The following is a 287,680-nucleotide window of genomic DNA, read 5'->3' on the forward strand; positions in this document are numbered from 1 at the left end:
GTAATGCCCTTTATACAGGCTTACCCAAGAAAACTATTGAGCGGCTGCAACTTATTCAAAATGCAGCAGCCAGAATCCTAACGAACACCAGGAAAAGGGACCACATTACGCCTGTACTCGCGTCATTGCACTGGATCCCTGTGAAGTTTAGAATAGATTTTAAAGTTCTTTTACTTGTTTTTAAAGCCTTGAATGGCCTAGCACCCAGCTATCTGAAAGATTGCCTAGAGAAGTATGTCCCAGGGCGCCCCCTCAGGTCACTCGGTGCTAGACTGTTGACGGAGCTGCCAACAAATGGCAAGAAACATGGGGAGGCTGCCTTTGGTAGCTATGCACCAAAGATTTGGAACCTACTCCCCCTGCATATCAAACAGGCAACCTCAGTTGATGGTTTTAAGAGGCAGCTAAAAACCCACTTCTATGATCTTGCTTTTAACTGATCTCCTTTTAATCTTTAATCTGTAGATTTTAACTTATTGTTTTGTTTAACTTGTTTTTTTGTTTTTTTTTTACCTGAATGTAAAGCACTTTGAACTGCATTTATGTCTGAAAGGTGCTCTATAAATAAAGATTATTATTATTACTCATTACTGTCTTGTCTCAATAAAATGTTGCTTTTAACAAGCAAAATAAGAAAATACATGCAGATTAAGTATTAACAAGGGTGATTTTGCGGGGCCTGTCACACTGATGTGCGCATTGCTGGTCACCCTGGCTATTTCTGGGTGTTAATGTGGCTATTTTCTATCTGTGACTTTTTTCTGGGTAATGGATGAAAATGGTCACATTGACATTGTTCAGAAAAGACACATTTTTCATTCAAATGTTGTGTGCACAACCATGGATGGGTAGCTACGGAGCGCAAAATAAATAAATAAATAATTCATCAGCAGCAGTGCGCTTTTGAATGATTCTATGATATGCATTATTATGCACTATGATGCACCATATTTCTGACCGTGTCCCCGATCTTACGCAACGTCACAGAGATGATTGATCTTGTAGTGCTGCCAGTCTCCCGACAAAGAAACGGCAAGGATTTATTCCACTATAATCGCATAGTCTGACATGGTACGTTGTGAAAAAGATGTGTAGTGCGTACCGGTCTTTAGTGACATTCTCACTACCTGGGCACATGGGCGTCTGCCACAGCTAAGTGATTGGATGTCTGACCTGTCAGTCAATACCTTGACACCTTCCCCGAAACATACCCCTATGTTTTATGAACATAAACATAGTTTAGGTTCATTAAAGGAATCACACTTGTCCCATTTAAGAACAAACACTAAAACATTTATATTACGTATTTCCTTAAGAAGTCGTCTCAGCAAATCATGAGCCACAATTTCTGTCATTTCGTTAAAGGCATTGTAGGGAACATTAAGCCTAAATTAAAAAAATATTCATATATATTTTTTTTGCATTTTTTCCCCTCTATCAGCCACTATATAATGATGCTGGGGTGTTTTCCTGCATTGAAACACAGTACTCTTTCTGAAAACCCTATTTTCCCTGCATTGTTTGTAAACAATGTTTGTTTGTGCAGTTTGTTTCCCGGCCACTAGGGGGTGATGCCTCCATAGACTTCCATAGACTTCCTTACCACCCGGACAAACATAAAAACAACAACAACAATAGGGAAAATATGGTTTTCAGAAAGAGGCCTGTGTTTCAATGCAGGAAAACACCCCAGCATCATTATATAGTGGCTGATAGAGGGGGAAAAATGCAAAAAATATATATATAAATATTTTTTAAATTTAGGCTTAATGTTCCCTACAATGCCTTTAAGGATGTCATGAGATAGCCATTTACTCTCCTTACGAGCCAGCCAAACGTTCAGCTCTGGGATCTCTCCGGCACGCAAATTTAGTAATTTGATCAAATTGGACTCAGCGTCTGTTTTTCCTCTAATGGCCATTCCCTGGCTTGAAAGGTACTCAAGAGAGGATGAAATGGCCAAGCTCGTCTTGAATCAGTCATATTCTTTAGTTTAGCAGCAGACATGGAAGCGACAACATTTACAAGGGCATTAACATTAGCAGCGACATGAATGGCAGCCCGATGCTCATCACCTTTTTCGTGGACTCCAAATCTTTCAAGTGCTTTATTCCTGCTGGAAAAACCATCGTGTGCAAAAGCTTTCAAGCTTTCTTTATCACGTACTAAGCATGGAAGTGGGGCATCCATTTCTACAGCTTTAGTGCAAACCGCGCAAAAAACTTTGTCTTTGGTCATACGTGATCCATGGGTATTTCTCTTTCCAAGAAAGTTTATATTTCCAACCTTGACGTCCCTTACTCTGCACATCGTTACGGGCACTGCTGCTGCTCGTCCTAGGGGTAGTAGGGGCGCTCGGGCAGCTGGTTGTACGGTTGGCTGTGCTGTCCGCCTCTGCAGGGCCAGGGTCAGGGACCACCAGGTCACGGGCACGGACCGCTGGCACATGGCCATCGCATTCGCTGCTGCTGCTATCCTCCGCCTCCTCATCCTCATCGTCGGCCTCCCCCTCCTCCTCCTCCCTGTCGCCCGGGTCACGGGCACGACCACCAGCAGCGGAGCTGGCTGTGCTATCCTCCGCCTCCTCCTCCTCCTCACTGTTGCCCGGGTCACGGGCACGGCTACCGCTGCTGCTTGCCGCAACGGAGCTGACTGTGCTGTTCGTCTCGGCGGCCTCGGCGGCCTTGCTGGGTCTGAAGAAATGTAGTTTCTGCTGTGTGAATCTCTTCTTTGCTGAAGGTGCAGGTGGCTTCATCTTGCTAATAGTGCAGTAATGAGTGGACAGGTTCTCCGAGCTAGACAGCTATAGTAGCTACTGTAATGGTTATGGTGCTGTAAATCTGGGCACCCACCACTGATTTTGGAAAAAATCAGTGGGCCTTTGAGTGTCTATGTCCTCTGAAACAACATGGTTTATAGTGAGAACGTATTCCACTTGTTTATGTACCTTTAAACTGAAGATGATGGCCAATGTTGATGATACTTTGGGGAAAATAATAATAATAGAATCATATCGATATTGTGAGCCTAATATAGTGACACCCCTAGTAAACACACAACAGAGTCACAGCCATGACAGCAATGGTACAAAAAATACATCATACTATAATTCTAGTAACCTCTGTCTGTAGTGGTGAGTGTAGTGGTGTCACAACCCGGTTCTCCTCAGTGGCTGGACCAATTGCTCTGATTTTGCACACAGCCATTGACCATTACCATCTGAACTTAACTGTGAAGCCCGTTTTTCAATTTCATCAAATCTCAGCTTCTTATTAGCGTTTATGTGTCAAACAATGTCGCCTCCCGGGTTGCCAGATCATGTGCGCATATCCCCCCACGGATGCGTCGATCGGGTATGGTCTAGTAATGATAATATAGCAAGTGTTTTAGTATTCGTTTTTCAGACGTTTTTCAAGTGTTTTCTTTTCCTGTCCAATAATTTTCCTTTTAGTCCTAAAAAACACTGCTTATCAATTAATCGATGATCGATCAATATGGTTATCAACTATCAATTCATTTCCCAGTCCCGATGTGCGCTGGAGGAGTGACACATGCTTAATTGATTTTTTTTTGTGCAATTTAGCCTAATTCATTATTGGAAACAGCTGTATTCCAGAATATTTGGGGACAATCCACCCTGTCTGGTAAGAAATGTATTCCTACCAAGGGCGGATTAACCCTTTGTGGTGCCCAGTGCTACAATCCGTTATGGTGCCCCTTTTTCCAGCAGTACTTGGCACGAGGGCTGGCAACTACCTGAAATGAAATAAGGGACACTGTTTCGGGCATCCCTTATATCCAAGAAAAAAAAGGTCTGTCAAAGCGACCTCAGCAGTGCTGCAGGCTGATCGCCTCCCTGCCACACTCCATTGATGCAGCAATTTGTGTAAAATAACCCCCCATGCCAAGTATTGCGTGCATAATGGATGAACATTCCTTTTTGACAAGGTTGATATTTTGGTTTCATAAATATTTTTTTTGATTGGTTTCAATATTTTTGAGATACTGGATACAGGCTGGATATAAGAGATACAGGCTTGAAATATTTCACTTTGTGTAATTATGTATTATATTTAAATAGCAGATGTATAAACGCACATAGCGTGGTGTTGCAACACATTCATGACATGCCCAGAAAGTTGGCAGCTGTCTGCCTTGTTACTATGACAATACAATGTTCAGTGTTCATTACACAACCTCTGCTTTACAGCAGATCAGGGCATTTCCAGTAAATGCTCTGCCTTGAGTCCATATTTATAATGCATAATGCAATATGCTTTATCAGTGACATTTGGAGTGGTGCATATCCGTTAAGATAAGATACTGTCTAAATGTATAGGCTGATTAGGCTCATTCAAAAGTTGGATTGTTTTATGTAAATTGTTTCATTGTAACCTCGTACAGAGTACACCAGTACAGTGCTTATAAAGATAGTCTGGCATGTCTACCAAATTCATGCAATTTTAACATAATTCAGCACTATGTGTTTCTAGTTTCAATTCAATTGTGGCCCTTCACTCACCCTTCACTCACTTCAATTGTGGCCCTTCCATTAAGCCGGCACTGATTCCTACTACTGTAGATCTGCCATGCTGCATTATCATGCCTAGTACATAATTGCCCCAGTTATCAAACTGCAACATTTTTTTGATTGAAGAAAAAATATGAATTCAGATCATAGTTTTACTGCAAAACATGGTACTTTATTTCCCTGTGTTTTACTTAAAGGACAACTTTAGTTTTTTACAACCAAGGTTTATATTTTAGCTTGTAATTAAAGTAAATAAAAGATGAGTGTTCTTTTTTTTTCATTTACTGCTTTCTAACGTTTTGGACATTTTTGCGATATTTTTTACAGTGGGCGGGGGCATTCTGTCCGGTGGCTAAATATGCCTTTTTTACACAATAAAAAAGGTCCTGTGGTCTTTGATGGCCAGATATGAGTTATTGGGGGCTAGAAGAGCCACTGTACATAATAATAAAGAAAAAACCTGGTTATTGTTTAAAAAAAGACATATTTAGCCACCGGACAGAATGCCCCCGCCCACTGTAAAAAAGGTCACGAAAATTGCTAAAACTATAGAAAGCAGTACATTTAGAAATTTTAACACTCATATTTTATTTACTTTAATTACAATCTAAAACATAAACCTTGGTTGTAAAAAACTAAAGTTGTCCTTTAAAGCAGAATTGCAGTCTTACATGGTGGCTGTGCATCTGCCTCCAGGCACCACTTTAGGTTGGGGGGAAAAGTGCATTTGCACTAACAATTAAATGAAAAATAAATATTAAACATTTGACCGTTGGTATTAAACGGTTAACCATGAACATTTGGTTTCTTTTCTTTGTTTACATAGGCCTGTGGCCCCTGACCTTAATTAATTTAACAATTTTGTCTCCCTGTCTAATCTAGTTGAATACCACTGCCTTAGCCACTCTCTCTGCTGTAAAATGTTGTTCCATTTGGAAGACATTGTAGCCTCCTGGAAACACCCAAAATGAACATGACATTTAAAAAAAACATGCATACAGTTCAAATTCAAATCAATTTGAACAGGAAATAAGGTGACTTATATCAGCTTCAACGTAGCTTCAATAGTTGTGATTTCATGAAGGTGAACACGTTTTCTATCTTGATGAGAAAGTCTTTGACCATGAGTAGGTGTGATGTAAGATATGTCAATCTAACAATGGAAAAAAATTAGTGTCACAACAACCAGTTTGATGCCAGGGCTCCTAACTTTGATCAAAGGTAACATCATATAACACTTGACTGTATGTTTACTCCTATACATGTTTTGGTGTTTGTTCTTAAATGGGACAAGTGTGATTCCTTTAATGAACATAAACTATGTTCATGTTCGGTCAGAAATATTGTGCATCATGGTGCATAATAATGCATATCATAGAATCATTCAAAAGCGCACTGCTGCTGATGAATTATTTGTTTATTTATTTTGCGTTCCGTAGCTACCCATCCATGGTTGTGCACACAACATTTTAATGAAAAATGTGCCTTTTCTGAACAATGCCAATGTGACCATTTGCATGCATAACCCAGAAAATAGTCACAGATAGAAAATAGCCACATTAACACCCAGAAATAGCCAGGGTGACCAGCAATGCACACATCAGTGTGACAGGCCCCGCAAAATCACCCTTGTTAATACTTAATCTGCATGTATTTGCTTATTTTGCTTGTTAAAAGCAACATTTTATTGAGACAAGACAGTAATGAGTAGCGTAGAGCGACCCAATTCATGCATGCCTGTATGTCGTTCAAGAATATACAGTAGTAGGCTACTATTTCCAGACAAATGGCCAATACCAGGCATTTTTTATGTCAAATAATATGTGTTCCACCTGACTGGCAAAATTGTGCTACCTAGGTTTCAGCTTATTTCATGAACCATCTCCCAATAATCAGATATTAGTGGATGGAAATAAACGTGCATACATTTGGCATGTATAGTTTTTCCCACTTTCTGAAAATGAGCTTCATATTTGTAATATGTTTTTAATGGAAACCCAGACAGGAGTGAGTCAGGACAGATGACAACAAAACAGAAGATGTAGAGTGCACACAATGTTTTGGTGCCCACTCTGCTGCCCACCCAAATGAAACAATGCTAGAAATTGTGTGTGTGTGTGTGTGTGTGTGTGTGTGTGTGTGTGTGTGTGTGTGTGTGTGTGTGTGTGTGTGTGTGTGTGCGTGCGTGCGTGCGTGCGTGCGTGCGTGCGTGCGTGCGTGCGTGCGTGCGTGTGTGTGTGCGTGTGCGTGTGCGCGCACAAGCGTGCGTGCGTGTGTGCATGCGACTTTTCTGCTGTGTCTGCAGTAATGATCTATAAGCTTCCTCATAGCTGGTGAAAACAGTAGCAGGAAATTAACTATAGTACTATTGGCAACTTAATGTTTTATAGTTGTATTATTACATCATTATTCAAGTCCAAATCAAGTTCATATAGCTTAGCTCAAGACTATCGTAGATGTATTTCTTTTTTTCAGTTTGCCTTGGAATGTCACCAGTAAAGCCTGTAATTCTCCAAACATGTACACATGCAAAATATAAGGTGCTTACCCGCTTGCTCCAAATGTTGCCTAAGTGTCCAGTGTGTTTGTGCAATGTATTAGTCCATATCTTTCAATAGAAAAGTGTTTTAATCCCGTCTGTGGCCAATTCTGTCGGAAGTTTCCAATGGGCAGTAGTAACGAGGCGCATCCAGTGAAAGAGTGAATAATAAAGTTTGACTGTGTCCCTGACGTTGTCAGACAGACACTTGCTCCTTGACTGTCTGTCTAGCAGATGTATAAACGCATATAGCGTGGTGTTGCAACACATTTATGACATGCCCAGAAAAGGTGGGCGGGGGGGGGGGGGGGGGGGGGGGGGGGTTACAGCAGATCAAGTGATTTCCAGTAAATTAGTTTATTTTATTTCCCTGTGTTTAACTTAAAGCAGAATTGCAGTCTTACACAGTGGCTGTGCATCTGCCTCCAGGCACCACTTTAGGTTGGGGGGGGGGAAGTGCATTTGCACAAACAATTAAATGAAAAATAAATATTAAACATTTAACCGTTGATATTAAACGGTTAACCATAGGCCTGTGGCCCCCGACCTCAATTAATTTAACAATTTTGTCTCCCTGTCTAATCTAGTTGAATCCACCAACCACTGCCTTAGCCACTCTCTCTGCTGTAAAATTTTACTCCATGTGGAAGACATTGTATAGCCTCCTGGAAACACCCACCTCCTGGAACATTACAAGTTATCATCTAATAATAGGAAATAAGGTGACTTTTATCAGCTACATCTGCTTGTTGGTAGAAAATTCTTCACAATCAGAATGTAGCATGTTCAAGAGCATTTCATTTCGCAACCTGAATGAAGCATGTTCAAGAACACCAGCTAAATAGTTTGACGTTACAATGTGGGGTCATACTGTAGTGTAGGACATCGCTTTGCATCACATATACTCTCTCTACTCTCTAACACTGAAGGAGTGTTAGAGGAAGGGTCCGGTCCACCTTGATGACATGATTATAGAGATTATGTGTACCGATTTGCGTGATGTTTGGACAAAAGAGTAATATACTTATTTTTTTTTGTTGCAAAAATCTGCCTCCTGGTGGCGCTATAACAAGCCGACTGGTTCTGCTCTGGCATTCAGGGAGTGTGTGTGCACTCAGCCCTACTGTGCCAGAGATTAGCTGCGCGCGCACGTGCGCACGGTCGGACCGACAGGGGCGAATACATAGTCTCGGCCACACCTTCGGCCTGGCAGAGACAATTATCTGTGTCTGTGAAGATGACACTTTGGTGACTGAGACAACAGACATGGCAAGGTCGTGGGATCACTCAAATGGTTAGCATTCATTATCCGAGCAGTGGGCACCATGAGGCAACATACGGCCCTGGGACAGAACCCGGCTCTTTGACCATCTCAATCCGGCCCGCCAAGTCCTTAAAAAAAATCTAAAATAACACGCCAAAGAAATCTACATTCTAAAAGGCTGCCATATGTTAATGGTTTTGAGACAAATTAATTTAACTCTACTCCAATGAATAGGAATTGATATTTACCATTTGAGTACATACCTGCATTCCTCATTCCGTATGTACTCAAATGTTTTATGTCTACTGTACAGTATAATGTAATAGTGAAACAGTCTGCCTGAAGTGCATATTTATAATAGTGAAGAAAAGGCTGCACACTCATAGCCACACATGCAGGGTAATTTATTAAATGAATACCAACGTTTTGACGTGGAAAGGTCTTCTTCGGACAATCCCAGGTCAAAACATTAAGGTATTCATGTATTAAATTATCCTGTATCGTGGCTATGAGTGTGCAGCCTTTTCGTCACTTTTAGACTTATTTACCAAGGTCAGCAGCTGCCAGCACCTCATCAATACTGGTGTTCGCCCTTCTCCAGTTTGTTTGAGTCCATATTTATTACGTAATCCAATGTGTTTTATCAGCGACCTTTGGAGTGGTGAATATCAGATAAGATACTATATAACTTTATATTCAATTCAATTCAATTAAATTTTATTAAAGTGTCAAATCACAACAAGTTGTCTCAAGACACTTTACATGTAGAGAAAAGAGACCCGACATCCCACCCTGAGCAAGCAATTTTGCGACAGTGGCAACGAAAAACTCCCTCTTAACTGGAAGAAACGTCAGGCAGACCCTAGGCTCTAGGGTGGCGGCCTCAACCGTGTCGGGGAGAAGAAGAGAGAGAGGGAGAGACAGACAGAGGAGAGACAGAAAGAGATACAGTGCAAGTAGTAACAATAACAATAGTAGCACACATAGTGTAAGATAGTATATGATAATATAATATAGTACAGCAATAATGTGTATGCAGTATATAATGGTATAATATAAGAAAATTGTACAATATGTGGCCCTTCACTCAATTTATCAAAGTCAGTATGGCCCTCTGGAAATAAAGGCTGCCCACCCCTGTTCAAAGCCAATCCATCCATTTAACTTAATCTCTTGTCTGTAAGTGGACATGTTGGCCTATGGACTGCCAGAAAAAAGTAATACCAACAGTCCTATACAGTCTATAGCAGGGTTTGTCAACATGGGGTCCGGGACCCTAGGGGTCCTCAGAGTTACTACAGGGTCACATCTTTGTGTGATAGGATTATTTTTACATTAAACACTTGAACCCTATAGCATGGGTTTTCAACTGGTGGTCCGTGGACCACTGGTGGTCCGTGAAGGTATCGCATGTGGTCCCTGACCATGCATTTAGTAATGTAGGAAAGGGAAGATTTGTATTAGTTTATTAGTTGAGAAACAGTGCAGTAAATTACCTGGTGATGTTTAATGTAGTTGTATTCAACGCATGTTCAGGAGTGGAGACCTCCCTCTGCTCAACCTCTGCTCAACTTGGTAAGGCAATCACCTTACCAAGTTCAGCTGCGCTGATTATCTCTCAGCCAATCCACGCTGCAATCACCACAGTATAAATACACCTGCGATTGTATCACCTACCTGTTTGATTTGGCTGCTCGCAAATCTAAACCGACCACAGCATTCTCCCATAGGTGAATATGAGTTAAGTATGAGATTAATCTGTTTACATTTTAATTGCCGTAGCTTCTGTTGAGCTCCAGCCCATAACTTCTGTATCATGGTGGCCTCATAGGTCCTACACTAACACATGTTCATTTGACATGCCCTCAAAATTACTAAAGATCTTTCACTTAAGCGTTCAAGTGTTTCTTGCCATTGTCTATCACCTCAGTAGTTCTCCCCGAACGCGCAGAAGACAAGCTCTTCTAAACAACACCTCCAGCTATCAATACCACATCGGAGGTCGCTCTTAGTTACATTATTCCAACACATTGACACTGTTTCAGTCTTCACTGTTTCACGCATTTAAGCGTTCTATGCATTTAAGCGTTCTATGCCCTAAGCGTTCCATGCATTTAAGCGTTCCATGCATTTAAGCGTCCCATGCATTTAAGCGTTCCATGCATTCAATTTTTTACATGCATTTAATCGTTCCATGCATCTAATTTGTTCCATGCATTTAAGTGTTCCATGCTAAGCGTTCCATGCTTTAGCGTTCCATGCATTTAAGCATTCCACGCATTTAATTGTTCCATGCATTGCATTTGTTACGTGCATTTAATCGTTCAATGCATTTAATTGTTCCATGCATCTAATTGTTCCATGCATTCTCCCCCCCTTCCCTTCCCCTCCCCTTATGCCGGCCGGCGCACGCCTCGTGCGCCGGCCCACCTCCAACCCCCTCCCCCGCACGGCAGCCATTGCGGCGCATTCTGCCTTCCGCCCACCGTCCAGTTCCCCCCCGCTCCCTCACCAGCACGCTGGCAGGTGCTTCAACGCACCTCGCCCTCCTCCTCCCCCTCCCCCCCCCCCCCCCCCCCCCCCCCGCTCTCCTCAGGGGGACCAGCGCGGACAACGAACGTTTGCTTCCCCCCGCCCAGCCGTGCCAAGGAGAACAACAGGACAGCGGACCCGCTACACCTCCCCGCCAACAACCCACCACCTCTCGCCAAGGAGCATTGGCAACCTGCGGTCGTCCGCAGGCGCAAGCCCTGCCCCCCCCTGCACGGCAGCCATCGCGGCACCCTACGCCTCCTCCTCACTTAACTCCCCCTCAACCTCACCAGCACGCCGGAGAGTGGTGTAGCAGCGCACCCCGCCCTCCTCCCTCCCATTCCTCCCCCCCCCCCCCCCCCCCCGCTCCCAGCCTCCCCCCTCCCTCGCACGGCAGCCATTGCGGCGCATTTTGCCTTCGCTGGCGGGTGCTTCAACGCACCTTGCCCATCTCCCACCCCCCCCCCCCGCACGGCGGCCATTGCGGTACATTTCGCCTCCTCTCCCTCACCAGCACGCTGGTGGGTGCAGCAAACGCACCCGCCCTCCTTTCCCCCCCCCTCCCCCGCATCCCTCCCACCCTCCCTCGCACGGCAGCCACGGCGGCACAAACCGCCTCGTCCTCAAGCTCGCTCCGCTACCTCACCAGCACGCTGGAGGGTGCAGCAAACGCACCCGCCCTCCTTTCCCCCCCCGCTCCCCTGCACAGCAGCAACCGCGGCGCACCGCGGCCTCTCCCCATGCTCCCCCTCTCCCTCACCAGCACACCCGCAGGTGCAGCAGCGCACCCCGCCCTCCTCCCAGGCACAGCGCCATGCCCCCAGCCCGCCCCATTCCCCTGCTCAACCTCCCTACATCCCCCCCTTCTCCCAGTCCCAGCTCCTCCCCCAGCGTATCATCGGTGCTCGGCACGCCGCCATTCACCCCCGTCCCCCCTTCTCCTCCCCGCGTTGTAGGCGTCCCGCACACCATCCACCCCAGTCCCCTCCCCCCGCTAGACGCCCCCGGACAGCACTCCACCATGCTCAGCCAGCCCCCTCCCGCTTCCCCTGCTGCCCTACGACCCCTTTGCTCAGGCGGAACCTCTCGCCCAGGCGGCACATCTCGCTCAGGCGGCATTTCCCCGCCTCAAGCCCCGTCCCCCGTTTAGGGCGCTCTGCCGCCCACTCACTTCCTCCCGCCTCCCCTGCCTCATGCGGCACCTTCCACCCAGACCACGCCACTACCCGACCCAGCTCAGCTGTTCTCCAGCAACTCTCTTGCCCCTCGGCTTCAACCCCTTCCCCGCACCAGCCTCATCCTACACCCTAGCCACAGCTACCCCAGCCGCCGCACCTCAACAGGATGCAACCCGGCACTCTCCAGTCCCCGCCGCCTCCCTCCCCTGCACAGCAGAGAAGCCTCAGGATTACTTGGACCTATCAGCAGCTCTTGCCGCACGCCCACCTGGACCCGTCACCCCCAGGTTATCCCTCAATCAGCCCACAACGCTCGCCCGCCTGGACCCACCACCTCCAAGTTCCCCCCAAGTAACCCACGCCCACCTGGACCCGTCACTTCCAGGTTTCCCCCAAGCAGCCCACGATGCTCGCCGACCTGGACCATCACCTCCAGGCTTCCCCCAAGCAGCCCACGATGCTCGCCGACCTGGACCATCACCTCCAGGCTTCCCCCAAGCAGCCCACGATGCTCACCCGCCTGGACCCTCAACTCCAGGCTTCCCCTAAGCAACCCACGCCCACTTCGACCAGTTACCTCCAGGTTTCCCCCAGCATCCCACCACGCACGCCCATGCCTACCCGGACCCAACACCTCAAGGTCATCCCTCAAGCAGCTTTCGTTACATGATCACCTGGACCCAGCACCTTCGGGTTTTCAAGCAGGCTATGCCACATGCTCATCCGGACCCGTCACATCCAGGTTATCCTTCAAGCAGCCGCGGATGGCTTGGCAATCTATGGGGATCACGTCGCCCACGTTGACCTTCACCTTAACGACAACACGCTGGGACTCATCCACACCAAGGGGGTAGCGGCTTGCTTTCTCCAGGTCCCGGCCGAGGTACACCCCACTGCCTTGGACTGGCCGAAGCCCCGGGCCAGGATGGACTCGGCCCCTTGCCCGGAGGTTCCACAGTACATGACTTAGCTTCTACCAGATTTCGGAGCCGACCCGTCATGGCGGCGTTCTACTCCAGGCGGGAGAGAGAAGCCATCGTCAGCCCATCTGAACCTGCTCACGTCGGCGCCAAGACAAATGCAGAGTAGTACAGACTCACTCACAAGGGATCTACAATCAAACTTAGCATGCCATTTCTCAGCTAACAGAACCACAGTTCTCGCCCCACGTTCGCCTCGCACTGCACGTTCACCCAGACCCGTCACCTCCAAGTCATCCCACGAGCAGTTCACGTCCCACGCCCACCGGGGTCCGTCACTCCCAGGCCATGCCGCAAGCAGCACACACTCCTCATGAGCACGCCCACAGGTGCCCACTGCACCTCGTCCACTCCCTCTCCCTCCCTCGGACCGGCGCCGTGCGCCCCCTCTCCCCGTGCCGCGTGCCAAGAATGAGAAAAGAAAGGCGCCCCTGACCCACAGGTTCACCTCAAGCTGTTCTCGCTCCACGACCACCTCAACCCAAAATCAGGGAGGTAGCCCAGGTCGACTCACAAGCAGCTCAGGTTCCTCGCTCACCTGGACGCATCACTCCTCAGCCATGCTACGAGCAGCTCACGCACTCGTTCGGGCCGCCAGCATCTCTCAAGCAGCCCACGCAGCCTCTCCACGCTCAAGTCGGTCTTCTCAGACCTCCGATTCCTTCCGGCACTACCGCCCCAACAAACGGAACAGCATCACCTTCGTCAAGGCTTTGATACTCTCCCTGACGACATCCAGCGCTACACCGACGCAGCTCCATTCACTCAGCTCGGCGACTGCCGTCAGTGCCACTGGTGCGCCTCCGCCTGGCCCCAACACCTTCAGCCTCTCCGTCCATCAACCGCACTCCGCGAGCTTACCCAATAGCCTCCGCCACGCCTTTTGGGGCCTACAGATCGTTGCAATAAGCGTCCTAACCCACAAGGTACCACAGCCCAGCCGACACTATCAATAACAGCCGTTCCTATTCTCCCGACATCTCGTCATTCCTCAGTCCTCCCACTCGGACCTTCGCCACCCAACATTCCAACCTTGGTGCAGCTCACCTCCCGCCACATAACCCATTACCGATTCCATTGCCAGTTCCTCAATTTCCTGCGACAGCCATCAACCAAACCTGCCGATCCAATACCTAACTGACCAGCCATGTCACTCCAGTTCACCACCGAGCCCGGTTCCATCGCCACCCGCTTCTGGTTCCACCATCACCTCCGCCAAATCCTCTCCTTTCCGGCCTTCCACCTCAGCTTTACTCCGGCCACTCCTTCCGGATCGGCGCCGCCTCCACCGTGTCCAGACACGGCCGTCAGACCGCGTCGTCCGCATCCTCGGTCGATGGTCCTCGGAAGCTTACCACTCCTGCATAAGAACAAACGTCCAAGACCTGCGCAACGACCATCTCCACCTGCGGCGACCGTAACTGGCGCGTCGTTTCCTAGCCTGTCCGCCCTGGAAGGGGGTCCCCTCCTTCGCGATCCTTCCCGAGGTTTCTTCCTCCTCCATCCTCCCCGGAGGGAGTTTTTCCTCGCCCGACCGAGGGTCCAAGGACAGGAGGAATCACTCGACAGTTGCCCGCCTAGAGGCCACCCATCTCCACCTACCGGCCATCGTCAAGAGACCAGCCGTCTCCACCTCCCGGCCATTCCCACCTTCAAGCCAGGAGGAATCACGCAACAGTTGCCCGCCTAGAGACCACCGTCTCCACCTCCCGGCCTTTCCCACCTTCAAGCCAGCCTTTTGGGGGCAGTGTCGGAGCGAAGGCGACAGACCGCTCCTGAGCATATAGACCGCTCCTGAGCAGAGCAACTGCGGCGGTCGCCTGGCTCCCGAGACTATACCCCCACCCCGAGTCTCGCCCCGCCTTGGGCTCCCCAGCAGCACACATTCATTTTATTGTATTGTGTTCAATAAATAATGTTTACCTTGAGCAGAAGGTGTGGTCTCTTACTAGTGAAATGTAGTTGTATTCAACGCATGTTCAGGAGTGGAGACCTCCCTCTGCTCAACCTCTGCTCAACTTGGTAAGGCAATCACCTTACCAAGTTCAGCTGCGCTGATTATCTCTCAGCCAATCCACGCTGCAATCACCACAGTATAAATACACCTGCGATTGTATCACCTACCTGTTTGATTTGGCTGCTCGCAAATCTAAATTCCCTCCTCCTCCCCAACCACCTCCTTTCTCACCAATTTTGCTCATCTAACTTCGTTCTTTCTCCATCCTCCAGGAGCCCCAGGGCGGGGCAGTGTCGGAGCGAAGGCGACAGACCGCTCCTGAGCATATAGACCGCTCCTGAGCAGAGCAACTGCGGCGGTCGCCTGGCTCCCGAGACTATACCCCCACCCCGAGTCTCGCCCCGCCTTGGGCTCCCCAGCAGCACACATTCATTTTATTGTATTGTGTTCAATAAATAATGTTTACCTTGAGCAGAAGGTGTGGTCTCTTACTAGTGAAATGACGCATCAATGTTGTCAGTTACTGGGAAGTTGGATGTCAATAAAGAGCTTCCACAGAAATGGGAAACTGTAGGCTACCGGATTTTGGTTGAGTCACCATTATTAGGAAATGGGCCAATAATCAATCGCATGTGTCTGCTCGCTCATACATAAGTTGCAATGAATCAGTTAACACAAGTTTAATATGGAAGGTTAAGAGAACAGAGTAGGGGCAACCATGGGAAAGGAATAGATCAGTGGTTCTCAATCTTTTTTTTGTTGTTGCTCTAGACCACTAGCATATCTCAGTTAAATAATAACTGTTAAGGGCTTGATTTAATTCACCTATAGAATCAACAAATTAAATTAAGGCCTTAACAGTCATTATTTAATTTCAAGTTTTCTCAGTCAGGGTGGTGGTCCCTGGTTCATAATCAGTTGAAAACCCCTGCCCTATAGCATCCCTATTCTGAGGGGAACATTAGCCGAAAATGTTCAGCAAAGATGGGTGTTGTCAAACACGTCTATGAAATGTAGGAAAAAGTATCATCCGCAACACAATTTTTGTACAATATGTAGTGGGGGACCGGGGTTCCCTGCTTAATTTCTCTCTCAGCTAATGGGGTCCTTAATTGGCCTGAAAAACGTTGAAGAACCCTGGTCTATTAGATGTACCCCTTATTGCAGCTTTTGCACACACACAGTGCTCGTGTGTGTGTCTGCCTGCCTGCCTGCCTGCCTGCCTGCCTGTCTGTCTGTCTGTCTGTCTGTCTGTCTGTCTGTCTGTGTGTGTGTGTGTGTGTGTGTGTGTGTGTGTGTGTGTGTGTGTGAGACATCCTCAGTGGCGTAGCGCAGAATCGCGGGGCCTCCCCGCGAACATGCACGCTCGCGCAGCACAAATTTTTCGGGTCTAATTTGGGTCTAACTCGGTCTAATTCGGGTCTAATTCGGGTCTAATTCGGTTCTGTTTGATCAATATAAATCAACATTTTTTCCGTTTTTTGACCAATAAAATATTTGTATCAGCGCAGGCGGGGCCCCCCCTGCTGGTGGCCCCCCCGCACCGCATCCCTTGCTGCCCCTCAGCTACGCCACTGGACATCCTGTCACCCAGCAATAATCAATCAATCAAACTTTATTAAGGACGCATGGCAACATAAAATAACATACAAATACAAAGACAAACAAAGGCGGACATAGTCCACATACAGGCTCACACGCCAATGGTTCCACAATTTAGAGACAAACCTGACCAAACTCAGTGTAAGTGCTGCTATTAAAATGCAAACTATAAAAATACTGAAATTGCTAAAATACAGAAATGAATGGTCATTAAGTTCATAAAGTATAATTCCTAATTTCATGATATAAATAAATGTTTTGGGTCATAATTGATTTCATGTAAGATTAAAAATGTGTGATTGCATGTCATTACTGACAGGTGGTGCAGACAAACCTGGTTGACTAAGCTCTGTAAACTTGCTGCTTGTGATATCACGCTGCTAAAGTTATTAAAGACGTCTGAAAACAAGGACAGTCAGTCAAAAGGACATTGTAAGGACTTGCACTGGTGTGCAAAAAGCTTTGAATAGTATATACAAGTAAGCCTACAATACACGTTTTACACACACCATTATGCAGTAAAGTGATTTGATTCATTCTTCATTATTTTGAACTTATAAGCAAGGGTTATGAGCCCCGCTGTGCAATACTATTTCCTATTAATTCTTCTCTTCTTTTACCATCGTTTAGTAGGCCTATTAGGCAGCAATGGAGACCTCATATCACCTGTACTGAGCTGGGATTTGCCATAAGGGGTCTGAGGTACCCAAGGTTAAGGGAGATCTGAAAGCCATGTCTTTCAACAGGCCATGAATTTAATAGCTGATTTAAATCTGAAATGGCCATTGCCATGCAATATGGAGTTCAGTTTGACCACTTGGGGGAGCCACTCTCCTGCATTTTGCCATGCTCAGTTAAGTTTTGACCAAGTACATCCAGCTTCTGCTAAATGTCTTAATTGAATTGAATTGAAACTGAAGGTAAACTGCACTATATGGTACCTTATGACTCCAGGAGCGGCTTTCATTTGAAACAGAATATAAGATACATCTCTAAAATTCAGCTAGCCAATTTCCCCACAAAGGTTATCTTCATACACCCATATGTCAGTCAAGGTCTATACAGTTAGTCAATAAACAGTCAGATAACAATTCACTACACATTACAAACACTAAACACTCTGAGCTCCAACATAAACCAATGTTTTATCACACACTAATACATGATGTTTTTGAGTATAATAGCACAAGTATGCAGTTACCTAAATGTATAAGGAAGTACCAGAACTGTTGTAGCCTGAGTTTGTCAACTCTATGTTGTTGCTTTTAAGGCTTTAATATCTGACATTTTCACCTTTGCTCTTCCACAGAGAAAATGAGCAACATCCTCCTCGCTTACTCTGAGGTGTTTAGGGAGGGAGCTGAGGAAAAGCTTCAGTCCATCAGTCGGACACTAGACACTCACATTTTCATCATCTTGTACATGAGGTTCCGCAGCACAGCAGAGCAGGTGGGTACACCGATACTGACGAACATTTGGCTTGCACTGCTGCATTGTGGCACTGGTGTGCAAAAAGCTTTGAATAGTGTTAATATACAAGTTAATATACAAGTAGGCCTACAATACAAGTTTTACACTAGACACTCACATCTGCATCATCTTAGGTAGCCTGACACTCAGCCTGCGGCTAGCGATTCAGGGGCTGGAGCAGTGTTGCCAGATTCAGTGAGAGAAATAAGCAACCAAGCGTATGAAAACAAGCCCAAAAGAGCGACTAGACTACATGAGCACTTTAAACACATTGTGAGCTTGTACATCCTCTAGCTTTTTGAAACATTCTTCTAACAACACAAAACATTTTCAGATTGATATTTTAAAAACAAATCTACCTTATCCCTATGGTGTTTCCCCAGTCTCCACCTGCAGTGCACATACAGTATTGGGAGATGTACTGACAGCTACTCTAGTATGTGACAGCTATGTGCCTGTACTACGTCCAGCTTTGTAATGTTTTTGCTGCTGACCCATATGTTTACCCACACTGAGCCCCAGCCAATCCTTTTGCATGCTGTCACACAACTGCAGCAGGCAGACAGACAGACGGACGGACGGACGGACGGACGGACGGACGGACGGACGGACGGACGGACGGACAGACAGACAGACAGACAGACAGACAGACAGACAGACAGACAGCACGATTCACAAAATTCACTTATAGCAGGGCGGAATTTTGCCGTTTTCAATACACGATAGTGCACTTGGTGATACAAGCGCGAAATTTGGCACAGATGTCCTTCATATGACCCTAATTGATAATCAACCTCTGGCCACGCAAAAATCCTAAGATTTCAAGATGGCCACCACCAGTTTTCAAAATGGCTGCAACTGGGCCAACATTTTGGACTATATCACTTTGCTGGGGCTGTAAATCTTTGATTTTCCCCTTATTTTAATATAGGAGAATATGTTCTGAAGGTATTTCTACCAAGTAAGATAAAAAAATATATATTAGGTTCCAATATGGCGGCATATTTTCCAATATGGCTGCCGATAAATTGCATAAATGTACATTCACATGAGCTTGTAGCACATGTATTTTTTTATTAATTACCATACACAGAATCAATTTATAGCACATTTTAAAGTGATTTGGTAGCTTTTTAATGACCTAGGGCAACAGACTTTTCAATATGTTCACCAATAAATACAAAAACTTAGATATATAGGGATATTTTCTCAAACAGGTGCTGACCTTTTTCTCTTTCCATGGAAGGACAAAACTGTATGGCATCTGCTGAACGCATGAAAGAAGCGAAGACCTGATGACTTTGATCCAATAGCTGATGCATTTTCATGAAGGGGGATCCATCTGAGGTCCTTCGACAGCTTTTTCAAGCCAAGTCTTTGTGTCTGGGTAGCTCAGTCGGTAGAGCTTTCACCTTCGGATCACATGGTCATGGGTTCGATCAGGATCAGTGTATGAGTAGGTACAGTGAGTGTGGCGCTCCACCTCAGCAATACCAGGGGGTCTATAAGACCCCTGCGTTCTCAGCTGATACTGACAATAAGTCTCAGACTTACTTAATATGAACAAGTGCAACTGCTATGACAACAATGTCAGTATCTGAGCTGCGAATCATGATGTGTCAGATGCTATCCTCAGCAGCTCTACCTCAGATACTGACATTGTTGACATAACAGTTTCACTTGTTCAAAGACTTGGCTTGAATTAGCTGTGGATTGCCTTTGGAAGGAGGGAAGGATCTCAGATGGATCCCGTTCATGAAATTGCATCAGCTATTGAATCAAAGTCATCAGGTCTTTGCTTCTTTCATGCATTCAGGGGATGCCACACAGTTTCGTCCTTCCATGGAAAGGGAAAAAGGTCAGCATGGCAAACAACTTCTCCAAATTAGGTTCAACACCTGTTGCAATAAATGATAAACATATGCAAGTCATTGAGGAGTTCATAGTACTCATGTACGATAGAACTTCATAGAAGTAGTTCCTACAAGGAAGTGAATGCAAGTGAAGTGCATTCCAAACAGGACATATATGGGGCCAGTCACTCTTGTGCAGTCCTGTTTGCCAAATTATGCCAGAAGCTGACAAGATGTGGATGTAAAAAAGCATGTTCTGGACACTGAAAATGCTTTAAGTTTGGACTTATCTGCACACCCCTCTGTGGTTGCAGTTGCTAGTACACTGGCCTGTCACTTGCCCAGCCACCATTGTAAATGAGAATGTGTTTATAATGACTTAATAACAAAACAAAAAGTAAGCACTAAGCTTTACCAAGCTAATAAATCACTTTCAAATGTTCCATAAATGGATTCTGTGTATGATAATTAATACAAATACATGTACTACAAGCTCATGTGGATAAACCATAAGCAGATGCACATTTCTGCAATTTATCGGCAGCCATATTGGAAAATATGCCGCCATATTGGAACCTAATGTTATTTTTTATCTTACTTGGTAGGAATACCTCCAGAAAATATTCTCTTATATTAAAATAAGCCCCAGCAAAGTGATATAGTCCAACACATTGGCCCAGTTGCAGCCATTTTGAAAACTGGTGGTGGCCATCTTGAAATCTTAGGAATTCCGCGTGGCCAGAGGTTGATTATCAATTAGGGTCATATGAAGGTCATCTGTGCCAAATTTCGCGCTTGTATCACCAAGTGCACTATGGTATCAAAATTCCGCCCTGCTATTAGAAAAGTTCTCACAAATATAAAACTGTGTTATTGTCACATGCATCACAGGTTTATGGGTGTACTGTAAAAGTTTGTGTGAAATTATATTTTATGCTACCTATGAATTGCAGTTACTTTCTAAATAGTAATAAAAGTAAAAAATATCACATGTCAAAACAATTATCAAATATACATTAAGATTGATTGATTGATTGATTGAATACTTTATTAACATGCTTATTAACAGTAGAGGTAGTACAGTCAAAGGTTATGCTATTAGTCAGAAATGTAAACAGCTCAGAGGTACAGTAAGACATTTAGGCTAAAAGGATAACACAAATAAGTCCTGGGGACTTCATGGTGGTTTCCATTGTGGTCCTATGTATTCAATTCCTCAACAGAGCATAGAATATTGTCACATTAATACATGTCATCAACAAACACAAACAACTATATTTACAAAGGCACTGTCCCTCTCTGAGTATCTTAAATACCAATCCCATTGATATTTGCTTAACCCTGTCTTCTACCCTGAGCCATCTCAAACTAGCAAAGTTTAAAGAATTATAACACAAAAAGGCCCAGGGGCTTGTTTTCATTGTGGTCCTTAAGATGCTTAATAAAGACCTCAGTATAAGACAGCTGTCCCTCATTTTATGCAGCAGATTCATAAAATGGATATACACATGTCTATTGCACTACTTTCCTTACTCATCGGCTGAATCAAAATAACTTTTGTCAATTCAGTTTTTGTATTTCTTCCATGTGTATTACTCAGTGGTGTAACATAGTGACAGCGGGCCCCAGTGCAGGCTTTTTAGCATGCCCCCTTGCTGTCTCTTGGCAACTGAATTTCCCCCACAGGATCAACACAGGTCTATCTATATTTTTTTTAAAGATGGCAAATGAAGATAATTTGATTAATATTTTCTGGAAAATACATCTCTCAAATCCAAGAGACATCTCAGTGGACCAGTTGTTATCTCTTCATTCTTGAGACAACTTCTGCGCATGATTATCTGCCAGGACGTTCTGCTGGAATTTGAAAAGAGACAAAAAGAAAAAGCATGGCGGACCATCTTAGACAATATTCAGGACATGCAACACTTACAGTAACATTCAAACTGAAAATAAGGGAAGATCTTTAAAAAAAAAGATGGGATAAATTGTTAATGTGTAAATTCAAAAAAGGAGAGACGTGAAGCAATGGAAAAGAAAAGGTTAAATATGCACCCCCATAAAGGTTATAAATAAGTATTATAATTTTTTGTTGTTTAAAAGTCTATGGTTATAATTGTATGTCTTTTTCTGTTTGTTTTCGTATTGTGATTTCATGTAATCATGTCAATGTAAACCTTCAATTAAGACAAAGAATATATATATATATATCTTTTTTAAAAGCATGTCACACGTTCTGTGTGACATGCTTCCAACAGACGGAACTAAAAGAAGGATTTGAAATCGTTGGCTCTTACCCAGATCTTCGAAAAGCCACGGCTCATGCTTTTGCAGAGCATCGTAGAATTCTGACATCGCTTTTGTTCCTTTTAGACATATAACGTCAAGCAGTGTTCTGATTTGAGCTTGCTTGGTCTTTTCTCCCCTGATTTCGCTATACGTCTCATTTGTGAAAATGCCTTTAACACGAAGGTAATCCGCTATATGCAGGACCTCTGTGACGCGTTGAATTAGGTCACAGGTGTGATTCTTCACAAAGGTAGCTTTCATTTCTGTCAAAGAAAAGTTAGACGATTATGCATTTGAATTCTGCCCTCAGAAGAATAAGATGCACTGAACTTGTTAAAGTTTAATGTATTAAATGTATTAACATTTGTATTATGATTGAGAAGAAAAAGGACATCAAACATGAATTAGCTAATTGTCCTTGATGATTCTCTAGTTGTAGCTTTGATTTCAGGGTCAAATACACAGGTCAGAGACATAATGACATAATGTTCTTACCTGGTGTCTGGGTAATCTGAGGTTCTTCCACACCTGAAGCACCTGAGAGAAAAACATATCTGTGTATTATATATTTATTCATTTGATGATATGATTGTTTCATGTATAGCATGTAACACACATAGGGAAGTGCTCCCTCTCACTAGCAACTGTGTGATTAGTAGCCCTGAACTGTCCAGAACCCCACTGTACTTATGAGGTGGGATCCCATGCAGCTACTGTCATTTTGGAGGGATGAGCGATCAATACCTTAACAGACAAATATCCGTTTTATAAAACAAATACGTGTTTGTAATAACATACGACCAAATGGTGCCGCTCGTAATAGTTTATTAGCTGGCAATGTTTCACCTCAACAGGGTCTGGTTTGAAACACTGCTTATTGGAAACTCTAATCCAGTATGGACATTTACGATGGTTGGATGTGCACACAGCTATTATATACTGTGCTCCCTCCGTCCCCATTTCCTGTCAGCCTACTGTCCTGTCAATAATAAAGGCATAAAATGTCACGGTCCGCTCCTCGGGCCGTGTACTGTGCCCTTATTATTTGGACCTTATATGGTGTTGAACTCTTAAGGGCTGTTCTGTAGGCCTGTGTAGGCCATTGTTCATGATGTTCTGTATGTATTCTTGCATTGTTGTAACTCTGTTGCCATTTGCCTTGGTTCTCCTTGTACTTTTATTGTGTAGATATGTTCCTAGTTTTCCTGTCTCCTGTCTAGTTGTTGCTACCTGTCTTGTCTCACCTCCCTTTGATTAGTTTGTTCTCCACCTGTGTCCTGTTAGTCTTCCAGCCAATCCCTGTGTTGATTGTCTTTGAGTTCACCTGTGTCCAGTTAGTCCTGTGTCTATTTAAGTCCTCTGTTTGCTTCAGTTCCGTGTTGGTTCGTTGATTTTAGTTGCGTGAGATTATGCTAGTCTTTGTCTCCTGACTTATTGTTGCCTAGTGTTATTTTCCCCCTAGCTTTCCCAGTCTAGTTTTCCCATACTCCTGTTATGTCTGATTACCCGGTGACTGACTTTGCCTGTACCTGACGTTGATTGCTGCCTACTCACTTTGTCTGGTGTTAATAAACACTTTAATTCGAGCTGCATTGCCTCTGCCTCTCATCTCGCACTTGGGTCCTACACCTCCCTGCCTCGCACCGTGACATAAAAGACACCCAAAAAATAAAATATATTTAAAAAAAAAGTAGGCTACCAATAAAATGGAATACGAATGAATAATTATTAGCAGCTATCAAGAAAGCGCACATATAAAGGTATGTTTTTAAAAGAGGCCTTTGGTAGACAAGGTACTGCAGCAACACATTCTCACTGCCAACTCGTCAAATAAGGCAGCTTGGTTACATCCCCCGGGCCGGCGTCACTTGTTGAAGCCACCAATACCCTCTCTGCACCAGCATTGCCCCAATCCTATACCCACTTCTATAGAAATTCCACAGTGTCATAACTTCGACACCTGTACAATATAGTTATATTGAGTCAAATGAGGCTGTCACCAAAAATGAGGATGTGGCCAGGACGTTGGTGGTGATAAAAGGTGAACTGGAGCCTGCATAGGAATGAGTATACCAGGCTGAGCCCACATTTGGCAATGAGGAGGGGAGAAGGCCCATGAGGAGACAGCGTTTAGCCTGTTAGTGATATGCAAACAGGTCAAATCTGAAACCATAGTTGATAAAGAGACATCTAGGAAACCACACTGTAGTGGAAAACATTTATAGAACATTATTTGGACATGGTCTGGTCACGTGGACACGCGGCTACGAGAGCTGTGAGACAAAGCTATTCTCCCTCCACAGACAGATGACGTTGGGCATGGACTCAAGGTTACTGTGCAACTTCTACAGGTGCACCATAGAGAGTAACCTTGCATCACTGCCTGGTACAGAAGATGATAAAAACACAACTACAAGGCTCAACAGTAGGTGGCTAAAACAGCACATTACATCACCATAACTGAGCTGCCAGCCATGCTGGACCTCTACACCCAGAGTAGGAGGCCCAGAGGATCATCAAAGATCCTAGTCACCACAACAATGGTCTGTTCACTCTGCTACTGTCTGTCAACTCATACCAGTGCATCAGGTCTGGAATAGACAGGCTCAGAAACCGATTCTATCTGGTCAAAAATCTTCTGGACATGGTCTGGTCACGTGGACACGCGGCTACGAGAGCTGTGAGACAAAGCTATTCTCCCTCCACAGACAGATGACGTTGGGCATGGACTCAAGGTTACTGTGCAACTTCTACAGGTGCACCATAGAGAGTAACCTTGCATCACTGCCTGGTACAGAAGATGATAAAAACACAACTACAAGGCTCAACAGTAGGTGGCTAAAACAGCACATTACATCACCATAACTGAGCTGCCAGCCATGCTGGACCTCTACACCCAGAGTAGGAGGCCCAGAGGATCATCAAAGATCCTAGTCACCACAACAATGGTCTGTTCACTCTGCTACTGTCTGTCAACTCATACCAGTGCATCAGGTCTCGAATAGACAGGCTCAGAAACCGATTCTATCTGGTCAAAAATCTTCTGAACTGAAAACAGTGAATTGTAACAGGACTACATTTTACAGATACAGACTGTCAAGATTCCATTCACATTTTGTATTGCCTTTCCTAATATTTACTGCCTTGAACATTGATGTACTTACTGTATGTATGCTTGTAAATGAGCTGCCATGCCAATGATGCCAAACACATGCAAAACCAAGTAGCAACTACTAAACAAGGTGCCATTTTGCAAACGTTAAGAGGCCACTAATTTGTGATGACAATTGCAAGCAAAGGGTATGGAGTATAATAATAATGATAGTAATACAATTGTAAATAAAAATGTATCACACTTACTGCTTTTGCTCGAGCCCGGCTGAGACCAACCAAGTAGTTGTTGTTTGCTTGGCTTTTTCTCTGTGATACCCTCCACCAACTCATCTGACACGAGAACAAAAGATATGCATCACCATTCACAAATACACTGCAAAGTTACAAACATATAAAGAACAAATACACACATACAGCCATTCAAGTACTCAAATGAATGTGTACATACATTGTTGAATGTTTGTAGACCATGTAGTAACACCAGTACCACTCAATTCAAGGTCAAACATGAAGGGAGGTGGCTGCTCATAGGATGCTTCAAAGTATCCTTTGTTCACAATTGGTTCCAGGGTGAAAATCAAGTACTGCACAGACACATAACAATAATAAATAACTTGCATCACACATTCATAAATAATACATATATATTATACACCAATCACCACATTTACAAACAAACCATGGAGCTGCCATAATATGGTAAGCTCAATGAGCATCAAGACAAACACACCTCAGGGTGAATTGTCCCTCTGGGCTCACTTGTGAGACGGTACTTCCTCTCTACCAGTAGACAGAGGGTATTCTTATGAAGCCTTCTGTAACGCCCCTTCTGAACCTCCAACTCCTCCTCTATTTCCTGCCATGCAAGGTGGACAAGTTGATGACAAAATGAGAGAAGGAGGGAAACAACTTAGTTTGGCAAGTTATCAATATTGAAGACCATGTTAAATTATTTGTCAAAATACATTGCAATACAATACAAAACACAATGTGTTTCAACTAGACATTATTCATACCACAGTAATTCTTTTGCAAAACATTGATCACTATGACCAGTAAAACTCAAATCAAAATAATTTAAGCCTGTAGTCATCGTTCTTTATGTTTTATTCTTCTTGATTTCTGCATATGTTTGGTCTGGATGTAGTGTTGATCTAGTCAATAAAGACGTTGATTGTTAGTTCAACTAGATGACCACCAAAGATTTAAAAAAAAGTTAAACTGACTCTGTGTAGACAGACAATAGAGGTCCAAGTACTGTGGCTTCACTGAATATAATCAGGAGCTTTTTTCTTACAATTAAGATGTTTCAGGGGAGCTCTTTTGCACTCCATTGAAAGAGCTCATGTAAAAAAAACTATTGTTGTGATAATGTTTCACATGATAATTATTGCACAAAACTCCCTTATTTTGAACCCAGTGTCACACTGGAAGCACACATGCAATCTTTCTGTCTCCATCTTGGTGGCCTCCTCACTTTAATATGTGATGATCTGCAGTTGAGGGCGAGGTAGATGCGAAAAGTGTGACTGTCGATACTACTCCACAGATCCTCGTAGACGAGCACTGCTCCATGGTGTTCCACCTGCTGTGTGTTCCGGACATTGGAATCGTCAGGTGACAGGGAGGACACCTGCCACTTTAGATGACTACCAGAGGACTTGACTCTATCAATGATGGCACGCTTGCCAGTAACGTGTAGGACACCAAATACCCTCTCATTTTCGGGGCCTGGGTGAAGGCAATGGAAAGGAAGGATGGTTTCGTGACAGTTTTAGAGAGACAACAAGACAAACTGCATGGCAGAAATAAATAAATAGTGTAACAGAAATTTGTTCAGCTAGTTTTAGGATTCTGTTGTTTCACAGAGCCAGCATATACAGTATTCTCACCAGCCATGCGCAGGGAGTGGGGGAGCTGGATGGACTTGAGGGCAGATGCTTCCTTGTCAACTGCGTGCACGTTGAATATGGGGCCAGAATAGCGGACCAAAACTGGCACCGTTGTCTCAAATATCAAGCCTGTGAACGGACACTCATATGTCCCCTCGTCTTCCAGCTGAGCCCTGAAGCATGTACAAATAGACACATGAGCCAAAATCAAAGTCTTAATAAGAATAGTATTAAACCAGATGGGCAGATGATGTCAAACTGATATCCAGACTCACTTGAAGCGTCCTCTGGACAATTTCTCAGGAGTTATCCTCTTATTGCTGTTGCTCTACCAAGCAAACACACACAGGAGATAATTTAGGATCACTAACAGCCATAAATATGTATATCAAGAAGAATATCTGCATTTGCACAAACTGACCTGCTGAACGTGTTTAGTTTTCTTCATCTCTGTAGGAAGACATTAAAGAGAAAATATTCAGTCATGTGTAATCCTTCATTTTGTGAACACCAAGACTCTGCCCTATTTAGTCAATCTATGGCGCACTGCGCAGAATGCAAGGTACAAACTACATTGGGTTGTGTCCACAGCAATTGCCAGGAGGGTACGGATTCGCGACATTCTTACTTGATGACAAGTTGGCTATTTGAACAGATACATAAATACAATTTTGGCAGGCTGGTACTTAAGGAAATAAATGCATCTCTTTTCATCTCCCTTTCTCTTGCTCAACTCACCACTGGTCTGTGTAGCGGCAACGTTTTTGTCGTTTTTTTTATTATCAATAGGATCTATGAAGAATCAAGTGCTTCAATATGTGTTTATCTGCCGTTTGAGCAAAAAAAGATTTACGTGTCTTGTGGTAGGCTACAATATTGCAAATTGGCTGCATGGCAACGGACACTTGCCATATACTGTATATGAATAATATGGCCCAGTTAATTATTTATTTTTTCACTGCCAATGCGGAGTCCCTCAGAAATGTCATCTACCATGTTGAACAAGAGTGTTATTGTGTTGAATTCGGATGGATTTGGATTGAAACGTCTTTCTCCTGTAGCCTAATATCTCCTCATGTTCAGGACAAGAGCCATCTGTTAACTTCACATATCAACTTAATAATGATATGCATGCTCTCAGTTAGGTTGTTTTTAAAACCACTTGCAACAATGATGGATGGCTACTACTATGTACTTCATGAGCCCCTAAGATGGCGACCTGTTAATGTGTTAAGCGTTTAATGAGCATAAATAGCAAGGACATGTTTGCACTCTGCATTTAGAGCAGCTTTTTGCTGGTCTAAATGCAGAGCGCAAACTCTGAGCATAAGGTCTTAAAAGAACATTTTAAGACCAAGCTAGCTTAACAACAGGGGCACATGTGCCGGTCGGAAAATAGCAATACACCATTTTGCGCCAGGCGGAAGATAGGGTCCTCAGAGTTCAGTGTACAATGGATTAAGGAAAATGTATTTAGTTTACCTTCCTCTTCACTTTCTATCTCGATCATCTTCATCCAGTCTTCTGTAGAGAGTAAAGACAGTGGACTGTTAGAGGATCAGAGGCAGCTTGCAGGCTTACAGTGTAAAAGATGAATATGATCCATGTCTCTCACCAGAATTCTCATCATCCTCCTCTTCCTCCTCTTCCTCTGATGAACTATTTATATACTGAGAATGAGGAGGAGAAATCAGAAAACAGATTCTAAGAAAAGAACATTCAGAATGCTACAGCATTTTGAATGACTTAATTACTTTATCTATGAACCCAGTTCAATTGTAAATGACATATATATATATATATATATATATATATAATTTAAGATATGAAGATCTTGCATAGAGCCTGTTTTCAGAGCACAACAGCTCACTTCAGGGGAAATGTCATTATTTTCAAATCAATATTGGGAAATCACTTAAGATGTCCATTGTCCAAGGACAGATATCTGATTGGTATTTTGTGGATGGAGGGTGCAGTAGGTGCCAAGCACCCATGACCATCAAATGACATTAATTCAATTAACAATTTAGGCATTTAGCAGACACTCTTTATCCAGAGTGACTTACAGTAAGCAAGGAAAACACATAGGTACATCAAATGCATAGTGCCTCAGTAATCTAGGATCATAGGTAAACCAAGAACCTAGCATCAGTCTATACAGTATACTATCAAAAATGAAATAATGAAATATTCTCTTCATTCAATAAACATAAATTGGTGTTCTTACAATGCTCATGTATGACAGTGGTTCCCAAACTGTGGGCCGTGAGGGTATTGAAGTGGGCCTCCAAATAATTGGCAAAACACTAAGATTTTTATGATAATATAACATTAATATGAAAAAGTGACAGCAATAAATAAGAACGTATACTACGTTAGTTCTATTAATCCAATGTGGAACACAATCGATTGATTGATCATAAAAATAAACATGCTCTGAAAATGCACACGGCCCACCCATGTTACCCATCTGGGCCCTGATCCAGGAAAGGTTGAAAACCACTGATATATGATGGATACATTAAATGACTAAAGATACAATCAGTGTTCTTACAACATCTTCATCACTCACATCTTGATATGCCTGGGAAGGAACTTCACTCATGGTGCGATATCCTGAAGAGGACGCTATTGGTCCAGAATATTCCTTCAGCCAATGAGAGACCTTGGCAGGTGACCAGCGGTATAAACTTCCTGCTTCAGATGGTGTTTCATAACTCACTGCAACAGAAGACAACAGACAGCAAGACATTTACAATGTCATTACATGATAATAAAAGAATACATGGAAGAACAGCAGCTGTTCACTATTACTATCATTATAAATAACAATATTGATGATGATAAATTAATATTACAGTAGATACTGCTCAATTAAGTGTTAAATAGCTCTATATGCCATGCCGATAGTAACCATTGCTATAGAGTGTTTGTTCAGTAACAGGGGTCTACCGGTCACTCTTGATCTTTTAGTAAACAGAAAATAGGGATATGCATATTTAGAGAATCGATCCCTACATTAACATATCGATGTCAAGGATGTCAAGTGTCCTAAATTGTATAGTTTTTCTTATGAAACGGAATGTATATCTAATGCTAACATGTCATGTTAATGTAGAAGTATCGGATCAGAACTTCTCCTTTTGCCCTCCCTCCGTTCCTCAAAAACACACACCCACGCACGGCCACTATGTCACATACAGTCAGTCACATGAGGTCAGAGACGGAGCATGCAGGTATGGCACAGAGAGAAAGAGAAGTATTGAGTTATTTCACTCCAACAAAACAAATTGGGCAGCACGTCTGTAAACACCAAATTGATGTTGTTTTAGCTATTATCAAACAAAAACGAAAAGAGAAGTCTGATCATTGGCACTTTACTTACAGTGGTGTTATTACTCCTTTATATGTACACAGGAAGACTTTTAAAAGTATCTGTATCAGTATTGGTATGCGGATAATAGCCTTTTACTTACTTGCTAAATCTTTTACTTGAATAAAGAAATGTTACATTTAGAAATGTCACTGTTTGAACGATCACATTTAGGTCGATCACTGTTGCAGATCAATTATATTGATACTCACTACTTGGAGGTAAAAAGCTGTTATCTCTCCTGGTTGGTAAAAAGCTGTTATCTCTCCTGGTTGGTTCTTCTGGCTCCGTCCCTGCAAACTTCAACATCCTCTCCATCAGTTCCTGCTCTCTCTTCTTCCATTCTTCTTCTGTTAATGTTTTCTGTCCTTTGAGTCTTTCCAACAGTGTCTTCGGTCTTGAAGGTTTAAAGTGTCCTCTGTTCAACATTACCATGTCTTCTATTTTCACCAACAGCTCTGTTATTTCTGAAATGTCCCACTCGTTACCATGATTAACATGATACCTGTAGCCGCATTTCTCCAGGAGCCACATCAGAGGTTCTCCTTCAGACTCTATGTACTCCTCAACACGTCTCTCTCCCAGCCACCATCCCTCTGTGAACAGAACCAGAGTGTGTCTCCAGACTCTGTCCCCCAGCAGCTCCATGTGTTCCTCCACTGATCTCCTGTCAGCTTCAGAGAAACTAGACCTGACATCAACAGTCACCAGGACAGCATGGGGTCCAGGAGAACACAGAGTCACACCGTGTAGAAGGACGTCTTTGATCTTCTGTGATGGAGGTGTAGTCGACCAGTCTGGACAGTTCACCACACTCACAGTTCTGTCAGTAACTCTTCTTCTTCTCTGTTGTCTGACACATTCTGTCAGTTTAGTCTGGCTTTTAAACCCCTGGAATATGAGGTTTATGTTAGTCATAATATTGAAAACCTTCATTAGTGGGTTTGATCACTTGAGAGAGCCCGGTTATGTGTCATTATGCTTTATTCAGACTATTCAGACAGAATTTTTATTTTAGGCTATGACACAGTTAGTGTCCTCTGCTGTGGTCATTCTCAACCGGAACATAATAAAATACCCATGACCACTGCTGCTGGGAATGTTTTTTTTCTTGTTTAAGGCACGGCTCTGCAGAAGGTTAGCCATCTACTGTCTGTCTGTCTGTCTGTCTGTCTGTCTGTCTGTCTGTCTGTCCAGAGCTAATATCACAAACCTCTTGTTTCCCATACTGTGTTTATGGTCTGTTAATATATGGTATAAACCTAAATTACGAATGTATTGCCGCATAAAGAGTAGCTACATTGTAGAACCAATATGTGAAGTATAATTTAAACAAAAGACAACAATCCCTATGTGCACAGTAGGGATGTCCGATTTTATCGGCCTCCCGATATTATCGGCCGATATTAGCATAAAAATTGAATTTTTTTTTTTTTTTTTTTGCTTTATAAATAAGTTACAGGATTTCTTACTGTATATGGTGTGTGTGATATGAAATTTGAGCTTACCCTAATCACAATAATCCCCGCATATATCGGTATCGGTTGATATCGGTATCGGTAATTAAGAGTTGGACAATATCGGTATATCGGTTATCGGTAAAAAAGCCAATATCGGACAACCCTAGTGCACAGTTATATTCACGAACATTACCATTAGCCAAGATTCATTTTTGATCTCTACTGTTTACTTTGCGGTCATTCATTATAAAATCAACTTAATCTATTTAGTACTCACCTTGTAAGTCTCTTGCAGTATGACATCTCCAGCTCTGCTCCTCTGGTCCTGCTCACCACCAACCAACATCACCCTCACATCTGGTAGACTCTGATGTTCTCCTGACAGACAGAAACTCTAGTTCATTTCTACAGATCTGTAGAATTAATGTTGTCAATACAGTAACAGCGAGAGCAGAGTATTTTCTAATGTAAACTATGTCTGGTGATGCCTGAAAGAATAAGATTGCGGATACAAGTGGCCGAAATTAGTTTTCTCAGGAGGGTGGCTGGCGTCTCCCTTATAGGATTAGATAGGGTGAGAAGTTCAGTCACCCGGCCGGGAGAGACTCGGAGTAGTCTTCACTACTTAAGTTAAGGTGGTTCAGGCATCTAGTACAGATGCTTCCTGGGCGTCTCCCTAGGGAGATTCTCTGGGCACGTTCCATTGGGATGAGAGACCCCGGGGCAAACCAAGAACCGAATGTGGGTACTGTCAAACCGCTGTCTCTTTCTGTTTTAGCCCTGTATGCATGTCATAAAAACTTGGCGTAACATTTTATCGTCTGGTCAGTTCTAGTTGAGTAATGTATGTAAACCTGCCGCAAATGTGCCATATCGTTTGCAATGTATTTTATAATGTGCACAAGTGATGTGGAAGTTGAACAAGTAGTTCAAGTGACTGTGAGAAATGCAAATACTTATGAGCAGCTCTAACTTCCTCTAATCTAAGTGATGTATTATTGTTAATATTATTTGTAGTAGAAGTTATTTACCAGTTTGATAAGAGACAGACAGACAGACAGACAGACAGACAGACAGACAGACAGATATATTTATAAACATCACCTCCAAACACAGCTTTCAGAGCAGATCTTTGTCTGTGTGTCTTGGTCATGAATGTGTGGACATGTTCCTCTATGTTCCTCTTCCTCTCTGAGATCTTCTCATCTCCATCATCTTCATAGTGTCCACCTGTGTTTCCTGACACAATCTCCTCTATCTTCTCCAGAAGCTGTGTGACCTGAGTGTCATTTCTCTTCTGATTGTTGAAGACATGATACCTGTTCCCACATTTGTCAACAAGCCAGCGGAGGTCTTCCCCTTCAGCCTCAATGTGCTGGTCAATGCTTCTGTCTCCCAGACAGTCTCCATGGGTGAACAGTATACTAGTGTGACTCCACACTCTCTGTGACAGAAGTGTCATGTGTTCCTCTACTGCTACTCTCTCTGCTTTGGTGAATGCTCTATGAAGAGGAACCGTCAGAAGAACAGCATGTGGTCCAGGAGGACAGAGAGAGACACTGTTCTGGATCTCCAGTTTGTCCATCTCTGAGGTGTCCTGTAGTGGACTGTTGTAGAGCCAGCCTGGTGAGTCCACCACTGTCACATGTCTCCCTGCTACTTCACCATGTCTCACCACACACTGCACTGACCTCTGACTTGTCTGACTAACTTTACAACAACTTCCTGTCAGAATGGTGTTTCCTGCTGAACTCTTCCCAGAGCGACTACTCCCCAACAACACAATCCTGAGGTAAGCCATGATACTTACCTAAGGATGCATATGACTGACAAATGGTTGAATTAATTGGACAATAAGAAAATGGTTGGAACAGTGATGCTTGATTTCAGTGCAGCGTTTGATGTCATTGATGATGAACTGCTAAGATCCAAACTGAAGGCACATGGTTTTTTATCCTCGGCTCTCTCTTGGATGGATAGTTATCTGTCTGGGAGGAAGCAAAGAGGGTTTTTTAATGGAAGTCTATCTGAAAGTAAGGATGTTACATCTGGAGTCCCTCAGGGTAGTTGTTTAGGCCCACTTTTATTTAAAATTTGTACTAATGATATGCCTTATATTTTGGATCAAGCAAATATGGTGATGTATGCGGATGATTCGACCATGTTTAGCGCTGCAACAACGAGCAATATACTAAATCAAGTATTGTTGAATGAATTACAATTAGTGTCAAATTGGGTAAAAGAAAACAAATTGATCTTGAATGTGTCCGAGACAAAGTGCATTGTCTTGGGCACTAGAAATATGTTGGCTAAGGACTCCCGAATGAGTCTATCTATGGCGTAGGGCTGTCAAACAAATATTCAATATTATTCGAATATTATTAGAATATTGGGAAAATATGTATATTCGAATATGAAATTGTGATTTAATGTTTTTTTGACAGGGATGAATACAAAAAACAATGTATGAAGTTATAAAAACAAACTAAATACATGTTTTATTGGATCCGAGCACTCGATGCATTGTTTTTTGTACTGTTTGTCATTTTTTTAATTTATATATATATTTTCATAATAACAATAATAATATTCAAATATATTTGAATATCTGCGGAATATTTCGGAGGAAAGCTGACAGCCCTACTATGGCGGGGACCCCAATACAGCAAGTTAATAAAATAAAGTTACTTGTGTGTGTGTGTGTGTGTGTGTGTGTGTGTGTGTGTGTGTGTGTGTGTGTGTGTGTGTGTGTGTGTGTGTGTGTGTGTGTGTGTGTGTGTGTGTGAGTTTGCACGACTGCGCACGCACACGCACACACACACACACACACACACACACACACACACACACACACACACACACACAGTCGTGAGTGTCGTCTCACTCGTCTGCCGTGTGAAAATAGCCGATCTACAAGCTCACAACCTCTGAGCTTGTAGATCGGCTTTTTCCTAATATGTTTTATAATATTATAAACTGCTGTGTGGACTATTAGTACATTTTAGATCGACATAGTCGTAGTACACATATCTTACTTTGTTTTCATAGACCTGGTTGCTTGTTTCTCTCGCAAAATACCTGGCACCCTTTGAGATCTGCAGGTTTTGACGTCACTACTTCAGTGGTTCTCAACCTGTGGATCGGGACCACAACGGAGCTCACAGGTCCAGTTAAAATATGATTATTTTGGGGGTTCACAGCCTGAAAAGGTTGAGAACCACTGCATAGATTATCGAATCAGGTCTATTTAGTTGCAAATGTTAGAGACATCTCACTGTGTGAGAGAGAGACAGAGGAGGAAGAAGAAGAGAGGGCTAGCTTGTAGATCTGCTATTTTAACAATATTTTCAAAATATTTATCTGTGGAACCGAGTCAAACAAAATGGGGGTCCCCGGTTCAAATATGATTCTTTTGGGGGGTCACAGCCTGAAAAGGTTGAGAACCACTGCATAGATTATCGAATCAGGTCTATTTGGTTGCAGACAGACAGACAGACAGACAGACAGACAGACAGACAGACAGACAGACAGATGGGAGGAAGAGAGGAAGAAGAAGAAGATAGATTTGCTATTTTCACAATATTTATCTGTAACCAGTCAAACAAAATGGGGGTCCCCAGTTCTAATATGATTATTTTGGGGGTCACGCCCTGGCATCCCTTATTTTCATTTATTTATTTTCACAAATTGTCATAAATGGCATAAAAGAAAAAAAAATGATCTACAAGCTCAGTAAAAGCTTGTAGATCTGCTATTTGTTGCTATGAATACAGGTGTGGCTTGAGATTTTGACTTGCCCATTGGTGTGGCTTGGGCACAAAAGGTTTGAAAACCACTGCAGTATAGAATATTGGACTGGAAAATAAGTGTTCTCATGAAGCTCTCGATGACTAATTTATTGATGCTGCACTTTGAACTTTGAATTATTATTATTATTTGATTTTTGTTTGAAATTAGCTGAAATAAGCTTGCACTTTGGAGTGAAACACTCAGGACTGATGTCAATGAAGGCGCAAAATAAATGTCAAACACTTTTGAAATCATTTTTATGCCTCTAACATTTCACTAAAATGCTCATAAGTCAGATCCTAAAGAAAAGGTCAGTTTTTGGTGAAAACAAGCTGTATTCAACTACCTCTAGCTAAAAAAAAAGATGAAAGAAGAGATTCTAATCTTTGTTTTGAGATATTCCATGTGTTCATAGTCATAGCACAAAATATTCTGTGGGTCCTCAAAGATGAGTCAGAATGGTCAAAATTCCTGGCGCTGACAGCAGCCTGTTCTAGAAAGCCCTTTGGCAGGGAATGTGTTAATATCTAATGATCAAATGGGTGACGGGTCTAAAAATAATTGAATTGGTGCTGGTTTCATCTGTTTTATAGAACTCACCTCTGATGGAAGCTGATGTTCCACTGGACATCCTGTCTACAGCATGTCTTTGAACTGTAAAACGGTCATAGATAGATAGATATTTTGTATTATTGTAAGGCCGGGTTATATATCAATATTATATCAACATCGTGATGAGGTAAGTTACCGTAAAGGTTATTTAAGCGACTTTCAAAACAAAATGTTATAAGCTGTTCAAACGTAACAATAAAAACAAAGCAACAGAAAAACAAATTAACAACAAATTAAAACAAGAAAGTGTTAAAAGATACGATAAAACAAAACATGAAAGAAAAGACAGTATTGCAAGGTTTGTACAATCTGATGAGACTACAGTGCAGTATCGTACAGAAATATTAGGATATGGCATAACTGATAAGGACGACCTCACCCTTTTTAACCTATCTTCATATTATTGGTCCTCACTATGCTATAACATGTTACCATTTTCGTCTATTGTCTGTGTCTCAGAAGAGAGCTGTGGACATTTCAGAAACCCGCCTACCAGTGACATCATCGATAGGGAATCCAAGCTAATAGAAACGGCAGGCTTTCTATTTCTTGGAAAGTTAGCATGCTATAATGGAAGCCATTGTTCTCGCGTTAATAAAAAACATTTTTTTGCTAATCTTGTTTGAAAGAAGAAAAACCTGCCATGTCACTGGTAAGCGGATTTGTGAAGTGTCCACAGCCCTCCTATGAGCCACAGACCAGGTTGAAGAAATGGTAACATTTTATCATGAGCAGTAGTGAGGATCGATTATAATGGGTGAAGTCGTCCTTTAACACATTGACTGCCAAGGGGTTTTCTAGAACAGGCTCTCCCACTGCCAAGGTTTTTGACCATTCTGACTCATTTTTGAGGGCCCACAGAACATTTTGTACTAGGACTATGAAAACATAGAATATCTCAAAAGAAAGCTTAGAATCTCTTCTTTCATCTGAAAAAAGTGAGTTGATACCATGCTCCGTTTTTTAGCTAGAGGAGTTTGAATACAGCTTGGTTTTCACCAAAAAGAGGCCTTTTTCTTCAGAAGCTGAGATATGAGCATTTTAGTAAATGACACACATTTAGAGGCATAAAAATGATTTCAAAAGTTGTTTGACATTTATTTTGCGCCTTCATTGACATCAGTCATGTAAAGAATACTTGTTTATAAAAAGAAATTAAAAAAAAATGCTTTTGATTGTACATTTATCACCGTTTCCAAAGTGCAAGCTTATTTCAGCTCATTTCAAATAACATTTTTCACTGTATTTTCTTTTCTAAATATTTTTTTCCCAAATAACAATAAATAATAATTCAAAGTTCAAAGTGCAACATCAATACATTCATCGAGAGCTTCCTTTTCCAAACTTTTTGCCCACACAAGTCAAAATCTCAAGCCACACCTGTATTCATAGCAACAAATAGCAGATCTACAAGCTTGCCCTCTCTTCTTCTTCCTCTCCTCTCTCTCTTTCTCTCTGTCTCTCTGTCTGTCTGTCTGTCTGTCTCTCAACCTTTTCAGGCTATGACCCCCCAAAATAATCATATTTGAACTGGGGACCTCATTTTGTTTGACTGGTTCCACAGATAAATATTGTGAAAATAGCAGATCTACAAGCTAGCCCTCTCTTCTTCTTCCTCTCTTTCTCTGTCTGTCTGTCTGTCTGTCTGTATTGTGTGATCTGTCTATGTATTTATGTTATGTTTTGTGATTTTTTTTGTATCCTGATCGCTGCTTGGTACAAAATGTGTGCGTCTGTGTGGAGCGTGTGCGCGCACACACACAAACCGCTTGTGTTTGTGTGTGTGCGTAACTTTTTCTCTTTGATTCAAACAACAACGTTGTTTCCACTTTGTTTCTCTTTGTTTCAAACAACAACGCGATCGGCGACTACAGCGATCGGCAACTACACGCACGCACGCACGCACACACACACACACACACACACACACACACACACACACACACACACACACACACACACACACACACACACACACACACACACACACACCTGCCCTGGGACGGTGGACGTCAAGCCTCGGGAGAGAGAGAGGACAGGAGAGAGAGAGAGAGAGAGGAGAGGAGAGAGAGAGAGGAGAGGAGGTGAAACCAGGGACCCCCGGGGGGGTCCCCGTTTTTCAGTTCCAAAAAATAATAATAATAATATTTTTTTCCCATATATATATATATATATATATATATTTATTTATGTTTTACTTTTTCCACACAGAACCAGGAGATAACATGCATACAAACTGGCTCAATAGCGCCCAGCGCAACAGTCTTCTCCCGGGTGGTTGAAGCCAGAAGGCACCAAGCGAGCTGAGACAGAGCGCAAACGTCGAGGCACAGACGGCTGTGTTGTTGACGGACAACGGATGATGAGAAACAAAAATACAACGGATGCACGCTTATGAGAAACAAAAATAAATATTCACTACTACGACTACTTTCGTATTTGACATTTTTCAATTTCTCTAAATATTATAAACTTTCACATATCGCGTATGAAAAGGCTACTATGGGCTACAGTGAAGTCGGACCGAATGACTGAAACGTTTTTTCTTTTTTTACTCTTGGTGTGGGGATTATGTTATGAAAGAAGAGAAATTGCAACTGCTATAGTCCATGGGAAACCATAAACCTACATCTAAATGAGTTGCCATATTTACATATTAACATTGAAACTCCGCAAGATATTCCTCTACACTTATTTAGTGAGAACATTGCTCCTCCTGCTGCTGAGAGCATCTCAGCACTAGCATTACTCCTGCCTGCCCCTGCCGCCAGCCCCGCCCCTCGCCCCCTTCTGGCTTCAACCACCCGGGAGAAGACTGTTCGCGTGCCAAACATGACAATGCGGTATTGCAGGTGAAAGTGCTTTATAAGCCAGAGAGGAGTTAGTTGGAATGAGTATATCTAAGGCTTGATTTAGGCTCAAACCTTTTGAAAAACGTTTGAGGGACATAAACAATATATTAAATATTATTTTATTTTTTTAAAGTCATGGTGTAGTCCCTTTAACATTTTGTGCAAAGCCATTTATTCCTGAAATAGTGAACGAAGCGCCAGGATGAGCAAACTTACATTTATTAATTAAATCCTGACATGTCCCTCTTTTTGCTCGTAAAGTCCCCAGACCCCCACCCCCCGCAGCAGTCCCGCACAGCACTGCTGCTTTGCCACTGTATATAACAGAGTATGTCTGACTCTGAATTACATCATTCATGTAGGGTGGCCATACGTCCTCTTTTACCCGGACATGTCCTCTTTTAGAGGTCTGTCCGGCCTCTGGGGGGGTTTTATAAAATCCTTCAAATGTCTGGGGTTTTGAGAGTTTGGGTGATATCCCCCCCACTTCTGGGACGAAGAAAAAAGACTCAGACGAGCCGGAGGCCGCCGGATTAGACCCGGGGCGAGGGTGTTTTAGGACGATGGTTCTTCCATTTCAGAGAGGTGCGCGAGTAGCGCAATGGAGACCCGCCAATGTTTCCTTTTTGCTTGATATTGTTTGATGGCAAAATACATCGAGCGTACACTTCATGTACACTCGCTCAATGCGGAAGCAGAGAGTCTCCTCGCCGCCTCCACTCGACTCCACTCGCCTCCTCCAAGAAGCAAATGAACAATTGGAACCTGACTACTTCCGGTTAGAAGTCAGAGTGCAGAGATTTTCGGTATTGGAATTTGGCTATATGGTCTTCCCTTGCAGTCTCAGCTCAGTCCAATGTTGCCGCTGCCTTTGCTGTTGTGCCCAGTGGCATCATTACGGGGGGGCTTCGGTGGCTATAGCCACCAATGTAATCTAAAGCTACCAATAAAAAAATAAAATAAAAATTAATTATATATCTATAACCCTAACCTAACCCTACCCCTAACCCTAAAACCGAAATAAAGTAACAAAAAACTAGAAAAAAAAGTACCCAAATCCGCCCAAAACCTGATGCACGCGCTGCGCACGCATGCATGTGTCCGTTGCCTGGGGGGCTAAGCCCCCAACCTAGTAGAGACCTAGCAATGCCTCTGGTTGTGCCCATAGGAGGCGACCTCGGGCATTAGTCAGTGGACACACACACACAGACACACGGACAGACAGGGGCGAATACATAGTCTCGGCCACACCTTCGCCTGGCGGAGACAATTATCGGTGTCTGACACTTTGGTGACTGAGACAACAGACATGGCAAGGTCATGGGATCACTCAAATGGTTAGCATTCATTATCCGGGCAGTGGGCACCATGAATGTGCTCAGAAAGTTTAAAGCCACACATGGGCAACATACGGCAACAGTCGGACCAAATCAATCCTGGGCCGCCAAGTCCTTAAAAAAAATCAAAAATTACACCCCAAAGAATCAACATTCTAAAAGGCTGCCATATGTTAATAGTTTTGAGACAAATTAATTTAACTCGACTCCAATAGGAATTGATATACCATTTGAGTACATACCTGCATTCCTCCATCCGTATGTACTCAAATGTTTTATGTTTATAATGTAAAAGTGAAACAGTCTGCCTGGAGTACATATTTATAAAAGCGAAGAAAAGGCCGCACACTCATAGCCATGATGCAGGATCATTTATTAAATGAATACCTACGTTTTGACCTGGAAAGGTCTTTTTCGGACAATCCCTGAGGAAGACCTTTCCAGGTCGTCGTGGCTATGAGTGTGCAGCCTTTCACTTTTAGACGTATTTATCAAGGTCAGCAGCACCTCATCAATACTGGTGTTCGCCCTTCTCCTGTTTGTTTGAGTCCATATTTATAACGTAATCCAATGTGTTTTATTAGTGACCTTTGGAGTGGTGAATATCAGATAAGATAAGATACTGTAACTGTATAACTTTATAGGCTCATTTAAAAGTTGATACGGCATTGACGTGGATTTTTATCTTAATCTTTTCATTGTAACCTTGTATAGAATACACCAGAGTGATACAGTACAGTACAGCTGTAAAAAAAAAAAAAAAGAAAAGAAAAAAAAGATCAACATTTTGTTACAGAAAATTGTTGTTGTGAAAGCAAGGACCTTATTTCAAAGTAATCTGGCATGTCTACCAAATTCATGCTGTTTAAACATAATTCAGCACCAAGTTTCAATTCAATTGTACAATGTGTGGCCCTTCACTCAATTTATCAAAGTCAGTATGGCCCTCTGGAAATAAATACTGGCCACGCCTGTTCAAAGCCAATCCATCCATTTAACTTCATCTCTTGTCTATAAGTGGACATGTTGGCCTATGGACTGCCAGAAAAAACTGCAATAGGCAATACCAACAATCCTGTACAGTCTATAGCAGGAATCTTCAACAGGGGGTCCGGGACCCCTAGGGGGTCCTCAGAGTTACTACAGGGGGGCTGCCAAATCTTTGTGTGATAGGATTCTTTTTTTCATTAACCACTTGAACCCTATAGCATCCCTATTCTGAGGGGAACTTTAGCCGAAAATAGCAGATCTACAAGCTCACAACGCCTCGCACTGCGAGAGGTTGTGAGCTTGTAGATCGGCTATTTTCAGCAAAGATGGGTGTTGTCAAACAGGTTTATGAAATATATGGAAAAAAAATTTAATCTGCAACACAGTTTTTGTACAATATGTAGCGGGGGACTATGGGTCCCTGCTTCATCTCTCTCTCAGATAAGGGGGTCCTTGGCCTGAAAAACATTGAAGAACCCTGGTCTATAGACTATACTATAGATGTACCCCTTATTGCAGCTTTTGCACACACACTGTGCTGTGTGTGTGTGTGTGTGTGTGTGTGTGTGTGTGTGTGTGTGTGTGTGTGTGTGTGTGTGTGTGTGTGTGTGTGTGTGTGTGTGTGTGTGTGTTAGACCCCTTAACAGACGACGTCACACTGATAAGAACCAGTATGCGCACGCAGGCCGGCACCAAATTAAAGGGTGGGCGTGTTTACACCAAGCTGAGTGGGCGTGTTTACACCAAGCTGTGATTGGTTATACAGTTATAGTACAGTATCTTATCTTATCTGATATTCACCACTCCAAAGGTCACTAATAAAACACATTGGGTTACGATATAAATATGGACTCAAAAAAACAGGAGAAGGGTGCACACCAGTATTGATGAGGTGCTGCTGACCTTGATAAATACGTCTAAAAGTGAAGAAAAGGCTGCACACTCATAGCCATGATGCAGGATAATTTAATAAATGCATACCAATGTTTTGACCTGGAAAGGTCTTCTTCAGGGATTGTGCGAAGAAGACCTTTCCAGGTCAAAACGTTGGTATTCATTTAATAAATGATCCTGCATCGTGGCTATTATAATTATTATTATTATTATTTATTATGTAATTATAATAATAATACAATTTATAATACAATATAAAATATAATATAATTATGGTAGCATGCTGCAAACTGGAATAATGGCTGTTTAAAGCCCAGCCAATGGGCAGACAGAGGGGGCGGGGCTTAAGTAATCACAGTTCGTCCCTATTGGTGGTTTAAGTCCATGTACAAAATTTGTACTCCGTTAGCCTCGCGTAGCCAGACAATATCACACGACATACTGCGTGGATATTAGTCTGGTCCCTATCAACGGTAGATTTTCTTCCAAGGGGCGGTTACAAAAAGATCCAAACGGACTCTATTGGTTAGACCTAAACCAATCAGAGCAGTGCTTCCTTGAACGAACCAATCAGAGCAGTGCTTCCTTGTACGTCATTGCTCCAAATAAGGTGATAACCCCGCCCACATTTGGATACTGGGCCCTGGTTGGTTCCGCACAACTGCGGAGGGAGAGAATTTAAATCTCTATGGAGGGGGGCCAGACATAATCTGCCGAGGGCTAAAGTGCATGCAATTTTGCAAAGGCAGATTCGTCTGGAACCAGGCTAGTACTCCGTGGCATGCTGCGAACTGGAGTTATAGCTGTTTAAATGCCGTGCTCATACGCCGTGCTCATACGGACGTCAAGTGTGTGTGTGTGCGTGCGTGTGTTCGTGTGTGCGCATGTGTGCAGTATTGGCTTGTGTGTGTGTGTGTGTGTGTGTGTGTGTGTGTGTGTGTGTGTGTGTGTGTGTGTGTGTGTGTGTGTGTGTGTGAACTGGAGTTATAGCTGTTTAAATGCCGTGCTCATACGCCGTGCTCATACGGACATAACATACGGACGGACGGACGGGTGTGTGTGTGTGTGTGTGTGTGTGTGTGTGTGTGTGTGTTCAAACATACGGACGGACATAACATACGGACGGACGGACGGACGGACGGACGGCAGGGGCGGACTGGCCATTTGGCGTACCGGGCAAATGCCCGGTGGGCCGATGGGCCAGTGGGCCACTGGGCGGTTCGGACCAAAATGCCAGGGCTGAATTTTGGTCCCAGTCCGGGCCTGACAGACGTACAGACAGAGTCAAATGTAGAGCGGTTGGCACCGCTAAAAAGTGTTTCAGCAAATCTACCTGGTAACAATTCTCCGGAACGGTGGGTCGCCCAGGGACAGTGGAGGGCGTGTTGGATCCGGGTCGGCAAGGCGCACGCGGTGGTCACTCCCCGGGACAACTGCGGCCGAAACACAGAGGTATAAGAGAAAATAATATAAAATAATATAATATAATATAATTTAATACAATATAATATAATATAATATAATAATAATGATGATTATTTATTATTGTTATGTATTATTATTATTATTATTATTATTATTATTATTATTGTTAATATTGTTATTATTATAGTGTATTATGTAATTATGTAATTATAATTATAACACAATTTATAATATATATATGAAATATAATATAAAATAATAATTATAATTATTCATGTTATTTATTATTATTCATTATTATTATTACCCTTATTATTATTATTATTATAATACGATTTATAATAATATAATATAAAATATAATAAGTGTTTCACCAAATCTACCTAGTAACAATTCTGCCCAATGACAGCTTGGTCTAAACACGCCCACTTGTGATGGCACTTGTTGTTTTATAGTTAATTCTTGTGTTATCATTATCACTATTATTATCTTGTTGTAACATATTGTATTCAGTCAATCAAAGGGAGAGAAAGGGGAGACTGGGAGAGAGTATGAAGTTCATCAAGAATCAAGTTCATTGTTTATAGTCTATACTGGTTGCAAGCGTCATACTGCGCAAGCGCCAAACCCATTCTGTCAGGTCTCGCTAGGGCGCGCAGCACTAGCCAACACACAAGAGGGGGTTGGGGTGTGCTGAAACCAGCGCACCCCGAAACAACAGGTTGAGAATTGATTGTATGAAACAATCACATGTGCATCCAGTCTCAATGTTGGTAAACAAATAATTGGTCTATATGTAGCCTCCTTAGCTCAAGATTATAGTAGATGTATTTAATCGATTTTGACATGTTTATATCTACGAGTCTTAGCGACCACGACCACCCACCCAGTTTGCCCTGGAATGTCACCAGTAAAGCCATTATTTCTCCAAACATGTACAAATGCAAACTATATGGTTCTTACCCGCTTGCGCCAAATGTTAACTAGGTATCCGGAGTGTTTGTGCATCGTATGAGTACATATTTTGCAATGAAAAGGTGTTTTAATTTCGTCTGTGGCCAATTCTGTCGGAAGTTTCCAATGGGCAGTAGTAACGGGGCGCATTCGGTGAAAGCCAGAATTACACTCAATGTGAACAGGAAGTAAACGAGGAGGGGAAATGGCGTTCGGCCACAGACGGGATTAAAACACTTCTTTATTGAAAGTATGGACTAATACATTGCAAAAATACTTCGGACACCTGGTTTACATTTGGGGCAAGCGGGTAAGCATATTATATTTTGCATTTGTACATTTTTTGAGAAATACAGGTTTAACTGGTGACATTTCAAGGTAAACTGGGAGGGGGGTGGAGCTAAGACTCTCGTAGATACGAAAGTGAAAGTCAGACTTGATAAAATACATCTACGATAGTCTTGATCTAAAGCTAGTTTATATGTTATTATGCTAATAGCCAAACTTAATAGGGGTTTTATGGGGTTATAGGTGGCACTTTGAGCCAAGCACGCCTTCCACTTTAGTTAGAAAAAATATTAAAATCGAAACTAGTTATACACCCATTGCCCAATACCCATTACCCTTTTTCCTACATTATGGATTTATATATTATTACAACGAAGGAAAAAACGTACCTTACATTAATTTTTATTGTCTGTCCGACCGTCCTTCTGCTTGCTCTGTTGTCTCACTCTCAAAGTGGATTTCTGGACATTAACTGTTCTGCTGTTAACTCAAAATGGTTATACCGTGTTAACCTCACGTGACCAATAAGGTGTTGGCAGTTGCCAGAGTTTGTCAGAGAAACAAGCAGACAGGTCTACAAAAACAAACCCAAAAGAAGCATCACAAATTTTAGTCAATGGGCCAGAGGAGATGTCAGTATACCGAAAGGTGGCAAAGGTTATATCATTTTTGAGAAGATATGTCTGTAGATAATATTTTGTTATGATAACCCTTCCTGAATCACAGATAATTTGGTGTTATCAGTTGCTAAAGTTACCCTCCCCCATAGAAAATTTGCCTTTTAGACTCAGGTGCATATCTTGGTATTGGCTCATGTTCAGGACATATTTCAAAGTTTTATATTATAGTGTTTGGTATCATGTTTAAGGGTTCGACACGTTGAGCTCTCATGCAAGACCTTTTGTGAATATGATAAGTACTAACAGACTGTACTTGTCTGTAGGCTACTACTGTGCAGTAGTCACTGGACCTCTTCAAACTTTGAATAGCACACATTTTCCCACCATTTTCGCTTAAATCATATATTTATATGTATTTATTTACCCATATCATATCATTCTGAGGTGGTGATTTTCATCCCATTTGTTTTAGTCAACACCGAATTTCGGATAAATGTTACAACCAGTCACAGCATGCACCAGAGGACTCGCTGGACACTCATCTTAGTCAATTATTCTGCTAAATATGGAATGTGGCTTACACCCTGTCCTTTACTGGCAGAGTAAACACATGACTGACATGGTTCCATGGCTGTATGATGATGGTGTGATCGATCCTTATAGTCTTGAGCATAGCCTGTATGCTTTGACTCTGCACAGGTTTGTGAATATTTATAGTTGTAAATATGCTGTAAAAAGAATGGTTGCATTCATTGTAATTGTACATAGTCTAACGTTTCATTCTTAATCATGTTCAATGATACCCCTTACATTGTTTATGCTTTACTGCATGACCAGGTACTAAGGATGCTAGGCTTGCAGAACACAGAGAGCATGAAAGTCCTGGCCAACGAGAAGTCAAGATCTCATTAAGCAGCTGGTCTAGTTTGTAACAGCGGGACAAGCCAAGAAAAACTGCCCAAAACTGGACCGAACATCGGTCCTGGCCCCAGGCAAAGACTGGTCAATGAGAGCAGACCTCGACAAGCAGCTATACGCTTCCCCATTGACGTCACAATCACCACATTGAGTCACGACATTGAGGCATCTCCCTGTGGTTGACAACTGAGAAGCGAGTCCTGTTAGTCGGCTGACGGTCCCATGTCCAGATAACCTTTAGTCTAGTTATCTCCAATCATCACTTTAAAGGGTAATAATATTCTTCAGGATCAACAAAGTTATATTAAGGAAGGACTGACTCATAGTCTGAAAGTACTATCTACTTCTTCATTTCTTCATCCTGTTTGCCACTTCTGAGTGATCAGTCCTGTCGACATTTTCTGTGTCCTCGTAAGTCGCATAATAGGCCCTATCGCATCCAGTAACTTTCCCGGAACCCACTATTCTGGTGTGTGTGTGTGTGTGTGTGTGTGTGTGTGTGTGTGTGTGTGTGTGTGTGTGTGTGTGAGTGTGAGTGTGTGTGTGTGTGTGTGTGTGTGTGTGTGTGTGTGTGTGTGTGTGTCTGTGCGTGTGTGTGTGTGTGTGTGTGTGTGTGTGTGTGTGTGTGTGTGTGTGTGTGTGTGTGTGTGAGAGAGAGAGATAGAGACATCCTGTCACCCAGATGTGTCATTTTAGCAATAATCAATCAATCAATCAATCAAACGTTATTAACTATAAAGAAAACATCACATGGATGCACCTGGGACGTATCATCAGTGTTGTAGCCTGGGTTATAGGGTGTTTCGGGTCTCGCAACAACATACACCCTCGCCCAGGTGACCCAGCCGGGGTTGATCATGCCCCGACTTACGTCCCAGTAGCTATCCACAGTCAGTCCTATAGGGAAAGACAGGGCCACTCAGTCCGCTTCTCCGGAACTACTCTACCGGGCTCTGGCACGTCGATTAAGGACATTAAGGACACACTAAGGACACATGGTCCATAGCAATATAAAATAACATACAAATACAAAGACAAAATATAGCTGCAAGCAGCAATTAGCGGTTTCGAGAATAATGGCAGACTGGCAGACTGTGACAAGAGTGGCAGACTGGCAGACTGGCAGACTTTGACAGAGTGGCAGACTGGCAGACTGGCAGACTGGCAGACTTTGACAGAGTGGCAGACTGGCAGACTGGCAGACTGTGACAGAGTGGCAGACTGGCAGACTGGCAGACTGTGACAGACTGTGGCAGACTGGCAGACTGGCAGACAGACAGACTGTGGCAGACTGGCAGACTGGCAGACTGGCAGACAGACAGACAGTGACAGAGTGGCAGACTGGCAGACTGTGACAGACTGGCAGACTGGCAGACTGTGACAGAGTGGCAGACAGACAAACAGACAGACTGTGACAGAGTGGCAGAGTGGCAGACTGGCAGACAGACAGACAGTGACAGAGTGGAAGACTGGCAGACAGACAGACTGTGGCAGACTGGCAGACTGGCAGACAGACAGACAGTGACAGAGTGGCAGACTGGCAGACAGACAGACAGACTGTGACAGAGTGGCAGACTGGCAGACAGACAGACAGACAGTGACAGAGTGGCAGACTGGCAGACAGACAGACAGTGACAGAGTGGCAGACAGGCAGACAGACAGACTGTGACAGAGTGACAGAGTGACAGAGTGGCAGACTGGCAGACTGGCAGACAGACAGACAGACAGACAGTGACAGAGTGGCAGACTGGCAGACAGACAGACAGTGACAGACAGGCAGACAGACAGACTGTGACAGAGTGAGAGAGAGAGAGAGAGAGAGAGAGAGAGAGAGAGAGAGAGAGAGAGAGAGAGAGAGAGAGAGAGAGAGAGAGAGAGAGAGAGAGAGCAAAGTGCACATGTCTGAATTAACAGGGTCATGTTTTGCATAATGCAATTTAAATGTAAACTGTGACAAGTGGGGTTTGAGCCGTGGACCTTTGGCACATGAGACCAACACTGTATTGATCAAGCTATTCAATCCACAGCCTTGGTCAGTGAGAAGGGAGAATCCAACAAAACAAAACAAAACAAAAGAGGGAATGAAGTACATCATACATTGAAAACAACTACTCTCAATAAGCGTTTCATTTAACAATTGCATGTTTATTCATTGATACAGTCATGTTGTGTGTAATGCAATTGAGTTGAGGTCTGCATGAGGTGAGATTTGAACCGGCGACGCTCTGGTATCAAGGCAGATGATTAAGCCATTGGGCCAACAGACCCGAACTGATGAAAAGGGAGTTCACACACATGACACACTTTCACGCAAATTGCTCAGAAATACTGGATTTAAATGTTTTTCAAACTGCTCAAAATTGCAGACAATCTAAGGGCGGAGTTCACTGGTTAACAATTGCACATGCATTCATTGATACAGTCATGTTGTGTGCAATGCAATTATAATGAATTCTACATGACGTGGGATTCGAACCAGGAACCCTGTGGTTTCAAGGCAGATGATTAAGCCATTGGGCCAACAGACCTGTACTAGTGAAAAGGGAGTTCACACACATGACACACTTTCACGCAAATTGCTCAGAAATCCTTGGTTTAAATGTTTTTCAAACTGCTCAATATATTTCGGAATGGAAACTAGTGGAAAATAGTCGATCTACAAGCTCACAACGCGTTGCTATCTAAAAAGGTGTGAGATTGTAGATCGGCTATTTTCACAAGAAAGTATGTCATACATAAAAAAAAACTACTCTCAAAAGCATTTCGTGTTATTGTCTAAACATTGCACTTGTCTGAATTAACAGGGTCATGTTTTGTACAATGCAATTTAAATGTGAACTGTAATAAGTGGGATTCGAACCAGGGACCTTCGGCACATGAGACTCACACTCTACTGTGGAGCTATCCAATACACAGCCTTAGACAGTGAAAAGGGAGAATCCAACAAAACAAAACAAAAGCGCGAATGAAGTACGTCATACATTGAAAATAACTACTTTCAAGTATGAATTTCTCGTCATCTTTAACAATTGCACATGTATTCATTGATATAGTCATGTTGTGTGCAATGCAATTATAATTAAGACTACCTGAGGCGGGATTCGAACCGGCTACCCTATGGTTTCAAGGCAGATGATTAAGCGATCAAGCTATTGAACCAACACACCTGAACCTGTGAAAAAGGGCCTCAAACATGTATTTGACACAGTTTCATGCAAATTGCTCAGAAATCCTGGATTTAAATGTTTTTCAAACTGCTCAAAATTGCAGACAATCTAAGGGCAGAGCTTACTGGTCAAAGTGATACATGTGTTCCTCATGAGTCAAGGCACATGTGTAAGCAGGTTTAACGGCTGTCGGCCAAACGAGGCATGACTTTTGCCTGTTTAAAGTTTGCATTTTCAAAAAATTGCTATAGCGCCCCCCTTTGACCAATTGGAGTAAGATTGGTTTCAGTGATACTTGGAAGGACCCTCTACAATATTGCAAAGTGTCAAACAAATGTGAGTCTGCATGTATGTGTTAGGGGCAGATGAATAATTTAAAAAAAGCTGCAATTTTCATTGGCTTATAAAAGCTTAACGTTTTCACTTATGGAAAATCCGCTAAGTTACGTTTGTCGGCATTGGTCCAAAGTTCATGTGTATACAGTTTCGTACAGATTGCTCATAAATCCCAGGAGAAGTGATTTTTTTACTGCTTTTTACTGCTTTTCATAGAATTCGAAATGGTGGGAGATTTAAAGGTCAGAGGTCAAAAGTCAAACAGCGAAAGTTGTTAGGCATGAGGAGACGCATGTGTGTATCGAAGTTTCATGGCTGTAGGTCGAACAGGGCATGAGCTGTACCTGTTCAAAGTTGGCATTTTCAATTGAGTGCTACAGCGCCACCCTTTGGCCAATGGTTGTGAGTTTCGGGTTTTCGCCGTTTGGCATAGCCCTCTACCATATTGCCGAATTTCATAAGAAGTGACCAGGCGGTTAGGCCAGAACTGGCAAAACCGGCGGAAGATCATGAATTCTTACAGATGTAATAGGGTTCGAAGCCTGATAGGCTCTCGAAACCTAACAAAGGCAGACATAGTCCACATAAGATCATAAATTCATATACAGGCTCACACGCCAATGGTTCCACAATTTAGAGACAAACCTGACCGAACTCAGTAAAGAGTTATTCATAATTCAAATTATACTGTTGGCAGAATCAGACAGCCAGCCTACAGTACACATATGTACATGAGGTTCCGCAGCACAGCGGAGCAGGTGGGTATGCCGATACTGACGGACATTTGGCTTGAGCTGCTGCATCGTGGCACTGGTGTGCAAAAAGCTTTGTATACTTTGTATATATATTTGTAAAAAATTATATACAAGTAGGCCTACAATACAAGTTTTACACACACCATTATGCAGTAAAGTGATTTGATTCATTCTCCATTATTGTAAGCAAGGGTTATGAGCCCCGCTGTGCAATAGTCTTTCCTATTAATTCTTCTCTTCTTTGACCATCGTTTAGTATAGTGGAGCGGCTAAATGCTTTTTATTGGCAGAATCTTTCAGTTGATGATAAAAGCGTGGAAATTGGCATGAGCAGTCTCCATGGGTCACTTGACAAGAAAATTGTCCGAGGCAGTTGTAATTTCAAGATGGCGGCCATTTTTCAAGATGGCCGATACCTTAGTGAGCAGTTAAGTGATATGATGGTTTATTTGGTGATACAAGCATGAAAATTGGCATGAATAGTCTCTGTGGGTCACTTGACAATAGGCCACCCACAGCTACTTCACATTTCAACATGGCGGCCATTTTTCAAGATGGCCAACACTTTAGTGGAGCATTTAAGTTATATAATGGTTCATTTGGTGATACAAGCATGAACATTGGCATGAGCAGTCTCTGTGGGTCACTTGACAATAAGCCACCCACAGCTACTTGAAATTTCAAGATGGCGGCCATTTTTCAAGATGGCCACCACCTTAGTGGAGCAGTTAAGCTTAAGATACAAGCATGAAAATTGCCATGAGCCGTCTCAAAAGGTCATTTGACAAGAAACCCCACAACCACCGCTTGAAATTTCAAGATGACTGCCGCCCGCCATGTGGATCTTTAAATGATACCTTTTCTCATAGAAATGTATTGGGTTCCTCAAAAAGCTCTGTCAAGAGAGGTTGTTTGACTGTGTTTTGTCTGACTACTCGCCCACGACCAGTCCAGTTTGGTAAAACCTGTCAGGAGTTGCCTCCCACCGGCATAGCTCTCAGGGTTCACTGAGGTACACAAGCTATCTTACCACGACAAGGTACAGTAACAGTCACAGGGGCGGATTTATTTTTTATTTTTTAACTAACAGCCATTACATGTGTCAAATAAATACTAAGAAATGGGGAAACAAAAAATATGACTAATAAATGAGCACAGTTGTGGTGCTGATTAGCACAGTTGTGGTGCTGAACGGACAGTGCTCCAAAATTATAATTGAGCAATGGCTAATACTGAATGGCAGTAGCCACGGAACCATGACAAACTATACTAAGGAACTAAACTGAAAATATGCTTCACCGTTACGTATGGCAGTGGAAGGCAGTGGAAGCAATGTTACAAAGTAACAACTGAAAATTACACACTAATAGACTGGTGACAAAGTAAAACATGATGCACTGATGTGGCGAGGGGAAGTCGAGCCATAGGCTTACACTTGAAAACACAGAGGACAACGGGGAATAACTCTGGCAAAATAAACATGCAAATAGGTTCTAGCAGGGGCAACTATATAGGCATGTGCAACTGAGTCCATATCTGAAGCACTTACTGTACACCTTCCAGTACATGCCTTGGTGCACCCACATTTGGTCAACTCCCAACAACTCTCCGCAATAGGTGGAAGTGGAGTCCAGAAGACTTTCCACTTCTCGTCCTGTTCCACCCATCCCCAGTCAGATGGCTCGGCATTTGTGGATGTCGCTTCAATGCCTGTCCCCACACGTATCCAGCCTCATAAGAAGCATGTTTGGCATGCTCTTTGAGTGCTGCTTGAGTTGGTGGGATCAAGTCATAATGTCTTTGCTTTCTGGCAAAGAGATCAAGATGTAGATGCTCTCTTTTGGGCCCTTTCCAGCTCTGTGATGTTGAACCTAAGTTTACAGCTTAAATTATATTTTGCTCTGTTTCTTGTCAATGTGCTTTCTATGCCATCACCTTCATCTAGTCGGGTTAGACTAAGTAAGATAGGTAGAGCATTGATCTTATGAAATAATGGAACATTTCTTGCAATGGTATCATAACCAGTACGATCGTGCTCTCTGTTGAATAAACTCGGCTGAATGAGTTTTTCCTTGGTGACCTGCTGACAAATGAAACATCTGTCCCAGTTAGTTTTCTCAACTGTTATGATGGCTTCTGCCATGTCTGCAGCATATAGGCAGAGGCCGAGGGTTTATCCTTTTACCACCTTTTACCAAGCACTTTGATGTATGGGATACAACTAAGTTCGTGCCTTAACCCTACACCTAGTCCGATCGTTCATCCAATGCCATTTAAATCCTGTGCGATCTGTACACCATCCGGTTAACTAAAACCCCATTAACCTTGGCTCGGCTCTCCCGCGCTGGCACAACCTGTCAATTCAGGTGCGGCTATCTAATTGTTTTGGGGTAAATTAGACAGCATTTGGGGTACTAACTTTCAATTAGCTGACATTGAACCCCACTCTGAGTTTAACAGCAGTGATATATCACCAGTGTGCCCTGGTAGTGCGGATATTCACTCTTATCTAATCTATCTATGATCAACAAATCAACACAACTGTATTGTGATGTGTTAAAAGTTGTTCTTTAGCATAATAACAATAATCGTATAATTGTCCTTAATGAAAAAAAACACACATTTCTATGAGAAAATGTATCTTTTGAGGATCCAGGGGGCGGCCATCTTGAAAATAGAAATTTCAAGTGGATGTGAGTGTTTTCTTGTCAAGCAACCCTTAGAAACTGCTCATGCCAATTGTAATGCCTGTATCAACAAATAAACCATTATATAACTTAATTGCTCCACTAAAGTGTTGGCCATCTTGACAAATGGCCGCCATCTTTAAATTTCAAGTAGCTGTGGGTGGCCTATTGTCAAGTGACCCACAGAGACTGCTCATGCCAATTTTCATGCTTGTATCACCAAATAAACCATTATATAACTTAATTGCTCCACTAAAGTGTTGGCCATCTTGAAAAATGGCCACCATCTTGGAAATTCAAGTAGCTGTGGGTGGTCTATTGTCAAGTGACCCACAGAGACTGCTCATGCCAATTTTCATGCTTGTATCACCAAATAAACCATCATATCACTTAACTGCCCACTAAGGTGTCGGCCATCTTGAAAAATGGCCGCCATCTTGAAATTACAACTGCCTCGGACAATTTTCTTGTCAAGTGACCCGTGGAGACTGCTCATGCCAATTTTCACGCTTTTATCATAAATTGAAAGATCGTAGCACTTAGCTGCTCCGCTAGTAGGCCTAATAGGCAGCAATGGAGACCTCATGTCACCTGTCCTGGGCTGGGATTTGCCATAAGGGGTGCAAGGTACCCAAGGCTAAGGGAAGCAGGGTTGAAAGGCTGATCCGAAAGCCATGTCTTTCAACAGGCCATGAATTATATAGCTGATTTGAATCTGAAATGGCCATCGCCATGCAATATGGAGTTCAGTTTGACCACTTGGGGGAGCCACTCCACCGCATTTTGCCATGCTCAGTTAAGTTTTGACCAAGTACATCCAGCTTCTGCTAAATGTGTAAATTGCACTATATGGTACCTTATGACTCCAGGAGCGGCTTTCATTTGAAACTGAATATAAGATCTCTAAAACTCAGCTAGACACTTTTCCCACAAAGGTTATCCTCATGCATCCATAGGCATAACAGGCTATGTCAGTCAAGGTCCTACAGTCAATAAACAGTCAGAAAACAATTCACCACATAGTCTGGGTCAAACACTTAACACTCTGAACTCCAGTATAAACCAAATGTTTTATCACACACTAATACATTATGTTTTTGAGTATAATATTCATGTAATTAAATATACTTCACTATTGTTTATTAGCCTATGTTAGAATGTTGCATGCTACAGTATATTATACATAGAGACAATATTTTTTTTTCTCTCACAAGGTATAACTTTGTATTTCACACAGTTTAATCATGATAATAGGTGTAGCCTGCAGCAAAGTGATTACTAACTAGCATAATATTGAGTGTTATGGCCTCCCTGCTTTGAAATCCAATAGGCCAATAGCTCCGACATTAAACAGTAAACCCGAACCAAACCCGCACCCTAACCCTAACCGCACGCGGATGCCACATAGTCGGAGAAAAGGTCTGTCGGATTAACGCATGCCTCCCTACTGGTACTGCTGTCCCCTACTGTCAAAATGAGACTCCAGTTAAAACAACATAAAATGGTAGGATAAAAAACTTGCAGTACTAGAGGTCCTGGTAGGATATAAAACTAGCAGTACTAGAGGTCCTGGTAGGATAGAAAACCAGCAGTACTAGAGGTCCTGGTAGGATAGAAAACCAGCGGTACTAGAGGTCCTACTAGAGGTCCTGGTAGGATAGAAAACCAGCAGTACTAGAGGTCCTGGTAGGATAGAAAACCAGCAGTACTAGAGGTCCTGGCAGGATATAAAACAAACAGTAATAGAGGTCCTGGTAGGATATAAAACCAGTAGTAGAGGTTCTGTAGGATATAAAACCAGCAGTACTAGAGGACCTGGTAGGATAGAAAACCAGCCCTACTAGAGGTCCTGGTAGGATATAAAACCAGCAATACTAGAGGACCTGGTAGGACATAAAACCAGTAGTAATAGGGGAGGTCATAGGATAGAAAACCAGCAGTGCTAGAGGTCCTGGTAGGATAGAACACCAGTTATATAAACACTGATTAATGAAACACAACAGCAGATGTACAGTATCATTTGTTTGGGTCCTGGGAAACAAACATATTCCAGCAATGTTGCAGCTGTCAGTCCAGTCATCCAAAAGAGAGCCCCCTCACAAAAGAACTACGCGCCAATCTAAAAAACAAGGAGCTTGTATTGTAAGCCTATGCAGCCTCTGGTGACTGTGACTTTAAAAAGAGAACTTTCCACTTGTTGTTTCCTCCCACGGCTCCATTCATAAACACTGCAGTGTTTGAAAACACGTCCTGTCCTGTCTAATGCACAGGAAAACGGAAAAAGTGCACATTGCTGCGGACTCACTGAACAACCCAGAGACTGGGTTGCACTGAAAGTATGACAGAGATATACTGGCATCTCTTCAAGAGAAAACACGGTACAGAGCCCCACTCCATAACACCAACCATGCCTGTAGGTCATTCGTACCATAAATCCAAAGGCCCCTTAGCTGAGAGAGAGAGATGAAGCAGGGACCCCCACTACATGCCATATGTAGTGGGGGTCCCTGCTTCATCTCTCTACCATATCTCTACCATATGTCATATGGTATAAAATTGTATTAATCTGTTTCATAGATTTCATAGATAGATTCATAGACATGTTGACAACTTGTTTGTTTGTTTACACACACATGATCTCTTCTATTAATATATTGGATCCATGTTAATGTGTTAATGTGACATTTAACCACTTAAACCTTCAGTATTTAGTAAAGTTGACCATTGGCTCTGCACTTGGTCTGCTCTTTTTTCCCTCTATACCAAACGTCTTCGCCAAAATTAGCCGATCCACAAGCTCGCAGCGCATTGCAAGGCATTGTGAGCTTGTAGATCTGCTATTTTTAGCAAACGTTCCCTAAAGAATAGGGATTCAAAGGTTCAAGTGGGTGATAATAAAAAATAAAAACATTTGGCGCCCGCCCTGTGGTAACAACAGGAGGTCCCGGAGCCCCTGTTGAAGACCCATGCCATAAAGCATTTTTTCCCTCAACAAACCTGAATAGCAGCTGGACCAAACCATCTTGAGTTGTAACAGGTTCTATTTACAGAACCATGTTGTTCCTTGCCACTTCTCTAGAATGTTTCTCCCAAATGAAGTCAGCGTGGGTCGGATTCTGAAGCTAGCATTATCTCCTTATAAATCTATGATGACCACTGCCCAACCAGCTATTTCGGATAAATGATGTCATTCATTCGGAGGGGAAATGAAAAAAAGAACTTTCAGGCTGTCCCATTGATGGTTATTGACTGCCACACCTACAGTACCATTGAGCTCCATGTATACTTCAATGTATGGTGGTACCGAAAATGGCAAATCTACAAGCCCTCTACAAGCTCACAATGCACTGCATCCACAAGTGTTGTGGGCTTGTATATAGTCGCCGTGTGGAGACGCTGGTGTGTCCTAAGACGAAATAACCTACTGAAACTCTTGTCACACTGTTTACATTGGAAAGGCTTTTCTCCAGTGTGCACACGCAGGTGTGTCTTCAGATTTTCCATCTGACTAAAACTCTTTTCACACTGTTTGCAGTAGAAAGGCTTTTCTCCGGTGTGGACACGCTGGTGTGTCTTCAGGTGACCTATCTGATTGAAACTCTTATCACACTGTTTACAGTGGAAAGGTTTCTCTCCAGTGTGGATACGCTGGTGTTTCTTAAGACTATCTAAGACACTGAAACTCTTATCACACTGTTTACAGTGGAAAGGTTTTTCTCCAGTGTGGATACGCTGGTGTCTGTTCAGACTTCGTGACGCACTGAAACTCTTGTCGCACTGTTTACAGTGGAAGGGCTTTTCTCCAGTGTGGATATGCTCATGTTTGTTCAGGTAACTTAACTTACTGAAACCTTTGTGACACTGTTTACAGATGTGAGTTTTCTTTCCTTTGTAAATCGTCAGATTTTTCTTTACATCTCCTGGTTGAGTGAAAATCTCGGTAAACCGTTGATGACTTTGAGATTTTGGTGGGTCTGTGTCTCCTTGTTTCCGGCTGGTTACAGAGCTGACAATTTGCTGACGGGCCTCTGAGTAGATTTGTCCATGCCTCAGCGTTTGGCGGTTGAGGTCGTCGTGGCTCGGATGAGACGTGAAGGTACAATCAGAAAAGGAGAGCTTAGTCTAGGAGGATTGGGACCACACTCCTCCCAGGAGTGGCGGTTCATGGTCGGCACTGCTGCTGTACATGGATTGTGATGGGAACAGAGTTGTAGGTTCTGTTGAGACTTGAAAATGTGCCCTCTCTATCTCCCTGTATTCTTTGTCTACCAAGGTTCTGTATTCCTTTCTCTCACAACACTACATGTGGACACACTATCGTCTGGTCTCAGTGGAATGAAGTGGACGTCTAAAGTAACTTCACACCTCATATATGCTGGAGCAGAGCTTTGGTCTGACCTCACTCACAACATAATCGGTTGCCGTGCATGCCTAGCTACACCGACGTGTGCAGGATGCCGCCCCCTCCATAATAAGCTCTATTCACAGCAGCCATATTGTGAAGACATTCACAGGTGTTACCAATGATACTAATGAAGGCTCTGTTCCATTCTGGTCAAACAGGGTCAGGGTGCTGATATTGTGCATGTTGGCTCACTGGAAACACTCTGTTACACCAGTGGGACTAAAATGTGGGTCCAGGGACCCTCATGGTTCCTTAAGGGGTTTCCAAATGGCCCTTTACGGGTGTGTACCTCTGAGAGTGTACAAATGGAACCAAATGGACCCGTAAGGTCCATTTGGTTCCATTTGTACACTCTCAGAGTTATGGGGGTCGTGGAAATTGAAAAATCTGAGAACCTTAGCTACACTAAATGGAACAGAGCCTTCATTAGTATCATTGGTAACACCTGTGAAGGAAGTGATACTATGGCTGCTGTGCATAGAGCCTATTGGGCAAGAGTGATGTCATCAATATAACATCATCAACATGACGGCAGAGATCCACATGGAAGCCACGCCATGTCTATTTCATTTTTATGTGTTTATCATTTACTAATTAGTCAAGTAAATGACAGTTTAAGTTAAGTTTGCGGTACAACACGATGTGGTTTAAAACGTCTCATGAAGCGCAGCGACGGGTGATTGTGACGCACCGCTCGTATCAGATATATTGCCAGAATGAACCAAATGTCCAAATCATGGAAATAGTCACTTGTTGATATTCCCAGTAGCTTTATTGAATTCCTTGACCTCCTGAAGGACACGCTTGCAGTGGACCTGTAGATTACTGTCTAAAACCCACTGTTTTTTCACACAACTACTGACTATCAGGAATTGACGATGTGCCGTGAGCGAAACAGGAGAAGACTATTTACAAAATCAAATTTCAGTTGTGATCAATATGACATTACTAACACGTATACGCACTGCAACTCATCGTCACAACACCTCAACGTCCACTGAATTACACTGATTGCCAGAAATAACGTCAAATATTACAGTAACCAACTCACTACAGTCAACCTCACTTGTTTAAATGACAGTTTAAGTTAAGTTTGCGGTACAACACGATGTGGTTTAAAACGTCTCATGAAGCGCAGCGACGGGTGATTGTGACGCACCGCTCGTATCAGATATATTGCCAGAATGAACCAAATGTCCAAATCATGGAAATAGTCACTTGTTGATATTCCCAGTAGCTTTATTGAATTCCTTGACCTCCTGAAGGACACGCTTGCAGTGGACCTGTAGATTACTGTCAAAAACCCACTGTTTTTTCACACAACTACTGACTATCAGGAATTGACGACGTGACGTGAGCGAAACAGGAGAAGACTATTTACAAAATAAAATTTCAGTTGTGATCAATATGACATTACTAACACGCATACGTACTGCAACTCATCGTCACAACACCTTAACGTCCACTGAATTACACTGATTTCCAGAAATAACGTCAAACATTACAGTAACTAACTCGCTACAGTCAACCTCACTTGTTTGTTGCATGCCCACACGTACAGTAAGTCACGTTTGAAGTTCATTGTTTGCGGAAACAACACAATGACTGTATGACAGTCAATATATTCACCCCCCGCCCCGACAGCCTGGGTCTGAAGTGACGCCCATGCTGGCAAAAAAGATATTGTAAGACAAACAATAGCCTGCAGGCCCACATGGTCTCTGTTTGGTGAGAATGGCTTCTGTCACAGAGAGGACAATGACAGCATTTCATATGGAACCACGCTGGGTTCCGGAGCTTTCTCTGAGGCAGTGTGTATGTGGGCCTGTGGCTCTGTCTGTCTGTCTGTATGTCTCTGTTCAGCTGGCCAAACATGGCGTCAATGAAACCCACCAGTTAGCATTCTTAGGGTCAGACCTCTCGTACTCGTACAGTACGTGACTCAACAGCTTACCGTAGATCACTGCCACGCTGTAGGCTGCTCTACAAATGGTCTCTGTTGATTGTATTCGAGGGTGGTTCAAGGCCAGGCTCTGATGGAGTCCCAAGTACAATATGTGTGTCTAAAGAAACACTGAGAGTAATAAAATATATGATTTTAAAAAGCACAGTAATCCGTGATAAGCTGGGGTCGGTTCTTTGTTTACGGTTGGAAAATGTATACCGACAGACAGACCAACAGAACGATAGGCTCTATTCACAGCAGCCATATTATCACTTCCTTCACACGTGTTACCAATGATACTAATGAAGGCTCTGTTCCATTTAGTCTAGCACAGTGGTTTCCACGACCCCCATAACTCTGAGAGTGTACAAAGGTTACACACCTGTAAGGGGCCATTTGGAAGCCCATGAGGGTCCCTGGACCCCAACTGTAGACCCACTGGTGTAACAGAGTGTTTCCAGTGGGCCAACATGCACAATATCAGCACCCTGACTCTGTTTGACCATAATGGAACAGAGCCTTCATTAGTATCATTGGTAACACCTGTGAATGTCTTCATAATATGGCTGCTGTGAATAGAGCCTATTGACAGACAGACTGACCTTCCAACTGACTCAGAACAGGGAAGAATGAGGGAACAGGGAAAGCAAGGAGAGAAAGAGAATATGTCTACATGTACACATAGCATATCCAGCTGGTAGAGTATGTACATAAGGTTATGCATACGGTGCATACACATAGCAGCAGGTATGCACAGTACATGATGTTAGACATTAACATGCAAAAAGAAAATCTCTGCACATTGTCCATGAGAATAAGTTGCAAAGAAAGTATCGGCGCATCGTGAGGTTCAACCACATACCACACATGATATTGTCAGCTTTGAATAATTATCCTACGATAAGCAGACCTAGACTGTCGGTGATAATACTGTATGTACATGTGCAGTAGAGGCCTACTGTCTGTCAGTCATACACACACACTGTGTTGTGCTGAGCAGCGCTCCATGCATTGACTTAATTTCCTGCTATTGTTTTCGCCAGCTATGAGGAAGCTGTCATTACTGCAGACACAGCAGAAAGGTATGGTGTCACACGCACACGTACGCACGCACACACACACACACACACACACACACACACACACACACACACACACACACACACACACACACACACACACACACACACACACACACGCGAACACTCACGCAGCCATAGTTGGGGAAGGTGGTTACCTATTGTACACTATCATCTTCACTTCTAAAACCACATTATACGCAAATGACTATGATTTGGTCTCAGCAAAAATAGCTTTTGTTGTCTTAATGATACGGTATGGAGGAAGGATACAGCCACTGTCAGAGCATGCCAGGCTCCTCGGTGCGAGTTACACCCTTCCACTGTGTGCCAGTTGTACACTTGAGGATAGTCCTTCCTGCCTGATGTAAATCCCTTTGTCCTCTGATCTCGTCTGATCTGGGATTATGACCTTGATTCATATTTCCTAACGCTATTATGACCAATAGAGAAAACATTCCTGTGAGATCCCGAGAGGATTCTTATAGAAATGGCAAGATAGTCCCTCTTAAACCTTCTGTACTGTTACTTAGTAAACAAATATGTAGTTGTTATGCTCTTTTTTCTATTTGTCTTTCTATTTTCTGTGCAAAATGTTCCCTCCAGAATAGGGATGCCAGGGTTCAAGTGGTTCATCTATTATGGACCAATAGCAGCAGCCTACTGGAAAAGATTTCCAGAAATATAACCTGAAATATTTATATTAATATCGGTGACAGAAATTATTTTTGGGAATTTTAGAAATGTTAGATTATTTTGGAAAATTGTAATCAGATTTTGACATTTTGACAAGGCTGAAGTCACTCAGCAGAAAGCATCACACAACCCGTTTTATTTGATTTTAACCTAGTATGTATAAAGCCATAACAGCTCAAGTAAAGTCCTATAGGATAGCCTATAGCACCTTATCTAAGACTATTGCCACGGAAAGTTCCAGACATGACTCTGTATGGGCTGCTACAGTTGGGCCCCTGGGGGTCCCCGGACCCCAATAGTTTATAGTTTTAGTACTGCCATCTTGAAAAAGTAAAAAACAAAAACAAAGGGCCAAACACTATAATTCAAGGGTCTTCAACAGCGGGCCCGGGACCTCTAGGGGGTCCTCAGAGTTACTACAGGGGGCCGCCAGATCTTTGTGTGATAGGATTTATTTTTTACATTAACCACTTGAACCCTAGCAATGCATCCCTATTCTGAGCACTGCGAGGTGTTCTGAGCTTGTAGATCGGCTATTTTCGGCCAAGAGGTTTGGTGTAGAGGGAACAAAAAGCAGACCAAGTACAGTGAAAAGTATTAGTAGTATGAGTGAAAGTATTGACGGTTTAAGTGGTTAAATGTCTGAAAACAAACATTAACATGAATCCAATATACACTGATGATAGTGCTGTCAAACAAGTCTACTGTATGAAGCTACAGTATGTAAAAGTTTACTCTACAACACAATTTGATACAATATGTAGTGGGGGTCCCTGCTTCATCTCTCTCAGCTAGGGGGTCCTTGGGCTGAAACACTTTGAAGACCCCTGGTATCATTTAAAATCACAAGGAGTAATGTGTGATGTTTCTATAAGCCTGTGTGTACAGTAAGTGCCTCAGAAGGGAGTGGACAGTCCTAACATGTGCTGACCTGCACAGGTATTAGCTGTGTTGGGTTGAGTAATTACTGCACTCTGACAAGGCCTTTCTTTGGCCCAAGGGAAGGATTTGCTCTTTTTAAAATGCTATTGTCAAATGTATTCTTCGTTATGTCCTGTTATGTTATGTCTAAAATCAAAAGGCGTCGAACTTCAAAGAAAGACAGTATAGGGGTTCTCTATAGTATTCCTTTTATTTTTGTTTTTCTCATATTTGTATCTGTTTTATTTTATCGTCTTGTTTTTTATTTTCTGTTCTCTTAACCTTTTAATAACTTTGTTCTTTTATAAAGTGTTTCTTTCGCTTTCACTTTGGTCTTGATGCTCTTGATTTTTACGTTTTGTGTTAAAGCACTTGGAATTGGCTTCTTGTTGAAGTGTGCTATATAAATAAACTTGCCTTGCCCTGTACTTTTGTACTTTTGCTTGAGTAAAAGTAAAGTATTGGCATCACAATATACTTAAAGTACCAAAAGTAAAAGTACTAAAATGTTTGAAAATAGCAGATCTACAAGCTCACAACGTGTCACGATGTGACGCGTTGTGAGCTTGTAGATCGGCTATTTTCAATTAGTCTATGTATGAAATAGGGCTAAAGTGGTTAATGTATGTTTCATAATAATATTATAAAACATACATTAACCACTTTAGTCATCATCATATTATAATCATTTATATCTGCAAAGTAACTAGTAACTAAAGTTTTCAAATAAAAAAGTGTAATATATTTGCCTCTGAGATGTAGTGGGGAAGTAAAAGTACTGAAAATGGGTACAGTACTTAAGTAAATGTACTTGTTTCCTGAGGAGCTAACAGTGTAGGAAACATGTCTTCATAATTTGTTTTCACTCAGGCATTAGTCATGGCCACCACCACGGGGCTTTGGTTGATGTCAGCGTGGAGAATGTGGAGTCCAGATCCCATAGCCCGGAGGGACACAGAGGTGCTGCAATTGGCTGTTTGGTTGCCAGGCAACCTTGAGTTTCTAAATCAGTGGTTATCAATCCTTTTCATGTCAAACACCCCTGGGCCCTGTCTGAAATGTGTCAGGGACCCCCTTAAGAGAAGATTTGTCATCATTTTGTCATATATAGCAGATCTACAAGATCACAACGCATAGCATGGCAATGCGTTGTGAGCTTGTAGATGGGGTATTTTCGAATAGCTAAAAAATAAACCCTCTTGGACCCTCCATACCTGTGGTTCTCAAAGTGGGGTCCGGGGACCCCCAGGGGTCCTTGAGGGAGTTCCAGGGGGTCCCCAGCTAAATGATGGATCGTTAGGAACCAAATGGACCCTTATGGGTCTGCAACTCTGTACAAATGGAACCAAATGGACCCTTATGGGTCTGTAACTCAGCGAGTGTACAAATGGAATCAAATGGACCCGTGTACACTCTCAGAGTTAAATTAACATTGGTTTTACAATATATATTGGAGTTCCAGAGATATAAATGCCATCAAATGGGGGTCCGTAGCCTAATGCATTTCAAACTGTGGGTCCTTGAAATCAAAATCGATTGAAAATCCCTGCTATAGAGCCGTAAAAATCTTCTCTTATGGGGGTCCTTGGCATATATTTTCGAATGGGGGTCCGCGGATTAATAAGTGTCAATTTGGGGGTCCCTGAGATGAAGAAGTTTGGGAACCACTGCTCTAGTGAAACGGACCTGTAAGTTGGCTCTGTACTTGGTCTGCTCTTGTTTCCTTCTATACAAATCTCTGACAGAAATAGCAGATCTACAAGCTTACAATTAATGCATCACTTTGTGACCTGTTGAGAGCTTGTAGATTGGTTATTTCTGGCGAATGTTTCCCCCAGAATAAGGGAACGCTATAGGGTCCAAGTGGTGTTGAAACTGTCCCTCATTTTACTGGGGACCCCCTGGAACCCTCTTAAGGACCCCTGGCATGGACGGATTATGCGACCGGGGGGGCCAATGGGGCCAGTGTCCATGCAGGGGCCCTTGACCATCTGGGGCCTGTCGACACTTAGCCTACTTTTGAATGTAAATATATTCATATATAATTTCATAAGATATATGATAATATGCTGAATATATTTAAATATGGTTAACGCTCATATGGGCCTACAGAACAAATCCAATGTTGCCAAAAAGAAGCAACTAGGCCAGATGAGCACAAACACACACATAGCAGCTATTTGAAAATAGCACATCTACAAGCTTGTTGTGTTGGGGTCCTTGACATGAAAGAAGCACTGGTTTAAACAACAAGCCCAAATAAGCAACCAGACTTTAGAAATGAGCCCAAATAAGCAACTACACTTGAGAAAAACGCGACGCGCAACTACCAGTATTTACAATCGACTTTACAGAAAAACTAGTCCAAAGTCGCTTATAATAAGCGGACATGGCAACACAGTACAAGTTAAGTAGCCTATTTGAAAGATGCTTAATTATCAAAATGTTTTGACATACCATATCATATAAACACTGTTGGTTAACTTCTGTATCGATCACATTTCTACAGGCGTTGTGAGCTTGTAGATCTGCTATTGCGGCCAGGCCAGGGGCCTCCTTTAGTCCCTGGCCCCTGAGTATCAATAAGAGTTGCTGTCTATGTAAGACAGCAGCAAGTAACTAAGTACATTTACTCAAGTACTGTAGGCTACTTAAGTAACATTTTGAGGTATTTTTTACTTTACTGGAGTATATACAATTTTCAGTAGCCTACTTTTACTTCTACTTCACTACATCTCAGAGGCAGATATTGTACTTTTTACTCCACTACAATATTTGAACACTAGTTAGTTACTTTGTAGATTTTGAATATTATTACAAAACATACATTAACCACTTCAACCCTATACATTTCGGCCACTTGAAAATAGCAGATCTACAAGCTCACAAATGTTTTTTATACATTTGAAAAAATGGGACTTTCTGCATAATGAGTGCTTTCTACTTTTGGTACATTTTGATACCAAAACTGTTGTACTTTTACTCAAGTATGAAAGTAGTTTTTATTCCGGACTTTTACTTGTATTTCTACATTGTGGTATTGATACTTACTTAACCATTCGAGTACTTTTCCCACCCACTGCATGTGATCCATTGCATTTTGCCGCCCAATGAGATCGATCGACTACAAACCAGAATGAACCAATCAGAGCGCAGAGCGTCCCTCGGAGCTATGGGAGCTGAGGTGCTTGTACTGAGATGACAGCTGATTCTCAGGGACAGTGTCACTGTAGTGGAAGCTCTGCAACTGACAACTGATCTGGACACTAAAACAACACTTTTACTCCATAACAGCTCAATCAAACAACTTTAACAATGAGATCCTGGCGGGGGAAATGAATGTATTTACATCTTTATGGACTGGGATGAGTCTGACCCTGATGATCTGACTGCAAAAAGGAAAGAAAACAAGCCCACATCATGTAAAACAGTTGGATCATGATTCATGGGGTGAATGTAACGGATCTTCAGATTGAACGTCTCTAAACAGGTAAGAAACGCATACTAATAATCTAAGCCTTCTTTTGGAGTTTTGATGTTTCTTTTTGCAAAGGAAATGTGTTTAAAAAAAGCACATTCCCATGACTGGACTGGACTTCCATCCCGATCTGGATAGAGACACATTGGAAACTTTTTTTGTACAGGTTTTACTTTGAACTAATAATAACTGTACTAGCCTGGGATCAAGACTATCATAGATGTATTTGATCGATTTTAACATTTGCATATCTATATGAAAGTAAAAGTCAGACTCTGAGGATTCATAGAGGACTCTATGATAGTCTTGATCCCAGGCTAAACTCTATTAGTTATACACTGTTAAACAAGACACCAACAATAGTTTCCTCTCCCACCTGTTTACACATTAAATATGTATGATTATGTGTCTTTTTGAAAGCCAAACGGTGAAGGACTGAATATTATATCCAGTATTCCAGTATCCAGTATATTATATACTGCTGACCAGTGTTTTTGTTGGGGCGTACCTAGCCATGGATCCATGGCTGTCATGACCGTCATGGCTGAACCTCAAAATAGTGTTTGCACTTTCTCCCTTTTTGGTCCGTACATCTACATAAACGTTCAGATTTCATAGCTAAAGTGCTTAACCAATGGCCACGGATGTTACGATTATGTTCGGGCCCTTAGAAGTACCCGTATATTCCGTATTGTTCAATAAAAAGCATTTTTTATCCGATTGGTGGCCATTTTCTCATAGAGTTATAATGTATTAGAGTGCAATACACCTCCCAACCGATAGGGTCGCGTAGTTGAAAGCGTATGGAAAAAATAACCACCGATCGCATTAAAATGCTTTTTATTGATCAGTACGGAACATACGGGTACTTTTGAGGGCCCGTACAGTATTGTAACATCCGTGGCCATTGGTTAAGTACTTTATATTTTAAATTTGAACGTTTATGTAGATGTGCGGACCAAAAAGGGAGAAAGTGCAAAGAGTATGTTGAAGTTCATCCATGACTGAGAGTTATGTATCAGGGCTAGGGCGTACGTATATTTTCCAGAGTTTACTAACAGATCCAGTCAGAGCTCAGTGAGGTGGACATTAGAACTGTTTAGCACATAGTGATGGGAAAAGAAGATGCATGTCACTTTATATTGTACGTTCACAGTTCACACGATCATTGAAATGCAGCGGTGGAAAAAGTACTTACATTTTGTCTTAACCCTTTAAGACCTGAGGCGATTCTTAAAAATGTTTTCTAAAACAGTTTTTTGAAAAAAAATCTGAAACAGTTTTTTTCAAGGTTTTTCAAAAATAGCAGATCTACAAGCTCATAGCGCGGCACTCGGTGCCGTGCTATGAGCTTGTATATCTGCTATTTTTGAATAGCCAAAGAAATCTAAAGTGACACAGATGCGTTCCAGGTCTTAATGGGTAAAAGTATCAATACTGCAATGTAGAAACACTGTTACAAGCAAAAAGTCAATAAAAAAATGTAAATGTAATGTAATCAAAATGTACTTGAGTAAAAGGATTAGCATCAAAATATGAAAGTACCAAAAGTAACATTTGTCATCATGCCGAATGTCATCATGTCTAAAATGTGTAAAATATCTTTTGAAAATAGCCGATCTACAAGCTCACGACACAACGTGTTGTGAGCTTGTAGATCAGCTATTTTCAAATAGACAAAGTTCAAATAGGGCTGAAGTGGTTAATGTATGTTTTGTAATAATAATCAAAAGTAACTAGTAACTAGTAACCAAAGTTGCAGTGGAGTAAAAGTACAATATTTGCCTTTGAGATGTAGTGGAGTACAAGTAAAAGTATAGACAATTGGAAATACTCCAGTAAAGTAAAATTACCTCAAAATTGTACTGAAGTACAGTACTTGAGTAAATGTACTTACTTTCCACCACTGTTTAAATGTGTCTTTCTGTCTGTCCTATAGGCTACACATGATGCACTAATACACACAACTTTGCTACACATAATTCCCTTCGCCCTAGAATGGCTGTGATATTACATACATTTCATTAGCCTTGGATCAAGTAGATTATCATAGATGTATTTTATCGAGTCTGACCTTTATCAAACTTGATGATTATAAGACTCAAAAGTCAGACTCAATATAAAATACGTAAATATGATAATCTTGATCCAAGACTAACATTTCATGTATTCTTTGAAATGTATGTAATGTTATCACATGCTGTGAGCAGTGATTCTCATGCACTTTTTATTTTTTCAAGGACACTTTACATTTGATAAGACTTTTTAACTCTCTGTCTTCGACCCCAATCTAATAGTTAGACATGATTTCATCCCTGATTTAGCTCCATTAAGAACCTCTCACTCCGCTATACAGCTCCGAGATGAGGTTCTATGTGGATGTCACCCGGAATCGGTGGAACGGCCGCAAAGGCTCCGCTGTTTACCCTTTTGTCAACATCGTATCCCAAACCTAATGGTAGATTCCACACCGCACGGATGTTTGGTTCGGGGCATAATATTTTAGGTCCGGAGCAAAACTACCCGTTTAAATCGCTTATTTAGTCAGCCTGTGGCCATGTTTCCCATTCAACCCGGAAAACCCCCCTACGTCCACTGCCAGTACTGCTCCCGGTTTGGCTACAATGGAAAACATGGCCACAAGCTGACTAAATAAGCGATTTAAACGGGTAGTTTCGCTCCGGACCTAAAATATTATGCCCCGAACCAAACCTTAAACATCCGTGCGGTGTGGAATCTACCATTAGTTTTGGGATACGATGTTGACAAAAGGGTAAACAGCGGATTACATACTGTATATGGAACGTCTGTCTGCCTATCTGCCTATCTGTCTGTCTGTCTGTCTGTCTGTCTGTCTGTCTGTCTGTCATCCATATTCTGGAGGGAACATTCCGCATTGCGACACGTTGTGAGCTTGTAGATCTGCTGTTTTTTGACGCAGAGAATTGGTGTAGTGTAGACAGAAACAAATCGGTCCAAGTATCAGAGACACCTCGGGTCCAGTATCGGTCATTTAGCTGCCAGGGGACCACCTGGAACCTCCTCAAGGAGTCCTGGGGGGGTCCCTGAACCCCACATTGAGAACCACTGCATCAGACCTCAGGTTCAGGCACAGTGCAGCACCTCTAGAAGTTCTTTTTGAAGTACATTTGGAAAATGTTTCGGAAATAGCAGATCTAAAAGCTCACAACACGCCGCGATGCGACACGTAGTGAGCTTGTAGATCGGCTAGTTCCACTATTTTGTAACATATTTTGAGTATAAAATATAAAATATTGTGTATTTTGGCCATAATATGAGGCATTATACATTTTTTGATTATTGGTATCGGTCATTGTCAGTCATTTCTTTCTGTATTTAAGTTTTTCGTCATATCTACCCCCGTGCAACTTTGTTTACAAGGCCTAAAAGCCTTTGACAATTAATCGTCAAGCAAAATGTCATAATCGTGACAGCCCTACAAATGGGTTGCATTCAAGTGTACTCAAACAGTGTGTTCAATGACTCAACAGTGCATGTCTCTCCATTGATGGCTGGGTAACGCTTACATGACCTTCGGGGTCATGTGTTGTAGCGTCAAGGGGGATTTATACTTAGTTGTTTTCCGCTGTCAGTCACAACTGAAAATAGAGTCATCATAACGCATCGCCCTGCGACGTGCCGTGACTCCATCTTTTCACTTATTTATGGACCGCAATGGAAACGCGCGTTGGCTTTTTTTAATAGGCTCTATTCACAGCAGCCATGTTATGAAGACATTCACAGGTGTTACCAATGATGCTAATGAAGGCTCTGTTCCTTTCTGGTCAAACAGAGTCAGGGTGCTGATATTGTGCATGTTGGCTCACTGGAAACACTCCGTTACACCAGTGGGTCTACAGTTGGGGTCCAGGGACCCTCAAGGGCTTCCAAATGGCCCCTTACAGGTGTGTAACTCTGAGAGTGTACAAATGGAACCAAATGGACCCGTAAGGGTCCAGACTCCATTTGGTTCCATTTGTACACTCTCGGAGTTATGGGGGTCGTGGAAACCACTGTGCTAGACTAAATGGAACAGAGCCTTCATTAGTATCATTGGTAACACCTGTGAAGGAAGTGTCTGTGACCTGCTGGCATTGTGCACAGGGGATTTGGGAATGATAGGTCCAGCGGTCTGCAGACAGACAGACAGACAGACAGACAGACATACACTTATAGATGGCTAGACTGCTGTGCTATAAAAAGATATCTTCTTAGGCTAACTGTTGTGTAACACAGAATATAACACGTGTATTAATAGAATTTTGTGCTCTGTCATGAATGTGTATTGCAAGCTGCTGGACAGAGTGTGACCTCAGGTCAGGATGGTCAGGTGCTCTCATTTAAAGGCAGAGTCTGTAATCATAATGTAAACAAAGGGCAGCCCAGTGTTGCTGATGCTGTAAAATGCTTTGTTTACATCACATTGGTAAAGTTTACGGGCCTGTGTTTCCAATATTTTCATCGTTTTACGAGCACCAAAATGGTTATATTCCTCAAATTATCCATGTGAATCAATAAACCTCAAATGTATAATGTGAAACAAATTACAGATTGGATCTTTTTAAGCATCAAACAAGTGGTATCAGCGGTAATAGAGAAGACACTTAAAATCTGTTCCTCATTCAGCACCTGCATGATAGCTTCACATCCCTCTATTGCATTGGTGGTTTGTACAGGCCAAGCCTCAACAAAGACAAACAGCTGAGGTTTGCCAGTCTTGTCATGTCTTTTTTTAAATATATTTTTGAGGCTTTTCTGCCTTTATTTATTTATAGTGGCAAGTGGAGATGGACAGGAACGGGTCTCGAACGCGCAATGCACTGTCAGGCTACATTAGAGCCAAAGTGCCCGGACCCGCTAGGTCAGCGGTCCGGGCCAGTCTGGTCATTTCAACTGTGATTGAAATGCTTCCCGCGTGGTTTTGGTGCAATCATTTGGCTGGTTAAACAAAGCTTTAGCAAGCATTTCAGTTCTTCTTTCTTGACACGATAGTCTTTCTTTTTCCTACCAGTTCTTTAGAGTATGTTCTGTTTTTATTTGAGCAAGTGGTTAACCCATTTAGACCGGGAACGCATCTGTGTCATTTTTTGATTTCTTTGGCTATTCAAAAATAGCTGATATACAAGCTCATATAATATATGAGCTTGTATATCTGCTATTTTTGAATATTATGTCATATTATGAGCTTGCAGATCTGCTATTTTCTTTTTTAAATCATGAAAATGTGTGCAAATCTTTGAATATATATGTGCATTTTTTACTAAAATCTTTGCTTCTGGGGGTCCCTGGAATAAAATATTTTGAGTTGGGGGTACGTGGCAAAATACATTTTGGGGGTCCTCCTTGACAAAAAAAATATAGTTTGAGAACCACTGATATTATAGCTATAGGTTTTTTTAAAAAAACTGTTTTTTAGACATTTATAGAATCCTCAGAAGCAAAGATTTGAGTTACAAATGTTTGCTTTAAAAAATACATATATTTTCAAAGATTTGCACACATTTTCACGATTTTTCAAAAATAGCAGATCTACTAGCTCGTAGCACGGCACTCGGTGCCGCGCTATGAGCTTGTAGATCTGCTATTTTTGTATAGCCAAAGATAATCTTAAAATGACACAGATGCGTTCCTGGTCTTAATGGGTTAAATAAGCATACGTTGCTCTTTCTTACGGCGTTTCTCTCCTCACCCACACGGTACAGTACAGGACGGCAAAAAGTTCCAAATCTGTAATAGCCGCAGAGGAACAAAGCCAACATTGTGGCGTTTTAAGCATTGCCTACATACATTTATTTCTCTGTTCATCAGCACTGCAGGCCTCTTTCCATTCTCTTTTGAGGTACTAGAACTGTGACTCGCCTTGTGTTGGAGCCAGTGTCTGCAAGGACCCTATAGTTGAACCCCTGCTGGTCATGACATGCCATTAAAATATCCCTTGTTGAACATTTCGCATGGCCGTAATAATTATCTGCTGTTAGTCAATGGCTGTTTTCCACTGACAAAGAATAAAGCATTCATAAGTGCTGCTGTCGATTGCACCTGTCATGTCAGGAAGCTGAATACTCCATACCCCCTGGAACCTCCCTTGGAACCCCCCAAGGACCCCTGGGGGTCCCCGGACCCCACTTTGAGAACCACTGGTCTAAAGACAAAGGTTTTCAGGTTCAAATCAAGTTAGCCCTTGTTCATATCCATATTACAAAGGATGCAAACAAATATTTAGTCTCTCTCTCTTCCACTCTCTTTGTGACTCGATTAAGACGTCTATTGTTTAACCACATGAACCCCTAGCGTCCCTATTCTGGGTGCGAACATTAGGCAAAAATTGCTAGCGGCTAGTATAGTTTGCTGGGGGGCTCTGGTCAATGAAGTATTTTTTGCCAAAACACCAGCTCAGTGGCCTTGAGGTTACAGTGTCCGCCCTGAGATCGGGAGGTCGGGGTTCGATCCCCGGGCCGGGTCATACCAAAGGCTCCCGTTTTAGGATTATTACGGTCATTTCCGGGTCGTGCGGCCCAATTATTAGTTACGTTAATGTTTGGGCTGGGATGCTTTCCAGCAGGGGCCTCAGTGCGGCTACAGAGTTCATGTGCAGGGCTGGGCTGAAGCAGTGACCCCCCCCCCCCCATTGACAAAACGGCCAAAATGCCAGGGCTGAATTTTGGTCCCTGTCCGGCCCTGATACTAGCCTAGCGTCATGTCCAGGGAGTGTATTTGTACATCAAGCTGGCTGATGCTACAGAAACAGGAGATTGGTTCCTGCCCTAGTGGGCCACATGACTCGGCAAGGCTTACTTACCGTAGCATGTGAATGATGTTAGCTTGAAGAGCTTCACAGTTACTCTTTTCAGCAAGTAACACCCCATGTGTGTGATGGTCGATGGAGTATACATTGAGCTTCAGTGTGTCTTGTTGGATTTGACAGAGATTCTGCTTGGATGTTGTGCTGGACGTTGCCAGCCGACTAGACGGCTTGGGACACAATGCTGCTCAAAATAGACACATTTTGGTTTCATAATGGCGTTTCATCACATTGTCACACCGTACAATAGCTACTGTCTGACTGCAAATGAGACGCGTTGGTCCATTTGTGGTATGGCCGCTCCGTGAGGGAGAATGAATGCGAATGTTTCCATCTTTAAGGCCATCATCAACATTACTTTGCTTGGCCATTTTGTTTTGATTTGTTTTTGTTGAAATTAGCTGTTGCACATTTGCTAGTATCTCCCTGACCCAACTTGTTAGTGTTGACCAGTGTTGCCATGTCCGCTTATTATAAGCAACTTTAGGCTTGTTTTTTTTATAGTTTGCTTATTTTTGCTTGTTTCCTAATGTAGTTTAAACTACCGGTTCTCAAACATTTTCATGTCAAGGACCCTACAAATTAATAATATATGTATTTAGCCGTGGACCGCCATCTGAAAGTATTTTGTGCCAGGGACCCACACACAGGATTTGTGGTGTTAAAATGTTTCTAAAATATAAAAAATATGTTTTAAAGAATTTTAGCAGCTTGTCATATTTTCAAATAGCCATTGTATATTGGGATAAAGTGGTTTGCTGGGGACCCCCTGTGTGAGTGATCGTGTGGCCTAGTATAGTCGCTTCTTTTGGGCTTGTTTTCGTATACCTGTCTCCTTGTTTCTCTCACAAAATGGCAACACTGCTTTAGTGATGACTGATGAACTGCTCACTGTGATTTAGACACAACAGGAGCTCATCTGTCTCAGTTGAGGAGTGACAGTAAAAAAACAGAGGGTGACAGTAGAGCTGTCCTCCTCATCTAAAGACAACAAAGTCAAGGACTTTGCCAACTGAGCCACTTAACTACCACTTAAGCACAAAAAAGTAAATTATTTAAAAAAAATTGCTGATCTACAAGCTTGTAGATATTTTGGCAACAATTTTGTAAAGATTTACAAAAAATCTGTGGGTTTCCCCAAATGCAATGATGCAATTATGCAAACATACCTCTTTAAATCAAGAAACATGCAAACATACCTCATGATTTTTCCATGAAATAATCAATTCAGAGATGGGAAAAAAACAGGGCCTAATAATGGACTGAATGGATCTTGAACTTCATGTGGCCAGACTGTGATGTCAGTTATATATGACATATCTATGACATATGAATCAATATTTGAGCCAGGTTTTCGCCCGATTCAACCCCATTCACTATTCCAGTTTCCTGTTCTCAAAGTGGGGTCCTTGTTGAAGGGGTTCTAAATGTACCCTTACAGGTTTGACCCTTACGGGTCCATTTGGTTCCACATTTGTACACTCTCAGAGTTATGGGGGGGGGGGGGGGGGGGTGATTGAAATTCAAACGTTTGAGAACCACTATTCAATGAATATCAAGTCCTGTGGTCAGGATGGGCATATTCACTTATAGGGGCTCTGTGCACAGAAAGTGTTTTTTTGAGCTGCCAGCGTCTTTCTGGCGTCCCATCATTTTCCGTCGGAGCGAGGGGAAAATTGGAGAGGAGCGCTGCTCATTAATGTCACGTTTGATCTTCCTGGCTGTGTCTGACAACCCTGCTAACCGTAGTTGCAGCGTGGCTATCTATTTATGCTAATGACACAGGTGACACAACGTTTGAGCACAGCAACCGCTGATAGGTTCAAACTAAGGGATGCACGATTTAGACATTTTGGCCAATATCCGATATTCGATTATTTGCATGGTCATATTGACCGATACCGATTTTTGCACTTATACAGTAACTGAATCTGGGTGCAGATCAGTGGTGTAAAAAGTACTAAAATTTTGTATTTAAGTAAAAGTATCAATACTGCAATGCAGAAATACTCTGTTACAAGTAAAAGTTTGGAATTCAAAATTTACTTGAGTAAGAGTACAAAAGTATTGGCATCAAAATATACTTAAAGTACCAAAAGTAAAAGTACAAAAATGTTTGAAAATAGCAGATCTACAAGCTCAAAATGCATGTAGATCGGCTATTTTCAAATAGCCTAGGTATAAAATAGGGCTGAAGTGGTTACTGTATGTTTTATAATATAATAATTTATATCTGCAAAGTAACTAGTAACTAAAGTTTTCAAATAATTGTAGTGGAGTAAAAGTACAATATTTGCCTCTGAGATGTAGTGGTGGGTGTAGTATTTTATTTAACATTTTTCCAACTTAGTTTGACCCTTTTGAAAGCTTCTCCAGAAAACGGTTCGATACCGATATTGCTGACACCGATATATGGCCGATATATGGGGTGCATCCCTAGCTCAAACGGTGCGGACATCCGTAAACGCTGCATGTGAGCGTTCTGGACGTGATATCCAAAGTGCTCCTCCGCTCATAAAACGCTTTCTGTGGACACTAGACACGGGCCCCTAACTCTCAAGTTAATTAAGTCTCATCCATGGGCTGTTCAGTGGAGGGCGTTGGATATGAAATGCCTGCCAGAGAGACCCTAGCTCACTGTCTGTCCAAGTACACCTGTTGAATTATTGAGAGCACAGTATCTCGTATCAGGGCTCATGGCGATATTTGACCCCGTTTGTGTGTCAGTTTGCACACGTTACACGATAACACCATCCGGTCCGAACACACACATTCATGTCTAAACAACTAGACTCATCAGGACTGTGATATCCATTGATTAGGCATCATCTATTGCACTCACTATTAAGACCAGAGGAGATATAGGGTAAGATGAGATTAATCAAACTATTGTAATTGTTAAATTGCTACATTACAGCAGTGATGAATCACATATAGGGATGGGCATTTTGGACCTTTCTTTGTAAACGTGTAACCTTTGGAATGTGGGCGGCTAACCGCGGTGAACAGTCTATGATGTCGTATCAATAAATAAAGTTGCAGTCCATATGTGTGGGCAGTTCAAATAGGGCCTAAAACATGTATTGTAACCAGTGGTGGAAAAAAGTACTCAGATGTTTTACTTAAGTAAAAGTATCAATACTGCAATTTAGAAAAGTAAATGTCCGGAATTAAAAATTAACTTGAGTAAAAGTACAAAAGTATTGATATCAAAATGTACTTAAAGTACCACAAGTAAAAGTACTAAAATGTTTGAAAATAGCAGATCTACAAGCTCACAACGCGTTGTGAGCTTGTAGATCGGCTATGTTCAAATAGCCTATGCATAAAATAGGGCTAAGTGATTAATGTATGTTTTATAATGTAATAATTGATAATTGCAAAGTAACTAGCAACTAAAGTTTTCAAATTATTGTAGCGGAGTAAAAGAACAATATTTGCCTCTGAGATGTAGTGAAGTTCTTCTCTTCAAATGTTTTTTATTCTATTTTTTTTAATTAGGTATTGTGTCATTATATTTACCTTATTTATTCCATTAAAATTCTGTCAATATTTCGTCATATTAGTTATTTAGTCTTAAACGGTTAGTGACACATTTCGGTTAAACAGTTAACCATTTCACTGCCCCATCCCTACGTGTATATAGCTAGAAGATAGATCAGAGTATAATATAGCAAAAAAAAAGATAACAAATAAATACATAAATGATAAATCCACTAACAAGCCATGTTATGGATAATGACATATGTTAGTCCAGTGTTGCATCATGACTAAAGTTTTAGTTCCAGCTATGGAAACTATCAATCTTTCTCCTCCTTTATGGCGTTATGTAATCTTCCGCAGAGTTCTTGGCAGGTCATAAGCAGAGAAAGAACAACGGCAGCATTCCTCACATTTCTGACTGCGAGCGGAGCTTACGTTCAAACTGGATCCAGCCACAGGCTGACTGACTGTGAGCACATGAAATGATAAGAATGAGGATAATGATACGCTCTGAGAAATCTGCTCCGTAGATATACTCAATAACAACATAAACATTAGTGTCCCTATATTAGGGCATGTCAACATTCAATGAAAATAGCAGATCTACAAGCTCATAGTGCTCTGCACCTTGACACTTGTCATGACTCAAGTGAATGGAAGAATGTTAGTATAGAGATAGATGGCAAGCTGTGTAACACAGGTCACAGGTAGAATTTAATAACCAACAGGATGTCCCGGTTAAATTAAAGCAGTTGTTCTCAAACCTTTTCACTTCGAGACCCCCCAGGTTAGGAATGCATTAGAGCTATGATGGACCCCCTTAACTCTGAGTTATGGATGTGTAAGGATCCATTTGGTTCCTAACTCTCAATAATTTAGCTGGGGACCCCCTGGAACTCCCTCAAGGACCCCTGGGGTCCCCCACTTTGAACCACTGGGGGGGGGGAGGGGGTCATTCATGTAAACCTGTACCCCTGAGGTGACACCATATGAGTCAGCCCATTACATCGCCAGGTAACTGTACAATCTTACAGATTGAGTGTAGATATCTGTCCCATGTCCCTGGTGACTGCTTGATGCACCCAGTCGCATGTGTGTGGTACCCGCCTTGGATGCTGCGATATCATAGGCCGTACTGTCTCGGTCAAACACACATCCTCAATAAAAGTGTCTCGGTTGCCGTCGTAGCGTAGCCTCGTAGTGATGTGAGTATGTGGTGGACTGGACTGTGACTTTAACATCCCGAGGCAGAGAAAGCCTGTTTGCGTGTCTAATGCGAGTTGTGATCACTCAGTTGTTACGAACTTAACGATCTTGTGTGTGCGTGTGTGTGTGTGTGTGTGCGAGTGAGGACATGCATTGCATTCACAGTGAGATATGCCATTTGATGTTCTCTCCATGCAGTAATTGGTTACTGCACAAGTTACGTAGAGCACAGAGATGCTTTAGACCAGTGGTGTTCAAACTTTTTGTGCCCAGACCACAACGGGCACGTCAAAATCCAAAGTTCACCACGACTATAGACGATTTACAAGCTCACAACATTGTGAGCTTGTAGTTCGGCTCTTTTTGATATTTCTCAACATTTGTGAAAGAAAAAAAATATATATACAGGGATGCCAGATTAAGGGATTAAAAACATATTGTTTTTGTGTATAGGATTTTAAGTTTAGTTTTAGAAGTAGTGATCTAGTAAATGCAGTAAAAAAGCAATAATAATGTGTGGTAGTCAGTAGTCACATCTGGACTTGTGTCACGGCGTTTCAGAACCACTGGTCTAGACTGAACACACCAGTGAGCCCATATAATGCTCTAGAGCAGGGCTCTTCAACGTTTCTTACAGGCCAAGGACCCTTTATCTGAGACAGAGATGAAGCAGGGACCCTATACATACTGTATAAAATTGTGTTGCAGATTAAACATTTTCATAGATTTCATAGATTTGTTAGACAGCTTGCTTGTTCATTTGGTTTACATATATGATCTTTTCTGTTAATATGTTGGATTCATGTTAATGTGTAGTGTATATACTATTTTCAGACATTTAACCACTTAAAGGAGTAGTTCACCCAAAAAAGGACTTATTTTCTATCAATTACACACCCCATGAAGCATTGAATTCAAGGAGATGTTTTTTGTTTTTGTCGCATTCCTGAGCCAATAATTTGATGACCGGTGGTAAGATGCTAATGTCTCCGGTAGGAGACACAAAGGAGACTCTTTGAGTCTCCTACCAGAAGTACACCCGGATGTCAAATTATTGGTCAGGAATGTGTAAAAAAAAAAAGCCTTGAATTCAATGCTTCATGGGGTGTGTAATTGATAGAAAATAAGTACTTTCTTTGGGTGAACTATTCCTTTAAACCCTCAATAGTCAATACTGCTCTTTTTTCCCTCTACTACACCAAACCTCTTTACCAGAAATTGCCAATCTACAAGCTCTCAATGCGACGCAAGCTTGTAGATCGGCTACATGCTATAGGGTTCAAGTGGTTCTTATAAATAAATATAAAAAGTTCCTATCACACAAAGATTTGGCAGCCCCCGCTGTAGTAACTGGGCAACTGAGCTTGGGGGCCACATGCGGCCCCCACCTTCACTTAATGCGGCCCGCAGGTTAATATGGAAATACTGATACAATATATTATTGATTTCAGCTGTTCCAATTCCAAACAAACCACTTTAATTACTTCAGTCTACATTTGTAGCTTAATGACTATAAAAATTCTATTGTCTTTTTTATGTCCAATGTATTTGTATTTAAGTTCATAAAAGTATAACTAAATGCATTTGACATAAAAAAAAAAGTTACTTTTCAGGATGCCAATTAAAAAATTAAAAAAATAGCAGATCTACAAGCTCAAAACGCGTCACAGATCGGCTGTTTTTGCTACTTTTGTGTGACATAGAATGGCGAAGTCCTTCATTAATTTACGAAAAAAAGTTAAAATACGGAGATAAGAGGTGTCTGCCCGACAGTGTATGCAATGTGGCCCTCTGGAGTGAGTGTGGAAATAATAGTGGCCCTCTCCATCATCAAAGTTGCCCACCCCCTGCTTTAAGGGGTCCTAAAGTCACTCTGACAGTATACAAATGCACACGTTACAAAACCAAAATGCACACGTTACAAAACCAAAATGCACACGTTACAAAACCAAAATGCACACGTTACAAAACCAAAATGCACACGTTACAAAACCAAAAAATACACATGTTACAAAACCAAATGGACGGGTCCATTTGGTTCCATTTGTATACTGTCAGTGTTAAGGGGGGTCCGTGAAATGTAAACGTTTGAGAACCACAGCTCTAGAGCAGTGGTTTTCAACCTTTTTTCGCGTCAAGGACCCCCAAATTGACACATATTAGCCCGTGGACCACCATTTGAAAAGATATGCCAGGGACTCAACCATTTTGATTTCTTGGGGGTCCCAGTCTACACCAGTATCATCATCATCAGTGTTCATTTAACTCTGATAGTGTACAAATGGAACACTATCAGAGTTACAGACGCACAAGGGTCAATTTGGTTCCTAACTTAATTTGGCTGGGGACCCCCTGGAAACCCCTCAAGGACCACTGGTGGTCCCCGGACCACTGGTTGAGAACCACTGCTCTAGAGTAGATAGACGCAGAACAGTGTTAAGAACGAGAGTGGTGCAGTGTGGGTCGTGAGTCAGGGCGGAGGACAGATCCTCACGTTGATGTTTCTCTGTGAGTTCATGTGTTTTGGTGAAGTCTCACAGGAGGAGACGTGATGTGGTTGCGTAACCTAACGGCTCATATGAGAACTATTAGTCGTCCTCCTCGCCCCGCACGTTGTGTGGGTGTGGCGGTGGATCTTCATCACCATCATCCTCGTCATCCTCATCATCACCAGGCACCTTTTGGGCAGTGTTGGAAAAAGTACTCACTTTTTTTTTTACTTAAGTAGAAGTATCAATACTGCAATATAGAAGTACTCCGTTACAAGTAATAGTCCGGAATTCAAAATTTACTTGAGTAAAAGTACAAAAGTATTGGCATCAAAATGTACTTAATGTACAAAAGTAAAAGTACTAAAATGTTTGAAAATAGCCGATCTACAAGCTCACAATGCGTCGCATCACATCGCGTTGTAAAAGTACAAAAGTATTGGCATCAAAATATACTTAAAGTACCAAAAGTAAAAGTACAAACATGTTTGAAAATAGCAGATCTACAAGCTCAATACGCGTCGCTTTGCAACGCGTTGTGAGCTTGTAGATCGGCTATTTTCAAATAGCCTAGGTATAAAATAGGGCTGAAGTGGTTAATGTGTGTTTCATAATATCAAAATGTATATCTGAAAATTAACTAGTAACTAAAGTTTTCAAATAATTGTAGTGGAGTAAAAGTACAATATTTGCCTCTGAGATGTAGTGGAGTAGAAGTAAAAGTATTGAAAATTGGCAATACTCAAGTAAAGTACAAATACCTCAACATTTATACTTAAGTACAGTACTTAGGTAAATGTGCTTAGTTACTTTCCATCACTGTCATCATCGCCAGGCACCTCTCTGGGGTCCGTCTCAGGGAAACCCCCCCCTCCTCTCCCCTCCCCTCCGCCTTGTCAAACACTTCCCCGTCTCCTTGACGACCGGAGGCGGGGCCAGGCCTCTGAGCACGGCCTCGGCCAGCTGCATGGGATTGGTCGTCCTCTCTGTGGGAATGTTTATACAAAAGAGCACTGATGATGGAAGAAGTACTCACATTTCTTTTTTTACTTTAAGTAAAAGTATCCACACCACAATGTAAAAAAAAAAAGAAATATTCTGTTACTAGGAAACGTTTGGTGTTTCAGAATGTTCTCGAGTAAAGGTTTAAAAGTATTGCCGTCAAACTATACTTAAATTACCAAAAGAAAAAAGTATTCATACGCAGAATGTCCCATTTCACAAGTTTTCGAAACGTATAAGAATCTTTTGAAAATGGCAGATCTACAAGCTCACAACGCTTGCAGGTCGGCTATTTTCAAATAGGCTCTATGCACAGCATCCATATTATCACTTCCTTCACAGGTGTTACCAATGATACTAATGAAGGCTCTGTTCCATTTAGTCTAGCACAGTGGTTTCCACGACCCCCATAACTCTCAGAGTTACACACATGCAAGGAGCCATTTGGAAGCCCATGAGGGTCCCTGGACCCCAACTGTAGACCCACTGGTGTAACAGAGTGTTTCCGGTGAGCCAACATGCACAATATCAGCAACCCTGACTCTGTTTGACCAGAATGGAACAGAGCCTTCATTAGTATCATTGCCTACACCTGTGAATGTCTTCATAATATGGCTGCTGTGAATAGAGCCTATAGCCGGATTATACAGTATATAGGGCTGAAGTGGTTACTGTATGTTTTATAATAATAATCTAAATCTACAAAGTAACTAGTAAAGCTTTCAAATAATTGTAGGAGAGTGAAAAGTACAATATTTTCCACTGAGATGTAGTGGAGTAGAAGTGCAAGTATTGAAAATTGGAAATACTGCAGTTGAGTAAAAAAAGAATACCTAAAAATTGAGTAAGTAAGTACAGTACTTGAGTAAATGTACTCAGTTACTTCCCACCTCTACAAAAGAGCAGCTCCACCCTTTGTGAACGACGTGTGAACCAACGGCATTAATATTCAATACATGCACGACAGGGAGAGAGAGGAATGAGAAAACTGTGTGTGTGTGTGTGTGTGTGTGTGTGTGTGTGTGTGTGTGTGTGTGTGTGTGTGTGTGCGCTTGCATCGCTGCCTGTGAGGGCCAGTTGCACGTTGGTCTCTTGCACCCAAAAAGAACCGATCTGCAAGCTCACAACTTTTTGCAGCGCGACATGTTGTGAGCTTGTAGATCGGCTATTTTCGGGGGTTGGGGTTCAACATGGTAAAATCACCGTCCTAAAATGTTGATGGCCCAACAACAAGTATAGTAATAAAAACCTGTGTGTGTGTGTGTGTGTGTTGGCTCTCGTGCGCTCACATTTGGAGCACATTTCCTCAGACTGTGAGCATGACCACATGTCACAAGTATTGAAATGTGAGGAAAATCCAACAAATCTAGGACAATTTGTTTGTCTGACGAGCCTGTTTTTTTCTTCCTTTCTTTTTTTCTCTTTCAGCTTTATTCTTGAGAGAGAGACACACACACACACACACACAGAGAGACAGAGAGAGCGAGAGAGAGAGAGAGAGAGAGAGAGAGAGAGAGAGAGAGAGAGAGAGAGAGACACACACACACACAGACAGACAGACAGACAGACAGACAGACAGACAGACAGACAGACACAGAGAGACAGACAGACAGACAGACAGACAGACACAGAGAGAGACAGACAGAGACACACACAGACACAGATAGACAGACAGACACAGACAGACACAGACAGACACAGACAGACACAGACACAGACAGACACAGACAGACACAGACAGACACACAGACAGACACACAGACAGACACACAGACACAGACAGAGAGAGGACGACATGCTGCAAAGGGCCCTCGGGTAGGACTTGAACCCGGGCCAGCAGTGGGAAAGGACTAGAGCATTATTTATGTGGTATGCACTCTGAACACGCGTGAGCCACCTGGGGCCGGCTTTTAGGGTTATAGGGTTACAATGAAGTGAAGTTAAGTACTTTATTCATTCCCGTGGGGAGGCTGGTCCTCTGCATTTAACCCATCCCTATCATTAGGAGCAGTGTTTGTCTCTAACATGCATGACATAATCATCATAATCAGTCTTTATTGACCCATAGGGCAGTGGTTCTCAAAGTTTTTAGTGTCAAGGACCCTCAAATTGATATGTATTTGGAAAAAAATGTTTTGTGCCAGGCACCTCCAGAAGCAAATATTCAAGGATAAATGTTCACGATTTTTCCAAAATAGAAGATTTACAAGCTCATAGCGTGGCACGAAGTGACACGCTATGAGCTTGTATATCTGCTATTTTTGAATAGCAAAAGTATACAAAATATATTGAAGTGGTTAAAATGATTGTGACGCTATGTGAACTGATTTTGCTGCAATACGGAGTAATACTGAAAGGTTTGTGGTGTGGTGTGTGTGTGTGTGTGTGTGTGTGTGTGTGTGTGTGTGTGTGTGTGTGTGTGAGGACACTCACGTGAAGTTGGTGAACACGGGCAGAACATGCTAACTCTAACACATGGAAGGCCCCATGCTGGTTCAAACCCAGGACATTCTTGGTTTAGTTTAGTCACATTGTAATTATAAAATAGAAACAATACATCAAAAGAAGACAAGTTATTGAGCAAGAAAAGGAAGATGCCGATAGGGTTATTTAGAATCATTTCCTTAATGGAAGAGGTCATTAAATAACTTGCATTAAAAGTTCAACAAGAATTGCACAGAAAAAGAAAAATACATATTTAGTATGACCACCAGTGGTCCGCGGACCACCGGTTGAAAACCCCTGATGTAGACTACAGTGAGGAAGAAATTATATATATATATATATTTTTCTTAATATATTGGCAAGGATAGTGATGACTTTAGTGATGCGTCTAGAGAGTTCCACAACTGAGGGCCTCTATATTTCATGAAAAATGTATGTTTTGAAGTACGACAGAAAGGGTAAGTCAAAGTCATTGCTTTGCCTTGCTGTCAGGCAACAGTACCACTGAGACATTGTGCCACCCAGGGCCGGATTCTGAGACCTGCGCTTGTATACCTTCTCTTTATATCTTTTTGTCATCAGTTTCCTTCCATAGAGTGAAAAAAACAACTATGAGATAGTTTCATAAGCCTGTGGTTGGCAAAACAAACCAACATGCTGGCAGCCTTTTTAGTTTCTATTGATTTGATTGATTGTGTGCTTTCACTATATCATTCTTTATACATAACAATAACAGTCATTCCTCAATTCCCAGGATGATTTTGGAATCAATTCACCTCTGAGTGGGTCACATTTGGCCCAATTTTCCAGAGTGCCCCCCTGACCTTTTTAGGCCCCTGAGCCTGGGTTGCCCATTCAGGGCTCCAGCTCTGGTACCACCCCAATTAATTATCAAGGATAAATTAAGAATCAAGGATTAGTAGGGAGGGAGATTCCCTCAGGGAAATCATCTTGAGTATTGTACATCATCTTTTCTCTACCATGACTGATGACCAGTGGCATAGGTACAACAACTCAAGTACTGTGCTTAAGTACATTTTTTTTTTTTACTTTACTGGAGTATTTCCCATTTTCAGTACTTTTATTTCTACTCCACTACATCTCAGAGGCAAATGTTGTGTGGAAGGTAACGGCTTTGACAGCAGTACAGTACGACCGCATCGTTCATGGAATAATCTCATTCCACATGACGGTGGCAGAGTAGCAGAATGAATGTTTTCCCATGTTTGTGCTACATTTCATAACGGACAGTGATCACTGTAGCAGAAGAAAGCATATTTCCTACATAGATCTTGTGGAGTCAGGTGGTGTCTGGCACCCACCGGCCGTCGTGGCACTGCTCTGGAGCCATGGACTAAATAGCACTGCCATGGGAATACACAGGCCTGCCCTATACCTACTGACACCACCAGTCAGTGTGGGAGCTTGTGTTTGCTTCTTAAGACCTGAGGCGATTCTTAAAAGAAAATCTAAATCCATATCTGCTATTTTTGAATAGCCAAAGACATCTAAAGTGACACAGATGCGTTCCAGGTCTCAATGGGTTAAGACCGGGAGAAGCATTTGTCATTCTTTTGATTTGAGCTAAAAAAAACATTATTTTACACTTTGGCTATTCAAAAATAGCAGATCTACAAGCTCATAGCACGACACCGAGTGCTGCGCTATAATCTTGTAGATCTGCTATTTTTGAGAAATCGTGAAAATGTGTACAAATCGGTGAATATATATATTTTTAGAGTGTGTAACTCAAATCGTTGCTTCTGGGGGTCCCTGGAACAACATATTTTGAGATGGGGGTCCGCGGCCAAATACGTATCATTTTGGGGGTCCTTGACATGAACCACTGACATAGTAACATAAGTTTTTTCAAAAAATAGTTAGGATTTAGAAGACATTTTGTAGAACTTTACAGTCTGTAACTTTGAGAGTGTACACATTTGTACACTCTCAGAGTTCAATTAATACAAAGAGGATTTTACAGTGTAGACTGGGATCTCAGAGCAAAAAAAAAGAGATCTAGTGATGGGGATCATTATTGTTATAATCATGTGTTTCTCGATTTTGATCACCTTCGATCCTTTTCTATTATTGGTACAGTGGCTTTTGGCAATGTGATTCTAATCTGGGGCACTCGATTACCAATTTCCACAGACAATCAAAGGTAGAGCATGCCTCTCAACTGATGCACAACATTGAACTATTACACATGCAAGACATTACATTCATGTTCCTTGTTTTTACTGGAACTGTAGTTGGTGATAAATTCAACAGAAGTCAAAAGATCTATGAGAACAATATATGTTTGTGACAGTGATTTAATTTCAATGTCATGACATGACTCTCGTAAAATAAACAAACTGTCTCGGCGATATTGTCAGGGAGGAGGTTCTGTATCGTTTATGATAGTCAGTCACTTATATTTGATACAGTCTGTTTCTGGCGAAAATTTTACTAATTCGGCGGAAGTAACATTGGCGTTTTCTCACCGTCAGTTGATGCTTCATATCCATAAGAGTCAAACCGCCGGGGTCATTTGTTTATTTTTGGAACCCAGTTCTTATTTGACGCGATATTAAAGACGTCTATGGGGATTCAGAACGGGGGTGGAAAACGCGAACCAGGTAGGATGTGTAAATTACGTCAGACTTCGTGGCTCTGTAGATTAGGGTTCCAGTATAGTTTAGTGTTCTCTCAGTGTTTATTTTAACTCTGAGAGTGGACAAATGGAACGGGTCCATTTGGTTCCATTTATACACTCTCGGAGTTACTCACCCGTTAGGGGCCATTTGGAACTCTGGTGGTCCTGGAACTCGATGTTGAGAAGAACCAGTGCTCTAAAATGCTTTCTGAAATGGTCTGTGTTTTTATGCATTGCTTTGCAGCTTTGCTTGTCTGCTCATCTGCGGTAGAACAGGACAGCTTTAGGAAAGAAAGTGAAACGGCATTTGGCATATAAAGGGGATTTTACTTTGGTTGCTAAATGTGTTCTTTTTTTTCGCCCAGCTGGCTGAGCAGACTGCTGACTCATCTGATAGAAACTCACTATAAAGCACACTTCTCTCTTTAACTGCTTAAGCTCTATTTTATACCGTGGCTGGCTACATAGTATAGCCAAAGTATAACTTATTGCCATGCGACATGTTGTAGCATTGTAGAGCTGTAGAATTATTAGTGAAAACTCTTGAAATATTGTGATTTTATTTTTTACATTTTCACCTGAATTGGGACACCAGGCTTAACCCATTAAAACCGGGAACGCATCTGTGTAACCACTTCAGCCATTATCTTATACTTTTTGGTTATTTTTGAAAAATTGTGAAGATTTGTGCAAATCTTTGAATATATTATGTTTTTTAAAGCGAACATTTTTAACTCAAGTCTTTGCTTCTGGGGGGTCCCTGAAACAACATATCTTGAGATGGGGGTCCGCGGCCAAATACATATCAACTTGGGGGTCCTTCACATGAAAAGGTTTGAGAACCACTGATATTATAGCAACTTAAGTTTAAAAAAATATATATTAGGATTTAGAAGATATTAACACTTGGGGTGCCAGAGGTTTATTAAAAAAAATGTACGTTGAGTGCCAGGATTTTTAACCATTTTTTAGGAGCCGAGATACAGGCTTTTGAAGTCATAAGTTAACCAGGAAGTGGATTGGAGTCTAAATCTTCGGAAAATGATATCTCCTGGTGCTGTGAAAAAAAAAAAAAAAAACTCCACGGTTGTATTCCCAAAACCGTATATATATATATATATATATACCCAATGTGTTAAGAATCCCCAGAAGCAAAGATTTGAGTTACAAATGTTACAAATTTTCATGATTTTCAAAAAATTGCAGATCTACAAGCTCTACATGTTATTTAAAAATACACATAGCTATATTTACAAAGGAGAAGGAAAAAAACAGGAACAGGGAAAAACTGGGCATCTTTCTGTGAACTGTATTTTGTCCTAATTATTTATCTTTTACCCACGATGGAACATACAACGCTATTAAAAGATCAAACTGACTGTAGATCATGTTTAGTCTCATGTTGACCTTACTGCCCACTATTTTGGGATCCACAAGGGAACAGAATGTCTTTAATGTGGGTCATAACACGATATAGCACAACATAGAATAACATAACATTTTATTCACTAAAGAAGTTCTGGATTGCAGCTTTATTGCTATGCTGTTCCACTCTGCCACTCATTCAAGCTAAGGATTCCATTTTGACATTTTCTTGTTTAATTGAAACTATAGCATACTGTACAGCAGGGGTCTTCAACATTTTTCAGGCCAAGGACCCCCCTTAGCTGAGAGAGAGATGAAGCAGGGACCCCCACTGCATGTTAATGTGTATTTTCGTTTAACCAAAACTTAAACTGTGCTCTATGCACAGCAGCCACATTGGGAATGAATTGGGCCCCTTCCTTACTTCCTTCACAGGTGTTACCAATGATACTAATTAAGGCTCTGTTCCATTTAGTGTGGCATAGTGGTGTGTACAAATGGAGCCAAATGGACCCGTAAGGTTACACACCCACCATAAGGGGCCATTTGGGAACCAAAATGGAGTGTTTCTAGTGAGCCAACATGCACAATATCAGCACCTTGACCAGAATGGAACAGAGCCTTCATTAGTATCATTGGTAACACCTGTGAAGGAAGTAAGAAGAGGCCAGATTTCTTTCCAATATGTCTGCTGTGCATAGAGCCTATTGGCCTGCTCTTTTTCCCCACTACACCAAACCCCTTTGCCAAAAATATCTGCTATTTCCGGCTAATGTTCCTCTCAGAAAAGTGATGCTAGGGTTCAAGTGGTTAATGTAGAAACCAGTTCCTATCACACAACAATTTGGCGGACCCCCTGTAGTAACTCTGAGGTCCCCCTAGGGGTCCCAGACCCCCTGTTGAAGACCCCTGGCATACAGCATTTTGGTTTTCATTGGGGGGCCAAAATAGCAGATCTACAGCTTGTAGATCATGACTAGGCCTGTCACAAGTATTACGTAATCGTAATTATTTTTGCATAATCGCCATAATCGTCTACATGTTGACACATTAATTACACATTTTCAAATATTTAAAAAAAAGGAGAAATAGCTGATCAACAGCGTTGTAAGCTTGTACATCAGCTATTTCTGCAATCTTTACATGCATACAATTATTAAATATGTCAATAATGTCTTTGTATAATTAAGTTATTTGTCATGTCTGCCCTGTGCCATTTTTGATTACGAAGCCTAAAAGGCAAACAGAAATAAAAAATGTTATTCATGTGTTCAATGTTCAATTTCAAACACACAATGAAATTGTTAATCGCAATTATTTGAGTGGCAATTAATCGTCAACTTAAATTTGTAATCGTGACAGCCCTAATAGGCTCTATGCACAGCAGCCACATTGGACAGAAATTGTGCCGCTTCCTTCACAGGTGTTACCAATGATACTAATGACGGCTCTGTCTGTTCTATTGAGTGTAGAACAGTGGTTCCCAAACTTTTTAATTTCAAGGACCCCCATAACTCTCAGAGTTACACCCTCTCAAGGAACCATGAGGGTCCCTGGACCACACTTTGAGACCCACTATTTCTAGTGAGCCAACATGCACAATATCAGCACCCTGACTCTGTTTGACCAGAATGGAACAGAGCCTTCATTAGTATCATTGGTAACACCTGTGAAGGAAGTCAGAAGAGGCCCAATTTTTCTCCAAAATGGCTGCTGTGCATAGAGCCTATCATGACACACAGCAAGTGTTGTCCCCTGGGAGAGCTTACGCCTGTTTTATACTTGAGCAGCACGTAGATCGTCTATTTTGGGTGTGCTAGTGCAAACCAGCTATGAATCACAGGCTCTGAACAAGCATGGCTGCTGTTGACAACTGTCAGCCAGACATGTGTGGAAAACAGACCAGACGGTGAAGAGAAAAGCGGGACAAATGTTTCTGTTGTGTTTAAACGTCCAGAACCATCTAGTAGCGGCTCAGCCACCTGTTCTGGGCCTGCGCTGCTCTGAGTCCAAAGCAGCCTTTTTTTATTTTGAGTGTTTTGTGTGGATGCAGCATTCTGACTAGAAAGGACACAACAATGAGCCATCGATAGGTTCAAACAATCAGGAATATCAAAACCTCTGTCTGTCTGCCCCACAACCCAGCGCACTCCAGAAGATTCCACCCATGTGTGTGTGTGTGTGTGTGTGTGTGTGTGTGTGTGTGTGTGTGTGTGTCTGAATGTGATGGAATGACGCGTGTGTGTGTGTGTGCGTGTGCGCAGTCCTGGCTACACTATATTGGCATCAGATGTCCCCCCCACCCGTTCAATAAAAACAAAGGCAGTCAGCAAATGTCTCTGCCTCACGCGCGAACACACACACACACCCACACACACACACACACACACACACACACACACACACACACACACACACACACACACACACACACACACACACACACTCGCACACGCACGCGCACGTTGCCTCTGGTAGTTTACAGTGGATTCTATCAGATGCCAACCGTTTTGTTTTCTATCTTCTTTTAGTTGTGATGTCAAACCGCATGGAACAGCGACCACTGAACCAGATGAATACAGTGTAATGTGAGTATTATAAACGCACACACACACACACACACACACACACACACACACACACACACACACACACACACACACACCTCACTCTGGAGACACTGAAGCCTAATCCAGTGGTTGTCAAACTTTTCAGGGCCGCGACCCCATCACAGAATAATCTTATTTGAACTGGGGACCCCACCACCCTGACAAGCACTTGTTGGACAATTTGGACAATGTTTGACCATTTTATAGTATAGTCTGTTGATTACTACGCAGTAATGGTCTTATTATTTTGTATTATAATAAAAATAAATCCTTGTCACTTCAGAAATGTGCAGATACCCTGTATACACTTGTACTGTATGTTAATTTGTTTACTGTAGAGTGACCCCACCAAAATCATTTAGGGAACCCCCCTGGGGGTACCAACCCACAGTTTGAGAACCACTGGCCTAATCTATACTCTGTTTCGCTCTCCGAAAAAAATAACTGATATTTTCGGTAAGCGACACTCTTGCAATGGTGTATTAAGTTGAGCTTAAAATCACACAAACCCAGCATCCCTGTTCCGGAGCACATATTCGGCAGAAAATGGCTTAATAGTAGATCGGCTATTTTCATTGAGGAGATCTGCTGTCGAGGGAAATACTAAGTGGACCCAGTATAGAGGCCTGGGAAACTCTCTCCGGTCATCCAAGTATATAGGGTTTAATACCAGTCAGGCAAGAGTTGTGCCCAGGGGCAGACAGTTGGAGCTTTGTCCCACCGTCGTCAGCTGTGTGTGTGTGTGTGTGTGTGTGTGTGTGTGTGTGTGTGTGTGTGTGTGTGTGTGTGTGTGTGTGTGTGTGTGTGTGTGTGTGTGTGTGTGTGTGTGTGTGTGTGTGTGTGTGTGTGTGTGTGTGTGTGTGTGTGTGTGTGTGTGTGTGTGTGTGTGTTTATGTGTGTGCGTGCGCGTGCGTGACAGCTGTTGACTCAGCCGTCTGTCGCAATCCCGCTACTTTCCCCAGGGCGGTGCCAAGTGGTCCACAAGAGAGTAGACCCCGCCTCCCCTCTTCATTCATTGGTTCACGTGGCTGTCCAGTTTAATAGACTAATAGACATGTTTTTGATACACATCGTTTTGTCCCAGCTGTGACGTACAGAACGGTTCTCAAGCATTTTCCGACACGTTGTGAGCTTGTAGATCAGCTATTTTTCGCTTTGTTTATTTTGTTTTTGTAAGTACCTTGGCTCCCCAGTTCTGGTTTTAATGGACATAAACAAACAAACAAACACAAAACTGTGACAGAACGTTGTGGTTTATATGGAAAGGTTCAGGTTATGGAAGGTTCTAGTTTACCCTTCTTAGTCTAAGACAGTGGTTCTCCCAAATTGATGTATTTGGCTGCGGACCACACACCCATCTGAAAAGGTTTTGTGCCAGGGACCCCCAGAAGAGAACATTTATGATAAAAAGAAATTCAAGATTATTCAAAAAAAATCAAAAGCATTTTCGATATTTTTCAGATAAAAAAAAAAGAAATGGATAAAGTGGTTAAAATGATTGTGATGCTATGTTAACTACTTTGGGGACCCCCTGGAACCCCCCGCCAAGGACCCCTGGATGTCCCCGGACCCCATTTTGACAACCACTGGTCTAAAAGAGCCATTACACTACAAGGGTGTCTTGCGGTGCGATGGAGTAGAACTGTTGTGTTATCCTCTGTTTCTCTCTCTCTCTCCACTGAACTATCTCATGAACCAGAAGCAGAGCAAAACATTTTTTATTTAACATTCTTTTGTGGGAGGTTGCAAAGCGACCTTGAATTTGAGACAGATTGTGTCCTGCTCTGTAAGGGCTTCTATTGTGTGTAGGCTAAACCGCTTGACTCTTGCATATCTCTCCTTTACCGTCCTTTGTGAAGTAATGTATTCCACCAAACGAGTATGTAGCAATAAATGTTTGAAAACCCACTAATCTAGGAACAAATAACTAACAATTAATAATTGTTAAAGTGCAGCAAGTTAGTCAAATGTAACTAGTACAGTAAGAGGATAAAACAGTCGTGCAACATCAACTGAAGCGTTCAAAATATTACTGTAAATTAAATATCATCATGTGATGAACTGCATGGTATCGGAATGGCATAGACTGGTACAGATACCGATAATTTTAGGCAGTATCGGCAGCTTTTCCGATACTGGTATCATTATTGGAACAACTTTAAATATTGCCCTCAGTGTTTGGGTGTGTTGTTGAGTGTGTACCCAGGACTTCGTGAAGTTGTGTTATCAGTACATCATAAATTGTTTCCATTGTGTTAATAGTTTTCTGTCTGTCATTCTATGGAGAGTTTTCCATGTGCCAACTGGACCCTGTACTTTGTCATGCAGACTTGCATGGCACAGTGTGCGTTTATGGTCTGTTGTGGCGAAGAACTTGCAGGCTTGTTGTGAACATACAAGCACAGTGAGTGGGTTGATAGCTTGTTAGTGCATGAGACACCTAACTTATGGTGTCATGATTGTGAGTGCAAGTCATTTCATTGTACTCTCTCCTTCTTATAAGTTATCACTGTTGGTTGAAACCCGCACACGCACGCATAACACACACACACACACACACACACACACACACACACACACACACACACACACACACACACACACACACACACACACACACACACACACACACACACACACACACACAGACACACACACACACACACACACACACACACACACACACACACACACACACACACACACACACACTCAAGGAGATGGTACTAGAAGAGAGAGAACTGAGGAGAAGGAGAAAACTAAAGAGATTACAGCATAGTTCATAAGTTGGAGCCGAACGACAAAATGCAATCTGAGATGGACAATGCAAGGCCTTTAGTTAGGCTCACAAGTAGTGTCCCCCCCCCCCACCCCCCACAAATCCTCCTTAATATAAAGTATTTAGCCCATTTAGACCGGGAAAGATTGTCATTTTTTGATTTCTTTGGCTACTCATAACTAGGCACAGAGTGCCGCGCTATGAGCTTATGTAGATCTGCTATTTTTTTTTTATCGTGAAAATGTGTGCAAATCTTTGAATATATATTTAAAGCGAACATTTGTAACTCAAATCTTTGCTTCTGGGGTATTCTACAATTTATTTTTTTTAAACGCATGTTGCTATATATATCAGTGGTTCTCAAACTTTTTCATGTCAAGGACCCCTTGTATGTATTTGGCCGTGGACCCCATCTCAAAATATTTTGTTTCAGAGACCCCCACCAGAAGCAAAAGATTTGAGTTGAAAAAATGTTTCAAAAAATGTATACACTCAAAGATTTGCACCAATTTTGCAAGATTTTTCAAAAAATAGCAGATCTACACGCTATAGATCTGCTTGTAGATCTGCTATTTTTTGAATCGCCCAAAGAAATCTATAAAATGACACGGATGCGTTACCGGTCTAAATGGGTTATAAGGGGGGAACTCGTTGTATGGGGGAGGGGGATCCCCCATTGTGAACAATGAATTTCAGGCCCTGAAGTCCACCTAGAGTAGGTAAGCTCCCGGTCTCTGTCTTAGAAGGCCCCGTAGGATAGCCTGGAATCCAGACTGATTCGCTCAACAAAAACAAAACCCCCTGAACATAGTGAATCAGTCTGGATTCCAGGCTACCTGTATAGGATGTAAGAAGTCGAAACTGCTTGTTAGGTTTCTACTTATAGCTTCCCTGTCTAAAACGGCTCAAGGAACAGGCCTTGTAGTTACGCCTTCTTCGTCATAACCTACTGGAAAACCAAGCAAAAACAACCGTCTGTCTGTAGGCAAGTATGCGGAAAGAAATGTGAATTAAAATCCCCTTCCCGCTGACTCCCTCTCTCTCTCTCCCTCCCTCTCTCTCTCTATCTCTCTCCCCCTCCCTCTCTCTCTTGTTACACTAATTACACGTTAGTTCCAGCCAGGTACGGTGCTGTTTGAGCTGAGCTCAGGTCAAGTGAACCTACGTTGTTGTGTTTGTGCTGTCGCACTGCTACTTGAAACCCCCTTCCTGTCGTGTCCGTTGATAGTCCAGTGTTGTCTTGGCTCTGTCCGAGGCTGTGCGTTCGTCCTTCACCGTCTCCCTTCTCAGCTGTCCATGCTGTCTGTTTTAGATTCCTTTGGCTATTCAAAAATAGCAGATCTACAAGCTCATAGCGCGGCACCGAGTGCCGCACTACGAGCTTGTAGATCTGCTATTTTAGAAAAAATCAAGAAAATGTGTGCAAATATTTGAATATATATACTAAAGTGAACATTTGAACTCAAATCTTTGCTTCTGGGGGGTCCCTGGAACAGCATATTTTGAGATGGGGGGGGGTCCACGGCCAAATACATGTCATTTTGGGGGTCCTTGACATGAAAAAGTTTGAGAACGACTGACATAGAAACATAGAAACATACGTTTTTTTTTAAAAACTGTAGGATTTAGAAGACATTTTGTAGAATCGGAACCTTGGGCCTTAATGGGTTAATAAAGCAGCAATTTATTTCGTTTTAAAATAAAATTCCATTTAGTTTGACTTAGTCATCTGATATGTTTCAATTTTAGTTGACTAAATATCATAAGATTTTAGTCGACTAAATCTGCAGTTGATTTAGTCGACTATGATGTATTGTGGTGGGCCGTGTTGGCATCGTAATGCCTGATTTACACTTAGCTGCATGCCATAATCGCAGATCTACAAGCTCTACAACACGACGACAAACATTTGGCATCGTAGTTTTTAGTCAACAAAATGTACACTGTAATAAAGACACTCCTCATGAAGAGTTAAACCCTGTGACGTTCTGCATGAGAAACACTGAAGATGATCTTGTTGTTCCCAAACGTGAAGAAAACAGTCATATCGTCAGTGCCGGCTGTGTTCCCAATGAAGCTCTTGTTTTCATTAGTTAAACATTTCTAAAAAATACCAGCTATTTTTGATACTTCATACAACAACCAAAAAGTACGTATTTACTATCAATTACACCAGTGGTTCTCAAACTTTTTCATGTCAAGGACCCCCAAATGGACACTTATTAGCCCGCGGACCCCCATTTGAAAAGGACCCCCAGTTTTAAGGACCCCCAGTTTAACATGCATTAGGGCTACGGACCCCCATTTAATGGCATTTCTATCTCTGGGACCCCAATTCATGTTGTAAAATCAATGTTAACTTTGTACACTCTCAGAGTTACAGACCCATAAGGGTCCATTTGGTTCCTATCCATCATTTAGCTGGGGACCCCCTGGAACCCCCTCAAGTACCCCTGGGGGTCCCCGGACCCCACTTTGAGAACCAATGAATTACACAAACATTCCTAATCCAGAGTCAATAATTTGATGACGGGGTGGCTGGTGGTCAGTAGGGCTCCGCTGATCATCAAATAATTGGCTCAGGAATGCGACAAAAACAAAAAAGGTCTCCATGAATTCAAGGCTTCATGGGCTGTGTAATTGATAGAAAATAGAAAATAAGTCTTGTTTTTGGGTGAACTACTCCTTTTAATTTACAAAAAAAAAAAAAAAAAAATAGAAAAGGTGCTCCTCGGAGAACAGGTTAGGTAGGTTATTTTGGGCCAGCAATGTTTGGAATTCAGTCATTATATAGAGGTGAGCGGAATCTGTAGAATTTGAGGGATTAATGTTGATGAAGTTATTGCACAGATATACAAACTTTAGATGCCAATCGTAGCCAATCAGGATGGACTATGAAAAATCGGACAGATCGATAGATCGAGCATGTGACTATAGAGATGATATGTACTGATTTGAGTGATGTTTGGACAAAATCTGTAGGAGTAATATTAAAAAAGTATATGCTTCCTGGTGGCGCTATAACAGGCCGATGTCAGACATTTGGGCAACAGGTTCTGCTCTGGCATCCAGGGAGTGTGTGTGCACAGTTTAACACCGATCGGTCCAACGGTGCCGGAGATTAGCTGTTCACAGACGGACTGACAGACACACACACACACACACACACACACACACACACACACACACACACACACACACACACACACACACACACACACACACACACACACACACACACACACACACACACACAGACACAAGAACGGACGCGGGTGAAAATATTCTCGACCACGGCTTTGGCCCGACTAAGACAAAAAAAACAAAATGAAACATGTAGTTTAGCTCAGTGCTTCTCAAACTTTTTCATGCCAGGGACCCCCAAATTGATATATATTTGGCCGGGGACCCCCATCTGAAAATATGTTGTGCCAGGGACGGACCCCCCAGAAGCAAAGATTTGTGTTAAAATGTTCGCTTTAAAAGAAATATATTCAAAGATTTGCACAAATCTTGAAGATTTTTCAAAAATAGCAGATCTACAAGCTCATAGTGCGGCACTCTGTGCCGCACTATGAGCTTGTATATCTGCTATTTATATATATCTGACCCCCTGGAACTCCCTCAAGGACCCCTGGGGGTCCCCGGACCCCACTTTGAGAACCAATGGTTTAGCTGTTTACTCTCTTTGCTCATAACTGGTGTGCGTGTGCGTGTGCGTGTGCGTGTGCGTGTGCGTGTGCGTGTGTGCGTGCCTGCTGTTGCTAGTTAGAGTTAGTTTGCATGACTCAATAAAAGTGATTTTCCAGCAACAAGGCCTTCCTGACGGTCAGGACAGAGGGGCCGTCAGTCAGCTCAGATGACCCTCTATTGCCTAGTATGTTCCCTCAGTTTAGGATTAGGCTTTGGGTTTTGAGGGAGCATAGGGTTGAGGTACGCTCCTGTAAAACACGTTTGAACCCCCATTGAGCTGTAAAGTATATGACTTAGTGCCAGCCATTCTGGGTGGAGTTGGAATAGAGTGGTGGGCTGGAGCCCAATGGTGGGCCCTTAGGACAGGGGTCTTCAACGTTTTCAGGCCAAGGACCCCCTAGCTGAGAGAGAGATGAAGCAGGGACCCCCTCTATATTATATAAAATTGTGTTTCAGATACACTTTTCAGCTCTTTTTTCCCTCTACACCTATAACTGTTTGCCAAAAATAGCCGATCTACAAGCTCACAATGCCTCGCAGCGTGAGGCGTTGTGAGCTTGTAGATCTGCTATTTTTGGCTAAAGTTCTCCTCAGAAAGGAAGGGAGAGAGAGAGAGAGAGAGAGAGAGAGAGAGAGAGAGAGAGAGAGAGAGAGAGAGAGAGAGAGAGAGAGAGAGAGAGAGAGAGAGAGAGAGAGAGAGAGAGAGAGAGAGAGAGAGAGAGAGAGAGAGAGAGAGAGAGAGAGAGAGAGAGAGAGAGAGAGAGAGAGAGAGAGAGAGAGAGAGAGAGAGAGAGAGAGAGAGAGAGAGGTCAAGCTTTCTTTTTATCCTTTTGACAGATGTGTACAAATATATGTTCATGTTATATTATTATGCATGTTTTTCTATACGAATGTCAACTCTAATCAATCAGAAAGAGAGAGAGAGCTCCTCATGCATTGAAGGAGGCATGAGCTTCAGCTTGGGCTCTCCCTAGGCTGGCAGAGGGAGAGTAGCGCCCTGGATTACATAGGCAATTGACACTGGGCGAAAAAATATGGGTTACAAAAATCGTGGGATAAAAATGTTGTTAAAAATAAAAAAAGAAAGACAGAGACATCGAGAGATGTACAGAAAGTGGTAGATAAAGGAGAGAAGTGATGCTTTATTCAGACTGCATAGAATCCGATTCTCAAACCTTTACTGTCCATCGTCAACCTTCTGTGGTAACGACATAATGACATACTGGAGGTGTGAGTGATGCTTAACTTTATAAGGGCTTAACAGGCGGGGAGCAGTGTTGCCAGGTCTGTTTCTTATAAGCGACTTTGGGCTTGTTTTTTCTGTAAAGTTGCTTGTAAATATTGGTGGTTGCAGTTTTTTTTGGGCTTGTTTCTAAAGTGGAGTTGCTTATTTGGGCTTGCTTCAAAATGTTTCGATTATTGTTCAAACCAGTGGTTCTCAAACAGTTTCATGTCAAGGACCCCCAAATGAATGTGTATTTGTCCACGGACCCCCATCGGAAATTATAATTTGTGGCAGGGACCCCCATACCAGAATTTGTGTTGTTAAAAAATATTCCACATTTTGCACTTTAGTAAACGGCAGGTCGTCGTCACTTGCGTGAAACAAGCGCGAATGTGACAGTTTCATGGGGCTCGCTTGTCGCTTTTCCTGTCCGGTGGACGCATCGCATCGCTATAACGTGATGTGATGTGAGCTTGTAGGTCGTCTATTTTGGGCGAATGGCACCATTATACGACCTGAACTTGGTTTCATCAAGTCTGAACAGCATAAAACTATTTCAATCACATTCCATAATGTTTCATCAGACTGCATAAAACCAATCTGACTCCAATCTGGATAGGGAAGACACATCTTTAGAAATCAGATTTTGAATCACATTTCAAACCATCTAGGAATGTGGTTCACATCTGATTAGCAAACATCAGTTTCCATGTTTTTTTTATGCTGTTTAGACATGATAAAATGTGATTACAATCTGGATCGACCTAGAATCAACATGGCCTAACAGAGGGCAAGAATGAACATATTCTATGCACATCGTAGTGGTAATAGTGTACTAACACTTCCATGACATTGTTTATTTTCACTCAGTCTAGATGGCAAATTACTGATTACTTAGTTTTTCATTATTTGAGTTACTGTTGGAAACACATTTGCGACATTGAGTCATTAATGTCTCTTATGATCATATACCAGACACACTCCCATAGAAAAGATGATGCTGTTCATTCTTTTTCTCTTACTTTCTTATCTTTTGCAATTGTTGCTTTTTATCAGAAAGCAGAGTGTAGAAATTCAGGAAACCGAAAGGTCAGAGAGAAGGGAGACATGAAGGGAGTCGAATTCAAACTCTGATACCGGTGACTCACGAGTATGCTGCATGCTACTTTATACTTGACTGTGTTTAAATGTATATTCTGTTGCATCTATGTCAGTGCTTTTCAAACTTAATCCATTAAGACCTGAGGCCGATTCTACAAATGTCTTCTAAATCCCAACAGTTTTCTGAAACACTTACGTTGCTATAATATCAGTGGTGCTTTTGTCGTGTCAAAGACCCCCAAAATTATATGTATTTGGCCGCGGACCCCCATCTCAAAATATTTAGTTCCAGGGACCCCCAGAAGCAAAGATTTGAGTGAAAAAAAAATCGCTTTAAAATATATTCTATTCAAAGATTTGCATGAATTTTCGTGATTTTTTCACAAAATGGCAGATCTACAAGCTCATTATTTTTTGAATAGAAGTATTAAATAATGGTTGAAGTGGTTACAATCTAAAATTACATGCTTTTTTCCGGTCTTAATGGGTGAAAGGCAACACAAGGGGGAGGTAAGAAATCTCAACGGACACCTGTATTCATAGTAATTTGCACACACACACACACACAGTACATGCACGCGCAGTTTCCGTATTCGCTCCAGAGACCCAGACTGATGATCCCAGGCTAAGTAAGATCACCACCTGTGCCAGCAGCCCCGCCCGTGTTGTCACTGGCCCAGGGGACGTGTGTTAACCCTTTAAGACCTGGAACGCATCTGTGTCACTTTAGATTTCTTTGGCTATTCAAAAATAGCAGATCTACAAGCTCATAGTGCGGCACCGAGGTGCCGTGATTTTGCAAAATATTTTTTTAAAACAAGATCTCACGTTCCTTCATCTCTCGCAGTGACACATTTCATTGTAGCACACCCGGATACGGAAATACGTCAAACCGAAGATTTTCGGTTCCGTCCGCTTCCTGTTTAGGTCCTCCTCTAAAACAGTCTTTTCTCGGCTTTGCGTTTCTCCGCCGCGGAATGCTGTTTAGCGACGCTATTTTGAAACTGCCGCTACTGCAAAATGGAATGTCGCCGATTGAAAATGTCTTCTCTGGGCCACTCACACAACTACCCTGTGTGTCTACAAACAGTTGAACACGCGATCATAAGGGATTTAGGGAGGTCTGTGGCGAGGTGAAAAAAGTAAGTGATTCGACCGTTTACATGGCGATACATGTTTTTTTTTACACTGGGCTGGAGGAGAGAGACTCCGCCTCAGTCGGAATGTTTGTTGTCTGAGCGGCGTGCACGACTCGCCTGTGTGTTTAGAAACGATTGCACTTGCGATCATAATGAAAAAAAAAAATGCATTTTTTAAAGTTATAAAAACACTAAATCGCTGGCAGTGGGCAAACACAGCCAGAAATAAGTCAGGCTTGGAAGGAATGAGTTAAGAATCGCCTCACGTCTTAATGGGTTAAAAGTCACCTGGCCGGCACATGGCCCGCACCAGTGACACACTGACAGAGCCACAGATGTCACTAATAGGCTTGTGTGTGTTCAAGCTGGCATGTCGTGGATTAGCGTCAACATGTTGTAAAAAAAAAAAGTCCTGGTAAAGTCCCCTGGCTACAGTTCAGAGAGAGAGCTGGAGGAAATGTCTGTCTGTGTCATTTCTCACAGTTTGGTTGATTCTGTGGTGGCGGGCAGGGGGGGGGGGGGGGGGGGCACATCTACCTTAAAGGGATAGTTCACCCAAAAAATGATTTTGATATGATATTTTTTTGTTTTTGTCGCATTCCTAAGCCAATAATTTGATGACCAGATGGACCGGTGGGCAGCGGTTCCGGTACGAGACACGAAGGAGAGTGTTTGTGTCTCCTACCGGAACCGCTGCCGGTCATCAAATTATTATAAACAAAAAAAATATATCCATGAATTCAAGTCTCCATGGGGTGACTAATCAAGAAAAAAATGATTTTGGGGGTGAACTATCCCTTTAACCATTTATGTTCTATATCAGGGTTCTTCAACGTTTTTCAGGCCAAGGACCCCTTAGCTGAGAGATAGATGGAAGCAGGGACCCCCGCTACATATTGTATTAAATTGTTTTGCAGATGAAACTTTCTCATAGATTTTAAAGATATGCACTTGTTTGACATTATCTTTTCTATTGATATGCTGGATTCATGTCAATGATGTATTTTCAGACAGTTAACCTTTAAACTCTCAATATTAATAGTCAACTTGACCGCTTCTCTACTTGGTTTGCTCTTTTTCCCTATACACACCATCTCTCCGAAAATAGCAGATCTACAAGCTCACAGAGCTTGTAGATCGGCTATTTTCGGCTAATGTTCCGCATCACACAAAGATTTGGTGGACCCCCTTTAGTTACTCTGAGGACCCCCTATGGGTTCCGGATCCCCTATTGTTGAAGACCCCTGCCCTACATACTTCAATGTAATCTCACATTTCTTGGGGACAGTTTTTGCCTATGATGGCATAATGCTCCAAAATGAGGACAGGTTGAAAGTGCTTAAAGCAGTGGTTCTCAAAGTGGGGTCTGGCGGGGGACCCCCAGGGGTCCTTGAGGGGGTTTCCGAGGGGTCCCCGCAGCAAAACGAGCAACAGTTTTAAAGTTTAAACACCTTTTTTCGGCGATTTGAAATGATCCGAGCATGTTTCTTTCTTTTAATGGTCAATCAATGGATTGTGTTGTGGCTTGGATCAGCCTTTCTTTTTTTTATATCAATGTTATGTTATCATTAAGATCTTAGTTGTTTTGCCAATTATGTGGGAGCTTCAAAAACACATTAACCAACCACACAAAAACATGTGTCTTTAAGGACACTGTGGATGTGGTCACAACTCTCTGTTAGATATTGGTTGGCCTGAACTCAAATGACTTCACGCATTCTTTACTGGAAATGCATTACTAGGTTCTCCAAGAATAGAGGCCTTTTCACTGAATGCTCCCAATGCAGTTACTTCTGGCTCTCGTAAGCAGGGGTCCTCAAACATTTTCGTGTCAAGGACCCCCAAATTGATGTGTACTTGGTCGCGGACCCCCATGTTGAAAAGATGTTGTGCCGGGGACTCCCATAAGAGAAGATTTGGCAACAAGTGGTTACTATGGTTACAGGCATGCCGAAAGAAAACATTCAGTGCAAAGGCCTCTCTCTCTCTTAATTAAACCAAACAGCCTGAAGGGTTTGTGTGTGGGGGGGTCATCTACATGTGTGCACGTGTGCGAGTGTGCGCTCGTGTGTCAGTGGGTTGTTTAAAGGTCGCCGACTTGAAACGTTGAGAAGCGCTGTGGTGCGGTGCGGTCGGCCTGGACCAAAACAGCTGCAGGAAAACAGTTGGCAAGGCAGCACTGTTGCTCACACACGCACACGCACACACACACACACACACACACGCACACGCACACGCACACGCAACATACAGACACACATCCTCTCTGTACACGCTTTGATTAGCCTCTCTGCACTCTGTACTGGGAAATTAAAGCATAAAGGCAAGATAGATCATTCCTAGAAAGGCAGTTGTAGGGGCGCCGATGGCCTTAATAAGGCCATCGGCCCCGGGGGCCGGACTCGGCCCTTTGACCATCTCAATCCGGCCCTGCCAAGTCCTCACAGAAAAACTAAAGGACCCCCCCCCCCAAAAAAAAAACTACATTCTAAAAGGCTGCCATACTGTGTGTTAATGGTTTTGAGACGAATTTATTTAGCTTCACTCCAATTAATAGTAATTGATATTTACCATTTGAGTACATACCTGCATTCCTCCATCCGTATGTGCTCACATGTTTTATGTTTATAATGTAACAGTGAAACAGTCTGCTGTGAGTCCATATTACATAATGCAATGTGTTTTATCGGTGACTTATAATATGGAGTGGTGCATATTATACTGTAGAAATGTATAGGCTCATTTAAAAGTTGATACAGCATTGTTTTTTTTTATGTAAGTCATATTTTCATAACCTTAGAGTACACCAGAGTGATACAGTACAGTAAAAGATCAACATTTTGTAACTGAACATTCTTGTTGTGAAAGGACCAAAGTAGTCTGTCATGTCTACCAAATTCATGCAGTTTTAACATAATTCTGCACTATGTGTCTAAAGTTTCAATTCAATTGTACAATGTGTGGCCCTTCACTCACTTTATCGAAGTCAGTATGGCCCTCTGGAAATAAATGCTGCCCACCCCATGCCTAGTGGTTAAGGCTCATACCACATGCTCTAATGGAGCTTGACAGCGAGTCGCTGATTCGATTCCCGGGCCCGACGGCCTTTGCCGCGTGTCACTCCCCGTCTCTCTCTCCCAGTTACCTGTCACTCTTCACTGTACTATCAAAAATTAAAGGCAGAAAAGCCCAAAGCATATTATGTTTAAAAAGAAGGGCAGTTACTGTATCTCCCTGTGATTGTGATTAGCTGAGGGTTGAATCTCTCATGATGGTATTGAATATTTTATTTAGAAGTTTGCAGAGAAAAAGCACATGGAAGTACAGTTCACAATACAAGGTCAACTACCGGTAAATAGGATTGAAAAGCCCAGAAAAGCCGCAATGGCTTGTTTCAAATGAGATCCTCACATACTCAATTCATGGAGACATTAAATGACAGACAGATAAACACTACTATGCAGAACATCATATAAAGAGTTTCAAGGTAAGAAAAACAAAACATATGTACAGTAAACAGTTCGAGGGGGGGCTAGGTTATGACTCTTACAGGGGCCAGTTTTGAATCGCAGCCTCCTGAAGTGGTACACACTGAATGCTGATTAACATAACTTGGATGAAGGATAAAATATTGTAACCACTTTCAATCTGTCATTATGAGTGAAAATAAATAAAAACAAATGTCAGAAAAGCGAAAATAGCAGATTTACAAGCTCACGTTGTATTGCGAGCTTGTACAACCGCTTTTTTGGCCTTTACACTGTAGTTATGCTGATTCTAATCTGCATAATGGTATGTACCAATGTATTAATTACATTTGACTTTGACTTACATAGAAGAAATAAGAAAGATATGCACAGCAGATGAACAAGATTAAACAAGTATAAAATGTATTAGTAAGGTTAAGGTGGCTCTACGATCTATCTATGATCTTTTACTTGTGTAGTAGGCACACTAGGGGTTCATGTGGTTAAATAAGAACCAATACAGCGTACAGAAGCTGATGCAGTGGGCCTATCAGCTAATAACCCCGCTGTGACTTAATTGCATACATCTGCTAATAGGCCAGTGTAGGATTTCACTGTGCTGGTGACTGTGTGGTGTTGTGTTCACACCCCAGTGCACTCTCCTGACACACACACACACACACACACACACACACACACACACACACACACACACACACACACACACACACACACACACACACACACACACACACACACACACACACTTATAATAATTGTCACCATCCGGCAGAAACCTGAACCTCATGTTTCAACTCTTCATGTTTTCTTTGTAAATTAAATGCCATACTTCATCATACAAAAGTGTCACACAACATTTGTGAGATGTAGTGGAGTAGAAGTAAAAGTTCAGACAATTGGAAAACGTAAAAGTACCTCAAAATTGTACTTAAGTACAGTACTTGAGTAAATGTACTTAGTTACTTTACGCCACTGCAGCCGACAGCCACGAATTGTACATTGGACACACACGTGTGCACAACTCTTGTGTTTGCTTGCTATCTACCTTGGAGACACGGGGTAACGTGTCCGTCCATCCGTCCGTCCGCCAGTCCCCAGGGACGGTGGCTCAGCGTTAAGGCGAGCGTAGCGTCCCCTCCTCCCCCTCTCTCTCCCTCCCTCCCCATGGGTCTCACCATCCCAACTCAGACAGAGAGTCCATTGACTCAGCAGCCAAACCAACCATCCACACCTGTGTGTCTGTGTCTCTAATGGATCATCATGAAACGACCACTTCTTATCTGTTTCTGCCCATGGGAAGGCAGAAACCGATTATTTTATATTTTGGCTATTTAAAAATAGCAGATATACAAGCTCATAGCGCGGCACCGAGTGCCGTGCTATGAGCTTGTAGATCTGCTATTTTTTTTCAAATCGTGAAAATATGTGCAAATCTTTCAATATGTATATATTTTTTAAACAAACATTTGTGTAGAAGACATTTCTAGAATCGCCTACAGGTTTTAATGGGTTAATGGGACACAATATAGGTTACAACAAACTAATCGATTATTTAAAAAACAATCTTTCTTCTTCCATTTTTCTTTCTTCTCTTTTTTTAAACACAGCAGCAAAAATAACCAAAAATAGTCGATCTACAGCTTGGCGATCGACTATTTTCACTATTTTTGTGCGACAGGATGATTTTGTATAGTTTTTTGGGGGGTGTTGTAGCCTTTTTATTGATGCACACACACAGTATAGAGAGAAAGGAAACCAGAAGAGAGAGTGAAGTGCAGCAAGCTACCCAGTCGCCCGGGAATCGAACCAGGGACTCGCTGTCAGGCATTAGAGACAGACTGTGGTACACGCCTTCCCCCCAGAATGGAATGTGTGTCACTAACCGTTTAGGACTAAATAAGCGAAATTACCCTAAATTAAGTCATATATAAAAATAACAGAATATTAACGGAATAAATCACTTGAATATAATCTAGAATTGTTCCTCATACAATATTTTGCAATACCAAATGAAGAAAAAAAACATTCAAAGACAAGAAAACAACCTTACGGAATGAGATATAGACCTAATGTATGTTACAATACATGTTTTAGGCCCTAATTACCCACCCATAGGACAACGTTATTTACTGATCTTAACCCATTAAGACCTGGAATGCGATCTGTCATTTTTTTAATTTGAGCTAAAAAGCATTATTTTACACTTTGGCTATTCAAAAATAGCAGATCTACAAGCTCATAGCGCGGCACTGAGTGCCGCACTATGAGCTTGTAGATCTGCTATTTTTGAAAAATTGTGAAAATGTGTGCAAATCTTTGAATATATATATATATTTTTAAAGCAAACATTTTTTAACTCAAATCTTTGTTGAAAGTTTAAACTCAAGGTTAAAACGTTTAACGAAAAAGGTCCAAACGCCCTTCCCTGTGAGGCATGTGGAAATGTGATTCACAGACGGCTTGAGACTAGAGAGGAACGAGTTGAAACAATGTGACAGAAACACCTTTTATTGCTTATCTTATAGTTAATCATCAGAATGTTTTCACCTCCTTGTCAACCAATCTGCTGGATCTGCTGAACCTCATTTCATATGAGCCACCAAGTGGTGAAAATGCAGAACTACAAGAGCATTGTGACGCATCCATACTGGACAGAAGATGAGATTAATTAATTCTGTGTTTTGTTGTCTGTGGATCCACACGGGAACAGTGTGTATCTTGGACTTCATGTTGGCAAACTGTGATGTCATCTAAGTATTAAAAAGTATAAAACATACGTATGTGTAAAGAGTGGAGGAGATTTCTGTGGCCTACTGGCAGTGAGCACAAGAAATCTGGTGTTGAACAATCTAACTGTGTGTGTGTGTGTGTGTGTCTCTTCTAGACAACTCGCCTCTGAAGAGCCATGCCGTAAAAACAAAATTGCAAAGTGAAGAAGCTTTGCCTGCTATAATTTTAACTTTTAATGCCTCCATTTATATATTTCACTCTCGCTTTCTCCCCGTGTGTGTGTGTGTGTGTGTGTGTGTGTGTGTGTGTGTGTGTGTGTGTGGTACAGTGTGTCCAGCAGGGTATGAGCGATGGAGGCGGGCGCGGTGGTGCGGGCGTTGTTCGAGTTCCTCCCCAGCGTCTCCGAGGAGCTCCCTCTCTTCAGCGGTGATGTCATCGAGGTCCTCAGCGTGGTGGACGACTTCTGGTTGCTGGGCAACAAGGACGGTGTCACAGGTGAGGGGTTATGGGTTAGGATCACATAAATGGTGCATTTATAAAATGATAAATTCGACACTAACTCTGGGGGGGTCCCGGGATCGAACTGGGAACCTCCCGTCCCCATTCGGCCGCTCTACCAGCCACTCTACCCCTGAGCCACTGCTGCCCCCACATCATTTAGGTGTATGGTGGTCTACGTTTTTTAGGCCAGTGGCTCTCAAACTGTTTAATTTCAAGGACCCCATAACTCTGAGAGTGTACAAATGGAACCAAATGGACCCTTTACCATGCATACACTCTCAAGTAATGGTCCATTTGGAAACCCCCTCAAGTAACTCAGAGGTTACTCACTTTGAGAACCACTTCAGAACCACTTCAGAACCACTTCAGTAATAGTACACATGAATGTGTGTCTGTGTATGCAATACTGTATGTATTTTGTGTTTAGCAAACATTATAATGATCTTTAAAAATATAGGAATTGTTAAAGGGGATGCTTAAAGGGATAGTTCACCCAAAACATTTCTTTTTTTTCCTATTGATTAGTCACCTCATGGAGACTAAGCCAATAATTTGATGACCAGTGGACCGGTAGGCAGCCGTTCCGGTAGGAGACACAAAGGAGACTCTTTGTGTCTCCTACCGGAACCACTGCCGATCATCAAATTATTGGAAAAAAATATCCATGAATTCAATTCTCCATGGGGTGACTAATCGATAGGTAAAAAAAAGTCATTTTGGGGGTGAACTATCCCTTTAAGGAATCAGACCGTTAAGAGGGAATCGGAATCGTGACAGCATCGTTAAAATCCTAAAGGATCCTAGCCCTAGTTGAAATTGCAACATGCAAAACTGGTGAGCTCTGATTGGCTGCCTGGTGGTGGGAATTCAGCTTCAGTCAATGGTTTGTAGACACAATTGGAATCATGGTGATCTGGTGATCCACATGGGAACGGAGTGGCTCCAATGTGGATCTCATACTGGATCTCAGTGGATCTCAGCCTGTGACATCATCGCTCATCTTTGATGCCAGTCGTCTGACATATCTAAGACCGAATGTGGGCAAGGTTTTAGAATTCCATTATAAAAGTCAAGTTAAATGTTTCAAAGATACAGAACTTGTGGAAAGAAAGGAGTGGAGTTGCTTCTCTGGCCTGCTGGCAGCGTGCACGAGAAATGTGATGCTGATTGATCCAGCGGTTTGCGAGATTAGCTCCAGACAGACAGACAGACAGAGACACTCATATAAAATGTTACGTAGGAAAAACTGCTGCACACGGTTCATTCTCAGAACGCGCAACCTCCTTTGCGTCCAGCCGCTTGTCACACATAACATATCTTCTGTCACTTCCTAATCTCTGCCCTACGTCACCGTCTCTTCACCCATTCAATCCAGGAACGCATCTGTGTCATTTTAGATTTTTAGCTATAACCATTCTTTTTTATACTTTGGCGATTCAAAAATAGCAGATCTACAAGCTCATAGGCTTCGAGCTTGTATATCTGCTACTTTTGAAAGATCTTGAACATTTGTGCAAATCTTAGAATTTTCCCGATTTAAAAAAGAAAGCAGATCTACAAGCGAGCGCTATTAGCTTGTAAATCTGCTATTTTTGAATAGCCAACGAAATCTGAAATGACAGAGATGCGTTCCTGGGTTGAACGGGTTAAAGGCACACTGACTAGACAGTTCTAGACACTGACTGGACAATTACCGGTGAATCACGCATGCAATTCAGAACACACAGATTGACCCTTTTACAGACAGCTACAGTAGCCTGCTGCAGAGGCCACGCTGTAAAAACAAACAAAACACCACCGGGTGTTCTGCTAATGTAGGTGGTCATATATCCTTCATCAAAACATGATGGAACAAGAGTGTTTTTTATGTTGCATACCATCCTCCCACCGGAGTAGGGTGAGGTGCTGTCACAACACTAGAACACTTTCACAAGTGGTATAAAGCCACTTCATAAAACAAGTACTATCATTGCAAGTATTTTATTTATTGTCTCCACCAGGCCGAAAGGCATGGCGAGAGAGTATGTTTTGCGTCCTGTCCGTCCGTCCGTGTGTCCGTCCGTCCGTCCGTCCTTCTTTCTGCGAGCAGCTAATCTCCGCCACCGTTGGCCCGGTCGCAGTGAAACTGCGCACACACACTCCCTAGATGCCACAGCAGAACCTCTACCCCACATTTTTCAGATCAGCCTGTCATAGCGCCACCATGAGGCCGACTTTTGCGAAACACATTTGTTTATATTACTCCTACAGATTTTGTCCAAAAAACACGCAAATCTCTATAGTCATGTGATCAACACGGATCTGTCCGATTTTCCATATTTCATCCTAATTTGCTAACATTGGCTTCCAAAGTTTGCAGGCTAGGTCAGTTTTTAACAAATTGCCTCAAATCATGAATGCAGTGTCGGATTGCCGTGAAAGGCCTAAGAAGAAATAGCACCCTTTTCACATTGGCCTATTTTAGCGGCACCAGGAGGCCACAATAACCTACCTGACCTGGCGGAGACTTGTGCTCCGAGGAGCACCGGAGCACCTTTTCTACTTCATTTTGTATTTTACCATTTCCCAAAGCATACATTTATTCTTTATTCTTTTACATTTTGGGGGGAAAAAGCGCTGGTGCCCAGAAATACCTGGAGCCCACTGGACCTGTATCCATCCTAACTAGCTAAACCCAATATGCTTAGTTGACTGGAGCCCCCTTCTTTTTTCCCTCTACACCAAATCTCCGTAAATAGCCGATCTGAAAGCTTGTAGATCAGCTATTTTCGACAAATATTCACCCCCAGAATAGGGACGGTAGGGTTCAAAATCAATGTATCACGAGTCTGTCAGGAGTCTGTATGGTTTCCCCATCTCTCTCATTACGCTGAGATGATGCAACGTGAAAGTAGACTTGTGCCGTCATGTTTTTATGATGCTCTGATGAGGACTCTATGAAGAAACAAGCAGGCATTTTCATTTTGTGTTGCTATTCTCTTTCTTCTGGTGTTCTTCTTTTCCTTCTCTATGATGTGCATGTATGTACTAGTCTTAAGTAAGGGGCTGGGTGTCATTCTTTACGTTATTTGTGTATTTAGACGGGACAATGCACATTCAACACATTAATTTGAATACGTGAATTCAATCGACATGTAAACATGCAGGATTTAGCTAGAAGCTCATTTCCAGCCGCAGTCCCCACATAGAAAAACGCCACAGTAACAACATGACAAAAACAGAAGAGAACACACGACTGCCTAAAGTTTAAACTCAACTAAAAACCTAAATACCTGCTGTAAAGTCTAATACCTAATATCATGTTATCTGAGTAGTGGTGGTATGAGTTTTAAGATCACATTCTTCTTTATTAGACGGGTTAACCCATTAAGACCTGGAACGCATCTGTGTCACTTAAGATTTCTTTGGCTATTCAAAAATAGCAGATATACAGTACAGCTCATAGCGCGGCACCGAGTGCCGCGCTATGAGCTTGTAGATCTGCTATTTTTGAAAAATCGTGAAAAAAAACTTATACTTTTTTTCAAAAAACTGTCTCAGGCCTTAAAGGACGACTTCACCCATTTTCAACCTATCTTCATATAATAGGTCCTCACTAATGCTCATGATAAAACGGTACCATTTTTTTCTACTCAGTCTGTGTCTCATAGGAGAGCTGTGGACAGTTCAGAAACCCGTCTACCAGTGACATCATCGATGGGGAATCCTGGAAAAGTTGCAATGCAATAATAGATCCCATTGTTTTCGCGTTTATAAAAATCTAAATGAAATGTTTTAAATGAAAAAAAAAATCCTGCCTAATGATGATGTCACTGGTAGACGGGTTTCTGGACTGTCCACAGCCCTCCTATGAGACACAGACCAAGTAGAAAAAAATTGTACCATTTTATCATGAGCATTAGTGAGGGCCTATTGTATGAAGATAGGTTGAAAATGGGTGAAGTCGTCCTTTAATGGGTTAACTGGATGCAGGTAGAATGGACAAGGACTGGATCCCAAAGCAGGACTCTGCTATTAGCTTTTCCTATCCCGTTCATGTTTTTATGCTTCACAATCAAAACAGTAATAGATTTACGTCAAATATTCTCACGTTATCCAGGAGCCTGTGGAATGTGACGAACCCAAACAAACATCATGTTTAGTCCAATAGGAGACCTACACACACACACACACACACACACACACACACACACACACACACACACACACACACACACACACACACAGCCTGGCTGCCACTGTAGAGCTCTGTTAACCCATACCATTATTTTTATACTTTGGCTATTCAAAAATAGCAGATATACAAGCTCATAGTGCCGCGCTATGAGCTTGTATATCTGCTATTACGAGCTTGTAGATCTTTTTTTGAAAAATTGTGAATTTGTTTTGCAAATCCTTATATATGTATATTTTTTAAAGGGAACATTTTTAGGTGGACAGGGGGGACGGGGGGGGGGACGGGGGGGTGTCCCTAGAACAACACATTTTGAGATGGGGGGTCCGTGGCCAAATACATATCATTTTGGGGGTCCTTCACATGAAAAGGTTATCCCCCCCAGAAGCAAAGATAAGAGTTAAAAATGTTGTTAAAAAAAAAAAAGAAATATATAAATTCAAAGATTTGCTTTACTTTTACTTGTTTTCACGATAAAAAAATAAATCTACAAGCTCATAGCGCGCTCTGTGCCACGCTATGAGCTTGTATATCTGCTATTTTTGAATAGCAGATATTATAGGCTTTAGCAAAAAATCCAAAAATGACACAGATGCGTTCCCGGATTGAATGGGTTAAAATCAAATGAGTCTAAACGTAATTTATTTTAGCCCCTATATCTCCCCTGTCCTCAAGAGGCTTTTTGCCAGGCCATGTCTGTAAATAAGAATCTGTTCTCAGCTCGTTTTGGCTGGTTAAATAAAGTGTCTTCAAGGAATACTCCTGTTTGTCTGATGTCTGTCTAACTAGGTTACTAGGTCACCGCTCAGACCATCTTTATATGTACAGCATTTATTGACCCTTATAAAATCCTGAGTGGTAATTTAACACTCCCCAAGGCGCGGAGATAAGGTTGAACAACAGTGGAGTTTGGCTTTTGCTAAGTTCATATTTTACAGCAAGGTCTTATCACTGCTGAATTACAGGATGTGCCCTAATCACCATGTGCTCCGTCTCCCTCCAGGTCAGTTTCCCAGCACGTTTGTGGAAGCGGTCACCATTCCCAGCACCAAGCAGGGAGATGAGCTGTACGTGTGCATCAACGACTTCAGCTCTGCAGAACCAGCCACTCTGTCTCTGAAGAGAGGTACTGCACACTTACTAACACCTATTTGCAGGCAATAGGCTCTATTCACAGCAGCCATATTATGAAGACATTCACAGGTGTTACCAATGATACTAATGAAGGCTCTGTTCCATTCTGGTCAAACAGAGTCAGGGTTGTTGATATTGTGCATGTTGTTGGCTCACTGGAAACACTCTGCTACACCAGTGGGTCTACAGTTGGCGTCCAGGGACCCTCAAGGGCTTCCAAATGGCTCCTTACAGGCGTGTAACTCTGAGAGTGTACAAATGGAACCAAATGGACCCGTAAGGGTCCATTAGGTTCCATTTGTACACTCTCAGAGTTATGGGGGTCGTGGAAACCACTGTGCTACACTAAATGGAACAGAGCCTTCATTAGTATCATTGGTAACACCTGTGAATGTCTTCATAATATGGCTGCTGTGAATAGAGCCTATACACACGCAATACATTATTTTAGGGACAAGGCCACCTGGCCTTTGGCGTTGTACATTTTTGAGGGCACAAATGCCAAATGCCAGGGCCGCAAGGGCCATGAAATAAAACAATGATTTTACATGTGAATAAGAATTCAGAATCTCAACAGGAAATAGGCAGAGGAGTGTAGGCGGGGCATCAAGGCCACTGTGAACGTTCCTGCCCTGCCTAGTTACAGTATACGGTATATCCACAACCTACTGGAGAAATAATTAGTACATGAATTGATGACAAAATAGGCAGCCCAGTGTGTAGATATTATTGTTATCATCTTCACTGTACTATACGCACTTAGAAATATCTCACAGCTGGGTCGTTTCGGTACAATGTTTGCTCTGAAATGAAGTCAAAATTCTATATTCTACACAAACAATTGGCCCACCTTTTACTGTATTTTGGATGAACAGCATGGAACAGTGATTTACTACACTCAAGAGAGCCTAGTTCACTGAAAAACATTTGAATTCATTTATTTCAAATCAGTTACTTTTGTTATAGGGCTTACGAACGTCCAAGAAATACTTGCCTGTGTTAATGCATGATAAATGTTTGGGATATTTGGTATATTAGACAACATAATGGACGTTATATCATTAGACATACAAATCAGAATGTTGTGTTATTGGTGATGTCACAGTATTTGTAACTCAAATGGCTGTTTTCTCCCATATTAGCCTAACGCGGCTTGTTTGAAGGAGCTTAATATCAGTGTACACAGGTAAACTTTGTTGTGCTGTGTTCTATAGTGCTGTGGTTCTCAACCCTTTTCATTTCCAGTACTCCCAGTTTGATAGTTATTGGTTCACGGACCCCCCCATTAGATACCGTGTTATCTCTGGGCCCCCCAATATACACTACGAGTGTAAATTGTAGGTTATCTGTGTTCATTTAACTCTGAGAATGTACATATTTGTACACTCTCTGGGTAACAGACCCTTCAGTGCCCATTTGGTTCCTAAACTATTAATCCTTTAGCAGGGGACCCCCTGAAAGCCACTCAAGGAGCCTTGAGGGTCCCCGGAACCCAGATAGAACCCAGTGTTCAGTCTTCAGACTGCATTTCATGTCCACACCTGACCTGGCCTGCTATACAGTAACTCGTGAGGGGCTATGTCCATAGAAAGTGTTTTTTTTTTTTGCCATGCATTTCTATGGTAAAGACGGTATTCTGCTATTATGGTATTCTATGCCATGCATTTCTATGGTAAAGACAGTATTCTGCTATTCTGCTATTATGGTATTCTATGCCAGTGGTTCTCAAACTTTTTCATGTCAAGGACCCCCAAATTGACACATATTAGCCCGCGGACCCCCATTTCAAAAGATATGCCAGGGACCCCCATAAGAGAAGATTTTTTACGGCTCTACCAGTGATTCTCAACCATTTTAATTTCAAGGACCCCCAGTTTGACATGCATTAGGCTACAGACCCCCATGTAATGGCGTTTCTATCACTTGGACAGCAATTTATATTGTAAAATCAATGTCAATTTAACTGAGAGTGTACAAATGGAACCAAATGCACCCGTTAAGGTCCATTTGGTTCCATTTGTACACTCTCAGAGTTACAGACCCATAAGGGTCCATTTGGTGCCTAATCTATCATTCAGCTGGAGACCCCCTGGAACTCCCTCAAGGACCCCTGGGGGTCCCCGGACCCCACTTTGAGAACCAATGTTCTATGCCATGCATTTCTATGGTAAAGACAGTAAAAGAAAATGTGGTAATATGAAATATGAATAATAAATCAAAAGTAATAGAAAAGTGCCCTGGGCACTTCAAGCAGAAATATTTGTCTTTTTTTTAGAGATGAAGAGATGAGCCCTGTTCATCAGTGTCACATTTTGTCTGACAACCTGGTCATTTATGACATGACTTTGAATCGTTACCACAACCATGAGAAGTCCATGTTTACTGTTATTTCAGATCATTTCAGATATTTAAGAAGCGCTCTGGACGTGATATTCAAACTGAGCTTTTCTGCTCAAAAATGCTTTCTGTGGACACAGACCCTACAACACCATGCCACTGTGGCCATGCCACCATGCCACAGTATCACATTCAGTGTTTTTACTGAATAATGCTGAGAGGAATTATAGACCATGCGTATTTTTCCTACGGTCTACAGCAGGACAATCCAATCCACATTTCAATTTGAACAACTCCATACCAAAGCCAGAAACCAGACAGCTAAGACTTGAACTTGTCGCAACATGTCATCAAAGTATGAAATCTGGGCACAGAGATTTGGGTAACACTTTACTTAAAGGTCGGGTCTATAATGCATTATAACCACATTTATAATGCATTAAAATGCACTCATAAGGCATTATAGCACTCGTTATAAATGGTTATAATCATGTATGACAACTTATAACAACGTTTATAACGTATTATAAGTGCTGGTCATAATGCGTTATAAGCTCAGTGGAACAGCACATTATAACTACTATGGTTTTGTGGTGTTTGTATACAGTATAAGCAGAGTTCCATATCGTCTCTGTTGGGTGGAATATATACAAGCTCACCGCGCTATGAGCTTGTAGATCTGCTATTTTTGAAAAATCTTGAAAAAAAAATTCAGATTTTTTTCAAAAAACTGTTAGGATTTAGAAAACATTTTTAAGAGTTGCCTCAGGTCTTAATGGGTTAAAATCTGGAGATAAGAGGTTTATGCCCGACAGCAACGAAATAGTAGTTGTAAACAGGTTGTTGTGTTGTACATGGGTACGGTGAATATTTGCATACACTGCATGAGAACAAACCCTCACATACTGCAGAGATAACAGTACAATATGGTGTTATCTTAATGATAATGTTCTCATGCATGCAAATATTGACTGTCCAAGTTGACCAAAAATAACTGGTGAATTTCTTTTTGCTTGAATTTAATCAGGAACACCTCCAGAATGTGTCCATTTTAACTGCCAGCACAAGCTGTGAAACACTCATTAGAATTCATGTTTGTGTGCACAGATTTTAAGTTTTGTTCAAGATTGTTTTATAATCAAAATCTGGTTCTGTCTGCATTGATTATTCATTCCTGAAAAGTACCCTTCTACTTGGTGATAGCGAACATTTTGAAATGAAAACATTTTTTTTTCTTTTTGTACATCAGCATTATGCTCATAGAATGAAGATGCTGTAGATTCTACTGTATCTTCAGACTAAGAAAGTTAGACATTCTACGGTGTAGAATGTCCCTTTTTAATTCAAGCTTACTTAGTCTGTAGTTACTAAAATCCACCACTAGATGTCAGAAACCCTATTACATTACTGTTGTTACTACTACTACTACTACTGCCACTGCTACTACTACTACTACTAATCTTGTATTAATACCTGTTCTGAACTTCTTAAATCTTGCCCCTGACAAATACCCCCCAAAACAAACGAAAATCTAATAGTGAAACTAATCAAAACGAAACTAAACAAAACTGAAATGAGGATACCCACCCTCCATGTCCAACTAACTTGAACTAAAAATGAAAAACGAAACAAACATAAAGAGTAATGAAGTTTAAATAATCAAGGGGAATTTCCACAATGTTTTATTCCAAAGCTCTTACGTATCATCATACTGTAGATAAACAACATTTACAGACACATGAACGGTCTGTCTCCTGTGTGGTGTTATGTTGTATCAGAGCATTTTTAAACTTCGGATACTTCTACTTAAGTAAAACATCTGAGTAGTTGTAGCTGTCTCCTGTGTGCGGTGTTGTGTTGCTCCTGACACAATGGGAGGTGGAGACTCAGGTCTGTGGAATGTGGGACCTGCGTGACCTTGCATTCTGGGACCAGCCAACATTCCAGCGGACCCTGTATATCGCCATGCTATAAATCACTACACACTGACCCCAGGACAGTTATTAGACATGCTGATTGTAAAGTTAGTGATCTACGTGCTTAACACACTTTCAACCCGCCCTCCCTGTTTTGGGCATGTCGTTATAGGTGAACACTTTTTCAGTTAAAAGAATAGCAGATCTACACCGTACTGTAGATCGGATATTAGATAAAAATAGGGCATAAGTGGTTAACATGGTTAACTTTAGATGACTTAGGGTAACGTTATGTCAACTAAATGCTAAATGTACAGTATGCGGGTATTGGGACGGTATTATAATAGGTCTTCCTCTTTTGTTCATTTTTCTTTTGGTTTGAATACGCACGCACGCACGCACGCACGCACGCACGCACGCACACACACAAGGCGTTGGGAGCTCTCCGTTACATAATCACAAGAACCCACTGCTGAGGTTTTGGTTTAAATTGTGGATGAATCATTCTGCTGCCAACCATGGTATAAAAGCACTAACACACACACATACAGTATGACATATTATACCACAGCTAATGTGCGCCCTCTGTGCACATTAGCGCAAAGGGCCCTCTGCTTAAGGCCCTCTGCTTCAACACATGTATGGATATTAACTTTAGACTTAATTACTCCTATCCTGGCTGGCATCACTATTTTGAGCATGTTTTAGGCAAAAAAAAAAGTAAAAAAAACCACACTTCAAAATCTTCAAAAATAGCGGATCACAAGATCTTACGATCAGCTATTTTTTACTATTCTTTGTGTGACAAAGTATACAGGGCTTAAGTAGTAGAATCTAGTTCTGACTGTAACCCGTTGCGTTTCTCCGTATCCTCCATAGGCGACGTGGTAGCCGGGGAATCGGGCGGCACCGCGAACCTCGGATCCGGGTGGCAACGGGGCCGCAACGCCTGGGGCGCCCGCGGCCACTTCCCCACCTCCTGCGTCAAGGAGCTCCAGCTGTCGGGACGCTCCCGGCAGCTGTCGGAGCGCTCGGCCCAGGCCCAGGCCCAGTCGGAGCTGCCCCCCTACGCCCTGGGCCAGGCCCGCGCCCTGATGAGCCTCCACGCGCAGCTCCAGGAGGAGCTGGACTTCCGCGAGGGCGACCTGATCATCATCACGGGCCTGCCGGAGCCCGGCTGGTTCCAGGGCGAGCTGGAAGGGCGCAGGGGCGCGTTCCCCGAGGGCTTCGTGGAGCTGCTGAGCCCGCTGCGGTCCCCGGCGGAGGACCCCCAGGACGCCATGAGCTACCCGGGTAGGCCTCTGTCGCAATTATTTGACATAATCGTCATAATCGTCTACATCAGGGGTCTTCAACAGGGGGTCCGGGACCCCTAGGGGGTCCTCAGAGTTATTACAGGGGGTCCGCCAAATCTTTGTGTGATATGATTTATTTTTTTTACCTTTACCACTTGAACCCTAGCATCCCTTTTCTGAGGAGAACTTTAGCCAAAAATAGCCGATCTACAAGCTCACAACGAGCTTGTAGATCGGCTATTTTTGGCAAAGAGGTATAGGTGTAGAAGGAAAAAAGAGCAGACCAAGTAAACAAAAAAAATAGTTTATCTGAAATGCAATTTTATACAATAGAGGGGGTCCCTGCTTCATCTCTCTCTCAGCTAGGGGGTCATTGGCCTGAGAAGGTTGAAGACCCCTGGTCTACATGTTGAAACATTAATCACCCATTTTCAAATATTAAAAAAGCAGAAATAGCTGATCTACAAGCTTACAACGCGTCACATTGTGACTATTTCTGCAATTTTTTACATGTATACAATTTAAATACGTATTAAATATGTTAATAATTTCTTTGTATATTTAAGTTATTTGTCATATCTGGCCCTGTGCCATTTTTTATTAGGAAGCTTAACTCCCAAAATGACTTTTTTCCTATCAATTAGTCACCCCATGGAGACTTGAATTCATGGATATTTTTTTTTGTTTTTGTCGCATTCCTAAGACAATAATTTGATGACCGGCAGCGGTTCCGGTAGGAGACACAAAGAGTCTCCTCTGTGTCTCCTACCGGAACCGCTGCCTACCGGTCCGCTAGTCATGAAATTATTGGCTTAGGAATGTGACAAAGACAAAAAAATTAAACATGAATTCAAGTCTCCATTGGGTGACTAATCGATAGAAACATGTCTTTTTGGGGTGAACTATCCCTTTAAAAGGCAAACATAATTTTTATTTTATTAATATGTTCCGATGTTCAATGGCCAAACACACAATTTAATTTTTAATCGCAATTATTTGAGTGACAATTAATCGTCACCTTAAAGGTAGGGTAAGTGATATTTTTTGGTTAAAACAAAAGGTATTTTGTTAAAAGGTTAAAGCACTATATTCTGATAGTAATCATTGCTATAGAGTGTTTGTTCAGTAACAGATGTCTCCATGTCTCTCCAGCTCTTTAATAAACTGAAAATACATTTTCCGGTAGGTGTCAAGATCTCAGCCAATCAGGAGAAAGTACCCATTTTTAAGCTTCATTTTTATGGTGTTCCAGTTCCAATTTTGCATACTCATTTCTTAGTGTCATCACTTCCAATTTCACTTGTTTAATCTATATCCTGATTGAGTTCTCTATCCTGATTGGATAAAATTGGAAATTAAACTGAAACGAAAAAGCATTTTCTGTTTAATAAAGAGGTGGAGAGACAAGGAGACTCCTGTTACTGAACAAACACTCTATAGCAATGAGTACTATCAGAATATAGAGCTATTTAACACTTATTTTAACCAAAGAAAATCACTTACCCTACCTTTAAATGTGTAATCCTGACAGGCCTACACCCGGGTCTGCACTACGAGGCCCATCAGCCGGACAGCTACGAGGACGACGCTTTCTACGCGGCCGAAGGCACCGAGGAGGACGAGGAGGAGGAGGAGGAGGAGGAGGCGTTCGGGGAGGGAGGCGAGTACGGGATGGAGGAAGAGGAGCACGCCGTGGTCGAAGAGGATGATGACGGCGCCGTGTACGGCGTGGCCGTCTACGACTTCCGGGCCATGGAGCCGGGCGAGTTGGACTTCGACGTCGGGGCGCGCATCCGCGTGCTGAGCACCACGGAGGACGGCTGGCTGGAGGGGGAGCTGAGGGGGAGGCGGGGGGTCTTCCCTCACCGCTTCGTCAAAATGGAGGACGACGGGCGGAAGCCGGCGGAGGAGGACGAAGCGCGTTTAGCCGAGAGAGACGACGACAGAGACAAGGCGGAGAGCGGCTCGCCACGGACGGGCGTCAGCGGGTCAGAGTTCAGCTCTGAGCTGGAGACGTACGAGGACCACACGGTGTGGGACCTGGACTTCTTCGAGAGGGCCGCAGGGGAGCGCAGGTGGCAGCAGGGGGCCGGCCCTGGCGACGCCGCCCACCCCCAAAGCACAGACCCCGCCTCCATGGCCCCCGCCGCACGGGACAGATCGGCGAGGGAGAGGGTCGGCAAGTCGCCGGGCCCTCAGCCTCACGGACCCGCCGCCCGCGAGACCGCCCCGGTGGCTCGCCGCCCGGCTCGGCCCAGGCTCCCGCCGCGACCCAGCCTGCCCTCTTTTAGCCACAAGCGCCGCGGCAGCGCGCCCGCTCCGCCGCCGCCACCACCGCCCGGTCACAGCCTGACGCTCCCCATCGGTGCCAAGGACGGCAGACACCACCAGAGATCGCCGGTGGACGCCGACGCCGGCGCGGTTAAAACCCCGAGCCTGGGCAAGGCGTTGATCAGCCTGGTGGAGAGCCACCGGCAGAGGAAGCTGACCCGGCACGCCAGCGCCGGCGACGCCGACACCGCGGCGTTCAGCAACGGCGAGGGTGGCCGGCGGCCGCGTTCCCAGTCGAGGGGGTGCGGCGCCGGCGGCTCCTCCAACGGCCTGCTGAAGACCTCGCTCACCCTGGGCGCCCTGGCGTCCTCCGCCAGCGGCCTGGAGGCCAGGCTGTCCCAGCAGCTCATGGAGTTCGAGAGGAGTCTGCTGGGCGGCGACGACGAGCCCCTCGGCGCCGAGGAGGACGCTAGCGACGAGGGAGGCGGCCCTCAGCCCCGCGGTGGCGTCTCGCGCCACTTCTCCATCATGGACTTCAGCAGCGAGAGCGACATCATGCGAGGCTCCTCCTCCTCCTCGTTGTCCCACCTGCTGCAGCCGCTGCCCTCTAACTCCGCCCCCTCGTCGTTGGAGAGGCGCAGGAGGTGTGTGGTTTTGTATGGATGCGAGAAGAGTGGGCACTACGGAGAAGTGGGCACCTCCATGTATTTAGTCCAAAATGCAAAAAAACTAATTCAATTCATGATGTGAACATGCACAGTGCATCATTATCAGACCTACAGGAAATGTATCCTTCAGCTTCTTGTGTATGCCCAAAGTGATTGGATGTACAGGTTATAGCAATTTGTAGCAATTGTAGAAATATTAGACCTTAAAGGAATAGTTCACCCCCAAATTGACTTTTTTTTATCGATTACACACCCCATGGAGACTTGAATTCATGGAGATTCTTTTTTTTTTTGTCGCATTCCTAAGCCAATAATTTGATGTCCAGCGGCGGTCTCCGGAAGCAGACTCAAAGTGTCAACTTTGAGTCTCCTACCGGAGACATTAGCATCTTTCCGCCGGTCATCAAATTATTGGCTCAGGAATGTGACAAAAACAAAAAGATATCCATGAATTCAAGGCTTCATGGGATGTGTAATTGATTGAACATAAGTAATTTTATGGGTGAACTATCCCTTTAATTGTCGAATGTTCAAGCATGTTCTAATCGTGTATACTTTACTTTACTTCAGAGCATTTTCCAAATATTAACTTTTTTTACATATTGGACCAAATAGCCAATTTTACATCAAGGTGCCCATTCTTCCTTAGTGCCCACACTCTCCCTGTTACCGTTAGTTTAGACAGTGTATTCTGTGTATGCTGTCCTATACTGTCCGTTATTGATGATGGTGTGTTTGTGACGCTGTTCTCCTGGCTAATGTGTAGATACTATAAGCTGGATTTACAGCCGTGGTTCTCAAACGTTTTCCTGTCAAGGACCCCCCTAATTAATATATATTTGGCCACACGGACCCCCATCTGAAAATAGTTTGTGCCAGGGACCCCCCGGAACCCCCTCAAGGACCCCTGGGGGTCCCCGGACCCCACTTTGAGAACCACTGTCTTACAGTACTTATTTTTTACTCTGTATCTGTGCTTTAACTGCTGTGCAGCCTCTGACGACTGGCTTTCCCCACATTAAAGGTCTATCTATCTATCTATCTATCTCTATAGGACCCTGCGGCCGCCTCCGCCCCGGCCCGGCACCCACCGTCCGCCTTACAAACCGGCCCGCCTGGCGCCTCGGCCGCCGCCGCCCTGCCCGAGGCAAAGCTCCGCCCTTCAACCGGCGGCCCTCGAGCCGCGCCGCACCAGCCCCGCCTTCTACACGCCCGAGGGGCCGGAGGAGCCGACGGCGCACCTCGCCCTCGACCACCCGGAAGGGACCGTGGTCGACCTCAACGACCAATCAGAGGAAGCCGAGGCTGGCGAAGCTGAGGTATTTTTTTTTATTGAATACTTTATTAAGATTAGAGCGTTTGAAGTGGTAAAACTAGCAATAGGTTCAGAAGCATCTGCCATAAAATCGTAATTATCTCACATATCTCATATAAAATCAAGGGGTAAAGCCTCAGTCTGTGATTTCCTCACAGACAGTGATTTCTTGGCAGTATGTAGAACAGCAGGAACAATATTACTAAAGCATCATCATTTTACATATTGTGTTAACACATTCGGTGCCCGAATTTTATAATAACAGATTACGTTCGGTGCCAGAAATCTCACCGTTGAGCTGCGCTGTTTAACGCTGTAGACTCCACAACGAGCAATCCATGAAAAACAATGAACAACAACATGTCTCATGCGAGTCACCATTGCAGAGCGATCGCGCATCGAGAATGACTCGTTTTGCCCACTTTTAGCAAGGTGAAGCGGATAGGAGCCAGATTTTTTGGCACGGTGATCCATCTGTCCCTTACTTCTTAGAGTGTTCATGGGTGATTCCAGTGCTGCGGTATCCCTGATACTACGGTCTGAACCGCGTTCGGCACCAAAGCGCTACTCTTTGAACCGTGTTTGGCACCCAATGTGTTAATTGTTTAGGAATCAGCACTAGTGTGGGTGGGGCGGGCTCCTTTCACACTGTTGCACATTAGGACTTGGTCATGCAAACATTTTCAGTTGTGAGATTTTATTTAGCGTTAATCCATGTGTGGCATCTCTCGCTCTAAGGCGGGCGACCTCGCGGCGCTGCAGGAGCAGGAGATCTGCGCTCAGCTTGATGCCGAACACCGCATGGAGCAGGAGATGGAGCTGGAGAGACAGAGGGTGGAGCGCGAGGAGGAGGAGGAGGAGGAGTACCAGCTCCTGCTGCGGCTGCGGGAGGTGGAGCGCGACATGGAGGCGTACGCGCACACGGCCGAGGAGCTGCGCGCCATGCTGGAGGAGGAGGAGGACGAGACGGCCCGCCAGCAGGCCATGGAGAACCTGGAGTTCTGCACGTACACGCTGGAGACGCTGGCCCTGGAGCAGCAGCACATACAAGGTAAGAGAAATGGCTTCGATCAGTGCTTAAAAAACGGGGGCTCAGAAGCCCAAAGAAGCACCAGCTTCGGATGCTGTTGCCACCACCCTTAAGCCCTTAGATGCCATCTACCACTCTGCTCTTAGGTTCATCACAGGTGACCCATATAGTACGCATCATTGCACTTTATACACACATCTTTTAATATATGTTTTTTTCAAGCAAACATTTGTAATTCAAATCCTTGCTTCTGGGCGTCCCCTGAATTAAATATTTTACAAATATTCGCTTACGAAAATACATATTCAAAGATTTGCACACATTTTCACGATTCATGATTTTTTTGAATGGCCAAAGAAATCTGAAAATGACACATGGGTTCCCGGTCTTAACTCTCTCAGTGCCACACGAGATATCCTGAGTTTTTTCTGAATGCCCTCAGTGCCAGAACAAAAAATCCTGAGTTTAAAAAATATATATATTATTGTTATTTTTTTGGAAAAAAATGTTCAGAACCCAAGATATCATTATCTGAAGATTTGCATCTCCATCCACTCCTTGTTTAACTTATAACTGAAAAAGGCTGTATCTCGCTTCCTAAGCACTTTTTTTTTACTTTGAAAAATGAATAAAAATTGCTGGCACAGTATGAACATATTTTTTTTATTTCATTGGCACTGAGAGAGTTAATGGGTTAACTAACACAATGTGCTGCAGGTGCGCCTGTGAGCTGGCAGAGCCAGACATGTCACCCCACCCACAGGCGGCACCTAGACCACGCCCCCCCCCTGCCACAGTGACTCATTGATGTGGCCTCATAATGTACTATGTACTATTATCATGTTTGAAAAATTGCCTTGAGAACCAAGGTCGACGCCCCTGTGTCTGCTCTACTCAGGATCCACTGTAGCGTTGTCCGCTTGGGTCATCCTGATGATGCCATGACGAAGCACTCATACCCCTAAATGGAGATCCACAACATCTACGCCTAAATACAGTGTATATGATATCCGATCTGTCTGTTCATGACGCCTGTCTCGAATGAGTCAGTCCATGATGTGCGCGGGTGTTTCCTACCTAGTAGTGATGAGCGGGCCGACCCGTAACCCGCGGGTCGACCCCGCGGGTGGTCGAGTCAGGATTTCAGAGGCAATTACTGTATGCGGGCTGCGGGTGAGCGGGTCAGCCGCTCTCACACGCAAAAAAAAAAGAAAAGAAACCCTATTTTGAACAACATGCTTGTTTATTTAGCCCATGACAATGTTGTGCTACTGTAGACATTTAAAGCGAGTTCGGGTACTTAAAAGAGCGCTATATAAATCTGATGAGCTATTATGATGATTTTTTTTTTTCCCCACCGTGGGTCGCGGGGCGTGTTGAGCCATAGATTTATATATGGGTTCGCGGGGGGCATGAAAAAACCCGACCCGCACATCACTAGTCTCAGTAAGTTGGCGACCCCCCCCCCCCCCCCCCGTTACAATGTCGGAGGCGCGCCGTCTCTGCCGGGCTTGAGCAACGAGAGCCGCCGCCGAGCGAGCCGCTAGGCCAAGCGTTGCGAAGGCCGCTAGAGCCGACTATCTGTGGCCACATCTGTGACCCGGTAGGAAACACACGGTCGCGTCCATGTTGCCTGTCCATAAAGCTCCTTTGATAAAGACGATATATATATATATATTTATATATATATATATATGCACCATTTACCATTTATTTATTTACCACGCACACGCACACACACACACACACACACACACACACACACACACACACACACACACACACACACACACACACACACACACACACACACACACCCCCTGTACTTGCCAGACAGGTGTTATTGGTATTGTCCGAACCCCGACCCTTTACCCCATACAGGATGTTATATAATTCATCCTTCGCCACCCAAGTCTCTCCACATGAAGCACAACCCAGTGAAAGATGATTATTATTACAATAATATTGTTTAAGTACAGTCCAATGTACTGCATACACTACTGGTCTCTGGACTCGGTATGTCGGTCTCGATGGAAGTGGTTCTCAGTGAGGGTTAACGATGTGTGAATTGGTTCTCTCTGGTGTGTGTGTGTGTGTGTGCGCACGCGTGCGGCAACCCAGCTTTGTGGCACATAGGTACGAGCTACATTCCTACACATACTAGTGAGAGGAGGCTCATCTGTGTGCACGTGTGGGCCTCTGCTTTTCCATCCTCTCTCTCTCTCTCTCTCTGTCTCTCCCTCTCTCCTTCCTCTTCTTCCATCATTTGTTGAGACAGACAGAAGGATATACAGTGCGGTAGCTTCACGTTGGTTCAGGTTTTTTTTTTTTTCTTTCTGCGGTAGCCTACGGTACGTGAATGAAAAAAACATGGTTCGTTTTGGAACGAGACCCAAAGTGCGCTTGTGGCGAGCCGTGACCCGGCCCCTGTCGCGCCTCTCCACCTTGTTGGGACAGGTTCGGGGGAGCGGGGCGGATCACGCAATACCAGGTAGGCTTCAAAACGCTCTAACGGACATGAGCTCTCTGCGTTTAGAATGATTGATGCTGTAGTTTGTTAATAGGCTCTATTCACAGCAGCCATATTGTGAAGACATTCACAGGTGTTACCAATGATAGTAATGAAGGCTCTGTTCCATTCTGGTCAAACAGAGTCAGGGTGCTGATATTGTGCATGTTGGCTCACTGGAAACACTCTGTTACACCAGTGGGTCTACAGTTGGGGTCCAGGGACCCTCATGGGCTTCCAAATGGCCCCTTACAGGTGTGTACAGTAACGGGTCCATTTGGTTCCATTTGTACACTCTCAGAGTTATGGGGGTCGTGGAAACCACTGTGCTACACTAAATGGAACAGAGCCTTCATTAGTATCATTGGTAACACCTGGGAAGGAAGTGATAATATGGCTGCTGTGCATAGAGCCTATTTAGAGCCCGTATGTTTTCACTTGTACGCCGATGCCAAGAATGCATTTAGATACTGTGGATGCGATGTTTGATGTTACGTGATGTTTTCCTAGTTACTTACAGTATGTATAGCTACATAAGCCACTGGTTTTAAACGTGGGGTCCTTGCGGGGGGTCTCAGGGGGTCCCCAGCTAAATGATTGATAGTTAGGAACCAAATGGATCCTTACAGGTCTGTAACGCTGAGAGTGTAGAGTGAAATTATCACTGAGGAATTTACAATGTAAAATAATGTATCAAATGGGGGTCCATGATAGAGCTAACAGTCAGTTTGACTGGGTTTACGGCGGTTATTTAACTCAGGGAATTTAATTGTATTCAATATTTCACTTATGAACCTCATATACATCTGGGCAGCATGCACATTTTTGTTTTTTTTTAGTTATTTTTTGGGGTGAACTATCCCTTTAAAGCTACAAACCTGGGTTTTAACAGCAGTGTTTATGGAGAGTGTCTCCACCCATGGTAAAAAAAAAGATGCCATTATCTGTGATTTAACCTGACCCCAGGGTTCAAATGGATGACTATTTATTTGCAGAGAAGGTCGGGGATCGTACAGTAGCTTTAAAATGTCATGTTTAAGCCATTTCTTCTGTATTATTGTGTAGTTTATTGTACGAAGGAGAAGAACTTTTGACATTTTGAAACATTGTGATTCTGCTGTACATGCACTGTCAGCTTAGACCCACTAGGGGGCCCCCTTATTGGCCCCTTATTGAAATAATGATAATCTGTCATTTGTGCTTTTGTTCTTGTGATATTGGTTTTGCACTTCACTGTGCTAATAATAGACATAGGGGCTTAATGTGATTTGCATTTTATCAAGACAAGGATTTCCCAGTGTTCACTGACTGACAGAAAAACATGTGTGTCTATGTGTCTTTATCACACGCACACACGGCTGTGCTTTCTCTTGTGGTTTACTGCTGTGATGTGGAGATTGGAGTGTGTGTGTGTGTGTGTGTGTGTGTGTGTGTGTGTGTGTGTGTGTGTGTGTGTGTGTGTGTGTGTGTGTGTGTGTGTGTGTGTGTGTGTGTGTGTGTGTGTGTGTGTGTGTGATTTTTAAACAAGCTTAGTGCTTTATGAGTCTTCCAGTTTAGCAGACCTTGTATTGTGAATTGTACTTCCATGTACTGTTTCTCATGTCTTACTAAAGAAAGTACATCAATCAATCATACATTGTGAAACACTTTGAATAATCAGAACACTAGAAAAGTTCAATATGAATGGTCTATCTATCATTTTATTTATAATATTATCCATGTAGTTACTACTCCAAATTGTGTGTGTGCGTGTGTGTGTGTGTGTGTGTGTGTGTGTGTGTGTGTGTGTGTGTGTGTGTGTGTGTGTGTGTGTGTGTGTGTGTGTGTGTGTGCGCGCGTGTGTGCGTGTGCGTGTGTGTTTCTGACAGTGATAGTCTCAGGGTCGTTGAGGGTCGAGGGGGGTGGGGTGGGGGTTGTTTGTCTTTTCCAGTGAAAGTCATGCTCCAAAGGCAAGTCATTCCACCATGTCACTGGCTCAAAGTGAGTTTCACTACTGTACATTTCACCAGTACATTCATAAGTGCTCTAGTCACTCTCAGCCAACTCCAGCTTATTGATACTCGCATAACTCAATAGAATGCACGTCTAACTGCATACCAACGAAACCAAACAATCACACTTATCAACGACATCTCGTTGCATTCCTACTGTGCACTACACACACACACACACACACACACACACACACACACACACACACACACACACACACACACACACACGCACAGCGTGTGAGTGTTTTTCCATGCATTACTAGGGTGTGTACCTCAGTTTGAAGTGTGTGAGACAATGGTAGCTTATTGTGACAAGGCAAGGGAGTGGCTTCACACTGCTGACTGACTGACCACTGATCAGTTCAAACACAACCCTCCATAGCAAGCACTCTCTGAAGAGGGAACCAACAGAACCAGATGGACTCTTATGTGTACACTTTTTGGAGTATTCTATTGTGTACCTACTGTATGATGTTTACTAAAATATAAGGAAGAACTACGTACTTATTGAAATGCACTATGTCTAAGGGAAGTATAAAAAGCAAGTCATTGTAGTTTTGTAAACAACAACAAAAAATATATTTTAATTAATTTCTCTCTCTCCCTCTGCTATGTAAAATAAGGCATTTGCATTTTTTGAGTGACCCTTCTCTGTGTGTGTGTGTGTGTGTGTGTGTGTGTGTGTGTGTGTGTGTGTGTGTGTGTGTGTGTGTGCGTGTGTGGAGCTACAGTAAACCCGCAAACCACTGGCGTTAACAGTGCCAAACTTTGACTGCACACTTGCCCAGTAGGCCAAAGTCCACCGCATTACCTCCACTCTTTGTTTCTTCACATAAGTTTAATATTTGCTTTTAAATATACAGTATAACTATAATATAATGTATATAACTATAATGTCAAGTATAACAGTATAACTATAATGTTATACTGGATGTCAATGGGGCTGTGATCAGTCTGAAACCTGGTTTCTACAACACTACAGTCCGTCCTGGATTGATTGAAGCATTTAGTCTCTCAATGAAGATTTTGAGTTACTGAGTTACTGTGAACATCTTGTGATCTGCTAATTGACACACACGCACACGCACATGCACACACGCACGCACGCACGCACGCACGCACGCACGCACGCACGCACGCACGCACGCACGCACGCACGCACGCACGCACGCACGCACGCACGCACGCACACACACACACACACACACACACACACACACACACACACACACACACACACACACACACACACACACACACTCACACACACGAGTTTCAGTCATGTACAGCTACTGAAAGCTGAGATGTCCTAGGCTCATAATTAAAGCGAATTACGTAAGTCGCGTTCACACATGGGTTACAACCCATGGTATAGCTTTACATTATGTGCACACTCACATGCAGTGAGTGTGCGTGCGTGCGTGTGTGCGTGCGTGTGTGTTGGGCATGTCATTATAGGCGGAACTTTGTAAAAATGGCAGAACAAGCTCACAATGCGATGGGGTTGTGAGCTTGTAGATCTGCTATTCTCGCACAACACTTAATAGGGCATAAGTGGTTAACAGTGATTGTGTGGTTATGTGGTTGATTAAAGTGCCGTTAGAGGACAATGATTTAGTCAGTCAGATCTCTGTATGCTCACACAGTAGTAGATTAATCTTGAACCACCGGGGTATCCCAGGGCTCTGTACTTGGCCCCCACCCTTTTCCCTCTACACAAAATCACGTGGTTTTAAGGGCCTAAACACTAGAGGTGGTTTTACTTGTACTTGAGAGTTGTGTTCCGATACCGATACCAGTATCGGAAAAGCTGGCGATACTGCCTAAAATGCTGTTATCGGTATCGGCGAGTATGCAGTTTATATGATGAGATTTAATTTATAGTAATATTTTGAATTGATGTTGCACTACTGTTTTGTATTCTCATTGTACAATTTACATTATTATTCACTAACTTGGAGCTACACTTTAAAGGAGGAGTTCACCCAAAACATTACTTATTTCTATCAATTACACATCCCATGAAGCCTTGATTTCATGGATTTGTTTTTCAATCAAATTATTAGCTTAGGAATGCGACAAAAAATCATGAATTCAAGGCTTCATGGGGTGTGCAGTTGATAGAAAATAAGTAATTTTTTGGGTGAACTACTCCTAACTATTATTAATGGATTTTTTATTTATTCCCACATCAGTGGGTGAGTCTCAAACGTTTTTAATTTCAAGGACCCCCATAACTCTCAGAGTTACGTACACAGTAAGGGTCCCTTTGGAACCCACCCAAGGAACCCTGAGGGTCACTGGACCCCACTTTAAGCCCTGGAACCACTGTCTTAGATGTTTTTTAAATTACACAATGGTATCGGGAAGGAGAAAATGGTATCCGTACTTCTCTACTTGTACATGTTTTGTGATTGTTTTGTTTTGTCCCACGTCTCTTTCCAGTGACACTGGTAGAAGGTAGACCACCGACAGGTAATTACAAAGTCAAAGCTATGCCGTATCTATTCCTACCTGTTCACCGATTCCATCCATTAACATCCACTTCACTCCATTCGATGCACCAATTACCCGTTCATTTTCCTTCCTGATTTGGCACTGTTGGTAAAAGGTTGACCCTGTTGACCCCTGTGGGCTGTTGACATGGGTTCACGCTCAAGCGCAATGCATACTCCTTCTGACGTCTGAGTTTTTCTTCGGAAAGGGAGGTGATATAACTACAAATGTACGTCATTCCGAACTTCTGATGGGCGGTCTCAGAATCCGTGCGCCTCTAGAATTCCTGACATTCCGAACTATTGTTCGGAAAGGCTGTCCGAACGCCAGACATCGGAAGGAGTATCTATTGCGCTTTACTCGGCTTGATCTCACACCTGCAATTCGCACTGGATAATTCTCCTAAAGTGTGTGTGTGTGTGTGTGTGCGTGCGCGTGTGTGCGCGTGCGTGCCCAGGAGGATTTGATTCACTATCACTTATTTACTTACTTAGGCCTTAAATTCCCTGGCGTAGGCCATTAAAGGACGACTTCACCGCTTTTCAATCTATCTTCATATAATTGGTCTTCACTAATACTCATGATAAAATGGTACCATTTTTTTCTACTCAGCCTGTGTCTCATAGGAGGACTGTGGACAGTCCAGAAACCGTCTACCAGTGACATCATCGTTAGGCATGATTTTTTTTTCCCAACAAGATTTCACATTTTTTATTTAGATTTGTATTAACACGAGAACAATGGCTTATTTTATTGCATTGCAACTTTCCAGGAATAGAAAGCCTGCAGTTTCTATTAGCTTGGATTCCCCATTGATGATGTCACTGGTAGACGGGGCTCTGAACTGTCCACAGCCCTCCTCTGAGACACAGACCGAGTAGAAAAAAGTGATACAATTTTATCATGAGCAATAGTGAGGACCTATTATATGAAGATAGGTTGAAAAGCGGTGAAGTCGTCCTTTAATGAAACTTCTTCCATCCTCTCCGGTCCTGTGCCCTCTCACTTTCTCACATTTACTTTCACTTAAATCCACTTTTTCTTCCCTTTCTGCACAATTACAATCAATGTGTAACATTTTTTATACACACGGCTTCCGTATCATGCAGAAGTCGGTGTGACATGGGCAAACATTTGAAACAAACGCTGTTCATTTTGACATTTAGTTTTAGTAATATTTTTGTCATCCGAGATGTGTTAGTTTTAGTTATAGTCTTTTGACTAAAATTCCTAGTTTTATTCATATTTTTGTCACCTTAGATGTTAGTTATAGTCTAAGTTTAGTTGACTAAATATCATAAGATTTTAGTCAAATCTACAGTTGATTTAGTGGACAAAAATGTATTTTGGCGGGGCGTGATGGCGTTGTAATGCCTAGTTTATACTTGTGTGCCGAATATAATAGCTGAAAATAGCAGGCGAAACCTGTGCACAACCAGCAAGTGACTGGTTCTACTGGATCTATTCTCCACTGGTCTCTCCCTCACATTCTAGTCTAGTTTTTATGTGTTGACAAAATATATAGTCATAGTCATCATTGTCGTCGTAGCTTAGTTTTTATTCATTTTTGGAGGCAGTTGACGAACATTCTTCATCTTAGTTTTAGTCGACGAAGTCAACACCGCAAACAAACATATTTGAAACTTATCTAAAAATGACAACAAACATGTGTGTCTGTGTGGAGAGGGGTGCTTTAAAGCTGGTCCATTTAATAGTGGATTCTTTGATGGGGAGTGAGGGAGCGGGGGGGGTCAGAGATATCCAATCCTGTGGTTTTATGAATAGGCCAGAGTATTTTCTCACACTAGAAGATAGTGGCCTCTCCAGAGAGAGAGGACGGTCTCCAACAATAGCTCATTGTGCGGCTCAGCGGCTACTATTCCCCCAGTCTCTGTACACTGGTGCATAATCAGACACACTGTGTGTCTGTCTGTCCCTCTCTATCAATATGGACATTTATTGAGCTATGCACATAGTATACTTTACCATGTTTCATTATTTGTATTCTTTCTTTCTTTCTTTCTTTCTTTCTTTCAACGATATGTGCATCTATTGAGCTGTGCACAATGTATACTTTACCATGTTTCATTGTTTCAATTTCTTTCTTCCTTTCTTCCTTTCTTCCTTTCTTTCTTTCTTTCTTTCTTTCTTTCTTTCTTTCTTTCTTTCTTTCTTTCTTTCTTTCTGTCCTCTCTGTCTCTCTGTCTGTCTGTCTGTCTGTCTGTCTGTCTGTCTGTCTGTCTGTCTGTCTGTATGTCTGTCTGTCTTTCCCTCTCTATCAATCTGTGGATTTATTGAGCTGTACACATAGTATAACCAGTTTCTTTATCTTTATTCTTTCTTTCTTCCTTCATTCCTTCATTCCTTCATTCCTTCAAGTGTCTCTCTCTCTCTCTCTCTCTCTCTCTCTCTCTCTCTCTCTCTCTCTCTCTCTCTCTCTCTCTCTCTCTCTCTCATAAAGTGCTTATTTTATCAGTGAGATAACTCCATCCTGGTGCTCAAGTTTAGTGACCAACAGTAAGAGAATGTTTAACCTCCAAGTAGGTGAGAGGGAGTTACTACACAACTGTAAAATAAAGTATGACAGGAAAGTCAGCGGTGTTTTGTGGATCAGCGTGAACGGGGAACACATTTAGGATGTTGTGGAAAATGAAAGTTGATAGTCGCATGGAAAGGGAAGCCACCGGTGCATCTGTGTCCACTGTGTCCACCTTGTCCAGTGCATCTCACCTCAAAGGCAGAGTGTGTGAACACACTTTTCTGTCCTTCCTCTGTCGGAGGAGGAAATCCTCAGGCAGCCTGTTTTTCCTGCAAACAAGTGTCAGCAGCCAATCCCCTGCGCCGATGGGAGGGGCCCGGGCCGGGCTTAATCCTCCACTCATGTGACTCCTCCACTGAATCATTAACCCACGCGGGGCCCCTCCTCCCCCCCACCGCCCTGACCTTCCCCCGTCCTCCTTCGATTGGCCCGGGCTGCTTGGAGGGGGGAGGGGTGGGAGTCGCAGCACAGTGGCTGGGAGGCGTCGAGGGCCAGGCAGTCCTGTTCAAGCAGCTGAGAGAGAGAGAGAGAGAGACAAAAACAAGCAGAACAACTTCAGGAGAAGAGAGTATGTGTGTGACAGGTGGAGTCTCACCCCCCAGTGCCTTGTTACGGAATGCAAGAGTTCAGAGTCGCTTTGAATAAGGAGCTGTTAACACCGCTGAGGGGGCCCACATGAAGGGCCAAGTGGTTTTCGGTCACCCCCCGGCTGCTGCTGGGTTCGGACCGGTGGACTATGGGAACGCCTATGGGAACGCCGTCCCGGTACGGAGAGGCAAGAGCGTGGAGGAGCTGGGAGACGCGGGCTGGGCCAAGGAGAGAGAGAGGCTGGCCCGCATCCAGCAGCTGCAACACATACACCACGTCCAACTGCAGCAACAGGTTGGATACCCGGGGTACGGGCTGGTCGCCGGGCCACAGGGACCGGTGATGATGGCGGCGCCTCCCGGCGGGCCGGTTTCTCCTCAGGGCTACCCGGTGCCGGTTCACCCCGGGATGGTTCCGGGTCACGGCGGGCCGATGATGGTGGCTCATGTGGGAGCGCAGCCGGCGCCGGTTCAGTGGCCGGTGCAGTGGCAGAACCAGGCGCCGGTTAGACAGCAGGGGTCGAACGTCTGCCAACAACAACCGAGCTGGGAGTACGAAGACCGGGACAGGCTCGCTTCGAAGGAGAGCAGGCCTCTGAGCCGGGACCGCTACTTCCGCCCGGGTTCGGAGGACGGCTACTTGGAGCTGAAGATTTCCCAGAAGAGAAGCAAACATTGCTTCTACCAAGGTCCAGAGGACATCCAGGAGTACAGCCGGGAGACACAACCACAGCAACAACATCATCAACAACAACTACAACTACAACAACAGCAACAACAACATCATCAACAACAACTACAACTACAACAACAGCAACAACAACATCATCAACAACAACTACTACAACAGCAACAGCAGCAACAACAACATCATCAACAACAACTACAACAACAGCAACAACAACAACAGCAGCAACAACAACAGCAGCAACAACAACAGCAGCAACAACAGCAACAACAACATCATCAACAACAGCAACAGCAACTGCAACAACAACAACAGCAACAACCACCACAGCACTTCAGTGATGACCCCCGGGGTCAGGACAGGTACCAGCCGTTAGACGGGAACAGGTTTGATCAAAACACACGGGACTACTGGGAGAGTCGGGAAAAGCAGCGCGACTACGAACGCCACGGTCACAAGGGCCGCAGCGACTCGGACGACCAGCGCGACCACAGGGACGGGTACGACCGGCGGGATCGCCCCGACAGGAAGTACGACGAGCGTTACGACGACCGCAAAGAGCAGCAATATCACGAGACCAGGAAACGCGACCCGTACCGCGACCAACGCGGGGACGACTCCCGCGACCGCACGGATAAAGACCACGGGGAGGATTACTACGACGAACGGGACGGAGACCACCGGTACGACGAGCGTAGGGATAGAGACCATTACGAGACCGGCCGCTGTAGCGAGAAGGGCCAGTATCGCGACGACAAGGGCCGGTCTAAAGACCATCGCTCGGACCGCCGTGCGGAAGATGGCGCGTACGACCGCAGGGAAGACGACCGCTACAGAGACGGGGAGGCTTACGACCACCGCGAGAACAGGGACTGTCGAGAGCGCGAGCGTCGCGACGTCGGGCCCGACGACCGCCACAAGGACCGGGACCAGTACTACAGCGACAGGGAGAGCTCTGACTATAAGAAAGACGATTATTACGGTCAGAATAGGAGGGACAGGTACGCAGAGCAGGACCAATATAATGACCGCCGGGCCGCGGACCGCTACGACCCGGACACCGCGCACGAGGACCACCGCGACCGCAGAGAGGAGGAATACTACCGCCGCGAGGCGCGGGACCTCTACCGGGACGTGCGCTCGATATCGGCGGAGGACCCGCGGTACGAGCGGGGGGGGCACCCCCCCGCCAAAGGGCGAAAGACCCACTGTGAGGAGTGGGTGGAGGAGCAAAACCAGGAGCTGCAATGCAGGGAGATTCGCTCCTACGAGGAGCGAGGAGGCCGCGACGAAGACGAAGGCCCGGAAAGGGGTTACGAGTCGAGCTCCGGCAGGACGACGGGCCCCAGGCGGGGCCGCAAGCCCGTCTACGTGGGCTCCCTGGACCGCAACAGCTTCTACCGGAGGTCGGCGCGCGGCGCCTCGCCCGGCAGGAAGCAGAGTCCAGGTAAACGTCAACCCTGCTGCTGGTCATGTGAGCGGAGGTGTGTGTGTGTGTGTGTGTGTGCACAGCGAGATCCTGGGTGTTAATTGAACTCTTGAGAGTGTTAACCCCATTAAGGCCGGGAACGCATCTGTATAACCATTATTTTATACTTTGGCTATAAAGAAATAGCAGATCTACAATGCCGCGCTGTGAACTTGTAGATCTGCTATTTTTGAAAAATCTTGAACATTTTTCTTTGAATATATATATATTTTTTTAAAGCAAACATTTTTTACTCAAATCTTTGCTTCTGGGGGTCCCTGGAACAACATATTTTGAGATGGGGGGTCCGCGGCCAAATACATATCATTTTGGGGGTCCTTGTCATGAAAAATGTTTGTGAACCATGATATATAGCAACGTAAGTTTAAAAAAAAAAAGAAACTGTTAGGATTTAGAAGACATTTGTAGAATCCCCAGAACCAAAGATTTGATTTACAAATGTTAGCTTTAAAAAAAAAACGAATTTTCAAGATTAAAAAAAATAAATAGCAGATATACAAGCTCATGCGCTATGAACTTGTATATCTGTATAAGTGTAAGATTCTTTCCCATTCTTAATAGGTAAAAGCACACCTGTAAGGGTAGTTTTCAGAGTTAAATGAACACTGAGGATTGTGCTGTGCGCCACTGCCACTCTGAATGTGGCATCGACAGAGATCATGCGCGGCAGCGATGCTTGTTTTGTCTCCGACTCTGAGGATGACAGGTCTTGAGTTGGGGGGTTCGTTTGGTGCAAAACGGATCACAGCTGTTGTTTCCACTGTCTTATCGTTTAACCACATAAACCCCGTCGTCCCTAATTTGAGCAAATTTCCACAACAATTTTCAGAACCGTTCACATTTTTTATGTTATTTCAAAATGTGCAGAACACAGCAGATCTACAAGCTCACAACGCGCCACGATGCAACGCGTTATGAGCGTTGCAGATCTATTATCCTACTATCTGTCGTATGGACGAAGCGTATCAGGGCTTAAGTGGCTAAACGGTGACTTCACCGAGGTCTTAACTAACAGCAGAGACAGGTTGCAGTCCATTTGACGAGCTTATTGGATCAGACACAGAGGGGAGACCCTCTGCTCTCCTACAGTGTTCATATGTGATATTGAATTACCAGTGACCTCCACTGGTACCAAGGGTGTCTCCGGTCGATGCCGACTGGGAGGTTCAAAAGTGCTGACTAGCGAGGTGCTTGGTGCTCTCTAGGCATGAGGCAGACACAACCTGTGTGTGTGTGTGTGTGTGTGTGTGTGTGTGTGTGTGTATGCACGTGTGTGTGTGTCTGTGTAATAGACATTTTGAAGACAATTGCCTTGGTCCACTCAAGAGAAATGCTTGTTTTAAGATCATAAAAAAACATTTTTAGAGTTACACTTACCAGTGGTGGAAGGTAACTAAGTACATGTACTCAAGTACTGTACTTAAGTACAATTGTGAGGTACTTTTACTTTACTGGAGTATTTACAATTTGCAATACTTTTACTTCTCCTCCACTACATCTCAGAGGCAAATATTGTACTTTTAATCCACTACAATTATTTGAAAAAACTTTAGTTACTAGTTATACTTTGTAGATTTTGATTATTATTATTACAAAACCACTTCAGCCTTATTTAAACTTTGGCAATTTGAAAATAGCAGATCTACAAGGCAAGCTCAGAGAGCCTGTGGATCTGCTATTTTCAAAGGATTTGTATACATTTGAAAACTTGTGAAATGGGCATAACAAGTACTTTTACTTTTGGTACTTTAAGAACATTTTGATACCAATCCTTTTTTTTTTAACTTTTACTCAAGTACATTTTGAATTCCGAACTTTTACTTGTAACAGAGTATTTCTATATTGCAGTATTGGTACTTTTAACTTGTTAACTTGTGTAAAACATGTTAGTACTTTTTCCACCACTGACGCTTACAATTAGGAAAAGACTAGGGTTATATAGGGCATTAGGTTAGGTTTTAGTGGTTGGGAGTTATGCCTGATTTATAACTTAATTGTGTGCCTGTGTCATGCACAGAAAATAGCTTATCTACAAGCGAGCTTGTAGATCATAAAATTGGCATCCTCAAATGGTAATGTCCTCGCAAGTATGGTTTTGTGTGCGTGTGTGCGTGTGTGTGTGTGTGTGTGTGTGTGTGTGTGTGTGTGTGTGTGTGTGTGTGTGTGTGTGTGTGTGTGTGTGTGTGTGTGTGTGTGTGTGTGTGTGTGTGTCTCAGTATCGCCTCCCAGCACTGCAGGCTGAAGTGCAACAACAGGTTGTGCGAGTTCTCTTGTTGTCTCTGTCATTCTTTCCGTCTCGGCTTTCTCTCTCCCCTCCCCGTGTTTTCCTTGCACACGTTTTTGCCAAGTCGAAGGCCGTGTGAAGAAAGAAAGCCAAGAACACTCCGTCAGTCTTGTGAAAAAATGCCGACGGTTCGTCTCGCTGTCTGAAAAACGTCTTAAAAAAAGTTATGCCGAAGTGAAGCTGAACGCACCGTTTGAGCAAAAGTGTCACTTTTTTTTAGGAATGTTCGACAGCTCAGAAACTGCAGGCCCTGTCATCAAGTGTCATCTAAGGACTCTGCCTGTAATAGATCTCTACTTTACACACTAAAGCCCCAGAGTTTTAATGTAACTCTGACAGTGTACAAATGTAACCAAATGGACCCTAACGGGTCCATTTGGTTACATTTGTACACTGTCAGAGTTAGAAAATGGATAAATGAACGCTGAGGATTTTAATGCGTGTGTGTGTATCCGATCAGCCGTAGGAATGCTACAGACAATTTGAAGCCTTTGTTTGTTTTTAAGGTTGATTAGACTATAATGTTTCGTGTTGAGACATTTGGAGACACGATGACTTGTGTTCATTTGCTAAAATGAACACTACTCACTGCCTACATTAGTTAACTTAACATTTCAACTGGAAGTGCCACCACGTTCTAGTGAGACCTCACTTAGAAATAATAGTAGGATTAACCTACGGTATATTCCTGGTGTTTTAATTCAACCCTGAAAGGGTCGAACTTGCACTTTACACAGTGCTAAATGAACACTCATGATTTTACTGTGTGAAATGTTGGGGGCATGATGTGTTTATCAGGCTTATTGGGTAAAACTACTCAACTATATCTAGTGTCTGTGTGTGTGTGTGTGTGTGTGTGTGTGTGTGTGTGTGTGTGTGTGTGTGTGTGTGTGTGTGTGTGTGTGTGTGTGTGTGTGTGTGTGTGTGTGTGTGTGTGTGTGTGTGTGTGTGTGTGTGTGTGCGCGTGTGCGTGTGTGTGCGCGCGTGTGTGTGTGTGTGCGTGTTTATGTGGTGTCTCCACGAGGGCCAGTATCAGAGACTCCCTTCCAAAGTTCATTGTGTCCGAGAAGAAGCAGGTGGTGGACCTCAACTCTACAACCCCTCCCCCTAGCTACCTACACACACACACACACACACACACACACACACACACACACACACACACACACACACACACACACACACACACACACACACACACACACACACACACACACACATACACACACACACACACCATTTGAGGAGGGGGAGACCACGTATTAATCCCTAGCGTCAGCATGGAGGGGGTCTGTCTGGTGCCAGGCTGTAGCTAGCACCTCCCTGACTCTGACACTGATAGACTAGATGTGCGTGTGCGTGCGTGTGTGAGTGCGTGTGTGTCTACGTGCACGGGTTGACTTAAGGAAAGCTTTACTCGTGGGAGGATGCCATTTCTTTTTTACAACCATCCAGGCGTACATACGGCGGACACACTGACTGCTAGCACGTCTTCTCGTTAATCCTGTTAAGGGGTTTGGCTAGCTCAGGACTCTGTCCGCCAACGAGCCCTCTGATTGGCTCTGGGCTCCGCGGAGCGGCGGTTTGATTGCACTCAGGCCGCTCCGCTTATCGAGTTAGAGTTGTGATTGTAAAAGAGATGATTGTAAAAGGCAGGCGGACCTATATAGCGAGCGTCATTCCTCTATTAAACGTAATTGTCTGTGACTGAAGATATTTTTGGGGCTTTCTTTGCCTCCATTTATAGTTTCATAGTAGAGATGGACAGGAGAGAGACGGGGAGAGACTCGCAGCAAAGACCGTCGGGATCGGGACTCGAACCCGCGGCGCGCTGCCAGGCAGCCTGTGAGCCCAGGCGCCCGGACCTCTAGGCCAGGTCCGGGCCGGCTGTCACATTTCTAAAGCCAATTCTCGCAATAACTATAGTTTTTTTGTGGATAGTGCTGAGTCAACTTATTGTAGGCAAACGTGTGCACATGCTTCTGTTCTTACGGCAAAGTTGTGTGTTATTGATACGTAGGCGAGTCTAGATATTACAGTATAATCTTCTGTCCCTGTCTCAGTAGTGTTCGTGCTATGGCAGTGTTTCTAATATTTCAACGACCCCCAGTTTGATATGTTTTTTTTTCTCTAGGACCCCAATCTACATTGTAACTGTAATTGTATCCTCAGTCTTAGAGTAGGGGTCTTCAATGTTTTTCAGGCAAGGACCCCCTAACTGAGAGAGAGATGAAACAGGGACCCCCTCTATGTTGTATAAAATGAAACTTTTTTTTTACTCATTCTGCTTTTTTTTTCCCTCTTACCTCTTTGCCAAAAATAGCAGATCTGCTATTTGTGGCTAAAGTTCTCCTCAGAATATGGACGCTAGGGTTCAAGTGGTTAATGTAAATAAATATATCATACCACACAATGATTTGGTGGACCCCCTGTTGTAACTCTGAGGACCCCCTGTTGAAGACCCCTGACTTAGAGTGTACAAATGGAACCGAATGGAGCTACAGTACGGACCCTTACGGGTCCGTAGCTCCATTTGGTTCCATTTGTACACTCAGAGTTACAGACCCACAAGGGTTCGGTTCCTCCTAACTATCAAATCATTTAGCTGGGGGACCCTAAGGGCCCCCTCGATGAGAGCCAGTGTGCTACTGTAGGTACAGTATATGCGTGGTGCACTGTACTGTATGTTTGCGGGCAGGTGCACTTGTCTCGTGACTGTTGTTGTCCAAGCATGAGTTCTGCAAAGACCTCTAATCCCCGTGTCATGGGTGGGTGGGCGCGCACACACACACACACACACACACACACACACACACACACACACACACACACACACACACACACACACACACACGCAGCCGGTGGGTGGTCACTGGTCAGGCTTCAAACCAACCAGGCTGTTAAGAAATCTTACCAAGAAGGCTTTGAGCAGTCAAATGTAGGTCACAATGTTGTTGACATCTGTACCATACCATCTGACGCCAGACAACCCATCGACCCCCCCAAACCCCCCCAAAGGCACACTCCAACACGCTTAACTACTGAAACCCTCTAGGACTTAGTAAAAACAGACTTTAATTGGCTCTGTACTTGCCTACGTGGGTCTGTACCATAGTTGAATGGGTAGAGAGCGTGTGCCAAAAAAAATAGCAGATCTACAAGCTCACACCGTGTCACGTGTAAGCTTGTAGATCTTCTATTTTCTTTTGTAATGTTAGCTTATAGCAAAAAAAGGGATGCCAGGTTGTAAGTAGTTAAGGAGATTTGAGATAATAGTCAATGTTTGTCCCATAAAACTGGACAGCATATTACTGCAGTCCCGCACGCACGCACACACACACACACACACACACACACACACACACACACACACACTGCATGTTATTAGTATCATGTTACCTCTACGTTTATGAAGAACTTGATGTTATCACTACTAGATAACTAGGAGCGTGGGAAACACATCACTCCACCTTTGACATGCTGCTGTTTATTGTTTTGTTTTGCCATCGAGAGTATATATTTTTATCTGTAGATAAATAAGATAATAAGTACTTTTCAAGGCATTTTTGTGTGTATAGAGCAATGGTATTATAGTTGAGTAGTTTTCACTAGTTTCTTTATTATGAAAACTGACCAACAACACCTGGAGTTGTACACAAACACCTGCCTTTTACAAGGTGTCCTAAAGGTTAGAGGAGTGCACTAGTGGGCGAAAGGTTCCCATAAGCATTTGGCTTATCCAGAGTGACTTACAGTAAGCAAGGTAAACACATACATCAAATGCAGAGGGACATTGTAGTGTTCATTTTTTTAAACATTGTGGTCAAGAAAATAAGTGCAATTTTGAGGTATTTTTACGTTTTTTCAGTACTTTTACTTCTACTACACTACATATCAGAGGCAAATATAGTACTTTTACTCCACTACAATTATTTGACAACCTTAGTTACTAGTTATTTTGCAGATATAAATTATTATATTATTAAACATACATTAACCACTTCAGCCCTATTTTATACCGAGGCTATTTGAAAATAGCAGATCTACAAGCTCGCATGTGAGCTTGTAGATCTGCTATTTTCAAACATTTTAGTACTTTAACTTTTGGTACTTCAAGTACATTTTGATACCAATACTTTTGTACTTTTACTCAAGTAAAACTTTTCCTTGTAATAGAATATTTCTACAATGCAGTATTGATACTTTTACTTAAGTAAGAAATGTGAGTACTTTTTGCACCACTGATGCAGAGTGACATTGTTGTGTTTTTTTTTATAACATTGTGGTCAAGATAAAACAAGCAAGTCAGAAAAAGATGGCAATTCATGCTCAGTGAACGTCCCCTGCAACGCACCAACAACACCTGTAGGTGTACACAAAGCACCTGCATGTGTACGTAGTTGCATTGTGGGAACTGGAACCCCCGTGGCGGCAGGAAGCCTACCTGACAGAACTCAAGGTTTCAGGTGTGTTGCTGAGTCACACACTTGATTTAACTTATCAGATGTTTTCGAGGCAGAGATGGAAGAACACACATGCCCTTTAAACCAGTGTTTCTACTCCACCGAGTTGAGTCACGACCCAGAGAGGTGTGTGTGTGTGTGTGTGTGTGTGTGTGTGTGTGTGTGTGTGTGTGTGTGTGTGTGTGTGTGTGTGTGTGTGTGTGTGACACAGTGTTCTGATGGCTGATGCCAGCAGCCACATACAAAGGACACCTTCTGTGGAGGAATGTTGTCGTATTTAACCGCTTGAGCCCTGTTTTTGGACTGCTTTGTACAGAAAATACAATTGAGGAGTTAGACCACTGTACAATGCAAAATAATAGTTATAATGCCTTCAAACAGCTATTTTTTTTAGGCAAACAAACAATTGGCTTAAAATCTTACAGACTGCTCAGCGACACGTTTCTTTCTCAGGCAGCAATGAGTGAGTCATTGCTGCAGTGCTTTACCTACTCAGTTGTTTGTGCTTTAAAAAAATATATATATTTTTCGGGCTTTTCTGCTTTTATTGGATAGTACAAGAGTGACAGGAAACATTACATTACATTACAGTCGTTTAGCAGACGCTTTTATCATAAGCAACTTACAATAAGTGCATTCAACATAGGTAGGCAAGAAAACAACTAATTCTTAAGTGCATTCTCTTCTAAAACAAGCAACAGGGAGAGGGAGTGACACGCAGCAAAGGTTCTGGGCTCGGGAATCGAACCTGTGACTCGCTGTCAGGCCGCAATAGAGGCTGTACGCGGTACGTGTCTTAACCACGTTGGATTTTCGCCTCCTTGGGAACCCTAGCACTCTCCACTTGTTTGTGCAATACTTTGTTGTTGTATGACTGATCTACAAGCTTGTATATCTGCTATTTCTTTTGGCAGGGGGGGAATCTTCATTTATAATAGCATGCCCAAGGCCAGGTTGAAAGTGGTTTGTAATAGATTGCATCTCTGACTTCAGTTCATGTCAGATTGAACCATAGAACCATTGTCTTAAACAATTCCTGTTGAACAACAGGAAATGGAAACGTGTTATACATCCCATCTGGGTTATTGTTGTGTTGACGTGCGGCACGCAAACTAATAAATATAGAGGCTGTTTTGGTGCGTTATCGTTTCATCGGCCTCATGGAAGCCACACTCCTTGCGTCGTGTTTGGAAAAGTTATGAAAAAATGACTTTAAAAAATGTATTAACGTATTACCATATGGTCTATAACGTTATTTTCAACACTTAAAGCCTATACTTCTATGACCGGTGTTCCTCAGGGCTCTATACTCGGTCAGCAGATTTTTTATCTCCCCCTTTACACCAAATCCCTAGCCTGGTAAACCATCCCGGTCGCGGAATTCACATTTCCATGTGTCTTTCATGTGTCTGTCTGCAGAAGACACATGGAAATGTGAATTCCACGACCGGGATGGTTTACCAGGCTACTAAGTCCCTTTGCTGAATCTAGCAGATTTACACACTTGTGACGTGTTTTGGCTGAATGTGTGCCCCGTGAATAAGGGACACGAGGGTTCATGTGGGTAGAGTTTCAAAAAAGACAGCAATGCTGACTTGTATTAACTTTGATTTAGCAGTAATAACAAGTCATTCTGCCCGGAGGCAGAACTGGCTCTATGGCCGTGCTCAACTTGTCTCAACAGAACACACAGTACAACTGTTGCAGGCAGTGCACCGAACCCAAACCACTCTGGCGAAGAGGTTTTCCCATGGTGAGGCACTATACAGCCAGAGGCAATGATATGAAATGATATTATCAACATTATAATATTAATTTATGTAGAGAAGTAGGTCTGCAACGGTTGTTTTAAGTCTTAAAGGAAAAGTTCACTGTATACGACAGTTACTGTGTGACAAATATCTATTCTAAAAAGACAAAATAGGCTCTATTCACAGCAGCCATATTATGAAGACATTCACAGGTGTTATCAATGATACTAATGAAGGTTCCATTCTGGTCAATGGACCCTGGAGTCAGGGTGCTGATATTGTGCATGTTGGCTCACTGGAAACACTCTGTTACATCAGTGGGTCTACAGTTGGGATCCAGGGACCCTCATGGGCTTCCAAATGGCCCCTTATAGGTGTGTAACTCTGAGAGTGTACAAATGGAATGGTTCCATTGGTACACTCTCAGAGTTATGGGGGCCGTGGAAACCACTGTGCTAGACTAAATGGAACAGAGCCTTCATTAGTATCATTGGGAACACCTGGGAAGGAAGTGATAATATGGCTGCTGTGCATAGAGCCTCTTGACTGTCTCCATAAGCTGGAAAACAGAGTGTTTAAGACCTTAAGTCATGATTTCATCAGGTGACACTTTTTAGAGTTGCTCCATTGACAATTAATTAACCACTTTCAACCCGGTGTCCTTATTTTGGTCATTGTAGGAAAACCTTGTCAAACGATCTTCAGAAATAGCCGATCTGCAAGCTCACAACGCTTCACAATGTGGCGCCTTGGGAGCTTGTAGATCGGCTATTTTTGAAAAATGTTTGACAACTTTTTACAATAGGGCTTAAGTGGTGAATTACTGACTTTCTTTAAAGGTTTTGTTAACAGCTGTTGTCAGCGTGGCTGTTTGTTTCCACCATACCGCATGAGTCTGTGTGCTGTTTAGGCCTACTGTACTGTACTGTACGTCTGTGGACAGATATTGTCACCACGATAGTGTCACAACCGTGCAAGATAAAGAAAGCCACACAACTTTTACAGGTGTGTAGTTCATATCACAATGAAGGCTGAGTTTGACGATGGGTGTGGTCAGAGCAAGGGCGCCAGAAGTAGGCGGTCAACAGATACTGGCCAGCTGATACCACTCATATCTATTAGCATTTCTACATGTTAACAAGCTTCCAATAGGCTCTATGCTCAGCAGCCATATTATTATCGCTTCCTTCACAGGTGTCACCAGTGATACTAATGAAGGCTCTGTTCCATTTAGTGTAGCACAGTAGTTCTCAGATTTTTGAATTTCAGATTTCCACAACCCCCATAACTCTGAGAGTGTACAAATGGAACCAAATGGACCCGTAAAAAATGCACAATACAAAACATTATTGAAATAATATACTACTAATTCATATTACTTGTATATTCATTTTATGTTGTTTAGAACTCTTCCTTGAAGCAGTGAGTCTAGATTTCAGTGGTTTCATTACTTGTTTGGTGCATCACTGCACATAATTACAGCACCTGACACACACGCACACGCTCTCACACACACACACACACACACACACACACACACACACACACACACACACACACACACACACACACACACGCACACACACCTATTGTGCTCTGCCGGAGTAGAAGTCTTGGAAGGAGTCTCCCAAGGCTTTTGGCTGAATAGGGTCTTCAATGAATGCCGTTCGGATCGCGGTTCATGTCCATGTGCATAGTATGCAAAGCAGATGGCCTCTTGAGCAAAATGAGACGTCTCCTTCATCATGGAGATGAGAAGAGATCGGAGCATCTTATTAAAGAAGGCCTATAACCTTCACAGACCCGCTCCCATTTGCATTCCATCCCGCTAATGGAATCCTCATCAACGAGACGGTAGCTTTGGGCAGCTGCAAACAGTCCATACAAAATTTCCAATTGAATTTAGGCATTTAGCAGATGCCCTTATCCGGGGCGGCTTACGATATGCAAGGTAATTACATACATAGAATGTAGAGGGACGGTGTAGTAACTACAGGATACCAGGTACACACTGAACCTAGCATAATATGTTTCGATAGCATGCTATCTAAATTACGTTCTTAACTCATTCACTGCCTAGAACGACTAAAACGACTTTTGTCCCATAAGCCATGCCTGCCTAGAACGACTAAAACGATTTTATAAAAAAAAATTGACCCAAAGACCAAGGAGATATGATTTTTCGAAGATTTAGACTCCCATCCACTTCCTTGTTAACTTAAAACTTTGTATCTCGGCTGACCTGAGTACCGTACTTTTCTTTTTCAATGAAAAATCTCTGGCAGTGGGCAAACGCGGCCAGAAATAATTCAGGCAGTGAATGAGTTAACATTGTGTGGTCAAGGAAAACAACCCGTAGTAACAAAAAGATGAGAGCAAGTGACCAAGGTATGTCTGCATTGGTGGGTATATATCTAGGTCAATCGCTAGCATCCGAGTTCCTAAAGTTACTGCTGCATTCTGTACGTTTATTATTACATAATCGTCTAATCACAATTATTTGAGATAATCGCCGTTATTTTCGTCATAATCGTTTCCATGTTGAAAAATGTTCACACCTTTTCAAATATATAAAAAAACGTGTTGTAAGCTTGTAGATCAGCTATTTCTGCTATTTTTACATTTATAAAATTATTAAATCTATCAAGAATTTCTTTGCATATTTCAGTTATTTGTCATATCTGCCCTGTGCAAGTTTTGATTACGAAGCCTAAAAGGCTTCATATGTTGTTCGACGCCAAACACTCAATTAAATCATTAATCGCAATTATTTGAGTGACAATTAATCATCAACTTGAATTTGTAATCGTGACAGCCCTACTCCAGGAATTAAATGTGAGACAAGTGTCTATCGCTCATCCAAGGAGTCCCTGGTAGAATGACCTCTGTGTCCTGGGTTTAGTGTGATGGTTGTGTAGGGTAGGTTACACACAGCAGCACATGAAGTGTGATTCTTTGTCGTGGGTTTAGTGTGATGGTTGTGCAGGGTGAGGTACACACAACAGCAACGTGAAGTTTGTCTAGAGATCCCGCAAGGATCCGGAATGTGACCCTATATGCCCTTTGACCTTTAATGACGGTTAAGAGGTCATTTAACCCAGGGAGAGTCCTCATCTCAATATGAAACTGACCTTTCGACCTTTTGACCCGGTCCAGCTGTGAACGGCACAAATGTTGACAAAAGGCGACATTATGGTCTAATGAAATGCAGTGAAAAAGGCCTGTGATGCGACATGACATTGTTTGTTGTTCAGTAAGACAGCTACATGTGAATGTTACAGTTTGCTCTATGCGTTTAAAAAGAATCGTTCGAGTTCCATTATGTTTTTGGAGTTTATGTGCAGCGGTATTGTTAGTGTGACTCTGAGCCCTCCATCGCTATGTTTGTCTTAATGCTGTGGTTTTCTCTGTCAGGGACAGAGGTTTGAACTGTAACGTTGTACGCAGTGTTGATTGTGACAGCAACTTTTGATTTAGTTTTAATCATAGCCTTTTGAATAAAATTCCATTTAGTTTTAGTCATATTTTGGTCATCTGAAATGTTTTATTTTTTGTCTAGTTTTAGGCGACTAAATATCATAAGATTATAGTCGACTAAATCCACAGTTGATTTAGTCGACTAAAACGTATTTTGGCGGTGCCTTGATGGCGTCGTAATGGCTGATTCTACACTTGGTTGCGTGCTGAAAATAGCCGATCTACAAGCTCACAACGCGTCGCAGCGCGACGCGTTGTGAGCTTGTAGATCTGCTATTTTCAGAGCGCAACACCCGAGCGCAACCTAACATAAAATGACTTGTCTTTTCGTTCTACTGGATCTCTTCTCCACTAGTCCCTCACTAACATTTTAGCCTAGTTTTCAATATATTCAATATATTCAATATATTTAGTCTTAGTTTTAGTCATCGTGGCTTAGTTTTTATTTTGTTTTCATTTCGTTTTCGTCAGTGAAAAAAGGTAGTCGACGAACGTTTTTCGTCATAGTTTTAGTTGGCGAAATCAACACTGGTTGGACGCCGTTTAAGTGTCTCAGAGATGCTGATACTAGAGCTGGCGTTTCTCACTTCCTCACGAGCAACAGCATAGATATAAACATACGGTAATGCATTAACCTCTTTCAACCTGGCCTCCCTGTTCTGGGCATTTCAAAATTAACACATTTACAATTTACAGTTGTCAAAAAATAAGAAAATAAGTCAAAACATTTTTTAATGGTATTAACATTTTCAAAAGGCAAAATACAGTATATATAAGGTCCTAAGTGGTTAATATCTTGGCTTGCATTCTCTCTCTCTCTCACACACACACACACACACACACACACACACACACACACACACACACACACACACACACACACTCTCTCTCTCTCCCTCCCCCTGTGTGCTCATTTGACCAAAGTCACTCCCAGCACTACAGAACTTGGCTTGATATGAAGAGCACCCCCCCTCCTTCACTACTAGTGTTACCATGGTGACAGGGCATTCTTGTGTGTGGACTTTGGAGCAGAACACACAACACAGCAGTGATTGTGTGGAGCGTGTACTTTACTTTTAAACTTTACCACAGCCCTTTAGTACAGGAACGTGACTGTGTGTGTGTGTGTGTGTGTGTGTGTGTGTGTGTGTGTGTGTGTGTGTGAGAATGCAATAACCTTTCTCTCTCGCTTCTGTTGTGAACTGAACTAAATGTAATAATATGCAATGACATTTGTTTTTCAAATTTGAAAAACAATTTCATTCTAAAGTCACACTGGTCTTGCGATGCCAAAGATCTCCGCCTACCGAAACATCTGGTGACATGTATCTGGTCTAAACCAGTGGTTCCTTAAACTTGTTAGCTCGAGACCCAAAAGAGACATTTTATGTCACCCCCGGGACCCAAACAAGTGAAAATATGTGTTGTTTTAATAGAATTTCTTTGATAATGTTTGTTTTTATTTCTGAGAACGGCCACTAACCAACCTGCCGCACACCCACTGCTTTAGTTTTAGCCCCTACATTGAATTGTAGAATGTCACCAGACATTTTGGTCGGTACAGATCTCTGATCGTCTACAGGAGACTAGTATTAGTATTATAATAATAATATTAATAATGATTATTATTATTATTATAATTATCCCATTTAGACCTGGAACGCATCTGTGTCACTTTAGGTTTCTTTGGCTATTCAAAAATAACAAGTTTTACTCTTATGTACCTGCACACATGATGTAACAATAAAGAACAACCTTGAACCTTGCACAAAATTCAGGAGTGCCGCCCTTCAAAGTCTGCCGCCTAGAAGGCTGTTTGAATGCAACTGACAAGCTAGTCGTTTAGGCTCTGAACACTCGCACAGGTGAACACACGCACTCTGATTACCTCTCCCCTCAGGCTGTGTGGGCGTGTACAAACCAGCTTTGAGTGGCGGCTTCCTCACACTCCTGTTCGATTTATTGCGCCTCTGAGGGCGGAACAAATGACCTTATTAGCACACTCTTATTGGCCCTTGGGTTTTAGTGGCATTTTAAAATGTTCAACATAGCTCCGCCCATCTTCAACATGACCAGAGAGACGTAAACAGCGACTGAAGACGCCTGATAGAATGTTGTTCAGCGCTTTCAATAGAGAACAAGCAGTTTGGTTTCTTCAGGACTGGGGCTGAGAGTGAGAAGCCAAACATGAGCTTAACAAATACTCTCATTGGATTCTCATTAGCGAAATAGGATAAGAAAACTAGAAAATTAATTATCGAGATAATTCCTAAACCTATTTTGGCCATGTAAATAGGTGAAAATGTTCAAAGGTTTTCCCAAAGGTATTTTCAAACATATATACAAACAGTCAGTAAGAGGTTCGGTGGATGTTTAGACTGTCTACTCTTAATGATTCAACCAGCAGTCATTTCTGCCAACTAGTGCTATAAAACCAGACCCATGCAAATGATAAGGGTAGACATTTAGTAAATCACTGCTCCACACTGTGGCAAAGGTATTCACATGTCAAAGCCAGTTTCAAGTAATTCACATGCTTTGATATATTGCGTTTGAATGTTTTACTTTACTGGAGTATTTCCAATTTTCAGTACTTTTACTTCTACTCTACTACATCTCAGAGGCAAATATTGTACTTTTACTCCACTACATTTATTTGAACATTTTAGTTACTAGTTACTTTGTAGATTTTGATGATTATTACAAAACATACAGTAACCACTTCAGCTTCATCTACAAGCTCACAATGTGTCGCGATGCGACGCATTTTGAGCTTGTAGATCTGCTATTTTCAAAGGAGTTGTATACATTTTGAAAACTGAAATGGGACATTCTGCATAATGAGTACTTTTACTTTTGGCACTTTAAGTACATTTTGATGCCAATACTTTTGTACTTTTACTCAAGTGCATTTTGAATTCCGGACTTTTACTTGTAACAGAGTATTTCTATATTACAGTATTGAGAGTTTTACTTAAGTAAAACATTTGAGTACTTTTTCCACCACTGGATATAGCAAAAAGTTACCCTCAGAGACAGAATCCGGCTCCGGGTTTTGGCGTGTGCCACTGTGATGTGCCACATTGGGGTCTGTGAGAGAGAGTGTGTGTGTGTGTGTGTGTGTGTGTAACCATGGTGGCTTCCCATTCATGCTCATGGTGATTGGGGTTGTGGAATGGAGAGCGCAGTGAGACAGTGGAGTGAGGCTGAGTGTTTGTGGGTTTGTCTGTCTGTGTGAGTGTGTGTGGACTATCTCAGGATGACTGGTCGTGTGTGAACGTCTTGTTTCTGGTGCATCATGGAAGGAGAGACGCGGGTGAGTTGAAGCCCCGTTCACATTTGACCTCCTCTCCATTATGTCTTGCTTCTCCTCTTCCTCTGTGAACCAGTTTTGATTCATGTGTATCTGGAACACCCATGCACAAGGCTGTGAATTGTTCATTGTGCATGTTTTTGTGTGATTTTTAAGGTGCATCGGCAGACATTTTGTGTTTTGTTTGAGCAGAGCTTGTGAGATGTGAACTTAGGTTTGGGATTCATAGAGGCATAACTTTAACCTAGTGACTGACACCTACAGTATACAAAATATACTGTAGTAGGGAGTCGGTTCTTAAGTGCAACGTTAATGTATTTGCTTTAAAAAAATGGCGATCCTTTCTCACACTCCATATTTATGCGTTTAGTCAAAGCTCATCATTTATAATAGTAGAATGTTACTGCAGTTGTCTTTGGAAATGATCCACAGACATCTTAATGAATTTGAAAACGGGTGCCCCGATTCTGGAATATCATCAGAATCACCTTACATCACAGCTTTACAGGTGGAAAACAGTGGGTGATTCGTTGTCATAATACAGGAGGTGAAGATTCTGTGGAAAAAAAGCCCACAGTGCCTTGTGTTGTGAGCTTGTAGATCTGCCACTTTCGGTATTTGATGTACAACAAAGTATAAGGGTTTGAGTGGTTAAGGAATACGCATGCTCTTTCTCAACTGCGTAGCAGTGCAAGGCACCTGGGATTGTTGAGTGGGTTGAGATTTGTTCCATTTAAATTCCATCTAAATTCTGACTGATTATGATGTTATACACTGGTGTCTTTTGGTGAGCAGTGAGCACTGGTTTGGCAATTATCTGGTTCTGTCTGGCAGTCAGTGTTGATAAATCTGATGCAAAGCAGACAGTCTTAACAGTCCTAGGGATCCAGTGACTCCTGTGCTGGGTTTCTATTCACCTGGTTCTCCAGGTGTCAATTAGTCCCTAATCAGACGGCTGTAATGAAAACCAGGAGTGCTGAATTGATTTTGATCTAAAGCAGTAGCTCTCAAAGTGGGGTTCAGGGCCAAAGTAGTTCACCCAAAAAATGACTTATTTTCTATCAATTACACACCCCATGAAGCATCGAATTCATGGAGATGTATTAGTTTTTGTCGCACTCCTACTGGAGACATTAGCATCTTTCCGCCGGTCATCAAATTAGTGGCTTAGGCATGCGACAAAAACAAAAAAATCTCCATGAATTCAAGGCTTCATGGGGTGTGTAATTGATAGAAAACAAGTAATAGTGGGTGAACTATCCCTTTAAGGGGGTTTTAAATGGATCTTTACAGGTCTATAACTCTGAGAGGGTAAGAATGGAACCAAATGGACCCGTAAGGTTCTTACACTCTCAGAGTTATGGGGGTCCCTGAAATGTAAAAGTTTGAGAACCACTGATCTAAAGCAATCCCTTGTCAAAGTGTCTTGTCAGCCTATGTACTGTATATGTCCTCTAAAAATGTGAGAATGATTTCTATTGGGAGAGCAGCAGCCATTCCTGCTGTTGAGTAGCATTGTAGGCAGAAGACTCCTAACCTCGTTTTCCAGGGTCTCCCCAAGCCCACACTCAGCAACCCACCCACCCATCCCAGCACCCACCCATAACACCGGGTGTCCTCTTCTCTCCCCATAAAAACAGTGCCACAAGCTATTACTTCCACTCCACCCTGGCCCCTTTGTGTGTGTGTGTGTGTGTGTGTGTGTGTGTGTGTGTGTGTGTGTGTGTGTGTGTGTGTGTGTGTGTGTGTGTGTGTGTGTGTGTGTGCTCTCCCCATCGTCACCAGTATACTTTGGTGCATATTTGTGTTTGACCGATATGGATTATGTTTCAGCCGATATGATATGAAGTAAGCCGGCTGATAATACGCCGATCTACAAGCTCACTTTTGAAATATTTGTAAAATTTCTGAAAATGTACCTGCAAATTTACCCTGCACGCTAACTGACACTTGCAGTGTATGTGTTCTTTTCTTCATTTGAAAAGAAATGCAATCCAATATTCCCATTGGCTGTGTGCTCCTTGAAATGATGTGATTGGCTGTGTTGTTGGATGGGTGCTACTGTACACTCAGATTGTTATCTTTGGCTTGGCAGACAACAGTCACTGTGGAATCTGACCCCCATCTGTTTGTACAGCTTTCACACAACACCTTATTGTCATATCACATTACTTTGCACCAGGTTACTTACATTGATCATACAGTATTATGGAAAGTTCTTCCTAATATAAAATGGCTAAATCAACAGGAAGTTGAGATTTTTTTATTAAAAAAACAAACAGTACTGGGTTTGGTGATGTTCTATATTGTCTGAATCAGCTTTGTTTACGTTTGTTTACATGCTCAAATAGCGACTTTGAGAGCTGTTTCACCGTACAATGTAAGTCAATGAGGAGTATATTATCATAAATTATCAATTTCTAATCAATGGAGCAATTCTTTTTGGTTTCTTGTCCACCTTTGGAGTTGCATCATGGCAAGGTACTGTAAAAACACAACCCAAACCTCTACCAAAGTGGTCTTGCCCTTTAACCGCTTAAGCCCTGTTTCATGAGTCGGCTAATTTTCTAAAGATTTTGAAATAAATTATGAAAAATAATGAAACATTTTGAAAAGGTTCGGTTATAATGACATGCCCAGAATATGGACGCCAGGGTTGATGTGGTTGAAATATCAGCTGAACAACAAAGACCGATGGACAGACAGACAGACAGACAGGTCTTGGTTGAAAGGAGTGCCTTGCTCGTGGGCGGTCCTTTGTGTTGAGTTTAATAGGTTGAAACGCTGACTAATTGTTGGTATCAGTAATAGTGAATGCATTCTTGTAAGTCTGTTCCTGTTGGCGTGGGTGACAGACTGTACCTTGTACCAACTCATACTGTTAAGTTACTGTGACGAAACCCTTTGAGTTGTCTTTTGAATGCCATGCTGGTGAGTGTGAGTGGGTGTGTGTGTGTCGGAATAGTACATCAAATAAACATAGAAACTGAGCCTGGTTATTATATCGTTGCTAGAGATAGGAGGCCTCTTATCTCCACATTTGAACTTGTTGTGTTTTTTTTGTAAATGAACGCCCTACTTGATCATACTACAGCGTCACACAAAAGTATCAAAAGTAGCAGATCGTCAATTTTGTTTATTTGAATCCTGAAAAGTTTTGGTCATATGAGGTTTCCATCTGACGATATACACAGTCAATGAACATACAGAAGAATATACAAAACAATAGGCTCTACTGTATGCACAGCAGCCATTTTTATCACTTCCTTCACAGGTGTTACCAATGATACTAATGAAGGCTCTGTTCCATTTTAGTGTAGCGCAGCGGTTCTCAGATTTTTCAATTTCCACGACCCGCCTTAACTCTGAGAGTGTACAAATGGGGTTCCATTTGTACACTCAGAGTTACACACCCGTAAGGGGGCTATTTGGAAACTCCTTAAGGAAGGGTGAGGGTCCCTGGACCACACTTTAAGACCCACTGGTGTAGCAGAGTGTTTCCAGTGAGCCAACATGCAACAGTGTCAGCACATGTGTGTGTACAGTATATTGTCTCTGTTCGGGTGGAAACCTAATATGTCCAAAACTTTTCAGGATTTAAAACATTCTAAAACATCCAAAGTAGCAAATCTGCTACTTTGGATGTTTTTTTGTTTTGCTGTAGTATGATCAAATAGGGCATAACATTTTATTTAATTTAAAATATGTAGAAAATAGGTTTCTGCCCGACAGCAACGATATACTTTATATAATGTATTGTTGAGGGGGCAGTTGCTCAGGAGGTAGAGAGTGGCTGCTTGGGAATCGGAAGGTCCCCCGGTTTGATCCCGTGGCTCCATCCCTCTCCGTTACTGTCGTAGTGTCTTTGAGCGAGACACTGAACCCCTAAACCATTGGTTCTCAAAGTGGGGTCCGGGGACCCCCAGGGGTCGTTGAGGGAGTTCCAGGGGGTCCCCAGCTAAATGTGTTAATATAGCGTCACAATAATGTTAATAGTTTGGCTATTCAAAAATAGCAGATATACAAGCTTGTAGCGCGGCACCGAGTGCCGCGCTATGAGCTTGTATATCTGCTATTTTTTTTTTAAACATGGAAAATTTGTGCAAATCTTTGAATATATATATATTTTTAAAGCAAACATTTCTAACTCAAATCTTTGCTTCTGGGGGTCCCTGGAATAAAATATTTGAGACCGGGGGTCCGCGGCCAAATACATATCATTTTGGGGGTCCTTGACATGACAAAGTTTGAGAACCACTGCCCTAAACTGCTCCGAGAAGCAGGTTGGTTGCCTTTCATGGTTTCCTCCAACATCTGTGTGTGAATGTAAAGCGCTTTGGATAAAGGTGCTATATAAATGCACCATTTACTATAGATGGATAGATAATGTCAGGTGTGTGTGTGTGTGTGTGTGTGTGTGTGTGTGTGTGTGTGTGTGTGTGTGTGTGTGTGTGTGTGTGTGTGTGTGTGTGTGTGTGTGTGTGTGTGTGTGTGTGTGTGTGTGTGTGTGTGATATGCACATTTTGTGTGTGAATGTGCGCCTCTTGATTATGCCGCGAGGAACAAAAGAAAAGTGGAATTTCAATCTAGAGAAGTGGGTCAGAATCTGTTTTTTGTTTTTGATGCTGAAAATATCGCCGTAGTTTATGTATGTGAAGTGGAGCATATGATGTATGGATGTGTGTGTGTGTGTGTGTGTGTGTGGATGCACCCGATGCGTGGGAATGGCAGGATTGGTGCCAATTAAGCGTGGGGAGTCTATTGTTTTAAATATCTCTGTCTCTTATGCGTTCCTCAGTTGAACAACTAAACACTGGTCTGTGTTCTCATGTGTGTGTGGGGGAGATTTTTTATGAACGACTAAATCAATTAGTCTGATTAATCACTTACGCCTTGTTTTATGATTTGCTGTACAACACTGTTGCACAATAGCACATTTGGGAGCTTGTAGATCTGCTATTTTATAATTTATTAAAAAAAAACTTTGGGGAAAAAATACATTTCAACTTGTATTTTATTTTAAAAATAATAATAAAAATTAAATATTTTATATATCTATATCTATATCTATATATATATATATATATATATATATATATATATATATATATATATATATATATATATATATATATATCAATTAAAACCAATTAGTTCAATAAACTGTTGCACCCTTATTATAACTGTTACAGGTTGCATTTGTTTTATAAGATACGGCTCCATGGCTGCTGGTTAAACAGAGACGGAATATAAGGACATGTCTCTGGGTCTTATCTGAGTCACATGGAAGATGTTTATTTGGGTTGGGTGAGGTGGGTGGGGTGGTGAGGTAATGATGATGGAAGGTGTGGACAGAGGATCACAATGACAGACTCTGTCCTGGTCCCTTAACCACTGTCAACCTGGAGTCCCTCCTGTGGACATGGCATTACAGGCCGACATTTAACGTTTTCAAAATGTTTAATATCAAAAAGAAATTATAATAATTCTCCCCCCACCATTTTCCAAAATAGCTAAATTTGATCTAGAACAGGGGTCTTCAACGTTTTCAGGCCAAGGACCCCCTAGCTGAGAGAGAGATGAAGCAGGGACCCCTCTATATTGTATATAACGAAAAAACATCACATGGATGCACCTGGGACGTATCATCAGTGTTGTAGCCTGGGGTCATAGGATGTTTCGGGCGCGAGGCGTTGTAAGCTTGTAGATTTTGCTATTTTTGGCTAAAGTTCTCCTCAGAAAAGGGATGCTAGTGGTTAATGTGAAACATATATCACACAAAGATTTGGCGGCCCCCTTGTAGTAACTCTGAGGACCCCCTAGGGGTCCCGGACCCCCTGTTGAAGACCCCTGATCTAGAAGCTTACTGGGATCTTGTCGATCGCATGTTTAGATCTGCTATTTTTGGCGTTTGTAATACAAAGCTATACGAAGCATGACAAATTAAGAGATAAGTAAGAGTCAAGAACCAAACCAAGGTAAACAAGAATAAAGATCAAATGGAATACTTCTGCTGGCCCCGGCCTAGACACCTGCACTGGATTTCTGAATGAATTATCAATACATGTAATAATAACATCTATTTGCTGTACTACAGTGCATGCATAGTGCCAGGCAGTGCATATATGAATGAATACATCTAATTTACATAAGGTGTCAACTATGGTCGATTACATCCGTGTGTGTGTGTGTGTGTGTGTGTGTGTGTGTGTGTGTGTGTGTGTGTGTGTGTGTGTGTGTGTGTGTGTGTGTGTGTGTGTGTGTGTGTGTGTGTGTGTGTGTGTGTGTGTGTGTGTGTGTGTGTGTGTGTGTGCGTGCATGCGGGGGGGTCTGTGGAGCAAATTGCAGTTAAGCACAATTAATGTCATTAGCCAATGACAGCATCTGTTGAAGGAGCAGTGGTGATGTCACCCTACAGTAAGTCACCAGCACCAAGGCAGTAAATCTGAGCCCCCAGCAGCAGCAGTGCTTACAGAGCCACATGGCCAAGCTGTCACCCACACACACACATTTATTTATGGTGGCTTTTCATATATGAAGCATCAACTGACGGTGAGAAATTAATTAGTACAATTTTCGCCAGAAACAGACTGTATCAAATATGAGTGACTGAAATCCTAAACATTAAACAGCCACCTCCCTGACAATATCGCCGAGACAGTTTGTTTATTTTTGGACCACCATTCTTATATGAGACGATTCTAAGATGACCCAATGTTATTCTCCATAGATGAACGAGTGGATGAACTAGTGATGTCAGAACTTTTTTTTGTAATTGTATTTTTATTGATTTTTTACATTTTAGACAAAGACAAAACAGACAAACAGCTCAGCTCAGACACGTTACAAAAAGAGGACACGGATACAAATATAGGACTTCTGTACTCTATATAAATGCACCATTTACTAATATCTCTCCAGACCAAGCAGGGATTCCCTCGTGTGTGTGTGTCTGTGTGTGTAAAGCGCTTTAGATAAAGGCGCTATATAAAATGCACCATTTACTAATATCTCTCCAGGCCAAGCAGGGATTCCCTCTTGACTGTGTGTGTGTGTGAGAATGTAAAGCTCTTTAGATAAAGGCACTATATAAAATGCACCATTTACTAATATCTCTCCAGGCCAAGCGGGGGGATTCCCTCTTGACTGACCATAGATGTCTGCTCTCCCACGCGGGGAGACCCCCGGGTTCAAATCCCCGGGTTGTTTTGACGTCTCTCCGTCTGTCAGTATCGTTAACCCATTCAATACGAGAACGCATCTTTGTGTCATTTTAGATCTGAGCTATAACCATTATCATTATATACTTTTGGCTGTTCAAAAATAGCAGATCTACAAGCTCGTAGCGTGGCACCGAGTGCCACGCTACGAGCTTGTAGATCTGCTATTTTTTGACAAATCTTGAACATTTGTGCAAATCTTTGAATACATAATATTTTTTTAAACAAAGTTTTTAACTCAAATCGAGAGAGACTAGGATGTATTAGCATCTTTCCGCCGGTCATCAAATTATTGGCTTAGGAATGCGACAAACTAAAACATATCCATGAATTCAATGCTTCATGGGGTGTGTTATTGATAGAAAATAAGCCATTGTTTGGGTGAGCTACTCCTTTAAGCACTATAGGATCATGACTATTTGACAGTGCAGACATCATTCAGTTGACCAGACGACAGTTACTGCTCTTTATTCCGCTCAGTTCTTCTTATAATGTGAGGTGGTGCACCGTCTCTACGAGTGGTGTAAAGTAACTACGTACATTTACTCAAGTACTGTACTCAAGTACAATGTTTAGGTACTTTTAGTTTAATGGAGTATTTCCAAATTTCAATACTTTTACTTCTACTCCACTATATCTCAGAGGCAAATATTGTACTTTTACTCCACTATTATTTGAAAACTTTTGTTACTAGTTACTTTGTAGATATAAATATATTACATTATAAAACATGCATTAACCACTTTAGCCCTAATTTTATACACAGGCTATTTGAAAATAGCAGATCTACAAGCTCCCAACGCGTCGCATCGCGACGCGTTGTGAGCTTGTAGATCTGCAGATCTACAAGCTCCCAGCAGATCTACAAGCTCCCAACGCGTCGCATCGCGACGCGTTGTGAGCTTGTAGATCTGCTATTTTCAAAAGTTTTAGCACTTTTACTTACCGATACTTTTGTTCTTTTACTCAAGTAAATTTTGAATCCCGGTCTTTTACTTGTAACATAGTACTTGTCTTCTACATTGCAGTATTGATACTTTGACTTAAGTAAACATTTGAGTACTTTTTTTCACCACTGGTCTCCTGGACCCCTCCTGTCTCTCTCTCTTTGTCTCTCAAGCCTGATTTACACTTCATCATACAACAGTGTTGCACGCGGAAAAATAGCCAATTTACGACGTCGTTACAACGGAGCATAAATTAGGCATCCCTCTCTCTCTCTCTCTCTCTCCTCTCTCTCTCTCTCCTCTCCCCCTGTCTCAGGGGGTCCATACGTCTCTAGTTGCTGTCACAGTCCATTGTGACGAGAGACAAAAGGGCCTCCCGAGTCGACCCTCCACGTTTCAGTCACCATTGATACGAGGCAGCGGCGCGTTAAGAAACACCCGGGCTCTCCCTCCAGTCCCTGGCAGCCCAGATAAGCGGCCCTGCTCCGAGCCACCGTGCACACGCACACACACACACACACACACACACACACACACACACACACACACACACACACACACACACAGATCAAAGGCTGAGGAGTGGATGTTTGGGGGGCGGGGATGTCAGGACTGGTAGTTTGTGGTTTGGATAACCAGCGATGGGATGGGAACTTTCTCTCTCTCTCATGTTTTTTCTCCTTCTGTTTCTCTCTGTTTCCCATGTTCAGTTGAAGTTCTACCGTTTTCTTTTTTCTTAGTTACGTTTTAGCTCAGTTATTTTATTTATATTTATTAATACTAGTGTTGTCAGTGGGTACTACTGTATGTGCTATGATAGCAGTAATGTGGATTATGCGGTCGACACGCACTTGACATTTTATACCTTAATCCTGGGGTCTTCAACCTTTTCAGGCCAAGGACCCCCTAGCTGAGAGAGAGATGGAAGCATTTTTCCCCTCTACACCTATAGCCTCTTTGCGAGGCGTTGCGAGGCGTTGAGAGCTTGTAGATCGGCTATTTTTGGCTAAAGTTCTCCTCAGAAAAGGGGATGCTAGGGTTCAGAGTGGTTAATGTAAAAAAAAATATATTTGGCGGACCCCCTGTAGTAGCTCTTCAACCCCCTGTTGAAGACCCCTGCCTTAATCCCATGTACAACGCACTGACTTTTGTCTTTTTATTGTGTGTTTATTCTAGCACCTTAACTAACGTCCATAAGTATATCATGCACAGTATACATCTGCTGCTCACGCGCCTTTATATCTTATCTCATGTACCATGTGTAAATATGTAGATAACTTAATTATTTTCTTTGTTCTCGTTTGATCTCCTTTCGCCCTTGCCCCCCTCTTCCCTTTTTTTTTCTATGGAAATAACGATACGATGGGAACTATGCACAAAAACAAATTTCACCCACTTTTTTACTCCTGTAAACCTGTGATAAAGCTGATTCTGATTCAGTGCCTGTTCATTCATGTGCCGTGTCATTCGCGTGCGACGCACGGTGTGATTTCTCATGCATTTGTGTCTTTTCCGTTGACACGGCCTCTAATTTTGGCTCATGTCGCTTCTGGGAAGCCGCTGGTTCGACCACACTGGGAACCTCCGGCTCCCATGGGGCAACACCAACGCACACAAAATGTGAAGGCGATTGGTTGGACGGTTCTCTAGATAACGCAAAGGACAGATGCACATACACACACACAGAGATGTCTGGAATGTTCACTCTCCAATACAGTTGTAACAACCTTTTTTTTTTTGCATATTGAAGAATATTTGTACTAAATAAAGATGGGCCAGCGTGGCTCATTTAAACACCATTCTTTCAAAATTTCGTCCCCGGTCTTATCATGTGGAAGTGTCCCTGAGCAAGACACCTGTGCTAGTAGATCTGCTATTTTTGAAAAATCGTGAAAATCTGTCCAAATCTTGTGCACATTTGTAACTCAAATCTGTACTTCTGGGGAACAACATATTTTGAGATGGGGGTCTGCGGCCAAATACATATCATTTTGGGGCAAGCACTGCCTTAACTGCTTCCCGGGCATTGCCCCCCATAGCCACAGGATACTTAGTATGGGTCAAATGCAAAGGTGACGGCGTCATATACCTCGAAAAGGAGTTGGAACCACATTACTATTATTCATCATTGTTATAAATATGTCTTCTCCCTTGTGTTTTCCAGAGCTGACGCTGCTGTCCTCCCAGCCCAAAGCCTTGGAGTCCAGCCCAGAGTCCAGCATGCCTCCCATCACCACCAGCAGCACCGGTGCGTCCGGCAACGCGACGGAGGACCCCGAGCTGCGCATGCAGGAGAAGAGACTGAAGGTCATCGAGGAGCTGCTGCAGACGGAGAAGGACTACATCAAGGACCTGCAAATGTGCGTGAAGGAGATCATCCTGCCTCTGCAGCGCAAACAGGTGAGCGTGAGGGGGGGGGAACACCTCCTTTAACCATTATGAACCCTAGAGTGGTGCACATTTAGGTGAACATAGCAGATCTACAGGGCTCGCAACGCGTCGCGAATGTGACGCGTTTGTGAGTTTTGTAGATCGGCAATTGATCGGCCATGTCCCATTTCACAAGTTTTCAAATGTGTAAAATCTTTGAAAATAGCAGATCTACAAGCTCACAATGCGTCGCATCGCGACGCATTGTGAGCTTGTAGATCGGCTATTTTCAAATGGCCGAAATGTATATAGGGCTGAAGTGGTTAATGTATGTTTTGTAATAAATTTACAAAGTAAGTAGTGACTAAAGTTTTCATATAATTGTAGTGGAGTAAAAGTATAATATTTGCCTCTGAGATGTAGTGGAGTAGAGGTAAAAGTACTGAAAATTTGAAATACTCCAGTAAAGTAAAAGTACCTCAACATTTTACTCAAGTACAGTACTTGAGTAAATGTACTTAGTTACTTTACACCACTGATGGCTGCACATCATCCAATCACTAATAAATAAGTAAAAATAAATAGAATACATAAAACGTACAGGGGTTTTCATCGTAATACAATTGCAATGAGCTATAAAGCCAGCCAAGTCCATCAGTCCAATCTGTACAGCTCAGATCTGTGTTATTTTTGGCCCTTCTAGAATAACGTGTACCTCCTCTCTGATGGCAGGAGGTGGACCCCCTCCTGGAGGTGAAACTCTCTGTGGATAGAGCAGGGGCTTATCTCTGTATTTTAACTTTTTTCGTAAATGAATGCTGTAATTCTATGTCACCCAAAAGTAGCAAAAAATAACCGATCTACAGTACAAGCTCAAAACGCATAAGCTACTAATATAGACTGAAGTAATTAAAGTGGGTCATGTTTGCGTGTTTGGAATTGTAACAGCTGAAATCAATTACATATTATCAGTATTCCGATATTAACCTGCGGGCTGCATTAAGTGAAGGTGGGGGCCGCATGTGCCCCCCCATGGCCGCCAGTTGCCCATGTATGGGATAGGGTGTCGGACGTTATGTATAGAGCACATTTAAAAACAACAGAGTTGACCAAAGTGCTTAGAAAATGTTGAAGAGACACAAATAAGAGTACAAGAAACACAATGAACCAGAGAGAATCATAAATAAATAAAATACGAATAAGCTCATGAAACAGCAGCTCATAAAACTCATGAAATAACAGTAAAACTCAAACTGGATTAAAAGCTTGGGAATAAAAGTGTTTTTAAAGGGATAGTTCACCCCCGAAACTTTTTTCCTATGGATTAGTCACCAGATGGAGACTTGAATTCATGGATATTGTTTTGTTTTTGTCGCATTCCTAAGCTAATAAAGATTCTCCTTTGTGTCTCGAACCACTAAATATCCATGAATTCAAGTCTCCATGGGGTGACTAATCGATAGGGGAAAAAAATGTTTTGGGTTGACCTGTCTCTTTAAGACAACCATGGCTGAGATGATTCAAGTTGGTGCCAATGGTCTTTTGGCAAAGTCTAACACATTTCCCCAGTCTGTTTGTATTAACCACATTAACCCTGGCATCCTTATTTTGGCCATGTAATTACAGGCAAAACATGTTTAATTGTTTTAATCATTATCATTTTAACAGCAGACATGTTGTGAGCTTGTAGATTGGCTTTTTTACGCTATTCGTTGCGTGAAGAAGTATATAATGTTGTTCTGAAGTGGTTAACCACGCTGAGGTTACCAAACCAACTCATTATTGCAAATGTAAAATCTTGACTCATTAAAATAAATATTTTCATGACGCTTTTATCCGCAGTGACAAACCCCAGTGCCCAAATATTTGTTCCTCTATCCAAACAAGTGTTGTATTTGTTTTAATGAAGACTAAAATGAGAATGCCTTGGGTGTTGACACAGTGAGTGAACGCAATAATGTCTTAACACTTGTTTGTTTGTCTGGCTGTCTGTCTTAAAGGTACCGAACGTGGACTATGAAGGTCTCTTCGGAAACCTCAGCTCTGTCATCGACCTGTCCCAACGGCTCTACAGGACACTGCAGGACACGGACTCCATTGGTAACCAGCCCCGTCTTCATCTAAACACAATTTTTGATTATTCTCTGAACGTAAATGGTTAAAATAATGGTTGAAAGAATCCAAAGCAGATTCCACTTTGACCCTAGCGTCTCTCTTTTGGGCATGTCGAATAAAACATAGCTAAACTTTTCATTTAAAAATAGGCTTTAAGGTTTTTTTGTTAAAAGAGTGTTAAATTGCTCTGTATTCTGATAGTAGTCATTGCTATTAGTGTTTGTTCAGTAACAGGGGTTCCGGTAGGAGACGCACAGAGTCTCTTTTGTGTTTCCTACCGGAACCGCTGCCTACCGGTCCGCTGGTCATCAAATTAGTTTTTTGTGGGGGTGAACTATCCCTTTAAGTGGTTTTAACTGTATTTAAAATGGGTCTACATCTCTCCTTTCTTTCTGTCCTCTTCAGGCAAGGTGTTCCTGGACTTCAAGTCGGAGCTGGAGGAGGTGTACAGGATCTACTGTCAGAATCACGACGACGCCATCTCCCTCCTGGAGATCTACGAGAAGGACGACAGCATCCAACGCGTCATCCTGGAGTGTCTGGAGAAACTCAGGTGACTTAACGAGACGTGGCTCTGAACGCCGTAGTGCACGGTAGACTGAATAGGCTCTATGCACAGCAGCCATATTATGAAGACATTCACAGGTTTTACCAATGATACTAATTAAGGCTCTGTTCCATTCTGGTCAAACAGAGTCAGGGTGCTGATGTTGTGCATGTTGGCTCACTGGAAACACTCTGCTACACCAGTGGGTCTACAGTTGGGGTCCAGGGACCCTCATGGGCTTCCAAATGGCCCCTTACTGGTGTGTAACTCTGAGAGTGTACAAATGTACATTGTACACTCTCAGAGTTATGGGGGTCGTGGAAACCACTGTGCTACACTAAATGGAACAGAGCCTTCATTAGTATCATTGGTAACACCTGTGAAGGAAGTGTTAATATGGCTGCTGTGAATAGAGCCTATCGAAAAAGACCTCATCTCTTAACGAGCAGCGAGACACAGGCATGCGTGTGTGACGTGTTTGAAAGCATGATAATAATTAATGAACAGCGTCTTCTAACAAAAAAAGTTTTTACACGGTTTTGTGAGGTTACACATTAACTGGAATGACATGCTTTAAGGACAGTGGTTCTCAAACGTTTTCATGTCAAGGACCCCCAAATTGACACTTATTAGCCCACGGACCCCATTTGAAAAGATATGCCAGGGACCCCCATAAGAGAAGAGTTTTACGGCTCTATAGCAGTGATTCTCAACCATTTTAATTTCAGGGACCCCCGGTTTGACATGCTTTAGGCTAAGGACCCCCATTTAACACATCCACCGCCAAAGGGGAGAATTCTCCCCTTTTCAGTCAATGGTGTTTACCGCCAAAGGGGAGAATTCTCCCCTTTTAATTTTTTTATTTATTTTGTTTTTGAATTCCTAAAATGTTTCTCTAATTTTTGAGTATAACATTTGTGTCGTATATAATTAGGAGATATAAAATGTTTTATTTTTTCAAATCCATTCACTTCAATGTTAAAAAATAAACAGACAAATAATTCACATTTTTTCCTATAAAAAAATGATTAAAAACCCTGGCAGTGGGTGAATAAATTATGAATAAACTCCGGCAGTCAATGTGGCATTTCTATCTGTGGGACCCCAATTTATAATCAATATTAATTTAACTCAGAGTGTACCTAACAGGTCCATTTGGTTCAATTTGTACACTCTCAGAGTTACAGACCCATAAGGGTCCAGTTGGTTCCTAACTATCCATCATTTAGCTGGGGACCCCCTGGAACTCCCTCAAGGACCCCTGGGGGTCCCCGGACTCCACTTTGAGAACCAATGCTTTAGGATTTACAGTTTTTGTTTTAGGACACATGGTTGAAACTTGTTCACTTGTGATGCATGCTTCTGATCTTTTTTTTTTTAAAGTGTGGGGTAAACTTTGGACTCGTGTTTAAGTGATAAGCTGGCCGTTGTGGAGTGGTTTTCGGTTGAATGGCAGGGCGCCATGGAGGCAGACAAGCCCTTTACGGAAAGCTCTGAATAAAGGAACACACCTGTCTACTGTTGAAGTGACCTTAACTTTGGTTAACAGAGCCAATAGTGCTGGCTAACAGATTCAGTAGCTCTGGTCAATTGAGTTAGATAAACGGCATATGAACATTCTAACAGTAGCGACCTCATATAGTATGTCTCTTTTCCCTTCAAAGCACACACACACACACACACACACACACACACACACACACACACACACACACACACACACACACACACACACACACACACACACACACAGTGACACTTGGTCATGGTTGCCTGTCATCTGGTGTTGATGTAACGTGCGGCAGTCAAAGAATGCGCTCTACCTGGTCAAACCGGTTTGGTTTCACTGTCTCTCAGTCTCAACTGAGAGTGACTTTAGGCATGTTGAGCCTCAAGGACAGCGTATTGTCACCTAGTTGAATGTAAAGTACAGTCCTCCAGCATTTTGTTTGAAGATAAACATGAGGCTTTGATAAACAGGACGGAGTAACAAACAAGTTCTGGTTCTATAAGAACACAACTGCAGACAAAAGACACCTTAGCACCGACTTAGCTAACAGAACACACCTTGTCGCTGTGGAGTTGATTACAGTCGTCGAATTTCCCCTTAATCCTTTGAACTTGTTTACATGTCTTTGTCTTGTAAATGTATACATGAGATGTGTGTTGTTCAAGCCCTGCTTTGCAAGACAAAGACATTCCAGATATTGCCCAAAGTGCGACTAGCGCTGATAATTTCCTCAACATTCTCACAAAATGAAACGACAGTGGTCCCCGTTACCACAGAGTTTTTATTAACTCTACGGAGGTCTGACCACATTCTTTTGGCTTTAGTTGATGTCCCACCTGAGGGTTTGTTTGTGTATGGGCAATATACAGTATCTTTAACAAATACACAAAGCAACCCCAGACCACAATTTTCCTTTGAACCACTTTCAGCCTGGCGGCCCTATTTTGGGCCATGTCATTATAGGTGAAAGTTTTTCAAAATGTCCAGACAAATAGCAAAAATGGCAAGAATAGCAGCTCTACAAGCTCACAATGCATGCATCGCATTGTGAGGAGTTGTAAGCTTGTAGATCTCCTATTTTTCGCTATTTGCTGTACAATGAAGTATGTAGTATACTGCATTGGTTCTCACCCCCAGGGGTCCTTGAGGGAGTTCCAGGGGGTCCCCAGCTAAATGATGGATAGTTAGGAACCAAATGGACCCTTATGGGTGTGTGACTTTGAGAGTGTACAAATGGAACCAAATGAACCCTAACGGGTCCATTTGGTTCCATTTGTACACTCTCAGAGTTAAATTAACATTGATTTTACAATATAAATTAGGGTCCCAGAGATAGAAATACCAGTAAATGGGGGGTCCGTAGCCCTAATGCATGTCAAACTGGGGGTCTTTGTAATTAAAATGGTTGAGAATCACTACTAGAGCTGTACAAATCTTCTCTTATGGGGGTCCCTGGCATGTCTTTTCAAATGGGGGTCCGCGGGCTAATAAGTGTCAATTTGGGGGTCCTTGACATGAAAATGTTTGAGAACCACTGCTATACTGTATAGGACTTAAGTGGTTAAAGCAAGTGAGGACAGATTTCTGGTACAAGTTTAAAGTACTGGTTATTTTTTTAATGTCCCGAGTCAAAAGGTGAAGTTTGCTGTTGGCGTTTTGAAGTACAGAACGTTCTTTGTGATGATGAACGGTGAACAAGTCAGGTCACAGGCTTAAGTTATAACGTCTGTTGTTTTTTCTTTATCCTCTGTTTCCTTCCTTACACAGGGCTGTGTACCGAGAGTGGTAAGTTTCCTTAAGGACCGACGCCGTGGGCTTTCCTGCTTGAAAGTCACGCGACCGCATGCTATGGCTCACTAACCCTGCCTAAATGATGTGTGTGCAACGCATGTGTGTTTAAGCTAACATCTATGTGAGTGAGTGACTTGTCTCGGACGCCAGTCTCTGCTGTAATAAATGTGTGGGGTGTTTGTTTGTGTCTGCATGTGTGCATGTGTGATGTTATGTGACCTGATTATCAACCAAACTCCCTTCAATCCAGGTCCTTCATTTACCGTGGATGGAGAAAAAAGGTTGTTCCTAATGCCATCTAGTGGAGCTATGCAGCAACAGCAACACACGTCACATGTGTAAACTTTAACACTACAGTAAACTTGAATACTTGTTTTCAGTGGTGGAAAAAGTACTCAAATGTGTTACTTAAGTAAAAGTATCAATACTGCAATGTAGAAGTACTCTGTTACAAGTAAGAGTCCCAAATTCCAAATTTACTTGAGTAAAAGTACAAACGTATTGGTATCAAAATGTACTTAAAGTACCAAAAAAAAAGTACTAAAATGTTTGAAAATAGCCGATCTACAAGCTCACAACGCGCCGCGATGCGACGCGTTGTGAGCTTGTAGATCGGCTATTTTCAACTAGCCTAGGTATAAAATAGGGCTAAAGTAGTTAATATACGTTTTATAATGTAATCATTTATATCTGCATAGTAACTAGTAACTAAAGTTTTCAAATAATTGTAATTGTAATGAGTAAAAGTACAATATTTGCCTCTGAGATGTAGTGGAGTAGAAGTAAAAGTATTGAAAATTGGCAATACTCCACTAAAGTAAAAATACCTCAAAATTGTACTTAAGTACAGTACTTAGTTACTTTACACCACTGACTACACTAAACTTTAACATTTGTTTTCTAGTAACGTTTAATACTTAAAAGTTTACTGTAAACACATTAGTATAGTTATTTATATCTGAACAGCCCTTATCAGCTAACAATGATATAATTTAAGCTGAAATCAAATTCCAATTGTCCATTTTCAATCAGATCAATCGTAGGTGTCATTTTATTAGAGCTGCTCTGCCCTCCAGATTGCATTAGAACTAAGCAGATCAGTACTATTTTCCAATGTTTTGTTTTCTTTGGTGAAATGAATCGATATTGAGCACCTGCATGGCCCATTTCTCTCTCAATCTGTTTGTCATGCCCTCTCTCTCACGCTCTCTGTTCCTTTCCCTAAACTTAACACCTGCTTCTCTCTCTCTCTCTCTCTCTCTCTCTCTCTCTCTCTCTCTCTGTCCCTCTCTCTCTCCCTCCAGGGGGAAGACCAACTACATCAACCTGGGTTCGTTCCTGATCAAGCCCGTGCAGCGGGTGATGCGGTATCCTCTGCTGATGATGGAGCTCCTGGGAGCCACGCCGGAGAGCCACCACGACCGGCTCCAGCTCACCCTGGCCCTGCAGGCCGTCAAGGAGATCAACGTCAACATCAACGAGTTCAAGCGCAGGAAGGACCTGGGTACGTACGCCTCACTGCGAAAACATAACCACTTTACAACCTGGCTGTCCATAGTTTTTTGGGCACATTTTCAAATTTCTCTCTTAGACGGCACATATTGACTCACTTACGTCGCACCGCCGATCCGACCGATGTCGTTGCTGTTAGGCAGAAATGTCTTATCTCCATATTCTAACGCGTGTTTTTTTCGTAAATTAACACCCTATTTGATCATACTACAGCGTCACACAAAAGCATCAAAAGTAGCAGATCTTCGAGCTTGTAGATCTGCGACATTTGATATTTTTGAAATTGAATCCTGAAAAGTAACGGTTTTGGACACATGTGAGAGACGATATGGAGATTTCTGTATCTGTCATTCCTTGTCCCTTTTATGCCCATATATGGAGAGCCCCGATGTCCTCAGTATATGCCCAAATACGAGCATGTGACAGAGTTATGTCTGAGTCATAGTGACGGGGTTATGTCTGAGTCATAGGTCCCTCCCATTATTAGCCAATTGTAGTACTAAAAAAAGTTTTGTTTTATCAACACCTGAGTTTAACGTTGCCACTGACTTCAGAGCATGTGTGTCATCGTTAAGGTCATGACACACCGGCGATTATGCGAATATACGCGAAATTCGGACTTGTTCCGAATAAATAAAAGACGCTTTTTCGCTTTTCCGCTCCGTGGAAGCTTGCATTGACTTTATAAAGTATTAACGTATTATTCGCATGAAAAAATCGCCCCCCCGGTGTGTAGTGTTATATCCGCTCAGGCGTGCAACCAGATCAGTAGTATTAACCTGCATAATGTTGCCTCATCTTGCAGAGCTTGTAAACTGTCCTCGTTCTGTAATGCAATCAAAGACCACACATCCCACGCTGTTGTCCCTTTCCCCCACAAAAAGTCAAACAAATGACAAACTAAAAGATGGACCGTGTGCAGGCCCAGATCCCAAAGTCCAACCGAAGTTTAACCCATTAAGACCGGGAACTTATCTGTGTAACCACTTTAACCATTATCGTTATACTTAGGCTATTCAAGGATAGCAGATATACAAGCGCATTGCGCGGCACTGAGTGGCCACCTTACGAGCTTGTAGATCTGCTATTTTAGATTTGTTTTTTTAAATGGGTGCAAATCTTTGAATATATATATATATATATTTTTAAAGGGAAAATGTTTTACTCAAATCTTTGCTCCTGCATGGGGGGGAGGGGAGGGGAGGGGGGGTCCCTGGAACAACATATTTTGAGGTGGGGGTCTGCGGCCAAATACATATAATTTTGGGGGTCCTTTACATGAAAACGTTTTGTTCCAGGGACCCCCAGAAGCAAAGATTTGAGTTAAAAATGTAGTTTTTGCATGTGTGGTTGTGGAGTTTGTGAAACAAAACTACAAAGGTTTTACTGTATGAATGGCTGAAAAAATGTCTCGATATAATAATGTGCCATTCGATAAATACATATTTTAGGACATCCCTAATATAAACACCAAAACATAAACACAAGCAGGTATAACGCATTTTGAGTGCAGTTTTAATGTAGAGTTTCACCTTTTCAACCATGCATGTACAAAATCTGTCCATAATTACGACTAGGATGTGTGCAGGATACAGTATGTGTGAAATATACAGAATGAACACAGAATGTGTACACACAGTGAAGTGTTACACAGTGTGTTGTGTGTGCACGTGCTACCTTCATGTACTGTAGGTGTATATGTGTAGTGTGTGCATGTGCTAAGGTTGGTGTCTGGTTGTTAATGGGTTTCTGTTCATCACATGAATTCAAAGCGCTCTCTGCTCGCCTATAAGGAGTTTTAATACTCTCTGCAAGCTGGTTCAGTGTGTCACGGTCTGTCATCGGCTCCCCTGACTCACGATCTCCCTCTACTGTCCGCAGTGGTGAAGTACAGGAAAGGGGACGAGGACACGCTGATAGAGAAGATCTCCAAGCTGAGCATGCACTCCATCATCAAGAAGTCCAACCGAGTCAGCAGCCACCTCAAACACCTGACCGGAATCTCTCCTCAGGTACAGTACAAACGTTTGGCTTCTTGCAGTTTTTATGCAGTGTATAGACTTGAACCCATTAAAACCGGGAAAGCATCTAGTCATTTTTTCATCCCTGGAACAACATATTTTGAGATGGGGGGGGGTTGGCGACTAGATACATAACATTTTGGGGGTCCATGACATGAAAAAGTTTGATAACCACGAATACACGTTTTTTCAGAAAACTGTTTAGAAGACATTTTTTGAATCGGCCTAAGGCCTTAAACTGAATGTATGTATGAAGTGTCTGATTGTTTTCTCTTGTTGTATATATATATTTTTTAATCCTCAGATCAAAGACGAGGCGTTTGATGAAACTGAGAAGAGGTTCAGGCTGCAAGAGAGATTGATCAAGTCTTTCATCAGGGACATTTCTATGTACCTGCAACACATCAGGGTACGTGAAAACCATTTGATTGAAACCTTTATTTATTCTCGAAAAGAGCATTGAGGTTTGCCCTCATTTGCAATGCTGTCGAGATTACATACACAAAAAAATCAACAATTAAGGCGCATACAGATATAAAACACAGAAACCGCAAAAATAAAACCATAACAGAACATTTAAAAGCACATGGTGGTTACATGGTGAGGTAGCAGGTGAGCAGGTGATTAAATTGTCCATAATTGTCCATTGTTCATAACTGGAGATTGATTCATAAATGTCTTGTCCAGACATTGGCAAAGATATCAGAGATGACATATACCTAGAATAGTACTGGTTGTTGCCATCACAATACCGTATTTGGGATTGCTTTTAAGTATAGTATGATGTGTATACACACACGCACACACACACACACACACACACACACACACACACACACACACACACACACACACACTATCACACTGTATTTATTATCATTGTGATGTGTGTTTGTGTAGGAGTCTGCGTCAGTGAAGGTGCTGGCTGCCATCAGTTTCTGTGACATCTACTCGGAGAGAAGCCCCTTCGACCCGGAGCGCTTCCAGAGAGCGCACCGCTCCATCAGTGACAAGCAGTTCACACAATTTGTACGACTTTCTTTCTTTCGTTCTGCTTATAACTACTGCTTCGGTTTAAGCAGGTTCTGTTGTGTGCTTGTTGGTGTACATTTTGTATGTATGTACTAGTGATGCGCGGGCCGACCCGTAGCCCGCAGGTCCCGCGGTTTGAACAGCGGGGCAGGCGGACGGGTTATAGATTACGACGCAATTATAGCGGGGCGGGCGGAGCGGGTCAAACCACGGAAGAAAAAAGAAAACGACACACCACAACACACCTTCTCTTTCTCTTTCGCACGCGCACTCTCTCTCTCTCTCCCTCCCTCTGTCCCCCTCTCTCTCTTTCTCTCTCTCTCTCTCTCTGGAAAGCAATTGAATGGACTTCCTTGTGTGTTGAGAAGCCGGGCTTCTTTTTTGTTTGGCGGTTTGCGGGACGGGCTGGGTCGTTGATTTATATTCATTTTTGCGGGGCGGGTTAGGGCGGGATGGGCGGGTTAAAAAAAATCTGATCCGCGCATCACTAGTATGTACAGTATGCCATAAATTATACTGAATATAATACATTCCTAGTTCAAATAACTCCTCCACTGCCCTGTAGTGTTCGACTTTCAACATACATAGTTAGTTTTAACCCATGAAGACCCAAGGCAAGACTCTTGATCAAGACTCTTAACCCCTAATTGCTCACAGGCCCTCATTGGAAACAAGACCGCAAGGACTTTCATGAACGGACCTGTTAAAGCAATTATATAGTAGGCCGATTCTATAAATGCCTTGTAAATCACTAGTTCTCACAACAATGTTCAAAAATAGCAGCTGTACAAGCTTGCAGCATGGCACGAAGTGACACTCTGTGAGCTTGTATATCTGCTATTTTAAAATCTAAAATGACATGGATCCCCATCTTTTGCCGGGGGCCCAAAACAATATTACAACTTTTCCAAACTTTTTCAAAAATAGCAGATCTACAAGCTCATAGCGCGTCACTTTGTGCCACGCTATGAGCTTGTAGATCTGTTATTTTTGAATAGCCCCCCCTAAAAAAAAGCACCTCCCTTAACTCCCTCCTCTCCCCTCCTCTCCCTTTGAGCAGAAGGAGCGCACGGAGACGCTGGTCGTCGGCCCGCTCACGCAGCTGCTGCTCATGTTCGCCGGGCCGCACAAGCTCGTCCAGAAGCGCTTCGACAAGCTGCTCGACTACGACAGCTGCAAGGAGCGCGCCGAGCGGCTCAAGGACCGCCGCGTGCAGGACGAGCTGCAGGCCGCGCGGAACAACTACGAGGCCCTGAACGCCCAGCTGCTCGACGAGCTGCCCAAGTTCCACACGGCGGCCGAGGAGCTGTTCACCGGCTGCGTGCGGGCCTTCGCCCAGGCCCAGAAGGACTTCATGAAGCGGACACTAGGGGAGCTGCAGCCCCTGCTGCAGGTAACCGTACTGTACTGTACCGTGTGTGTGTGTGTGTGTGTGTGTGTGTGTTTGTTTGTGTTTGTATTACTATACTTGTGAGCAGTGGTGTAAAACGTTTTGTTTTTTTACTTGAGTAAAAGTATCGATACTCAATGTAGAAACACTCTGTTACAAGTAAAAGTCCGGAATTAAAAATGTACTTGAGTAAAAGTACAAAAGTATTTAATGTACTTATTTACTTTACATCGCTGCTTGTGAGGACCAAATGTCCCCACAATTATAGTAGATTTGAGAAATGGACGTAGAGAAATATGAGAGAAATATGTTGTTTCGTGGTTAGAAAGGGTTTAGAATTAGGAAAAGGTGCAGGTTAGGGTTATTTCTTTATAAGTTTATTTGGGAGTTGCAGCACATATTAATGAACACCGCACATACAATGCACTATAAATATGCCGGATTTAGCATGAATGCTGATTTCCGGCTGTAGTCCCCATACAGAAAACAAGCAACATTACAAAAAGAGCACATATAGACCAATTATGTGTTTACCAACATTGAGATGCACAGGTGATTGTTTCATGCAATCAATTCTCAACCTGTTGTTTCGGGGTGCGCTGGTTTTAGCACACCCAAACCCCCTCTTGTGTGTTGGCTAGTGCTGCGCGCCCTAGCGAGACCTGACAGAATGGGTTTGGCGCTTGCGCAGTATGACGCTTGCAACCAGCGTGACGTCGTCTGTTAAGGGGTCTATAAACATTACCAAAAGGGTACAAACAGAAGAGAAAAAAGGAACAGTTAAAAAAAGGCCTAGTTTTGACCTAAACGGAGGTAGGCGTTCTCTTTATCTGGGAGATGAGCGCCGACATGGAGCAGACATTTAGAGGTTAGGTTTAGGGGTTGGAATTAGAGTTAAAAATATATTTAAAAAATGTTGATGTCCTCACAAGTATAGCAATTACAAACCTCTGTGTGTGAGTGTACGTGCACGCATGTGCGTACACTCACACACTTTCAAGAGAAGTGGTTGTTCTATGTTTAAAGAAAAATAGGAAAATATTCATGTTAGGAGTAGATATATTTAGAGGTTGGGGTTGGAACAAGATACTACTTGTATACCGTATACAGTTATAGGACCCTGATACTTAGGGACTTGTCTTAGACAGGCACAGTGACGTATCATAAATAGCAGCGTTTCCTTATGCAGTCAATTTCTGATACACAACAGATCAAAACCCAAATGTGCAAAGTGACCAGATATACAAAGCTGCAGGATCAATGAAATGTGTCTTAATCACGTTAAGCATTACTTGATTAACACTGAGCTAGATTTCTGCTTAATCTTTGCATTTTTTGTAGGATTACTCATTTATTTCAGGTTTTTAAAAGTACATGAAACATAAAATATAAAACATTTGTATACGTACAAGTAAATGTACAGTATAAAAATGTTAATGGCTAAACTAAAAGTAAACTAAAGTAAACCTGAGAATAGTCAGACTGTGTAATGTCTTTAGCTGACACTTGATTCCCAGTAACCAGTAAATATGTGTGGATGTAAATGCAGTCATTGTATTCCTAATGCAGCTGCTGTGCCTCAGTCTGCTGCAGTGTCATATGAGTCAGGGGTTCCCAAACCTTTCCAAGCCAGGGAGTCAGGGACCCTCGAAAATACCCACAGCCTGTGGCTACGGCCCACCATAGCAAAATGGCTTTTAAAAGATACATAAAATAGTGAAAATAGATCTTACAAGCTCACATGGGTCGTGAGCAGTATAATCTGAGGACCTTCTCTCTCCAGTGTTAGTTTTGTGTAGTTCTTTTTTTTATGTAGTCATAGTTTTAGTCATCATAGCTTCGTTTTTAATTAGTTCATCAGTGGTGGAAAAAGTTCTCAAATGTAAAAGTATCAATACTGCAATGTTACAAGTAAAAGTCTGGAATGTACTTAAAGTACCAAAAGTAAAAGTACTAAAATGTTTGAAAATAGCAGATCTACAAGCTCACAACGTGTCGCGATGCGTTCTGAGCTTGTAGATCTGCTATTTTAGCATATAATAGCCTAGGTATAAAATAGGGCTAAAGTGGTTAATGTATGTTTTATAACGTAATAATTTATATCTGCAAAGTAACTAGTAAATAAAGTTTTCAAATAATTAGCAAAATTATTAGTACTTAGTTACTTGACACCACTGTTTTTCATTTAGTTTTTGTGTGACATAGTTTCAGTGGATGAAATGAACAAATGTCTCTCTCTCTCCCCCTCTCTCCAGTTCTCTGCAGCCGGCACGGAAGGCAACCTGGTGTCTCTGTTCCAGGAGGAGTACGGCCGAGTCCTGCAGCTGCTGCAGAGCTTCAGCTTCTGTCCGGAGAACCTGCCTGTCGCCACGGCGACCGCGCGCAAACCCTTCGAGAAGAAGACCCTGGAGAAACAGACCTCCAAGAAGAGCCTGCAAGGACCTGTGAGTGTGGACCCCCTGTCACCTGTCTCAGCCTATCGGAATCAAATGTCTTGTCACGTCACAGTGGTGTTAAAGTAACTAAGTACATTTACTCAAGTACTGTACTTGAGTACAATTTTGAGGTGTTTTTACTTTACTGGAGTATTTCCAATTTGCAGTACTTTCACTTCTACTCCACTACATCTCAGAGGCAAATACAGGACTTTTACTCCACTACAATTATTTGACAACTTTAGTTACTATAGTTGCTTTTCAGATATAAATGATGATATTATGAAACATACAATAACCACTTTAGCCCTATTTTATACTTAGGCTATTTGAAAATAGCCGATCTACAAGCTCACAACGTGTCGCATCGTTAGTACTTTTACTTTTGGTACTTAAAGTATATTTTGATGCCAATACTTTTGTACTTTTACTCAAGTAACATTTTGCGCACAGGCCTTTTACTTGTAACAGTACACTAAACTACATTGCAGTATTGATGCTTTTTGGGGTTTTTATTTTTGTTACAAAGGTTAAAGTACTTAGTAAGTAGTAAGTAGTTTGTTCGGTCACAGGGGTCTCTCCAACTCTTTAGTAAACAGAATATAGTACATTTTCAGGTATGTGACAACATTTAAGCCAATCAGGAGAGAGCACTGAAAATGCATGTTCTGTTTAATAAAGAGCTGGAGAGACATGGAGACTCCTTTTACTGAACAAACACTCTATAGAAATGAGTACTATCAGAATATAGAGCTATTTAACACTTATTTTAACCAAAGTAAATCACTTACCCTACCCTTTTAAGTAAAACATGCAAGTACTTTTTCCACCACTGGTCACTCAACATCACAGGTTTACAGGTGTTAAGTAAAAAATGTCTCCCATCGCCTCAGCCCGACCTCACTCGTGCGTTTTTGGCCTGCCTTTCAGCCCAACTGCATCCTGCAGACGGACCAGCAGCGTGCGGGGCTCCTGGCGCGCTTCAGCCCAGACAAGCTGTTCCAGGCGGAGAGGAACTTCAACGCGGCTCAGGACCTGGACGTGTCGGTGCTGGAGGGGGACATCGTGGGCGTCATCAAGCAGCAGGACCCCATGGGGAGCCACAACCGCTGGCTGATCGATAACGGAGGTAGCTAGGCGTTCTTCTTTATCTGGGAGACGAGCGGCCGACATGGAGCAGACAAACGTTTTTTATTTATATACTTTTTTAAGACATTGTTTAAGGTTTTTTTGCCTTATTGATAGTAGAGTAGTAGAGAGAGAGAGAGAGACAGCGAGTGACACACAGCAAAGGTCGTCAGGCTCGGGACTCGAACCTGCAACTCGCTGTTGGGCTCTTGTTGGACTCGCTGTTTATGTCACGCTCTCAAGAGTTACATTATTGTTAAACATCTGCCTTACTTAATTTACAAGAAGTTACACAATTAGAGACTGTAGAAGAAATAAACAATTGTTATTTTTGACAATCTTTATCCAACGACAACAAAATATTGTATTGTCTTCGTCCGTGGCTCAAATGCTGCATAAATAACGGAACTCGATATGAAAAAGGTCGAGAACCACTGATCTAACGGTCTCCTTGTCGTCCTCTCTCGCAGTGACCAAGGGCTTCGTCTACAGCTCCTTCCTCAAGCCCTACAACCCTCGCCGCAGCCACTCGGACGTGTCCATCGAGAGCCAGTCGTCCAACGAGTCGGGCTACGGCGGCTCCTCGCCCGTGTTCTCGCGCCAGAACAGCAACAGCACGCTGACCTTCAACCAGGAGACGGCCACCGTCAGCTTCTCTGCCGCCGCTCAGCCGCAGCCCGAGAGCCACTCGTCGCCTCGCCCCTCCCACAGGAGCAGCCACCACCGGGACGCCCCCGCCCCGGCCCCCTCCTCCTCCACCAATCACAGCTCGTCGGTGAACTCCTCCTCCCCTCGGAATCCAACGAGTCACCGGGAGTTTTCGGAGCACGCCGCGCATCATCACCACCGCGTCGCCTCGTCCAATCACAGAGACACGACGACGACGACGGACGGCAGGCCCTGGCGCGAGGCCGGCGGACACAGGGACCCTCCTCCTCCGCACGACGCGAGTCGAGCGAGCCGAGCCGCCGGCGGAGGCCACAGGGAGATGTCGGACGCGTCGGAGACGGACTCTTGTTCGTCGCTGAGAGACGTCGACGGCTCGCGGAGGCATAGCGTCCAGGCGGACAAGGGCTTCGGTTCGCTGCGCCGGCGGAACGGAGGCGGCGGCGGCGGCGGTGGTCACAGGAAGTCTCATTACCCTCCCGACGAATACGCGGAGCCGGAGCCAGAAGCGGAGCAAGACAGTGAGATAGATGGACACCAGGTGAGATTGTTTTGTCCACTGCCGTTGGCTTCATGTTGTCTAAAAACATTGTGTTTGTGGAATATTTTTAGCCTGTTGAACCCTAGCGTCCCTTTTCTGGGCATGACATAATAGCCAAATATTTGTGTTGCAACACGAGCTTGTAGTTTTAGGTGAAGAGATTTGGTGTAGAGGGGGGGAAAAGTACAGGGCCTACTATATATAGGGTTTAAGTGGTTTAACCCTTTAAGACCGAGAACGCATCTGTGTGTAGTTTTTTTTATCGAGTGCTGCGTGAAAAATCGTGAAAAATATGTGCAAATCTCTGAATATACTGTATATATTTATTTAAGCAAACATTTTTAACTCTGTTACAACTTCTGGGGGTCCCTGGAACAAAATATTTTTAGATTGGGGGGGTCCACGGACAAATACATATCATTTTTGAGAACCACTGATATTATAGCAACATACGTTTTTTTTCCAAACTGTTAGGATTTAGAAGACATGTAGAACGCCCAGAGGCAAAGATTTGCTTTAAAAATATATATATATTCAAAGATTTGCAAAAAAAAATCCACGCATTTTATATAGTATTTCGGTGCCGCACTATGAGCTTGTATTTCTGCTATTTTCTTTTTTGGTATATCTGCTATTTTTTAATCTAAAAATGACAGAGATGCGTTCAAGATCTTAAAGGGTTAATAAAGTTCAAACCTCTGACATCCGATAACAAGAAGCGGTCTGAATATTAAACCCCCTGCGACTTGGTTGACGTCTTTCTCTTTCACACACAGATCTACTACGCTCTCTACTCCTTCACCGCCCGCTGCGCCAACGAGCTGAGCATCTCGGCCAACCAGCGCGTGCGCATCCTGGAGTTCAAGGACATGAACGGCAACGGCGAGTGGTGGCTGGGCGAGGGGGCGGAGGGCCAGCGCGGCTACGTCCCCTCCAACTACATCCGCAAGTCCGAGTACACATGAGCCCAATGGCCCGACGACGAACGCAAAGGGGGAGGAAAGCATCACCACTGCCTTCAGTCGGACAGACGGACGGACGGGTGGACGGACAGACGGGCAGACGGAGAGTCCCTGTCCTTTTATGAGAACTGTAGGAACGGACATTACTACAGACTTAACATGGGAGTCTCCGGACCGAAAAAAACAGAACTAGCAAAGAAAGCAGCCGGAACGGACACCTTGGTGACTCATTTTGGACACCTGGTGACTCATTTTGGACACCTTGGTGACTCATTTTGGACACCTGGTGACTCATTTTGGACACCTGGTGACTCATTTTGGACACCTGGTGACTCATTTTGGATCTGTTGTGGGATTTTGGAACTTACTGGCTTGCTTACTCTGGAAGCTGGTGTTATATGCCTATATTTATAGACCCTTTTTTTTTATTTTATTTTTTACTTGCTGGGACCTTATATTCTGTTTTCCTTTAAATATACTGTATCATTGTAGCATACCTGTGCCCTATAGGTATTCATTCCCCATAGACTCTTGTCTGGATGAGTGCATCGAGAAAACAGTATTGGGAAGATCGCACGTGGAGGTTTGCAATGGAAATGTGAATCCTTTTTTTTTTTGGTTCGGACATTACACAGTGCATTACATCCGATGGCGTGCACTGGGTGTGTGGAAAACATGACATTTGGGGCCATGTGGGTTGCAGCACTAATGAAGAACGTGCGGTTAAGATGAGTTTGCGGCGCACGCCCGATACGCGAGGCACTAGACGATCCGTGGGTGTTTTGGAGGGTTTTAAGCGAATGCGGAGCTGTGAAAAGCTAGTTGAGCTCGAAAGGCATGAAGATTTAAAGCCAATACAGTGTGTGTGTATGGACATAAAACTTGAGACTGCGGGGCCCAGGCTTACAAAAAGTCAACAAGGTCCAGGTACAGCGCTCTCAATAATCATCTGAACTGCCTACGACGTTTCGGGCAAGACGGCCTTCTTCGATAGTACAAGTAGGCCGTCTTGTCCGAAATGTTTGATCAAAAATAAATGTATGTGCCCGAGAAGGACATACCTGTACTAGTCTTTTCATCAAATACTTTTCCAAGTCCAGAATTATTCCAAGTCCTTAATATAATGCGAATCCAGAACAATTCCAGAATGGCAGACGACTTCATCTGCGTTTAGTAACACTCCCTTTGGACGTTTACACAGTTACCTGAATGTTCCTTATCAGCTGGGTGAAACCAACAGGCTGATGACCCTGATATGCTCTTTGAGAGGAGGTCAAAAAAAGAAAAAAGAAAAACGGATATGTCTCTTAACCCAGAATTGATCTCTCCTTCCTCTCCTCCTTTTACATGATATATAAAACAATGCTGTATATTGAGAATGTATTGATGCACTCCAGTGTAAAAGTGATCACTGTTTTCATTTGAAATAAAGCAAAAAGGCTGAGAGGTGCAAATGGACGTCCGCGATCTTTTCATGTTTTTTTGTTGTTTTTTTAACTCAAGGCCCAAAAGAGAAACGTGATGTCTCCCCCGCGACCCAAACTTGTGAAAATAGCAGATCTACAAGCTCACAACGCATTGCAATGCGACTCGTTGTGAGCTTGTAGATCTGCTCTTTTCACTACATCTTAAAAGTGTTTTTACTTTTTTATTCATGGAATTTCTTTAATCGTCTATTTATGAAATTCTTTTGAAAAACGAAAAATGTTGATATTTATTTTTGAAAATCTTTTAAATTATATATTTTCTAAATACATTTAATCGCGACCCACAAATGGGCCCCGGCCCGCTGTTTTCTGATACACTGACGTTGACGCCCGTTGAGGAGACAGTTACACGTTACAGCAGAGTGTCACATGATAAAATGCTATTGATGACATTGCGTGAGAATGCTGAGACGGCATTCTTTGATTTGATTTATTTGAAAAGCCAAAACTGCAGCAGTTCGAGGATTACACAAGAACGTCCCGAGACTTAAATCCATTGAGGTCCTCTCACAACAGTCAATAAGTTAAAAATACATTACAATACAAAACACATGACAATAACATGCAATACATACAGTACATACAAACAAGTGCTCCTTATGACCTAGTCTAATGACCCTCTATTGGGGAACCTTTTCTAAAAGACATGTGTTCTAACATAACACTTTTCTATTCAACCACTTTAAACCTGGCATTCCTATTGTTGGCATAATATTTTAAAATGCTACATGTTGTTTGTGAAAATGACAGATCTACAACCTCACAATGTGTTACATGGCAATGTATTATTGTGAGGATGTAGATCAGCATTTTTTTGTTTTGCGATTCTTCATATAACATCACATGAGTATATTTCAGCTTGAGATGGTTAAGATCTTAAATTCCATCCAGTAATTTATTCATAGCTTCATTCAAATTGATTGCATTGCATACCACCTGAAATAATAGTAAATCACAATATATTGGAGCACTGAATTACAGTATTTCTCATGCTAAAAACATTTCTAGTGGTCGTGAATGTGTCTTTTATGCCCTGCATCTGTCCGTTTCGTTTGCTCAGCAAATCTCTGGTGCATTGAGAAACCCGCGTTCAGCAAACAGCAAGGGTTAAGCCATCAGCATTTATTGATTGTAGAATTGACTTGTTTTGGCTTGTAACGTAGATTGTTTACACAGTAAATCAGTCTACACTCTAAACCTGTGAGTATCAAACATTTGAATTTGTAGGACCCCCAGTTTGGTAGGCATTAGGTCCCTGGACCCCCATTTGATTGAAAGAAAAAAATTGCACACTCTTGGAGTTACAGACCCATAAGGGTCCGTTTGGACCCCTAATGGTCCCCGGACCTGAAGTTGAGAACCGGTGATCTAAACAGCAACAAATTAAAGCTTTGGTTCATTGGGGTCTTCAATGTTTTTCAGGCCAAGGACCCCTTAGCTGAGAGAGAGAGATGAAGCAGGGACCCCCGCTACATATTGGCTTCATGTTAAATGTGTGTTTTCAGACTTAAACCCTCGGTACTGTGTACTTGGTCTGCTCTTTTTTTCCCCCTGTACACCAGACCTCTTCGCCCCAAAAATAGCCGATCTACAAGCTCACAACGTGTCGCAGACGCGTTGTGAGCTTGTAGAGTGGAGTCTCCTGTGGGAAATCAATGCCCGGTAGCTGATGATTAACAGGTAGGTGGATCTGTGTGTTTTCCAAAGAGAGTATTTAGGGTGACAAGTCCCCAAAAAAAACAGATTACTGCTGGTCAGCACCATTGTCAGCAACATGGGTTTCTCTGTGTTGACTCTGATGAGCCTGTGTGTTCTCTCAGTGCTGGGACAAGACTTTCATGTGAGTAAACAGCCAATGAATACAAAAAATGAAATGTTTTTTTTTGCATTAGTTTGAATTTCACATTTGGGGCTTTTACATAGAGCAGTTGCTAGTCACAGCCAACATATCTAATGACGTAAGTTAATTATTATTGCCTTTTAGATTTGATTTCTACTTTTTCCAAGATATTAAATTGAGACGAAGCCGTAGAAATAATTCAACTTCAATGTAAAAAGGGGTTGTGAAGCTCATTTTCAATATGGGGATGCATCTCTGTCATTTTAGATTTCTTTGGCTATTCGAAAAATCGTTAAAAGTGTGTGCAAATCTTTGAATAAATATATATTTTGAAAAATATGTAAAATGTTGTTCCAGGGACCCCCAGAAGCAAAGATTTGAGTTACAAACGTTCGCTTTAAAAAATATATATATTCAAAGATTTCCCCAAATGTTTACGATTCTTCAAAAATAGCAGATCTACAAGCTTGAAGATCTGCAATTTTTGAATAGACAAAATGAAATAAAAATGACAGCGATGCATTCCTGGATTGAATGGGTAAAGCTTGATCTACGGTGGGGATAGCTCTGAGCTGTATCGTTGACCTACTGTGTGTTTGTGCAACCTCTTATCCATGCAGTTGTGGAGTTTCAAACATTTGCACTGCAAGGCTACAGTGCAACCACTGTCAGTTCAAGTGCCACTTTAACCCCTTAAAACCAGGAAAGCGTCTGTGTAATTTTAGATTTCTTTGGCTATTCAAAAATAGCAGATCCACAAGCTCATAGCGTGGCACTGAGTGCCGCGCTATGAGCTTGTAGATCTGCTATTGTTTTTTGAAACATTTGTGAACATTTGTGCAAATCTTTGAATATATATATTTTTTAAGTGAACATTTGTAACTCAAATCTTTGCTTCTGGGGGGTCCCCCGGAACAACATATTTTGAGATGGGGGTCCACCCGCCAAATACATAATTAATAATAATAATTAACATAATTAACATAATAACTTTTCCATGTCAAGGACCACCCAAAATGATGGCCGCAGACCCCCATCTCAAAATATGTTGTTCAATTTAGGGGTCCATGGCATGAAAAGGTTTGAGAACTACTGATTTAGAAGGCATTTGCAGGTCTTCATTGGTATTTTTCCTTCTGATGAACCTTGTAGGTCATTGTAGAAACAGGAGACGCAGGTGGTAAGAGCCATTTTAATTAGCATTTCTCTCCTAAATTGAAAAACTGCTTTATTTGTACAGAAAGAGGTTAAAGGTCGTGTTGTTATTGTTTCCCCTCACAGCTTATGATTATTATGATTACGAGGTTGTGCCAGAAGAAGAAACTACTTATGATGACTGGCTGTATGACCTTGTAGATGTAGACTCCTTCACAAGTAAGTCAATTCTGATATCGTTGCTGTCGGGCAGAAACCTCCATCCTCTCCATATAGAAAACTCAGAATAGGCTCTATGCACAGCAGCCATATTATCACTTCCTTCACAGGTGTTACCAATGATACTAATGAAGGCTCTGTTCCATTCTAGCACAGTGGTTTCCACGGCCCCCATAACTCTGAGTGTACAAATGGAACCAAATGGTTCCATTTGTACCAATGGCCCCTTACTTCGTTACACACCTGTAAGGGGCCATTTGGAAGCCCATGAGGGTCCCTGGACCCCAACTGTAGACCCACTGGTGTATCAGAGTGTTTCCAGTGAGCCAACATGCACAATATCAGCACCCTGACTCTGTTTGACCAGAATGGAACAGAGCCTTCATTAGTATCATCGGTAACACCTGTGAATGTGGTTTTGGTGTTTTTTTCGTAAATGAACGCCCTACTAGATCATACTACAGCATCACACAAAAGCATCAAAAGTACAGATCCACAAGCTCGAAACGTGGAACGAAGCGACGCGGTTTGAGCTTGTAGATCTGCTACTTTTGCTGTATTTGAATCCTGAAAACAGTTTTGGACATGGTTTCCACCCGACAAAGACGATATATATATTAGCGCTATCGATTATTTTCTTAAAGATTATTCTACAGATTACTCTTTTGATTAATCAAATGCTCGAGAAGCACATTTCTTATCATTTTGTTGTGCAACAATCAATAGATATTGTTTTAAATAATCCACTAAATTGATTAGTCTTCAGCCCTTTTAAAGTTAGTTGTACAACAGTGTCACACAAAAATAGCAGATCTACAAGCTATACAAGCTCTGCTATTTTCACTATGAAACAAATTGCAGGGGAAAACTTTTGTTTTTATTGTCTCCGCCAGACGAGAGAGAATGTTTTGCCCCCTGTCCGTCCGTCCATGTGTCCGTGTGTCCGTCCGTCCTTTCCGCGTGTTACCAGCTGATCTCCGGCACCGTTGGTCCGGTCGCTGCCAAACTGTGCACACACACTCCCTGGATGCGAATTCAGAACCTCTGCCCCAAATTTTTCACATGGGCCTGTTATAGCGCCACCAGGAGGCCGATTTGTGCAAAACCCATTTTTGGATATTACTTCTACAGATTTTTTCAAGACGCATCTGTCCGATATTCCATCCTGATTGGCTAAGGTTGGCTTCCAAAGTTTGCAGGATTGGTCCGTTCTGAACAAAATGTCTCAAATCATGAACTTAGCGTGCACGCACATTCCCACTAGGCCGAGGAAGAAATGGGGCCTCTTCTTTACTTCCTTCACAGGTCTTACCAATTATACTAATTAAGGCTCTGGTCAAACAGAGACAGGCAGGGTGCTACACTGCTTCACCAGTGGGTCTCAAAGTGAGGTCCAGGTACCCTCAGGGTTCCTTGAGGGGGTTCCAAATGGCCCCTTACAGTTGTTGTAACTCTGGGAGTGTACAAATGGAACCGTTTGTACACTCTCAGAGTTATGGGGGTCCTTGAAATTTAAAAAATGGAACAGAGCCTTTATTAGCATCATTGGTAACACCTGTGAAGGAAGTAAGGAAGAGGCCTAATTTCTTTCCAATATGGCTGCTGTGCATAGAGCCTGTTGCAATTCAAATACCGCGTTAATGTGCAATTAAAATGTTTCAACTTGATGAAAGTGGAGCTGACAGAAGAACCCTGATGGCGCTGCGTATAAGTCGGTCGGTCGGTGACAGTTGTGTGCGTTCACCACACAGATGAGTGTGATCCGAACCCGTGTCTGAACGGCGGCAGCTGTGACACCACCGCCGGTGGAGGCTTCGTCTGCATCTGTCCCGAACGCTACGCTGGCAAGAAGTGTCAGACAGGTACGACAGCTTGTTTTGATCTTCTATACGCTCTTTAAAGAGGTGGTGCCATGGTTTTGCACTTTTTCTGTTTTTCATGTGTTTATGAGGTTGATAGAACTTCATTAAGGCCCCTGGTGGTGTTTTTATGGTGTTTTATGTCTTCTCTGACTATTTGGAGTTTCTTCCTGGAGGCTGAAACCTTGAGGGTCAAACGTGCCAATAGAGAAACAGCGCTTTAGTGACATAGTAAAAACATACCCTCCCCCTCATTATCATAACACAACAGGTGTGGGCATGAGGAGGAGGAGGGACTAGGACAGGTGGATAGTGTTAAGGTGGTGGAGGAGGTGCTAAGGTGAGAACCAGGTATACTTAATGAACTGGAGGCGTGTCCACATAAAAACATAATTTTAACATTTTCTGTACAGTTTTTTGAAAAAAATCTTCCTACTAGTATAACCATAATACCTGATGATTATGTTTTAGGGGGAGAAAAAAAACACTGAAAATCACGGCACCCCGTCTTTAACGTATTCAAGTGTTGTTGTACTGCTGCTGTAGCCTGATGTTACAGTAGCCTACAGTAGGTTGTCTGAATCATCGTTGACATAATCTGCCTATAAGGCATCGTAGCAGTGGCGGACATTTTTGTGGTGCCACAGATAGAAAACCCATTCATTCCCCCCCCATAGAGAATAAATGATTGAGTCTGATTCAGTCATTTACAGTATTTCGACAATCGGCATGATCAATGGGTTCTCAGCTCAATCAAAGACAGGTCTTCAAGGCAAGGGCTTAAAGGGATAGTTCACCCCCAAAATGTTTTTTTCTCTATCAATTAGTCACCCCATGGAGATTTGAATTCATGGATATTTTTTTGTTTTTATCGCATTCCTAAGCCAGTAATTTCAGGAACGGCAGCGGTTCCGGTAGGAGACATAAAGAGTCTCCTTTGTATCGCCTACCGGAACCGCTGCCTACCGGTCCGCTGGTCATCAAATTATTGGCTGAGGAATGCGACAAAAACAAAAAAATATAGAATAGAATAGAAAAACATTTTATTTCTTTTGTCAACTATCCCTTTAACTCACAACCTGGCTAGAAAAGGCTTACATGCAACCAGTCAGGACAGTAAAGAGTTACCATAGGGAAAGCATAACAAACAAGCAGTATGAAAAGGCTCAAAAGTGAATTAAATAAATACATATTAAGACATATTAGCAATTTCCTATTTTATATTACACACTCACAGTTACAGACCTGTAAGGGTCTATTAGACTCCTAACTATCGCTAATGCTAGGGACCCCCTCAAGGACCCACCGACGCACGCACGCACGCACGCACAGAGTTAACCCCTTTTTGTCACTTTCCATGGCAGTACAATCCTAATATATTGTAATTGATTATAATGTCCTGTGATATGAAGTTGAGCTTTGATATGACTGGAAACTTCCATACTGACTGTACCAACTGTTCTCTATAATAGTCATAGATGTCTGTAACAAAGCTTCCATACTGACTGTATTGTACTGTATTGTTCTGCAGTGAAAGATGTGTGTAAGGGCGTGAAATGTGGCCACGGACACTGTGTGGTAACAACTGTTGCACCATACCATGAGTGCAAGTGCAACGTCCCCTACAAACAGCCCGACTGCAAGAAAGGTATGTTTTTAAACCACGTTCTCTCTTTATATACTGTATAAGAATATACAACATATATCTTTATAACATAAATCTTCTTCTGAATCTTGATTTTAATATTGGTTTAAATAGGCTCTATTCACAGCAGCCATATTATGAAGACATTCACAGGTGTTACCAATGATACTAATGAAGGCTCTGTTCCATTCTGGTCAAACAGAGTCAGGGTGCTGATATTGTGCATGTTGGCCCACTGGAAACACTCCCAAATGGCCCTTTACAGGTGTGTAACTCTGAGAGTGTACAAATGGAACCAAATGGACCCGTAAGGGTCCATTTGTTTCCATTTGTACGCTCTCAGAGTTATGGGGGTCGTGGAAACCACTGTGCTACACTAAATGGAACAGAGCCTTCATTAGTATCATTGGTAACACCTGTGAATGTCTTCATAATATGGCTGCTGTGAATAGAGCCTATTACATTTTCTTAAAAAAAAATAAGACAATGGCTCATACAGCCACTGGAAAAGTGATTGATTGATTGATTGATTGATTGGTTTTCTATATGTTTACAGTGTCCCCGTGCAGTCCCAGCCCCTGTGAAAATGGAGGTTCTTGCATTAAGGGTCGCTCACGGCCGTTCTACCGCTGTGGCTGTCCAAATGGATTCAGCGGGAAGTTCTGCCAAGTTGGTAAGTACCGTACATAGACTGGAATCCAGACTGACTCGCTAAGTTCGACTTTTTTTCTCACTTCGCTTACACAGTCGGGCCAGGGTCCTATTTGACTCGTATGTCCATCACATGGGCAAGTCAGGAAGTGACTTGAGTTTTACATTGACTGGAATCATTGCATTTGCATGTTCCCAGGCCCTAATGACTGTTACGAGGGAGACGGAGAGTCCTACAGAGGTAAGGTCAGTGTAACGGACGAGGGCAACGAGTGTCTGGACTGGAACTCCTACGTGATCTCCAAGACGGGAGGAGATCCACTCACCGATTACCAGGGTGACACCGGCATTGGCCCACATAACTACTGCAGGTGGGGCCGACGTGCATTTACTATGGGTTTCTGTACAGTATGTGGTACACCACTGTTTCCCAATCAGCACCATATGTTTAGGTCGCAGACCAATTCTTATGTGTGTGTGTGTGTGTGTGTGTGTATATATATATATATATATATATATATATATATATATATATATATATATATATATATATATTTCAAAAGATTAAAAAAACAAGAAAAGTCACTAAAAAAAATAAAATCCTCGAATACATGAAAAAAAAAGTTTAGTGAAAATATTAGATCCACAAGCTCACAACGCTGAACGAAGCGATGCGTAGTGAACTTGTAGATCTGTTATTTTCACTAGTTTGGGTCCTGGGCAAACGTCCTCTTTTGGGTCTTGACCTAAAAAGTTTGGGAAACGGTAACCGGTCAGGTGGGCACAAAAACCAACTGGGCACACCGGACAACTGGGCACACAGCCGTCTGGGCACACAGGTCAACTGGGCACACAGTCAACTGGGCACACAAGACAGCTGGGCACACAAGACAGCTGGGCACACAGTCAACTGGGCACACTGTCAACTGGGCACACAAGACAACTGGGCACACAGTCAAGTGGGCACACAAGACAGCTGGGCACTCTGCTTTGATGTGCCCCCCCTTTCTATGAAATCCAGAGATTAGTGAACCCCTGCTGTGAATTGTCTGCTCCTGGGTTCCTGAGCAGACGCTCCTGAGTTCCCCCCCTCCCTCAGACAGCTGCATAATCACTCTGTGTGTGTGTGTGTGTGTGTGTGTGTGTGTGTGTGTGTGTGTGTGTGTGTGTGTGCGTGTGTCTCTTTCAGGAACCCAGATGGAGAGAGCAGACCCTGGTGCTTCTTCGACAAGAACGGCACTCTGAAGTGGGGCTTCTGTACAGTCAGGAAATGCTCTGCAGGTACATCACACACACACACACACACACACACACACACACACACACACACACACACACACACACACACACACACACACACATGCAGAGCCGCTTGGGAGAAATGCGGGGCCCGGTGCGAAGTTGCGGTTTTGGGCGGATATTTCCGAGTTTTTGGTGGTTATTTGTGGTTATTTCTTTTAATAATTCTTAATAAACGTGATTCTGTTCACTTAAGAAAAAAAAAAGAAAAGAAAGTATTTATTTTTTTCCCCGTTTTTTGCGGGGCCCCCCCAGCGCGGGGCCCGGTGCGGCCGCACCGTTCGCACCGCCTTTCCTGCGGCCCTGCACACATGTTAATGTTTTTCATTAAATATGACATTTTTACCTTATTTTTTTGCCGATTAAATCCTCTACTAATTATAATCTGGCTAAGCCATGAAAACAACTGTGGCACTGGTACCCCAGGTGAGCCATAACAATGTCCCAATTTTAACAAGTCTTACAATACTTACAGTATGGGGATTTTTGGCCCCAGAATTCTTGGAATGTAACACACACACACACACACACACACACACACACACACACACACACACACACACACACACACACACACACACACACACACACACACACACACGTGCGCAGACCCCTGCGCTCATCATGCTATACCTCTCACTCCATCCCGTCCAGCTCCAACCCCGAGGCCGGCTCCGACCCCGGCCAAGCCGGACTACATCGGGGGTCAGTTCTCTCAGTGCGGCCGGCCCCAGACCGTGCGCGCCGGCAGGATCTTCGGGGGCAGGAAGTCCCTGCCCGGGGCTCATCCGTGGCAGGTGTCCCTGCAGTACAGACCCAGCGGCTCCTCCGGTGACTTCCAGCACCTGTGTGGAGGAATCCTCATCGAGTCCTGCTGGGTGCTCACCGCCGCTCACTGCATGTAAGCTGCACCAAAAACGCGAGCTCATCCGTCCGAAAGGCATGAAAAACCCTAAAGCACTAATGGTGGATTTTATGAATAAAAAAAAAGCTCACAACGCCTCGCAAATGCGAGGTGTTGTGAGCTTGTAGTTCTGCTATTTTCACAATATTTATCTGTGGAACTGAGTCAAACTACATTGAATGCCTCAACTACAATAGGCTCTATTCACAGCAGCCATATTATGAAGATATTCACAGGTGTTACCAATGATACTAATGAAGGCTCTGTTCCATTCTGGTCAAACAGAGTCAGGGTGCTGATATTGTGCATGTTAGCCCACTGGAAACACTCTGTTACACCAGTGGGTCTACAGTTGGGGTCCAGGGACCCTCATGGGCATCCAAATGGCCCCTTACAGGTGTGTAACTCTGAGAGCGTACAAATGGAACCAAATGGACCCGTAAGGGTCCATTTGGTTCCATTTGTACGCTCTCAGAGTTATGGGGGTCGTGGAAACCACTGTGCTAGACTAAATGGAACAGAGCCTTCATTAGTATCATCGGTAACACCTGTGAAAGAAGTGATAATATGGCTGCTGTGCATAGAGCCTATTCCAAGTGCTTATCAGTAGACAGTGCTTCTGTCTGGATAAATGATTGGCGGCGTGTTCTTCCAGTAAGCCGTCGGTGGACATGCAGGTGGTCATGGGGGGCGTGGACCTGGAGAGACACGAGGACCACGAGCAGGTGGTCCCCGTGCAGAGAGTCATCGTCCACGAGGACTACAGGGCGACGCCCACCGCTCTGCACAATGACATTGGTGAGCTCATAGTACACACACGGGATAGTCTCTTTTCCCGGTGTTTCGCTCAGGTGGATATAGGGTTTTGAGGTTAGGTTTAGGCATAATTTCTGTGAGGTTAGGGCTCAGGTTAGGGTTCGGGTTAAAGAGGTGGTGCCATGGTTTTGCACTTTTTCTGTTTTTCACGTGTCTATGAGGTTGATAGAACTTCATTAAGCCCCCTGGTGGTGTTTTTATGGTGTTTTATGTCTTCTCTGACTATTTTGAGTTTCTACCTGGAGGCTGAAACCTTGAGGGTCAAACGTGCCAATAGAGAAACAGCGCTTTAGTGACATAGTAAAAATATACCCTCCCCCTCATTATCATAACACAACAGGTGTGGGCATGAGGAGGAGGAGGGACTAGGACAGGTGGGTGGTGCTAAGGTGGTGGAGGAGGTGCTAAGGTGAGAACCAGGTATACTTAATGAACTGGAGGCGTATCCACATAAAAACATAATTTTGACAATTTCTGTACACTTTTTTGAAAAAAATCTTCCTCCTAGTATAACCATAATACCTGATGATTATGTTTTAGGGGGGGGGGGGGATCACTGAAAATCACGGCACCCCGTCTTTAAGGTTAGCGTTAGGCATATGGTGTTTGTGAGGTTAGGGTTAAAGGACAACTTTGTTTTTTTACAACCAAGGTTTATGTTTTAGCTTGTATTTAAAGTAAATAAAAGATGAGTGTTAAAAACAAATCTTTCTATAGTTTTAGCAATTTTCGCGATCTTTGTTACAGTGGTCGGGGGCATTCGGGGAGGTGGCTAAATATGTATTTTTTACACAATAAAATAGGTCCCGTGGTCTTTGATGGCCAGATGTGAGTTGTTGGGGGCTAGAATATCTACTGTAAATAATAATAAAGAAATCACCGGGTTATTGTGTAAAAAAAAATACATATTTAGCCATGTCCCCGCCCACTGTAAAAAAGTTGTCCTTTAAGGTTAGGTTTAGGAATAGTTTTTGTGAAGTTAAATGTTAGGGTTTAGGCATGGACGTCACAGGCTCTCAGAAGGTGGGGGGGATGGACTTTTGGTGGACTATACCCCTATTACTTCACACTTTGGCTATTCAAAAATAGCAGATATACAAGCTCATAGCGCGGCACCGAGTGCCGCGCTATGAGCTTGTAGATCTGCTATTTTTGAAAAAGCGTGAAAAACATTTGTAACTGTCAAATGTAAACAAATTCTGTATTTTCAAAATTTTGCAACGTTTTTTGGGTGGATTTTGTTCGTTTTTTTTGTTTTTTGGTTACTTTATTTCGGTTTTAGGGTAGGGTTAGGTTATTTAATTCGTATTTTTGCCTGATTTTACCGATTTATTATCAAAAAACATATATATTTAAATTTTTTTCAAAAAGTAGGGGGTATGAAATCACGGATCTGTGAGAGTGAGGGTGTCGCGTCGTACGCACAGTGAATGGCCGTGACGCCCCTGGGTTTAGGCGCAACCTGGGCGACACACCAATAAAAGAGGGAGTTCCCACAGCATGGTGTATATCAGCTATGTTTGCTATTTGTTGTACAACAACGTATGGTATGGCTTAAATGGTTAATAAATTAAAGGAGTAGTAGTATTAGGATTGTAATTAATTAGCAATATCCAAGTAATATCAAGTAAACTTTTGTTTTACAATCATTAGGCGGCTGCAGTTATGATTTGACCCCAAAAAAATTGCAACAAAAGGTTTCTCAATGGTTTATTGTAGTATCAGGTGTACTTAATAACATATCAAAAGTTTACCAAAATCGGACCACTAGAAAGGTCCGATTTTCAAAATGGCCGCCGTCAGATCCTTAAAATACCATTACTCCTGTATTATTCATCCTAGACAAGTAATTTTGGTGCCTAACCCCAGGTTTTGGTGATCTTGGATCTAATTAGCATAATATAAATTATATTCAAGTGATTGCAAGTATAGAATTATAAAGCAATTGGTTATAAGCATGGTTATAAGCATATTTAACAATGTAATTGGACATTTCTCCCTTTTCTACGTGCCATAATGCCCAGGATTGGTGAATTCATCACCTATACATGAATTCACTGTTGAAGCTTTCAGGAGATTTCTTTTGATAACAATAAGGAATAAATTCATTATTATTGGGTGGTACTGTGACATTTGTAAAAACATGGCTGTAACTCACAGACTGGGAATGTTACACAAATCTTGGAAGAAATTCCTTACAGAGAAGTTTCTTCACTATTTTGTTTGTAAAGGTGTCTGCCAAAAAAATAAAATAATAATCCTAGTCCCCTAGGGCAGTGGTTCCCAAACTGGGGGTTAGATTTGCTTGTCACAGACATCTTCTTATTCCTGAGATTGTAGTAGTTGTGTGGGGTTTTTGTGCAAAATTCATTTCACATGTATTTTATTTTGTGATTGGTACTGCTATAGCAATAACCTTGAACCTTGATATTTTTTCTGGATAATTTTAACATCAAGAAGGCATAGGAGACAGCCCATGACGCCCTGGGCTCCAATCTCCCATAGAATCCCGATCTAACCGACCTCCACGCTGTGTCCCTGCTGCTATCCAACAAACAAGCATTGCTTTCTGTATACACCTAATGGTTAGACTATTTTTTTTTGTTCTGGAGAGGGGAAAGGACGCTCTGGCCATAATGATAAGTCACTAAGTCACCGACTCTCCTGTGAGCCAGTCCGACATAGGGACACCCCTGTCTGCCTGACACACAGTCCTGCACAACATGGTCTTACAACCACCACTATGGGGGGTCCCTCCTCACTAACTATGGCCACTCACGAGTGCCATAGGGCATAGGAGCCAGCATGGAGGTCCACTTGGGACCATTGGGACTATCCAGTGAGCCAGGCGACATAGGGACACTCCTCTCAGCCTAACGCATAAGCTTAATTTCTGCCTCCTCCTCACTCCGTCCTCCAGCGTGACTTAGAAATTGTTTGCATCCCAAATGCTAATTTGCTTTTGGACTTGCTGAGAACCAGGTGAGCGCAGGCTCCCTAAGCCACTTGGAGTGAAATATGGCAAGATACAAGTACTGTATATCTTTCATGTATCGTTTGCGGAACTGTCTTTGTTGAAATGCGTGCTGGCGTATAATTTCTCCTCCTCCACATGACAACCCTCCGAGCTCCGAAATAGTCCAGCAATCCAACTGTGTGACACGTCATAATTGCTGTCACTTAAAAATTACGCTCCTTGCCTCCTCACCTCCTGCCTCCGAGGCAGGGCTAAGGCGAGAGTGGAGGACTTGATGATGGACACTTGAATGTTGGAATTTTGCTATCGCGATGCACAACGTGGAGGTCTTAGAACTACCACCACAGGGGCCGACAAGCCCCATTCTTTTTAACTCCATATGAGCACTCGTCCTGAGCTCCCAAGTGCCCCACTATAGCTTTAACATGTCTGAGCCAACTGTTGGAGGTTTTGCACCTCGGACATGGGGGAGAGAAGCTCAGGGTCTCCTTGGCTCCTATAACTTTGCTCTTCTGTGCTCCAAGTGCCCAGGGAGCAATCCAGTGACCCCCACTCCCCATACTCCCCTCCACCCACCTGAGGGGAACCCTAGGCCCTCTAAACTCTACACCAGACCCCCTTTTACCTCCTCACACAACCCTACCCCGCATACTCCCCTCTGCCTAGGCCCCCAGTAGAGACATGGGTTTTGACAGCTCTTCACTAACCTCCGTAGCCACCCCACCCCTCTTTACTCACTCACACTGATTGCCTTCCTAATGTGTTAAAAAGTTCTTCAAAAATCTATTTATTGTTTTTCAAAATCTTGTGTCTACAAGATGACACTTTGATTCACATTTGATCCACAGAGCTATCCAAAACCTTTCAATATTGCATGCAATACTATATCAACTGACAATATTCTCTTTCTCTGCCATGCACCTTCTGAATGACAAAATTGACAAAAATGAAAATTGTGACTTGTGTTTTAAGGATATCTTGAAGCCTTGTTCCAGTAAAAAAAACATATAACTAGTTTATTGCATAATTAGTTTAGTTAACTTGAAACGGGTGACCATTTCAGAGGGTTTTAATAGAGTCACAAACAAAATATTGGATTTCACAATTATCTAATTGTATCTCTGCAATTTGGACAATTCCAGTGGATTTCTAGGCCCCCAAAACATAGGGTAAGACACAAAAAGTACTTGTCTAGGATAAATAATGAAGGAGTTAGGTTATTTTAAAGATTTTTTGGCCATCTTGGACGCCATCTTGAAAATAACACCTTTCCAGTGCTCAAACTTTGGTAAACTTTGAGTATGTTATTAAGGACACCTAATACTGCAAGAAACAGTTGAAAAACGTTTTGTTGCAATTAGTTTTGGGTTAGGTGCTTTTTTTTCATAACTGCAGCCGCCTACATATATTGTAATAGAAATAATGGGGAGGCATGCGTTAATCCGACAGACCTTTTCTCCGACTATGTGGCATCCGCGTGCGGTTGGGGTTAGGGTGCGGGTTTGGTTCGGGTTTAGTATTGGAAACGTCGGAGCGCTGCGCTGTCGGAGGAATGCGCTGTCGGACTAACGTACTGCACCCGAAATAATGTATTTGTGTGGACTGCGTGTCAGCCCTACTGCAGCTCAAAGCCACAGACAAACCATTCTGTGCCAAGGAGAGCCGCTTCGTGAAGACAGCCTGTCTGCCCAACCAGCTGTTCTCTGACGGAAAGGAGTGTGTCATCTCTGGATGGGGAGCTACTGAAAAACGTATGTAATCCAACTACTGTACAGTACATGTTACCACTGAAACATCAAGCATCATCTAAACCACTGGTTCCCAAACGTTTTAGCTTGAGACCCAAAAGCAAATTTGTATGTCTCCCCAGTTCCCCAAACTAGTGAAAAGAGCAGATCTACAAGCACACAATGCGTGGCGATACATTGTGAGCTTAGATCGGCTATTTTCACTACTTCTTAAACATTTGTTTTCTGATTCATGGAATTACTTTGATTTTTATTTATTAGATTTTTTTTGTTTATTTATGAAATTCTATGGAAAAATCATTGAATTTGTGTCTAATTCATGAAAAAAATTGCTTTTTTATGTTTGGAAATAGTATTTCAAAACAAAATGTAGGAAACCAAAAATAAAGGGATATTTATTTACTCGTGGCCCATGTCATTTTTTCCACGACCCACAAATGGGTCCCAAGTAAACCCACTGTTTGGGAAACACTGATCTAAACTGACTGTGGTGTTTGGTTGATAATGATAATACGCCCGCATTAGAAAACAAGATAGTCTGAAAGCTTTGCTAGGCACTAGCTATACCCAAAGTGGTTTGACCCAGCCAACATTGCCATCCTTATGGACAACTTTGTTTTTTTTACAACCAAGGTTTATGTTTTAGATTGTAATTAAAGTAAATAAAAGATGAGTGTTAACATTTTAAAATGTACTGCTTTCTATAGTTTTAGCAATTTTCGTGATCTTTTTTTTACAGTGGGCGGGGGCATTCTGTCCGGTGGCTAAATATGTATTTTTTTTACACAATAACCCTTCGTTTTCTTTATTATTATTTACAGTAGCTCTTCTATCCCCCAATAACTCACATCTGGCCATCAAAGACCACAGGACCTTTTTTGTTGTGTAAAAAAGGCATATTTAGCCACCGGACAGAATGCCCCCGCCCACTGTAAAAAATATCGCAAAAATTGCTAAAACTATAGAAAGCAGTACATGAAAAAAAAATTAGACTCATCTTTTATTTACTTTAATTACAAGCTAAAATATAAACCTTTGCTGTAAAAACTAAAGTTGTCCTTTAAGGCCCTGACACACTGAAAGTATCAAAATTGTGTTAGTGCCATAAATGTATATTAATGAAGGATTAACACTAGCTGTTGCTAGTGTTTAAAAGCAAAAGCTTTAAAGTAAAAACATACCATTAAAAAACGATGCAAAGTTCCTTTTGGCATAAGCGTGACGCTTTAGGAAATGTCATGGGGTCAAAAAAATCAATACCGTTTATTCACATGGAATATGCACAGTCAGTTTAATGTCAATCCACCCGTTGCATTTTGAAATATCTTGTGTGCAAACAATCCACAAGCTTCAATCAATCAGCAGTATGGACAGGAGGTTATTCCCCTGTTTACCAAAGTCCATGGTGCACCTGTCACTCCCAAAGCAAAAAAAACAAATGTCAGCAGTTCATTCGAGTCCAACTCATCAGGCAGCTGTTTGTGTTTGTGCAGGAAAAGCAGTGGTACTTTTTGGAATATTTGAACAAATCTTGCATGCTGGCACAAAACCTTACATGTTACTTTGCGTACATATAAGTCGAATTTTCATTCCTGAGATTTCAATTGACTTCCAAATACATTTTGAGGTGAGGAATTAAGATAAGTCAATTGAAATCTCAGGAATGAAAATTGGACTCACCATACATTTATATGGCTTTTTGACAATAATTGGCGAACAGTTAATGATTGACTCATTTGTTTGCATAGCATTATTGTGATTACGGGAAAAGACCCAGGTGTTCATGTTTTGCTCACTTAAATACTTCCTATATCTGGTGAAGTTAGTGTGTTACATATATATTACATCATGGATTGATGCCAATTAAACATATTTCAGCAACTAGGATTTCTTAGGGCTTTTAGCATGTTATCCTGGACACCTCATAGAAATTATGTATGGTGAAAAAAGAATTCTGTTACAATTACTTTGATGTGAAATGCTAGTTTGCTATTGACTATCTGGTAATTCTGTTACATTGATTAAAAAATGGCCCAATGGTTTTTATATATTTTATCTGAATTCCCTCAAAATGTATTTGGAAGTCAAATGAAATCTCAGACGAATGAAAATTCAACTCACCATCATTTTCTATGGCTTGTTGACAATAATGTGGCGGCCATTTTGGATTGATTCCAATTAAACATATTTCCGCAACTAGGATTTCTTAGTACTTTTAGTATGTTGTTGTGGTGACTTAATATAAATGGTCTGTGAGGAAAATAATTCTGTTACAATTACTTTGATTTTGAGGTCCAAAATGAGCTAGTTTACCTGGACTATACCCCTCTATAAAAATTGCTCAATGCTGACAGCCGGTCAGCAGGTAGTTTCATGAATGTATGTATATAGACTAAATGTTAGGCCAATAAAAAAAATGATATAACAAATGTCATACTTTGGCCAAACAGGCCCTTTGGCTGCCGGGCTACAAGTGAACTAAAAGAATAAAACAAAACAAAACAAAACAAAACAAATGTGAGTTCTTTGTGTCTTGTGTTGGTGTCCCTCAGGGGAGTACGGCAGCAGTCAACTTCTGTCTGCCCGTGTCCTGCTCATCTCACAGCAACGCTGCATGGCTCCTAACGTCTATGGAAACGCTCTGGACGACTCCATGTTCTGTGCTGGATACTTGGGAGGCAAAGTGGACTCCTGCCAGGTACTACTGTGTGTGTAATCGCACGCACGCACGTGTGTGTGTGTGTGTGTGTGTGTGTGTGTGTGTGTGTGTGTGTGTGTGTGTGTGTGTGTACACACGTGCGTGCGTCCGATTACTAGGAATCACAAATGTATAAACAATTGGATTGATGAGTTAATGATTGACTCATTTGTTTGCATTATTGTGATTACGGGGAAAGACCCAGGTGTTCATGTTTTGCTCACTTAAATACTTCCTATATCTGGTGAAGTTAGTGTGTTACATATATATGACATGTATGCAGACACGCATATTTGGAAACGAGCTTCAATAAATCTGAAGCAATCTTGATTAAGTACATTGATTAAGACTTTACCCTGACTTTGTCAAAATCAGATGCCGGTGTTTGCATGAAAATGTCACTGTATTGCCTTAACCGGATATTTTCACTATTTTAGAATAGTGAAAATAGCCGATCTACATCGACACGCTGTGAGCTTGTAGATCGGCTATTTTGTGCCAGTAAACACTTAAAAAAGAAATTTGAGGAAAGGTGAGGAACTAGGAAAGCCATTCAGGGAGTGTTGGCATTTAGGCTGTACTCTTCTCCGATAATGACCCTACTGGCTACCTACCCTGACTGGCTCTTTGTCCTTACAGGGTGATTCGGGCGGCCCCCTGGTGTGCGAGCGTGACGGAACTCACTACGTGAGTGGCGTGGTGAGCTGGGGTGCCGGCTGTGCTCTGAAAAACAAGCCTGGCGTCTACGCCAACGTTCACAGATATGTGGACTGGATCGCTTCTAAAATCATCTCTTAGAGACACCATTTGGTGTCTCTTAAGAGGTATTTGTACTTTAATTGAGTATTTCCAATTTCCAATAGTTTTACTTCTACTCCACTACATCTCAGAGGCAAATATTGTACTTTTACTCCACTACAATTATTTGAAAACTTTTAGTTACTAATTACTTTGCAGATATAAATGATTACATTATAAAACATACATTAACCACTTAAGCCCTATGTTATACCTACTGTAGGCTCTTTGAAAATAGCCGATCTACAAGCTCACAACGTGTCGCGTCGCGACGTGTTGTGAGCTTGTAGATCTGCTATTTTCAAACATTTTAGTACTTTTACTTTTGGTACTTTAAGTACATTTTGATACATTATGACATTTTGACTTTTACTGAAGTAAATTTTTAATTCCGGACATTTACTTGTAACGGAGTACTTCTACATTGCAGTATTGATACTTTTACTCAAGTAAAACATTTGAGGACTTTTTCCACCACTGCTCGTGACACACTTTTGGGCCGTGATAACCCGGGCCGGGGCCACTGAGGGTGGTACTGTCACTGGAGGTCAGTGATCATTGAAATTGTTTTGCAAGAAAGACCTTCCACTTTAAAGGAACTTTTTTTTGCCTTTCTTCAACATCCTCACTAATGCCCACTATGGGACGGCATTTCTGTCTAAATGCTTTGTGTCGCAGAGGTAGACTGTGGCTGCTTTCAAAATGTGCCTACCAATAACATTCACCGGACAAGATTTCAATTTGTATCTTTATTTTTGATTCTATGTCCGCTTATATTTTCCAGGAAGATAAAAGGCTATAGTTTCTATTAGCTTGGAATCCCCATCGATGATGTCACTGGTAGGCAGGTTTCTGAACTGTCCACAGCTCACCGATGAGACACGGAGTGAGTCGATGGAAATGGTACCATCTTATAATGAGCATGAGTGAGGACCAATTATATGAAGGCTGGAAATGGGTGAATTGCTCCTTTAAGCCTTAAGTTCTCATACAATGTGTTTGTTGTGTGTGCACATTGCATTAGTACATGTAATACAGTATGTCTACGAAAGACATACCTGGAAGTAATTATTTAAGTAATTAAGGAATAATCTGTGAGTATGCTGCCAATGTTCCTAGAGATACTAAGTTGCCCCATAATGCATTACTATAAAGATGTTAAAGGGGTGCTTTTGTGCTCCTCAGGAATTGTTGGGTGTAAATGAAGTTTACACCCTGGTCTTGACCTGTTCTATACGTGAAGAGTCATGACATAACGTCCGTTGTGATATGGCACTATATGAATAAAATATATTTGACGACTGTTGTTGTAGTAGGCTACTTCCTTAAAGCACAATTACACATTTGTATGTTTTTTGTTTACAATGATTGGTAAACGGTAGTGTCAATTTTAACCCTATAACGCCAAACATATCACATATGATACACACAACTAATTATTTTTTAATCAGTGTAATCAATACTTGGACCAAGAACCTGCTGTATCATATCTGACACATCCCTGCTTCCCCCTGGACCATACCATTTGCACTGCAGGTAGTTACAGAACCTCAGGTGGTCTGACCCAAAAATGGCTGCCATCAACTAAACAGGAGAGGTTGATGCACTACTAACAAACAATTATTTTTTAAGCAGTTCTGGTAAGTTTTCCTAGTATATCTTTACTAATATTTTGAAATAAGTGTTAGATAACTTGAATGCACCTATATGAGCTCTCAAAATGTAGCATTTGAGTTTGTTTTTTATGATGTCAAAAGTGTTTGTATCATATTTGATACTACAGGTCTATATAGTACTTTACGATGTCAAAGTGTTTGTATCATATTTGATACTACAGGTATAAAATACATTTTAAAGTTGTTAAAACCGACTTGAAATACCCCTTGTAATACCCCTTGTATCAAATATGATACAACAAATAAATGATACAAAGGAATGTTAAAAAAAATAAAACAAAATGAAAAATGTTTTAAGACCCAATAAAGCAGGGGTAGGCAACTGAGATAAGCCTAGGGCCAATATCACTCCCAGACATTCCATCGCGGGCCGGGCATCCCCGCGAACATGGTGCACAACACGCGCGCGGGCGCAAAATTTTTCGGGTCTATTCGGGTCTAACTCGGTCTAATTCGGGTCTAATTTGGGTCTAATTCGGTTCTGTTTGACCAATATAAATCAACATTTTTTCCGGTTTAAATATCAGCACAGGCGATTTTTCTGGTGATTTTTTTTTTCTTCTTCATTTTCCTCTAATCTAGCTATAAAATGTTATAAATCCTTTAAAATGCATCGTGTTTATGAGTGCATGATTTCAAAAGTGGGTTCAGGTTCTATGAAATAAGTATTTATAATTATTTTAACATTAATTTTTTATACTTTTTTTATAACACTTTTCAGTAAATCATTCATACTGTATCTTTCTGTATTTGGATATAATAGATATCGGTCTGATACTGTATAAAAATAAAATCCCTCCCCCCCAAAAAAAATCAAAAAATATTTTTCTAAAAAAAAAAAAAAAAAAAAAAAAAAAAATTCAAAATTATCTCACGGGCCAGATATTATTTCTGGGGGGCCAATTTCGGCCCGCGGGCCGCCTGTTGCCGACCCCTGCAATAAAGTGTCTCTTTTAAAAATTTTGGAATTTTCTGACCTTTCCTTCATAGTTCAGGCTTTACAGGGCTAATGCGCAATAACAAACGCAGTGATTTGGTCTCGGACGTCGGGACCAAAATCAACACTTATTTGACTTTTTAGCCGCATGCGCTAGCGTCGGCTCTATAAACAGCACTAGTCTTAGTCCGACACCCGAGTGAAAAGTGTCGACACCTCAGTCAAAAGTGTCGACACCTAAGTCTCATTGGCTGTCCTGGCTGTCCATCACACTTCCCCCCTTTTAAGCTCCCCTTTTAAGCCAATGGGGAGACGAAAATGTAATGGACACGTTAGTCAACGAATTAGACGAGACGAAAATGTTAGGGCGGGACGAATGGAGAAGAGATCCAATCAGAATTACTCTTTTTGAGGGACTAGTTGGGAAGGGAACCAATCAGAACGATCCTCATTGTTAAGTTAGGTTGAACCACCCGGAAGCAGACCATATTAGGGGCCAGCATGGACGCACACAAATCACAACAAGGCAACGCACGGAGTTACACAGCAGAGAGAGAGAGAAAGGGAGACAGCTTCAGCCAGGAGGCTTAGCCTAAATGCTAGCGTGCTTCATTAGACCTAGTTTGGCTATTAAGTTATGGTGTCACAAAATGTTGCCACCACTTATATAAAAAACATTAGAGCGTTAATTTGCGATGCTAAATGTTGCCAGGTTTGGCGAGAGAAACAAGCAATCCAAAAAACAAGTAATCAGGTCTATGAAAAGATTGGGGCCAAAAAAGCCTGCCACATGCGGCTTTATTATGACTTTGGTCATACTTGTTTTCCTTCAAAAGAACACTGAGACAGTTTTTGTAGTTGTATTCATTGGCATACATGGGTCTCAGCTGTTGTCAGATGTACCGAAGGGGGGCTCCAGGGATAAAAGGTTGGGGACCACTGTGTCTGTCCTACATCACAGATTACCCATGTTTTGGACCATATTTTGTCAAAAACCGCTAAATCAGTTCTAATCAATTTGAAAATATTAGATTTAATTGAAGTTTCCATTTGAGAACATTTTATATAACAAGCAAAATTATAACTAGATAAAATAGTTAGATAATAGATAGATATAAAGTATTACATATTAAAATGTCCATATACGAAAAGAACATTTAACTTTAATTATGCAATGAACAAGAAAAAGGAAAAAAGAAATGTAAGCCCTCTCCAAATCATTTTCGAAAATAGATCTATAGGCTCACAACGTGTCACGTTGAAACGATAGATAGATAGATAGATTTATTGACTTAATGACGGATGGACAGGGGTGAAAATATAGTCTTGGGCCTGGTGGACACAACGACCCTTCACTTGATGAAGATTAATATCCCTGTTGTGAATTCAGTTCATTCAGCATGTCTGTCGGGTCTACGAAGAGAGCCAAGATCCCCCCTCTCTCTCTCTCATTTCCTTCTCATCTTTATGCCACAGGCATATGTCAAACAAGTCATTGTTACTGTAAGTGACTTTTCTATTGCAATAATGCAATGTTATTGTTACATGTGACAATAGGCTCTATATGCACAGCAGCCATATTGGAAAGAAATTGGGCCTCTTATTACTTCCTTCACAGGTGTTACCAATGATGCTAATAAAGGCTCTGTTCCATTCTGGTCAGGTTGCTGATAACGTGCATGTTGGCTCACTAGAAACACTCCATTTTGGTTCCCAAATGGCCCCTTATGGTGGGTGTGTAACTCTGAGTGTGTACAAATGGAACCAAATGGACCCGTAAGGGTCCATTTGGTTCCATTTGTACACTCTCAGAGTTATGGGGGCCCTAGTACTGAGCCTTAATTAATATTATTGGTAACACCTGTGAAGGAAGTAAGGAAGGGGCCCAATTCATTCCCAATATGGCTGCTGTGCATAGAGCCTATTGAGAGAGATATGGGACTATCCTAAACAACGGAGAGACTCGGAGTAGAGACACTGCTCCAGGCTGCTCTATGCGGAAAGGAGCCAGTTAAGGTCAACTGTAACCGTTGGGTAAACATTTATTGTTGATAAAACATGTAATGTCAGTACTCAGGTACAATGTTTTATACTGACACATGTAAAGGATTGTCTTCATTGTTTTCCCTCAGAAAAAAATGTAGAAGTTGATACATTTAAACAACATATTTTCACAATTCATAACTATAGTTTGAAAGAGTATGTATGGGTTACTATAAAGAATCATGACAGAACAAGCAAAACAAACCAATTAGAGCACAGACCATCCCATGTCTCCTCCGATACGCATAATTATCATCAAGGTCGCTTATTTTCACCCAACCGTGAGGAGTTTCCCAAGGAAGACGTGACGCATGTGTACTGTAGAATCAAGAAGAATCAAGAAGGTTTTAATCGTCACTGACTTATTAACTTAGTGTGTATGTTCTCACTCCTCCTAGTTCCACACCCAACTGAACAGGCCCCCTGGCCAACCTTGAGGACTGACTAGTGCAGAGATAACCCTCCCCACCTGCCTTCTTGCTAACATGGCCATTTATTTAGTTTGGCGTGCCAGGCCCAGCCATGGAGAATTTGAAACCCTATAGTCTCTGAGGTGGGGGCAGGAACTTTTCCCCTGTAGCAGCAGACCATCCTATAGCGAGATAAAGTAAACTCACTCGCACGCACGCACGCACGCACGCACACTGCTTGCCTAAGGTATAGTCCATCGTGACTGAGGATGACGTCTGCTACTATTTGTGGGTCCTTCGATGACTGTACAGTATAGTGCAATCAATGCGGTATGCATACTGTGGAGCAAGTGAAATCCTTACCCGGTGGGGCTGCTGACCCGGTGGGGCAGGTGCAGGCTTGGCCAACTTCCTTCCTCTGATTTGAAGCAGTCGACTTGCCAGTTGGACTCCTTGTTGGCAGAGTCCAGGCCAGGAAGAGCGATTTACAGTGGCATCCTCAAGGATGCACGCTTGATTGTTTAGGGGACGCACACGCACACACACACTTCTAGGGCATGGCTCTGTATAGAGTGTGTATGTGCATGCGTCGGTGCGTGCGTTGTTTCTTTACGCCGAGGTGCTGTGATTGCGTTGTTCCGGCAAGCCTGAAAGTCTTAGTAAAATCCTGTAGTGTGTGATCATCTGTGATGCGTCATTATTGTCTCCACCAGGCCCAAGGCATGGCCCAAACAATGTTTTGCCCCCTGTCCGTCCGTCCGTGTGTCCCTCCTTCTGTCTGGACGCTAGAGCAGAACCTCTGCTCCAATTTTTTCAGATCGGCCTTTTGTAAGCGCCACCAGGAGGCAGATTTATTTTTTTATATTGCGCTTACATATTTTCCCAAACATCACGCAAATTGTTACACAGTATCTCTATTGTCATGTGATCAAGATAGATTTCTCCAATTTTTCATATTCCATCCTGATTGGCTAAGATTGGCTTCCACAGTTTTCAGGAGTGGTCTGTTTTGAACAAAATGCCTCAAATCATGAACGCAGCGTGCGATTTCCGTCAAACTTTGCGTACACGTTCCCAGTAGATCAAGGAAGAAATGCCACCCTACATGTTTCAAATCAGCTTCATGGTGGCGCTTTAACAGGCCAATTTGCTTTTTCACCTACAGTATAACAGGACCGATCGGGCGTGAAACTTTGCATGCACACTCCCTAGAGGCCAAGGTAATACCTCTATCCAGCATTTTTCACATCAGCCTTTCATAGCGCCACCAGGAAGCCGACTTAATTAATTCAAATCTTAGCTTCTGGGTGTCCCTGGAAACAAAATATTTTGAGATGGGGGTCCGCTGCCAAATACATTTTCTATTTGGGGGTCCTTGACATGAAAAAGTTTGAGAACCATTAATGCACTAGGCAGAGGAAAAAATGCGACCCTTTTCCCATTGGCTGTAAAAGCACCCCCAGCAGACCGATTTTTGCAAAACAAATCATGAACGCAGTGCCCGATTGCCGTGAAAGGCAGAGGAAGAAATGGCACCCTTTTCACATTGGCCTATAATAGAGCCACCAGGAGGCCACAATAACCTACCTGACCTGGCGGAGACCTTTGCTCCGAGGAGCACTTTTTCTAGTTATTATTATTATTGAGTCCCATTGACATTCAAGATATATTTTACATGGGAGCCCTGTTAGTAGCAGCAGTACAAAAAGTTGAAACTTCACGACATCGTGTGTGCATGTTAGATAATCCTGTAAAATAATCTGATGATTTTCCTGTAGTGTGTGCACCTGATTCGGATGAGGCAACAAGATTTACAAGTGCTTTAAGATTTTAAAACTCATATCTGGGACCAGCTTAAAGAGGTAGCTCACCCACATTTCTTTTTCGTTTTTGTCGCATTCCTGATCCGTTGACCAATATTCCAATATTTACAATTATTTAAAGTAAATAGGAGGCCAATATTAACAAGAGCAATGCTATATTTAAAGTATTTGCTTATAACCTGAACAGTAGTAGTCCTCCCAGTGATTACACAGAGTTGTTTTGGAGTTTATATTTTTTTTTAAATCGTTTTGCCTTGGCCTCCTATTTACTTCAATTAATTAAACATTTGGAATATTGGATCAGAGTTTTTTGGGTTAACTACCCCTTGATGGTATCAGCTGTATCAGCTGTGTGAGAGAGGCTGTGTGTACAATTACTGTATACATTGCAGTCTGCTAATGAATGCATTTATGGTGAAATGCAATGCTGAAATGAAATATGAAGAGTACAAGGAATGGAAATAACGTTAAGTGGACACTTTTTTATGGTCAGGTCAAGGATTAAGTGACACTGACTATACACCTACAGTGAAGCCTGTCCCGTTAAGCCAGTGCCAGACTATTTGTTGGAGCTGTTAACAACTCATAAACATCTGAACTGTGACCCTGACTACATCAACCTCAAATCCCCCCCAAAACTAACTAAAGCTGTCAAATTGAGTGAAGTGTCCTCCTTAAATGGAGTGGAATGGAAGTATGAAGTAGCATACAATGTAAATACTCAAGGAAAATAGTACAGTATTTGAGTATTTACTTTCCTCACTGAATATTAACATGTTCCAAATAATGTATCTGACAAGACCTGCTGTAATGATTTTACCAAATGAAGACACCCAGCACCCCACCACCCTGCCAATTATACTATTTTTGTACCGTAGCCACTGGCATGGTCATAAACCACATAAATCAAGCAACATTACCAAGTATCATGTGAGTGTTGGAAGTATCATTTTACAAGATTATGAATAGATTTGAAATGTTTGTATTGGTTTGTTTGTTTTTCTGGAGAAATTATAGGACCTTGAAAGGCAACTGCTACTTTTACTTTCTGCATAGCATGCAATGAACACCTAATATAAGCCATGCTGAGATGGTTGACACGTACCCATTGCAGAGGAGTTCAGAGTTCCATTTAGTGGTGAGTGAGACTTCATCTGTCCTTCATAGTCCTATAAATATTTTAGAGATGTTAGTTATTCATAGTCGTATAAATACATCATGTTAGCTATTCATTTCTAAAATGACTCCGTACATAGTGCCACATAGCGTCACACATTGAATAATGAGTGGACAGAATTTGTGTTATATTGAACAATTTCAATTATTGATTGTGTATTATTTTATTTATAGTGATCTGGTTTAGGCCAGATTGGAATTTACTTTTGTTCATTTATTTTTATTTAGACATTTCAATTATGTTATGATTATTTAAATAATAATTGACATAGTATGTGTTTTTACCAGATACTTTCTTAATCTTAACAAAGTAATTATTTGGAAAGGTAGCCTACTTTTACATCTACTACGATATTTGTACTTGAGTACTGTTTGGCTAGTCTGTCCACCTTTGAATGTAACCTTAATTCATACAATGGAATTGAAATGTAAGAAAGAAATCTAGCATTGCTTCAGTACACATAAAACAAAACAAGAAACATGGCTGTAATGAATAAAGATTACTTGGTGAAATTAAGAATAAGCAAAAAACAAACAAACAAATACAAATGGCAACTATCATTTCATTTCATTGCATGTAAATAATATTGAAATGAATCAATCTTTTCTGATGTGGAACTGATGAGAAATGTAGGATTCTTAATTATAATCCAGTCTAATTCATGATTGTAAATTGTATGAAATCATCAACTCATGTTAATGTCAACATGATGTGTTCTTTCACTCTTAGGGGTTGCACTCAAGATTCTACTGCTACTGGTAGGAGGGAAAAGTGAGTATTCATAATCTTTCTAATAAACCTACAATAAGCTATAACCATAAGAATAGTCCTACAATGATCTGCTCAGATCTCAAGTCAGCAAAGGCATCAACACCATCTATTTGTCTGTCTACAGAAAGCCGCCACCATGAGTACCGACGCAGAGATGGAGCAGTATGGCAAGGCCGCCATTTATCTCCGTAAGCCAGAGAGGGAGAGAATGGAGGCTCAAGCTATGCCCTTTGATGCCAAAACGGCAGCATATGTGGCTGATGCTAAGGAGCTGTACCTCAAGTGTAAAATTATAAAGAAGGACGGTGACAAAGTCACTGTGGAAACGCTCTTGGATAAAGTGGTAAGTAGAGGTGTATCTAAAATCAAATAGTGGAACAGTACAACTGTAATCACAATACATTCTGGAGTTGTGCTTTTTTTTTCTTTTTTAGGAAAGAACTGTAAAGGAGGCTGATGTCACCCCTATGAACCCTCCCAAGTATGACAAAATTGAGGACATGGCCATGATGACCCACCTCAGTGAAGCCACTGTCCTGTATAACCTCAAAGAGCGTTATGCAGCATGGATGATCTATGTAAGGTTTTCTACATGCTGAGAACAGTACAGTATTGCACCTGTCGATAGCAAAGAAAGAAAATACAGTGTACAAGTTGATCGAGTTGATCAAGTGAAAACCATAGAAACATTAATGCAAACAAACTCTTCTGAAGTTAACTTGCTCATTAGTTGATGCCACTTGAAACTCGTGACTGTAATACCAGCTCTAGTGATCCGTTGTCCCAGATATGTGGCATGCTTAGTGCTATGTTGTATGATGTTAATGTTCTCTCTCTCCTCCCCTTCAGACCTACTCTGGCTTGTTTTGTGCAACTGTGAACCCCTACAAGTGGCTCCCAGTGTACGACCAGGACGTTGTAAATGCCTACAGAGGCAAGAAGCGTATTGAGGCTCCACCCCACATCTTCTCTGTCTCTGACAACGCCTATCAGTTCATGCTGATGGGTACGTACTACTCAGGACAATGTAAAAACAATAACATAACTATAATGGTTTTGTGGTGTATCCATGACTAAAAGTTTGCTTTACATTTTACAGATAAAGAGAACCAGTCTGTCCTGATCACGTAAGTTTCCCATCTACTAGGCTTTAAAAAAATAACATTGTACACCAATTCACTAACTGCATTTCTCTGAATATGTGTATTTATAACCAGTGGAGAATCCGGTGCTGGAAAGACTGTGAACACCAAGCGTGTCATCCAGTACTTTGCAACAGCTAGTTCTGGTGGAGAGAAATCGGCGGCCGATAGTGGTAAAATCAAGGTATATGTACAAGTTATTAACTTCAACAAATACATGTTTTTGAACATAAAGCATTTGTATGCAATATAGCAATTCAATTTAAAAGAATTCTGACCAAATTTTCAATTGTCTAAAACATTCTAGGGGTCACTGGAGGATCAGATTATTGCAGCCAATCCCTTGCTGGAGTCCTATGGTAATGCCAAGACTGTGAGGAATGACAACTCCTCTCGCTTTGTAAGTATAAATAATGACACTTTATGAGAAAACCTGCAATAATTCCACAGTGTAGATGCAACTAATTGTGCTATATCAAACAGGGTAAATTCATCAGAATCCATTTCGGCACAACGGGTAAACTGGCCAGTGCTGATATTGAGACATGTAAGTATGAAGTTCACAGATGATAAATTATACATGCCTTCATTTGAGGATTACATTCTGAGTTATGATAACCCATATAGATTATTATTATTATTGTTGTTGTTGTTGTTGTTGTTATTATTATCATTATTATGAGTTATGTGCAACCCATATAGATCTGCTGGAGAAGTCCAGAGTGACCTACCAGCTTGCTGCAGAGAGAGGTTACCACATCTTTTTCCAGATGATGACCAACCACAAACCTGAGATTATTGGTAAGTGGAATTACTGATGATGCAGCGAGCAACATAAATGAATGAATAAAAACACATTTTCACCCTTTTTTAATCCCTTTTAAGAAATGTGTCTGATCAGCTCCAACCCCTACGACTTCCCGTTGATCAGCATGGGTGTGATCACTGTGGCCAGCATTGATGACAAAGTGGAGCTGGACGCTACTGATGTCAGTGAACATTTTTGTTTCTTTCTAATACTCACTATAGTGTGAACTGCAGTCAGTTGCTCTGCAAAATGTATTTTATAAAGCAGTGGTCTCAAAGTTTTCAGGCCGTGACCCCCCAAACTAATCCTATTCGAACTGGGGACCCCCCCATCCTGACAAGCACTTGGAAATGTAGCAGTGGAGGCATTACATTTAGTTTGACTCGGTTCCACAGATAAATATTGTGCCGATCTACAGTACATGTTTTAATTTTTTTTACCTCTTTCTTAGGTAATATTCGACAATTTGGCCAATGTTTGACAATTTGAATAGTATAGTTTGTTGATTACTTTTGATGCAGTAATGGTCTTATTTGTTTTATTTCAACGTACTTATTGTATAGGTCTTAAAAGTCCTTAAATTGTCACTTTAGAAATGTGCAGATACCATGTATATACACTTATACTGTATGTTGGTTTGTTAACTGTTGAGTTGTACACAGTTCTAAATTATGTCTGCAATAATGCTTAATCTCAATCTTTTGAATACATCTCTGCTTATTGACATCAGGATGCTATTGACGTCCTGGGCTTCAACGCTGAGGAAAAACAGATGATCTACAAGTTCACCGGTGCAGTGATGCATCATGGTGTCATGAAGTTCAAACAGAAGCAGCGTGAAGAACAGGCAGAACCTGACGGCACGGAGGGTGAGCTAATCTTTATTATTATTATTATTATTACTATTACTATTATTATGTATCATTAACACGGAGGGTTAGCTGCATCTACTAGCTGTATTTACTTACATTCTAAATGGACCAAGCTAAATATATTTTCAATATATTTCCATTATTATTATTGTTTCCGCCAGGCCGAAAGGCATGGTGAGAGAGTATGTTTTGCCCCTGTCCGTCCGTCCGTGTGTGTGTGTCCGTCCGTCCGTGTGTTCGTCTGTGAACAGCTAATCTCCGGCACCGTTGGCTTGATCGCAGCGAAACTGTGCACACACACTCCCTGGATGCCAATTCAGAACCTCTGCCTCAAATGTTTCACATGGGCCTGTTATAGCGCCACCAGGAGGCCGATTTGTGCAAAACATATTTTTTGACAGTACTCCTACAGATTTTGTCCAAAAAACACGGAAATCGGTACACATTATCTCTATAGTCATTAAACAAAACCAAATCATATTCCATCTTGATTGGCTAAAAATGGCTTCCAAAGTTTGCAGGATTGCTCCGTTTTGAACTAAATGCCTCAAATCATGAACACGGCATGCAATTTCCTTGAAATTGTGCACGCATATTTCCACTATGCCGGGGAAGAAATGGCACTTGAAAATGTTCAAATCAGCCTCATGGTGGCGCTATAACAGGCCGATTCGTGTTTTTACCTATAACTGCACCGATCTGTGTAAAACTTTGTAAGCGCACTCCCTAGAGGTCAAGGAAAAACCTTTGCCCTGCATTTTTCACATCTGCCTTTTATAGCGCCACCAGGAGGCCGACTTATGTAAAACACATTTTTTGCTATTAAGCCTAAATATTTTATGCAAATTTCACGCAAATCGGTACACATGATCTCTATAGTCATGTGATCAAGACGGATGTGTTTGATTTTTCATATTCCATCCTGATTGACATCTAAAGTTTGCAGTAGTGGCTTGTTTTGAACAAAATGCCGCAAATCATGAAAGCAGCATCCGATTGCGGCCAAACTTTGCACGCACAATCACACTATGTTGAGGAGCGCTATAACATTGGCCTGTTATAGCGCAGGTCTAATTTAGCAAAACACATTTTTTGAACAAAATGCCTCAAATCATGAATGCAGTGTCCGATTGCCGTGCAAGGCCTTTTCACATTGGCCTATTATAGCGCCACCAGGAGGCCACAATAACCTACCTGACCTGGCGGAGACCTGTGCTCCGAGGAGCACTTTTTCTATTTTTTTTTTTTCTATTTACCGTTTACGGTGGCACGGTGGCGCAGTCGGTAGCGCAGTCGGTTGCGATGTCGCCTCACAGCGAGAAGGTCCTGGGTTCGATTCCCACTGTGGGCGCTGGGGGCATGTTCTCTCCTCGTCCAACACGGTCTCACTCCGAAAACGTAGCCGGTTGCCTTTTTGTCAGAACCCCGCGACGGAGCCGAATGCCGTCGCTGGACGCCAGCGACGTAATTATGTGCCTTCCACGGTCACTCATAGACATTCATTGAGGTCCAAAGACGACACATTGCGCCGTCACAGGCGGGCCATTGATAATGCATTGGCATTTCAAAACGTGCGCTAAGAAGCTTGTTTGAAATGCACCAGACCACACGCCACCACCCACAAAAACCTGTAAATATTCTGAGTATTTACATACTAGTTTGGTCATTTTTCGATGAGTATTTGTTGAGAACGACACTTTTATTTAACTTTTGTATACCCGTGACGTCACGTCAGATTACTTCCGTATGACTTGATTGACAGTAGTAAAGATCCGATCAAAACTATTTATTTTAATCTAATAGATCTATATAAATGATCTGCTTGTCCACTAATCAATTATTCTGGCACTTAAATGCCTAATGTATGAACAATTCTAGCAATAAATAATTATTTGTAATTTCTTGATTCCTAGCACTCATAAAATCCCGCCTACTGCATCCGGATGTTCACCACGTCCACATACATGAAAACAAACATAACGTTTCCGTATCCGTTCTGAACCGGAAATGTGGTTATAGGCACATTTCACGTTCTGTAAAGGTTCTGGCCTTCTTTTAAAGCTTTTTGAAACAAATAGCAGCAGTCTTTTGCAGTCGCTTAGGAACAAATAGCAGCATTTATTTTTTCTCAAAACGATTTCATGTTTTTTGTAACATTTAGGACGTAAACAATCATATTGAGGGGCAGTTGTGCAGCAAAAACGTCATTACCAGTGTTGCCAGATTCTGTGAGAGAAACAAGCAACCACTGGTCTAGGAAAACAAGCCCAAAAGAAGCAACTATGGGCCACATGACTCATGAGCACTTCAAACATATACGTCAGCTGCTTGAAAATAGTAGATCTACAAGCTCACAACGTGTCGTGATGCGACGCGTTGTGAGCTTGTAGATCTGCTATTTTCAAATTCATTTTTTGGGGAAATTATAATAAGCATACCTGGCAACACTGGTATGCATATGTGCGTCTATGCCTCCCATGATGCATTGCATTGTTTTTCAACTACATCGCGGTAAGTGAAGTCTTGTTACTTTTTCATTTATTTAATAGAAACACATGTTAAATCTGCACCCCCACCACCACTAAATCATAGAACCACAACACAGGGTTGTTGCTAACATGTTAGGGTGTGTACAGTAGCAAGTTGGTTGGTCTGTATAAGTTTAAAACTGTTTTACAGTGGACATATCCCTAAGCTAACAAGCCATAACAAACAAACACAACAACATGAGCTCGGCTATTTGTGTGTGTCCCTCTTCATTTGTGTGTAGTTATGTATTCTATATGCCATGTTTGTTTGCACAACACTAAAGGCAAAACGAAATGTAATCATTGTTTGTGTTTCCCATTCTGAGTGTACAAATGGATGTTTTATTATGAATAGAATACAAAAGGATCCTATTGAGCCATAGTGCTTTCTTGTGGTTTAAATCCTATAGAACTTTACTGTCCTGTACTGCTAATAAAGTATTAAATCAATTAATCAATCAGTACTAGTAGTACAGTCAAATGTTATGCTAAAATATGAACACAATAAGCCCCAGGGGCTTGTTTACATTTTGGTCCATTGTACTCAATTGAACAGTCATATTATATATACCATACAGAGGTGCAATGCAAAACATGTTGGGATAAAGGTCAGTTGAATAAGAGAAGATGGGTGGGGGCGGGGGGCAGAGGATTCAACTATAAAGCTGGTACCAGGAGTTAAATAAAGATTTTTTTAAAACAGGAACTATTTAATCACTTAATTTAAATGTATTATGATGTTAATGTTGTTGTTGTTTGGATATTCGAAAGTAGCTGATCAAAAAGCTCACAAAGCATTGCGATGTGACGTGTTGTGAGCTTATGGATCTATTTCTTAAAACTGATATGTTACATATTAATTTGGGGCGCTTCACATGAAAAGCCAGAACCAGAACCACTGCCATAGTCCATATTCACACGGCGGCCATTTTGGAATTTAACATTGCGTTGCTGTGGCAACTGGGGTGGCATTTCATTGGCAATATGGCCGCTGTGTGGATATGGTCTATAAGGGTCTATTCCAGGGGTCTTCAACAGGGGGTCCTTAGAGCTACTATAGGGGGGTCCGCCAAATCTTTGTGTGATAGGATTTTTTTTTACATTAACCACTTGAACCCTATAATTCCTTTTCTGAGGGGAACATTAGCCGAAAATAGCAGATCTACAAGCTCTCAACGCCTCGCGCTTGAGAGCTTGTAGATCGGCTATTTTTTGGCAAAGAGGCTATATGTATAGAGGGGGAAAAAGCAGACAAAGTAAACCAAAAAAGTTTAATCTGAAACACAATTTTATACAATATAGAGGGGGTCCCTGCTTCATCTCTCTCTCAGCTAGGGGGTCCTTGGCCTGAAAACGTTGAAGACCCCTGTTCTATTCGGTTCTGTACACTCTCAGAGTTTATCTCAGGATTTCAGTGTATGCAGCTATTAAAGGTATCGTGATGTGTTTTTGGGCAAGTATAAGATTCTGTATATCTGGTTTAGGGCTGTTTCTCCTTTTGTTCATTGTAATTCTGAATATGTTGCTTTCTCTTACAGATCCTTCCAACCAAACTCTCCTAAACAAACAAACAAACAAACAAACAACCCAAAAGGCACTTTTAAGAGCCACTCTCTCTCTCTCTCGCACTCTCTCTCTCCCCCCCCCCCCCCCCACACCTTTCTCTTAGTGTGTGTGTGTGTGTGTGTGTGTGTGTGTGTGTGTGTGTGTGTGTGTGTGTGTGTGTGTGTGTGTGTGTGTGTGTGTGTGTGTGTTTACCCTTGTTTGTCTTATCATTGTCTTTGTCTGTTATTTGTTGTTACCCGTCACCATGAGTGATCCAAAAGCCATGGTTACGGAACTTGAAAGGAGTTTAAATGCCGCAAAAGCGGCAGCTGTGGCCAGAAGTCTAAATGCCTTGATTCCTCCAGAGTCACAATGGAGAGCACCACCAACTCCAGCGAAGAAGGCAAAGGCACCTGGACCAACCGTAAGGTGGAAAAAGAGAGACAGCAATAGAAATGTCATCCCTGCCAGGATCAACCAGAAATCAGGGTCAGTATTGTTATACCATTAACTCATTTAGACCTGAGGCCGATTATAAAATCCACTTTAAAATTTCAAAAGCTTTTGCGATCCACCCATCTGACCACTAAACCCGGCAGCCTATCTCAGCTGCCATGTTCAGTGGTCATATGTGTGGATCGCATACATTTTCAGAGCATGTGAAGTGTCCACTTGACTTTGGGCAAGACACTGAACCCCTAACTGCTCCTGATGAGCAGATTGGTGCCTTGCTTTGCCGTCTGTGTTGATGTGTGTGAATGTAATAAACATTGAAAATCACTGTGGATATAACAACATTTAACTTGATAAGGCTTCCTTTAAAAAAGATGTCCTGAGTGCCTTGCCAATGGACAGCTAGACATTTTTTTAAATCAACCTACAGCAATCATTCCTATTTGATTGCATATTCATAGGCGACTGAACTGTCCACGTTATGGTTTGGGAAAAGTCTAATAGTCCTCATGATAATAACCAGGCTGACACTAGTGTTACAGCAAATAGGATAGTGTAGTTATATAGTTAGCACACTAATGCTGAGGTCTCCTTTGCTCCAAATGCCGTTGGTGTGTATTTCATTAGTGCAAAGCAATATGTTCATGATATATTCTAATAATCTGTCAATGAGTTTGAATGTTAATTATATGTTTGTATTGCACATTTACCAGAATAAATGTGCAACTAACCTTTTCACAGCCATTATTATACTTTTTATATTGTAAATGTAAAACATAACCTAATGTTGTTTTTCAATATCCCATACTATCTTAACAGAGCGTTTCATACAAGAGCTCCAGCACTCCCTGAGCGTTGCATCGGCTGACATCGAGGAAGCACCAACCCCAGCTCCTCTCCAGGCTTCCTCCGACTGGAGTACGCGGAACCACTCTCTTTTAGAGAGATGGCGGGCAGAGAGACCCTGGCTGATTAACCGCGTTGCAGCGAGGGCACATGTAGGCACACACATGTGCCAACAGTGTGCCATCAGTCCAGCTGCTGTCTGCTGTCATGGCTGTGAACCACGGCCATTCCTGTGTGCCGAATGTGACATCAAAACGCACACAGACACTAGAAACGTGATGCACAACAGGGATGCCATGAATGCAGGGTTCTTCCAGCCTTTGCCTCCAACCACCTGCATTGTAGATGAGGCTCATTGCCGTTGTGGTAAGTTCTTGTTTGTGAGTACACCATATCATATCCTCTCTGACTCATTAATCTCATTACTTTGACCACTAAACAATGCATTTTTTTGTCCTGTCTTACGGTCATGGAATCTTTTTAACCTTTCTCACTCTTCTTTCAGTCTCTTCAAGTGGTTCCAGCAATCGTAATGTTCTATTTCCTATTGGACACAAATGATCTTTTTCAGAGTGCTTTGTACCTGTGCGGATACCTGCAAATATCTGTGGTTGTGCATCGGAGGCATTGAGGGTCAACCCAGGAAAGGCTGTTGCTGTGATCACAATGGATGGTAAGGATTTTTTTTTTTTTTTAAAGCATCTTAAAAATATATTTTTACTTGGTATTTTTACTTACCCACAAGGCTTGTCATAGGTGTATTTATGAAATCAAACGTATGCCTATTGACTAATTTATGCCATGCTAGGTTTTACATTACAGTGTGCGTGTCTTTGATTTTCTAGGGCGATATGATCTCAGCATGCCTGACCTGAGTTGCGAGTCATGCCAAGCCACTTGGACTGCTGGAGTGGACGATCTCATTTGCAGTAACTGCTGGCCTGCTACACTTAATTTCGCAACAGTTTATGCCACAGAGATGGCTGCACCAGGACTGTCCTGCCAGGCATTTTTAAGAATGCTTGATCAGCGAACTGTTCACTTTGGCCGTGTGAGTATTTAATTTAGTTAGCCAACAGTATATATTTTTTCTTTTTGTCATGTGCATTGAATTTGTTTCTTATTTATTGCCTGCCCATTATAAACTGTTGATATCCTTATTTTGAAATAGACAGGGAAGATCTCAACAGATGCCTTCCAGAAGAGCTACTTTCAGTGGGAAGTTGTACAGTTTGAGCCACATCGCTGTCTCGCCAATATCAGAAGGTAATGATATCAGTGATGTTCTTTAAGATTTTTAATATTACATGTGGCAGTATTTTACGTGTATGAGACAACATTTGTTTTCTTGTCTTTGATTCTTTGTCATTGTAGGCCGTTAAAGGTCTTCAAAGCCAACAGCAGAACCTGGAATCCCTAAAGGTGGAATTAGCAGTGTCAGAGAGCCAGTTGGAGGATTGGGTGAAGGAGTGGGCAGAAGGTGAGGAATTGATTATTGTTAATGCACATATTATTTGCTCACAGCTTTAAAAGTTATAAGTCAAAACTTAAAATCGAACGGGTAACCAGTGAAGACAGCTAAGATGGGGGTGATATGGTCACGTTACCTGGAGTTCACTGACATTGGGTTCCTAATCCTTGTGTCTTATACTGTGGTTTTGTACCCACCTATTTCCTCTCTTCTGCAGCACCAACAACTACTGCTGATGAGCCTGATGCCTTGGCCAATAGGATAGAGATGCTGGTGCTTGGGCTCAAAAGGAGGTCTCAGCGTCTGCATAAAGACACTGACGGAACAAAAGCTCGTGCCAGGATCCTTCGACAGATGAGGAAGGAGAAGGAGATCCTAGCTTCTGTTGTAGAACAGTACAACAGGTTGGTTCCTAGCGCAGAACACCTGAGCATGGAAACCATCATATCTGTTGATACAGCATGGCCATGGCAGCTTCATCACAGTGGTATGTACACTAGTCTGTTGACTGCTTCCAACAAATCTGACCCATAATTCCACATAATATACACACTTGCTTGTTGAGTTTGGGAGAGGCAACTTTGAGTGGTGTGTTTACAAGTGTCTAAGTGGCTAACACTGCTCATTTTCCCTGTGAATCTTTGTCATAAATGCATTCCAGATTCTGTCGATCTCAGAACAAAGAGACGGGCGTTATGACGTCATCATGGCAGGAAGGCGACTCACAGAGGAGAAGAAAATCCTGGTGACTGAGATGGAACATCACTGGAAAAGTCTTTCAGCGTATGACCATGACCTGAAGGAGCTGTCGTGCAGTTTTTCTTCTGGGCCAATGAGTATGTATTTGCAATAAATTATTTTTGTAACAACTGCTATGCATTCCATGTCTATAATTCATTATAAACATACTTCTAATATATTCTAATCTGCGTATAACACTGTATAATTATAATAATAAACACCCACAAAATAATCTTAATGCATTTTAACAGTTATCATAACACAAATAGCATTACATGATGACTTGGGGCTGATGCATATTCCACTTTTAGAGCCGAGTTTAAATCGGTTCGTTTCGGGTGTCACAACATCTCGGCAGCACCCTTCGAACCTCTGAATGACGTTGTTTGGACAGAGCCAAACCGATTTTAACTCTGCTCTAAAAGTGGAGTACGCATCGGCCCTTATAAGGTGACTTAAGGTCAAGTATTATAGGTCTCTATGATCTTGCATAGACAGTTATGACAGTATAATGGATTTTAACAAATATTATAATGCATTATAAGCGTGATTATAAAGCATTACTACTATGAGAATTAAGATGGGATTCTTAGGAAGTGTCATCATACAATGGTTTATGATTGCAGTTATGATTGCTTATAACTGTAACTATAGTTTTAGAAGCTTACTCCAATTAATTTTACATGGCCTTATACGTCATTATACAAATCTCTAATGTGTTATTGTTATTGTTATAAGGCATTATTCATGAGTGCTATACTTACAACTGTATAAGTATGTTTATAACACATTATAGGCATGGGATGCATAGCAAGTGTTACAATATTTCATGAATATAATACATACCACTGATGACTGTTACTAACACAGGTTTTGTCTTGTGTTCTACCCCAAGGCTCACCGTGGAAACTAAGTTTCGAGGGTCTGAAAGGACTGCAGTGCATAATCCTCCGTAAGCAGTGGGAAAACCGAAAAGGGATGATGCTGGCATGGGAACATTACATGCAAGTTGATGAACTGATGCAGAGAACGTCACCTTTTTGGACAACACAGATGATGCTGATGATGATGACAGTGACTCAGACATGTCTGAGGACGAATTGGAATAGGCAACCATTGCAGACCATTTCATTTGGCTCTCCTCTGGTCATGTCTATCTCGCTCTCTCTCAACCACTCCTACCTACAGGCCTTTTTTTACAGCCACACTGGACCACTTTGATGGACTACTTTCCCAATGTTGGATTACCACGATTTGTGTGGATTGTTCCCCTTTGCGGACTACTAAACTGCCCCTGGCAGGTAAATAAAACTTTCTGTCAGGTGGAGTTTGCTTTCAGGTTGCCCGACTGGGGACAGCAGGGCTGTGTTGTGTCAGATGGAGCATGGGGTAGGAGAAGGAGAGAGGAGGCCATTGACTCTGGCCCTCAGCAAGGAACACAATCCAACCATTTATGAAGAACGTATGAGGATGCAGAGAGCACGTCCCCTCTCCGCTGTTTGAGAGCGGACGCCAACGGAATCATCACAATATCTGCCTAAACACCTGAACGTGGCCAGAGCACTCTTTCTTCTGGTCTGTGGAATGTAAAATAAGAGCACTGTTTGCCTATAATGTGCTGTTCTCACTGTTGCTACACTTAAAAATATAAAATGGCAAGTGTGAACCCATAGTCATAGCTATGTATGTATTTTGCTTAAAGATTGAGGTATGACATTTGTTATCGCACAGCCCCAGAAAGTAAAAAATGAACGGTAATCAAAATGTTACGTATCATTCCATAATGACCTTTGGGAAAGTAGAACATGACCTGTCCTTGCCCGACAGGCAAATGCCTCTGACACCTTAGTGTCAACCCCTCAAATAAGATATATATTTCAAGAGCATGATATCATAGTAAACATCCATCTAAACCAGTGATATAGACGGATTTCCGCGCGACGTCATCACAGAGCAGAATGCGCAATCTGCGCATGCCTGGGGGAAAGGCGCGTTCGAAAATACAGCCCTGAGCGGCAGTGAGCGCACTGGCCAATACAAACTAATAGGCGAGTGTGCTCCGGTGCGTAATTTCCAAACGCACCCATAGGCTTACCCCCTCCTCTGCGCGGTCATATCCTCTCAATGTTTACAAACATGAAACCCGTCTATAGAACTGGAGTCCTGTGGGCCAAATGTGTAGTTTTCTTGTGGCCCTGGAACACATTCCATATACCCAAAATATATTTTGGATGGTTGGTTGTACAGGATGACAACGTTTTTTTGCTTTCCGTAACCGTTCACCAAAACTTGTTACATCAGCTTGCATGCTGACCACTGACCAGTGTTTTGTGCTATAGTACAAACGTATGTCGATTGCACAGTGTGTGCTGCAGGTAGGCCACTATATGACCATAATGGACATGGTTACATCCTGACTGCTTCATACATTTACGCATTTGATGTTTGAGAGGATAATGTCTGTGCCAGACCTTTTTAGTGCACAGGCTTAGAATTTGAGAAAATGGGAAGTATGCATTTGAATGTGTTCTGTGTGCGGGTCCCTTTGTGTCTTTGTGAGAACAGTAGCAGGGGCAGGTGAAATGCTTCTGAAGTGTTTGTATGTTTGTATGAATGGGTGAAGTGGTCCCTTTTCCTGTTAATACTTTTAACAGTACAGGCAGTACAGTACGTTTATGCTAATGTAATGACAAAAAAATAAAATAAAAAGGCCCAGGGGCTTCTTTTCCATTGTGCGAATGTGATCTGTGTTTTGCAGGGTACATGTTTGTATATATTGTATACTGTTTATTATTGATGGTACTTCTGGACCATATGAAGGTGTGATTCACACGGAAATGCTGTCTGATATATAGTTCTCTGCACCTTAATAAAAGGCAGTTAAACCTTCCTTGTTATTCCATTGCCTCCTCCTTATATTGGTCCTTCTGGAATGTATTCATCTCTATTGCTGTATCTGACAGTCCTTGTTGTGTATCTGTCATCTTGTAACTGCTGGCTGACTGTGCTGCCTCTGGGCAACTGACGTAATGATGTAACTGATGTAATGTGCCAATAACACTGATTCTGATTAAAAGATAGTTAAAGCTACTTATAGAACACCAGGAAATGCCTTCGTGTATTGTTTGTATTCTATGCAAGTAATACATTTTTCAGTAAATGTCCGTTGAATGTTCTTATGAAGCATTTTGTTCACAGAACATTTTTGTTCATACAAAACCGCAAGTCATGCTTTCATTCCCACTAGCTGAAGGACAAAATGTGTGGACATTCAAGGTGGAGAGTTGGGACATTTCTGGAGCACAATAAACATATTTTATGTGAATCATTGTAGACCAGCCTATTACCACATGATGCCAAAATATTACATTTAAAGGTGATTACTGGCTTTAGCTGGCAGTGGGAATATACTACAACAATACATTCCATGAATCTGTAATAGTACAGTGTAATAGTATAGTAGCACTCATAAGCAGATTATAATGCATTATAACTATGCTTATAAGACAGGGGTCTTATAAAGGGGCCCGGGACCCCTAGTGTGTCCTCAGAGTTACTCCAGGGGGTCCGGCAAATCTTTGTGATAGGATCTTTTTTTTTTACATTAATAACCTGAACCCTAGCATCTCTATTCTTATGAACATTAGCTGAAAATAGCAGATCTACATGCTCACAACGCCTCACGCTGCAAGGCGTTGTGAGCTTGTAGATCGGCTATTTTCGGCAAAGTGGTTTGGTGTCGAGGGCAAAAGAAGCAAATCAAGTACCAAGTATTGAATGTTTAAGTGGTTAAATGTATGAAATGAACCAAAAATATTAATTTACACAGCACTGATGATAGTCAATGAAGCTATCTATGAAATCTATGAAAACGTTTAATCTGCAACACAATTGTATGCAATGTATGGAGGTCCCTGCTTCATCTCTCTCTCAGCTAGGGGGTCCTTGGGATGAAAACGTTGAAGACCCCTGTTATAAGACATTATGCATAGCAAGTGTTACCAAGGTGGGTGTATATGAAAGTAATGAGTATCAGAAAGCTGGCCACATGGGGCCTGGGAATGTCAAAATACAGCTCTGTGTCAAACATGACACCAAGGTTAGTGTAATAGTGTAATAGTGTAGTAGTGTAATAGTGTAATAGACTAATAAAGTAATAGAGGGTATGGGGTGCGTGCTGGCTTAGCGGTCCAGGTGCATACCACATAGGCTCTGATGCCTGGCAGCGTGTCGCGGGTTGGAGTCCCGATCCTGGCGGCCTTTGCTGTGTGTCGCCCCCCATCTCTCTCCCCATTTCCTGTCAGCCTATACTGTCCTATCAATAAAGGCATAAAAGCCCAAAAACAAATAATTTTTAAAAAAGTAATAAAGGGTAGGCATCATATGCCACTCATCTACACTGAGTGCCAAAACATAAAGCATCATGAAGCATTGGAGTTTGGAAGAGCTCATTGGGAAACTCCTACTGACGCTGTATTTTGCCACTCAATAGACGTTCATGCATAACTTCCAGGTACAATGATGTCACAAGCATACCCTTGACCTGCACCTTAACCCTTAACCTCAGTAAGACTATGCCTAAACCTTACCATAACCCTAACCTCAGTACAACTAGGCCTGCCAAGGAGCCAATCAAGACACAGGTGAGGCGGGTCTATCCTATAACGTTGATGGGATCCATAATAACACATAGGACTGTGCCTGAAATAACCGATTCACACAAGCTCAAATGAGTAGCATCGGCAACCCGTTGTGATCTTGTAGATCGTCTATTGCCCTTTGAACAATGTTCAAAGGGCACCTGTGATGAGCAGGAACAACCCATAATATTTACAATGAAATATGTTTCTATGTAGGGCAAGGCCTTTCAAATTATGGATTTGCTGTTGACCTATGACAAAGTTTAATGTCCATCTCCTTCCAAGCTATGAGTCTAACAGTCATACATTCTCAGACCATTTCAGAGCCATCCTAGATAAAATCAGTCAAACAGATGTTTCAGGAATTATTTAGTAACCAAATGTGTTTGAGATATTGATGTGTGCCTTACTTACATAGTCATCCATTACAATTAGGAAAACTACATGTTGGAGCTGATACGTAGTTTAGGGTTAGGTTAGGGTTACCTAAGCCTAAGCCTCATTCCCCTGGCTAGCATGATGCAACTCCTTGCAACCAAACGGTTTCATGCAACTACTTGCAACTGCTCGCAACCATTATCCCCAATGGCAGTTCCAAGGAGTTGCATTGGTGTGACATGTCCATAAAACTGTTTAGTTGCAAGGAGTTGCATCGCAAATCATTGGTGTGGTTTGGGCTTTAAAATGACAATCATTTTACCTTTTATCAAAAAGGTCCGAACACCTCTCAGTCTGTTCCTTGTTTGTTTGTGGGCTATGATGCAAAACAAATCTGTCAAACAGGTCATTCTCTGTAACACTTGTTGAGGCATCTTCCTCTTCTCCAGGCTTCAAATCCTGGATCCCATTCAGTTTATTGTCTACACGTTAACCCCTCAGGAATATAGAAATAACATTGATTTTCATGCATGGCTAGCAGTCTACACACAAAAGAGGGTATGAGGAGTCAGTAGGAGTGAGGAGTTAGGAGGATTTTCCAAACAAGCGCTTCCAAACTCCAGCTTCATGATGCTTTGTTTTGCCACAGTCTAGATGAGTGGCATATGATGCATAGCCTCTTATAGATAACTATCATCATTGTCTGAACCATTAAGTTATTGGGTGTATGGCTTTAAATTCTCATTGTTTCCATGGTTGGCAAATGATGTATTATCAAAAGTGTGTATCTCCTTGCATCACCTTCATTTCATTTTGTAAAACATATGTTTTCTTGGATAATGAGTCTGAATAAACAACTGTCCATACAGTTGTATAGTCTATCTGCAGCTGACACTGTATTGCCTACATACAGTATCTGGCTCATATCCAGTATATCTAGGATACATTCATTCATTGACAAAAGACAGTTAATATCACTGTTGATTGGTATAGATTGACATCTTGGAAGAAACAACATTCAAAGTGCAAAAGGCTTTTAATGACACCAAAGAAAGAAACAAAGAAAACATATTGCACAGAACAAAATAGGCAGTGGAAGAACTCACGTTTCACTTAAGTAAAAGAATCAATACAGCAATGTAGAAATATACTCTGTTAAATGTGACTTGAGTAATAGTGCAAAAGCATTGGCATGTATTCCAAAGTATTCCAAAACTAAAAGTGCTCATCTTGCAGAATGTCCCATTTCAAGTTTCCAAATGTAATATGAAAATAGCAGATCTACAAGACAGATCACAATGTGTCGCATCGCAACCCATTGTGAGCTTGTAGATCGACTATTTTCAAATGGCCGAAATAAGGCTGAAGTGGTTAATGTATGTTTTCTAATAATAAACAAAATCTCCAAAATAAATATTAACACAAAGTAAAAGTACAATATTGTCCTCTGAGATGTAGTGGTTTCAAAGTATGGCGTAGATGCTGGTTTTCCACCTCTGTCCAATCGGGTGAGACGAAGGCGGATACGGGGAGGGTTATCAGCTGGCAGCCATACTTTCATCGGACCGTACCCTTTAGGCGTGAGGTTACTGGTTGGCCCTGTCCTCTGGAAACTTCTTGGCTGGTTCCCATGTGTCTTCCCAGATTTTGTCACTGTAAAGTATAAATACATTATTTAGAGAAATTCATTTATCCCATGGGTCTTCAAAAGGGGCACTGGGACACCTTTTATTTTTATATTAACCACCTGAAACATTCTAAGAGAAGATCTACAACCTCACAATGCCTCGCACTGAGACGTGACGTGAGTTTGTAGATTATCAATTTTTGGTGACGAGATTTGGTGTCGAGGGGAAAAAGTGTTTGCATCAGTATCATGCAGCCCTAATGCACATGTATGTCTATTGCCTAATGCCTACATGTAAAAAAGATAAGACAAGAAGCATAGCGGCCAACATTCCACTTCTGGTAATTTCATTATTTTGATTTTGACTGATGTGAATTTAGATTAGTTCCTCATAAAACAATTTACTCTAGTACTGGTGACAGACAGTCCATATCTGAAGTCTGAAAGAGAAGTCATTAACAACATTAGTCGACTAACAGTCATTAATTACTAGAATCCAACAATGTGAATTTTGTAACCTTCCTGTACATTCAAGCTGTACAAGCAAATTACACAGAAGCTTCCAATTCAACTGCTGAGGCCGGTGGACTGCAGCTGCCAATCAAGCCCATACGCTGAGCTAGAGCTTTAATCGGGCCTAAATATGTGAGCCCAGCCCAACCCAGCCCGACAGAAACGATACATAATTGACAATTGGAGCCCAACACAGCCCGAAGCCTGACATTCTAAAGAAGTATAATTGTTGCATGCAGCCTTATATTTTTGTCATTACATATTGGTGATTCGAAGAACAGAGTCATTCTACCCTTTTCCAACTGTCTTTATATATAAACAAAAACCCAGCTTGTAGCAAGCACCGTCCTAATTAAGGAACAATAAACATCGGAGCCTCGCTGGAGAACACGGCTGACGGCCGCCGCTAAATCAGGCAACAGGTGTACAGGCTATTATAGCTACAAAGTTCACACGTCTATAATATTATTAGGATATACAAAAGTGACCGTGGATGGTTTCAACAATGTCCTCCGCTCCACTTGGGCACTGCATGCATGCAGACGCCACAGCGGCCACCGCCACATACACACACGCTCAACTGTTGCGCCACAGCACACACAGTCACACATGCTCAACTGTATCAAGTAGCTCATAACTCACAGCCACAGTTATGAGCGCAGCTTACATAGTCACAGAGACATCATGATACCGCGCTGCGCTTGCCTGCCTGATAAAAACAAGACCAGGAGACCTGGTTCTGCCAGACCTAAGCCGGACTTCACATAAGGTGCTTTTCGTTAGTGAGGGAGACGAAAGTCTCCCTCAAGACGAAAGTGAAGTCTCCCTCACTTTCGTCTTTCCGTCTTTCGCCTTTCATCTCAGAGAAATCAAGGTGCTTTTCCTTGACGTTAGGGAGGTAGACCAAATCAACATCAACATCAGTCAAGGAGGTACCCTGTTCTATCTCTCTTTTCCTCTTCCTCTTAATGGACTCCATCGGCAAGGTTTGCTAAATGAATCGAACTTTGTTCGATATACTGATAGGGGGAACCCTAATTTATGGATTATAAAATGTAATTGATCGATATTTCAGGATATTTGACATTGAAGGTCTAATTGAAATATTTGTCTTACGTTTTATATATACCATCTGTATTTATACTTGTAACATAATAGTGATGTCATGAGTAGTCTGTGCCTATTTATTCATGCAGATGAAACCTAACCACAACCCGACAAAGAAACCTAACCACAACCAGACATACCATGTAGTCTGTGCCTATTTATTCATGCAGAAGAAACATAACCACAACCAGACATACCATGTATGGACAAAATGGTGACAAAGGCTCGTGTAGGCCATACCTTTCAGATCTGGCAAAAAGTGACCCAACCCAATGCCCGACAAATACGTGACCAATTGGGCCCGGCCCAGCCCTCGCCGCGCAGACCCGTCGGCCTGAGATCTTAAGCTCTACGCTGAACAGCACACAGCTGCACACAGCAGAGAGTGAGGGAGAGAGATAAAAGCACCTGGAAGTTAGGTCGTCAGCTTTTCATTTTGCCTACTTTAACTGGACACGTTGTACCAGCGTACTTTGATGTGAAAATGTGGGCCATCGGCAGGTCTGCAACACCACACAGATGAGGTGTAACCTTCCTAAATAGTAAGGCAAATTTGAGAGGGAAGAAAGAATTGTGGGATCAACCAGAAACAACTGCCTCTGGTAGGGCAAATAGTGTCAATTGAATAATATCAAAAATGTCTTACCATGCAGGACAAGGCGCCCAATGCACCAACACTTCTTTGTTGCCCTAAAAAAACACACACACACACACACACACACACACACACACACACACACACACACACACACACACACACACACACACACACACACACACACACACACACACACACACACACACACAGTATAAGAAATCACTGGGTAAGGTATACCATTATTTTTAGTACCTTTGCTTGTCTCAGTCATGATCAGCCTTAAGACAAATATACAAATTAACATGGTTCTGTGGGGCCGACAGCCAAGTGGTTATGGGAAATACTACCGCCTGACACTGAGTCCCCAGGTTGATTCCTGGGCAGGTCAGACCTTTGCTCCAATACTCTCCCTGCTTCCTTTATCTATACACTGTGAGACTATTAGCCTTGGACGATGTCTATTAAATCGCCATCTGCACATCAAACCATTGTGATGTGCGATAGCATCAGGACTTTTTGGAGTCTAGAGCGGGTACAGAAACGGCCTCTCTTTGTGTAGAACTGGTTTGTGCAAATTACTGGTTAAAGTAGTCTGAACAGGATCTGAGCACTGAGCAGTAAAATGACCTCACAGTTCCTCACACTATTGAAAAGCAGAAAGCCTGGTGACGTGAAGTTAACTTACTGGAACAGTGGGTTGTTTTAATAAACCCTTGTAGGAACCCTGACCCCCTGACTGATTTGTCACATTTTTAGTGGCCACAACCCATAAATGCTCATCCCATAATTGCATCTTCACTACAAATGGGGAACCATTTAAATAGTAAATAAACATGCGTCCCAACGGTATAACAGTTATTGCCAAGAACCTTTGTTACAATAGAGCAATAATCGACCAAACAGAAATGTCCCCTATGTGTGTGTATGTAGCCTGTGTGTGTGTGTGTGTGTGTGTGTGTGTGTGTGTGTGTGTGTGTGTGTGTGTGTGTGTGTGTGTGTGTGTAGAGAGAGAGAGAGAGAGACACACACAGACAGATAGGGTTCTATATTTTTTTACCTCATTTGTCCTTCTCCCTGTTATCTCCTTATATGGGTAGACCTGGGACCTTTTCATCTGGGAACATTTCTTGTAAACTTGAAGGATGAAAAGACAAGTTCATTAAGCCATGATGCTTTGTAAATGTCAGCAGTATTTTACATCTATCTATACATTTTCTGAATCTCTATGCATCTGTGTTTATGCCCATAGCCAATCAGAGAGGGGCTGTTTATGCCCATAGCCCATCAGAGGGGAAAAGGGTGGTGTCTCCTAGCCTGGTATCCAGCCTGCTTCGCTACGTTCGGCGGACTTTTTTTTCTCTCTTCGCTTCTCAGTCTGGAACGCACCCCATTGACTCGTTTTGCAGAACTACACTGGAACTACATATGTTACGTTAGGCAACGTCGTTGCTGATTGGATGTTGTTCAAACGAATGACGAATCACAACGATCCCACTGTTTTTTTTGTCCCGCCCCGCACCACAGACCAATCAGAAGCCACGGCACGACTCGAAACGTTTGTCATGTCCCGCCTCCCTTGGAGATAGGAGGCATTCCAGACTGATAAGCGGAGAGAGAGAAAAAAGTCCGCCGAACGTAGCGAATCAGGCTGGATCCCAGGCTAGGTGTCTCCATGATTGGTCAAGCCTTCACGTGACATCATAATGTCTTACTATAAAACAATGACAATGTGGGGTAATGCTGTTAAGTTGTACAACTATGCCAGAGTCACAACAAGCAGCACAAGATAAACGCCTAGCTGTGGACAAAAATTGGGCAAATTAGCCAAATCTATGTGTCTTTAGTGATGCTGTAGTGATTGGGTGTAAAGGGAACAAGTACAAATCCATGGGGGACTCCAGTCAACAAAGTATATAGGGTTTAAGTGCCTAACCACTTAAAACCTATACTTAGTTGATTCCAAAGTGCTCTATACTAGGCCCCCTCCTGTTGCCACTCTACACTACAAATCTTCGCTGACAATAATTATAGTTTGGCTAATTTCAATGAATGTACACAACCCATTCAGACCGGGATAACCTATATGTTCTCTGGGAACACGTCTAAGTCATTCATTTCTGAAACTCTTAAAAGCCTCATTTATACTACAACATATGACATACTTGGATGCAGAAAATACCAGATCTGCAAGCTCACAAAAACAAATAAAATAAAAACATTTAAAAGCCAATGTGGATGACACTAACACATTCATTTATATTCACATAAAAACAAACATTTAACACAGAATAGCAATATACAGGACAGCCAAGTATATAAGTCCAGCAACTTGTCCTTTGCAGAAATATGCAGAATATGATTCAGCTATTGTGGCATGTGTCAGTAGAGGTTAAGAGATGGAGTACAGAGGACTGGTGAACAGCTTTGTCAGGTGGTGCAAACAGAACCACCTGTTACTAAAATTGCCAAATAAAGCAGATGGTGGTGCATTTTAGGAAGATGGTGGCTCCCCCATTGTCTCCCATTTCCATCGAGGGAGATGTGGAGGTAGTCCAGAGCATCTGGGCATGCAATTGGACAATAAACTTGACTGTACTGGGAACACAGATGTCCTATACAAGAAGGGCGGGGGGCAGATTTACTTCCTGAGGTGGCTCAGCTCCTTTGGTGTGTAGGACTCTGCTGAACATGTTCTATCAATCAGTAGTGGCCAGCGCAGTACTGTATGCGGCGGTATGTTGGAGGGGTAGTATCAAGGAAGGCGACAGCAGGAGGCTGAATCAAGCTGGTTCTGTCCTCGGTACCACTTTGGATACTGTGGCCATCATGGACAATCCCTCTCCTTCCCTACTACTGTGGCAGGGCAGAAAAGCTCCTTCAGCAACAGACTGTTACATGTAACAGTCAGTCCCAAGTTGCAAGAAGGAGCGCTATAGGAGATATTTTCTGCCTGCAGCAATAAGACTGTACAAGTCCTCATCTGGTTGGCTTGATCAGGCTGATTAGGATGGGGGATGTGGGATGCAAGCCATCGGACTCTTGAGTAGTGTTTGGTCTGTCTTCTTAATATTGTAGGTTGACGATGCTTAGATGCATATTTATTTATTATTCATTTTTTTTGTTTCATCTAATGTGTTTTTATTGATGTCTCTATGAGAGCTGCCTTTCCCCTCGGGGAAGAATAAAGTACCTACCTACCTAGCTAAGACCATGTAATAAGCTGACAGCTGGGGGGGGGGACACTATAAAGGCCACTGCACACAGGATGCGATTATTCACATGGAAAAAAGGCACCCTGTCTGAGCCAACCTAAAAATACTGTATTGAGTCCATAAATTAACATACCTTGAAGATGGTTGATATTTCTATATTATAAATTGTTTATATGATTGGTCTTATGTAATATTCTAATATTTTGAGATTTATTCATGAGCTGTATTGATATAATAATCATCAAGGTAAAAATATATATTTTCTTACAACTTTTACATGTTTTTTAGAAGGATCTACGTATAGTTTTACTTACTGCACATATTGTCCACTTGGCGAGACACATTCTTGTCTTTAACAATTCTTTTGGCCCACTCTGGGCCATACTTGAGTACTTTGGCAGCCACTGCTGGTTTTGATTGGAGAGAATAACATGTCCCACAGGACATCCTCCTGGCCTCCATATTGGCTTGGCATTTGGGACATGTCTTTTTCTTCGGTCGTGTCATTTTTGGAACTGTTGAGACAAAGAAAATAACCAGAATTTTACACAATGTATTTATTCATAATAATTGTAAGAATGTACAGAAGGAACCAAATACACTCTTCTGGCTGTGGCACCGTAAATGTTGAATGTCAAGGACCCCAAATTATATTAATTTGCTATTCAGAAATAGCAGATCGTCAAGCTCACAACATGTTGCATAGCAATGTGTTGTGAGCTTTTAGATCAGCTATTTAAGATAAAACCCTACAATAAAATTGGGTAAAGTGTTAATTCTCATTAAGTTAAAAACTTTTAATCCCTATCTAGATTGGATTTTGGGTAGTTCAAAACCAAAAAACAGGATTGGGAGCACTCTGATATCTGATGAGATCAGGAAAACCTACTCAAATCTGGATCAAAACAAAAAACAGGATTGGGATCAGTTTGATTAGAAAATAATAATAAATAAAATTAAAATAAATGCTGTTATTTGATTTGCTCATATAGCGTGCAACACCTACAGTACCATCAGCTCCCAGTACTTAACAGGTTGCAGAACAATGGCTGCACAAAACAAAACACTTTGTATGACAATGGGACTAAACTTGAAAGCAGGGTGTGTAGAACCAGTGGTGGATAAAGTACTCAAATGTTTTAATTAAAAACATATGTAAGTGAGAGTCTGGCATTCAAAACCTTTACAACTATTTTCAGAATGATGTAGCTTTCAAGTTTCTATCTATTTTCTTCACCAGGTTGACAAAAGCTACATCAATACATCTTCAACAGCACACCAAATGAGTTGAGTACAGTTGGTATTCATAGAGAATTATCCACGTGCATCCATTTGTAGCATTTACATTTCTGTGTTTCATTCAATCACTCAGAGTCAAATAGAAGTGTAGCTACTTATTTTGTAAGAGAGCTTTAATAAAGAATAACTTAGTAGAATAGAGTGCTACATTTGTTTAGTTTGTCCAACACTGAACACACATTATTCCAATTTCTGTCATGTATTTGCTGTGAGTTAAAGATGTGTGGTTGTGTTATTGTGTTTTAAGTTGTTGGTACTCACTGGAACAAGGTGATGAATGACAAAGAAAGAAACCTGTAAAGGGGGGAGGGAAATTAAGATATAAATGCATAATACTTAAGATCAAATATTCCAGTGGCCACCAAATGGACCCTTACAGTTCTGTAACTAAACAATATAAGCACTGATATTCAGGATCTCTTGGTCTTTATTGATTGATTGATTGATTGATTGATTGATGTACTTTATTTAGTAAGACATGAGAACAGTACATGGCAGTACATAACAGTACATGGAAGTACAAATTCGCAATACAAGGTCTACTAAACTGGATAGCTCAGTTAAGCACGTAGCTTGTTTATAAACAAACTTAGCACAGGGTATATGAAAAATGGCCAAACCCTTAAACCACAAGAAAGCACTATGGCTCAATAGGATCCTTTTGTATTCTATTCATAATAAAACATCCATTTGTACACTCAGAATGGGAAACACAAACAATGATTACATTTCGTTTTGCCTTTAGTGTTGTGCAAACAAACATGGCATATAGAATACATAACTAAACACAAATGAAGAGGGACACACACAAATAGCCGAGCTCATGTTGTTGTGTTTGTTTGTTATGGCTTGTTAGCTTAGGGATATGTCCACTGTAAAACAGTTTTAAACTTATACAGACCAACCAACTTGCTACTGTACACACCCTAACATGTTAGCAACAACCCTGTGTTGTGGTTCTATGATTTAGTGGTGGTGGGGGTGCAGATTTAACATGTATTTCTATTAAATAAATGAAAAAGTAACAAGACTTCACTTACCGCGATGTAGTTGAAAAACAATGCAATGCATCATGGGAGGCATAGACGCACATATGCATACCAGTGTTGCCAGGTATGCTTATTATAATTTCCCCAAAAAATGAATTTGAAAATAGCAGATCTACAAGCTCACAACGCGTCGCATCACGACACGTTGTGAGCTTGTAGATCTACTATTTTCAAGCAGCTGACGTATATGTTTGAAGTGCTCATGAGTCATGTGGCCCATAGTTGCTTCTTTTGGGCTTGTTTTCCTAGACCAGTGGTTGCTTGTTTCTCTCACAGAATCTGGCAACACTGGTAATGACGTTTTTGCTGCACAACTGCCCCTCAATATGATTGTTTACGTCCTAAATGTTACAAAAAACATGAAATCATTTTGAGAAAAAATAAATGCTGCTATTTGTTCCTAAGAGACTGCAAAAGACTGCTGCTATTTGTTTCAAAAAGCTTTAAAAGAAGGCCAGAACCTTTACAGAACGTGAAATGTGCCTATAACCACATTTCCGGTTCAGAACGGATACGGAAACGTTATGTTTGTTTTCATGTATGTGGACGTGGTGAACATCCGGATGCAGTAGGCGGGATTTTATGAGTGCTAGGAATCAAGAAATTACAAATAATTATTTATTGCTAGAATTGTTCATACATTAGGCATTTAAGTGCCAGAATAATTGATTAGTGGACAAGCAGATCATTTATATAGATCTATTAGATTAAAATAAATAGTTTTGATCGGATCTTTACTACTGTCAATCAAGTCATACGGAAGTAATCTGACGTGACGTCACGGGTATACAAAAGTTAAATAAAAGTGTCGTTCTCAACAAATACTCATCGAAAAATTACCAAACTAGTATGTAAATACTCAGAATATTTACAGGTTTTTGTGGGTGGTGGCGTGTGGTCTGGTGCATTTCAAACAAGCTTCTTAGCGCACGTTTTGAAATGCCAATGCATTATCAATGGCCCGCCTGTGACGGCGCAATGTGTCGTCTTTGGACCTCAATGAATGTCTATGAGTGACCGTGGAAGGCACATAATTACGTCGCTGGCGTCCAGCGACGGCATTCGGCTCCGTCGCGGGGTTCTGACAAAAAGGCAACCGGCTACGTTTTCGGAGTGAGACCGTGTTGCCTCGTCATCAGTGCCCATACCCTAGGTGGGGTTGGCGAAAGGGCCTTTCTGTGTTGAGTTTGCATGTTCTCCCTGTGTCCCCTATGGTAAATAAATGTGTTCCTTCCGCGCGCTACACCCTTCCGGAGAAACTCCACCCACGTCAGGTGATAAGAAGCGGCCTGCTCACTCCTCATGCATTGAAGGAAGCATGAGCTCAGTTCGGGGCTCTCCCCAAGCTGGCAGAGGGAGAGTAGCACCCAGGATTAAAGCTTAGGCAATTGGCACTGGGTAAAAGAATGGGTTACAAAAATCGTGGTATAAAAAACTATATATATATATATATATATATATATATATATATATATATATATATATATATATATATATATGTTATACTGTTTTTTAGACTGATGATTATTTGGTTTACCTATGATCCTAGATTACTATCTCTATGCATTTGATGTATTCATTTGTGTTTACCTTGCTTACTGTATATCACACTCTGGATTAAGAGCGTCTGCTAAATGCCTAAATTGTAAATTGCAAATTGTATGAACATTTCAGAGGCTGACAAGATTTGCTACCTGTTGGGCATAAACTCAGCAGAGATGCTTAAGGCGTATTGCTACCCCAGAGTGAAAGTTGGAAACGAGTATGTCACTAAGGGACAGACTGTGCCACAGGTGAGTAAATTACATTATTGCCATGTTCTGATTTCATACGCACTTTATATTCTCAACACAGCATACCATTAGAACTCTAATATCTTTTTGAGTTGTGTCCAGACTGTCTTAAATCATCTTCTGTAAAAACACCCGGGACAGACTCTTCTCCCTTCTGGCTCCCAAACTGTGGAACAAACTCCCCATTGCAGACTCACTCCCAATCTTCTGCCGTAATCTGAAGACTCACCTCTTCAGACTCCATAGCCCGTAGAACTTGCCGTAGAACTTGCCCTAGCCTTGATGACCTTGCAGGCTTATGCAAAGGCTAAATGTAATTTCGATGGCATGTTATGTAGACAGATGCCAGGTTAATCTGTAGACCTGGCATCCAAGTGTATTGTTTCAACGTGCAGATTATAGATTGTTTTAGATTATAATGTTTAGACTGATGATAGGTTCTTGGTTTACCTATGATCCTAGATTACTAATGCAATGCATTTGATGCATTACCTCGTGTTTTCCTTGCTTACTGTAAATCGGGAGGCATGCGTTAATCCGACAGACCTTTTCTCCGACTATGTGGCATCCGCGTGCGGTTAGGGTTAGGGTGCGGGTTTGGTTCGGGTTTACTGTTTAATGTCGGAGCACTGCGCTGTCGGAGGAATGCGCTGTCGGACTAACGTATTGCACCCCTGTAAATCACTCTGGATTAAGAGCGTCTGCTAAATGCCTAAATTGTAAATTGTGTAATTCACACCCCTACTAATAACGTTCCTATTTCCATAGGTAATGAACTCAGTTGGTGCCTTGGCCAAGTCCATCTATGAGAAGGAGTTCTTCTGGATGGTCATTAGGATCAATGAGATGCTGGACACCAAGCAGCAGAGAAACTACTACATTGGTGTGCTGGACATCGCTGGTTTTGAAATCTTTGATGTAAGCATGGACTTGTTTTAAGTGGGAGACTTATTATTTTTGTCACAATTACACAATTACAAGAAATTGGGCTAATGATATTTCCACTCACAGTTCAACACCCTGGAGCAGCTGTGCATCAACTTCACCAATGAGAAACTGCAACAGTTTTTCAACCACACCATGTTTGTTCTGGAGCAAGAAGAGTACAAGAAGGAAGGAATTCCCTGGGATCTTATTGACTTCGGCATGGACTTGGCTGTCTGCATTGAGCTAATTGAGAAGGTATTATTATATATTATTACACGGCTTGGTTGGATGCTTAATTCTGATTGGTCAATCACTGAATTCAACGGTGTGTTATTTCTGGATGATGACCGATGAGCTCAATAACAGACCGCTGTCTAATTAAAGGCTCAGAGCACCTGTGCTAGTTGATTTTGTGCACCTGCGCTAGTTGATTTTATGTAAACAAACACACAATGTCATTTACAGCTAAACATTGATCTCAAGTGAAGAAGCGAAGAAGCGAGAAATAGAAATGCAGTAACCGATTGAAATTTGATCAACACTTCCTTGTTTTCCGAGGTGACCGTGTCCGCACGGCGTAACACTTTTGGAACACTTTCATTACCGTAAACAAGGACATACTTTGTTTTCTTGTAACTTTTGGTACATTTATTAATTTATTTATTAAAGGAATTTCCCCACAGTTTTCTCACCTTTTCTATGATGTTATGATATCCTAGGATGAGTGGTACAGTAGAAAAATGTCATAACTCCATCCCGGGTCCGTCACAGCTAAAAACGCGCGCCTATGGGCGTTGCGCTAAATCGCATATTTGAATAGTTTTTTTTGTTTGTTTTTTCTTTGGTGAGATCAGACGTTCATAGTGACAGAATACTATCCAACGTGACTCTCTTGAATGCGCCCCACCGAAATTCTCGCTAGACGTGAGAAATCTCGTTTCACTTTAAGTAGCCATTTAATTAGCGGGATGATTTATGTTGTCTAGAGGACGGGCGGGTGGACGGACTTCACAAATGTAACATGCGGAACAGCGAGGTGCACCATTGCCCTGATCCGCACCAAACGTGGCACCAACACTGGTCATGGGTCTGCCATCAGAATAGACACAACAGGGACCACATGTGGCACCCAGTGGGTGCCACAGGCGCACCCTTAGCCTGCCCCCACCTATTGGCTGTACTTTAAACAGCATTAACTCCACTTCCCAGCTTGCTAAACGCCCCAAACTTGGTAGGTGCCCTTAGACGGTCCAATAAAGACAGGCTGTAATTACTTAATCCCTGTCCCCTCAGTGTTCCTATTGGCTGGGCTTTAAACAACAATTATTATTATTATACTATTATATATTATCATGGACTTGACTGCCTGCATTGAGCTGATTGAGAAGGTATACAATCATTATTATACTATTATATGTTATCATGGACTTGGCTGTCTGCATTGAGCTGATTGAGAAGGTATACAATTAGTATTATACTATTATATATTATCATGGACTTGGCTGTCTGCGTTGAGCTGATTGAGAAGTTATACAATTATTATTATATTATTATATATTATCATGGACTTGGCTGTCTGCATTAAGCTCATTGAGAAGGTATACAATTATGTTGTGCTTTAATGGACATGTTGTTAATATAGTTTTTGTCATTGGCACTTCGTTTGTGGTGATTTGTCTCTTTTGTCTCCTTTACAAAGCCCTTGGGCATCTTCTCCATCCTTGAAGAGCAGTGCATGTTCCCAAAGTCTTCTGACAAAACCTTCGCCGAAAAGTTGCTTGACCAGCATCTTGGGAAGAACAAGGCCTTTGAGAAGCCCAAGCCGGCCAAAGGCAAGGGTGAGGCTCACTTCTCCCTGGTCCACTACGCTGGAACTGTGGACTACAGCATCACAGGCTGGCTTGAGAAGAACAAGGACCCCCTGAACGACTCAGTCATTCAGCTGTACCAAAAGTCTTCAGTTAAACTGCTGGCTGTGTTCTATCCACCTCCTGAGCCTGAAGGTATGTTTATTAATATAATAATATGATATAATGTGTTCTATCTTCCTTCTGATTCTGAAGGTATGTGTATTAATGTTATAATATGATATAATGTGTTCTATCCTCCTCCTGAGTCTGAAGGTATGTTTATTAATATAATAATATGATATAATGTGTTCTATCCTCCTTCTGATTCTGAAGGTATGTGTATTAATGTAATAATATAATATAATTTGATCTATCCCCCAACTGAGCCTAATACTAGAAACACTCCGAATTTTACAAGAAGGGAGGAATTTTCATTCTGGATATCAAAAAATATATGTCTGTTGACTTTAACAAATGAAGAAAAGGAGGGATGCGGGAGAAACTGTCCACTCATGATTCTAACCAATGTAAACAGATAACACAAAGAAGGGCGGCAAGAAGAAGGGTGGTTCCATGCAGACTGTGTCTAGTGCTTTCAGGGTAAGAATATTTATTCATTATTATCAACATTATATTCCTGTAAAAAAAAATAGGCATGATGAAAAGACATGCCTATTTTTTACAGGAATATAATGTTGGGGGGGAAAGTACAATATTGTCGTACTTTTTACTAAAAATAATTGTCTCAATAGGCGAACTTGGGGATGCTGATGACCAATCTGAGGAGCACTCATCCTCACTTTGTGCGTTGCCTGATTCCCAACGAGTCCAAGACTCCAGGTAAACACTGAAAATAAACATTTAAACAAATGATTGTGAGGTGGCCATCGTTGAATGCAACTTTGGCCAGTGTGTAACTATTTTGTCCTAATAATAATGAAGCAACATCTTTACAGGCCTGATGGAGAACTTCCTGGTCATCCACCAGCTGAGGTGTAACGGTGTGCTGGAGGGCATCAGGATTTGTACAAAGGGCTTCCCAAGCAGAATCCCCTATGCTGACTTCAAGCAGAGGTATTCATTCCTTTTTCCAGCAACTTTTAGTTCCACACCTATTAAAACAAAATTACCCACTTTTACAAAACAGGTACAAAGTACTGAATGTCAGCGCAAAATGACCTTGAACTTTAAAAAACAGGTACAAAGTACTGAATGCCAGCGCATGTCCCGATGGCGCGTTCATGGACAACAAGAAAGCCTCTGAGAAGCTTCTTGGGTCCATTGACGTACCTCATGATGAGTACAAGTTTGGACACACCAAGGTAAACACACTGTGAACCTGGTTTAACATTATCCAGGATTTAAAGTAGATTTTAAGGTTGTTTAGTTACAGTGTTGGTAACATTGTGTTCAGGTGTTCTTCAAAGCTGGTCTGCTGGGTGTCCTTGAGGAGATGCGAGATGAAAAGCTGTTTGCTCTGGTCACAATGACTCAGGCTCTCGGACGAGCTTACGTCATGAGGAAGGAGTTTGTCAAGATGATGGTTAGGAGGTAATATGAAAACATCAATTCAATATTAAGTAAAATTTGTAAGTAAACGTTGTCATTGCTGTTGAATGAAATACATGTAGAGTGTAAAATCACTATAATAAAATAGTAAAAATCGCCGAGCAAGCTTTTGATGACGGTGGCATGGACAAAAACTCCCCTTAAACAGGAGGAGAAACCTTGAGCAGAAACAGGCTCTAGGATGCCATCTGCATTTACCTTCCTGGGGGTTAACAACAATAATACCAACAGCAATAATAACGACAACAATAGTAACAACTATGACACAATAATAGCAGCTATATTAACAGCCTGCAGTTGTATTACTGACACTGAAACTGTTTTCCACAGAGAGGCCATTTACACCATCCAGTTCAACGTGCGCTCATTCTGCAATGTGAAAAACTGGCCATGGATGGGGCTGTACTTCAAGATCAAGCCTCTCCTACAGAGCGCTGAGACTGAGAAGGAGCTGCAGAACATGAAGGAGAACTATGAGAAGATGAAGACTGACCTGGCTGCTGCCCTGGCCACGAAGAAGACACTGGAAGAGAAACTGGTGGCTGTGACGCAGGAGAAGAATAACCTTGCACAGTCAGCGGCATCAGTAAGTAGCTACAGTTGTACAGGAAATGTTGATAATATTTCATATTGTTCATCATCCTATCTTAAATCTTTTATCTAATGTAAAATGTAGATATAGACCATGGCAGAGAATACCGGGTGGTCGAATGGCAGTTGGCATCATTGTATAGCTACATGGGTACCAGCACAAAGGCCTGACCCAATTTGTCGTTCTTCTGTGGTGGAGGTTGAATCTGCATATGCCACTGCTCCTCACCCAGGCACTACTATAGTATATCATTTTGGAGGAGGTTGATAGCCTATAGCTTCTTCCTTGTCCTCACCTCCGCTACCGCCTCCGTACCGTCCAGGCTCTGACAATGATAGAGCCTGCCTTCTTCATCAGCTTGTTCAGTCAGTTAATCTCCCCTGTGTTAATTTAGCCCCCCCCCCCCCCCCCAGGAAGAAGCAGCTTCAAAACAAATCTCATATATCTCACCCAGAACAAATGCTGCAACAATTTCCCTCACTTATCTTTTTCATTGACAACCAGGGAGATGAAGCATTGAATGATGCTGAGGAGAGATGTGAGGGTCTTATTAAAAGTAAGATCCAGTTGGAGGCAAAGGTCAAAGAGACGACTGAGAGACTGGAGGACGAGGAGGAGATCAATGCTGAACTGACTGCCAAGAAGAGGAAGCTTGAAGATGAATGCTCTGAGCTCAAGAAGGACATTGATGACCTGGAGCTCACCCTGGCCAAAGTGGAGAAGGAGAAACACGCCACTGAAAACAAGGTTCAACATTATACATAGCCGTCTTATCAAGTTATAGAACAATAAAGATCCATTCATGATTATACACTCAAGCCGTCTTATCAAGTTATAGAACAATAATGAACCATTCATTCATGTTATTCAGGTGAAGAACCTGACTGAGGAGATGGCCTCTCAGGATGAAGGTCTTGCTAAGCTGACCAAGGAAAAGAAGGCCCTCCAAGAGGCACATCAGCAGACTCTTGATGACCTGCAGGCAGAGGAAGACAAAGTCAACACTCTGACCAAGGCCAAGACCAAGCTGGAGCAGCAAGTTGACGATGTGAGTTCATCAAGTCAATTGGAGGTTTTGAAAGTATACGGTATGTCTATTATTGTACTGAATACTAAGACAAATATATTGTTGTGCAGTTGGAGGGTTCTCTGGAGCAAGAGAAGAAGCTCCGCATGGACCTTGAGAGAGCCAAGAGAAAGCTTGAGGGTGATCTGAAACTGGCACAGGAATCCATCATGGATCTGGAGAATGAGAAGCAGCAGTCTGATGAGAAGATTAAGAAGTAATGTGGACCACAATATGAATAATTGATATTGTTATTTTTATTCATATTATGTATTATTAATATTAAATGCCATGGATAAAAACTACCACTAAAATATGATTTACTGTATTCCACAGGAAGGACTTTGAAGTAAGCCAGCTTCTGAGTAAGATTGAGGATGAGCAATCTTTGGGAGCCCAGCTGCAGAAGAAGATCAAAGAACTCCAGGTATTTATTTTATTCATCTTCTTTAAAATCATTGATAATAAGTAAGTGTAAATTAGGATTTTAATATGTTCATTCATTTGAAAGGCTCGTATTGAAGAACTGGAGGAGGAGATCGAGGCAGAGCGTGCCGCTCGTGCCAAGGTTGAGAAGCAGAGAGCTGACCTCTCCAGGGAACTTGAGGAGATCAGCGAGAGGCTGGAGGAGGCCGGTGGAGCCACCTCTGCTCAGATCGAGATGAATAAGAAGCGTGAGGCTGAGTTCCAGAAGCTGCGTCGTGACCTCGAAGAGTCCACCCTGCAGCATGAAGCCACTGCTTCTGCTCTCCGAAAGAAACAGGCGGACAGCGTTGCAGAGCTAGGCGAGCAGATCGACAACCTCCAGCGTGTCAAGCAGAAACTGGAGAAGGAGAAGAGTGAATACAAGATGGAGATCGATGACCTGTCCAGCAACATGGAAGCTGTTGCTAAGGCAAAGGTAGAATAGAATGTGTGTGTGTAATTCTTTACAAATACAAGAAATACTAATACAAGGGAATACATTGTAGGTTACTTCAGTGATTGAATATGTCAAATGTTAATCAACAGGGGAATCTTGAGAAGATGTGCCGCACCCTTGAAGACCAACTCAGTGAAATCAAGTCCAAGAATGATGAGAATGTTCGCCAGTTAAATGATATTGGAGCTCAGAAAGCACGACTACTGACGGAAAATGGTAAATGTTCATCGTAAAGTGTAGTAGCCTACATGGTTTGTCAATAGTACTTGAGCAAATTCCATAATTAGAGATAATGCTTTTATCAGCAGTCATCCGAGGAATTTAAGGAATATGTATTCAACACAGATTATTTAAATGTTTGAAACTAATATTCAAATTTCTATCAAGGTGAGTTTGCTCGTCAACTTGAGGAGAAAGAAGGTCTCGTCTCTCAGCTCACCAGAGGCAAGCAGGCCTTCACCCAACAGATTGAGGAGTTGAAGAGACACGTTGAAGAGGAGGTTAAGGTAAGGAACAGCTTTTCTTTTTTACGAATAGACTTATACTTGTCTTTTTGTAATTGAATCCAGCTGACATTTCTTTGGCATTTTTCTTTTGACAGGCAAAGAATGCCCTTGCCCATGCTGTGCAATCAGCTCGCCATGACTGTGACCTTCTGAGGGAGCAGTTTGAGGAGGAGCAGGAGGCCAAGGCCGAGCTGCAGCGTGGAATGTCCAAGGCCAACGCTGAGGTGTGTCAGTGGAGGAGCAAGTATGAGACTGATGCTGTCCAACGCACTGAGGAGCTGGAGGAAGCTAAGTAAGTGATCAGTGTTTTTGCAACATCAGGTACCACTCACTGTACAAAATATTGCTCACAATAATTTGATTCCATTCAAAACTGATCAACAGGAAGAAGCTCGCCCAGCGTCTTCAGGAAGCTGAGGAGCAAATCGAAGCTGTGAATTCCAAATGCGCCTCTCTGGAGAAAACCAAACAGAGACTCCAGGGTGAAGTGGAAGACCTCATGATTGATGTGGAGAGGGCCAATGGTTTGGCTGCCAACCTTGACAAGAAACAGAGGAACTTTGATAAGGTGCTTTGACATACATTATTGTAGAACAAAATCATTCTTGCCTCCTTAAACTTGTGTAAATGACACATGTTAAAAATGCTGTGCAGGTCTTGGCAGATTGGAAGCAGAAATATGAAGAGGGCCAGGCCGAGCTGGAGGGAGCTCAGAAAGAGGCTCGTTCTCTCAGCACTGAGATGTTTAAAATGAAGAATTCCTATGAGGAGTCTCTGGACCAACTGGAGACCATGAAGCGTGAAAACAAGAACCTGCAACGTGAGTAACCCTTTTAATAACAGTAAAAAAAAAATGAAATCATTAATATTCAAGATCAAGCTACAACTTTATTCAAATACAAATACAAAATAGTTGCTGATTGGAAAGTTCCTCATTCATTATTTTCAATCAACTGCAGAGGAGATCTCAGACCTGACTGAACAGATTGGTGAGACTGGAAAGAGCATCCATGAGCTGGAGAAATCCAAGAAACAGACGGAGACAGAGAAGGCAGAGATCCAGACAGCCCTGGAGGAAGCTGAGGTAAATATTTTAGGTTCTAGATTTCTATATTTTAGATTTCTTTCAATACGTTTTATATTCAGACAGTGTAGCAGTATATGATCGATGTTACATTAAAAGATCCTACGACCTTTTGATCCTCTATTACATTTTAGGGTACTCTGGAGCACGAGGAGTCCAAGATTCTTCGTGTCCAGCTGGAGCTCAACCAGATCAAGGGTGAGGTTGACAGGAAGCTCGCAGAGAAAGACGAAGAGATGGAGGGGATCAAGAGGAACAGCCAGAGGGTGATTGACACCATGCAGAGCACTCTGGACTCTGAGGTCAGGAGCAGAAACGATGCCCTGAGAATCAAGAAGAAGATGGAGGGAGACCTGAACGAGATGGAGGTTCAGCTGAGCCACGCCAACCGCCAGGCTGCTGAGGCCCAGAAGCAGCTGAGGAACGTCCAGGGAACGCTTAAGGTGCAAAATATATTAGTTAGACACATATGCAAACAATGGAACTGCACTGAACAAGTCATATTCTGATGTTTCTCAACGTTTTCTTAACGTGACCACCTCAAATGTGATTTATTTTAGGATGCCCAACTGCACCTTGACGATGCTTGCAGAGGCCAAGAAGATTTGAAGGAGCAAGCTGGCATGGTGGAGCGTAGGAATGGCCTCATGGTTTCTGAGATCGAGGAGCTGAGAGTGGCTCTGGAACAGACAGAGAGAGGCCGCAAAGTGGCTGAACAAGAACTAGTGGATGCTAGTGAACGCGCTGGCCTGTTGCACTCCCAGGTAAGTCAATGGAAAAACTCTCAACATATTTAACATACAAGTCATGCATACTTGCATTGCTAAACTGAATCTTTATTTTAGAACACAAGCCTTCTGGGCACCAAGAAGAAACTTGAGAGTGACCTGATCCAGGTCCAAGGCGAAGTGGATGACAGTGTTCAAGAAGCAAGGAATGCTGAGGAGAAGGCAAAGAAAGCCATCACTGATGTAAGTTAGGATGACCGCCCCTTATCCAATATACCAGGACAATTAGATATCCTTTTGGCATGCTTAATATAAACATACAATACAATACAGCTCGCTCATGGCATGCGCAAGTTGAAATCCTTTGCTCTATAATAGGCTTCAACAGAGGATGTATTTTAGAATTAAATGCTAAACTTGTCATATTCAAACAGCCATGATGAAGATCATAGGGAAAAAGGAACATCGCTATTTTCAGTCTTTATATCAGAAATAATGTGCTCAGGGGGACAAATAACATTCATACAGTGCAGACTGAACTGGTGCAAGAATGTGTTAATTTATTCAAAGATATTTAGGTTTGTTTCCTTCTGGTCTTACGACACTAGTATCTGTTTATTACCTTATTATGACCTGTTTATTACTCTCCGCAGGAGAGTATTGTTTTTATTACTCTCCGCCAGGAGAGTATTGTTTTCACTTTCTAAATATGACACACCGATTGGTCAAGCCTCACGTGACACGTGACAATACGGTGAAATACTGTATAAATACATGGCGTCACTGTGAGGTAAGACAGGAACCATCACGAAATGGCTGCATGGCTGATACATAATTGGCAGATAGGACAGATAGGACACTTATATAGACAGGAGGGATATGACACTTACACAGACGGATAGGACACTTACAGTACACAGACAGGACGGATAGGACACTTATACAGACAGGACGGATAGGACACTTATACAGACAGGACGGATAGGACACTTATACAGACAGGACGGATAGAACACTTACACAGACAGGACGGATAGGACACTTACATAGACAGGAGGGATATGACACTTACACAGACAGGACGGATAGGACACTTACAGTATACAGACAGGACGGATAGGACACTTACAGTATACAGACAGGACGGATAGGACACTTATACAGACAGGAGGGATAGGACACTTACACAGACAGGAGGGATAGGACACTTACATAGACAGGACGGATAGGACACTTATACAGACAAGACGGATAGGACAGTTATACAGACGGATAGGACACTTATACAGACAGGATGGATAGGACAGTTAGAACATAAGAATTAGAACATTCCCAACATTCCCAACACAAGTCTGGTAAGAGTGAGGTAAGACAGGAACAATCACAAAATGGTTGAGAAATGGCGGATACTGTAACAATTGGATAGGACACTTACACAGACAGGACGGATAGGACACTTACACAGACAGGACGGATAGGACACTTACATAGACAGGACGGATAGGACACTTATACAGACAGGAGGGATAGGACACTTATACAGACAGGACGGATAGGACACTTATACAGATAGAACATTCCCAACATTCCCAACAGCGGAGAGTTGTGCTCCGAGGAGCACTTTTTCTAGTTATCATTTTAATGAGCTAATTTCTCACAGTCAACATATGCATTTATGAGTATAATCTATGTACCATGTTTGTATTTTTGGATTGGCTTGGATTTTCTTGGCAAGTGTGATAAAGCAGCATAATGTTTTCCTTGCTGGACAATGAAGTATGTTTTTTATCTTAACAAACATTACTTTCCAGGCTGCTATGATGGCCGAGGAGCTTAAGAAGGAGCAAGACACTAGTTCTCACCTGGAGAGGATGAAGAAGAACCTGGAGGTCACAGTCAAGGACCTGCAGCATCGCCTCGACGAGGCGGAGAACTTGGCCATGAAGGGAGGCAAGAAGCAGCTCCAGAAACTGGAGTCTAGGGTAAGATGTAGTTTACTTCAACACAGCTTATAATCAATGAAATAAGAAGAAACAATTTCATAGTGTATCATTCCATTATGAAGGTGCGTGAACTGGAGGGAGAGGTTGAAGGAGCACATAGAGGTGGAGCAGACGCTATTAAAGGTGTCCGCAAGTACGAGAGGAGAGTGAAGGAGCTGGTATACCAGGTACTGTATATCATGTTCACTTAAATAACCATCATGCCACTGATTAGATTAATAGATTGCATGAACATACAACTGATGTTATAAATTCACTCTCACTTCAGACTGAAGAGGACAAGAAGAATCTTGGCAGGCTTCAGGATCTGGTAGACAAACTGCAGATGAAGGTGAAGGGCTACAAGAGGCAGGCTGAGGAAGCGGTAAGAACAATATACATCTTTAGTTGTGGTCGCCATGGGCATAGTGTTGTTGTCATAGTTTAACTAATGGAATAATTAAAGGTAAAGGAATCAGTTATAGAATGTCAATATGACCAACATCAGAGCATTTTTTAGTGTCCATCTTGCTGCTTTCCACTAGCGGCACATGGAATCTCTAGCTTGCCATGTTTCTGCAGTATAGCATGCACACGGCGGTACTGCAATGCACTGCACACATGGGCGTTGTGGAAGCTCTGACCTTATACTGTAACATGGGTGCTGAAAGAAAAAGCATGCACATACTGCAGACGCAGGCAGTTTCAGGCATAATGGTAAAAGTGTATTTTCAAAATGGACTACAGAAAGCAATAGATTTTGTTTCCAATAACCTGCAATTTTTGGCTCGGGGTGCCGAACAAGAACAAGAAAACAGCCATGATTGTGCCATTCTAATGAAAACCTGTCAAGGCTCACTCATAAACATGCTACATGGGCCACTGTATTTGTCACAACCACACATTACAATTTCCTGTCTCGTTTGGACTACAATTGTAAGATGCTCTTTTCAAATATTGAGGCTTTGAACCATCTCTATCATATTGTAGGAGGAAGCAGCCAACGCTCACCTGTCCAAGTGCAGAAAGGTTCAGAATGAGCTGGAGGAGGCTGAAGAGCGTGCTGACATCGCTGAAGGCCAGGTCAACAAGATGAGAGCTAAAAGTCGTGACTCCAAGGTAATACGTGTTCAATATGAAGGTTCATTATGTTGACTATCTTTAACTAAGATTCAACTGAAATTCATGTTGAATATCTAATTATATTCTTTACTTTTGTTACAGGGAAAAGAAGCTGCTGAATAAGTTCTCCAATTCAAGTCACTGTACAAAGTCATAAAATATGAGATTGTATTCAATAAAAGTGCATGGTAACAAAAGTATGTTGTTGTTTCTTGTATTCATTACTTAGTCTTGTCAATACTTTTTATTGTGTGGTTTGAATTCTGGGTCCAACTCACATGTCCACTATACAATTTTATAAACATAAACTAATGAATAATATTAACATATGAATTATGATGTTTAAAGCTGGTCAAAACTGAATCCATTCTTTTTTGGTCCAGAATTAACCTATGTAAGGCCAAAGACTTCACGGTGAAAGTGGGTGACAATGTTATCACAAGGAAAGAAGAAATTACATACCTGAGTTGTATTTTAGACAATCTTTCCACTGAAAAAATCGCAAGACATCCATTGTAGGCGCGCTCTAACCAACCAAATTGGCATTGCGGGTGGTTTCCCAAACATGTGGTCAAAATAGCAATTTTGGGGATAACGCAACAACACGCCCACGGCCACACCTCCAGCCGCAAATAGTGGAGTATGCATAATGAATAGCGGGTGTTCTGCCCCCTACATTGTAGTGGTCATGTTTAGTTAATTGTGTGAAACAGCACCACCCTGTGGTAATATGTGTAGGGTTTCCTATTTTCTTGATTGGCAAGTGACTGCAATTAAAGTACAATATCCTACACCTGTGCTGCACAATCAAGGTGCAATATACTACACCTGTGCTGACTGCAGTCAGTAGTCAAAGTGTCCAGCTCCAGTGTACATGTTGTTTGTCTCCCCTCTTGCTAAAAGCAACGGCTGTGAGTAACTTGGATGTTTGATTACGTGATAGCAGGTTATTTTATGTGTTATGTTGTGTTTGCATTTATACAAATATATTTTACAGCAGCTAAAGTTATATCTGTCTGTAGATTAGCTCTGTTTGTCACATGCTTTCTGTATTGTTACAGTAATTTGGAAATTACTGTATTGTTGTTGCAGTCTCACAAAAAATGTTCCAGTAAACTTCATAAAGAACACCTTCTCCGTGGAGTTTGTTGGGAAATGTTTAGCTGGTGGGCCAGCTGGCATCTGCAGCTAGTGAGGCCTACATGGCGGGTATAACGGGCGCAAAATAGCCTTTAGGGACAGTGCCAGCTCCCTTATCCCTAATTCACGGCCCGGGTAATGGGCCGAAATTCAAATTTAGCAGTGCCAAAAATAGATAACCTGACACCGTCAAATGGAAGAAGCTTGCGATACACTTTCGTTTCACAGCGTACTTCCATCTGAGACTCCGTAGGCAGAATCGATGACAGACGTTTTTTCTTTTTTTTCAAGCTACTAGGCAGGTGATTGGATGATCCCGCCCCTAGCAGCCGCTGATTGGTTCGGAAACGCAGCGACCGGGGCAGCTCAACTCCCTGTGCAATCCCAGACGTAATCTGCCGAGGGCTAAAAGTGCGATGCGATTTTGCAAAGGCAGATTCGTCTGGAACCAGGCTAAAAAATAGAGCCTTACGTGCCAAATGGATGAGGGTGATCAAGAGAGATAAGGGACCGAATTCTAGAATAGCTCGTGGGAGCACCTTCGTGTGTAGTGAACACTTTGATCCAGGGGATCTAAAGAAGTCAACCAAAACCAATGGATGAACTCATATTATACAACAGGTAGTTCCGACCAAGCAATCTGATTGGTTGAAATAGCTTTCTAGCCGTGCTTCAAACCAGCATCATAGCACGGGCCGAATCACATTAATAAATCACTCTGCACTGCAGTCCGCGCCTGCTTAGACCATATATGGCACAGCTGTGCTGTGACGTCACGCTGTCCCACGGTACGAAAACAAACAGAGAGTATCCTGACCCACCGCCGCCACCGGAGAACAAACAGCTACGCAAAATGGACTATGTTGTTAATTTTGATTTATTTGGTGGACTTACGGTTGAAAATAGCCGATCTACAAGTTCACAACGCGACGCGTTGTGAGCTTGTAGATCGGCTATTTTCGCCGTGCGATACCTTCGTACGACGGAGCATATAGCCTACTGGAATCAGCTGTGTTGTGCCTCAGCTGTGTTGTGCGCTCTGAGTGCCTCAGAGCGCTGCTACAGGGACTATTTTGTCTCAGTCAAATAAACTCTTCTCTTTACAGGGAAACATAATAGCGAAACATTTTTATTATGAATTGCCCCACAATATGAATACATTTGGATGTGTTTTGTTGGTAACTGTTGTATAATCGCAATATTACACTCGAGGGTGTGCTTTACCTTACATTATTGGCACTTCAGTGATGCTGGCGGAACTCGGCTGCGCCTCGTTCCTGACCGCATCACTGGCGTGCCAATAATGACGGTAAAGCACACCCTCTCGTATAATATTGCTTAATTAAACAAGGAGCAGAGCCTTCAAGATTCCACTAGAATGAAGGGGTAATAAAATTAACACACGACAATGTTTACTTTTACAATAAAGGTCACATTAACTAGTTATGTTAAAGGTTAAGCCACTTTGGTAGAGGTTTGGGTTGTGTAGTTACTTGGCCATGATGTAACTCCAAAGGTGGGCAAGAAATAAAAAATAATTGTTCCATTGATTAGAAATTGATAATTCAAAATATGCTCCTCATTGACTTACATTGTACGGTAAAACAGCTCTCAAAGTCACTCTTTTAGCACATAAATGAACCCAAACAAAGCTGATTCAGACTAGAGCATCACCAAACCCAGTACTGTTTGTTTTTTTAATAAAAATGTCAACTTCCTGTTGATTCTACTATTTGAAGATCTGGATCCGGATCCGCGGATCCAGTCCAGGTTTTCTACTTATTAAAAATGGCAAAATCAACAGGAAGTTGACATTTTTATTTAAAAAAAAAAACAGTACTGGGTTTGGTGATGTTCTATTGTTCTGTTACAGTTGTTTATTTCATGTTTGTGTTTTGATTAAAAAAAGATGTAAATTCATTGTTTCCTATGGCAGGTAATGTCTCTTTAAGAAAGACAGGAAGTGGTTTCAGTTTTGTCATGTGACACTGGTCATGTGACTTCAACCAGGAAGTGCACTAGATTTCATGTAACAAACTGTCATGACACATGCAGAGCTCCTGTGTTTTGTAATCTGCAAACATCTGCTCAAATATTCTCCTAGTCGTAGCATCGTTGGTATGTATTGTCTTATTATCACCAGGTCTATCATTGTAGTACATTATTTTTGAAAGAAGAGACGTTTTTGTGAAGTTTGCTGTAAAAGGCCTGTCAAGATATTCTTGGTCTAATTCTCACCTGTGATTACCTACCTGTTACACTGCTGCAGATTGAGAAAGGCCTGTTTAATTCATAATGTTATGCAACAACATTTGATACAGTGTTGTGTAGTTTACCTTTGATAGTGACAACAATTGTTTGCTTGATTGTTCATTTATTGTGCAAGTATGTAAATGTGACAGTTAAAGGAGTAATTTCAATGACATACATGTAATATGTTTACATTAGCATAGATTTTGATTATGCTTTTGTCTGCTTTTAGTTTTACCCTTCTTTACGTTAATAAACCTGTGTGGACAAAGAGATAACGTCTCCAGAGTTTTGATGAAGGAAGGCGTTTATGCTTACTGCCAAGTTATCTACTCCACATAACGAGGGCGGCACAGTAAAACAACGACTTCGAAGAAGAAGATAAGGCAGTTAATGCAAACTACAGACACTGCTACTTCGTCACAGCACCAAGGGAAGCTAACGACAGCCACAGTAGTGTCTACAGGTAGCATCTTTCCACTAACATCATGGCATCAAATGGTTCCTCTTCACTCAAGATGAGGTCTTGTACATCAGGCTCATCACACTCTAGTAGTTCATCCACAGCTGCTGCTGCTGCTAAGGCCCGGGCAAAAGCCGAAGCAGCAAGAGTACGCCTCAGATTTGCTGAGGAAGAATCGCGAATGAAAATAGAAAAGGCAGAGATGGAGGCTTCTATGGGAATAGAGAAGTCTAAGATGGAGGCTTCTATGGGAATAAGGATGGCAAAATTGGAGGCTTCTATGAACATGTTGGCCCTGGAAAAGGAGACTGCTGCGGCCACAGCCGAAGCAGAGGTCCTAGAAGCAGCTGCTGACACAGAAAATCAACATCATTGCAGCTTTGAACGTGACCCCACTCCTCACGACACCGCACAGCGTGTCAAAGAATATGTCACTGAACAGGCCAAAGAGCAATTTGTAACACAGTCAGCACCAGAAACGCATCAACCCTCTCAAGATGACACGGAAATGCATCATGGAGATCCGGAAATAGTGTCCCCTTCCCAAACCCCACATATCAACGCAGAGAGTAACCAGACCAACACTGACATTCGCCCTACAGTCATAAACGGGGCATCAGCTCAGCAGTCAAAGCTCACTCCAGAGACCCCTCTCCCCTCAAGAAATATGCAGGATCATCATCACACATATGGAGCAACGTACAGAAACCGCAGCCCCCCACGTCAATCTATGCCCAACAACACACTTAAATACGTCCTTCACGATCAGACTCACTCTCGCCCCTCCATGCCCAGCAACACGCCCCAACATGATCACAGTCACCTTCCCCCCGCCATGCCCAGCAACACACCCCAACAACCCCACCATGACCAATCGGGCATGACTGACTTCGTCAGATATTTCGCTCGCCGTGAGCTAGTCACCACAGGTTTGACCCAATTCAACGACCAACCACAAGGCTACAGAGCATGGCAACGGTCCTTTCTGAATGCGATCAAAGGCCTAGACTTGACGTCCAGCGAGGAGACGGACATGCTAGTCAAGTGGCTGGGAAAAGAGTCCGCTGAACATGCCGCACGGATCAGAGCTGTCCATATTAACTTCCCAGATACGGGACTCAGAAGGATATGGGATAGACTGGATACATGTTACGGTGCGCCCGAAGTAATTGAAGATGCACTCTTTCAACGCATCAACAACTTCCCAAAAATCTCCAACCGAGACTATTCAAAACTCCACGAGTTAAGTGATCTCCTTATGGAAATGGAGGCAGCGAAGGAGGACGGAGACCTTCCAGGCCTTCAATACCTAGATACACCACGGGGAGTAAATCCTTTGGTGCAAAAGTTGCCCTTTAACCTGCAAGAAAAGTGGCTGTCTCTTGGATCTTATTACAAACTAAAGCACCACGTCTCATTCCCTCCATTTGAAGTTTTTGTCGACTTTGTAAGCGAACAAGCCAGGATCAGGAACGATCCAAGCTTTAACTTCATTGGCCAAGCGGATGCCCCTCCAAAAGCAGACAGGGCTCCCTGGAGTAAACAGAACGCAATCTCAGTCCACAAGACAGACGTACGTCCTACATCCCCTGTTGGCTCAGACAGGCAACCTGAGGATTCGGATTGAGAGTGCCCAATCCATAAAAAGCCCCACCTACTCCGGAGGTGCCGGGCTTTCCGTGAGAAACCTCTTGAGGAACGTAAAGCATTCCTGAGGGAGAACGGGATTTGCTATAAATGTTGCACATCTACACAGCACATGGCTAAGAGCTGTAATTACACAAAGCGGTGTGAGGAGTGTGGAAGTGAGGGGCATACGTCTGCCCTCCACCCTGGACCAGCACCGTGGACCCTGGAGCCATGCGTCCCTTCAGAAGACGGCGGGGAGCAAGACACTACGCCATCTCCTGAAGTCACAACTTACTGCACCCAAGTCTGTGGTGACGATCAGAGCAGCAGATCATGCGCGAAGATCTGTCTTGTTAAGATCTATCCTGTCAACCATCGTGACAGAGCATTGAAGGCCTACGCGATCATCGACGAGCATAGCAATAGATCTTTAGCTCGTTCTGAGCTCTTTGATGCCTTCAATGTCCAAGGCACCTCCTCTCCATATTCTCTCCAAACGTGCTCTGGAGTGACAGAGACCATGGGGAGAACAGCACTAGGCTACCAAATAGAATCCTTGGATGGAGAGGTCAGTCTTCCCCTACCAAGCCTCTTAGAATGCAATGACATCCCTAACAGCAGATCGGCGATTCCGACACCCGATGCTGCATCTCACCACCCTCATCTGAGGTCAGTAGCCCACCTCATCCCGCAGCTCGATCCAAATGCTCAGATCATGCTTCTCATCGGGCGAGACATCATCAGAGTCCATAAAGTGCGCCAACAGCTGAACGGCCCTGACGATGCCCCCTACGGCCAGAAACTTGACCTGGGATGGGTGATAGTTGGTAACGTCTGCAGGGGAGGTGCAACAGTCCAACCTGATCCAGATAGCACGAGTCAGGTAGCCTCTGCCTCACAGCTCTTTCTCAACAATGTGGTCCACCACACCACCGAGTACAACTCAGCTACCAACACTGTCTCTACTTCAAGCGAACCAGGCAAGCCAGAGGCAAAGACAGCTCCCACACTAAACCTCAACAGGTCATCGCTGGGAAGCAGCGCCAGCGAGATCAGTAGAGCTACAGTTACTAACAAGCATCCAGCCTCTACCCCTTCAGCAGGGCCAGGTAGACCCAACGGAAACACTCGTCCTACAGACAACCAAATGACAACAAAACCCCTTAGCACCTCGAGCTGTGCTACTACTGCCAACAGCAGCGCTTTCACCAGAACCAGAGCTCTGTCACTGCGAAGTAATAGCACCACTACAAGTCTGAAGGGCCCGGCCTTCACTAGTCACACTATGGCCAAACCAGTCAAACGGCAGCAACGACTGCTCTCTTCACCGCAACAAATCAGGACCTCCAACTCATCAGCCCGCAGATACGGGGAAGGCTCTGTCAAGAACATTCATGACTTCAAAAACTTAAACAGATACGCAAAGTGCAAGTAAAGGTGGCATTAAAGACAGTCCTACTCCTCCTCCCTGAGAGGAAACCATAATAACTGACTTGGGTAGTGGCGTTTTACGCCAGACGGGGAGTGTTCTGTTACAGTTGTTTATTTCATGTTTGTGTTTTGATTAAAAAAAGATGTAAATTCATTGTTTCCTATGGCAGGTAATGTCTCTTTAAGAAAGACAGGAAGTGGTTTCAGTTTTGTCATGTGACACTGGTCATGTGACTTCAACCAGGAAGTGCACTAGATTTCATGTAACAAACTGTCATGACACATGCAGAGCTCCTGTGTTTTGTAATCTGCAAACATCTGCTCAAATATTCTCCTAGTCGTAGCATCGTTGGTATGTATTGTCTTATTATCACCAGGTCTATCATTGTAGTACATTATTTTTGAAAGAAGAGACGTTTTTGTGAAGTTTGCTGTAAAAGGCCTGTCAAGATATTCTTGGTCTAATTCTCACCTGTGATTACCTACCTGTTACACTGCTGCAGATTGAGAAAGGCCTGTTTAATTCATAATGTTATGCAACAACATTTGATACAGTGTTGTGTAGTTTACCTTTGATAGTGACAACAATTGTTTGCTTGATTGTTCATTTATTGTGCAAGTATGTAAATGTGACAGTTAAAGGAGTAATTTCAATGACATGTAATATGTTTACATTAGCATAGATTTTGATTATGCTTTTGTCTGCTTTCAGTTTTACCCTTCTTTACGTTAATAAACCTGTGTGGACAAAGAGATAACGTCTCCAGAGTTTTGATGAAGGGAAGGCGTTTATGCTTACTGCCAAGTTATCTACTCCACATAACGAGGGCGGCACATCTATATTGTCTGAATCGATTTTGTTTGCGTTCGTTTAGGTGCTAAAAGAGTGACTTTGAGAGCTGTTTTAGCGTACAATGTAAGTCAATGAGGAGCATATTTTGAATTATCAATTTCTAATCAATGGAGCAATTATTTTTTATTTCTTGCCCACCTTTGGAGTTACATCATGGCAAGGTAACTACGCAACCCAAACCTCTACCAAAGTGGTCTTGCCCTTTAAAGTTAGGTTACTGTAAGTGATATTGCTTTGGTTAAAATAGGCGTTAACTACTCTATATTCTGATAGAAGGCGTTGTGTTTGTTCAGTAACAGGGGTCTCCCTGTCTCTCGAGCTTTTTGTAAACAGAAAATATATTTTCAAATCAGGCTACCGATTTTATCCAATGGAACTGGAATATTACACAATTGAAGCTAGAAATTGGGATCTCTCCTGAAATTGGCAACCTACCTGCTACCAAATGGACGTATTTGTACCACCCACCCATAAGCATGTAAACACCCACCCATAAGCATTTCAACACCATTTAAAAAATGGTGATGGACGTTTTTCCCTCGCCAAAATGTTGTCTAACTTTGAATCATTAGGTATTTAGCCCCCTTCCCGACAAGGTAGCATGAGAAGGTTGGTCCCATTGGAAACCAGAGGTTGTCTAGAATCAAATGGTATCTCTATCTTTGGGCTAAATTTGAGCGTGCCACAGCGTGCCACAGTCTCCATATAGTCTTGGGCCTGGCGGACACAACAACCCTTCACTTTATGAAGATTAATATCCATGTTGTAAATTCAATTCATTCAGCATGTCTGTCAGGTCTACGAAGAGAGCCGTTAGAATGCTTTATTCTTCATGCAAAATCAATACAACAGTGCCAAACCTCAAATAAAATATGTATGTGCCCAACATTTGTCAACACATGTATAAACGAAAAAAATATGTCAAATGATGTATTGCTTGTAGCCTATGCATACTGTACTATACACATGATGCAAATTCCACCGCCTTTTATTTATTTTGTAGGCTATCAGTTACATTTAGAGCTGAATTATTAGGTCCTTCAGTGTGTCGGCCAACTCAGCCAAAGTGTCACCTAATGATGAAAATAGATTATACTGTCATCCAGTGTCCGCAGTATTAATTTATAAAACTAGTGTAGGCTACATATTGATCACATGAACGCCACACACAATAGCCTAATAAGTCTTACCATCTGATGTGTGGATGAAAGCTATGTCCAGAATAGATCCATTTATTCCCCATTCTGAAGCAGGACAGTGATATTATATGAATCCACGGATTTCCCCTCAGTAATCAATAAACTCTGGTCCATAATCGGATAGCAGCTTTCCACTTCCAGTATGCCCTGGAGCAACATCATCTTTTTACCTCGGTGAGCAATGTTTATTAGAAAAGGCTTATATAATATTCATAATAATATGTTTTATCAGCCTTTTATTTGGTCATGGGGTTAAACATTGTAAACTTCTTTATTCTCATTACATAGAGAGCATTTATTATGTGACCCATCGTGCGATCGAGGGACTCGCTTCCAGACAGAACAGATGTACAAGCTGTCAAGGCGATGTTTACTCATTTACTTATTAAGTAACGCCTTCCTGCAAACATGGCCATTTATTTCGTTCGGAGCGCCAGGCCCAGCTGAAGGCACCATGGAGGATTTGAAACTCTGAGGTGGGGGGCAGGAACTTTGTGAACGATCTGTGAACCCCTGTACCACCAGAGAAACCTATAGAGATATAAAGATTGAATTCACTCACCCACAAACACACACAAACACACACACACACACACACACACCCGAGTGTGCGCGCGCACAGACACACACACACACACACACACACACACACACACACTATGGCGCTCGTTCCGTGCCACGTCAAACCTTGACGCGTCACATGAACGCGTGATTTTTTTATTGCTCTGCACTGTACCGTCTGAACGTGTTATTTTTTTCCCATTGACTTACAATGGGTACGCGACGCGACGGGGCGTGCATACAGTACGTGCACGCGTACCCTTCCCCCGTGCCCTACGCGGGTTACACGTTAACATGTAGTTTATGCGTTTTTTGCGAACGCACGCATCAACGCATGCATTATTTTTTGGGTCACGCGACTACAGTAGGCGGGCAATGAGGGCTGCATAAAATCACACGTGAATATTGTTGATTCACTGCACCGTGCGTGCGTGTGTGTGTGCATGACAGATGACTGTCAAATAGACCATCATGGTGATTATGGCGTGTGTGTGTGTGCAGTGTTATCAAAATAGACCGTCACACGTGATTGTTGTTGTTTCACAGCACCGTACGTACGTGCGTGTGTGTGTGTGTCCATAATAATATGTGATATATCTCAGAAGGAGACTGTATTTTCCCCTCTAAGCTATGTAAAAAAAAATCTGTAATTGGATTCATTATGGAATAAGCTTTTGAAATGCCATATATATACATATAATATAGATATCTATGTATATTTTTTTATATTTATTTAATTGTTCAATTAATATAGACCGAATTCCAGATATTTACATTATCAGCAACTTTCATTTCTACACATTCCGAAACATGGATTCAGATCTAATGGTTTATTAAATGAATGTTTAGATAGCTTACCGACTAGACTTTATAAATGAGATTTGACAGGTGTCACTGTTCCCCGTGTGTATTTTAATTACGTGAATAAATATCACTTTCTACTAGTTTGATATCCTCTATTAGTACGGTGGTACGATAACAATGAATGCCATATAGCAGGGGTTCTCAAACAGTGGTCCGGGGACCACCAGTGGTCCTTGAGGGGGTTCCAGGTGGTCCCCAGCTAAATGATATTTAAGAACCAAATGGACCCTTTACCCTTATCATAAGGGTCTTATGTGCCTGTAGCTCAGAGAGTGTACAAATGGATCCGTCAGGGTCCATTTGGGACCGGGGGTCCTTGAAATGCAAATGGTTGAGAATCACTGCTAGAGCCATAAAAGATCTTCTCTTATGGGGGCCCCATGGTATATCTTTTCAAATGGGTGGTCCGCAGGCTAGTAAGTGTCAATTTGGGGGTCCTTGACATGAAAAGGGTTGAAAACCACTGCCATATAGGGCTTCTCCAGTAAATAAATCTCTTAAAAAAACGTATTTGAGTCATAGGAATGAGCCTTTGAAATCCAAACGAACATGTTGGATAGGAAATGTCCAGCAGGTGTCACTGTTGCAAAGTTCATGTGGATCAAATCCTTTAACTTGTTCTATCGTTCAAAGGTTTTAGACCACTTTTTTTAACCAATTTTCAATGATTTAAAATAAAATATCCGCATCGACACCCATGATAACATTTCTTTTCCATGGTTTACTTAAGGTAAGAACTGTACCATACCATTTAATCTAGACTGTGCCCAAAATGAAATTAACACACATTTTGCATATCCTTAATGTCATTTTATTTCAATATCAGACACATGGTATAGATATTCTACACCATGTATGAGGTGACATAAGTACAGGTCAGATTCAACATAGAACTCCAGGTTACAGACATCGAAACGGCCCCAGATCTCCTGAACGTACACCGGCTGTCTTGGAACGAGCCAAGATACAAAGTTTCCTGGAGCATCTTTCTTTTCTATAGGAGCTTCCCTCTTTTCTTCTAGAAAAGGTGTCTAACTGCGGACGGCTTGTCTTGGAAAACACATAGAAACATTGACGATGATATCTTCCATCTCAAAGTGCTCTCAGAAATGGCCAAAAGTTTCTTGTCTGTCATATATGTGTCTGTACCTTGTCAAACAGTGTCTGATCAGCCTTACATTTTTTTGAACACTGATAAACGGCAGATTGCATGAACTGTTTGTGGGCCTGACACAGCTCCTAATTATTAGTGTCACTGACCTTCTACGTTATTATATGATGTCAAGGTTTTTTTTTTTTTTTTTAGAGGGATCCCCTTGCAACATCATGTCAAAACTGGGCTAAAACCTACAGAACACCGACAATAAAATAAAACATTAAAACGGTTAACATCGGGAGTCAGTTTAAGAACTAAAAAGAAAAACAGCAAAGACAACAAAAAAGTAGCATCACAAACAATGTGACATCTTGACACACACAACGCAGGCACGAATATACAAAGCATAACATTATTAGTTAGTAGGCCGTCCCACCTGTCTGACAAGAGACCCGAGAGCCTTTCCCATGGAGGAACCAGCACAGGAGTTTCCCAGCTCTAACAGTAGACCTCTCTATAACCTCTTCACAACTTAAAATAAAATTAAAACAAATAATAAGCTGACTGATTCAGTCTCAAGCTTGGCCAAAATATGGTGCTTGGACGATGCCAGAAATCATGTAATCGCTAAAGTCTTCATAAACGGGATGTAGAGGCAATCTAAGAACTAGGCCACACGTGTTAGCCTCTGGAAAGATCCTTTTCTTCCCATCCAGTGGGTCATGCAGGAAGTGCAGTGCTGGTCGTGGGGTGAACCCAAGAGGTGGTATATTTTCTGCGCCAGTTGCGAAACGGAGAACATCCTCCAGACACTGTTACTGGCTCCTCCATGTCGACCTGATGTAGGACTGCTTCCTCAGCTGTAAGATAAAGATGTGATGTAAGATGTGATGTACTAGTGAACTGAAGTGCCCAAGATTATAGTAAAGGTCATACAAAGTGGCACATAGACATTTCAAGAAGCATTACTGCATCATTGATTGTGAATTATGTTTATCAGTAGCCCTTTTTCAACTGCAGTAACCAAAGTGTGACGCATACCCTCAACAGAGAGCCAGTCCCAGGAAAAAGCCACTGCTAGCTCCTCTGCATGTCTTCGGGAGCTCCCTGCCACTGAATACTTTACTCGGAAGAGGTTCTTAACGGATGCCGCATCAAGCGGTGCCGGGGGGCCTCCAACGAAGAGTCTCTCTATGGCAGCACTATTTGCCAGTGCCTGGAGCACACCCAGGTCCTCCATGCCGTCACGCACCCTTAAAGCATTAGATAAGGTAATATCAGTCATTTGGTCTCATGAATACATGGGCATACAACCCAAGTGTCTACTTAGGTGTAAAAGTATTAAATTGCAACCTAACTACAGTCTATGGAAATGTTATGTATGGATTTGTGCTACTGGATTTCTCTATTGCAGGTGAACACTGAACATTAACAAATAGCTACAAAAATCTTAACAGAATCAATGTGTCAATTCATGTTACACAGGCACCAGTGCATACACTTACTGTTGTAGAGGCAAATGTAGTCTGCCATTGAGGTAGAACTCCAGTGCCGATTGGACCAGCTCATCACGGTCAGCCAGTTTTCGGATGACTATTCCCGTACCTCCAATATGGGACAGTTTTGCCTCCTCCACGGCAGCATGGACCTCCTCCAATGTTTCTGCTTGCTCTATCTGTAAGAAATCCAACAAGGTATTTTGAGAACTAATGTAACATTTCAATATTATGATGGCTCCTTGCAATGGAAGAGAAATATTGTAATCCCATAAACAAAGTTAGCCATAGCCTTGTGACACTTAATGTCCTCTGACCACAAAGTAAAAGCAGGGTTATAAACAACTTTGACATTATACAGCTCTTAATGTACGATGCAATCAACTTGGTGTTCCTCTCCAGAGGCTCCTCAAGACTGCATAGACAACCTAAATACGCTTTTCATCAGGTAACATACCAACGTGAATCAGGCTTTTGACGTCAAGCGAGCATTGTTGATCCCTGACCGACAACAGCCTTTGCCTGTCTCACAAAGACTGACCTGTCAGCAGGTAGGCCAATCCATGCGTTTCTTATTGAGCAAATGAACTAAATAAATTGCCACATGACATCTTCCCTAGTTTTATTTTTATGAAATGTGTAGTATACTTCCCTCTATCTTCTATAAAAAAATGTTTTAGTAGAAATGGTGGTAGAAAATGCATTATGAAACTTGCCTTCTCCAAGCCAGCTTTCAGGTCAGCATCATCCAACTCAGACAAGTGAACAGGTGGAGTTGGCCGTCCAGTTAGCTGGCAAAGTAGTCGCCGGGAGAACACATAGGGCCCCACTTCCCCATGGACCAGGCACACCGATAACATGGAGCCTATGGCTCTGTAGTTTCCCCTTGCTAGTGCTGAAACGGGAATAGAGATTTTTAGTTTTGGCAGGATAAAAGTGAAGGTACACTATTTTTATATATATATATATATATATATATATATATATATATATATATATATATATATATATATATATATATATATATATATATATATATATACACACACCCCAATTATTGTCTCCGCCAGGCCGAAAGGCATGGCGAGAGAGTATGTTTTACCCCTTGTCCGTCCGTCCGTCCGTGTGTCCGTCCTTCGATCTGTCTGTGTACAGCTAATCTCCGGCACCGTTGGCTTGCTCGCAGCCAAACTGTGCACACACATTCCCTGGATACCAGAGCAGAACCTCTGCCCCAAATTTTTCACAGGGGCCTGTTATAGCGCCACCAGGAGGCCAATTTGTGCAAAACACATTTTTTGACAGTACTCCTACAGATTTTGTCCCAAAATCCCGCAAATCGGTACACAGTATCTCTACTGTCATTAAACGAAACGGGTCTTTCAGATTTCTAATATTCCATCCTGATTGGCTAAAAATGTCTTCCAAAGTTTGCAGGAGTGCTCCGTTTTGAACAAAATGCCTCAAATCATGAACACAGCATGCAATTTCCGTGAAATTTTGCACGCACATTCCCATTAGGCCGAGGAAGAACTACCATTTGAACATTTTCAAATCGGCCTCATGGTGGCGCTATAACAGGCCGATTCGTGTTTTTACCTATAATTGCACCGATCTGTGTAAAACTTTGTATGCACACTCCCTATAGGTCAAGGAAAAACCTTTGCCCTGCATTTTTCACATCTGCCTTTTATAGCGCCACCAGGAGGCCGACTTATGTAAAACACATTTTTTTATACTACTCCTTCCAATTTCATCCAAATTTCACGCAAATCGGTACACATGATCTCTATAGTCATCTGATCACGATGGATGTGTTTGATTTTTTATATTCCATACTGATTGGCTAAGATTGACATCTAAAGTTTGCATTATTGGCTTGTTTTGAACAAAATTCTGCAAATCATGAACGCACCGTCCAATTGCGCTCAAACTTTGCACGCGCATTCACACTATGCTGAGGAACAAATGCCACCCTTTTAACATTGGCCTATTATAGCGCCACCAACAGGTCTAATTTAGCGAAACACATGTTTTTAACAAAATGCCTCAAATCATGAATGCAGTCAGTCTGATTGTCGTGCAAGGCCTAAGAAGAAATGGCACCCTTTTCACGTTGGCCTATTATAGCGCCACCAGGAGGCCACAATAGCCTACCTGACCTGGCGGAGACCTGTGCTCCGAGGAGCACTTTTTCTAGTTTCCTTTGTTATCATAGGACCGCAATGGACAGAAGCCCCCAGTGCTTGTTGTCTTAACCTTTTAGTATATCTTAGTACCTTGCCGAAATATTTGCTATAGGTTAAGTATACAGTCTAATTTCTAAAACGTTTACTTCTGTCAATGCACACATTTCTCAATTGACAGTGTATCTGCTGCCAAGTTCAGCCTACTGACTGTATATAAATGTATTTCTTATTTGTTTCAAGGTGTGTCCATGTGTACATACCAACTGCATCCAGGTTAAGACTCTTGCTCCCTGATGAAGAACCCACGAAGAACCGAGAGTTGATCAGTGCCTTCATTAGTAAGTTGATGAACTCTCTTGTTGGTCCACCAGTGTCAATCGCGCCTTCCCCCTGATCACAGGTGTCCACAAACACTACACTTAGCTGCATCTTGGGGTTGAATTTCCCCCTCTTAAAGGCTCTGAAAGCACTCCCCAAGACGTCAGCTCTGATGACATTGATATTGTTTGCAGGTGGTGCCGGCGAGATCACATCAACCTGTGATTTCAGTGTCCTCAGGGTGTCTGCAAGTTCTTGGGGCTCTGTGGGAGGAGCTGGAGCAGGGAGAGAAGGAGGAGGCGATGCTGGTGGTGAAGATGCTGCCAGTGGAGGAGACTCAATCGATGCTTGCGGAGAAGATGGAGGATCCGAGCTGGCTGACACATCGGGTGAATTCTGAAACGGGATAGATAGTTTTGGGGAATTGATCAAACGGGACTCTACAGCAGGGGTCGGCAACCTTTTTGACATGAAGTGCCACGTTTTCATTTTCTTGATTTTCCAGAATACTGATGTCTAATAGTACTGCGTTTAATAATGTCATTCACTGAAACCTTAACTCCAAATACACAAATTGTCATTAATTAATTAAAGTAAACATACGTTGTTGTTAATCCACTGCACAAACAACGTTGTCGGCAGGATTAAGCCACAGTCCTGCAAGCTTCCAACTTGGGCACTGTGGAGACGCAAGACTGGTGATGGGGAAGTCAGGAGGAATGACTCCGTTCCATCCAAAACGCCTCCCGCGTAGGACATCAGACTCTGTAAATGAAGAAGAAGAAGAAGTACACTGATGAAACAGCTACGTTATGTTAGTTAGCAGATCAAATACCAGACCCTCAACGTCTGATATATTTTTTAAATCATGTCTTGTTAGTGATTCTTCCTATGCTGAACTAGCTTTTAGCACCTGGATATAAAGTACATAATAACACATCGCGATTCATAGAGGTCATATTGTTGAAAGGAGTTAGCATAATATGCTTTGACACCATGTGAGGCTGTCCATTTGAAAGCCATTTACTGAAACTACATTGCTCCAAAAGGGGATACATTTCTTTTCTGCATCTCCGACAGTATGAGCTCAGAATGCTTGTATGTAACACTCAATATTTGGCTTATCATAAAGTTTGCCTTAATTTATTACATTTAAATAGTAATGACATGCGTCACTAACAATATGTTGGCCAATTATTATAGCATACAACTGTCCTGTGCAATGTGACATGAAAGTTTTGATCAAATAACATCATGAGGTTTTCTGTCATTTTGGGGCCAACGTCATTATAAAGAGTATGGTGATATTGATTACAGCATATTTTAGATACCTGTATAGGGCTATCGAGGCCAAATGTGGTTCTACGAACGCTCCCATTTGCATAGCGGAACTGGAATGGTGTGCCACTGCCATCATTGTTTTGGTTAGCCATTTCTGCCATTCTCCTCCTGACAACCTATAAAGTTTGACACAGATTTCAATAGATCATTGCAGAGGCAGATAAGTCAATTTGTGAATAATGTCATCCCATTATGAAATGTTGATTAAGGGTATGATTAATTAATGTGTATCAAGTTAGAATTCAAGGTTTTGGAATAAATGCATTAACATGTGTGAACATAAATGCTTTGTGGCTCTTCAATTACACAAGCACTTACAGTCAGACGCCTAGTCTCAGCCTCCTCTGCGATTCTTGCTGCCTGGAGAGATTCTGCCTCACGCCTTCTCTCTGTGGCTGCTGACAGTCTGGCAGCTTCTTCCTGAACATGTGTCTATAACCTATAAAAAAAAGTGAATGAAAAACTGTGTGTGTGTTTATATTAAAAACACTGAATGTTTGAGGTTCAATACCCTCTCTCTGTCAATTGCCAAGCTTCGGCTATACTCAGAGTCTTGCTCTGAGATGAGCATACGCCGCTGTTGTAGATCGTCCTGAAATCATAATTCAATAAACATTATTAAACCGACCACACTAGAATAGATATGTTTAATTTACACCCAGCAAGCACAATCTTTAATGTAGGTCATTTCTAGATTACAAAGAAAGAAAATGTAGGTGATTTTCATCGATTGACACGATTCAACTATGCTTTTGTATAGTCATAGCATATACATCTAAACAGTGCCACCAAGAGCATAAATTATTTAAGGATACAGATGATCAGCCAACACCTAGCATGTACCTCCAAAAACGTTTGCCAAAAGTATTTTTCAACATGTTGATATTCAAACAGATTGTCCTGCGCTTACCATTATGCGATCATCCTCATGGCTTTGGTTATCGTCCCCCCCACCGGTCGGGCTCTCCACGGTGACCTATAAAATAACACAGACAGATTGGGTGTTAGTAAATCAATCCGAAGAAGTCCTACTGTAACATTAACAAGCAGATGTAATTATCATGATCGGCTGTCCAGTAACATAAGTCGATTTTCAGCAACTACACATTGATGTATGGATTCTAGTTGTATGGATTATAGTCTTACCAAGTGGTCAACTGAAAGTGGGCTGTGGCTTTCCTCATCACGCAGGTCAATGAGGTCATCCTACAAGACCCACACAGATAGTGTCATTGAACAGGAAAGTACATTTATTTCATGTGCAGCAGCTCTGACATGCAGATAGAATGATATGCAGAACTTGACATGCAGTTAACACCGACTGTAATCAGTCATCTGTGAAACACAATGGCTGCACCAAAGTTACAATAATTTTATCTTAGAGTGATTTGCAGCGATACATAGGACATGATTCAACTATGCTTTTGTATAAACAGAACATATTATCTAAACAGTGCCACCATGACCTAAAAAGACTCAACCAAAAGGAATTTGCAATAACATGTTCAGAGTAACAAACAAATTGTGCTGCAGTCCTTATTACTCAGGCCCCCTTTCATTGTCCCCCCAGTTCTGCATCTCTGTAGGGACATTATCAACCTCGTCACCCGATTGATCTTCAGGCTACAAATGACAGAAAAAGATTGTGCCACAGAATTTTGCCAATGATTTTAATAAATGAGGATGTCATCTTTGAAACACAGGAGCTGCACCTCACTGTTTCTTTTGTACATAATGTAGTGATCGATAATGAATGTTTTTGGGTGATTATTATGTTGATGAATTGAATACCTAGGACCCCAATGGAAACAAGACCGCAATTACTTTTTTGGCGCCATCCTTTTAGACTAAGTGTTGTACTTGTACAGTTTTACATTCCTGTCTAATAAAATATTCAATCAAACTCACTACCGTATCAGCTGACGAATCACAGACAGAATCATCTTGGTCCACATCCGTCTCTGTGCTTTCCTGTATGAACATAGAGATTAGAGCATAAATCAAGAGAATAAAAGCCAATGATTTTACTACATGAGGCTGACATGAACTACAGATCTTGACATTAAACTGTAATCTCAGTCATCTGTGAAACACAGCAGCTGCACCGGAATCACTATCCCACAGATCAAACTCACTATCGTCTCAGCTGAAGAATCACAGCCAGAACCACCTACAGTAGGTCCACATCCGTTTCCATGCTTTCCTGTATGCACACAAATAGAGATTAGGGCATAAATCAAAAGACAGAAAGCTACGTTTAAAGAATTGTGCTTAAGTGACATGCAGATTGATGGGCAGACATCGTTTTGTGCACCAACACCATCAGCAGTAGTTTGTGATGTCTTACAGAATCAGAGACCACATCAGTCGCATTTTCAACATCAGTCGCATTTTCAGGATGATCTGGATGAGTTAGTTTATCCTGTGGAGGGAGCACAAAGACAACAACCTCAGCTTCAATTGATATTCAAGTTAAATTATTCTGGCAATTATTTTTCAGTATTCCATAATCTGATGGATGGACATGGCATGTAACATACTGTACCTTGGGTAGAATGTATATGGCGGATCGCTTGTTTTTTGTCAACGTCCGCAGTCCCATTGGCGTCCACAGATCCCTCCTGATGACGTTAACATTCTTGCGGCCGTCCACGGTGCAGAGGTCGAACCGCCCATCCCCGACCATGGGGAAGTTGCTTCTTAAAGCTGTCATAAAATCAGACTGGTCTAGACTCAGTAAGACTGTGATCTTCTGGACTTTTAAGGCTGGAAAGTGAAACCACAGTCAAAGGGTTAGTTTCAGTTCATCCTTTAGTTGAAGAGGTAATGTGTGTGTGTGTGTGTGTGTGTGTGTGTGTGTGTGTGTGTGTGTGTGTGTGTGTGTGTGTGTGTGTGTGTGTGGAAAGATTACAATACCGTGCTTATGAGAGTAGACTTTCAGACCCGGGTCCAGCAGCACTCCCACTCGAAGTTGGACTGTGTTGCTGTTAAAACATACACAATTACCGTGTTAAACAGCTATTTGACTCCTTTGTCAACCGCATACAAGACTGTTCGGATCAACAAATGCAGACCAAGCAGTGATCAAAAACAAAGACTTCTACAACACAGCAGCATGTTTGAGTCAGAAATCAATAGGGTCATTTTGTCTGCTTTTCATATGTTAGTTACCAGCTGACTTGGCCACAGCAAATATTGAATGCTAAAGGGATCAAGGTCCCATGTTCATATTCATGCCAATGCAACAACATAATGTTCACTAATCTATTGGAATTAAAAAGCTCTAAAGAAAATTTTAAAAATGTCTACCATGCCCACTGACTACATTGTGTACGTACAGAGATAGTGCAGCAGGTGGTGTCTCCCATATCTCCTCTGTGTGCGCAGGTGAGCTGTACGAAAACAGACAGAAATATAATTAAACATTTTAAGGACTTTCCAATTATGGCACTGACTAAAGCACACAAATAAAACAATTAAAGTACCCAGTTCCGCAGGACACCACATGCACATCCAAAAACTGCAGCGGGATTTGCTGCTGGCACTTGAGGCACAACTCCTTGACAACCTAAGTGGAACAGAAGTTTTATAAAACAGTCAATTAAAGTCAAATGATTAAATGATTTAGGGTCAATACAGTAAGTAATCATTCCTTTTCGGTGTGTGTTTGTATGAGACTCAGTGCACTAGAAAGAAACTTTGTGAGACAACATTAAGAATTACAATTTTAGCCCAATTGTGACCAGAATTTAAATTATTGTTCATCATTGACATTTCTTATATGAAGTCATTATGATTTCATATCCAGTTTGTTAAGAGTTGTATGCGTTCGACCACATGTAAACATAAGCAATTACCTGTTCCTCAGCAACCACAGGCCCCTGTATCACCTCAGGCTCAAGCCTCTGTTGAATTGGGACTATGTATGCGACAGCCCGATTTAGCTCACAATCGCTACGCAGGAAAGAGACACTATAACCTCCCGGTGGCATTGGAATGTCCACCAATTCACCAGCTCTGTTGCTTTTGTATAACTTGAACCCCCCCCCCCAAACTGTAGTGCGGGGAAAGCTGAATAAAGACCCTGAACGAGCTCCAGGTGTGAACAGTCTCTTGTGAACCGGACTCGTTTTTTCCCAAGACCTCGTCCTTTCAGCCATTCAGATTCCACTGGTGTCGGCTTGGTCTTCTGTCCTGGCTGACTGAGGCAACAGAAGTCGTGTCCCATGTAACTGCTATTGGGCTGCGAGCTGCAAGGGCTTGCAGCCTTCGGTTCTTGCGGGCGGGCTCGAACAGTCTGGACAGACTGACTTGGGTTGTACTCGAGCTTGGCTGCTGATTCCTTAACAACCCAGCAATTTCTCCAAGTACGTTGGCTGCCTGCATTTCTGGAAGAGAGAGAGACATATTAGGGGGCTGTACTAAAATAAATAAATAAACCGTGATTTCTCTGGATTGGCTGGACAAACCGGTTTATTTTATTTTCTCCGTGACCAGTGTCTGTCTGGTCAATCCAAAATTGGAGCAATAAAAATAAACTCGACCTCAACAGATCGTGAAAAGTAATGTAACAAAGTAAATAGCCTGGCAGAGAAACCAGAAAGTCAATTTTCACTCCTGCCAGGTAATGAGTTAACGCTTTTTGACATGCATTTAATCATAACCAATACCTTCTTTTATGGTCAGATTGCAACTTAAATTCGATTTGAATTACGTTCCTGCCAAGTGGGTGTGCTGTTTTTATTTTATTTACATTGAACTTGAACCGAACTGTGTGTGTAAATGTGTCAAGAAACACATCTCACAAAGTTTTGAAATTCCCTAGTGGAATCTGCCACAGCTGCTGAAAGTTGGGGTACCATTGACTTTACTATGCAGGATAATAAATACATTTGCTTTGACTAAAATGTCATGGGTCAAACTAGGAGTTATACCAGATTCTGAATCCATTGCAAGCATTTGTCTGTCACCATAAATAGACCTCTGGCTAAAAATGGCCCAAGAGAAGAAATGGTTTATGATGACTTGAAAAAGTGGCTATGGCCGTTTTTAGCCAAAATCCATGCAAAACCCCTGTCTAACTCCAGGGGGGTCCCCACACGATTTCTTTTTGGGGAGGGGGTCCCCAGATGACAGTTTAGTGACAATTTAAGGACTTTTAAAATAAAATAATAAAAAGCAAATGAAAAAAAGCACATCCAAAGTAATCAACAAACTACTAAAACCTGGTCAAACATTGGCCAAATAATATAAGAAAGAGGTAAAGATTGTGAAAATAGCCGATCTACAAGCTCACGACGCCTCACGGTGCGAGGTGTTGTGAGCTTGTAGATCTGCTATTATCACAGTATTTATATCTGTGGAAGCGAGTCAAACTAAATGTAATGCCTACAATTCCAGGTGCTTGTCAGGATGGGGGTCCCCAGTTCAAATATGATTATTTTGGAGGGTTGGGCCTGAAATGGTTGAGAACCACTGCCTTAGGGAAACAGACTTTCAATCTTTGTGAGATGCGTTTCTCCTTTACAAACAAATGGTACGGAGATGTAATTGTATGGAATTTATTCCCAGATTTCATATTATCCTGATAATATTCCCCGACTAAAGGATATGTTTGTGCTTGGACTACAGCAAACGTGTTGTTACAATGGGTTGATACGAACAGAGCATGTGTGATAGAATGAATAATGATAAAATGGAAGCAAGCAGCTGTCTGGGAGGTCCACAAAAGTCTGAGCAGATATCATTTTTACCCTCGAGTGTTATAATCTGCACTAGCTTTTTCAAAGAGCCATTTTTATTTGTTATTCGTCGTTTAATGCAATGCAAGTTAGAAAACCGCACAGCACAACGGTAATCGACTGTAAACAACTGTTATCCGTTCTTATTGTTGACACAATAAGTATAACTTCGTGAATTCATTATTAAGTTTTAAAAAAAAGGTAGTCTTCCAATACGGCCAATTATTTATAGGCCTACCAAGTTTAGTCACTCAGTCGATGACTAGTGATGGCAAATGGAAAAGAGATTCAAGTGGCATTCAGGAATGGAAACAAAATGCATTTTTTGCATACGGTGTAGTAAATAAACATTATTGCATCGAACCATACATACCTGCTGAAGTTTCTCTTCGGCTCCGACGTGTGTATTTTTACTTTTAAAGTGTTTCTTCTTAGTTTCTTGATATGTTTGTCTTCCCCTGTATGATAGAGCACTGGAACGCGAACCTGTCTGCAATCTGCAATGCGGTGTGTGGGCGTGTTCATATGATACAAAGCTGAGATTCTGCGCGCTGATTGGTTCGGAGTCAATTGACACGCTTGTGCAGTAACATACCGGCTTGAATTTAGGCGCGGTTTGTCCAATTGAACAATTTCAAACCCATTTCAGCCGTTAGAGAAACAAGCACTGACCCAAGGTCAGTTTGGCTTGTCAAGCTTTTTAATGTAGCCTAATGACACCACATCGGAATGTGAATTATATGCAAGGTATAATTAGCATATAGATGTGAGAGTTTGTTTTGTTTTTTTGCACATTTTTGATATAAGCCTCTCTCTCCAAAACAATAAACATATAGGCTGTCAGTTAGTTATATAATCATATTCGAATTTCATTGCTTTATTATTTATAATATTCAAATATATTGGAATATTATAGATAATATATAATTATAAAAAATATATATAAAATATATTTTATATAATATATAATGATATAAAATAATATTATACATTATGATGGATGGTTTGCAGCTTCTTTTATGACTTCTGACACAGAGTTCAGCCTGTCAATCAGTGGGATTGGGACAGCTGTGAGCAGACACATCAAAGGGCTTGGCTCTTTGTTAATTAATGGCTGAGACCTGAGACTGTGAGAAGGGATAAAAAAACAGTTTGAAAAGGAAATAATCATATATGTCCTTGACAGTCAGTAACCAATGCTGCAGTTTGAATTCTGTACACACGCACACATGGAGCAAAAATAATAATAATAATAATCAAAACAAATATTAATTATAACAAATAAAACTTAAATAAATACATTTTACTTTTTTTTACATATCGAATTTCATTCATATAATTACATTTGTTCTGACAGCCCTACAGTGTGACAATGTTGTTAAGCGTGCATAAACATAACATAAAATCATTGTATGTTTCCTATGCTGTGCTATAAAGCATGCATGATATGAAATATATTCAGGTTTTGGCCTTATAAAGTCTGCATATTGAAGTTGTGTGCTTCTAATCTAAATACGAAAAATTACAATTACATTTGTACTGTACATTCAGCACAACAGCAAATAAATATGAATATGTTAGCCATTACCACTAAGTGCCTGGAGTAGAAAGCTATTTATAAATGAATATGCATTGTCTCTTCCCTAGGAACAGTGAGCAGTGAGACAAGTATACAGCTACTGTGTAGGCTACTTGTCAAAGTACACTAATAGGAAGCAGTGATGCAGTTAAAAGGTGCATTTTTGGTTGATAGCTCTTTACACTCCCACATTGCAATTGACAACTTTTTCTCTGTGACAAGGGAACTCTAATTTGTGGATAGGAGGTAGACTAGAGAAATCAGAAACTGCACTGCAAATATAGGACTCAGAAATCAGTTTTTCTTTAGAATATTGATCCAGTGGTATGACATGATAGATACTGTCTACAATTAAATAGGCCTACATTCAATTGTGTATCAATACTGATGTGTATATATCAATCCCTGTCCACACATAAACGCAGACACGCATTGATCAACTGCAAGTTTCACTTTTAAATCAGATTTTACATTTATTTTATATATGAGGGGCCAAATACATTTTTAATCACATGTTAAGGCCCACTACTGAAATAGCTGCATTATCTTAATAGCATACGTGAACAAAAATAAACGAAAACAACATTATTAGGGCGCAACTGCTGCGCAAACAGATGAGTTTTACTTCATCAATTCATTCCATGGGCAGCCGGAACGGTCGTCCAGAAACACCCCACCCCACGCACCTTTTGAGCGGGCCATCCGCGGCCTCTCCATGGTCGCTGGATTTTGACCCGGGGCGATTGTGTTTTGGGACGACAGACTCCACATTAAACCCATGTGCGCACCGTGCGCTCCTCGGCGCAGAAAGAGGGTTTTTGTCACAGTGAATGAGTTACAGCATGTTTCAAAGCTTATCATAATAAAACAACAAAAACGTGACATTCGGCATAATGAGTAGGCTAGCCTATACTTTAAGTAGCCTATATTTTGATGCCAATACTTTTGTACTTTTGCCATAAATGAGCTTGCCTTGTTTCATAGACTAGTGTTGCTGTCTCTCTCTCCATTTATTATTATAATGACCGTGAGCGGTCCGGCATTTATGTATTATTATTTACTATTACAATGGCCATGTGCGAACGCGCGATGACGTCATCGTACCTACATGAGAAATGTGACAAGTAGTATAGGCTTGTCACGGTAAGTTTTACGTGTCTGGTACCAATACAAAAAAATGTAACTGGTCTGGACTTGTATATCTGCTACTTTCACATGATCCAGTGGTATGACATGATAGATACTGTCTAAAATTAAATAGGCCTACATTGAAATGTGTATCAATACTGATGTGTATCAATCCCTGTCAGGAAAGATCCCTATAAGGAAAGATTTTGAGTGCTTTTTACAACACTGGCGACTGGTGTTGTGATCAAAAAAATACATACTCCCGAACAGTAAGTGGCGCTATGCACCCAAGTCGTAAACGCTGGTCAGCAGGCAGGAAGTGAAAAGAGCTTTTAAAAATATGCATCCATTGAATCATTGTGCTAACTAGAAGCTCGCCCCCGCTACGCGGGGGCTCGCGTCTAGCCCGCGGCCACGCCCACGTAGCGCCCGCGGCCACTTGGCAGCTCATATAAGTGGCGTAGCGGGGGGGCCAGTGGGGCCGTGGCTCGGTCAGTGAAGACCCTGTAGTGCGGATGATATGTGGCATAGAGGGGCAGATTGTAAATCCCCAGAGGAAACATCCGTGGGCTACCATTGGTTCAGCGATGTGTGCGGTCGGCCTGCGGCCCCTCCTCCTCCACCAATGTGCAGTATTGAGAGCCCTGACGTCACAACAATTGGAGCGATGGGCACTGCACTCTGGTTGGTTAGGGTACACCTAGGGCCCAGGTAGAACCCAGTTAAAGCCTGCATGGGCAAACCCAGTTAGGACCCGCCTTGGTCCCACATAAACATGGCTAGTTGGGGCCCACCTAAGGGCCAGGTAGAAGCTACTTATAGCCTGCATGGGCATCGCAGTTGGGACTGAAGTGGATGCCGCTGACATTGCTGACATGGGGTCCATATGGTTTAGCCCACCTTGAAACCATATGGGAACTACGCTGGCATGCAGGCTGGAATGCAAACGCTGCATCATACCTGTAGTGTGTAGTTTGATGTTGTGTGTGTAGCAGACATACCTGCAGTGTGTAGATCAATGTCCATATGAAAGTCAATGCCCAGCAGTGTTTTTTTTTCTCCAGCAGAGTTTCTAGTGTCTCTGTCTCTCTCTGGAAGAGGTTGCACATGAACTCTGCAGCCGCACTGAGACGCTCCAACACAAACACTCTGACATTAAGCTGCTTCACACAACAAACATCAGCACCACGCTGCTGTTTGTCCAAAAGACACAATATCTCCTCTCCCACCGACGTCATGTGTTCATTTATCGACAGCCGTACAGACTCCTTTTGACACATTTTACCTCGTTTATCCAGCTCTCACTGACTCTCCACATCGGGCTGTTATAGCGCCACCATGAGGCTGATTAGAGAAATCTCAAGTGGAATTTCTTCCTCGGCATAGTGGGAATGTGGGTGCAAAGTTGCACGGAAAGTGCATGCTGTGTTCATAATGTGAGGCATTTTGGTCCAAACGGAGCAGTCCTGCAGACTTTGGAAGCCATTTTAGCCAATCAGGATGGAATATGAAAAATCTGAAAGGGCTTTTTTTTTTAATGACTGTGGAGATACTGTGTACCGATTTGTGTGATGTTTGGGCAAAATATGTAGGAGTACTGTGAGAAAAGGTGTTTAGCAAAAAGCGGCCTCCTGGTGGCACTGTAACAGGGCCATGTGAAAGAAATAGGGCAGAGGTTCTGAATTGGCATCCAGGGAGTGTGTGTGCATAGTTTCGCTGCGATCAAGTCAACGATGTGAGAGATTAGCTATCACAGACGGACGGACAGGTCTTGCGCCATGCCTTTCGGCCTGGCGGAGACAATTAAAAAACGAAAGTAAAGGGAATTACCATTTCTGCAACAAAAGTAGTCAACAAACTATACTATAAAAACATTGGCCACATTGTCAAATAATCTAAGAAAGAGGCAATCATGTAGAAAATAGCCGATCTACAAGCTTACAAAGCCTGTCAACGTGAGGCGTTTCGAGCTTGTAGATCTGCTATTTTCACAATATTTACTTGTGGAATGGAGTCAAACAGAATGGGGGGGTGGCCAGATCAATTACGTTTATTTGGGGGGGGGGGCGGCCTGAAAGGGTTGATAAGCACTGCTCTAATTGGAGCGAAATTATCTGAAATTACTACATGACCATAATGCAGCCTAACATGCGTTGCACGGGGCGGTCCTGCCATTACGTTAGTTACTGTAGTTGCTGTGGAGCTACATAGTTCTCCAGAAGACACACACAAACATACACCATCTACAATGGACTAACTGAGCAGCAATATTGACATTCACCACACGAACGTGCATTGTTGACAAAGTGATTGCACAGCCGCTGCAGGCATGACAACCACGTTAGCGTTAGCTACATGCCACTATCACAGCTCCCTGTCCGTCGTTGCTGCGACTGAATGTGATGGCTACAGCAAGCTCTCTGCGATGCCATTGTCTGGAGACTGCTCCTGGCATGACACGACCAATGAGAGTGAGCGCTGTCGTTGTTGCTAAGATACGGTGGCGTCACTGCCCCATAGCTTGTAGATCTCTCACACATGATTGGCGTAGGCTGCGTTGCCAGGTCTGACTGTTTGTATAAGCGATTTTGGGCTTATTTGGGTGCACTTTTGGGCTCGTTTCCATAGACCACGGCAGCGCTTATTTCTTTCCCGTGACCGATGTGGCCAAAAAAGGTGCAAAACGAACCATCCGGAAGTAAAGTGCGAGATGAAATATATAGCACTTTTTGATTATTAGAGAAGGAGACAGATGTGAAGGTGGAAAATGGAATGTAGGAGATTATATAGTTTTTCATGAGCGATTTTTGTAGCAAGTTGTGAGTGAATTGGGCCACTCCTGTGGGCGGGGGATTAGAACCATTGGGGTTTGGGAAGGAGACGCTCTCTGTTTGAGTGGAAAGATGTGCTTCGGAGAAGCTGAGCTGAAACAGCCAGAGAAACGTGGCCATCATCCAACAATGGCAAGCAGGTAAGATTGATTTATTTGTAATACAAAGACAAATTAATTCCGTGACTTAATAATGTTAAGTTTTAATATTAGGTCATTAAGTGGCTGATAGTCGGTGGTATTTTCGTGTTTAATGTTATTTGTTTGGGGAATTTGGTCAATGTAATGGTGCTATGAACTTTATTGATATGGAATGGAATTGTCAAATACAATCCTATGCGAAATTACTTTTTGGTGCTGTTTTGTTAGCTAGTTCTCAAATAATCAAGGCCCCAGAACCACGTTAGAACGTAGCCCTGCTGTTTTTTCCGCGAGTATTTTACAAATCCGCAGGACACCACCATTTTGCATGGCCGCATCCTACTTTATCCTACTTTATAAACAATAAAATCCACTTAGAAATCTTCTTGTAATTACATAACATGTCTCTATAATGCTTATTTTTAACTCTATGATATAATGTCCACGGACGCCGCCATTTTGCGCATGCTCAGACCGAAGTCACCGAATTCTTTGGTAACATTTTTGCGTATAACAAACACAACAAGGGTCGTCTGCGGAGTTGAAACGTGACGTCTCTGTGCAGTGACATGAGCAGACCTGATTGTATGGGTAACATTTGATTTCAGTATAACAAACGTGAATTAAAAATAAACTCTGATTAAAGTTGTTAGTGGTGTAAAATGCCACCCTAAAAATAAATATGGGTCAAACATTGGCCAAATTGTCAAATAATATAAGAAAGAGGCACACATTTTTTTTGAATAGCCGATCTACAACTAAGGCGTTGTGAGCTTGTAGATCGGCTATTTAAAAAACAAAACAAATAAACAACAAACAAATAAGTGGTGAGTGGAGACCCCCCCCCCCCCCCCCCCCCCAGTTGTAACTTTGTGGACCCCCCCCCATGGGTTCCGGATCCGCTATTCAACACCCATGCATTAATGCGTTAGCCCGGGTTGAAGTTATGATGTGTTTTACTAGTATATATTTTAACAATATCATTAACATCTAATCGAATAATGAAGACCAGAATAGGGAAGTTATGTATTAAGGACCATAGAGAAGCATGTAATTAATCATTTTTCCCCCCTTCTATTTGTCCCCTCCATCATTTCAGACCACATATTCCTGCTGGCCAAAACATCTTGGATATAGTGGCCGATGTACTTGACTCAGTTGGCCGACAATTGAGTGAACAACCAGCTCCACTGGAAATGGAAAGCAACGAACAAGCCATGGACATTGTGGAAAACATAATGAAGTTGTTGTCAGGCCTTCCAGACCTAGAAAACGCTGAACAGATATTTAGAAAATTTGATGAAGCCTTAGATCTATTGAAACACAAGGCAAATGCTTTCAGATGTCTGACATTTCACACAAATGAACACGGCAGACAGGCATTCCACATCCCAGAAGAACAACTCCAATACCTCATAGAGTGTCATTTAAGTGTTCCACAAATTGCCAGCCTGTTAGGCGTGAGTGTCAGAACCATCAGACGACGTATGACACAGTATGGATTAAAAATCAGCGACAATTACACAAACATTACGGACAATGATTTAAGAAGGGAAATAGCAGACTTTCATGTCCATTTCCCAACTACAGGATACAGGATCACGCAAGGATATTTAATGTCCAAAGGCATAAGGTGATTGTTATTGCTACTCATACTTCAGTGTTGGGCATTAACTTAATACTTGGTAATATATTAATGTTATATTATTAGTTTACACACTAACGAGTGGAGTAGGTTATTACTCTGCCAAAACAGAATTTTTATACCATATTACAATGTGAAAACATTTACCTATTACATATTCCATTTTTTTAGATTTTGTTGGCTGCATTTAACCCATTTAGGGCGGGAACACATTATTACAGTAACAGATCTACAAGCTCACAGCGTGGCACCGAGTACAGCGTTGCGAGCTTGTAGATCTGCTATTTTTGAAAAATCATGAAAAATGTGTGCAAGTCTTTGAATATTTTGACCCGATTCTGTAAATGTCTTCTAAATCCTTCTTTTAAATCAGTGGTTCTCAAACTTTTCCATGTCAGGGACCCCCAAAATTACATGAACTTGGCCACGGAGCCCGATCTTAAAATATGTTGTTCCAGGGACCCCCAGAAGCAAATATTTGAGTTACAAACGTTCGCTTTTAAAATATATATACATTCAAAGATTTGCAAAGAATTTCAAGATTTTTTAAAAATAGCAGACCTACAAGCTTGCAGCGCGGCACTCGGTGCTGCGCTGTGAGCTTGTAGATCTGCTATTTTTCAACAGTTGAAGCATAAAATACGTTCAGGCCTAAATGGGTTAAAAAAAGACATTTGTGATTCATGCCTAAAAGGAGACTACTAAACACATTACGGTGTTGTACTTCCATTATATTTATATATGTTTTTGGGGGGCAGGTCAGTGGGGGGGGCAAAAGTCAATGTAATATAATAATCTTGATTCCAAGTTATAAATAATAATATACAGTCAGTCTCCACATCAAGTGGAACATAAAGAAAACACTGTAGGGCAGTAAAGAACCGAAAATATGGCATCTGACTGCTAAATGACATTGTAATTGCATTACAGGGTCCAACGGTCCAGAATTATGGATGGCCTCAAAGCTGTAAATCCTTTGGGGGCAATTGTGCGTGGACTGAATGAAAGAATCATCCCAAGACGACAATACAGCGTTCCTGGTCCTCTCTCACTGTGGCATATAGATGGGAACCACAAATTAATCCGGTAAGCAGCGTCGGTGTCTGTTATTTTCTTTCTTTACGAGGTACATGGGTATAGTCTCCGTTACAATAAAGTATCATTGAATTCAGGTGCAAACTGTCAACACCTTGAAAGCTAACATTGAAGACTGACATTTTAAGGTACCAAGAAAAGACATGCTAGGTGAAAATACTAATGCAATTAAAAGCAACAACAATACAACCTTTAAGATCACACAGAGTCAACTCTGTATACATATGATACAGGCCACACTTTAGGGCCTAAGGTGCCTGAAACGTTAGTTAACCTGACAAACAGTGACTTGTGAACTTTAACAATGCATATATACAAGAAATAGATAATACCACCTCTATCCCCTGAAACCTAAGAGTGCAGACATCATGACCAACAGCATTGAAATGTCTCTTGTGTTCTGAAAACCTAGTTTTAATTTCCCTAATGGTTTCAGAACACGAGAGACATTATAATGCTGTTGGTCATGATGTCTGCACTCTTAGGTTTCAGGGGATAGAGGTGGTTAACCCCCTAGAGAGGGGGCGATGGGGACAAAGTTTTACTCCAGAGGGAGGCCTATTGTATCCACACGCTACAGACAGAGCACCCTAAGGGTCTCAATGAGGAGCTTTCATTGAGCCGTTTTCTGTGGAATGTCAGATATTCAGCCAGCCAAATTGGCGTCTTCAAATTGTTTTTTTCCTCTAAAAACAGATGAGAAAAAAGGGATTTCTAGAATTGGAGAACCGACACAACCCCAATACGTCCATATAGGGGCGTTGGTTAACAATGGTGTTTCCAAAGGCCTCCCCCTTACATTTCTTCTATTTTTCTATTATATATTTCTTGTATATGCATTGTTAAAGTTCACGAGTCACTGTTTGAAACATGTCTGTTGTATCTGTCCATGAGAGGTAAATAAACCATGTGAAAAGGACATTCAGAGTGCTGGCTATTTTGTTTTCATGATATTATTGAGCCGGGCGTGCACCTTAAAGACTTTATTTTGATCAGGAGTGTTGCGGGTTTTTCTGCTTTGCAGACATCTCCCCCTTGTGCTAATTAGTGACATGCAATGCACTTAATGTCATCCCCACCTCTTTTCCTTTATTATATAATTCTGTGTTTTAACTGCATTGATGAGCCTGCATAATTGAGAATTTCACCCTCCATACAGTAAAGATTTCGATTGATAATGATCATAGCCTTTGACTCTTAAAACACATAGGTGGAGAATTGTGATCCATGGAGGCATTGATGGCTACAGTCGAAAGATTATGTTTCTTAAAGCGAGCACGAACAACAAGGCTTCTACGGTTTTCAGTGTCTTTTTGGCAGCTGTCCAGGAATATGGTTTGCCAATTCGTACACGGACTGACAAAGGTATACTATGAATTGAGTACACAATGCAAACATGGCCATCCAGGCTTTTTGTCTCATTCTATTAGCATAACCTTGAATGTGATATCTGAGACATCTGACAATAAAGTATTCAATTTTATGACAAGGTGGAGAAAACGTGGATGTAGCACGGTACATGTTGGAACACCCAGACAGAGGACCAGGTAGGGCTATTATTTATGTTGTTGGTGTCAGGCAGAAACCTTCTCCATATTTCAACTTTAAAGGGGTAGTTCACCCCCAAAATCACTTTTTTTCCTATTGATTACTCACCCCATGGAGCCTTGAATTCATAGATATTTTTTTTGTTTGTCACATTCCTAAGCCAAATATTTGATTATAATAAATTTGTCCCCATTCATTCTGGTAGGAGACACAAATGCATTTGTGTCTCCTACCGGAATCAATGGGGCTAAATGTATTATAATCAAATAATAAAGGAAGGAATGTGACAAAAAACAAAACATATACATGAATTCAAGCCTCCATGGGGTGAGTAATCCATAGAAAAAGTCATTTTGGGGTGAACTACTCCTTTAATTCTTTTGTTGTTCTAAATAAATGCCATACTTATGTTAAATGCCACATTTACAGGCTCACAATGTTGTAGATTGGCTATTTTTGTTACACAAAATAATGGGAATGCTCCCCTTACAATAGCAGAGTTTATTGATCCCAGGAATAGGTTCTGTGTATAGTCTTGATTGGCTTCAGAGGAACATTTTAACATGAAAATCTCTGTAAACCTGGGACTACAATTAATGTATGTGAAGAGCCTATGAAAATAATGAATAACAAATCTAATTGAATTACACAAACAATGTGAGACAACAATGATCCAAGTCTGACAGAATTACTTTAATGTTTAGTGGATGACCTGATTCTTTCTGTCTTCATACACAGAACGAAGAAGCCACATCACAGGGAAAAGTGTACATAATCAGAGAATCGAACGTCTGTGGAGAGATTTATGGTGCATTGTCTGCGGGAATTACTACACAGCCTTACGCCACCTGGAGGCCATTGGTGCTCTGGATCCAGATAATGAAGTGGATCTGATCTGCCTTCACTACATTATGCTTTCCAGGATCAACTTGCACCTTGACCTTTTTCGGCGCACATGGGACAACCATCCTTTGTCATCGGAGGGGAACAAGTCTCCAGAGCAGCTGTGGATTTCCGGTCTTATGGTGAATCGAGGATCCCTTCCTGATGAGGTAAATTGTCATCTCTAAAATCCTGTTGTGTAACTATATGGAGCATGTTTTTGGAACTTTCACATGAATGCAATTTCCAAGTATTACCTTTTTTTTCTTTTTCTTTTTTTTTCTTCTGAACAACATACATACAACATACCTACTTTAGAAGAGAAGGCTATTTTGAGTAATCTATTTGCTTTGTTACATATTGGGTGGGGGGGTGTGTGTGTGTGTGTGTGTGTGTGTGTGTGTGTGTGTGTGTGTGTGTGTGTGTGTGTGTGTGTGTGTGTGTGTGTGTGTGTGTGTGTGTGTGTGTGTGTGTGTGTGTGTGTGTGGTATGAAGACCAGACAAAACAAAAGCTGACATTTAATAACTGATGTCATTACAGGAAGCGGAAGATGAACACTACGGGATCGATTATAACGGACCAGTTGGTTCACCTGATACGTTGGATGCAGTCACTGTCCCTGAGTCAGAATTGACACTGAAGGCTGCAATAGAGGCAAGACTGCAGGAGACTGTTGATCCGAATCAGCCAAGCACATGTTTTGGATGCGACTTGTATGTGAAGGCAAAACAAGAAGTCATGTCAGTTATTGGACCTTTTCTTTAGTGCGAACACACACAGAGAATTTACTCTAAGACCTGAGGCCGATTATACAAATGCATTCTAATGTATTATTTCTTAAACTTTGTCATGTCAAGGACCGAAAATTAAAATTATGCATGATATACGCCGCGGTTATAACCATGTCCCACCACCATAACACTGCTTGGACATGTATCAGGAGAATAAAGATATACGAATCTTGACTAGTAGTGTCATATTTTTTTAAATGTAAGAGTCAGTGAGGTTGTACAGATTATAAATAAAAGTAACAGACTTTTCTTTACAACTCATTAAAATGGAGCTAATGGTGCTGTTCTCACAAACTTATTTGCCAATTAATGTGTGGGTAAATTTACAGAATAACGTGTACAGAGGGATTTGTCTTCTCAAGCATATGCTCAAACATATGCCTGATTCTTTTTAAATATTCTTTAGTACGATTAGATGTCAGGCCATAGAACATGTTTGTAGGTTCCTCCTGGAAGGAGTGGAAGAGGAATCCATGCTGCTGGTGATAGGTGAGACATGGACCCTCACAGTGGACTACAGCCTGTGCTGCGAGCAGGACCCCGAGAAGAAGGGCTTCCTCCTGCATTATTAAAACTTGAATAATATTACATTAGTTGAACATTCAATATTATTTCAATGTGGGTTATAGCGAGCACTTTCAATGTTATTTTCTATGTCTGACATCAACGTTGATTGCAATCTTCAACCTGACAATATCACAATGTTGATTCATCCGAGTACATCCACTGATTGCTGTGTGTGTGTGTGTGTGTGTGTGTGTGTGTGTGTGTGTAATCAATAATCAGTGTGCCGATAATTTTGAGTACAGTGGGGGGAAAATGCCCCCCTTAAGGATAATGTCTATTTTTGGACCACTTAAAAAACATTTTGATATTAATTCAGTATGTACATGTTAGCAATGCTTTACCCAGAACACTTAAATGGGCACAATGTTGAAACATTAGATACATTTCATGTTATAGTACAAAAAGAAAACAAATTAGGTGAGACAATGAAATGTATCCAAGGATGCCAGGAATGTGCTGACATCAAATAGGTCACTGTTCTGGAGACAAATTCAGGGGGGGGGAGGGGGGGTTTGACCTCAGGGGGGCCTTCTGCCCTACTCAGAGTGAATGATTTAAATGCTTAGATCTGCATCACTAAATGCCAAAATGATGAGGAAATAGTGGATGAAATAGGATTCGAACCTGTAACGTCAGTATTACAAGTCTAATGTTTTACAATCAAGCTACCCAAATGGATAGAAAATCATGGCTTTTGTCTGTTATTTGAATTATTGAAATCAGTTCGAAATTATATTTAAAAAAAAATAAAAATAAAAATATATATATATATATATATAACTGTTTCATGAGAGCAGAAATGTTAATTATGTAGCTTATTTATACTATTTGGATTCTTATCTAGCCTATATTTGCGCTTGAAGGGGGTGATTTTTGGGCCTATATCGAAAATATGAAATGCGTAAATGGGGGATGGAAACACTTGCCATGAATTAGTTGCAGTTTGAATTAGAAAGCATTGAACTCGCATTAAATCGCTTTTGCACAGTTTATAGATCCACATTTTGTAATATAATTAGCCAAGCCAGCTAGTGGGCTATTATACCTATAGTTATGATTCATAATTAGAAGAAGAGACGTTGTGACGTGGGGTTTGTTTAATAAAACCAAACGCATTTCCAAGCGCAAAGCCTGCATTTCAACTAGCCTACCAGACTAATTTTAGATGGTAAACTTAGGGTAATGAATGCTGTAATGACACGTTCTATATAAAGTACACTTTAATACGATATTAAAAAAGATCATCTCTCATCATAGGCCTACCTCATGAATGAGTTTGTGCACAGATCCAGGCTCCATTAAAGGCTTGCATTTAGTCTATGATGCTTTTTGTCCCCATATAGAAGCTAATAACTGTATTCATCTTTAAAACTCGTGTGAAACTTTGATCAGAAGTCCATCATTTGGGGTTTAATGGTCAGTCAAAGAGACAAGGACCACATGCTGTGGGCATATAACTATCATTGTGCACAGCGGCCTCCCCAGCACCTCAGGTTGACACAATTATAAACAAGTATAGCCTATAATGAAAAGCTACAGGACAAGGGAGCTTTCATCTCCACAACCCCTGAGTGCAAGTTAAGTTACAGCCGTCTGTAAGCCTGCAGATGGATGGATCATGGATGCTCTATTGATAACCCAAATGCGGGAAAACTTGCGACCAGCGGTGTCCACATTATCCCCCCACATATAAACGTGGGTGCAAAATATGGCATAACTGACCGGTGATTATACCAAGTCCGATCCAATTCAAACATGTCTGCGACTGCAACTTAATTTCGTTCATAATTAGGCTTAATTGGCTACTATTACCAGACAGCCTTATTGAAAGCTTCTGGACAGCTTGAGGACTTGCAGCCTATATGCCAGCCAGCCCATGTATTATATTTTTGTATAGCATAAAATGAAATACAGAGTAGGCTATATGCTATTGGAATTTTATAGAGGCGCGCCCAAATAATTAATTAGCTGCATCATGCCCCTGAGTGCAAACTCTGCTGTCGCTCAGTCTCCAGCATTGAAGCATGTTGACCACAGCAGAGAAGAGGAGGACATTTATTAAGACTACTTTGAATATGTTATGAATTAATACAGAAACACATGTCAGAAACAGTTTAATTCAGCACTCATCTAAAATTAATCATCTGACCATTTTTGAATGAAAGTGGCTCATATAACGCAGACCCAAATGCGCACTGCGTGCCAACTGATAGGCTGGATGGCCCAAGATGAAAATGTAAGTGAGAACGCACAATGCCATTGACAGACAGTATAGGCTACAATGCAAATATTAAAAGATAATGCTGTAGTCTGTCGTCTTGTAGGAATTAATGAGGCCATAACTCCACCCTATGAGAGCCAAATAATGGGAACAAACGATACCAAACAAACTTTAGTAATATTGCTCTGGCGGAGCTGCAGCTGATAGACCAGGAAAAAAAGATATAGCTTATTATTATTTAGTTAATTTAATGTGGGGTATTTAGAAACAAATATTAATATCTAAACTGTATCAATGCTACTAACCTGGATACATGCATGTGATTGATAATAATTTTATATTTTTTAGGCAACACGATCACACAACGCGATGCAGCAAGGCAAGCCAGGCGTTCACACGATGCGGTGATGCAGCAGGCCACATTAATCACGCCTGCTTTCACATTACACGACACGTTCACACGCTGATGCAACACGGCACGCTTGCTTTCGTGTAGTGTATGCGCAGAACGCACGCACACACGCACGCACGCACGCACGCACGCATTAAAAAAAATCACACGTTCATGTGACGCGTCAAGGTTTGACGTGGCACGGAACGAGCGCCATACACACACACACACACACACACACACACACACACACACACACACACACACACACACACACACACGCGAAAAAAAACATCACATGGATGCACCATCATCAGTGCTGTAGCCAGGGGTCAACGGGTATTTCGGGTCTCGCAACATACACCCTCGCCCGGGTGACCCAGCCGGGGTTGATCAAGCCCCGATCAGTCCTCTTAGGGTAAGACAGGGCAACTCAATCCACACTGCTTGCCTAAGGTAGTCCATCATGACTGAGGATGACTTCTGCTACTATTTGTGGGTCCTTTGACCTACAGTACAGTGCCATGCGGGCTGCATACTGTGGAGCAAGTGAAATCCTGACCCGGTGGGGCAGGTGCAGGCTTGGCCAACTTCCTTCCTCTGACTTCAAGGAGCCAACTTGCCAATTGGACTCCTTGTTGGCAGAGTCCAGGCCAGGGGGGAGTATCTACAGTCCCATCCTCAAGGATGCAGGCCTGATGACACACACACACACACACACACACACACACACACACACACACACACACACACACACACACACACACACACACACACACACACACACACACACACACACACACACACTTCTAATAATAATAATAATAATAATACATCAGACTTATATAGCGCTTTTCTAGTACCCAAAGTCGCTTTACAAAACAGCTTAAAAACAATTTTATTAGGAGAAAAAAAGAAAAGAAAAGAAAACAAAACATTAAAAGGCTAAAACAAAAGGCTAAGACTTGTCATAGAGGACGAAAGTGAGGTTTGGTTAGGTCTGGGCAGGGAAGGCGAGTCTAAAGAGGTGGGTTTTGAGGGAGGCTTTGAAAACGGCAAGAGTGGGGGCAGCCTTGATGTGGGGTGGGAGTGGATTCCAAAGGGTGGGGGCCGCAACTGAAAATGCCCTGTCACCCCAGGTGCGTTTTTTTTATTTTTTTGGGGAAGTCCAGGAGGTTTGCGTCGCCAGACCTGAGGGAGCGGGAGGGTGCGTGGCGTTGGAGGAGGTCAGAGAGGTAGCAGGGGGCCAGGTTATTGAGGGCTTTGTAGGTGGTGATGAGTATTTTGAAGTCTATTCTATGTTTTACTGGGAGCCAATGAAGGTCATGGAGTACTGGGGTGATGTGATCTCTGGATCTGGTTCTGGTGAGGAGGCGGGCAGCAGAGTTTTGGACATATTGGAGTTTTTTGATATTTTTTGCAGTGGCACCGTAGAGGAGACTATTGCAGTAGTCGAGTCTGGAAGTGATGAATGCGTGGATGAGTGTTTCTGCAGCAGACGCATTTCTGGCATGTCGGTGCGTGCGTGCATTGTTTACGCCGAGGTGCTGTGCTTGCGTTGTTCCGGCAAGCCTGAGAATCTTAGTAAAATCCTGTAGTGTGTGATCATCTGTGATGCGGCATTATTGTCTCCACCAGGCCAAAGGCGTGACCAAGACTATATTTTGTCCCCCGTCCGTCCGTCCGTGTGTCCGTGTGTCCCTCCGTCCGTCCATCGGTGAACAGCTAACCGTTGGCCCGATCAAAGCGAAACTGTGCACGCATACTCCCTGGACGCTAGAGCAGAACCTCTGCTCCACATTTTTCAGATCTGCCTTTTATAGAACCACCTGGAGGCAGATTTCTTTTTTATATTGCGCCTACAGAGTTAGTCCAAACATCACGCAAATTGGTACAAAGTATCTCTATAGTCATGTGATCAAGACGGATCTCTCCGAGTTTCAGTGTGCGATTTCCGTCAAACTTTGCACACACATAGAAATGCCACCTTATATTTTTCAAATCAGCCTCATGGCGGTGCTATAACAGGCCAATTTGTGTTTTTACCTATAACTGGACCGATCGGACGCACACTCCCTAGAGATCAAGACATATCGGTCTGATTTTTCCTATTCCATCCGAGTGCCGCACTATGAGCTTGTAGATCTGCTATTTTCAAAATATCTTGCGGATTTGTGCAAATCTTTGAATACGTACTTTTTAAGCAAACATTTTTTATTCAAATCTTAGCTTCTGGGGGTCCCTGGAACAAAATATTTTGAGATGGGGGTCCGTGGCCAAATACATTATCTATTTGGGGGTCCTTGACATGAAAAGGTTTGAGAACCAATGCACTATGACTAGGCAGAGGAAGAAATGCCACCCTTTTCACATTGGCCTATTATAGCGCCACCAGGAGGCCACAATTTCCTTGATTCTTCTTTAATCTTCTTCTGCACTTTTTCTAGTTAGTGTGGGGGCAACCAGACTATAGTAATAGATAAACTTTATTCTTCCTTTATAGATAAACTTTATTTTGGAACACTACTCCTCCCACAGTTTTCTGTGCTGCTGCTGCTAAAACGTGTGTGAGTCTCCACACAACGCTGTTTAACCGAGTTATACTTCTCCAGTACAACGGTGTCTAACCGAGTTATACTTCTCCACCAACGGTGTCTAACCGAGAGAGTCCATGCAGATCACAGCTGACAAATATTATATATTATCGGAGCTATTATTAATGTTATCGGTTTTATCGGGATGACGTCATAATTCCTGATATCAGACCGATAATTATCGGGCCGATAATTATCGGGCCGATAATTATCGTGCACTAATAATTTTACCGCGAATTATTGTTATATTTTTCTCTGTTGTTGGTGACAACTCTAGTGCGTCCCATGGACGCCACGACGGTGTCATGAATGCGTCCTTTCGCAATATGGTGCGTCAGCGACGCAGGACGCAGGCCTACGAGCATCTCTGGACACATGATCTCTATAGTCATGTGATCAACATGGATCTGACACCACACCACCTCCACTCACTCCACTACCTTTCCACCGAAACTGTGAATAAATACGCCCACGGGCTTCACCTAAAACTATGTCTCCTCTTTGCTGTGCGCTTGGGTCACTCACACACACCAGCCATAACACAAACTATTCACATCCAACACAAAGGTTTTTATTAGGCAAAAATACACCCTTTGCCATGCACTTATTGCCATGCATATAGGCTCACACCTTTTGTCATTCATATGTATTGATGTTATAACATATGAAATGTAATGTTTTCATATTGGTCAAGGTGCGCTGTCACAATGTTTCCGCATTACATCTGCATATTTTTATAGTGTGTGTGTCCGTGCGTTTCGCCCTGACTGCGCATGCCGCTCCCCGCTTCTAAAAGTAGCACTACAACACTGAACACACCTACTCTCACATTGGTTATCCAATTAATTCTTGTTCATATTCCATCCTGATTTCCGAACATTGCTGGCCCACAATAACCTACCTGACGTGACGGAGACCTGTGCTCCGAGGAGCACAGGTCTTATTTTTAAATAATAGTTTTACCTTGGCCTCGTA

The 287,680-nt window shown here is 42.2% G+C and overlaps 5 protein-coding genes and 1 long non-coding RNA gene across 7 annotated transcripts; 4 read left to right on the forward strand and 2 right to left on the reverse strand.

Moving 5' to 3' along the window:
- Window positions 1-20,989: 20,989 nt before the first annotated feature.
- Window positions 20,990-45,667, reverse strand: LOC311060735 (uncharacterized protein). Its single transcript, XM_084079040.1, has 19 exons — window positions 45,570-45,667; window positions 43,842-43,941; window positions 36,424-36,477; window positions 33,139-34,022; window positions 32,312-32,412; window positions 30,787-31,465; window positions 29,774-29,922; window positions 28,817-28,871; window positions 28,684-28,725; window positions 27,623-27,651; window positions 27,477-27,529; window positions 27,202-27,374; window positions 26,787-27,040; window positions 26,040-26,165; window positions 25,758-25,893; window positions 25,556-25,639; window positions 22,691-22,732; window positions 22,204-22,458; window positions 20,990-21,763 (listed from the first exon to the last, which is right to left on the reverse strand). Exons 4-19 carry the CDS (start codon window positions 33,833-33,835, stop codon window positions 21,744-21,746), a joined length of 2,895 nt encoding a protein of 964 aa, XP_083935166.1. The 5' UTR covers window positions 33,836-34,022; window positions 36,424-36,477; window positions 43,842-43,941; window positions 45,570-45,667; the 3' UTR covers window positions 20,990-21,743.
- A 20,275-nt stretch (window positions 45,668-65,942) lies between these two features.
- Window positions 65,943-179,148, forward strand: dnmbp (dynamin binding protein). Of its 2 annotated transcripts, XM_084077978.1 has the most exons (21): window positions 65,943-66,194; window positions 90,168-90,224; window positions 106,729-106,895; window positions 112,079-112,201; window positions 117,342-117,755; window positions 119,289-120,672; window positions 121,751-122,015; window positions 122,750-123,062; window positions 160,963-161,198; window positions 163,169-163,268; window positions 163,689-163,836; window positions 167,108-167,125; window positions 168,436-168,635; window positions 170,525-170,655; window positions 170,969-171,073; window positions 171,565-171,693; window positions 172,757-173,089; window positions 175,342-175,530; window positions 176,452-176,650; window positions 177,120-177,856; window positions 178,633-178,838. In XM_084077978.1, the coding sequence occupies exons 3-21, from the start codon at window positions 106,751-106,753 to the stop codon at window positions 178,819-178,821; spliced, it is 5,358 nt and encodes a 1,785-aa protein (XP_083934104.1). In that variant the 5' UTR covers window positions 65,943-66,194; window positions 90,168-90,224; window positions 106,729-106,750; the 3' UTR covers window positions 178,822-178,838. The 2 variants fall into 2 exon arrangements, with proteins under 2 accessions (XP_083934104.1, XP_083934105.1); XM_084077979.1 differs by lacking the exons at window positions 65,943-66,194; window positions 90,168-90,224; window positions 106,729-106,895; ... (3 more) ...; window positions 121,751-122,015; window positions 122,750-123,062 and adding an exon at window positions 133,099-135,301 and having other exon boundaries at window positions 178,633-179,148.
- Window positions 179,149-182,079: 2,931 nt separating this feature from the next.
- habp2 (hyaluronan binding protein 2) lies at window positions 182,080-198,914 on the forward strand (the record flags this gene model as incomplete). The annotated part of the gene is made up of 12 exons (XM_084077614.1): window positions 182,080-182,145; window positions 184,490-184,508; window positions 185,271-185,381; window positions 186,910-187,026; window positions 187,580-187,696; window positions 187,874-188,045; window positions 188,864-188,955; window positions 189,628-189,874; window positions 190,533-190,675; window positions 195,284-195,421; window positions 197,971-198,116; window positions 198,756-198,914. The coding sequence occupies 12 exons, from the start codon at window positions 182,080-182,082 to the stop codon at window positions 198,912-198,914; spliced, it is 1,527 nt and encodes a 508-aa protein (XP_083933740.1).
- Window positions 198,915-206,893: 7,979 nt separating this feature from the next.
- On the forward strand, window positions 206,894-246,861 carry LOC311060930 (myosin heavy chain, fast skeletal muscle-like). Its single transcript, XM_084079331.1, has 41 exons — window positions 206,894-206,941; window positions 207,710-207,751; window positions 207,876-208,094; window positions 208,186-208,329; window positions 208,601-208,757; window positions 208,851-208,878; window positions 208,969-209,077; window positions 209,201-209,293; window positions 209,377-209,440; window positions 209,596-209,694; window positions 209,779-209,882; window positions 210,432-210,570; window positions 234,255-234,373; window positions 235,142-235,291; window positions 235,385-235,555; window positions 237,000-237,303; window positions 237,686-237,750; window positions 237,903-237,990; window positions 238,107-238,224; window positions 238,349-238,472; window positions 238,565-238,701; window positions 239,050-239,305; window positions 239,816-240,058; window positions 240,183-240,359; window positions 240,449-240,594; window positions 240,714-240,804; window positions 240,889-241,278; window positions 241,389-241,515; window positions 241,687-241,805; window positions 241,901-242,097; window positions 242,190-242,373; window positions 242,460-242,625; window positions 242,765-242,889; window positions 243,024-243,332; window positions 243,450-243,653; window positions 243,735-243,860; window positions 245,429-245,599; window positions 245,683-245,787; window positions 245,889-245,984; window positions 246,590-246,718; window positions 246,824-246,861. Exons 3-41 carry the CDS (start codon window positions 207,888-207,890, stop codon window positions 246,842-246,844), a joined length of 5,802 nt encoding a protein of 1,933 aa, XP_083935457.1. The 5' UTR covers window positions 206,894-206,941; window positions 207,710-207,751; window positions 207,876-207,887; the 3' UTR covers window positions 246,845-246,861.
- LOC311060931 lies at window positions 216,927-220,010 on the forward strand. The gene is made up of 6 exons (XR_014602338.1): window positions 216,927-216,996; window positions 217,117-217,211; window positions 217,320-217,425; window positions 217,634-217,903; window positions 218,078-218,252; window positions 219,053-220,010. It is a non-coding gene; the product is annotated as an uncharacterized lncRNA (long non-coding RNA).
- On the reverse strand, window positions 224,193-232,578 carry LOC311060928 (uncharacterized protein). The gene is made up of 6 exons (XM_084079329.1): window positions 232,572-232,578; window positions 231,793-231,825; window positions 230,547-230,747; window positions 228,078-228,154; window positions 227,069-227,112; window positions 224,193-224,828 (listed from the first exon to the last, which is right to left on the reverse strand). Exons 3-6 carry the CDS (start codon window positions 230,737-230,739, stop codon window positions 224,762-224,764), a joined length of 381 nt encoding a protein of 126 aa, XP_083935455.1. The 5' UTR covers window positions 230,740-230,747; window positions 231,793-231,825; window positions 232,572-232,578; the 3' UTR covers window positions 224,193-224,761.
- Window positions 246,862-287,680: the final 40,819 nt, after the last annotated feature.

This window comes from Gymnoscopelus microlampas, assembly GCF_963454915.1.
Source record: "Gymnoscopelus microlampas genome assembly, chromosome: 14".
Classification (NCBI taxonomy): Eukaryota; Metazoa; Chordata; class Actinopteri; order Myctophiformes; family Myctophidae; genus Gymnoscopelus; species Gymnoscopelus microlampas.

Coding starts and splice junctions, on each gene's coding strand:
- LOC311060735 (XM_084079040.1), bottom strand. CDS start 33,835: ATGGCTTACCTCAGGATTGTGTTGTTGGGGAGTAGTCGCTCTGGGAAG. Junction 27,652..28,683: donor GATAGAAAGTGAAGAGGAAG/GTAAACTAAATA, acceptor GTCTTCCTACAG/AGATGAAGAAAACTAAACAC. Junction 25,640..25,757: donor GTCTACAAACATTCAACAAT/GTATGTACACAT, acceptor TTCTCGTGTCAG/ATGAGTTGGTGGAGGGTATC.
- dnmbp (XM_084077978.1), top strand. CDS start 106,751: ATGGAGGCGGGCGCGGTGGTGCGGGCGTTGTTCGAGTTCCTCCCCAGC. Junction 112,202..117,341: donor CACTCTGTCTCTGAAGAGAG/GTACTGCACACT, acceptor TATCCTCCATAG/GCGACGTGGTAGCCGGGGAA. Junction 171,694..172,756: donor ACAAGCAGTTCACACAATTT/GTACGACTTTCT, acceptor CCCTTTGAGCAG/AAGGAGCGCACGGAGACGCT.
- LOC311060930 (XM_084079331.1), top strand. CDS start 207,888: ATGAGTACCGACGCAGAGATGGAGCAGTATGGCAAGGCCGCCATTTAT. Junction 208,758..208,850: donor CTATCAGTTCATGCTGATGG/GTACGTACTACT, acceptor TACATTTTACAG/ATAAAGAGAACCAGTCTGTC. Junction 242,374..242,459: donor AACAGAGGAACTTTGATAAG/GTGCTTTGACAT, acceptor AATGCTGTGCAG/GTCTTGGCAGATTGGAAGCA.
- LOC311060928 (XM_084079329.1), bottom strand. CDS start 230,739: ATGACACGACCGAAGAAAAAGACATGTCCCAAATGCCAAGCCAATATG. Junction 228,155..230,546: donor CCAAGTGGACAATATGTGCA/GTAAGTAAAACT, acceptor TCATCCTTCAAG/TTTACAAGAAATGTTCCCAG. Junction 224,829..227,068: donor TGGGCGCCTTGTCCTGCATG/GTAAGACATTTT, acceptor TATACTTTACAG/TGACAAAATCTGGGAAGACA.